Source organism: Eubalaena glacialis, chromosome 16 (genome assembly GCF_028564815.1).
Source record: "Eubalaena glacialis isolate mEubGla1 chromosome 16, mEubGla1.1.hap2.+ XY, whole genome shotgun sequence".
Classification (NCBI taxonomy): domain Eukaryota; kingdom Metazoa; phylum Chordata; class Mammalia; order Artiodactyla; family Balaenidae; genus Eubalaena; species Eubalaena glacialis.
Genome location: NC_083731.1, coordinates 73,587,139 through 73,824,594, shown reverse-complemented (window position 1 = coordinate 73,824,594; position 237,456 = coordinate 73,587,139). Strand labels below are relative to the sequence as shown.

Here is a 237,456-nt window from a genome sequence, read left to right as displayed (position 1 = left end):
TGTGTGAGGGTAGGGAGCTTACAGGAACTCTGTTGCTTTCTGCTCAACTTTGCTGTGAACCTAAAATTTCTCTCTAAAAAAAAATCTGTTAAAATAAAAAAGTGATGGGCCAGTTGAGTCTGTCCTTTTTCATCAACAAAATAATAGCTTCCCTAGAAATCCCACACAAGTAGACTTCTGCTTATACCTCACTGGCCAAAAATGGATCACATGACTACCCCAGGCTGCAAGGGAGTGACTATTTTATTTTTAATTTATTTTTTGGAGGTACTTTCCCCCCAGTTTTACTGAGATATAATTGATATACAGCTCTGTATAAGTTTAAGGTGTACAGCATAATGGCTTGACATACATATACTGTGAAATGATTACCATGATAGGTTTAGTTAACATCCATCTCTCATTCAGGTACAAAAAAAAAAAATCAGTTTTCTTCCCCTTGTGATAAGAACTTTCAGGATTTACTCTTGGCAACTTTCAAATATACTGTATAGCAGAGTTCACTATAGTCATCATGTTGTACATTACATTCCCAGCACTGATTCATCTTATAACTGGAAGTTTGTACCTTTGGATCACCTTCATCCAATTCCCCCGTCCTTCGCTTCCCACTCTGGTAACCGCAAATCTGATCTCTATTTTTGTGAGTTAAAAAAAAATTTTTTTTTTGTTTTTTAGATTTTATGAGTGAGATCATACAGTATTTGTTTTTCTCTATCTGACTTATTTCACGTAGCACAATGCCCTAAAGTTCCATTCCTGTTGTTGCAAATGCTGGATAGTATTCTGTTATACACACCACGTCTTCTCTATCCACTCCTCTGTCGATGGACACTTAGGTTATTTCCATGTCTTGGCTATTGTAAATAATGCTACCATGAAAATGGGGGTACAGGTATCTCTGTGACATAGTGATTTCATTTCCTTTGCATATATACCTGGAGGTAGAGTTGCTGGATCATATCGTAGTTCTAATTTTTTAAGGAATCTCCACGCTGCTTTCCATAGTGGCTGCACCGATTTACATTCCTACAGGCAGTGCACTAGAGTTCCCTCTTCTCTATATCCTCACCAGCATTTGTCGTCTCTTGTCTTTTTGCTAATAGCCATTCTAACAGTTGTGCTGTAATATCTCATTGTTTTGATTTGTGTCTCCCTAATGATTAGTGATGTTGAGCACCTTTTCATGTACCTGTTGGCCATTTGTATATCCTCTTTGAAAAAGTGTCAGGTTCTTTGGCCATTTTTAATTGAATTATTTGTTTTTTAATTGAGCTGTATGAGTTCTTTATATATTTTGGGCATTAAGCCCTTATCAGATATATGATTTGCAAATATTTTCTCCAATTCTGTAGGTTGTCACTGGACATTGGCTCTGTCACTGGCTCTAATTAGGCTAATGCTACAGTGACCCTGAAGACACTAATTTGATGGGACAGGGGTGGAAGAATTAAAAAAAAATTAGTATCAGGCATGATTTTAGCAAGACTTTTTGCAAAGATATCACTTTTTTCCATGTAATATAAAAACGGGCTCTGCTTAATTCATCTCTCTTTGTTCGTTCATCATACATTTTTCCTTATGTTTAAATCTTTCATCCTGGCCTCCCACTCCATTTGGTCTAAATATCCTCTTCGGTTATTTCTGGTTCAGTTGTTTAGAACATGCTGATTTACGGTGCTTTGCTGGAGATCTGTGGTGGGGGAGTGAGCTGCCCAGTGCAGTGGAAGACATTTGCAATTCAGCAGAATGGTCTTAACTACGGTGCCATCTTTATGCTGTCTAGAGGTGATGTGATGCAGGAAGGAATCTCAGACAGTGTAATTAAATGAACAGACAAAAATCCAGACAGGCAGGGTGCTTGCTTTGAAGACCCTATATTTGTTATATAAAAATCAAACACTCACATTCCCAACTTGATTGTACTTAGCTAGGGAAACGCTGGACAAACTCTGATGACTTGAGGGACCTCTGTGACAAGCTTAGACTGTGCAAATGGCCCTCATCCAAGGGTGAAATCCACATGTGGAGCCAGGGGACCCATTTGCCTGCATGCTCCAGGCGCCTCATCCTCGTTGCTTCATTTGTTCCGATGACCCCTGGGCTCAACTACATCCTCCCAGCCTCTACTCCACTCCCTCCTTCCAGAGGTAACATTATAATTTCACAAAGAGAGCAAATTAATATTAATCTTGTTTTGGAAATTTCATGACACTCTTTGACCTCGTTGAAAATGTCACAGATCTGACTTTTGTCAACTGTCTGATGTTCATGCCTTATTATTCCTTTCTGTGCCTGGTTGTCCTTATTTTTTATTTATTTATTTATTTTTCATTTTTCTTATTCTTTTTTTTTTTTTTTTAACATCTTTATTGGAGTATAATTGCTTTACAATGGTGTGTTAGTTTCTGCTTTATAACAAAGTGAATCAGTTATACATATACATATATCCCCATATCTCTTCCCTCTTGCATCTCCCTCCCTCCCACCCTCCCTATCCCACCCCTCTAGGTGGTCACAAAGCACAGAGCTGATCTCCCTGTGCTATGTGGCTGCTTCCCACTAGCTATCTATTTTATGTTTGGTAGTGTATATATGTCCATGCCACTCTCTCACCCTGTTACATCTTACCCCTCCCCCTCCCCATATCCTCAAGTCCATTCTCTAGTAGGTCTGTGTCTTTATTCCCGTCTTGCCACTAGGTTCTTCATGACCTTTTTTTTTTTTTCCCCCTTAGATTCCATATATATGTGTTAGCATACTGTATTTGTTTTTCTCTTTCTGACTTACTTCACTCTGTATGACAGACTCTAACTCCATCCACCTCATTACAAATACCTCCATTTCATTTCTTTTTATGGCTAATATTCCATTGTATATATGTGCCACATCTTCTTTATCCATTCATCCGATGATGGACATTTAGGTTGCTTCCATGTCCTGGCTATTGTAAATAGAGCTGCAATGAACATTGTGGTACATGACTCTTTTTGAATTATGGTTTTCTCAGGGTATATGCCCAGTAGTGGGATTGCTGGGTCATATGGTAATTCTATTTTTAGTTTTTTAAGGAACCTCCATACTGTTCTCCGTAGTGGCTGTATCAATTTACATTCCCACCAACAGTGCAAGAGGGTTCCCTTTTCTCCACACCCTCTCCAGCATTTATTGTTTCTAGATTTTTTGATGATGGCCATTCTGACCAGTGTGAGATGATATCTCATTGTAATTTGATTTGCATTTCTCTAATGATTAATGATGTTGAGCATCCTTTCATGTGTTTGTTGGCAATCTGTATATCATCTTTGGAGAAATGTCTATTTAGGTCTTCTGCCCATTTTTGGATTGGGTTGTTTGTTTTTTTGTTATTGAGCTGCCTGAGCTGCTTGTAAATTTTGGAGATTAATCCTTTGTCAGTTGCTTCATTTGCAAATATTTTCTCCCATTCTGAGGGTTGTCTTTTGGTCTTGTTTATGGTTTCCTTTGCTGTGCAAAAGCTTTTCAGTTTCATTAGGTCCCATTTGTTTATTTGTGTTTTTATTTCCATTTCTCTAGCAGCTGGGTCAAAAAGCATCTTGCTGTGATTGATGTCATAGAGTGTTCTGCCTATGTTTTCCTCTAAGAGTTTGATAGTGTCTGGCCTTACATTTAGGCCTTTAATCCATTTTGAGTTTATTTTTGTGTATGGTGTTAGGGAGTGTTCTAATTTCATTCTTTTACATGTAGCTGTCCAGTTTTCCCAGCACCACTTATTGAAGAGGCTGTCTTTTCTCCACTGTATATGCTTGCCTCCTTTATCAAAGATAAGGTGACCATATGTGCGTGGGTTTATCTCTGGGCTTTTCGATAAGAATTTTAAAACCCCTGTCCTTCGTGTCCTCCATGGGGAAATGAGGAGATGTAAATTTTCCTCTTAAATCAAAGAGGTGCCAAGTGCTTTAACGGTACTGAAGTCACAGGATTGAGTCAGGGCCTCCCAGGAGCACTGGATACCCACCAAGGCTTCCCTCCCGTCTCTGGGACCACAGCAGCCAGGAGCTCTTGGGGAGCTTTTGATTTCTTCCTTCTTTCTTGCTCCTTTTCTTTTTAAAGATTTTTTTTTGACGTGGACCATTCTTTTTAAAAGTCTTTATTGAATTTGTTACAATATTGCTTCTGTTTTTTGTTTTTTTGGGCTGTGTTGGGTCTTCGTTGCTGTGGCGTGCAGGGGCTACTCTTCATTGCGGTGCACGGGCTCTAGGTGCGCGGGCTTCAGTAGTTGCAGTGCGTGGGCTCAGTAGTTGTGGCGCGCAGGCTCAGCAGTTGAGGCTTGCGGGCTTTGTTGCTCCACGGCATGTGGGATCTTCCCGGACCAGGGGTCAAACCCATGTCCCCTGCATTGGCAGGTGGATTCTTAACCACTGCACCACCAGGAAAGTTCTTGCTTCTGTTTTATGTTTTGGTTTTTTTTGGCTGCGAGGCATGTGGGATCTTAGCTCCCCGACCAGGGATCGAACCCGCACCCACTGCATTGGAAGGCAAAGTCTAACCACTGTACCTCCAGGGAAGGCCCCTCTTGCTCCTTTTCTTACTCTCTAGATATTTTCCTTTCTTCTTTCCTTTTGCTCCAAACATCAAAGTGGTGGGAAGAATTCAGCTCTTGATTGGAGGTAGAGGGAAGGCAGAGGCTCATCCCCTTGCCCAGGTCCCCCTGGTTGCAGAGGGAAGAAGCTGGTCCCCTGTCAAACTACAAGTGCAACAAAGACACTTCAGGTGGGTCTCTGTGGCCCTAGGTGTGCTGACTGATCATGGATGAACCTGCCATTTTGCATATTTGACTTTCATAGAACCAGATCTTTCATATGTTATATATGGATACTGCTGACTACCTTCCAAAGGCAGTCAGACTCTTAACCAGGCAAACTCCTGCTTCCATATGATCCAAGCAGGACCTTCCCTATTTAAAAGGAGACAGTTTTTGCTATCATTGGTCTTGATAATGACCATAATTAAGCCATAGGCATAGAATTTTAATAGAATGTGCTTATAACTTCTGAAACCTGAATTTAGTCCCAAACAGCTATGTGCTACACCTACTAGATTTTGACCATCAGATTTATTAAGGTGTGGGTCTGAGAAGAACAGTCTTGTGAATTGTGCTTACAATTACATATGCAAATAAGTAAATACAATACATTAATATTTTCTTAACAAAACCATAAATGATGATAAAATAATAATAAAATATGTTATACTAGATGTTGCTGGTTTAATTATTCCTGTTTGGGGGGAGCTCTTCTTTAAAAATGTTTCTGCTTAGAAGGACGTTCTCACATTTTATTCTTAAAATTTTACTCCTCTTCAAAACCCAGCTCATTTGTCATTTGCTTTCACCAGAGCGATTCCTCACTTCTCTACAAGAAAACAGTGCTCATAACACTTGTCACACACCACACCCTTCCTTCTAGATAATTGTGTGTGGTTTTACTTTACCTGCTGTGTTGTAAACTCCTTAGGGGAGAGTTCCTGTTATACACGACTTACATGTTCTGATACAACCTAACAATACTCAATATATGTATTTAAAAGAAAGAACGAATATGTGATGAGTGTCTACTATCTGCTAGTTGTGTGATCATGATCATTTCTTTTTTTAAATTAATTTTTTTGGAGTATAGTTGATTTACAATGTTGTGTTAGTTTCAGGTGTACAGCAAAGTGAATCAGTTATACGTATACGTATATCCACTCTTTTAGATTCTTTTCCCATATAGGTCATTACAGAGTATTGAGTAGAGTTCCCTGTGCTATACAGTAGGTCCTTATTCGTTATCTATTTTATATATAGTAGTGTGTATATGTCAAGCCTTATCTCCCAAGTTATCCCTCCCCCTTCCTTCCCCCTTGGTAACCATAGTTTGCTTTCTACATCTGATTTCTTATCATCTCTTTGTTTCCTCATGTGTATAATGGTGAAAACTACAACCTCACACATTTAAGATGAAATGACATCATGTATATAAAATACGTAGCACAAGGCCTGGCACACTCAATTCTCATAAATGTCAGCTCTTTATTTTATCGTTATTAACATGGAATGTAGTTTTCAGCAGGTACCTTGAAGCAGGGTGGTTTCTTTGCTGACTGAGGGCATAGTGGTAAATGAAGGGTAGGTAGGAGCAACAGTATTTCATAAAAGCAAAGTAACAGCAATAAAGCTAGAGTGGTTTCAACTGGTAAAATGATTCTTAGTTCCATATGCAATAATGGGTAGGTTTCCAGAAGGACCCGATGTACTCTCAAGCATGCATTCAGCACATAAAAATACAACTCAGCCTCATCATTAATTTGATCTACAGCCAAGAAATTATGTCCATTATCAAGTGAATGCATATTGTGCTGGTCTCCCTCCGATGCAGGTGCTACTTTGGGTAGCCTGCTCTTTCTTTTTCTTTTTTTTTTTTTTTTTAATATTTATTTATTTATTTATTTATTTATTTAGGGCCACGTTGGGTCTTCGTTGCTGTGCGCGGGCTTTCTCTAGTTGTGGTGAGCGGGGGCTACTCTTCGTTGTGGTGCACGGGCTTCTCATTGCAGTGGCTTCTCTTGTTGTGGAGCATGGGCTCTAGGTGCGTGGGCTTCAGTAGTTGTGGCACTCAGGCTCAGTAGTTGTGGCGCACGGGCTTAGTTGCTCCACAGCATGTGGGATCTTCCCGGACCAGGGCTCAAACCCGTGTCCCCTGCATTGGCAGGTGGATTCTTAACCACTGCGCCACCAGGGAAGTCCCTAGCCTGCTCTTTTAAAAGGACTTTCCAAGAAAGGTTAAATTCATGCCTTATTTCTCTTTGCATTCATTTTCCTAGAGGTACAGAGACCTCCACCATCGCTCTACCCTAAGGTCAACAGCTGAGGTAGGTTTGGCCAATATCTATTGAAAATGATGTTGAGGCGATTTCTTTCACTAGAGATTCTTTTTTCAAAATGAGAGCTCATTTCAGCATTTCTTCCCTTCATGTTCTCCAACTTCTCCAATTTCACCAAAGCTATTCTGTATCCCTTTTCTCTGGCATCACTCATCTTCCCAGACCTGCAGAAGCATTCACCTCCTCCAGAAAGCTTTTCCTGGTTCCCCAGAAATAGTTCACTGTCTCTCTGCACCCCGCCCCCGGCTCTGGACAACACAGGATGGTTCTTATTTGTATCGTTGCCATAACCGTATTGTAGGGCAAGTGTATGTTTAAAGGCTTGTTTCTATTGGTTGACTATGAGCCACTCAAGGTTTGGATCTATTTCTGGTCATTTTTATGTCTTGATATTGTAACAGGAAGGTTTGGGGACAGAGGAATGGGCAGCTATGAGGCCTTCTGTGACCCTGCCTGGGGCACAGGGCCTGTCACACTCAGGTCCAGAGTTCGGCTCCATTGGCCATGATGGCCACCACCATGGACCAGCCCTAAGAAGTCTGGTGGGATTGAAGCATAGTGAGTGAGGCAGAGAGGGGATGGGAGATGAGGTTGGATAGAGATGGAGGGGCTGGATCATGCAAGGGTTTTTGGCCTGGGGACAGGCAATTGGACTTTTTGGTCCAAAGGCAATGGGAAGCTGCTGTGAGCTTTAAGAGGGGATGGTGACACGATCCAATGCAGAGATTCCATCACCTGCTCCTCGTTTTCTTCCCCCTCCTGGGTTATGGACACACTGCCGGCTCCTGCAGTGTCTGTCGTGTTGCAAGGAGCATTTTCACTGTATGCTTTTGAACAGCCTCAAAGCCGTAGATGTGCTGAGACGAAAGACCGGAGCTTTGAGCACAGAGAGGTAGCAGCATCCTTGAAACAGGCCAGCTGCCCTACCCCTACCCCCATTATCCTCTGGCCTCATGCTGTGGGTTATTGCACTGCATTTTTCTGCAACCTGATGTTGGAGAGTCTGCTGGTTTTCCATTTGATTTTAAAAATAAGTAAATAATGGCAGTCAATACATGGATATGGTGAAAATGCAAAGCAAGCGACAGAATTTGGGCACCGCAGCTCCAGGGAGCACCTGCAGCTCTGAGAGATTCTTGAAGCCTAGCCGCTTCTGAAGGGACCCATTGCTGTTTTATGTTGTATGTGTGGCTTTGGAGGTCCAGGAGGCCAGCCCCGAGGGACATTTTGGAAAGTGGTAATGGAAATGATTTTCAGTCCAAGGCAAAGAAGCAGGTCAGGTACTAAACTCCCTGCCGTACCTTAAAAGGCTCTAATTCTATCCTGACAAACAGTAAAGAGAGCAAATAAGTACATTTGTGCCATTTCAATGTTCTTCTTCAAACATGTGGATTTAAGCCAGTTGGGTTTGGAATCCATTTAGTTTGTGATTTTGCCAAGAGTTTTGTGGGTGTAAAGTTTAAAAATAGCTACGTACACATAGGATGTCTGTGGGGAAAAGTGGGTAAATTCTAGGTTGGAAAAAGATTCTGTGAGCAAGTGCCCTCAATGTTTAGTTCCAAATGTTTGCAAAGACAAACATTTTGGAGATCAGAGTAACAGTCCTGTTTCACCCTTGGTCCAAACCAGGGTGCATCTGCATCCAAATGTGGGAGTGGATAGGTGACTCAGAAATATGTAATGGGGGGAATTAAAGACCCAGAAAAAAGAATTAAAGTTTAAAAAGAGGTGAGGGAGGAAAAAGGGAGAAAAAGTTCCATATAAATAGGCTAGTAAAGTCAGGATTTTTCAGACTGGAAGCATGGAAGCAGATGGAATTAAAGCCAAAAAATGCAATAAGTGGCTGAGGTTAGGGTAATTGCAGCCTTGCTCGGTCACGGCCGCATGAGTTTTCTTCCCTGCGCACAATTTCCCCCCTCTCAACCCTCCAGGACTGTGGATTGATTAATTATGAAGTGAGCAGCCTGATGAGGGTCAGGGGACTTGACTTGGGAATGTGAAGATGGGGATTTATCATGAAAGGCGCACCAGCCAAGCCAGCCACAAACAAATACATCTCTCACGCACTCACCCCTTCCAATCTTATTTATCGAGGTACTGCTTAGACTAAAGACTAGTTTATAATTTGCCTGGGTGGATAAATCTCGTATCTAAACAACTACAGGGCTAAGTATCATGTGATCCGTCCTGAGTCAGGGACGACCTAGTACCAGCACATTACAGCAGTGGGAAGGGTGCTCTGGCTTCCCGGAGGAGGGGTTTGCACTGGCCTTGGGTGGACGGTGGGATTTTGATGGGTAGAGAGTTGGAGAGGAATAACCTGAGCTTTGGCACGTGGGTGGGAAAGCACCAGGTGTGGTTAGTGAAGCGTAGAATAATTAAGTGCTAAGATGGAAGAGGTGATGGGGACCACAGTGAAGGCCTGAGAGTGTGTCTGGGGAGAGGGCACTTTTGCTTGGTTGGCAAGAGGGAACCATGGCAGGGTTTTGAGCAGGAGGATGTGCAAAGCACGTTAAAAATTGGCAGTCGTGTGTAGATGGACAGGAGTGGACAGATGTTGGGGCCATGGAGACCGGTTGGGAGTGTATGGCCATAGCCCAGGTGAGGATAACACAGTACACAAAGACACTGGAGAGTGGGCATAACTCTCAGGCAACCAAATCAAGGGTGCGAAAATATTTCCTCATTTTCTTTTGAATCCGGCCAATTCTGACTCAAAACCATCATCCTGTGTGTCATTGGGAAATTCCATTGAGTTATAATTGAGGGCTGCTCTCCTTGGAATAGGGACATATCAGAGTCTTGGAGGATATTATGATAGGTGAAATGGGGAAGAGGCCTCTGGTCTCTTGTGGTCCTGCAGTGGTCCATGAAGCCAGTTTCTGTACCTTGAAGACAAATACCCAGGTGAAGTGAGTATTTGGATGCCTTCACTTTACAGATGAGGAACCTGAGCCACAGAAGATCACAGAACTGTCCGAAGTTTCACAGCTAGTAAGGAAGGGGCTGGGATTAGAAGACCTGGCTCCAATCTTTTTAATGGCTGAATAGTATTCCACTGTGTGTGTGTGTGTGTGTGTGTGTGTGTGTGTGTGTGTGTGTGTATCACATCTTCTTTATCCATTTATCTGTTGATGGACATTTAGGTTGCTTCCATACCTTGGCAATTGTAAATAATGCTGTTATGAACTTTGGGGTGCATGTGTCTTTTCGAATTAGTGTTTTCATTTTCTTTGGATATATACCCAGGAGTGGAACTGCTGGGTCATAGGGTAGTTCTACTTTTAGTTTTTTTTTTTTTTTTTAATTAATTAATTAATTTTATTTTTGGCTGTGTGGGTCTTCGTTTCTGTGCAAGGGCTTTCTCTAGTTGCGGCAAGCGGGGGCCACTCTTCATCGCGGTGCGCGGGCCTCTCACTGTCGCGGCCTCTCTTGTTGAGGAGCACAGGCTCCAGACGTGCAGGCTCAGTAGTTGTGGCTCACGGGCCTAGTTGCTCCGCGGCATGTGGGATCTTCCCAGACCAGGGCCCGAACCCGTGTCCCCTGCATTGGCAGGCAGACTCTCAACCACTGCGCCACCAGGGAAGCCCTACTTTTAGTTTTTTGAGAAACCTCCATACTGTTTTCCATAGTGGCTGCACCAATTTACATTCCCACCAACAGTGTATGAGGGTTCCCTTTTCTCCACATCTTTGCCAACATTTGTTGTTTGTAGTCTTTTTGATGATAGCCATTCTGACAGGTGTGAGGTGATATCTCATAGTGGTTTTGGTTTGCGTTTCCCTGAGGATTAGCGATGTTGAGCATCGTTTCACGTGCCTGTTGACCATCTGCGTTTCCTTTTGGAAAAATGTTTGACACGCTTCTTTACAATGTTTTTCTCTGCATTGTTTTACACGGTCAAGGGATATATTTACGTATATATGTATGTATGTAAATGTTACGTATGTATATATGTGTTTATGTATGTATGTATTACGTATGTGTATGTATACATATGTATATATACACACCTATACATACATACGTTCAGGTTGTTCCTCAATGGTTTGTAATTATAAAGTGCACGGTGAGAAACAGATGCATGTCTTTATCTCTGTTTTGGGTAATTTCCTTGGGAGAGACTCCTGGAAATTGAATTACAAGCCAGGAGCATTTTTACAGCTACTGACATATCTATTGCCACACTTTTTTCCAAAAAGATTGTGCCAACTACTGCTAAAAGCCTTGTGTAAACATAAACTGTGTATTAATTTTTAAACTTTTGCTAACTTGAAAGGTGGAAATGACCTCTTGTGTGCCAGGCTTTGCCTCTTGATCTCATTTATTCCTCAGAATGACCCTATGACGAAGGCCTTGTTCCTTAAAATATTATTAATCTTGCTGGCTGAATTTTTTGGCGCCCTCTTGAATTTTGCCTCTGAGGTGACTGTGTCCCTCACCTACCCTAGACCCAGCTCTGATTCACTTCGCTTTGCAAATGAGGAAACCAGGGGTGAGAAATGAAGTTTATTGATTAGGTCACACGGCCAGTAAGTCTCAGTGATGACATTCAGATCTGGGTACGTGTGACTCCAAAACCCTGTTTCTTTCTACTAAGCTGTCTTGGTGCTTCAGTCTGGGTTTTTGAATGTGAATAATGAGGAGAGAGAAGAAACCATTAAACAGAACTGAGGAATCCCGGAGAAGGAGGAGCTGGTCCTTTCCGGCATGTAAGGGTGTGGTGGTAGTTTAACGTGGGTCACGTTGATTTGGGGGCACAGGGAAACCAGACCCGTCCACTGTGGGGTGAGTAGCAAGAGGTTGAAGATTCAGGTCTGTCCCGCAGGAAGGGGTGTGACTGAGTGTGACAGAGGGCCAGGGGACACCTCGCTGGAAGCTCTAGTGCTTATCTAATCTGAGCGCAAAGGCCGGGTTAGACCCAGAATAGGGCTGTGACCAGGCAGAGTTCCTGGGGACCGTCACAGTCACACATGGTTGGGTCACAGTTCTGAGCCTGCTGTCCGGCGCCCGGCCGTGCTCCCCTCCACAGTGGCATCCATTGCACGGTGTCCAGCTGGGGCACAGCTGGACCAGGAAATACTCCTGGAAGCCCGGGCTGGGCTGTGAGTTCTGACACCGACCAAAGGAGCGAAGGAGTCACTGCAGGTCTGCAGAGCCAGCTTGGGGTGAACACAGGCCCGGACTGCCATGACCTTTCTGGCCAAGCAGAGTGGCAGAGCCACTGGCCTGGGCTGAGTGACCTACGTTGGGCACCACAGGCTCGTTCTGCAGGAAGTGGGACTAAGTCTCAGCATGCCCCCAGGATGAGTCGTCTCCCTGCTGTGCACACCAGTTTCCTCTGTTGTGCCCGGTTGCATTTTCAGTCTTCAGACCACTTCCAAGGGCAGAGGATCTGGCAGTAGGTCTGTTCTACTCATCAGTCTGTTCCTGCTTCTGACCTTGTTGGAATCACTCACATCTTATGCGGTCAGGAGGGGGCCTGAGCGGGTAATGGAGGGCTCTGGCCCTGGGTGCAGAGGAGGCAAGGTTAGCTTCTGGGAGTAGTGCACAGGTTAGGGAGCATTTGGGAAGGTGGAACAAGTTTGGCCTAATTGGAGCCTGTAAGAGCGGAGTGAAAGTTGGCCAAGTAGCCATGGACGGATGGACCACAGTGTGGTCTGGCAGTTGCGGGGTAGAAATAGCAAAAGTGCAGGATGGCTCGGCTTGGGGGCCTGGCAGATGGGGCAACAGACAGAGGGAGAGGTGCAGATGCTACAAAGGCAGCAGTGAGACGGGCAGCCCTGGGCTCCAGGTGGGGTGGGCAGGCCTGGAAACCAGGAGAGAGGAGGGGAGAGTAGACGGGCGGGGAGATGGCCGAGAGGAGGAGGCTTTGTAGGCTTGAGGGATTGGGTGGGGGGCTGAGGGGAGAGGGTGTGCTTAGGGAAGGGCAGCTCACAGCTGGGGATCTGGGAGAAGGAGCAGCGTTGAGTGGTAACAAGTGCCAGGGTCTGGTTTCGTCGGCAGTGGCTTGAAACGGAGGAAAGAGACAAGCCAGGGAGGGTGTGAGGATGGAAAGATGACTTCCTATGGGGTGGAATTCTGTCCAGAGAGACGACTGAGAGGTGATGGTGGAATTGCTCCTTTTTTTAAAAATAGATTTATTTATTTATTTTTATTTTTGGCTGTGTTGGGTCTTGGTTGCTGAGAATTGCTGATTTTAAAGAGTGCGTTGAAGCTAAACCCCGTCTGTCCTCCCCGCACCAGGGAGTCTGTGAAGGAGACTGGCGCCTGCCGGGGCCCGAGGGAAGGGAAAGAGCACCAGCCTCTATGAAATGTCGGCTGTGTCACAGGCAATATAGGGACTTTTGCGCAAATTATATAACTTAGTTCTCACAGTGACCCTCCAGGGTAGGTATTGTTGTCCATAGTTTACAGGTGATGAAATTGAGGTGCAGCGAAGTGAAATAACTTGCCCTGGGTTCACAGAGTGAGTGGTGGAGTCAGAATGGGAAGCCAGGTTTAGCTGATGCCACAGTCGAGACTCCATATATGTAACTGTGTTAGATCCTTTAGGAGGATTATAAAATCTGCAGGTAAGGGTTTCCCTGGTGGCGCAGTGGTTAAGAATCCACCTGCCAATGCAGGGGACACGGGTTCGACCCCCTGGTCTGGGAAGATCCCACATGCCGCGGAGCAACTAAGCCCGTGTGCCACTACTGAAGCCTGCGCTCTAGAGCCTGCAAGCCACAACAAGAGAAGCCACAACAAGAGAAGCCACCGCAATGAGAAGCCCGCGCACCACAACGAAGAGTAGGCCCCACTCGCCGCAGCTAGAGAAAGCCCGCGCGCAGCAACGAAGACCCAATGCAGCCAAAAATAAATAAATAAATTTAAAAAAACACCATTCACTTTATAGCAGTACACCATATATACTCAATAAATATTTGTTAATCAATAAATATTATTTTAAAAAAATAGAAAGAAAATCTTCAAAAAAAAAAAAATCTGCAGGTAAGAGGTAACTAGTCATGGTGGGAGTAGTTCATTCATTCCCTGAGGATGAGATGGTGTCTCTCCCATTCAGTCCCAGGTCCCCTTGGCTGACATGAAGCTGTTCTGTGAGGTTTGCTTGTCAACTAATTTGACTTAGTGATCAAACTGTGCAGTACTTCGTGCATTCTGGATTTTAAAAGTTTTTGTTTATTCATTATATCAAATTTACCAGCCTATGAGGGGAAATTAAGACTTTATGTAGTTTTTAAATGTTGTACAATAATATTTTTTCAAATAAATCTCTCCTATAAATTATAAAAAAGCCACAAACAGCCCACTGCCTGACACATAGTGGGACTCAGTAAATTCTTGTTGAATGAATAAGTAAATCCACTCAGATCACTGAAAAAAGAGGTACAGGGAACTGAATTCCTATCAGTTTTCAGGAATCTCAGTGGAGGGTGGGCTGAGGGGATTTATAACTTACCTGGAAGGCCTTCAAAGTGCTAGAAGCCCTTGTAACCAGTGGAGGTAGTGGGGAGGGGTTCTAACACTTCGACAATTGGACAATTGGAGTTGACTTTGGAACTGCAGAATGTGGATGAGGATGCAGGGGGGCTCCAGTCGATGTGGGCTCTCTATCCACAAGGCTAGAACCGTGGGTAGGAGCCTGCCATCTCCCAGGAGGATGTGGGCCTCACCGCTTGCCCTCTGCTTGCCGAACTTTACAGATCTGGTCTCAGGAGACTGGAGGAAGCCAGCTTCCAGGCTTTCTGCCCAGAGGCAAATTTCCCTCTTCCCACAGTATGGCTGGAGATGTCCAGGGAGGCTCATCCAAAGCAGAAGGCTGTGTCCAGTCCTCCAGGTCTTGTAAATTCCACCCTTCAAGCAGGAATGCTACCATCTTGGTCCAAAAAAAACCCTACAGAGAAAATCCCTTATGAAAATGCTCTTCTGAGAAAATGATTTTACTTATTTTTATTTATTTTACTTATTTTATATTGGAGTATAGCTGATCAACAATGTTCTGTTAGTTTCAGGTGTAGGACAGAGTGATTCAGAGTGATACATGTATCTATTCTTTTTCAAATTCTTTTCCCATTTAGGTTATTACAGAGTATTGAGCAGAGTTCCCTGTGCTATGCAGTAGGTTCTTGTTGGTTACCTATTTAAAATATAGCAGTGTGTACATGTCAATCCCAAACTTGAAGTCTATCCCTCCCCTCAACCCTTTCCCCCTGGTAACCATAAGTTTGTTCTCTAAGTCTGTGAGGAGAAAGTGATTTTAGACGTCTTTGCTAAGAAAAACTTGGTTTCTGTTGAGAAATAGCATTGAGGCAACTTAAATTACAATGAAATAAGACAATGTCACTAGATTCTCTAACTGTAAATGAGAACCACCACTAAGCTGCTCATGTTTCCCTTTTTGCTTTGGCTTCTAGGAAATTCATCTGCAGCAGTTTTTCTTTATGGTTGGAATATTTCTAGACTCTTTTTCCTTAGCCCTTGCATCGTCTTATATAATCGTAATTTCAGTTGCTTCAATACCTTGTGGAAATAGAACAATTAAATGCAGAATAATACATGGAAGTGAAGTGCCTCCCTGTGTTCATCAGGGTGGAGTCTTCTGCAAAGGAAAGGGCAGTCGCTGGCCCTCCTGGGCACGATGGCCACTAGGTGGCACCAAAGCCTTCCCACAGCCATCCTTAGCTGGGCGATTTGGCCTGAAAGCGTTTCTGTATAAGCGTTTCTGGCCATTTCTTGTACTGGGCTAACCACGTTGAGAGCTGCTCCTGTCCAGAACGCACTAGGTTTAGTTCTGGGGTCTGGGCAAAGCTGACCTAAGGGAGTCTGGCTGGCTTCTTTCAGATGTTCAACCTATGAGATCAAATAAGGTGGGGCAGCTCTGAACCAGACTAGGCAGCTGGCGGCTGTGCATCCTCCATGGGAGCAGCTCCATTTTCTACACCATCCAAGGCAGTGGGAGGTGGGACCCTCATCACAAATGGAGAGTTTAGGGGGTGTGTTATAGGGGCACAGGGAAGGGGCTTTTCAGGGCAGGGTGGGGAAGGCGACCAACCAGCTATGCCCTCTGCCCGCCTGAAATTCAGACTTGGGATCACTGGCCAGAACTGGTCATGATAGCGTTCTGAGGGCTTGGAAGGGAGAAGCTCTCAACAGTTTATTTGCCCTTAAAAATCTCTTCTAGGAATTCTATGAGTCTACTCAGGTGCCTCCTACCTGGTAGACTGGAGAATTCATTCATCTTCAGAAAGCCCAGTAGGGGGGTAGGAAGTACCCGCATTTCTCCTGATTCACAAGGGTCTAAAGAGATCAGCCATGGGTTCAAGGGTCTTCCCAATACAAGTAAACATTTGGCCTCACCTGGAAGGCGCTAGACGGTGCAGCCCAGCGGGCTTCCATGTGACCGCTCCCGTCCTCGGGTCTCAGGGCTCAAGCAGCAGCCAGTGCTACAACCTACTTTGTACTCCACACATCAGCCCCTCGACCGTCGCAGAAGTCTCTTCGGTGGCTCACCACCCTCCCCCATGGGTGACCCAAGATGATTTCAGTAGGGCTCGCTCTCCAGGTCCATTAGGGACCCCCGAGAAACATTTGATCTTTAAAGCCGATACTAGGTGGTATGTAGGGTGGGCCATGGTGGCACCGTGGGCAGTAACTTGGGGAGTCTTATTTGGAAAAGAGGCAAGTAAGGGATGGGCTGTGAGCTAGACCAGGGCACTTACTAACGCACCCCCCAGGGCAATGCTGGGGGAACTGCAAGGTCAAGGAGACGTTTTGTCCATTAAATAACAAAAAACTAGGGTTAAAGTCTAGATGTCCTCCATCACAGAGCCAAATCCAGGAGAAAAATAAATTTATGAGACAACCACAATGTTTTTTTTAATTGAACAAATTTATTGAGCACCTACAGTATGGCAGCATCTATCACAATAATAATCCAAAAGAGTCAGGATCTACCAGTGGGTGTCAGGAGCCCTCCCGGATGAGGACAGTGCTAGCGGTAGGTCAGAAAAGGGGGTGATGCCGTCAGTAGTGTCTCTGTGACTCCTCCTCAGAGCGACTGCCGTCTGTGAGGAGGGGAGCGTCTGACTGTGGTCTGCGGTGGGCTTCTCTCCCCTTCTCCCCTTGTGTTATGGGGGGCATCTTGCATTTTCTGCTTTTGAAGGGCTTTGCTGACATCTTTTGGGGTCACTCAGTTTGGTAGACTACACTGTGCTGAGGCAGGGGTCCGTGAGAAAGGATGGGGGCAGAGCGCATCAGAGCTGTGCTCTGAAGCATCCGTAGGGGGTATGTGTGAATATTCTGAACTAAGGGCACTGATGAAGGGTGAAGACAGGAGGAGCCATCACCTGGCCGTGGGCCTACTCGTGGATGCCTCAGTGACTTTTGCTATCCTGAGCTTGTCTCCTGCTCCTTGGGGCTGCGTCAGCGCCCTGAGTGATTAGCGTGTTGTTTTGCATCATCAGCTACTGTCTGTGAGTCACATTTCCGGGCAGCAGGTGGGCAGGCAGCGGCCTTCTAGGCATCATCTCTGCAGAAAGAAGCCCCATGCTGCTCTGAGAGCTGTGGTTCTGTAGTCACCAGTGTGGCCCCTAGAGTGTATTTTCTTGGTCTCGGGCACCACAGCAGCAGAGGGATGCAACCCTCTGTTCTTTATCGTTGACCGTGGCTGAGATCTCAAATCAACGTCAGTCTGGCACAGGGGTTGGCAAGCTGTGACCTTTGGGCCAAATCCGACCCTCCATCCGTTCTTGTAAAATAAATTTTCTTGGAACTCAGCTGCTCCCATTCATTTACATATCATAGGCTGCTTTCACACTGTAATGACAGAGACTCTGGCTGGCAAAGCCGGAAGTATTTATTATTTAGCCCTTTAAAAAAAGTTTGCTCACTCCTGGTCTAGAATTATAGAAGACCATACTTTTATTTACTTAAATCAGAGCAGAATATTGTAATTCGGAGTCCTGGAATATGCGGGATGTTCGGGGTAGGAGGTAAGGTTCTCATTACAGGGATGGCAAAGACCTGAGGCTTCAGCTCGAGTCTGATGGCTGGTAACGGCTGCCGGAAGGACTGTGTTGAAGAGGATTCTGGAGCTGTGTCTGGGCTGGTGTGGGTGCTTCCAGAGAGGGGTAAACTGGGCCATGAGTCATTCAGGCAGGGAGCACCAGAGTGGGACGTAAGCAAGGCAAGTCTACGCCCTTCTTCCCCAAAGGTATACAGCAACTAGGGACAGCTTGGCGTTGTCCCTGACGCCAGCACTTGGCACTGTAGAGGCTGGAATTGTAAACATACCCTTACTGGAGTGGGAGAGAGGTGAGATGTAAATACTGTTCACGCTGTGACAGAAGCAGGCAATGGCAGGAAAGGTCAGGTTAGAGCTCCAGCTTTAATTAAGGCTCCTATGCACGCGTGCAACAGTGTTGGTTCAGGACAGCATTTTGTGTAAAGCTTCCCGCTTGGAGAAGAGGGGAGTGCATTTATTAACCTGTGCAATCAAAATGCCAGTTAAAATTGTTATGAATTATTTAAAAATGAAAAAGGGTGTGTGATGATGCATGTTTACTGGAGAAAGCAGTATAAAATGTGGCTCCTGTAATTTACATAGATCTGTGTATATATAGCCCTTGGATTGTGGTTTTAAAAATTGAAGCAACTTAAGAATACCTACCCACTATGTCTAATACCCTACTATTCTGTAACTCCAAGAATGATTCTTCCTTATTGATCCAGACAAATCTAGGTAGTGGAGTCTTCTGTAGACCCCCAACTGTTACAGTGAATGTGTTTGAAAGATGTATGCAACTCTAGTTTTTGGAACTCAAAATCGTATTATAAATGCACCAAGAGTCTGTTAACTCAGGCTGAATCTCTATAAAGCATAGTAGCTACTTTTGCGTAAATGCAGATGTTGCGTGGCATCAAAGTGAGGTATCACTGTAGTCTGATGTAAGTTTACTGTTTTATCAAGGTGACTCCTTTCACTGTAACGGTACCTGGAAATTCTCAGGGCCACTGCTCCCTGGTAAGGTAAACAGATATGGAGAATCCAGTAAGGTGGAATTATGTGCACTAATCTCTCATACAAGTCACTTGGTATCTTTCTCACATTCCACGTTTTTGGGCTTTAATTGTTTTTCCTTCCCAGCATGAAAAATTGTGAAATCAGCTCCAGCTGACTAGGTTTTCTTTCCATTTCAAATAATTACATGAAGCATTTAAACAAGTGCACCAAACCATATCTCAAATGGAACTGAGTATTCAAAACATATATTTTATGCCTTAAGTTTATTGAGAATTTATTTGCATAAAAATCCCAGTATTTTTCCACTGAGCCCACCACCTCGCAGGTAAGAATGGGTGGTGTGTCAAACGTGCTAGTAACGACCCGGTGAGACAGATAATTAGATTCCGGAGGGACCTGGGGAAGCGGGGCTGAGAACACGAGTGGCGTGCAGACCCCAGAGGGGCGGGGCACCTGAGCCTGTGGGTCTGAAAGACAAGAGTGGGGTGCGTTCAGATGTAGAATTCCTCCTCCACGTCACTGCCCCCGCGTCCGGCCAGCACTGAGGGTGGTAGGACACCTCTGCCAGTCTGCTGGGCGTCGGGAGCATCATAAGGGAGTTCTGGGGGTGACTCTGTGAGCCAGGAGGTGTCGGAAGCTGGGGAAGTGGTGACAGCTGTGGCCGAGGAGCTGGAAGGCCCTTTGGTGGACAGAGGGAGGGCAGCCCAGGAGGCCTCTGTGGTCACGCCGCCCCCAGCGGGCAGGGGTCCTTCTCTGGAAGCCCTGCGCTCTGACCAGAGGCTGCTGCATCTTTCGGAGGGGAGCAGTGTTTCCGCGGGGCTGCAGAACCTGCTGGGTGCAGAGTACGCAGAGACCACGGACAGGTCGGAGGAGGAGAGCCGCAGCCCCGTGTCCACGTCCGTCTCCTGGGCCCCCTCTAAGTCATCGATGGAGAGGAGGTGGCCGTGCCTCCGCTCCGACGCCCTCTGCCCCGGGCCGTCTGTGTTTGCAAACCACGGTGGTTCGGCTGAGGAGGCCGGGGAGGGGTCTCCCGTGGGCAAACAAAACAAGGACTTGCTTCTCTGGAAAGACCAGGGGAGGCTGGGAGGGCTGCCGGCTGGTCTGGCGAAGTCCTGCGGCTGCCGGGCAGGCAGGCCTGTCTGGCCGAGCCCCAGGTCTGAAGTGTCCATCGGGGGCTGCGGGCCGCTGCCAGGGGTCCGGCTCCGTGCAGCGGCACTCGGAGAAGGCGTGGAGCCAGCTTTCTGCTCTGAGGCGTGGTGAGCTCTGCTGGGTTTAGGGCACCTCCTGTGTACCCTCTGTGCCTGCAGGGGGAAGAGTGCATGTCACATCAGTGCAGGACTGGCCGGTCACCGGGGACGGGGATTCCGCTGTTAACAGAACGTGAGACACATTTCCTGATGACTGGAAACTTCCAGCAATGTCTCGGCAATAAAGCATTACCAGAAATTTCATTCTCCACGTTCTAAAGCAAAGACAGAGGTAGCGGAGCTTGGGGGGATACAGATGAGACTTCAGTCTGAGCAGACATCCCCGAACCCAGGGAGGGAGGCAGTCCCTTGTCACGACAGGGGACGGTACGTGTTGCAGTGCACACGCAAGGATGCTCAACAGATTAGCCACGAGCGTGAGGCCTGGCTGAGCAGGAGAGGGGAGACAAGAATGACCATTCAATGCAAAAAGGTTGCTTGAAGGGTTTCTCTCCCTCCAACCAAAGCCCCACTGTTTGGAAATACTGCTGACGGCAGGATGGAAGGATCGGGATGGGACTTGACTCCAGCGCACGTGTGAACATCAGGACACATCCTAGGGGTGGCCTATGATTCAGGGCAGTAAATCTTCAAAGAGTGCAGGGCTATCAGGAAATTGGCATTTATTTACTTGCTCTAAGGAACTCCACAATACTCCTCTATTTTGCCTTTCAGAAACTGTATGGGAAAGGGGGCGGCCGGCTACTGACTGACCCCGTGGATGCCCCACAGGGCTTGGACAAGCAGTTTCACCCTTTAGCACTCAGCCCTGTCCTCCTAGTCTCCCCGACCTCCCCTGCAGCTCTGCAGGAAGCTCTTTCTGCTGCACAGAACTGGGGCTTCACTTCCGACGCTCATGCCCCCCTGGGGCTGCTGCTCTCAGGTTCTCCCCCTGGTCTGGCTCACCAGGCCTGCAGGCCAAAGTCTGGATTACTTACTATCCAGATAATGGATCTGGGGACAGTGGGTCTGGCTCTGCTTTGTATAGCATTACCTGACTTATGAATCCCTGAAATAAGAGGGCTGAGTGCAGTTTACTATAAGGGGTATTTCCTGGCACCCAGCAGGCTATGAGACGTTGGCTTTTCCCTGGACAGCCAAGTCCCCCACCTCCCTGTTAGACAGGAACCTGGTTTTTTCACAGCCACCTGGGAAATTTTATCCAATGCAATATACACTTATTTGTACCTATTACAGGTAAAGGAGGAGAAACTACAATGAGAAGGACTGTCCTCAACCACATGAAACTTATATCTCATTGACAGGATCGGAGACAAAAAGAACTCAGACAAGGGCGTGTGATGACAGGCACAATACTAGGGCGAAGAGGGAGAGGCCGTGCCTGCCCGCGGGAGCACAGCAGTCTCCAGTTGGAGGTGGCCATGGAGATGGGCGGCTGTCGTCCTAGAGGGTGGCACGCGTGGAGAGGAGGCTGTGCTGGAGAGAGAGGCCAAGACAAACAGGCGCTGACTGTTGGCAGGTGAGCAAGGGAGTTGCAGGGGCCGGGGAGCAAGCAGCTTGGCTTGATTACAGACCAGGTGCCTGGAAAGCAGTGCTGTAGGTCAGCTTGGGGATGGAGTCTAGTATGGGTCAAGGAGACCCTGACCATCTGGGTAAGAAATCCACATAATTATCCTTCTGCTGGGGCCATGTTCACTCTTGATTGTTTTTTTCTATAGGACCATTCCTTTCACTGATTTCTTAGATCTTTTTTGCCTAATTCCAGGTATCTCTTAATCCTATAAACAGACCGACTGACTCATTTTCAATCAACATTAACTGAGAGTCTTTTAAGCAGAGCTCCTCAACTGGTGTGTTTTAGCTTTGCCTGGGTTATAAAGGTGTGCTGAGGACTGATCTCTGTCACCAGCAGCCTCTCATACCACAGAAATATTATCGTTTCCTATGTGCTCTGACGTGAAAAAGGTCTGGAGGACCAGGCACAGATAATTTTGAATAAGACACGATCTTAGCCCCCCACAATTAACAATACAACGGTCAAGGGTAATAAAGTGAGCCACAATGATAAAGTGAGAGGTGATATAATGGGGGCGTTTGGGGCACCAAGGGGGGAGGGGTTGATTTTACAGAGGGGGTGAGGCAGCACGGGGAGAGGGTAGAAAAAGCTTGCCTTGAAGTCATGACTGGACAAAATCTTGGAAGTGGAAGAGGGGTTTGCCAACTGGAGGGCAGTGGGTGTGGCATGGAAAGGCACACAGGCACAGAGACAGCCTGAGCAGAGGCTGGGGGCATGAACCAAAACAAGAGGCGAGCCCTGAGAAGTGAGAGGAGCCTCGTCAGGGGCGTGCTGTTGTGTGCGCAAGCTCCCTCTCCCTCTATATATTCTTTTTCAGATTCTTTTCCATTTTGGTTATTACAAGATACTGAATATAGTTCACTATGCTACACAGTAAATCCTTGTTGTTCATCTATTTTATAGATGGTAGTGTGTATCTGCTAATTCCAAACTCCTAATTTATCCATACCTCTTGCCTTTCCTCTTTGGTAACCATAAGTTGTTTTCTATGTCAGTGAGTCTGTTTCTGTTCTGCAGGTAAGTTCATTTGTATCATATTTTAGATTCCACTCATAAGGGATAGCATATGATATTTGTCTTTCTCTGTCTGACTTAGTATGATAATCTCTAGGTTCATCAATGTTGCTGCAAATGGCATTATTTCATTCTTTTTTTATGGCTGAGTAATATTCCATTGTATATATGTACCACATCTTCTTTATCCATTCATCTATCGATGGACACTTTGGTTGCTTCCATGTCTTGGCTATTGTAAATAGTGCTGCTGTGAACATTGGGGTGGATTTATCTTTTCGAATGAGTTTTCTCCAGATATATGCCCAGGAGTGCTGGATCATATGGTAGCTCTATTTTTAGTTTTTTAAGGAACCCCCATACTGTTTTCCATAGTGGCTGCACCAATTTACGTTCCTGCCCATGGTATAGGAGGTTTCCCCTTTCTCCACACCCTCTCTAGCATTTATTATTTGTAGACTTTTTGATGATGGTTATTCTGACTGGTATGAGGTGATACCTCAGTGTAGTTTTGATTTGCATTTCTCTAATAATTAGCGATGTTGAACATCTTTTCATGTGCCTGTTGGTCATCTGTATGTCTTCCTTGGAGAAATGTCTCTTTAGGTCTTCTGCCCATTTTTTTGATTGGGTTGTTCGTTCTTTTGTTATTGAGTTGTATGAGCTGTTTGTATACTTTGGAGATTAATCCCTTGTCAGTTGCATCGTTTGCAAATATTTTCTCCCAGCCTGTGGGTTGTCTTTTCATTTTGTTTATGATTTCCTTTGCTGTGCAAAAGCTTATAAGTTTGATTAGGTCTCATTTGTTTATTTTTGCTTTTATTTCTATTGCCTTTGGAGACTGACCTAAGAAAACATTGGTACGATTTATGTCAGAGAACGTTTTGCCTATGTTCTCTTCTAGGTGTTTTATGGTGTCATGTGTTATATTTAAGTCTTCAAGCCATTTTGGGTTTAATTTTTGTATGGTGTGAAGGAGTTTACATGCAGCTGTCTAGCCTTCTCAACACCACTTGCTTTTTTCCATTGTATATTCTTGCCTCCTTTGTCGAAGCCTAATTGATGGTAGGTGTGTGGGTTTATTTATGGGGTCTCTATTCTGTTCCATTGATCCATATGTCTGTTTTTGTGCCAATACCATGCTGTTTTGATTACTGTAGCTTTGTAGTATTGTCTGAAGTCTGGGAGGGTTACTGATCCTCTTCTTAATCCTCAGTCTCTAATTCTGTGTGTGGGGTGTGTGTTTGTCCCCGTGACCTGCTGTCTTCCTGCCCAACAGGCTCTGTACAGCATAATGAAATTCTCAAGCTCTTCTGCTAAGGGTGGTTTAAGGAGCTGAAGGTCAAGAGCAGCAATTACGGAGATTTCTGACGGTCTAAATTATAGATTCTTAAAGAATATGATGTAAAATGTTTTTAGTACAGGTTATAAGATATGGTTCTCGTAAAGATCACACTCTACAAGGCCATTCTATGTGCATTTTATGTGCATGGGGACCTCGCTGAATATGGCAAGGAAGGTGCTGAGCCAAGCTCGTTCCTCCTGGGGTATGACCCACTCACCAGGGCTTGCTGCTCTGTGCTCCAGCATCCCCTGAACTCCCAACCCAGCCATTCTGACTCTGTGCTGTACTGCTCTGGTTAGTGATCCATCTTCTCTGCAAGGCTCTGTGCTTCACGAGGGAGATCTTGCTCAGCACATACCCCGACCAGTACCCGATACACAGCAGGAACTTAAGCATGAATGAAGAGTCACAGCTTTGGGATGGGCTAAGGAGTGGCCTCAGAAGGCCCATGTGTACCTGGGAGGTGTGACAGCTGAGTGGCTGTTGAAGAGACAAACCAGTTTTCTCAGTCATTTGAGTTCGGCTAAATAAGAGAGGAAATAAGTCATGAGACTCTTTAGAGAAGGAAGTCCTCAGGTACAGAGGCTGCTTCCAGTGGGGGGGACAGTGTTTATTAATTAAGATGTCTATCTTATTTTTCCCAAGGGCTGAGTCCCCTGGGTGCCCCAATAAGTATGTACCACCCTGTAACTTGCATGTTCAGAGTCTTATTTGAGGGGCATGCTCTGGGTGAGCATGCTTGCAGTCTGAGTCTGCCTGAAAGAGGAAGCCTCTGTGAATACTGCTCCATGAGAAGCAAAAGGCCAAGGTTCCCACTTGAGGAACTGTTTGGAGACATCTGAAGCTTTCCACTGACAGAGACAGAGTGGTGTCAAATTAGACTTAAAATCAGGAACAACTAGCAGAGGACGAATCCTTTGTGGTTTTGCAGACATTTTCATCACTGTGCTTTTTTTTTTTTTTTTAATTTAATAGCTACTTTATTTATTTATTTATTTATTTATTTATTTATTTATTTTTGGCTGCGTTGGGTCTTAGTTTTCGTGCGAGGGCTTTCTCTAGTTGCGGCAAGCAGGGGCCACTCTTCATCGCGGTGCGGGGGCCGCTCTTCATCGGGGTGCGCGGGCCTTTCACTATCGCGGCCCCTCCTGTTGCGGGGCACAGGCTCCAGATGCGCAGGCTCAGTAGTTGTGGCTCACGGGCCCAGTTGCTCCGCAGCATGTGGGATCTTCCCAGACCAGGGCTCGAACCTGTGTCCCCTGCATTAGCAGGCAGATTCTCAACCACTGCGCCACCAGGGAAGCCCTGTGCTCTTATTTTTTTACTGCATCGTGAAGGCAGGAGTCCAGATAAATCCTAATATCTGCTTTGAAGAGAGGTGGTACCCAGTGTTTTTCACTGGACGGGTGCCCACGTGCACCACAGAGGTGCCTGCTGGGCAGGTGGGATTCCAGTTGGCACAGCGTTGGCCGGTGATGATGCAGGATCCTGGGGTGGGGAGTTGGAGGAGGGTGGCTGCGAGGCGTCACAGCCCCTGCTCCCGGGGTCTGCCCAGGGCTGCTGTGCCTGTGGGATGTGCCTGCAGCAGATCTGGTGGTTTTCTCCAGCTCTGCCTGGAGGCAGAGAAGTCAGCTTCTAAAATCAGGGTCTTGTCTGTCTAATGACAACTCACACATGCAAAGGATGGCCTTTCTTTTTGTGTCCTTCCCATGGCGATGGCTCTATTTCTGACCTTTCCTGTCTGCCTGTCTGACTTGACCAGGAACACTGGAATCTGAGAGTGAACCATCAAAGATGTTTCGAGAAGCTCTTCCCCAGTGGACTTTTCCAGAGTGAGACAACACTCAGGAAAAACCTCCTTCCTCCCCCAGCTTTCGGCTCTCAGGGCTGCCCTCTGGAGCTTCTCCAAGTGACAGCAGCAATGTACCTTAAGGACGGCTTCCTTTGCTTCTCTTTGAAGCAGTGCAGGCTAGCTGACTCACTGGAATCCAGTAGTTCCCTCTTTGCTGTTTATGGAACTTTCTCTAAGGAACACAGTAGCATTACATCAATGACTCTGCCTAAAGGCAACCAGCCAGGGAGATCTGGTTGTGTCCCTGAAATCACCAAAAAGCTGAAATGCAGTAAATGACCCATGAGCTTCACATCAACTTTGAGCCTGGGCAGTTTGCAATGGAAGGGGTAAAGAGGCCTTTTTCAAGGATCAGGGTGTCTCAACAGACACATGGATAGAATCCCTAGGAAGGGTAATTCTGTCCCTGACCCAGTAAACCTGGGGGTGTCTCACGGGTCGATCATGGTCAGGGCATTTTCTCTCACCCTCACACCTCTTTCCAAGAAAGGTCATTTCCTCCTGTTCTGTCCTGGGCAGAAACACAAACAGTGTGGCACTGTCTGTTATGTAATGAGCCAGCAAAAGACCTTTTAACCCAGGGACTAATAAGAATTAGGGGCAGTCTCAAGGAAATTGGGCAACGGGCTCACATGAGAAACCAGATTTTTGTTCTAAACAAAAGCATCATATTTTGCTTCTCCTTTCACTGTCCTCTGGGTAGGTTTCATATACCCACCAAGAGTACTACCCCCAGAAGAAGCCTATGTTGTCTTCAAAAATTTTTTTTTAATTTAATTAAAATTTTTATTGAAATATAATTGACATATAACATATATTAGTCTCAGGTGTACAACATATTGATTCATTATTTGTATATATTGTGAAATGATCACAATAAGTCTAGTTAATCCATTACCACATATAGTTAAGTTTTTTTCTTGCAATGATAACTTTAAATCTACTCTCCCATCAACTTTCAATATACAAAACAGTATTGTTAACTATAGTCACCAAGCTGTACATTAAATCGCCAGATTTATTAATTCTATAATTGGAAGTTTGTACCTTTTGGCTTTTTTTTTTTTTTGCTGCACTGTGCGGCATGTGGGATCTTAGTTCCCTGACCAGGGATCGAACCCTGGCCTGCTGCAATGGAAGTGCAGAGTCTTAACCACTGGACCGCCAGGGAAGTCCTGGAAGTTTGTACCTTTTGATCACCCATCCATAACAACCACCAATCTCTTCTCTGAATCTATGAGTTAGGTTTTTTTTTGTTGTTGTTTTTGTTGTTTTAATTTCACATATAAGTGAGATCATATGGTATCTGTCTTTCTCTGGCTTATTTTGCATAATGCCCTCAAGGTACATCCATGTTGTCACAAATGACAGGGTTTCATTCTTTTTTATAGCTGAATAATATTCGACTGTGTGTGTGTGTGTATACACACACACCACATCTTCTCCATTCATCCATAGATGGACCCTTAGGTTGCTTCCATGTCTAGACTATTGTAAATGATGCTGCAATCAACATGGAGAGTGCAAATATCTTTTCAAGTTAGTGTTTTCATTTCCTTCAGATAAACACACAGAATTAAAACTGCTGGATCATATGGTAGTTCTATTTTTATTTTTTGAGGAATCTCCACACCGTTTTCCATAGTGGCCACACCAATTTACAGTCCTACCAACGGTGCACAGGGGTTTCCTTTTCTCCACATTCTCACCAAGACTTAATATTTCTTATCTGTTTGATAAAAGCCATTTAACAGTTATAAGGTGGTATCTAAACCACTTTGTGGTTTAGATTTGCATTTCCCTGATTATTAGTGATGTTGAATATCATTTCTTACCTGTTGGCCATCTGTATGTATTCTGTGGAACAATGTCTATTCAGACTTTCAGCCCACTTTTTAATCAAGTTGTTTGCTTTTTTACTATTGAGTTGTATGAATTCTTTATATTTTTTAAGATATTAACCCTTTATCAGATATATGACTTGCAAATATTTTCTTCCATTTGGTAGGTGGCCTTTTCATTTCGTTGATGGTTTCCTTTGCTGTACAAAAGATTTTTAGTTTGATGTAGTCCCACTTGTTTATTTTTTGCTTCTTTTGCCTTTGGTCTTGGTGACAATAATTTGGATTTGACACCAAAAACAATCTCAAGGAGCATATCACCTATGTTTTCTTCTAGGAGTTTTATGGTTTCAAGTCTTATGTTCAAGTATTTCACCCATTTTGAGTTGATTTTAGTATATGGTGTAAGCTTTCTGGTAGCATCTTTAGGATTCTCTACGCATAGTATCATGTCATCTGCAAATAGTGACAGATTTACTTCTTCTTTTCCGACTTGGATTCTTTTTATTACTTTTTCTTCTCTGATTGCTGTGGCTAAAACTTCCAAAACTATGTTGAATAATAGTGGTGAGAGTGGGCAACCTTGTCTTATTCCTGATCTTAGTGGAAATGGTTTCAGTTTTTCACCATTGAGGACGATGTTGGCTGTGGGTTTGTCATATATGGCCTTTATTATGTTGAGGTAAGTTCCCTCTATGCCTACTTTCTGGAGGGTTTTTTATCATAAATGGGTGTTGAATTTTGTCGAAAGCTTTTTCTGCATCTGTTGAGATGATCCTATGGCTTTTATCCTTCAGTTTGTTAATATGGTGTATCACATTGATTGATTTGCGTATATTGAAGAATCCTTGCATTCCTGGGATAAACCCCACTTGATCATGGTGTATGATCCTTTTAATGTGCTGTTGGATTCTGTTTGCTAGTATTTTCTTGAGGATTTTTGCATCTATGTTCATCAGTGATATTGGCCTGTAGTTTTCTTTCTTTGTGACATCTTTGTCTGGTTTTGGTATCAGGGTGGGTGGCCTCATAGAATGAGTTTGGGAGTGTTCCTTCCCCTGCAATTTTTTGGAAGAGTTTCAAAAGGGTAGTTGTTAACTCTTCTCTAAATGTTTGATAGAATTCGTCTGTGAAGGCATCTGGTCCTGGACTTTCGTTTGTTGGAAGACTTTATCACAGTTTCAATTTCATTACTTGTGATTGGTCTGTTCATATTTTCTATTTCTTCCTGGTTCAGTCTTGGAAGGTTGTACCCTTCTAAGAATTTGTCCATTTTATTGGCGTATAGTTGCTTGTAGTAATCTCTTATGATCCTTTCTATTTCTGTGGTGTCCATTGTAACTTCTCCTTTTTCATTTCTAATTTTATTGATTTGAGTCCTCTCCCTTTTTTTCTTGATGGGTATGGCTAAAGGTTTATCAATATTGTTCACCTTCTCAAAGAAGCAGCTTTTAGTTTTATTGATCTTTGCTATTGTTTTCTTTATCTCTTAATTCATTGATTTCTGCTCTGATCTTTATGATTTCTTTCCTTCTACTAATTTTGGGTTTTGTTTGTTCTTCTTTCTCTAGTTGCTTTAGGTGTAAGGTTAGGTTGTTAGAGATTTTTCTTATTTCTTGAGGTAAGACTGTATTGGTATAAACTCCCCTCTTAGAACTGCTTTTGCTGCGTCCCATAGGTTTTGGATCATTGTGTTTTCGTTATCACTTGTCTCTAGGTATTTTCTGATTTCCTCTTTGATTTCTTCAGTGATCCACTGGTTATTTAGTAACATATTATTTAACCTCCATGTGTTTGTGTTTTTTGCAGTTTTTTTTCCTGTAATTGATTTCTAATCTCATAGCATTGTGGTCGAAAAGGATGCTTGATATGATTTCAATTTTCTTAAATTTACTGAAGCTTGATTTGTGATCCAAGATGTTGATCTATCCTGGGGAATGTTCTGTGTACACTTGAGAAGAAAGTGTATTCTGCTGCTTTTGGATGCACTGTCCTATAAATATCAATTAAGTCTATCTGGTCTAATGTGTCATTTAAGGCTTATGTTTCCTTATTAATTTTCTGTCTGGATGATCTGTCCATTGGTACAAGTGGGGTATTAAAGTCCCCCACTATTATTGTGTTACTGTCAATTTCTCCTTTTATGACTGTTAGCATTTCCCTTATATATCGAGGTGCTCCTATGTTGGGTGCATATATATTTACAATTGATATATCTTCTTCTTGGATTGATCCCTTGAACATTACGTAGTGTCCTTCCTTATCTCTTGTAACAGTCTTTAAAGTCTATTTTGTCTGATATGAGTATTACTACTCCAGCTTTCTTTTGATTTCCATTTGCATGTAATCTTTTTCCATCCCCTTACTTTGTCTGTATGTGTTCTTAGGTCTGAAGTGGGTCTCTTGTAGACAGCATATATGCAGGTTTTGTTTTTGTATCCATTCATCCAGTCTGTGTCTTTTGGTTGGAGCACTTAATCCATTTACATTTAAGGTAGTTATAAATATGTATTTTCCTATTGCCATTTTGTTAATTGTTTTGGGTTTTTCTTTTTTTAACATCTTTATTGGAGTATAATTGCTTTACAATGGTGTGTTAGTTTCTGCTTTATAACAAAGTGAATCAGTTATACATATACATATATCCCCATATCTCTTCCCTCTTGCATCTCCCTCCCTCCCACCCTCCCTATCCCACCCCTCTAGGTGGTCCCAAAGCACCAAGCTGATCTCCCTGTGCTATGCGGCTGCTTCCCACTAGCTATCCATTTTACATTTGGTAGTGTATCTCTATGTCCATGCCACTCTCTCACTTTGTCCCAGCTTACCCTTCCCCCTCCCCACGTCCTCAAGTCCATTCTCTAGTAGGTCTGTGTCTTTATTCCCGTCTTGCCCCTAGGTTCTTCGTGACCTTTTTGTTTTTGTTTTTTAGATTCCATATATATGTGTTAGCATACAGTATTTTTTTTCTCTTTCTGACTTACTTCACTCTGTATGACAGACTCTAAGTCCATCCACCTCACTACAAATAACTCAATTTCGTTTCGTTTTATGGCTGAGTAATATTCCATTGTATATATATGCCACATCTTCTTTATCCATTCATCTGTCGATGGAGACTTAGGTTGCTTCCATGTCCTGGTTATTGTAAATAGAGCTGCAATGAACATTGTGGTACATGACTCTTTTTGAGTTATGGTTTTCTCAGGGTATATGCCCAGTAGTGGGATTGCTGGGTCGTATGGTAGTTCTATTTTTAGTTTTTTTAAGGAACCTTCCACACTGTTCTCCATAGTGGCTGTATCAATTTACATTCCCACCAACAGTGCAAGAGTGTTCCCTTTTCTCCACACCCTCTCCTGCATTTATTGTTTGTAGATTTTTTGATGATGGCCATTCTGACCAGTGTGAGATGATATCTCATTGTAGTTTTGATTTGCATTTCTCTAATGATTAATGATGTTGAGCATTCTTTCATGTGTTTGTTGGCAATCTTTATATCTTCTTTGGAGAAATGTCTATTTAGGTCTTCTGCCCATTTTTGGATTGCGTTGTTTGTTTTTTTGATATTGAGCTGCATGAGCTGCTTGTAAATTTTGGAGATTAATCCTTTGTCAGTTGCTTCATTTGCAAATATTTTCTCCCACTCTGAGGGTTGTCTTTTCGTCTTGTTTATGGTTTCCTTTGCTGTGCAAAAGCTTTTAAGTTTCATTAGGTCCCATTTGTTTATTTGTGTTTTTATTTCCATTTCCCTAGGAGATGGGTCAAAAAGGATCTTGCTGTGATTGATGTCATAGAGTGTTCTGCCTATGTTTTCCTCTAAGAGTTTGATAGTGTCTGGCCTTACATTTAGGTCTCTAATCCATTTTGAGTTTATTTTTGTGTATGGTGTTAGGGAGTGTTCTAATTTCATTCTTTTACATGTAGCTGTCCAGTTTTCCCAGCACCACTTATTGAAGAGGCTGCATTCCTATACACTAATGATGAAAAATCTGAAACTGAAATTAAGAAAACACTCCCATTTACCATTGCAACAAAAAGAATAAAATACCTAGGAATAAACCTACCTAAGGAGACAAAAGACCTGTATGCAGAAAATTATAAGACACTGATGAAAGAAATTAAAGGTGATACAAATAGATGGAGAGATATACCATGTTCTCGGATTGGAAGAATCAACAGTGTGACAATGACTATACTACCCAAAGCAATCTACAGATTCAATGCAATCCCTATCAAACTACCACTGGCATTTTTCACAGAACTAGAACAAAAAATTTCACAATTTGTATGGAAACACAAAAGACCCGGAATAGCCAAAGCAATCTTGAGAAAGAAAAATGGAGCTGGAGAAATCAGGCTCCCTGACTTCAGACTATACTACAAAGCTACAGTAATCAAGACAGTATGGTACTGGCACAAAAACAGAAATACAGATCATTGGGTTTGTTTTTGTAGGTCATTTTTCTTCCTTTCCTCTTTTGTTCTCTTCTCTTGTGTTTCCTGCCTAGAGAAGTTCCTTTAGCATTTGTTGTAAAGCTGGTTTGGTAGTGCTGAATTCTCCTAGCTTTTGCTTGTCTGTAAAGGTTTGATTTCTTTGCTGAATCTGAATGAAAGCCTTGCTGGGTAGAGTAGTCTTGGTTGCAGGTTTTTCCCTTTCATCACTTAAAATATATCATGCCACTCCCTTCTGGCCTGCAGAATTTCTGCTGAAAAATCAGCTGATAACCTTATGGGGATTCCCTTGTATTTGTTGCTTTTCCCTTGCTGCTTTTAATATTTTTTCTTTGTATTTAATTTTTGTTAGTTTGATTAATATGTGTCTTGGCGTTTTCCTCCTTGGGTTTATCATGTATGGGACTCTGCACTTCCTAGACTTGGGTGACTACTTCCTTTTCCATGTTAGGGAAGTTTTCGACTATAATCTCTTCAACTATTTTCTCAGACCCTTTCTTTTTCTCTTCTTCTTCTGGGACCCCTATAAGTCAAATGTTGGTGCATTTAGTGTTGTCCCAGAGGTCTCAGAGACTGTCCTCTTTTTTTTTCATTCTTTATTCTGTTCCGTGGCAGAGATTTCCACCATTCTGTCTTCTAGGTCACTTATCCATTCTTCTGCCTCAGTTATTCTGCTGTTGATTCCTTCTTGTGCATTTTTCATTTCAGTTATTGTATTGTTCATCTCTGTTTGTTTGTTCTTTAGTTCTTCTAGGTCTTTGTTAAACGTTTCTTGTTTCTTCTTGATCTGCACCTCCATTCTTTTTCTGAAATCTTGGATCATCTTTACTATCATTACTCTGAATTCTTTTGCAGGTAGATTGCCTTCTCTTCATTTAGTTGTTCTTGTAGGTTTTTATCTTGCTCCTTTGTCTGCAACATATTTCTTTGTCTTTTCATTTTGTCAGACTTACTGTGTTTGTGGTCATCTTTCCACAGGCTGCAGGATCGTAATTCCTTGTTTCTGGTGTCTGACCCCTGGTGGGTGAAGCTGGTTCAGAGGCTTTGCCATTATCCCCTTGACAGGGGGTTTGATTGGTGTTGTGGTGACCAGAGCCTGCCCTGGATATTGAGCGGGGCTTTTGCTCTGTGGTTGTCACTGCCCTGTCAGGGGCGGGGTCTGCTCCCTAGTTATTGGAGTAGAGGCCCTCGGATCTTGTTTCTTAGCTCTGTTTCTGATCTGCGGTGTGAGGCAGGTGGGACTGGAGCAGTCCAACTGGGAGACAAGCCACTGAGTATTCCTGCTCTGGAGCTGTTCACCTGTGAATGTGCTCTGTTGTGCCCCCTTTTGCCCATTGTGCGGACTCACAAAGTACACTGTTGTTGGCACTGCTCTCAGTCTGCCCTTAACTGTGGGTATGCTGGCAACTGGCCCTGGTGACTCTCAGGTGTTTTCACCAGGTCACTGGCACAGATACACTGAGGTCAGGTCCCAGGACTGCAGTAGTCATGCACCTGGACCTGCTGTGGGAGCTATAGAGGCAGCTCAGATTCTGGCCTGGACCAACCCCCACATGTATGTGCCCACAAAGCCCACAGCTGCTGAAGCCAGACCCATCCCAGCTGCAGGAGCACTTGTTGTCCTTTCACATGTTTCACAGGCACTGAATTTAGGAAGCTGCCAGCAGAGATGTAACTCCGTGGTTCACGCAGCCTTGAAGAGCGATTTCAGCTCTTCTTCCTTAGTCACATGGCCCCTGGGGCTCAGGTGTGGTTTCAGCCCCACCTGTGCATATGTTCTTCCCACTGGAGTCTACTCTAGAGGTTGCCGGAGCATATGAGCCTATCAGGTAGGAAGGAGCCGAGGCAGTGATTGGGGCGAGCAGGCTGCCTAGATGGGAGGGTGCTAGGGTAGGGACTGGAACATGCAAGCCCATCAAGTGGCAATCAGGGTGAGCGGGTCACCCAGGCTTGCAGGGGGGTTGCAGGGGAGGCGATGGCAGGGGCGTGTGAACTGGCTCTGGTGGAGCCCTCCCTAGTGCCCGTGGAGGCAGGGGCTGGTGCGTGAGGAGAGAGGGTGTGATGGTGGCCCTGCCCTTTGCACGTCACTCAACCATGGTGCTTCTCTTTTGTGGTGGTCCGGGCTTCCTCCACGAGCATTCCCAGTTGCGGAGCTCCTCACTCCTGTCCCCACAGGCTGTCTCCTCACAGCCAACAATGGTCTCCCCCCTGGGTCTGCTCTCAAAACCCTACGTTCCACCACCCAGCCCCCATGTGTACCAGCGGACACCTGTCTCAGGCTGGGGCATGCAGGACTGTGGCATGGACCATCTGTGTAGGTCTCACTCTGTCCTGCCTGTCACAGACCAGTTGCTGGGCTCTCCTCCAAGCCCCTGAGGCTCCCTTCTGTCCCAGCTGATCTCCCAGGTGGTAAGGGGGCTTCCCCAGATGCAGGAACCTCTCCTCACCTTCAGCTCCCTGCCAGGGGTGCAGGTTGCATCCTGTTTCCTCTCCTCTTCCTTTTACCTTATTATTTCTTTCATCCTACCCCATTATATGGGGATCTTTCTTGTCCTTTTAGGTGTCTGAGGTCCTCTGCTAGTGTTCAGCAAGTGCTCTGTGAGAATTGTTCCATTTGTAGATGTATTCTTGATGTGTTTGTAGGGAGAGATGAACTCCACGTCCTCCTACTCCTCATCTATCTTGGAAAGCTCCCCCCCCACTCTCTCTTTTGTTTTTTCTTTTGTCCTGCCTGGTTATGTGGAGGTTTTCTTGGACTTTTGGAAGTCTGAGGTCTTCTGCCAGCGTTCAGTAGATGTTCTGTGTGAATCATTCCACTTGTAGGTGTTTTCTGATGTATTTGTGGGAGGAGGTAAGCTCCACATCCTACTCTTCTGCCATCTTGATTCCTCCCTCCAAAGTCTTATAGTTTTCAATGTATATATCATTGATCTTCTTGGATAAATTTATTCCTATGTATTTTATTCTTTTGATGCAATTGTAAATGGTGTTTTTTAAAATTTCTTTTTCTGATAGTTTGCTATTAGTGTATAGAAACAAAACAGATTTTTAATATATTGATTTTTGTATCCTGCAACTTCACTGAATTTATTAGTTCAAATAGTTTTCTAGCACAGGCTTTTGGATTTTCTCTATATAATAGCATTTCATCTGCAAATAGTGACAGTTTTACTCCTTTTTTAAAAAAACACAACATGATTATATTTTAATACAAAACCAAAATACAAAACACCACAGTAAATTGATGGCAATAAAATATGGCATTTCATTTGCACTGCATGACAAATGGTTAACCTCCTCAGTCATAAATGAGTTCTTAGAATACTTCCGTCTTTCTGACTTGGATGGCTTTTATAACTTTTTCTTGCCTAACTGCCCTGGCTAGAACTTGCAATACTACACTGAATAAAAGTGGTGAGAGTTGGAATCCTTATCTTGTTTCTGATCATACAGGTAAAGCTTTCAGCTTTTCACCACTGAGTACGATGTTAGCTGTCGGCTTGTCACATGTGGCTTTTATCATGTTGAGGTATGTTCCGTGTATACCCAATATGTTGAAAGTTTTTTTCATAAATGAGTGTTGAATTTTGTCAAATGCTTTTTCTGCATCTATTAAGATTATGATTTTTATCTTTCATTTTGATAATGTGGTGTATCACACCAATTGATTTGCAAATGTCAAACCATCCTTGCATCCGTGGAATAAATCCCACTTGAACATGGTGTACAATCCTTTTAATGTATTGTTGAATTAGTTTGCTAATATTTTGTTGAGGATTTTTGCATCTATGTTCATCAGGGATATTGACCTGTAGTTTTCTTTTCTTATGGCATCCTTGTCTGGATTTGGTTTCAGGATAATGCTGACCTTGTAAAATGAGTTTGGAAGTGTTCCCTCCTCTTCTGGTTTTTTTGATAGAGTTTGGGAAGGATTGGCATTAATTTTTTCTTTAAATGTTTGGCAGAATTCACTAGTGAAGCCATCTGACCCTGGAGTTTTGTTGGGAGACTACTGATTACTAATTCAGTCTCATTACTAGTAATCAGTCTGTTCAGATTTTCTATTTGTTCAGTGATTCAGTCTTTGTAGGTTGTATGTTCCTAGGAATTTATCCATTTCTTCTAGGCTGTTCAATTTGTTTGTACCTAATTGTTCATAGTTGTCTTTTATGATCCTTTGTATTTATGTGTTATCCATTTTAATCTTTCCTCTTTCATTTCTGACTTGAGTCCTCTCCTTTTCTTGATGAGTCTAGCTAAAGGTCTGTCAATTTTGTTATCTTCTCAAAGAACTGGCTCTTAGTTTTGTTGATCTTTTCTATTTTTTGTCTCTATTTCATTTATTTCCACTGTGATCTGTTATCTCCATCCTTCCACTAAATTTGAGCTTCTTTGTTCTTTTTCTAGTTACTTGACGTATAGAGATAGGTTGAGATCTTTTTTGTTTCTTGATGTAGGCATTTATCACTATGAACTCCCCTCTATAGCAAGAACTTCTCTTGTTATATCCCATAAGTATGGTATGTTGCATTTCCATTTTTATTTGTCTCAAAGTATTTGTTTGTTTTTTAATTTCTTCTTTGACCCATTGGTTGTTCAGTAGCATGCTGTTTAGTCTTCATATATTTGTGAATTGTCCAGTTTTCTTCTTGTAATTAACTTCAAGTTTCTTAACATTGTGGTTGCAAAAGACAGTTGATGTATTTTTAAACTTATTAAGACTTGTTTTGTGGCCTAACATATGATCTATCCTGGAGAATATTCATGTGTGCTTGAGAAGAATATATATTCTGTTGCTTTTGGATGGAATGTTCTGTATATAGCTGTTAAGTTCTCTGGTCTGACATGTCATTAAGGCTAATGTTTCCTTATTGATTTTCTGTCTGAATGATCGATCCATTGGTGAATGTGGAGTATTAAAGTCCTCTATTAATACTGCTTTGTTGTCTATTTCTTTAGTATTTGCTTTATATATTTAGGTGCTCCTATGTTGGGTGCATAGCTATTTTCAAATGTTATATCCTTTTGTTTGATTAATCCCTTTATCATTACAAAATGACCTTGTCTCTAATTAGTCTTTTTCTTAAAGTCTATTTTGTCTGATATAAGTATACCTCCCCCAGCTTTCTTTTTTTTATTTGCATGGAATATCTTTTTCCATCCCTTCACTTTCAAACTATGTGTATTCCTACATCTGAAGTATCTTGTAGGCAGCATATAGATGTATCTTGTTTTTTTAATCTACTTAGCCACTTTATGTCTTTTGATTGGAACATTTAGTTCATTTACATTTAAAGTGATTATTAATAGGTATGTACTTATTGCCATTCTGTTCATTGTTTTCTGGCTGTTTTGTAATTCCTCTACTCCTTCTTTTCTTGCTCTCTTCCTTTGTAATTTGATTATTTCCTGCATTAGCATGCTTAGATTACCTTCTCTTTACATTTTGTGTATATACTATGGGTTTTTGCTTTGGGGTACCATGAGGCTTACAAAAAACCACTTATATTTATAACAGTCTATTTTAAATTGATAACTTAAGTTTGAAAGCATTCTAAAGCTCTACATTTTCACATTTTGATGTCACAGTTTACACCTTTTTATCTTGTGTATCCATTAGCAAATTATTGTAGTTACATTTATTTTTACCACTTTTGTCTTTTAACTGTTATGCTAGCTTTATAAGTGATTAACCCATCACCTTTACATTAGACTATACTGAATTTTACTATAAATTTACCTTTACCAGTAAGATTTATACTTTCATGTTTTTCTGTTACTAATTAGCATCCTTTTGTTTCAGCTTTAAAAAGTACCTTTAATATTTCTTGTAAGGCCAGTCTTGTGATGTTGAACTCCTTTAGCTTTTGATCATCTGAAAAACCCTTTATCTCTCCTGTAATTCTCCCCCCTCCCCAGTTTTATTGAGATATAATTGACATACATTACTATATACGTTTCAGGTGTATAGCAAAATGATTTGACTTAAACATCAACTCAGTTCTGAAGGACAGCTTTGCTCAGTAGCATACTCTTGGTTTGCAGTTTTTTCTTTCAGCACTTTAAAAATATCATGCTACTTCCTTCTGGCCTGCAAAGTTTCTCCTGAAAAAATCTGCTGATTGATAGTCTTATGAGGGTTCCCTTGTATGTAAATTGTTTTTCTCTTGCTGATTTTAAGATTCTCTCCTTGTATTTAAATTTGACACTTTAACTACATGTAATATGTCTTAGTGTGGGTCTCTTTGGGTTTATCTTATTTGGAATTCTCTGGATTCTTGGATCTGGATGTCTGTTTCTTTCCCCAGGATAGGAATATTTTCAGCTATTATTTAAAATGAGTTTTCTGCCCATTTCTCTCTCTCTCCTCTTTCTGGGACCCTTATAATGCAAATGTTGGTCTGCTTGATGGTGTCCCTTAAGTCCCTTAATCTATCTTCACTCTTTTTCATTTTTTTTTTCTTTCTCTGATTTGATGAATTCCAGTACCTTGTCTTCAAGTTTACTAATCCTTTCTTTTGCTTCCTCTAGTCTGTTGTTAAACCCCTCTAATATATTTTTCACATCAGTTATTATATTCTTCAGCTCTGTGACTTCCATTGGTACTTTCTTATATTTTCTATCTTTTGTTGAAGTTCTCACTTTGTTCATCCAATGTTCTCCTGAACTCATGAGCATCTTTAGGACCATTATTTTGAACGCTTCATCAGGTAAATTACTTATCTGTATTTCACTAAGGTTTTTTTCTGAGATTTTATCTTGTTCTTCCATTTGGAATATATTCTTGACTTTCCGTGTTGGTATGTATGCACTAGAGAAATCAGCCACCTCTCCCAGTATGAAGTAGTGGCCTTATGTAATAGATAAAATTATTGTTCAACCCTGCCCTAGTTGGTTCTCTCTCAAACCTTTGTGTTTGTTTAAGCAGCCTACTTTACTCTTAGTGGCTCCAAGAAGGGAGGGTGTTCCTAGATCTGTCAGTGTCCCAGAGAGGAGAATCTGTCTTCTCCCTCTGTGCTGAGCCTTGGGGTGATTGATAGCCAGTTAAAAACTGGGTGATAGCCAGTTAAGAACTGTTTCTTTGTTTGCTACTGTCCCATTGAACCTGTGAACACAAGCTTCACTGGCCACAAGAGCCAGTCTGTCAAAGGATGTGTCCTCAGGGTGGCAGCCACAAAAGCTGGGTCAGCAGATATTTACACAAGCTCCTTTCTCAGAGACACTGGCGACTTGGGGCTGGGAAGATGGAAAGCATGAAGATGATACTTGCCAGCTTCCCTGGTCTCTGGAGAGAACTGTAGTCGTCATCTATGTGTGTGTGTGTTAGAAAGAAGCCTGGCCCACAGGCCACAGCTACGAAGATAAGAGGCTTCGTGTATAGAAGGATTGGCACTTTCAAGTCCGTTGCTTCTCTGCTGTACCCTGGGGTGAGGTGGTTAAGAAGTCTTCTGTGGGACCTGTGAGTGTAAGCCCTGCTGTCCACCAGAGCCAGGTGATCAAGGGGTGTCCCCTGGGTGGCAGCTGCAAAAAGCAGGGCATGAGAGGAGTACACAAGCTCCTTTCTGAGAGATACCAGCAGCTTGGAGCAAGGGAGACTGTAAAGATGGCACCTGCTCGCCTCTGTTTTGGAGAGCGTTTCAGTAAGTCCCTGGAGATGTATTAAATTAGATGCCTGCCCCTCGGGCTGAAGCTTTAAGATAAGCAAGTTGGCCTCTTTAACAGAAAGACTGGGTACGTTTTAGTTGGCTGCCTCTGCTCTGGGCCCTGGGGTGCGTGATTCTACCTAAGCCCTTCAAAAACTGTTTCCCAGATCACTATCAATCACCTTCTGGGTCTCAAGGAAACAAGTCCCAATGGCTTTCAAAGCTAGATGTTCTCAAAGTTAGAGGTACTTGTCTCTCAGATGCAGGCCTTAAAAGTTGGGGTTCAAACCCTCTGCTCCTCAGGGAGAGGCTTGGAGTTGTGAGAGCCCTCCAGATTGTGGGTCACCATGCCAGGGTTCATGGTGATACTGTGTCTCAGCCTCTCCTACCTAATTTGTAGGAATTGCTGATAGTTTTAGAAGAAACTGTTCCATATCTAGCTGTAGACTTGGTGTGAGAAGAAGTGAGTTCAGGATCCTCCTATGTCACCCTCCTGAACTGGAACCCAGGGGTTCTTTTTCGAATGGTTAGTAGAAAGAGAGGAGGACTTATGGGAAAAAAGGCAAGATTCACTCTAAAAGTAATCAAAGCCTGGGTACATTTTGTCATATCAGTGACATTTCTAGGTTGGAAGTTTGAAAATTTTCAAAGAGATTCTAAGCCACATAGGATGGTGGTTTAAGCAAATCTTTGCTGGACAGTTATTTGTCCATTCTTTTCCTCTCTGCCATTATGGAATTGTCCATTATGGAATTGTAAGACTTTCTGAAGAATTATCAGAGCAACATACTAATTCCATTCCTCATAGAATGAAAGACAGGATAATGCAGAATATAAGAAGAGTACTTATTCTCCAGAATTGGCAAAATGGCAGCAAAGTGACAACTATCCACCTGGACTGTCTTCCTGACAACATTTATATAGCCCCCGCCGCCACACCTCTCTGAATGACCTTTCTAAATACAAACCTGACCATGTTTCTTGGCAGAAGAGACTAACTAGAAAGCTCTACAAGACCCTGTCTACTCCTTCAGGCCTTGTGTCTTTCTGGAATTGCAACCTATATGATCCAGCCATTTGGAACTGCCATCATTCCCCAACAAACCAGATTGGCTTATATCTCCATGACTGACTTCATGCTGCTCCTGATGCCCGTCTGCCTAGAGACACCTGCTCATCTTCAGAGACCAAGCCTAATGTGATGCTGTGAAGCCTTATCTGACCACTTACTCTCCTTTGTTAACAAAATGCACTCATTTCTCTTGGGCATATAACTAGGAGTGGAATTGCTGGGGCACAGGGTGAGCAATTTTTAGTTTTAGTAGGTACTTCCAAACTGACTGCATCAAAATGTGTAATTCTACCAGGAATTTATAAGTATTCCAGTTGCTTCACATCCTTGCCAACATTTATTGTTAGCATTCTTTTTAATTTTAATCATTCTGATAGGTAACGGTGTTTCATCATGCTATTAATTGGCATCTGCCAGATGACTAATGATATTATCTTTTTATTGGCTGTTTGAATACCCTCTTTAGTGAAGCACCTGCTCTTTGTATATATTTTGGATTCTTTTCATGGATGTATGTATTGTAAATATCATTATCCAGTCTGTGGCTTGCCATCTTACTCTCTTTTTTGGTGTCTTTTGATGAACAGAAGTTCTTATTTTTTAATAAAGTTATTTATCTTTTTTTTTCTTTTAAGACTAGTAATATTTGCTATTCCACCCGGCAGCCATTCTGAACCAGAGGGTGGAGGACAGAATGAAAAGAAGCTTGGATCCCTGAGGACTGTGGGCTGCCATACATAGGAGAGAGAAGTAAGCATCTATTGTTATTAAGCCTCTTTTTTTTTTAAGCCTCTGTCTTTCTCAGTTGAACCTGAGCTTACATATCACCACAACAAACAAGAAATATTCTGCACAGAAGTACATTTACATATTTAAAGGAACTGGCTTTAACTGTAAAATATTTACTTGGTGCTGTAAGGTATTTAGGAGCTGGGTTGATTGACCTCTAGCACCTGTACTTATATAAGTATTTTAAAAAATACTCATATTTGCACATAACAGGCACTCAAATTCATACTGAATAAATACATGTGAGATAAAAATACATATCTTCTAAGATCGCTTATGATCAAGGGAATTTTAAGGTGCTTATATATGTATAAATATACATATATAAATCATAAATACCAACAATTATGTGGCTTTGATGGAAAAAAATGAGGACTTTAGTATTACTGGAGAGCAGTAGCAATATCTAACAATGAAAAAGTTTTAAGTCAAGAAGTATTTGAGGGGCTGCCTCAGGGACCAGCTTTGTTTAACATCAGTATCAGCTCTTGGGAAAATGTGGCAAGAATCACAGAAGATACTAAATAGAGGGACTGTAAACACCTAGAACTGCTAGGACACAATCAGACTACTGATATGATATATATTAAAAAGCTAACCATTTAAGAGGAACAGGAGAGAAAATCAAGGTCATAGATCTCAGGAATAAGGAGCTGAGGCTGACAGATCAAATGACAGAATCTGTAAAACTGAAAAGACGTCTCAGAAAAAGAACAAACATATCTTGCCCAAATGCAAAGCTTTCTCTTTGTATAACTTCTAAATGTTCCCTAAATATTTATTTTTCAGTATGATGTATGAATTACCCTGCCATTGGCTGTGAAACACGAGGTAGACTGTTTTTTATATCAACAAAGGATCATCAGAATTTAAGTATCACTGATTTAAGGAATTTCAAAAGAGAAATATTCCTTGCCACAGTTCCATGAGCAGATGCTAAAAGTAGCTGACTGAAATGATTAACAGCAGCTTAAGCAAGAGTCCCATTTTTGAAATTAGAATGAAAAAGAGTGAAGAAAGCATACATGAACTATGTGGGACATGATCAAAAGAAACAATATCCTCACTTTGGGAGTCCCAGAGGAGAAGGGATAAAGGGACAGAAATCTTATTCAAAGAAATATTGGCTGAAAACTTCCCAAATCTGAGGAGAGATACAGCCATCCAGGTATGGGAAGCTTAGAGATCCCACCCAAAGAGATCCTCACTGAGACACATTATAATCAATCTCTCAAAAATCAAAGTCAGAAAGAAAATCACATACAGGGAATTCTGATAAGGCTTTACATTTCTCAGCAGAAACCTTACAGGCCAGGAGACAGTGGGATGATACATTCAAAGCACATAAACAACAAAACTCATCCAAGGATATCTTACCCAACAAAAGCATGAAGGAATTTAATCACCACTAGACCTGCCCTACAAGAAATGCTAAAGGAAGTTCTTCAAACTGAAACAAATTAGTAGCACAAACACATACTGAAATAAAGAAGTTACTGGTAAAGGTGAATATATATAGTCAAATTTAAAAAACTCTATACTTCAATGGTGGTGTGTAAATCACTTTGAAATCTAGCATATAGGTTAAAGACAACAGTGTTGAAAATAAGTATAGCTGTAATATTATGTTAATATAGTATTTATAAATATAATATATAAATGTATAATATATAAATATAATTATATAAAAATATATAAAATTGGGACATCAACATAAATCTGAGGGGGGCAGGTAATTGGGTAGAACTTTCTTATGTTATAACCATCTATGATAACTTCAATTACATATTATGAAAGCCTCATGGTAATAACCACAGACCAAAACTAGATAACAGATATACAATGATAAAGAGAAAAGCAAACTACTACAAAAAATCAACTCAAAAAGAAAGACAGCAAGAGGAACTAAGGAATGACAAAACTATCAGAAAGCAATTAACATACTGGCAACAGTAAGTCCTTAGCTATCAATAATTAATGTAAATGGGCTAAATTCTCCAATTAAGACACAGATGGGCTGAATGGATTAAAAATAAGACCTAACTATATGCTGCCTACAAGAGACTCACTTAAGCATTATGGATATTCACAAACAGAATGTGAAGGGATGGAAAAAGATATTTCAAGCAAATAGAAACCAAAAGAAAGCAGGGGTGGTTTTATTTATATCAGACAAAATAGATGTTAAATCAAAAACTGTAACACAAGACAAAGTCATTATACAATGATAAAGGGGCAATTCATCAGATATATTAATTGTAAACATATATGCACCCAATATTAGAGCATCTAAAAATATTAAACAATTATTAACAGACCTGAAGGGAAAAATAGACAGCAATGCAATAGTAGTAGGGGACCTCAATACACCACTTTAAACAATGGACAGATCACCCAGGCAGAAAGTCAAGAAGGAAATAATGGATGTAAGTGATGCTTTTGAACAAATGCACCTATAGACACATACAGAATATTCCATCCAACAGCAGCAGAATACACATTCATCTCAAGTGCACACAAAACATTCTCCAGAATACATTACATGACAGGTCACAAACCACATCTTAGCAAATTTAAGAAAGCTGAAATCATACCAGGTATCTTTTCCAACCACAATGGTATGAAACTAGAAATCAATACCAGGAGGAAAGCTGAAAAATTCGCAAATATGTGGGGATTAAATAATATACTCATAAAAAACCAATGGGTCTAAGAAGAAATCAAAAGCAAAATAAAAAATATCCTGAAACAAATGAAAGCACAGCATATCAAAACCCATGGGATGCTGCAAAGGCAGTTAAGAGGGAAGTTTATAGTGACAAACATCTCAAATAAACAACCTTCTTTACACCTCAAAGAACTAGAAAGGGAAGAAGACACTGAGCCCAAATTTAACAGAAAGAAGGGAATAACAAAGATCAGAGCAGTAATAAATAGAGACTGAAAAGATAATAGAAGAGATCAATGAAACTAAGAGCTGGTTATTTAAAAGATAAATAAAACTGACAACCTTTAGCTAGACTCATCAAGAAAAAAAAGAGTAGACTCAAAGTCAGAAATGAAGAATAGATGCTAAAATGGATATCACAGAGACTACTAAGAAAAATTATATACAAATTGGACAACCTAGAAGAAATGGATAAATTCCTTTGAAACCTACAATCTACCAAGACTGAATCATGAACAAAGAGAAAAAATTTGAACAGACTGATTACTAGTAAGGAGATTGAATTAGTAATCAAAAACCTCCCAACAAACAGAAGTCTAGGATCAGATGGCTTCACTGGTGAATTCTACCAAATATTTAAGGAATAACTAAGGCCAATCCTTCTTAAACTCTTCCAGAAAAATAGAAGGGGAGGGAACACTTCCAAACTCATTTTATGAGGCCAGCATAACCCTGACGCCAAAACCAGGCAAGAGCACCAGAAGAAAAGAAAATTGCAGGCCAACAGCCCTGATGAACATAGATGGATAATTCCTCAACAAAATATTAGCAAATCAAATTCAGGACGTTAAAAGTGGCAAACAGCATGATCAAGTGGGATTTACTCCAGGGATGCAAGAATGGTTTAACATGACTCTCTTTGAATTATGGTTTTCTCAGGGTGTATGCCCAGTAGTGGGATTGCTGGGTCGTATGGTAGTTCTATTTTTAGTTTTTTAAGGAACCTCCATACTGTTCTCCATAGTGGCTGTATCAATTTACTTTCCCACCAACAGTGCAAGAGGGTTCCCTTTTCTCCACACCCCCTGTAGCATTTATTGTTTGTAGATTTTTTGATGATGGACATTCTGACTGGTGTGAGGTGATAACTCTTTGTAGTTTTGATTTGCATTTCTCTAATGATTCATTCAAAAAGAGTCATGTACCACAATGTTCATTGCAGCTCTATTTACAATAACCAGGACATGGAAGCAACCTAAGTCTCCATCGACAGATGAATGGATAAAGAAGATGTGGCACATATATACAATGGAATATTACTCAGCCATAAAAAGAAATGAAATTGAGTTATTTGTAGTGAGGTGGATGGACCCAGAGTCTGTCATCAGAGTGAAGTCAGTTAGAAAGAGAAAAACAAATACTGTATGCTAACACATATATATGGAATCTAAAAAAAAAAAAAATGGTTCTGAAGAACCTAGGGGCAGGATAGGAATAAAGATGCAGACATAGAGAATGGCCTTGAGGACACAGGGAGGGGGAAGGGTAAGCTGGGATGAAGTGAGGGAGTGGCATGGACATATATACACTACTAAATGTAAAACAGATAGCTAGTGGGAAGCAGCCATATAGCACAGGGAGATCAGTTTGGTGCTTTGTGACCACCTAGAGGGGTGGGATAGGGAAGGTGGGAGGGAGACTCAAGAGGGAGGGGATATGGGGATATATGTATACATATAGCTGATTCACTTTGTTATACAGCAGAAACTAACACAACATTGTAAAGCAATTATACTCCAATAAAGATGTTAAAAAAAATCCAATTTACAATTGCATCAAAAAGCATAAAATACCTAGGAATAAATTTAACCAAGGAGGTGAAAGACCTGTACACTGAAAACTATAAGACGTTGATGAAAACATTAAGAATACACAAATAAGTGGAAAGATATTCTATGTCCTGGATTGGAAGAATATTATGAAAATGTCCATACTAACCAAAGCAATCTACAGATTCAATGCAATCCCTATCAAAATTCCAATGACATTTATTACAGAAATAGAACAATTCCAAAATTTGTATGGAACCACAAAAGACCTTGAATAGCCAAAGCAGATAATCTTGAGAAATAAGAACAAAGAAGCATTATGCCTCCTGATTTCAAACTATATTACAAACTTATAGTAATCAAAATAGTATGCTATTGGCATAAAAACAGACACATCAATCAATGGAACGGAACAGAGAGTCCAGAAATAAACCCATGCATATGTGGTGAATTAATTTATGACAAAGGAGCCAAGTGTACAATGGGGGAAAGGACAGTCTCTTCAATAAAAGATAATGGGAAACCTGGACAGCCACTTGCAAAAGAATGAAATTGAACCACTAACTTATCCCATACACAAAAATGAACTCAAAATGGATTAAAGACCGGAATGTAAAACTTGAAACCATAAAACTCCTAGGAAAAAACATAGTAAGCTCCTTGAGATTGGTCTTGATGATGATGATTTGGATTTGACACCAAAAGCAAAGGCAACAAAAGCAAAAATAAAAAAGTGAGAATATGTCAAACTAAAATCTTCTGCACAGCAAAGGAAACGATCAACAAAATGAAAATGCAATCTACCAAATGGGAGAAAATATTTGCAAATCATGTATCTGATAAAGAGTTAACTATCCAGACAAGATCGGGTGCATTCAGGGTGGTATGGCCGTAGACCTAGAGAATGGACTTGAGGACACGGGGAGGGGGAAGGGTAAGCTGGGACGAAGTGAGAGAGTGGCATGGACATATATACACTATCAAATGTAAAATAGATAGCTAGTGGGAAGCAGCCGCATGGCACAGGGAGATCAGCTTGGTGCTTTGTGTCCACCTAGAGGGGTGGGATAGGGAGGGTGGGACGGAGACGGAAGAGGGAGGAGATATGGGGATATATGTATATGTATAGCTGATTCACTGTTATACAGCAGAAACTAACACACCATTGTAAAGCAATCATACACCAATAAAACAAAAACCAAAACAAAATGTACTGATCCATGTTGCCCCTTATAGACCTATTAAATCAGATTCTCTGTGTTTAGGCCCCCGTCTTTTTTTTTTTTTTTTTAACTATCAATGTGACTCTAGTTGCAGTCAAGGTTGAGGACCACTGATCTATAGGCAGATGTGACCATACATGGTAGGCGTCACAAAGTGTGAAGGGTGTGAAGGAGATGGAAAGAGTCTCTTGGGCTGGGAATATTTGGACTCATGGAACATACAGGATTTGAAATAGTAAAATAAGAGGATGAATGTGACTTTGAGAGGAGGAAGACATAGAAGTTTGCAAGAGCAACGGAGTTGTGACTGATGCACACAGGAAGGAGTAGGTGGTGAAAATGAAGATAGTAGGAACTTTGCAGCCTACTGTGGTGTACTTAGAATAATAGAAAATTCAGGTCAGATGATGGGTTAGGGAAGGAAATGGGCAGCAGAAAACATGTTTGGAGTTTCAGAAGTAGAAAGCAATGATTTGAGAAGATGATGTGTCCCAATCTCCCTACTAAATTTTTTGATCTACAAATGAGAAAGAAGACTAATATTCAATAGAAGAAACTCTGCAAACCACACAATTTTGAGCACCAGTGGTGCCACCCACCTCTGATCCAGACTTTCCTCCTCCCAGTGTGGTCTTCTGAGCACAAGCCAGGCTTCTCCAGACCCCCTCGTCCCCAGGCTCTTGCCCACCTCCCTTAGGGTCCTTGGTGACCTCACACTCCCTTCTCCTGGGCAGAGTAAGGAGTTGGTCCTACTATTTTCCCAACAGACCCATATGGTATAAACTTTATGGCTGCTCCCCTGACGACCCATTTTGTAAGTTACTAAACAAACCAAACTGCAAAAATAAAAATAAAAAAAGTTAATTATCCAAAATATATAAAGAACTCACACACTCAATGGCAAAAAAAAAAAAAAAAATCCAATTAAATAGCAGTCAGAGGATCTAAACAGACATTTTTCTAAAGAAGACATACTGATGGCCAACAGGTTCACAAAATGGTGCTCAACACTGGAAATGCAAATTAAAACCACAATGATATAGCATCTCACACCTGTTAAAATGGCTATTGTCAAACAGACAAGAAATAATAGTGTTGGGGAAGATATGGAAAAAAGGGAACCTCTGTGCACTGTTGGGAATGTAAATTGGTACAGTCACTATGGAAAATAATATGGAGCTTCCTCAAAAAAGTAAAGACTCTAACTCGAAAAGACATCTTCACCCTCATGTTCATTGTGGCATTATTTACAATAGCCAAGACACAGAAGCAACCTAAGTGTCCATCAATAGATGCACAGATAAAGAAGATGTGGTGTGTACATACACACACACACACATATACACACAGTGGAATATTAGCCATAAAAAGAAGGAAATTTTGCCATTTTTGACAACATGGATAGACCTCAAGGGCATTATGCTAAGTGGAACAAGTCAGACAGAGAAAGACAAATACCATATGATCTCAGTTATATGTGGAATCTAAAAAACAAATACCAAAAAAGAAAACAAAATGAGCGCATTGATACAGAGAACAGGGTATTAATTGCCAGAGGCTAGTTGGAGCGGGGGGGGGGGGTGTCAGTGAAATGGGTAAAGTGGGCCCAGACTTATAAAATTCTAGTTATAAAATAAGTCCTAGGGATGTAATGTACACCATGGTGACTATAGTTAATAATACTGTACTGCATATACGGAAGTTGCTAAGAGAGTAGATCTTAAAAGTTCTCATCAGAAGAAAAAAAATTTTCCAACTATGTTTGGTGATGAATATTAACTAGACTCATTATGATCATTTTGCAATATATACAAATATTGAATCATTAGGTTGTACACCTGAAACAAATATAATGTGATATGCCAATTCGACCTCAATAAAAAGAAAACCCTAAAGACTCCACTAAAAAACTATTAGAATAAATGAATACAGTAAAGTTGCAGGATACAAAATCAATATCATGTGCATTTCTATACACTAACAATGAATTTTCTGAAAGAGAAGTTAAGAAAGCAATTCCAGGGGAGAGGAACCAAGATGGCAGAGTAGAAGGACGTGCTCTCACTCCCTCTTGCGAGAACACCAGAATCACAACTAGCTGCTGGACAATCATCGACAGGAAGACACTGGAACTCACCAAAAAAGATATCCCACATTCAAAGACAAAGGAGAAGCCACAATGAGATGGTAGGAGGGGCGCAATCACAGTAAAATCAAATCCCATAACTGCTGGGTGGGTGACTCACAGACTGGAGAACACTTATACCACAGAAGTCCACCCCCTGGAGTGAAAGTTCTGAGCCCCACGTCAGGCTTCCCAACCTGGGGGTCCGGCAACAGGAGGAGGAATTCCTAGAGAATCAGACTTTGAAGCCTAGTGGGAATTGATTGCAGGACTTTGACAGGACTGGGGGAAACAGAGAATCCACTCTTGGAAGGCACACACAAAGTAGTGTGCACATCGGGACCCAGGGGAAGGAGCAGTGACTCCAGGGGAGACTGAAGCAGACCTACCTGCTAGTGTTGGAGGGTCTCCTGCAGAGGCGGGGGTGGGGGGGCTGTGGCTCACCATGGGGACAAGGACACTGACAGCAGAAGTTCTGGGAAGTACTCCTTGGCATGAGCCATCCCAAAGTCTGTCATTAGCCCCAGCAAAGAGCCCAAGTAGGCTCCAGTGTTGGGTTGCCTCAGGCCAAACAACCAAAAGGGAGGGAACCCAGCCCCATCCATAAACAGTCAAGTAGGTGAAAGTTTTACTGAGCTCTGCCCACCAGAGCAACAGTCAGCTCTAGCCACCACCAGTCCCTCCCATCAAGCCTCTTAGATAGCCTCATCCACCAGAGGGCAGAGAGCAGAAGCAAGAAGAACTACAGTCCTGCAGCCTGTGGAACAAAAACCACATTCACAGAAAGATAGACAAGATGAAAAGGCAGAGGGCTATGTACCAGATGAAGGAACAAGATAAAACCCAGAAAAACAACTAAATGAAGTGGAGATAGGCAACTTCCAGAAAAAGAATTCAAAATAGTGATAGTGAAGATGATCCAGGACCTCGGAAAAAGAATAGAGGCAAAGATCGAGAAGATGCAAGAAATGTTTAACAAAGACCTAGAAGAATTAAAGAACAAACAGAGATGAACAATACAATAACTGAAATGAAAACTACACTAGAAGGAATCAACAGCAGAGTAACTGAGGCAGAAGAACGGATAAGTGACCTGGAAGACAGAATGGTGGAATTCACTGCTGTGGAACAGAATAAAGAAAAAAGAATGAAAAGAAATGAAGACAGCCTAAGAGACCTCTGGGACAACATTAAATGCAACAACATTCGCATTGTAGGGGTCCCAGAAGGAGAAGAGAGAGAGAAAGGACCAGAGAAAATATTTGAAGAGATGATAGTCGAAAACTTCCCTAACATGGGAAAGGAAATAGCCACCCAAGTCCAGGAAGCACAGCGAGTCCCATACAGGATAAACCCAAGGAGAAACACGCTGAGACACATAGTAATCAAATTGGCAAAAATTAAAGACAAATTATTGAAAGCAGCAAGGGAAAAATGACAAATAACATACAAGGGAACTCCCATAAGGTTAACAGCTGATTTCTCAGCAGAAACTCTACAAGCCAGAAGGGAGTGGCATGATACACTTCAAGTGATGAAAGGGAAGAACCTACAACCAAGATTACTCTACCCAGCAAGGATGTCATTCAGATTTGATGGAGAAATCAAGAGCTTTACAGACAAGCAAAAGCTAACAAAATTCAGCACCACCAAACCAGCTCTACAACAAATGCTAAAGGAACTTCTCTAAGTGGGAAACACAAAAGAAGAAAAGGATCTACAAAAACAAACCCAAAACAATTAAGAAAATGGTCATAGGAACATACATATCGATAATTACCTTAAATGTGAATGGATTAAATGCTCCAACCAAAAGACACAGGCTTGCTGAATGGATACAAAAACAAGACCCATATATATGCTGTCTACAAGAGACCCACTTCAGACCTAGGGACACATACAGACTGAAAGTGAGGGGATGGAGAAAGATACTCCATGCAAATGGAAATCAAAAGAAAGCTGGAGTAGCTATACTCATATCAGATACAAGGGACTTTAAAATAAAGAATGTTATAAGAGACAAGGAAGGACACTACATAATGATCAAGGCATCAATCCAAGAAGAAGATATAACAATTATAAATATATATGCACCCAACACAGGAGCACCTCAGTACATAAGGCAACTGCTAACAGCTATAAAAGAGGAAATCGACAGTAACACAATAATAGTGGGGGACTTTAACACCTCACTTACACCAATGGACAGATCATCCAAACAGAAAATAAATAAGGAAACAGAAGTTTTAAATGACACAACAGACCAGATAGATTTAATTGATATTTATAGGACATTCCATCCCCAAACAGCAGATTACACTTTCTTCTCAAGTGCACACGGAACATTCTCCAGGATAGATCACATCTTGGGTCACAAATCAAGCCTCACTAAATTTAAGAAAATTGAAATCATATCAAGCATCTTTTCTGACCACAACACTATGAGATTAGAAATGAATTACAGGGAAAAAAACGTAAAAAAGACAAACACATGGAGGCTAAACAATACGTTACTAAATAACCAAGAGATCACTGAAGAAATCAAAGAGGAAATAAAAAAATACCTAGAGACAAATGACAATGAAAACACGATAATCCAAAACCTATGGGACACAGCAAAAGCAGTGCTAAGAGGGAAGTTAATAGCTATACAAGCCTACCTCAAGAAACAAGAAAAATCTCAAATAAACAATCTAACCTTACACCTAAAGGAACTAGAGAAAGAAGAACAAACAAAACCCAAATTTAGCAGAAGAAAAGAAATCATAAAGATCAGAGCAGAAATAAATGAAATAGAAACAAAGAGAACAATAGCAAAGATCAATAATACTAAAAGCTGGTTGAGAAGATAAATAACACTGATAAACCATTAGCCAAACTCATCAAGAAAAAGAGGCAGAGGACTCAAATCAATAAAATTAGAAATGAAAAAGGAGAAGTTACAACAGACACCGCAGAAATACAAAGCATCCTAAGAGACTACTACAAGCAACTCTATGCCAATAAAATGGACAACCTGGAAGAAATGGACAAATTCTTAGAAAGTTATAACCTTCCAAGACTGAACCAGGAAGAAACAAAATATGAACAGACCAATCACAAGTAATGAAATTGAAACTGATTAAAAATCTTCCAACAAACAAAAGTCCAGGACCAGAAGGCTTCACAGGTGAATTCTATCATACATTTAGAGAAGAGCTAACACCCATCCTTCTCAAACTCTTCCAAAAAATTGCAGAGGAAGAAACACTCCCAAACTCATTCTATGAGGCCACCATCACCCTGATACCAAAACCAGACAAAGATACTACAAAAAAAGAAAATTACAGACCAATATCACTGATGAATATAGGTGCAAAAATCCTCAACAAAATACTAGCAAACAGAATCCAACAACACATTAAAAGGATCATACACCATGATCAAGTGGGATTTATCCCAGGGATGCAAGGATTCTTCAATATATGCAAATCAATCAATGTGATACACCATTATTAACAAATTGAAGAATAAAAACCATATGATCATCTCAATAGATGCAGAAAAAGCTTTTGACAAAATTCAACACCCATTTATGATAAAAACTCTCCAGAAAGTGGGCATAGAGGGAACCTACCTCAACATAATAAAGGCCATATATGACAAACCCACAGCAAACATTCTCAATGGTGAAAAACTGAAAGCATTTCCTCTAAGATCAGGAACAAGACAAGGATGTCCACTCTCACCACTATTATTCAACATAGTTTTGGAAGTCCTATCCATGGCAATCAGAGAAGAAAAAGAAATAAAAGGAATACAAATTGGAAAAGAAGAAGTAAAACTGTCACTGTTTGCAGATGACATGATACTATACATAGAGAATCCTAAAAATGCCACCAGAAAACTACTAATCAATGAATTTGGTAAAGTTGCAGGATACAAAATGCACAGAAATCTCTTGCATTCCTATACACTAATGGTGAAAAATCTGAAAGAGAAATTATGGAAACACTCCCATTTACCATTGCAACAAAAAGAATAAAATATCTAGGAATAAACCTACCTAGGGAAACAGAAGACCTGTATGCAGGAAACTATAAGACACTGATGAAAGAAATTAATGATACCAACAGATGGAGAGATATACCATGTTCTTGGATTGGGAGAATCAATATTGTGAAAATGACTATACTACCCAAAGCAATCTACAGATTCAGTGCAATCCCTATCAAATTACCAATGGCACTTTTTACAGAACTAGAACAAATCATCTTAAAATTTGTATGGAGACACAAAAGACCCCAAATAGCCAAAGCAGTCTTGAGGGAAAAAAACGGAGCTGGAGGAATCAGACTCCCTGACTTCAGACTATACTACAAAGCTACAGTAATCAAGACAATATGGTACTGGCACAAAAACAGAAACATAGATCAATGGAACAGGATAGAAAGCCCAGAGATAAACCCACGCACCTATGGTCAACTGATCTATGACAAAGGAGGTAAGGATATACAATGGAGAAAAGACAGCCTCTTCAATAAGTGGTGCTGGGAAAACTGGACAGCTACATGTAAAAGAATGAAATTAGAACACTCTGTAACACCATACACAAAAATAAACTCAAAATGGATTTGAGACCTAAATGTAAGACCGGACACTATAAAACTCTTAGAGGAAAACATAGGAAGAACACTCTCTGACATAAATCACAGCAAGATCTTTTTTGATCCACCTCCTAGAGTAATGGAAATAAAAACAAAAATAAACAAATGGGACCTAATGAAACTTCAAAGCTTTTGCACAGCAAAGGAAACCATAAACAAGACGAAAAGACAACCCTCAGAATGGGAGAAAATATTTGCAAATGAATCAACGGACAAAGGATTAATCTCCAAAATATATAAACAGCTCATTCAGCTCAATATTAAAGAAACAAACAACCCAATCCAAAAATGGGCAGAAGACCTAAATAGACATTTCTCCAAAGAAGACATACAGATGGCCAAGAAGCACATGAAAAGATGCTCAACATCACTAATTATTAGAGAAATGCAAATCAAAACTATATTGAGGTATCACCTCACACCAGTTAGAATGGGCATCATCAGAAAATCTACAAACAACAAATGCTGGAGAGGGTGTGGAGAAAAGGGAACCCTCTTGCACTGTTGGTGGGAATGTAAATTGATACAGCCACTATGGAGAACAATATGGAGGTTCCTTAAAAAACTAAAAATAGAATTACCATATGATCCAGCAATCCCACTACTGGGCATATACCAGAGAAAACGATAATTCAAAAAGACACATGCACCCCAATGTTCATTGCAGCACTATTTACAATAGCCAGGTCATGGAAGCAACCTAAATGCCCATCGACAGATGAATGGATAAAAAAGTTGTGGTACATATATACAATGGAATATTACTCAGCCATAAAAAGGAACGAAATTGAGTCATTTGTTGAGACGTGGATGGATCTAGAGACTGTCATACAGAGTGAAGTAAGTCAGAAAGAGAAAAACAAATATATTAACGCATGTATGTGGAACCTAGAAAAATGGTACAGATGAGCCGGTTTGCAGGGCAGAAGGTGAGACACAGATGAAGAGAACAGACATATGGACACCAAGGGGGGAAAACTGCGGTGGGGTGGGGATGGTGGTGTGCTGAATTGGGCGATTGGGATTGACATGTATACACTGATGTGTATAAAACTGATGACTAATAAGAACCTGCAGTATAAAAAAACAAACAAAACAACTAATACTAAACTTTCATTGGGTTATTTGTATGGAAATATGTTAATATAAATGTTTCAGACATTACATGAAATTTCTAAAAATCTTATATGTTCTGGTATAATGTTATAAGTCATAATTCTAGTTATTACTTTAAAATGTATATCTCAGAAATAACTAAATTTCCTTGTGAATTGCATTATTATGAACTTTCATCAAATCTTTAACCATGGTCATTTTTAAGTCTTTTGTCATTTACAGACAGTTCTGGGTGTACTCTGATGCCTTCACAAAAATGTTCCTATAAAAGGGTTTCATCTTCAAGGAATTCATGGAAAAGACTCTGACAAGTACAGGTTTCTGGTAACTGACTATACTGCTGAACTGAATGAATAAGCATTTTCAGAACTCTAATGGAAAACTGATGAATTCATAAAAGTGCTAACAAAAGATCAAGATGAAAAAAAAAATAATTACATGGGACTGAGTGAACTGATGAGGATGATTATAATTTTTGTGACTTTCTGTTTGAATAATAAAAAAAAACCCCACAAGGACTCAGGCAAAAAATATACAAATCAATTTTCACTGCAAAGTAAAGGACCTGTTACAGTGGAGGATTACTGGACTGAATGTCAATATTATGACATAGTATGAGTGTGTTTCGTGTTTGGTAACTGCAATCATTGTTGCTTTTGTTGTGGTCATCCATTTACAATGCTTGGTGTCAGTTTATTTATCTCTTGTAAAAATAAAATACAGTGTGAAAAAAAAAAAAAGAAAAATATCTCTGAGCAGAGAAAGAAAAATCTGTAGAGATTTGGACAAATCCACCACAGCTGTGCCAACATATGGCAAGCTGATTAATACATGTGTCAGTAGTAATAATGAACTGTGCAAAAATATTATCCATGTAAACTGTTTATCTGAGAAATACAAGTGTTTCCCCCCCAAAAAAAGCAATTCCATTTACAATGGCACTATAAACAACAAAATACTTAGGAATAAATTTAGCCAAGGAGGTGAAAGATCTATACATTGAACACTGTAAGACACTGAAGAAAACACAAATAAATGGAAAAATATCCTGTGTTCCTAGATTGGGAGAATTAATATTGTAAACATGTCCATACTACCCAAAGTGATCTACAGACTTAGTGCAATCACAATCAAAATTCCAATGACATTTTTTACAGAAACAGAAAAAATTACCCTAAAATGGGTTTGGAATCATAAAAGACCCCCAAATAGCAAAATAATCCTGAGAAAGAAGAACAAAGCTGGAGGCATCACAATACCTGATTTGAGCTAAATTTCAAAGGTATAGTAATCAAAACTGTGTGTTTTTATGGTATGGCATAAAAACAGACACACATAGACCAATGGAACAAAATGGAGATCCCAGAAATAAATCCATGCATATACGGTCAACTAGTATTTGACAAAGAAGCCACGAATACTCAATGGAGAAAAGACAAGTCTCTTCAATAAATGGTGCTGGGAAAATTGGATATTCACTTGGAAAAGAATGAAACTAGGCCCCTATTTTACACCACTCACAAATATTAACTTGAAGTGGATTAAAGACTTAAACCTGAAACTATAAAACTCCTAGAAGAAACATAGTAAAAAAGCTCCTTGACATGGGTCTTGGTAGTAATTTTTTGAATATGACATCTAAAGCACAAACAACAATATAAAAAGTAAACAAGTGAGACTAGATCAAATAAAAAGCTTCTACACAGCAAAAGAAATGATCAACAAAATGAAGAGACAACCTATGGAATGGGAGAAGATATCTGCAAATCACATATCTGATATGGGGTTAATATAAAAAAATATATAAAGAACTCACACAACCTAATAGCAAAAACAAACAAAAAACAACCCAAACAAAATGGGCAAAGGACCTGAATAAGCATTTTTTCAAAGAAAATATACGAATGGCCAACAGGTACAGGAAAAGGTGTTTAACATCACTATCATTGGGAAATGCAAATCAAAACCACAATGAGATATCACCTCTTGTTTGTTACAAAGGCTATCGTGAAACAGATGAGATAATGAATGCTGATAAGGATGCAGAGAATAGGGAACCCTTGTGCACTGTTGGTGGGAATATAAACTGATGCAGTCACTATGAAAAACAATATGAAGTTTCCTCAAGATATTGAAAATAGAACTACCATATGATCTAGCAATTCCACTTCTGGGAGTATGTCCAAAAGAAATGAAATCACTATGTCACAGCAATATCTGCACCCTCATGTTCATGGTAGCATTATGTATAATAGCCAAGCCATGGAAACAACCTAAGTGTCCATCAACAGATAAAGAAAATATGATATATATGCCCATGGAATATTATTCAGCCATGAGAAAAAAGGAAATCTTGCCATTGTGACAACAGTAATGGACCTTGAGGGCATTATGCTGAGTAAGGTAAGTCAGATAAAGACAAACATCACTTATATGTGGAATCTAAAAACACCAAACCTGTAAAAACAGAGAGTAGAATGGTGGTTACTAGGGGCTGGGGGTGGGGGAATTGGAGGGTTGTTATTTAAGGGTACAAACCTGTAACTAGTAGATGAGTAAGTTCTGAAGTTCTAACGTACAACAAAGTGATTATAGTCAACAATACTATATTGTTTATAGTATATAATAGTATACTATAGTATACTATAGTATACTATTATATAGTATACTATATACTACTATATACTACTGTAGTAGTATATAGTATACTATACTATACTATAGTACTACTATACTATACTATATACTACTATAGTATACTATAGTAGTATATAGTATACTATATACTACTATAGTAGTATATAGTATACTATACTATATACTACTATATAGTATATAGTATACTATATAGTACACTATATACTATATAGTATACTATACTATAACAGTATACTATAGTATACTATAGTTTATAGTTTATAATATTATAAACTTCACAGTTGCGAAGAGTGTAGATCTTAATTATTCTCCATACACACAAAAAATAATAGACATGATAAAGCTTTTAGCTAACACTACTGAAGTAATCATATTGTAATATATAAATGTTATCAAAGCAACACACTGTGCACCTGGAATTCTTAAAAATCCCATTTTTACTTTATTTGAGCACTAATCAAGAGAAAGTGTATTTTTGGTTTTGAATTATCCAGATAATTGTTTCAATTCTTCCTTTTAGTTTTCTAGTGCACTGAAGGTATAATGCTAGCCTGTGGGACTGACCTTCAACCAACTACTATATTGTAGGTCAGAGGATTATTCATTTAAGTCAACATGCACACACACACATATATATTTGGGAACCTGGTTGGAATCTTAGAGATTTAGTTTAGCTCAAGGTTTCTCAATTCAGCATAATTGACGTTTTGGGCCGGATAGTTCCTTGCTGTGGGAGGCTGCCCTCTGCATTCATTGTATGCTGCCCAACAGATGCCTGTAGCACCCCTCTCCCCCCTGACATACTGAGACAACCAAAAATGTCTCCAGACATTGCCAAATGTTCTCAGGCATGGGAGGGGTACAAAAATGCCCCCAGTTGAGAACCACTGCTTTTGTACTATGGAAACATAATGCCTTTAAATAAACTCAGCAGTCAAAAATTCTGTGGGAATCCCTCATCATCATTTTTTAAATTAAATTTTTATTTTTATAAACTGATATGTAGACAGTTTTAAAAACAAAGTACAGTTGACCCTTGAAAAACACGGGTTTGACTGCATGAGTCCACTTATATGTGGATATTTTTCCATACTAAATACTACAGTACTATATGGCATGAATACAAAGGAACCATGGATACCGAGGGCTGACTCTAAGTTATATGTGGATCAACCACTGCCTTGTTCAAGGGTCAACTGTGGTTCTACAAAACTTGTAGTGGAAAAAAAAGAAGGTTCTACTTTTACCCCCGAGTCTTATTTCTTAGAGCAGTGCTGTTCAATAAAACTTTCTGCAATGATGTAAATGTTTTATATCTGCGCTGTCTGGTATGGAAGCTACCAGCCTGTCAGTGACAAGAGACAGTCACTAGTCCCCTAGTTCATGAAGGCAGGAAGGGAGTGTGGTTTGGGGACCCTCAATCTTAGAGGAAGCAGAGGGGCTGTGTCCTCCCAAAGATAACTTATTGACCTGACAATACCCCCAGCCCTCTTATATGGAGATGGGGCTGGAAGAAGTTCCGGTTCTGCTGAACTGGGTCACCCGGCATGCCTTGTAGAGGGAAACGGCTGATCTCACAGTTGGAGCTTCTCAAAATTTCAAGTGTAGGGTTCTTAACACCTCTGTTTTTCTGCCTGGACTCCAATTACTAATTCAGGGATAATTGGGCACCCATCACTACTGTCTGGCATAAATAAATAAAAATGAATTATCAAAACTCAAAGGCAATGCTATTTCAAGGCTGAGCTAGTTGCCCATGTCAGATAAGGAGCCACACTTAAAATGAGGCAACACCAATGAGTCATGTCTAGTGAACATCTTCAAAACCTTCCAGTTGACTTGGGCAAGGTTACATTACTGCCAGACTACTATTCCCCTCCTGGCCACTCTCCACTTCAGCCCCTGACACTGTCATTAGGGCAGTGAACACACACATGTGCCAGAACAGATACTGACAAAGAGTCCTCGAGACGGAGGCTGTCATGAAATCATGCCAAGAGAAGTGAGAGTGGAATTAATTGTATTAGGCAGGCCAGTAGTTTGCAATTCTGGCTGCACATAAGAATCACCTGGCAAGCTTTTAAAAATACCCCACTCTAGAGCAAATGAAACAAAATCTCTGGGGTGGGTCCCAGGCATCAGTTGAAAAACTTCCCAGGTGATTTTAACATCCAGCCAGAACTGGGACTGCTGTTTTAGTCCAACTTCCTGATTTTCTCTTGTGCCCAGGGCACATAACTATTTTTATGGCTACTGAAAGTGATATTCTGAATGACTTGAGAGTATATATTTTCATAACTGTATACTCTTCAAAATTTAAAAACCCTCTTTCTTACTTTCTGTGAAGTAAACTCTTGCCACCTTCCAGCTCCAAAAATCTGTGATTCTGAAAACCTAGACCCAGAAAACTGTGCCTTATGTAACTTTCACTAAGAAAGCTGGTGGGAGAAGCAGAGTTAGCACACAGGAATATTCTTTTCTCTCTGTCTAACCCCCCCACTATGTTAATTAGATTAGCATTCACTTTTTCCCCTCGTTTTATACAATTATTTTAGCTAAAATATACTGAACTTGTCCTCTCAATCTTTGTCTGGAAAATATGGATAATGGAAATTCCGAAGAATAAGTTTCCACTGCCACATTGGTAAGCTATGGCTTACCTAAGCTTCCTCTTGCAGTATTATCTGTTAACTCACTTAAAACAGAGAACTATTGAATACATTTGTAATGCTTAGGCCAGGAACACAAGGCTGCCTACATCAGAAGAGATCAACTAACTGCCCCACAGAAAAAAGACCCGGGCTGAACAAAAGCTCCATCTAGCCTTCCCCAGAATAGATGGACATCACTGTCATTGTAGATTCTAAAGAGCAAAGATGGATCTAATCTTTTCCATGAATCTGCCTCACTGGGGAAAAATGTTGATTGTTGAGATTAGTCCTGTAATAACAATGCCTCTACTCAGCAAACAGAATTTAGGACAGTGCCTCCAATTTCATGAGTTAATAAGAAGCATGCCAGGAATATGTCAAGAACTCACTGTGGCTATTATTTGCAAAGCAGCAGTACTCATTATGTCCTTAGGAGCTTTCCCGACCAGAATTATGTGTGGGCTTTCTTGGGTGGTGAAAAGCAAGTAAAAATATTAAATTAAAAAAAAATCCAGTCTTTGAAGTGCTCACTATTCAAAACACAGATGCAGAGACAGAAGGATCTAAAGATGGGACAACCTGACAGATGTGCAACGAATATGCCAATTAAATAAGCATTTTTACTCAAGACAAGATAGGATGCAAGTATCTTCAGATGTCGTAAAGTATGGCTCGTTTCAGGCTTGCATATTCAGATATGGCAACAACCTGACATGCAGTCACTGGCCCATTTGCCTAAAGAAGCACCAGCCACTCTAACCTGCTGGGAAATCAGAACTGGAGGACGAATATTGGTCTGGGGTCACTGCTCTGGGCTGGGCCCACGCTGAAGTTTCAGAGGACCGTTGAGAGGATGGGCCAGATCCCCATTTCTATGCGATCTGGGAGTGCCCGGAGTAAACAGGACCTCTCCCAGAACACCATGAGTAAGAGTGGCCCAAAGAACTGTCTCCCTGGTTCCACGCTCACCCAGTTCAGTAGCTGGGCCCTTGGACCTTCTACTGTCTTGGGGAACAGGCTGGCTGTACTTGGACTAGTTCTGGCTGGGATTAAACTAACATCCCATTGGTCACTCAGTGAAAATTCTTGACTATCAGTTTAGGTTTTCTGATCTGCTTTTGTGCACAGAAAACTATCTAAAAACTACTTTTGAAAAATTAATATACAATTAAATACAGCTACCCATTTCAAGCCCAAATTTTCCTTAAACTTACTAATTTGAGTTCAATTCCCAAATCTTATTACTCCACTAATAGATCTAGCAAATGTTAATAATTAACACTTATTTTTAAAAGGGCTCTTGCAGCTTAATTAACTTCCTTTAACATCTTAAACTGCATTTATACATTTAATGTATTGATTTTCTTTTTAAGTAGTTCAGTGGTCTGATTAATAAACAAAACCTTTTCAGTCCCTAAATAACTCTAGTAAATCTAATCAATTAAACAGAAATGTCAACTATTAAATCCTCTTAAATGTTTCAAGGTTACAAATTTACTAACTTGACTCTCATATCCCTCTACTTAAAACAGCAAATATAAATCAATTCTAAGCTACATTTTAAATTGGAATCACAATACTGATATCTTGTTCTCATAGACCAAATTCTCGAAAACACAACAAACTCTTAAATACCAGACATGAACAAATTATTTCTGAACCTAACACAAACTTTTTAACACAGGTTTTGTTTACTTTATTATTTCTATACTTAATCCTATTTTATTCTGGGATTAAGACATCACATCCACTAAGGAGATAACTCTGTTATCCCAAACAATTTGGCATTGCTTTTCGAGCTGACCGAGGTTGCATGTGGACAGCTATTTTGGCCAAGAGGAGTTCCAATAAGGAGGGACAAATAGGGCCCTCTTTTATGGTTGCTAAACAGGGATTCCAGGAGTTAAAGAGGTTATCTGCATGATCCATCTTGCTGGATTTAAGTCAAATCGTTATCTAATTTCTCTCTATGAACAGACTTCTGCATCCTCCCCTCAGATTGTGGCAACTTCCATCATTGCTTCATTAGCTCTGCAAGTCTTTGCTTCACTTAAGATATTTACAGGGAGCTTCCCTGGTGGCGCAGTGGTTGAGAGTCTGCCTGCCAATGCAGGGGACACGGGTTTGAGCCCTGGTCTGGGAAGATCCCACATGCCGTGGAGTGACTGGGCCCGTGAGCCACAATTACTGAGCCTGCGCATCTGGAGCCTGTGCTCCGCAACAAGAGAGGCCACGATAGTGAGAGGCCCGCGCACTGCGATGAGGAGTGGCCCCCGCTTGCCGCAACTGGAGAAAGCCCTCGCACAGAAACGAAGACCCAACACAGCCATAAATAAATAAATAAATAGAACTCAATTATGCTATACCCCAAACGAAAACAAATCTATAAGATATTTACATGTTACTCCATTGGACTCTACATCTCCCAGGGCTTTGCTGTCTCTGCAGTCTGCTGATAACCAGGTGTTCTTGGGTTCATGGAAGGATGAGCCAGTTGAGCCTGGAAAGCCCAGCCATTTGAAATGTCCCACATTGTGGGGGGGCGGTGGGAAGAATTGGGAGATTGGGATTGACACATACATACTATTGATACTATGCATAAAATAGATAACTAATGAGAACATACTGTATAGCACAGGGAGCTCTACTTAATGCACAGTGGTGACCTAAATGGGAAGGAAATCCAAAAAAGAGGGGATGTATGTGTTGCTGATTCATTTTGCTGTACAGTAGAAACTAACACAACACTGTAAAGCAATTATATGCCAATAAAAATTAATTAAAAAAAAAGGTCCCATGTGATCAGGTGTTAAAGTAGTGACCCCAAAGCAGCTGGGCAACTGAAGAGAGAGGTAGGTTCAGGAAAGAAAGGTGTTAGACTGGCTCATAACTCAACTATCAACATCATTAGACTTAATGGGATCTTGGGAAAACAGTTTTACGTACTGACTTCCAGGACCCTCCAACATGGCATCCTCTTGTGGCCACTCGTGGACCCACAGGCCTCCAGTGTCTCTACCTCCTTGGAGGTCCCAGCTGCATGTGTTCATGTCACATGATCCTGCTCCTGCTACCTAAGTGACTGAGCCAAGAGTGGACACCTGACCAAAGGGAAACAAGCAAAAATACTGGGCTGAACAACTGGATTCTCTCCTGAACGAAGACACGCAGCCAAGGGTGGTCACACCAATGGCACAGCAGGAGTCTGGAGTGTTTTTTTTTAATCTAACTATCTATCTATCTATCTTTATTTTTGGCTGCATTGGGTCTTCGTTGCTGCATGCGGGCTTTCTCTAGTTGCAGCGAGCAGGGGCTACTCTTCGTTGCGGTGTGCAGGCTTCTCATTGCAGTGGCTTCTCTTGTTGCGGAGCACGGGCTCTAGGCACATGGGCTTCAGTAGTTGTGGCTCGCGGGCTCTAGGGCACAGGCTCAGTAGTTGTGGCGCACGGGCTTAGTTGCTCCATGGCATGTGGGATCTTCCCGGACCAGGGCTCAAACCCATGTCCCCTGCATTGGCAGGCAGATTCTGAACCACTGCACCACCAGGGAAGTCCCAGGAGTCTGGAGTCTTGTCTAACAGAAAAAGTATTAGTTCTGACCTAACCCCACGTTCTCTGGTGAAAGGAGGTTAAAGACCGTCTTTCTATAGCATTAGGAGAACGCTGTAAAACTGTTTCTTTATTTAACAATACCCAAGCCCTTGAAGCTTCCTCCTTGATCCTGTTTACTATTTCGTCAGCTATTCCCATTGATCCTTTCTATGGCCCTTTCAAAAGATGGCAATCAAAACTGAATTTTGTCCTCTAAGATTGAATGTATTACTCCCTTGGTTGTCAAGGACTGAAACTCATCTCAAACTATTAAAAAGAAAGATTTACGTAAGAACACTGAGGAGACGTTCATAACTGCAGAAGGGCAGCAAGCCATGGGAATAAGCAGAGCTACGGATTCATACACAATAAGGCCCATTCTTTCTCTTCTCAGGCCTTTTCTTGTAGGTCAGTACTATTCTTTTCTTTCATGGTAGGGTGGCTTTCTCTACATAGTAGAAAACACAGCTGCTGACCACTCCCAGGCTTTATATGTTAGAGCTTCAGCCATCTGGACAGAGATTAACTTATTTTCTCAATCAATACCAGTTCCCCAATGCGAAAATGACAGTGCACAGATAGTTGACATACATCAACTACAGCTGGAAGGCAGGATTAGGTTAGTCTAACATGGGGCTTTGGCTGTACCTGTGTGAATGGGGGAGGGGGCTCTCAACAAAGGACTACTGGGAAGGGAATACCTTACTTGGCCACAGTATGGAGATGACCAAGCTGAACATTAACAGAAGGGCATCCTAATCCTTACACTTCAGATCACTGCTTAGATGGTCCAACATTAGGCTTTCTCTTAAATAAATTATATTTCTCATTTACGTTGTTAGAAAGTCTTCTGTATCAAAAAAGAATATTTTAAAAAATCTTATTTATATGAAAGCTAGGTGGCAATTAAGACTGCAAAAGCTTACTTCCTGAAAATTTGTAGGAAATGAACAGGTAGCCAATAGCCTAATGACTGAGGTGTGATTTCAGCCTAGCAGTTTTAGGTATTTTCTTTGCTTCTCATTTTTAGGAATATATCCTTATCTTTTCAGGTCCAAGAGAGAAAAATCAATTTGCAATTTCTGACAACAAATAGTTAAGTAATGCATTGATTTTAGACGAAAATGACTTTCATTCTGGAATATTCAAAATCATATACATATGTTGTCAAGTGCACATGGAACATACTCTAGGGTAGATCATATGTTAGGGCACAAAACAAGTCTTAATAAATTTAAGGAGACTGAAATCATATCAGCCATCTTTTCCAACCACAATGGTATGAAACTTGAAATCAATTACAAGTAGAAAACAGGAAAATCCACAAATATGTGGAGATTAAACATCATGCTACTGAACAACCAATGAGTCAAAGAAGAAATCAAGAGAAGAATAATAATTACCTTTGGAGAAATAAAAATAGAACATACCAAAACTTACAGAATACAGCAAAAGCAACTCTAAGAGGGAAGTTCATAGTGATAAACGCCTAATCAAGAAACAAATATTTCAAACAGCTTCACTTTACACTTCTAGGAAGTAGAGAAACAAGAACAAATAAATCCCAAAGTTAGCAGAAAGAAGGTAATAACAAAGATCAGAGCAGAAATAAATGAAATAGAGACTAAAAAGACAATAAAGAAAAGATCAATGAAACTAAGATCTGGTTTTTAAAAAGATAAACAAAATTGACAACCTTTAGCTATACCCACCAAGAAAAAAGAGGACTCAAATAAGTAAAAACAGAAATGAAAGAAGAAGTGTCACAACTGATATCACAAAAATACAAAGGACCATAAGACACTATTATGAACAATTATATACCAACAAACTGGACAGCCTAGATGAAATGGATGAATTCCTAGAAACATACAACCTATCAAGACTGAATTATGAAGAAACAGAAAATCCCAACAGATTACCAGTAACAAGATTGAATCAGTAGCCAAAAACCTCCCAATGCAATCCCTATCAAAATTCCAATAGCATTTTTCATAGAAACAGAACATTCCTAAAATATGTATGTTATCACAGAAAGACCCTGAATAGCCAATGCAATCTTGAGAAAGAACAAATTTGGAGGTATCACACCTCCCGATTTTAAACTATATTACAAAGCTATAGTAATCAAAACAGTATGGTACTGGCATAAAACCGGAGACTAGGTTGACAGAGCAGAATAGAGAGCCCAGAAATAAACCCACACATTTACTGTTGATTAATTTATGACGAAAGAACCAAGAATATACAATGGGGAAAGGACAGTCTCGTCAATGAATGGCACTGGGAAAAGTGGACCTCTGTCTTACACCATGCACAAGAAGGAACTCAAAATGGACTAAAGACGTGAATATAAGACCTGAAACCATAGAACTCCTAGAAGAAAAAATAGGTAGTAGGCTCTTGACATCAGTCTTGGAGATGATTTTTTGGATTTGAAACCAAAAGCAAAGGCAACAAAGGCAAAAATAAACAAATGGGACCATATCAAACCAATAAGCTTCTGCACAGCAAAGGAAACCATCAACAAAATGAAAAGGCAACGTACTGAATGGGAGAAAATATTTACAAGTCATATATCTGATAAGGGGTTAATTAGCCAAAATATATAAAGAACTCATGTAACTCAATAGCAAAAAACAACAACAACAACAAAGAAACCCCCAAACAATCTGATTTAAAAATGGGCAGAGGATCTGAATAGATATTTTTCCAAAAATGACATTCATATGACCGACAGGTGCATGAAAAGGTGCACAATATCACTAATCATCAGGGAAATGCAAAGCAAAAGCACAATGAGATATCACCTCACACCTGTCAGAATGGCTCTTATCTACCAGATAAGAACTAACAAGTGTTGGTGAGGATGTGGAGAAAACAAAACACTTGTGTACTGTTGGTGGGAATGTAAATGGTGCAGCCACTATGGAAAACAGTATGGAGGTTCCCAGAAAACTAAAAATAGAATTACTATATGATCCAGCAATCCCACTCCTGGGCATATACCCTGACAAAACTATAATTCAAAAAGATACATGCACCTTATGTTCATAGCAGCACTATTCACAATAGCCAAAACATGGAAAGAACCTAAATGTCCATCGACAGATGAATGGATAAAGAAGATGTGGTATGTGTTGTGCAGCCATCACAACATCCACCCCCAGAACATTTTTCATCTTGCAAAATTGAAACTCTGTGCCCATTACACAATAACTCCCCATTCCTTCCTCCCGCCAGCCCCTGGCAAGCACCATTCTACTTTCTGTCTCAATGTATTTGACTACTCTAGGTGACTCATATGAGTGAAATAATGTGGCTTATGTCCTTTTGTAACTGGCTTATTTCACTTAACATAATGTCTTCAAGGTTCATCCGTGTTGTAGCATATGTCAGAATTTCCTTCCTTTTAAGACTGAATACAGTTTCATTGTGTGTATGGACTGCATTTTGTTTATCCATTCATCAGTTGGATTCTTGGAGTGCTTCCATCTTTTGGCTATTGTGAATACTGCTGCTATAAACATGGGTGTACAAATATCTGTTTGAATCCCTACTTTCGATTCTTTTGGGTATATACCCAGAAGTGGAATTGCGGGAGCATATGGTAGTTTTATTTCTAGTTTTGGAAGAACTGCCATGCTGTTTTCCATAGTGGCTGCACCGTTCTGCATCCCCACCAACAGTGCACAGGGGTTCCAATATCTCCACATCCTCACCAACAGTTGTTATTCACTTTCTTTTTTTCTCTTTTAAATAATAGCCATCCTAATGTGGTATCTCATGGTTTTCATTTGCATTTCCTCAATGATTGGTGATGTTGGGAATCTTTTTATGTGCTTATTGTTCATTTGTTTATTTTTGGAGAGATGTTTACCTAAGTCCTTTGCCCATTAAAAAAAATTTTTTTTTGTTAAAAAAAAAAAAAAGATGTGGTATGTATATACAATGGAATACTACTCAGCCGTAAAAAAGAACGAAATAATGCCATTTGCAGCAACATGGATGCAACTAGAGATTATCACACTAAGTGAATTAAGTCAGAAAGAGAAAGACAAATACCAGATGATATCACTTATATGTGGAATCTAAAATATGGCACAAATGAACCTATCTACAGAACAGAAATAGATTCACAGACATAGAGATCAGACTTGTGGTTGCCAAGGGGGAGGAGGGGAGGGAGAGGGATGGACTGAGAGTTTGGGGTTGGTAGATGCAAACCATTACATTTAGAATGGATAAACAACAAGGTCCTACTGTATAGCACAGGCAACTATCTCCAATCTCCTGGGATAAACCATAACGGAAAAGAATATTAAAAAAAGAATGTCTACATGTATATAACTGAGTCACTTTGCTGTACAGCAGAGATTGGCACAGCATTGTAAATCAACTCTATTTCAATTAAAAAAAAAGATGTGGCATATATGTATGTGTATATATACATACACACACATATATATACATATACATACACACAGTTGAATATTCAGCCATAAAAAAGAAAGAAATCTTGCCATCTGTGACAACATAGATGGACCCTGAGGGCATTATGCTGAGCGAAATAAGTCAGAGAAAGACAAATACTGTATGATCTCACTTACATGTGGAATCTAAAAAAATAAAAACGCCGTACTCATAGATACAGGGAACAGATTGGTGGTTGCCAGAGGCAGGGGGTTGGGGATGGACAAAATGGGTTAAGTTGGTCAAAAGGTACAAACTTCCAGTTATAAAATAAATAAGTCATGAGGCTGTAATGTACAGCATGGTAATTACAGTTAAATAATACTCTACTGCATATATGAAAGTTGCTAAAAGAGTAGATCTTAAAAGTTCTCATCACAAGAAAAAATATTATGAGTATGTATGGTGATGGATATTAACTAGACTTACTGTGGTGATCATTTTGCAATATATAAATAAAGAATCATTATGTTGTACACCTGCAACTAATATTTTTTGTCAGTTATACCTCAATTAAAAAAAACAAGGAAATAAACCAACATCAAAGCTCCTGAAGTACAAACCTGAATAAAACATCTTAGGCAGATTCACTGGCCTCAGCCAAAAGAATATGAATCAGTAGGTCTTTTAGTGTGATAAAACTCAAGTTTCTGACCTTGCTACTTCCATTCCTACTTGCATACATTTTTACAATGGTTGTAAACTTACAGTATTGCAAATCATTAATCCACATCACTCATAATCAGCCGCATCACAAAGTTTAGTTACCAAGTTCTTTCATAAACAAACAACTGCACATGTATCCTCATAGCATTACTGAGCCCTGCTAATTCAATTGACTTTGGGGTCAAATGGGAAGATTTCTGGTCACTAATGCATATTGAAATGCAGCTTCAGCTATCCAATTTAGGAGTAGAGAAGCACTGAATTTATCTGATATTTTGCCTACCATACTATAGCTTTTATACATTCTAAATAAAAATCTGACAATGTCCATGCAGTGGGCTGTACAGATGAAAGGCCCCCAAAACTATCCCTTACAATGGTTAAAAAATATGTGTACTTTTCTCCAATGTTTATTATGAAGCTTTTCAAATATACAAAAAATATTGAAAGAATAGTAGAAGGAACACCCTAGATACAAATATTATTTTGTCTTATTCCCTTTATCTCCAATGTACAGATATGTTTTATATGTGCATATTTTATCATTTGATTTATCTATATGTATACATATATGTATGAAAATATCTATATGTAGCAGAATCTATATATAGCTTTTTGTTGAACCACTTGAGAGCAACTTGTGGCTTTTGTAACATTTTACTCCTAAGTATTTCAGCCTTCATCTCTAAGAATAATTTACGTAAATCCCATGTATGTGGCTGGGATGTTCACATGTACCAAGCAAGCATCTTGCATTCTTGTCTCAGGCAGGAAGGTGCTTTGTTGTGGTCTGGAGAGAGGCCCCTGAAGTTGGGAGGCCCTGGGCAGCCACCAAATTCAGCTAATGGCAGAGCCTCCTCTGTGCATTTGAATCCTTACTAGACTGTTTATCAGCCCTGTGGCCTGGGGCAAGTGGCTTACGAGCTCTGATGATGATGGTGGTGGTGGTGATAATGCTGATGATACAGCAGCAGCAAGCACTTAATAGACCTAACTGTGTGCCAGAACTACTATTCTAGATCCTTTCCTAGGAGTGACATCACCAAGATGGCAACACAGGTTGTTCCTGACTTTGCTCCCCTCCCAAGAAGAACAATTAACAACCTGTGAAATATAATTCATATTTTATGGCAAGACAAGAAAAATTTAAACTGAAAAAAATTTTTTTCTGCCCTTTGGCCTCCTCTCTACCCTCTACTGTGCACTGTGTATCCACATTATGCATCGACCAAACCTTCCCATCGGCAGAAATACCTGCTCCGTCATAAAGAGCAACATTCTCTTAGCGCCAACAAGACAGCTCCTTAAAAGATAACATTCCTTCTTAATCTTGTAAGGGGCCACGATGAACCACAACCCACTGCTCGCTTAGATCTGGATTGTGTAAACTGTCAAGAATACATCATTTAATGTGCAGCCCTCTGTTTCAAAAACTTATATAACTGTGTTTGACCTCTAACAGGCAGAACAGTCCTCAGAGCTTTCTGAGAGGCTGTTCCCAGGTTATAATCCTCAACTTGGCTAGAATAAAATTTTCCATCTCTTTCTTAGATCGATGGATTAATTTTTTTGTCGACAAACCATTCATGGGCAAAACGCCACTGAGGAAATTCTAGAACGTGGGGTGAGGCTAAAGCATCCCCTCCACCACAGAGACCAAGACAGACTGCACTGGGAGGGTACGAGGAGCACTACACACTGCCAGCCTTGCCCCTCCTCCAGGCCAGCACAGCACCGCATGGAGAGGTCTCCCCTGGGTCCCTGGTTCCTCCAGTGGGAAAGGAGAGCCCAGAAGGGACATCCAGCTCCCCCAGCATTGCGGGTCACTTTATGGGAGGCCCCACTCTGGTCCTGCCTCACGAGGATGGCAGGGGAACCTGTGGGGTTTGACCCTGGGGATCTGACTATGATGGAAAAGGTGGGAGGGGCTTGAAACAAACAGCGCTGGGACCTTGGCAGCCTCAGTTCCTACCTGCAGCACCCAAGTAGTGGTCCCAACAGTGGCTCTGCCCATGTGCAGAGCCAAGATGGTGGCGCGGTCTGAGCAGGGAACTCAGCGGGGCGCAGGTCTGCTTAATGTGGGACCTCACATGAAGAGCCTTCACAGCTCTGTAGCGGGTCTGTCCCCTCACCCAGGCAGGGCAGCTGAGTCAGAGCCCGCCCACTGCTGAGGGTAGCTCCTGGCCCTGCTGACCAGAGAGCCAGGTGAGAACACTTCAAAGCTGCGTAGCCCAGCATCGCTCGAGCGAAGAGTCCGGCAGGCAGAGCTGATCATCCACAGAGCAAAGCCAGCAGCACTATTCAGCCAGGGAACTTGGGGTGTAGGCTGGCTTGAGTCAAGACCACAAACAAAGAGCCTTGCCAGGTTGGGAGCCAGTTCTCTTCTCCGCCCAGGCAGAGGGTTAATTCATAGCCAGACTACTTGAGTGTAGCTCTGCCCAGCCAGAAAGCCTTCCAGAACACCTGGAAAGCTGCTTGCCATGAACTCTCCTGCTCTGTCCGGGAAGGGGAGCTAATTCATACCTCTGCCCACTGCTGAGGTAGCTTTGGACCCTGCCTGACCACCTGGGAAATGGCATAGACCAGCAGCACTCGAGCAGAGAGCCTGGCCAGCAGCTCCCCCAGTCTGCAGAGACAAGCCAGTGACCCCGTCTGAGCAGAGAGTTTGGTGCACAGGTCTGCCTGATTAGCTTCCCAAAGAAGAGTCTTCTCAGCTTTGAGGTGTGCTCTGCATCCCCACTCCCCGCCCCCACCCCCTTAGCAGAGAAGCTAACCTGCAGCTCTGCCCAGTGCTGAGTGCAGCCTCCAACTCTGCTAATTAGGAAACCTACACAGAGTTTCTGGGAATCTCAGTAGCTCACCCGGCAGCCCTGGTCCCAGCAGCATTTGAGCAGAGAACCTGACCAGCAACTCTGCATCTGAAGGTAGCCCCATCTGTCCAGGGAGCTTAGTGTGTAAGTCTGTCTGATTTGATTCCCGAAGAGCCTTGCTGTCCCTGGAGACTGTTCTGCAGTCCCAACCAGGCAGGGAAGGTCATTTATTGCCATACCCAAAGCTGAATACAGCCTCTAGCCTGAAACAAGATGGGAACCTAACCAGAGCTCCCAGCAAACTGTGTAGCCCATCTTGCAACTCCAATTACAGCAGCACTGAGTGGAGAACCTGGCCAATGGCCCAGCCCATCAGCAGAGATAGGATGCTGGCCCATCAGGCCAGGGAAGTTAGAATATAGTTCTGCCCAATTTGATCTGCAAACAAGAGCCTTGCCGGCCTTGGGGACCGTATGGGGCCCTGCCTGGGAAGGGAAACTAACTCATAGCTCCATCCACTGCTGAATATGGCCTTCAGCCCACCTGACCAGGGGACCTAACCAGAACACAGGAGAAGCTACGTAGCCCACCCCACAGCCCTGTTCACAGTGGCCCATGAACAGAGAGCACAGCACAGGGCTTTCCCTGTCTGCAAGCAAAACTAATGGCCCCGTCTGACCAGGATATTCAGTGCACAGTCCAGCCTGATTTGGGTCCCCAAAACAGTGCCTTGGGCCCTGTTCTTTTGCATCCCCAGGCAGGGAAACTAATTCATAGCCCAGCCAACTGCAGAGTATAATACCCAGTCCCAACCATCTAGAAAGCCTGACTAAGAGAGTCCAGAAAAACGTGGAGCCCATCCTACAGCCTTTTTGGGCAGGGAACCAAGCCAACAGTCCCATCCAGTATTCACAGCCAGTGGTACACTCCCCTCCCCATGACCTCAGAGCCCGGGCAGAGGCCTCATCCAAAAACAGACCCTGACAGTAAGCCCTTCCTGCCCAAGTATGGTACCAGCTGACATGTCCAGAACACTAAGCTAAGCAAACTAGTAAAGAACTGCCCCTGCCAAAGTGAACCTGCAAAGTTCTGGAAAAGAAAGCACTCAAATGCATAGATATCAATGTAAGGAATCAAGGGTCAAAAAAAATCAAATATGACATCACCAAGGGAAACTAATAAAGCTCTAAAAACTAACCCCCATAAATGGAGATCTATGAAGAGCTGGACAAAAATTCAGAATAACCCTCTTAAAGAAGTTTAATGACCTACAGGAACACACAGACAACTATACAAAATTAGGAAAACAATGCATGAACAAAACAAGAAGTTCAAAAAAGAAACAGAAGGCATCAAACAAACAAACAGAAATCCTAGAGGTGAAAAATACAATGACTGAAGAATTCAACAGAGAGCTTCAAAAATGGTCTCGACTATGTAGAGGAAAAAAAATCAATGAACTAGCAGACAGGATATTTGAAATTATCCAGTCAAAGAAACAAAAACAAAAAGAATGAAAAATAGTGAAGAAAGCCTATGGGACTAATGGAACACAATAAAAGGAAACAGTATCTACATTATGAGAATTCCTGAAGGAGAGTAAGAGAGGGACAAAAAGTATATTTAAAATATAATGGCTGAAAACTTCCCAAACCTGTGGAGAGAAATGGACATGCAGATCCATGAAGCCTAAAGGACCCCAGATAGGTTGAACCTGAATAGACTACACTGAGACACATTATAATTAAAATGTCAAAAGTCAAGACAAAGAATTCTGAAAGTAACAATAGAGAAGAGACAAGTTACATACAAAGTAACCCCCACAGACTACTAGTGGGTTTCTCAACAAATTTTTTCAGACCAGGAGAAAATGGAATGATATATACAAAATATTGAAAGAAAAAACTGTCAACCAATAACTTTATATCCAGCACAGCTTTCCTTCAGAAACGAAGTAAAGACTTTGCCTAACAAACAAAAGTTTGTATAAGGAAGATCAACTACTAACCCTGCCTTACAAGAAATACTAGAGGGAGTTATTTGAGTGGAAGTAAAAGAGTGCTATTTAACATTATAAAAACATAAGAAGGTAGTGTGAAATTCACTGGTAATGGTGTATATATAGTCAAAGTTAAACTCAGTAATATGGTAATGGTGATGTGTAATTCACTTACACCTCTAATTTAAATGTTAAAAAACAAGTGTAGTAAAAACTGTGACTACAGTGATCTGTTATGGGATATACAATATAAAAAATATGAAATGTGTAACAGCAAAAACCTAAAATGTGAGGGGAGGAGAAATGAAAGTGTGAAGTTTTAGGAATGCTCTTTAAGTTAAATTGTTATCAGTTTAAAATGTGGTGTTATAATTCTAAGATATTTTATGTAAGCTTCATGGTAACTGCAAGGGAAGAACCTGTAGTAATTACACAAAATAACATCATAAAGAAGTCAAGACATATTGATACCAAAAGACATCAAAACACAAAAAAGACTGCAGAATAAGAAGTGAGGAACAATGGCTCTACAAAATAGCCAGAAAACAATTACCAAATGGCACTATTAAGTCCTTAAGTATCAATAATTACTTTAAACATAAATGGATTGCATTTTCCAATCAAAAGAAAAAGAATGGTTGAATGGATTTAAAAAAACAAGATCCAATGATATACTGCCTACAAGAGACTGACTTTAGCCTTAAAGATGCACACAGACTGAGAGAAAAAGGATGGAGAAAGATACTTCAAGCAGATGGTAACCAAAAAAAGCAGAGGTAGCTATGCTTATGTTAGACAAAATAAACTTTAAACTAAAAGTAGTAAGAAGATACAAAGCAGGTCATTATATAATAACAAAGGGGTCAATCCTTCAAGAAGATACAACCATTTTAAAATTTATGCACCCAACACTGGAGCACATAAATATATAAAGCAAAAACTAACAGAGCAAAAGAGGAAATGAACAACATAAATAATAGTTGAGGTTTTTAGTAAAACATTCTCAACAATGGTTAGATCATCCAGACAGAGAATCAATAAGGAAACAGCAAATTTGAACAACACCATAGATTAAATAGATCTAACAGACGTATTCAGAACATTCTGACAGCAGCAGAACACACATTCTTCTTAAACACACAAGAACGTTATCTAGGATAGATCATATGTTAGGCCATAAAACAAGTCTTAGCAAATTCAAGATCAAAATCATAGCAAGTATCTTCTCTGACCACAATGGCATGAAACTAGAAGTCAGTAACAGGAGGAAAACTGGAAAACCCTCAAATACGTGGAAATTAAACAACACTCTTCTGAAAGACCAATGGATCAAATAGTAAATCAAAGGGGAAATTGAAAAGTACCTTTAGACGAATGAAAATGAAAACAACATACTAAAACTTATGGGATGCAGCAAAAGTAGTTATAAGAGGAAAGTTCCTAACAATAATAGGTGTTTACCTACACAGCAACAAGAAATATATCAAATAAACAACCTAAGTCTATGCCTCAAAGAACTAGAAAAGATAAGACTAACCCTAGTTTAGCCAAAGGAAGGTAATAATAAAGATTAGAACAGAAATAAATGAAATAGAGAATAGGAAAACAAGAATAACAAAACTAAGTGTCGGTTCTTTGAAAATATAAACAAAAATTGACAAAACTTTAGCTAGACAAACCAAAGAAAGACAGAACCCAAATTAAAAGTTATAAATGAAAAGAGGAGACAGTATAACTGATATCATAGCTATACAAAGGACTGTAAGAAGCTGCTATGAAAAATTATGTGCCAACAAACTGTACAATCTAAAAGGAATGGAAAAATTCTTAGGAACATACAACCTACCAAGAATGAATCATAAAGAAATAGAAAATGTGAACAGACCAATTAGGTAGGGAGATTGACTTGGTAATTAAAAATCTTCCAACAAAGAAAACCCCCGAAACAGATGGTTTCATTAATGAATTTTAACAAACATTTAAAGAAGAATGAATGTGAATCCTCAACCTCTTCCAAAAAAGTGAAAAAAAGGGGACACTCCCAAGCTCATTTTATAAGGCCAGCATTACCCTGACACCAAAACCAGAAACAGACACTACAAGAAAGGAAAACTACAAGCCATATCCCTAATGAATACTGGTGTAAAAATTCTCACTGAACACTAGCAAAGATGGCGGAGTGGGAGGACACGGAGTTCCTGTCTCCCCACAACTAGGGCACTTACCAGACGCTGGTGGGGGACCTCGATGCCCAAAGAGATGGGAGGAACCCCTGAGCGACCAAGTAGGACATGGCGGGGGGGGGGTAGGAGAAGTGGAGGCCAGACGAGACCTGTGCCCCTGAGGGGTGGCTGGGAGAGGGGAGGGGTTCCCATGCCTGGTGGGACCCTTGGGGGCTCAGAGGATCAGGGAGGAGCATGGCTAGCATTTCCCCTGCCCAATCGGGCCCCAGGAAGCCTACTGGGCTCCTGGACCTGGTCCTCTGCCCTCCGAGGCCCCCTCTGGCCATATGGGTCCTAGGGGCATAGGAAGGAGGGAGGAGGGGAAAAGAGGAGGAGGGGCGGATGTGAGGGAGACCCTCCAGGACCAGAGGATCAGGGGACGTGTGGCAGGCATTTCCCCCACCCACTCAGGCCCTGGGAAGCCTGTTGGGCTTCCAGGCCTGGTCCCCTACCTTCTGGGGCCCCCTCTGACCACATCGGTCCTAGGGGCATAGGAGTGGGGGGGAAGAAGAGGAGAGACCAACGGCGAGGGACCCTCCAGGATCAGAGGATAGGGGGGAATGTGCCTAGCGTTTCCCCTGCCCACTTGGGCCCAGGGAGCCTGCTGGGGTCCCAGACCTGGTCCTCTGCCTTCCGAGGCCAGAGGCACTCCTGGGCCCCTCTGCCTGTGCTGAGCCTAAGCCCCGCCCCAACCCCAGGGCTTTTCTGGCCCTGTGGGTCCTAAACATAGGCCCTGTCCCCACCTAAACCCCACCCCCCACAGCCAAGGCCCTTCCTGGCTTTCTTTTTTTTTTCCCTCTTTTTTGCTACTGTGGTTCTGTTTTACCTTCCAGTTGTTGTTTCATCTATATATATATTTTTCTAACATATCTGTTAGTTTTCTAATCTTATTTTATTTTTTACTCTTTATTCCAAGATTACTCCTACCAGCAAGGATCTCATTCATACTTGATGGAGAAATCAAAAACTTTACAGACAAGCAAAAGCTACGAGAATTCAGCACCACCGAACCAGCTTTACAACAAATGCTAAAGGAACTTCTCTAGGCAGGAAACACAAGAAAAGGAAAACACTTACAATAACAAACCCAAAACTATTAAGAAAATGATAATAGGAACATACATATCGATAATTATCTTAAATGTAAATGGATTAAATGCTCCAACCAAAAGACATAGACTGGCTGAATGGATACGAAAACAAGACCCTTATATATGCTGTCTACAAGAAACCCACTTCAGACCTAGGGACACATACAGACTGAAAGTGAAGGGATGGAAAAAGATATTCCATGCAAATGGAAATCAAAAGAAAGCTGGAGTAGCAATACTCGTATCAGATAAAATATACTTTAAAATAAAGACTGTTACAAGAAATAAGGAAAGACACTACATAATGATCAAGGGATCAATCCAGGAACAAGAAGCAACAATTATAAATATTTATGCACCCAACACAGGAGCACCTCAATACATAAGGCAAATGCTAACAACCATGAAAGGGGAAATCAACAGTAACACAATAACAGTAGGGGACTTTAACACGCCAGTTAAACCGATGGACAAATCATCCAAACAGAAAATAAATAAGGAAACACAAGCTTTAAATGACACAACAGACCAGATACATTTAACTGATATTTATAAGACATTTGACCTGAAAGTGGCAGAATACACTTTCTTCTCAAGTGCACACAGAACATGCTCCTGGAAAGATCACATCTTGGATCACAAATCAAGCTTCAGTAAATTTAAGAAAACTGAAATCATATCAAGCATCTTTTCTGACCACAATGCTATGAGATTAGAAATCAATTACAGGAAAAAAACTGCAAAAAAACACAAACACATGGAGGCTAAACAACATGTTACTAAATAACCAGTGGATCACTAAAGAAATCAAAGAGGAAATCAGAAAATACCTAGAGACAAGTGACAATGAAAACACAATGATCCAAAATCTATGGGACACAGCAAAATCAGTTCTAAGAGGGAAGTTTGTAGCAATACAATCTTACCTCAAGAAACAAGAAAAATCTCAAACAACCTAACCTTACACCTAAAGCAACTAGAGAAAGTAGAACAAAAAAAAACCCAAAGTTAGTAGAAGGAAAGAAATCATAAAGATCAGAGCAGAAATCAATGAACTAGAGATAAAGAAAACAATAGCAAAGATCAATGAAACTAAAAGCTGCTTCTTTGAGACAATAAACCATATTGAAAAACCTTTAGGCAGACTCATCAAGAAAAAAAGGGAGAGGACTCAAATCAACAAAATTAGAAATGAAAAAGGAGAAGTTACAATGGACACCACAGAAATACAAAGGATCATAAGAGATTACTACAAGCAGCTATATGCCAATAAAATGGACAACTTATAAGAAATGGACAAATCCTTAGAAGTGTACAACCTTCCAAGACTGAACCAGGAAAAAATAGAAAATGTGAACAGACCAATCACAAGTACTGAAATTGAAACTGTGATTAAAAATCTTCCAACAAACAAAAGTCCAGGACCAGATGACTTCACAGACGAATTCTATCAAACATTTAGAGAAGAATTAACACCTATTCTTCTCAAACTATTCCAAAAAATTGCTGAGGGAGGAACACTTCCAAATTCGTTCTACAAGGCCACCATCACCCTGATACCAAAACCAGACAAAGATATCACCAAAAAAGAAAATCACTGAATATCACTGATGAACATAGACGCAAAAATCCTCAACGAAATACTAGCAAACAGAATCCAACAACACATTAAAAGAATCATACACCATGATCAAGTGGGATTTATCCCAGAAAGGCAAGGATTCTTCAATATATGCAAATCAATCAATGTGATATTCCATATTAACAAATAAAGGAATAAAAACCATATGATCATCTCAATGGATACAGAAAAAGCTTTTGACAAAATTCAACACCCATGTATGACAAAAACTCTCCAGAAAATGGGCATAGGAGGGAACCTACCTCAACATAATCAAGGCCATATATGACAAACCCATGGCAAACATCATTCTCAGTGGTGAAAAACCGAAAGCATTTCCACTAAGAATGGAACAAGACAAGGATGTCCACTCTCGCAATTCTTATTCAACATAGTTTTGAAACTCCTAGCCACGGCAGTCAGAGAAGAAAAAGAAATAAAAGGAATCCAAATTGGAAAAGAAGTAAAACTGTCACTGTTTGCAGATGACATGATACTATACATAGAAAATCCTAAAGATGCCACCAGAAAACTACTAGAACTAATCAGTGAATTTGGTAAGGTCACAGGATACAAAATTAATACACAGAAATCTCTTGCATTCCTCACTAACAACAAAGAATCAGAAAGAGAAATTAAGGAAACAATCCCATTTACCATTGCAACAAAAAGAATAAAATACCTAGGAATAAACCTACCTAAGGAGGTAAAAGACCTGTACTCACAAAACTATAAGATACTGATGAAAGAAATCAAAGATGACACTAACAGATGGAGAGATATACCATGTTCTTGGATTGGAAGAATCGCTATTGTGAGAATGACTATACTACCCAAAGCAATCTACAGATTCAATGCAATCCCTATCAAATTACCAATGGCATTTTTCACAGAATTAGAACAAAAATTTTACAAGTTGTATGAAAACACAAAAGACACAGAATAGCCAAAGCAATCTTGAGAAAGAAAAACGGAGCTGGAGGAATCAGGCTCCCTGACTTCAGACTATACTACAAAGCTACAGTCATCAAAACAGAATGGTACTTGCACAAAAACAGAAATATAGGTCAATGGAAGAGGATAGAAAGCCCAGAGATAAACCCATGCACATATGGTCACCTAATTTATGACAAAAGAGGTAAGAACATACAATGGAGAAAAGACAGCCTCTTCAATAAGTGGTGCTAGGTAAACTGGACAGCTACATGTAAGAGAATGAAATTAGAACACTACCTAACACCATACACAAAAATAAACTCAAAATGGATTAAAGACCTAAATGTAAGTCCGGACACTATAAACCTCTTAGAGGAAAACATAGGAAAAACACTCTTTGACATAAACCACAGCAAGATCTTTTTTGACCCACCTCCTAGAGTAATGAAAATAAAGACAAAAATAAACAAATGCGACCTAATGAAACTTAAGAGCTTTTGCACAGCAAAGGAAACCATAAACAAGATGAAGACAACCCTCAGAATGGGAGAAAATATTTGCAAACGAAGCAACGGACAAAGATTAATCTCCAAAATATACAAACAGCTCATGGAGCTCAATATCAAAAAGGAAACAACCCAATTAAAAAATGGGCAGAAGATCTAAATAGACATTTCTCCAAAGAAGACATACAGATGGCCAAGAGGCACATGAAAAGATGCTCAACATCACTAATTACTAGAGAAATGTAATCAAAACTACATTGAGGTATCACCTCATACCAGTCAGAATAACCATCATCAAAAAGTCTACAAATAATAAATGCTAGAGAGGGTGTGGAGAAAGGGGAACCCTCCTATACCATGGGCGGGAATGTAAATTGGTGCAGCCACTATGGAAAACAGTATGGAGGTTCCTTAAAAAACTAAAAATAGAACTACCATATGACCCAGCAATCCTACTACTGGACATATATACTGAGAAAACCATAATTCAAAAGGACACATGTACCCCAATATTCATTGCAATACTATTTACAATAGCCAGGACATGGAAACAACCTAAATGTCCAATGACAGATGAATGGATAAAGAAGATGTGGTACATATATACAATGGAATATTACTCAGCCATGAAAAGGAATGAAATTGGGTCATCTGTAGCGATGTGGATGGACCTAGAGTCACTCATACAGAGTGAAGTAAGCCAGAAAGAGAAAAACAAATATCGTATATTAATGCATATATGTGGAATCTAGAAAAATGGTACAGATGAACCTATTTGCAGGGCAGGAATAGAGACACAGACGTAGAGAACCAACATGTGTACACAGAGGGGGAAGGGGAAGGTGGGACAAATCGGGAGATCAGGATTGACATATATACACTACCATGTGTAAAACAGATAGCTAGGGGGAACATGCTATACAGCACAGGAAGCTCAGGTCAGTGCTCTGTGACAACCTAGGTGGATGGGATGGGGGTGGGGTGAGAGGGAGGTCCAAGTGGGGGGGATATAGGTATACATATAGCTGACTCACTTCACTGTACAGCAGAAACTAACACAACATTGTAAAGCAATTATACTCCAATTAAAAAAAAAAAACACTAGCAAACCAAATTCAGCAGCACATTAAAAGGATCATTCACTATGATTAAGTGAGATTTGTCCCAGGATGCAAGGATGGTTCAATGCATGGAAGTTAATCAATATGATACATCACATTAATAGAATGAAAGAAATATCAAATGATAATCTCAATAGATGCAGAAAAAGAATTTGACAAAATTCAACATCTGTTCATGTTAAAAATTCTTAACAAATTAGGTATAGAGGGAACATACCTCAACATGACAAAGGCCTTATATAACACGCCACAGCTAACATCATACTCACTGGTGAAAGGTTGAAAACTTTTCTTCTAAGATTGGAAACAGGACCATGCTTCCCTCTCTCACCACTCCAATTCAACACAGTACAGGAGTCTTAGCCAAAGCAATCAGGCAAGAAAAAGATAAAAGCCATCAGCATTGGAAAGGAAGATGTAAAATGGTCTCTATTTGCAGATGACATGATTTTATATATAAAAAGTCATAAAAGCTTCACCAGAAAACTATTAGAGCTAACCAGTGAATTCATTAAAGTTGCAGGATACAAAAGTAACATACAAAAAATCAGTAGCTCTTCTATATCCTAACAATAAATTATCTGAAAATGAAATAAACAATCTCATTTACAATAGCATCAAAAACAATACAATACTCAGTAATAAAAACAACACAATACTCAGTAATAAATTTAACCAAAGAGGTGAAAGTTCTGTACACTGAAAACTGCAAGACACTGATGAAAGAAATTGAAGGAGGCACAGATGAATGGAAAGGTATCCCATGTTCAGGGATTGGAAGAACTAATATTGTTAAAATATTCATACTACCCAAAGACATCTATAGATTCAATCCAATCCCTATTAAGATTCCAACAGCATCTTTTTTTTATAGAAATGGAAAAAAAAATTCTAAAATTTATATGGGACCACAAAAGACCCAGAATACCCAAAGCAATCTTGAGAAAGAAAAACAAATCTGGAGTCATCACACTTCTTGATTTCAAGCTGTATTATAAAGCTATAGTAATCAAAACAGTATGGTACTGTCATAAAAACACATGCATAGACCAATGGAACAAAAGATGCTCTGTTATGGTGGTAAGAAGAGTAATTTTAAAAAAAAAATCTCTAATTTCCAAAAATATTTTCGGTAATTTGGTTTGATTACTTTCTAATAAAAATATAATAACAACTTTAAAAATGAAAACATCAAACTAAAAAACTAATAATGAACTACCATATGACCCAGCAATTCCACTCCTGGTATATATCCAAAAAACCCAGAAACACTAATTTGAAAAGATATGCACCCCAATGTTCATAGCAGAATTATTCACAATTGCCAAGGTATGAAAGCAACATAAGTGTCCGTCAACAGATAAATGGATAAACAAGATGCAGTATATATATACAATGGACTACTACTCAGCCATAAAAGAGAATGAAATTTTGCCATTTGCAGCAACATGGATGAACTTGGAGGGCATTATGCTAAGTGAAATAGAAACAGAAAGGCACTATATGATATCACTTACATGTGGAATCTAAAAAATAAAACAAACTAGTGAATAAAACAAAAAAGCAGCAGACTCACAGATATAGAGAATAGACTGGTGGTTACCAGTGGGGAGAAGGAAGTGGGGAGGGGCAACATAGGGGTAGGGAATTAACAGGTATAAACTATTAGGTATAAAATAAGCTACAAGGATATACTGTATAACACAGAAAATATAGCCAATATTTTATAAGTATAAATGAAGTATAACCTTTCAAAATTGTGAATCACTATATTGTACACCTGTAATTTATATAATACTGTATATCAACCATACGCCAATAAAAAAGGATGCCTAATTAGAAGCTAACAAAAAATATATTAACACAAGAGGAAAATTCAGTGGAAATTAAAATAGGTTTTTTGGCCCAGTGTTTGAAGGTTCAGCCAACCACTCAGAGCTGTCCGAATAGGATGTGGTCTAGATCGGTGGGATCTACAGACCCAACTCCTAACTGCTGGCTTCCAGAAGGCTTCTGCTATGGTCTTCCTGTTTTCCCAGCCCTGGAGGGAGGCGCCCCTCCGGAGCACACCCTCTGCACCCGACTTTGCTGTACCACAGCTTGCACGTCACACTCCATGGAATGGTCTGGGATCAGTCATGAACTTGAAGCACAGGACTCTATTGTTCATCTTTGTCCATCTCCAGTACCATGTCTGACTGAGAGGAGATATTCAAAGTGTTTGCTGACTTGACCAGCTCCCCAAAGCGCTGGACCGTCCCCTTCCGTTGCAGTTTACCTACAGGCACCACGCGGTCGGCCTGCAGGGGGCCGGCCCTACCTGCTGGTAGTTGCTTGCCACGCGCAGAAACAGCAGCCCTTTCTTCCAGGTCCACCACCAAACCAAACCCCTTTGGAAGCAGAGCCCTGGACAGACCAAACTAAATAAGCTAAGTGAGACAAGTGAGACAGGCAGGCCACAGGGGAAAGCTGCTCTAAGATTGAGAGCAGAAAACACTGACTAAAATTCCTCATTTTCCTTCCTCTGCCTCAAAGATCTGATTCCAAGTCCTGCCAAGGTCTATAATCATAGTTCACTTCCTTTTTTAACCTAAAAGCAAATTACTCTTCCTTCCAGGCCTGAAAGAGCTATGATGTCACTTACACATTCTGCAGGAATAGCAAACTCAGACGATGCTCCGGGAAATTATTTTCTAGGGGTGACTTTCAGCCAGCCTGGGCAATCTGCACAGATAAAATAACCCAGGGCAGGCAACACAGTTGACTGAAAACAGCAATTTTCTTCAGAGTCTGGACTGGGAGCCAAAACCCCAGGGCAGGTGTAGCATGCTGGCGTGCCCAATGGCCTCCCATTCATTCAAACCCCTCCCTGCCTGCACGTGTGCATGCCCTTCCCCTTGGGTCACTGCACCTGCCCTGAGAACACCAGAGACCAAGGGGGAGGAGGGACAAGCTAACGTGTACTGAGTAGCTGCTGGGCATTGCACTTGGGGCTGGGAACAGGATACAAACAGTTTCAGGAAGCTCTGAGCTCACCTTACAGACACCTCTTGTGACTTGTACTCTTTTTTTTCTTCTAATTGAGATATAATTGACATATAGCATTATATTCATTTCAGGTGTGCAACAATGATTCAATGCATGTAGTTCAAATTGCGAATGATCATCACAATATTGTGACTTGTACTCTTGATGTTCTGTCCTGAGCCTGCTACTAAGTACGGTTATAATAATTTTTAAAAAGGGAATGTGCCCCAGGCAGTGCTTATCAAACACGAAGTGACAACTGGGTAGTCCTGCTTAGAATATCCTGAGTCCGGTGCACATGTAGAGAGGATGCTACAGGCGTCAGCACCTGGGAGCTGGTTAGAAACGCAGGATCTCAGGCCCCACCCTGGACCTCCTAGATCCGAGTTTCTGGAGGTGGAGCCCAGGGATCTGTGATTTTCAGGTCTGCTGAAGCTTGAGAGGTGCCGGCAGAGGGAACACCCAGGTCCTGGCCGTGTTCCTCGTAAAAGAATAGGGAAGAGCACGTGCGACTTCCCTGGTGGCACAGTGATTAGGAATCCACCTGCCAATGCAGGGGACACAGGTTCGAGCCCTGGTCCAGGAAGATCCCACATGCCACAGAGCAACTAAACCCGTGCGTCACAACTACTGAGCCTGCGCTCTAGAGCCTGCGAGCCACAACTACTGAGCCTGCATGTCACAACTACTGAAGCTGGCTCGCCTAGAGCCCGTGCTCCGCAACAAGAGAAGCCACTGCAATGAGAAGCCCGCGCACCGCAACGAAGAGTAGCCCCCGCTCGCCACAACTAGAGAAAGCCCGCGCGCAGCAACGAAGACCCAATGCAGCCAATCAATCAATCAATCAATCAATCAATAAAAAATAAATAAATTTATTAAAAAAAAAAAAAAGAATAGGGAACAGCACAGCCAGCATGGGTTCCTGAGTCAAATGTCCCCAGGTTCGCTCCCAGTCTCACATTTGCTGTTGGTAATCCTGGGCATGGCAGTTACTGATCTACATCTCCGGGTGTCCGTCTGCAGGATGGGGGTACGAGTGGTCCCTGGCTGGTAGACGCACTGAGAGGGTTAAGTAAGGAAGGTATTAGAGTGCACTTAGCCTACAGTGTGGCAGCTCCTAAGCAAGCAATTAATATTCACTATCACCCCATTATTATTTCTTGGGTAAACGCTTCCCTTCATAAGCTCCTCCCCAGACAAGAAGCTGACCAACTGGAGACGGTCTGTGTCCGTTTCTGGCAGCTAGAAGCAGAGGTGCCCAGCCTGCAGGGGGCATAGTGTTACACTGTCACATGTGTCGTCTGGCCTTCCCAGAGATGCTGGCTGAGCCACCCCTTACTCTCCCACCTCTCCCAGGAGTAGAGGGGCTCGGCAGGAGAAGGGCTCCTGTCAGCATGGCCACTGCTCTCTCTGGGGCCCCCAGCCTGACGTGAGGGGTGGGGGGAGGCCACCCGCTCATCCTCTTTGCCCCCTGCCCTGCGTTTAGCACCGGAGTCCCCCTTGCCATCAGCCAGCAGGCACTATGGCCCAAGGAGTCCTCCCACGGGCGCCTCCTGTCAAGGTCCCCTCCTCCGGGCCCTGGTCACTCTTCCTCTCCCTGTTTCTAACCACCAGCCAGGGCTCTCCCCCTGCTCAACCCGCCTCCGTGGGCCTGCCCGGAACAGCCCCAAGTCCCCACCTCTCTCCCCTTCTGTCTCCTTTTTTTAAAAAAATTCGTTCAACACTGAGTGTCTAATGTGTGCCAGACACCGTCAGAGGCACTAGGGACCCAATGGTGGGCAAAACAGTGAAAGTCCCTGCCCTCCGGGTGCTCAGGTTCTGGTGGAGGGAAGGACAAGCCTCTATTCGGTCAACATGCAGTCAGTTAAAGGGGACGGCGCCATGTGGAAAAGGCAAGCAGGGCAGGAGCACGGCTGCTGGCATGTCCGTGTGTGCAGGAACAGGAGAGGGAGGTGCTCTTCACGCTGCGGCCGGGGAAGGCCTCGCTAGGGAGGGGACACGGAGCAGAGACCTGACGAGGTGGGGGGGAAGGAACAGCCACGTGGCCAGCTGGATGGTGGGCAGAGGGACAGAGCAGACACAGGATGTTCTGAAGGGTCAAGAGTGAGGCCAGGGTGGCTGGGGCAGAGTGATGGGAGAAGAGCAGAGCAGGGAGGCAACCTACCACTGCGAGGAAACTGGTTTATACTGCACGAGAGATGGGACAGGTAGCCCCTGGGGGTTCTGAGCACAGGAGTCACATGATCTGGCTTATGCTCTAAAAGGACCTTTTAGCTGTCCAGTGGAGAAGTAAGGTAACTGGTCAGGAGGCTATCTGGGAGCTACTTTAGGTGGGGCGGGCAGGGAAGGTATCTCTGAAACCTGAATGATGAGAAGGAACCAACCATGTGAAGATCCTGGAGGAGATCATTCCAGGCAGTAGGTGCAAAGGTCCTGAGGCAGGAATGAGTTTGCTGCATCTGAGGAAGAGAAAGCAGGCCAACGTGGAAGGCACAGAGGGAGCAGAAGGGAGAGAAGTGCGAGATAAAGCCAGAGAGGTGAGCCGCTGATGGAAAGCCTTGGGCCTTGGTGAACATCTAGAAGGGCTGCCAGAGAATGGGAACCCTTTGGAGAGTTAATTTTGAGAGACATGATATGATGTACCTTTTATGATGATGCACATAAACACATGCATACAAGTTGTGCTTGGGATCCAAGGACAGCACGTTAAGAATTTCTGCTGTACAGTCTAGATCTGGAGTGTGTCGGGTGAAGCGTCAATGCCTCACTTCAGTATTTGCTCAGTTCTTTCCAACCATCACCCTCTTTATCGCCTAGTGCAGAATACGGTGTACTGTACCCCGCAAAGAAAGAGCAAGCCTCTCTCTGCTTTCTTAAAAAACATGTCCCATCCTCATACGTTGCTGGTGGAAACGTAAAATGGCACAGCCACTACAGAAAACAGTATGGCAGGTCCTCTCCTCAAAAAATTAAACATACACTTACCATGTGACCCAGCAATTGCACCTCTGGGTACAAACCCAGAAGAAGTAAAAGCAGGGACCCAAAGAGGTATTTGCACACCCATGTTCACAGCAGCATTATTCACAATATCCCAAAGATGGAAGTGCCTCACCTGTCCATCAATGGGTGAATGGCTAAACAAAATGTAGCACGTTCATAACAGAATATTATTCAGATTTAAAAAGGAAGGAAATCTGACACATGCTACAACTTGGATGAACCTTGAGGACATGATGCTAAGTGAAATAAGCCAGTCACAAAAAGACAAATACTGTATGATCACACTTATATGAGATTCCTAGAGCAGTCAAGCTCATAGAGACAGAAGGTAGAATGGTGGTTGCCAGGGACTGGAGGGAGGGGGTATGAGGAGTTATTGTTTAATGGGGACAGAGTTTCAGTTCTGCAAGATGAAAAGAGTTCCGGAGATGGACGGTGGTGACGGCTGCACTATGATGTGAGTGTAGTTAACACTCCTGAACCATACATTTTTAAATGGTTAAGACAGTAACTTTTATCGTTATGTGTATTGTTATGTGTATTTTACCACAGTTAAAAAATTTTTAAAAGTCTCTGAAGCCCACTTAGTCCCTCAATTGCATCCTCATTAGCACCTGTTTCCCTGTCCTCACAGCGCTGATGGCCCCAGGATTCCGGGACTGACTGTCTAGACAATCTCCTCGTTGGGTGAAGAAGACAAGTAAATGAGCTGGTGTGAATGAAATCTTAAAAGCTCTCCAGTGAAGACAGTCCTCGAGACTGAACCTGGCAGCCCTTTCAACTGGTAACAATTTTGCGTGTCAGGATTTCTTGTCTTTTAAATGCTACTTAAAACCTTTTGTTTAAGCCAGTTCCCTGTTCTGCCTTATGAGGATGCAAAGGACAGCTGGTGACCACCCTCTACGGAAGAAGTCTTCCAAAGGCTTAGACGTCACTGTTAAATTACCTTACCTCTTCAAAGACATGGAGTGACCTGCTTTCCACATTTTTCCAGCCTAAAATTGCAGCTGCATTCTCTTTGTGAAACTGACCTTTGGGTCCTCAACTATGCTTCTCTGTGTTTGGATGGACCCCAAATCACTTCTTGAGGAGTTTGGCCTTGCCCATGGCACTCCCGTGGAAGACCTCCAAGGGAGGTGGTGGCCTATCGTTGAGGCCTGTGTTCTTGTCAGGCTCCTTAGAGCTCCCTAAGAAGACATCAACAGGGCTTCCCTGGTGGCGCAGTGGTTAAGAATCTGCCTGCCAATGCAGGGGACACGGGTTCGAGCCCTGGTCCAGGAAGATCCCACATGCCGTGGAGCAACTAAGCCCATGCACCACAGCTACTGAACCTGTGCTCTAGAGCCTGCGAGCCACAACTACTGAAACCTGCGCGCCTAGAGCCCGTGCTCTACAACAAGAGAAGCCACTGCAATGAGAAGCCCGCGCACCACAACGAAGAGTAGCCCCCGCTCGCCGCAACTAGAGAAAGCCAGCACACAGCAACGAAGACCCAATGCAGCCAAAAATAAATAAATAAATAAAATAAATTTATTAAAAAAAAAAAAGAAGACATCAACATACAACCCAGCTTGGCTGAGTCGCAAGACATATGACTCCATCCTTTACCAGCTACGTGGCACAGGTGTACTCCAGGGACTCGGCTGGAAAGAAACAAGCCAAGCCCACTGTCCCTCGCGATCTACCAAAAGCTTAGCTGAGAGAAACAAATTTGGGGAGATTCTCTGAAGGTGTATCCCTCCCTCTGGGATTCAGCCAAGGCCCCAGAAGCTGCAGGCAGGGACCACCTTGTTTTGCCCAGCCTCCCTTTGTGCAGTGGCTTTGCTGCACGACACTTGGCTGGGCACCCTGCCCACCCTGCAGGCTCCGTGTAAGAAAGTCTTGTGAGGCCTCGATGCAGCTGTTCTAGAGCACAGTTGAGGGCGGGCTGCCGACACCTCACTGGACATGAGAAGGTGGGAGCAACGCTGCTCCCAGGACGCAGAACCTGGAATAGTTGTGCATCTGAAGCATAGTTTATTTTTGCCTCATGGATTCTAAATTGTATCACTGCTGATTTTCCATTCTGTTTTTGCTGCTGGAGAACTCAAAATCAAAATTGGGGCCTATTTCTGGAAGAATGCTGTCCAACAGAACTTTCTGCAATGATGGAAATGTTCTGTATGTGTGCTAACCAATATGGTAGCCACCAGCCACATGGAGCTACTGAGGACTTGAAATGTTCTAGTGAGACTGAGGAACTGAATTTTTTATTTTAATTCACTTAAATGTTAAATTTAAATGGCCACATGTGGCTAGTGGCTACCAGTTAAACAGCATAGCTCTCAGATAGGAAATGACATGCACTTTGGATGTCATACTTGGTTTACCTTACTTTCCTATCATTATTTTTCCTCTACTTCAAGTCCCTTTGGTATCTAATTATTTTTATTAATCTTTCTTGTATGATTTATATCTTTGTCAGCCAACCTAAGTCTTTTTATAAAAAAAAGTGGGAGCTACCTATAAATACAAAAACACCCCCAGATTACACAGCCATGTTCCCAACTTTTCTGACCAGGTACTCCTTCCCCCCACTTTTGTGAAATACAGAGTAATTAATATGTTCATTTAAGGGAAGGGAGTCCCAGGAATGGGGAAAGAGAAGACTTCTCTTCTGTTTCTATGTTCTGTTTCTTCATCTGGGTGTTGCTTATGCAAATGTTCAATTTGTGAAAATTCACTGAGCATATATTTGTGATGTGCACTTTTCCTTGTGTGTATCATTTATATTATTCTTCAATAAAAAGTAAAGAGAAATGTATAAAGAGAACTTACTATGTTCAAAGTACAGTGTCGGTTTACTTCTAGTTCGTTTAACACAGATCTTGGCTCTAGAAAGCTGTAGTTTCAATCATCAAGCATTAATCCAAATTTCTAAGATGCATTTTCTAGAGGGATCTTGGGCAACATCCGATGCTGTCAACTCCCCACCCACCTCCTCTCCGCCTTTTTCCCCCTGAATCAGGCAATGCCAAGAAAGGAGAGGTGAGTTTCAGGAGGTAGAAGGCTTTCCTTCCATCTAATCAGATCTTAGTTAAAAACATTTCCAAATTCTTATAAGAGGCTGGGTAGCTCCCAGAAACAAACCTCTCAGCTTTTCTCCTCCAGAGGAATTAAATGGCAGGAGGAGGTCTCTGAAATATGGAATGTTAACTCGATGGGGCAGGATGAAGAACTGAAATGCAATCTATATTTTAAGAAAGCAACTAGAAACTACCCAACCAAGATTGCCTTCAACGTATAACTGCACCCAATGGAACAAAAGCATGTAAGTTGAAAATGAAACTTGGGAAACACACTGCTAAGGAGAATGTAAAAAAAAAAAAGGCATTCTCTCAACTGTGTCCCTCCCTCCACGACCAAAATATCTTAGTTTTGCTAAAGAATGAAGTATAAATTTTTACTTTCAAAGTAATTTAAAGAGGTGGGCAGGCGTATCTCTCATGCTAGAGCAGAGGACTGCTTTTTGCAGTGATGCAGTAAATAGTAACCTGTTCAGCCATAATCAAGAACTATGAGACGGACTATTAGTCATTTCTGCCCACATTAATTTAAGTCTTTGGCATATTACTATTTTGAACAAAGGCCCAAATTCCTGAGACCCCATGATACAAATCTTTTTTTACTCTTTTCACTCTTGGATGCTCTAAATTCAAAAGCCTGCACCCATACAGATTGTATCGCCATTTAAATCTGTGGCTTTTCTTTGAAATATTCTTTCAATGATTCCTTTGAGTGGAGTTCAGGCCAAGCTTTCCTACTTTATTCTTTCATTTACATTATTACAGGGATTGAGAGAGCAAAAAATATTCTAAATACTGCAAAAAGGAAAAAGTCCCTCAGAAACAATCACATTCATTTTGATCTTTTAGTATAAACAAAATCCTTTCATTAATTTTTACTTACACAACGGCATTGTTTTGCATAAAAAATTGGCAGTCTTCAAACACAGAAGAAAACTTTTCTCACATTTAAAAAGGGATTATAAAACTGACACCACAGAAACACAAAAGATCATAAGAGATAACTACAAGCAACTATATGCCAATAAAATGGACAACCTAGAAAAATGGACAAATTCTCAGAAAGGTACCATCTCCCAAGACTGAACCAGGAAGAAATAGAAAATATGAACAGACCAATCACAAGTACTGAAATTGAAACTGTGATTAAAAAACTCTCAACAGCAGAAACTAACACACCATTGTAAAGCAATTATACTCCAATAAAAATGTTAAAAAAAAAACAAAAAACCTCTCAGCAAACGAAAGTCCAGGACCAGATGGCTTCACAGGCAAATTCTATCAAACATTTAGAGAAGAGTTAACACCTATCCTTCTGAAACTCTTCCAAAAAGCTGCAGAGGAAGGAACACTCCCAAACTCATTCTATGAGGCCACCATCACCCTGATACCAAAACCAGACAAAGATACCACACAAAAAAAGAAAATTATAGGTCAATATTACTGATGATCATAGACGCAAAAATCCTCAACAAAATACTAGCAAACCGAATCCAACAATAAAATAAAAGGATCATACACCATGATCAAGTGGGATTTATCCCAGGGATGCAAGGATTTTTCAATATCCACAAATTGATCAGTGTGATACACCACATCAACAAACTGATGAATAAAAACCATATGATCATCTCAATAGATGCAGAAAAAGCTTCTGACAAAATTCAACACCCATTTATGGTAAAAACTTTATAGAAAGTGGACACAGAGGGAACCTACCTCAACATAATAAAGGCCATATAGGACAAACCCACAGCAAACATCATTCTCAATGGTGAAAAGCTGAAAACATTTCCTCTAAGATCAGGAACAAGACAAGGATGTCCACTCTTGCCACTTTTATTCAACATAGTTTTGGAAGTCCTAGCCACGGCCATCAGAGAAGAAATAAAAGGAACCCAAATTGGAAAAAAGAAGTAAAACTGTCACTGTTTCCAGATGACATGATACTATACATAGAAAAGATGCTCCCAGAAAACTACTAGTGCTCATCAATGAATCTGGTAAAGTTACAGGATACAAAATTAATACACAGAAATCTGTTGCATTTCTGTACACTAACAACAAAATATCAGAAAGAGAAATTAAGGAAACAATCCCATTTACCATTGCATCAAAAAGAATAAAATACCTAGGAATTAACCTATCTAAGGAGGCAAAAGATCTGTACTCCAAAAACTATAAGATGCTGAAGAAAGAAATCGAAGATGACACAAACAGATGGAAAGATATACCATGTTCTTGGATTGGAAGAATCAATATTGTCAAAATGACTATACTACCCAAGGTAATTTACAGATTCAACACAATCCCTATCAAATTACCAATGGAATTACAAATGCAGATCTAGAACAAAAAAATCTTAAAATTTGTATGGAAACACAAAAGACCCTGAATAGCCAAAGCAATCTTAAGAAAAATGGAGCTGGAGGAATCAGGCTCCCTGACTTAGACTATACTATGAAGCTACAGTAATCAAACCAGTATGGTACTGGCACAAAGACAGATTTATAGATCAATGGAACAGGATAGAAAGCCCAGAAATAAACCCATGCACCTATGGTCAATTAATCTATGACAAAGGAGTCAAGAATATACAATGGAGAAAAGACAGTCTCTTCAATAAGTGGTGCTGGGAAAACTGGACAGCCACATGTAAAAGAGTGAAATTAGAACACTCTCTAACACCATACACAAAAATAACCCTCAAAATGGATTAAAGACCTAAATGTAAGACCGGATACTATAAAACCCTTCAAGGAAAACATAGGCAGAACACTCTTTGACATAAATCGTAGCAATATCTTTTTTGATCCACCTCCTAGAGTAATGAAAATAAAAACAAAAATAAACAAATGGGACCTAATAAAAACTTAAAAGCTTCTGCACAAAAAAAACTACCATAAACAAAATGAAAAGACAACCCACAGAATGGGAGAAAATATTTGCAAATGGTGTGACCAACAGGGGATTAATCTCCAAAATATACAAACAGCTCATGTAGCTCAATATCAAAAAAACAAACAACCCAATCAAAAAATGGGCAGAAGATCTAAATAGACATTTCTCCAAAGAAGACATACAGATGGCCAAAAAGCACATGAAAAGATGCTCAGCATCGCTAATTATTAGAGAAATGCAAATCAAAACTACAATGAGGTATCACCTCACACCAGTCAGAATGGCCATCATCAAAAAGTCTAACATACAATAAATGCTGGAGAAGGTGTGGAGAAAAGGGAACCCTCCTACACTGTTGGTGGGAATGTAAATTGGTACAACCACTATGGAGAACAGTATGGAAGTTCCTTAAAAAACTAAAAACAGAGCTACTATATGATCCAGCAATCCCACTCCGGGGTATATACCCAGAGAAAACCACAATTTGAAAAGATACTTGCACCCCAATGTTCATTGCAGCACTATTTACAATAGCCAAAACATGGAAGCAACCTAAGTGTCCACTGACAGAGGAATGGATAAAGAAGATGTGGTACATATATACAATGGAATATTACTCAGCCACAAAAAAGAATGAAGTAATGCCATTTGCAGCAACATGGATGGATCTAGAGATTATCATACTAAGTGAAGTAAGTCAGTGAAGACAAATATCATATGATATCACTTATATGTGGAATCTTAAAAAAATGACACAAATGAACTTATTTACAAAACAGACACAGACTCACAGACTTTGAAAACAAACTTACGGTTACCAAAGGGGAAAGGTGGGTGGGTGGGAGGGATAAATTAGGAGGTTGGGATTAACATATACACACTGCTATACATAAAATAGATAATCAACAAGAACCTATTGTATAGCACAGGGAACTCTACTCAATACTCTGTAATAATCTATATGGGAAAATAATCTGAAAAAGAATATATATATGTATATGTATAACTGAATCACTTTGCTGTACACCTGAAACTAACACAACACTGTAAATCAACTATACTCCAATATAAAATAAAAATTAAAAAATAAAACAAATGCTAGCTAGCATTTAGTTCGTGAATAATAAAGCAATATTATTTCTTATTTGCATAGTTCAAAGGGAAATCTGAAAATTATCTAGTTCCTCTAAATCGTAAATATCTCAAGGTGACCTTTTTGACTTGAGCCATGTGGCCTGGCTGTAGTTTGAGCCAGATATCTGTCATGTGCCAAATTCTCACTTCATTTTGCGATATGTGGATTATAGTTCTGATGTTTAATGCCCAAACCAACAAAAACTATGAAACTTTACCTGTGATTCAAGTAAATACAATCAGCACCTTTCAAGACAATGTCCCTGAACTTGCTATCAACTTTCTCCTCTCAGGTAGCCGTATGTGAAAACTGAGACACCAGAGGCAGAGGTGTTTCAGAAAGACAAAATCCTATATGCCTGGAACGGATTTACCTGTTAATTCTAGAAAGCCTGGGTCTTGAAAGCATTTATCAGGTAGGGTAAGTATAGGACCTTCTTAAATCTGTATGCTGAACTTTGAATTCTAGAGTATAACTAATGACATCTAAAGAGTTTGGGACGATCGCTGGAAGGATGGGAGGAGAAATGGGTCCAGTAATTGAGCCAAGACATTAACCACGGAAGCAACAGAACAGTCTACTGCATCCATTTCCTTCCATGTATTCACTCCCCCTTCCTAAGCTGAATGAAAGAAGCTCCAAAGGCATCACGTACTCCTTAAAACACCAAGAAAGTCATTTCCAGTGATCACTGAATTTGAACCACCTATTGCCCAGTAGCAGAAGGGTGGAAGGGTAGAAGGGGGGGGGGGAGGCACCAGAGCGATGAAGAAAACAGGTATCTTCTCTATTGAACATCAGCATATTTTACAATTGTCATAGATGGGTTTTCCTGAAGTTCCTTTGTGGAAGTGAAGAATTCATTGGTAAAAACTCCCTATTTGTGAGGGAGTAGATTAAGGAATCTTTAATACCAAATTCCCTGGGATATCAGCTCATTCTAAATCCCCGGGAGCCACAAGCATTTAGTGGATGTTCAAACAGGTGGGTGAAGAGGCGCTAGAGGAATCGGCCGTTGCTTGCCTGGGGCACATGGCCACGGCAGCTAAGTGAAAACTGTTTAATTAGAGTATGGACACCTTGACTTGGTCTACGAGCCAGACAGAGGGTCACTGATCTCTCTTTTTTCTTAACTCATTGTTCTGTAACAGGTACTAACCAGGGTTTCTGGCAGAACCAATTCACTTGTTTCTCTGTTCTCCCCAAGTGGAGATAGACACAGACAGACAGACTTCCCCCAAGGTACCTGCAGAAGGATCTTGTTCCCATCGTGGTCCTCCGTCTGCCAGCGTCCCTCACTGATGGGCCTGCAGGGGTTGGGCAAGAGAGGCACCAGCTCGCCAATGTCCTTGACTCGGAACTCCAGCACGGAGGAATCAGTGGGGACCGGGGTCTGGTCACAGGGCAGTCTCTTCAGGGAGAACTGGATGTCCACATCCAGACTGGAGAAAATGGGGAAGATGCAGAAGTCCGTTTTCCTCTGGCTGGGGCTCCGCCTGAGTATCAGCTCGTAGAACTTGAGGATGGCGGCGTAGTTGTCATGGCGACAGTAGATGGTGAAGCGCACGATTTCCTTGCCGTAGTGCACAGGCCGGATGGCCCACAGTGGTGTCCCAGGGGCCAGAGTGAAGAACTCCTGGCTGCAGGGCAGGTAGGGCAGAAACCTGCCAGGCACGCGCTCCGTGTGGTGATGGCGCCAGGGCGGCCGCTGCAGCGTGCGGTGCAGCTGCAGGATCTGCTCCTCGCCGTACTCCTCCTGCAGGAAGAGGACCACCGCCAGGGCTGGCTGCGACACCTTGGGGGCCTTCCTCCGCCGCCGGGACGCCCTCCTTTCAGAGACCCTGAACAGCTGGAGGTCTGGGTGGATCCAAGCCAAGACCTTGTCGATGGCCTCCTGCAGGGGTCGGGATTCCCCTGGGTCTGCGATTATGTGGATGCTGACCAAGAAAGGGTCCTGCGCTTCCTCCACGGAGAGCTCACCTAGCAGCACAAAACAAAACCCAAGAAACAAATGGTGACTATTTCATTGAGGTGTCCCGTGATAACAATGCAAGGCCTCGGGCAGGAAGAGAATCTAAATTTTAACTGAACGGACTCCTTGATTGTTTTTAAATTCTGATCCCAAGTTCACGTGCAAATACTACTGTTGCAGCACCCTAGCAGCCCCAAACTCAAGACCTATTACTCACACTGGTTCCCAAGCTAGGGGCTGTCAGGACAACCTTGGTGCAGTGCTTCATCAGGTTGAGTGTATTTTCTATTGAACAGCACAGAGTCAAGTCTCCATGGGTTTGGAAGGGATAACAGGGCCATTAGGGAAGATGCTGTAGCACTAAGTGTACACCATTTAGAATTTCCTTAGGTAACTGCAGTGCCTTCCTCCACAAATGGTCCCTATATCATTGCACTTCTTTGGTTTGCTTATTTCATTAGTTTACTCATCGGTTTGTTCATTCATTTAACATTTATGGAATCCTTTCTTCACCAGGCACTTACTCTAATTGACACATCAAGCCCTGGCTGGTGAGGCATCCTGCCAACTGTGTCCTGATGGTAGGGTGGCCGGGTGGTGACCATCTTGCTGCTCGAGACGCAGGGAAGAACAACCCAGCGGGGAGGGGGGCTAGCACCGTGTGGTTGCTGTCAGAGCTTCCAGGGGCTGTGGTTAGGGGTGGGGTGACGCATGGTCAGACATCACTGCCCGTGTCCTGCTGCCTTTTGGGCCCCTCCTCAGGCCATGTCCACCCAGAAGCCCACATGTCCTGATTGGGTCACTTCCCCTCCCTGTGTCCTCTGGCAGAACAGCAAATTCCAAGTGTGAAGGTGACCATTTACCTTGGCAACCTTCTCCCATGGGGTGAACAGTTTGTCAGCCACATTGGCATATTTCTACTTTATTCAGCGTATTTCATCAAGTAACCTGATAAAATGCTTGTTCTTGTTCATGATGGCTCCTCTTGCATTTATTTAAGTTGTATGACCATCCAAGGGAAATCAAGGAAACTTTAAGTCTATTGTGACTTGGAGGGCAAGATTCATCTAGTATCTAGACCTGTCTCCACACACATGCCTCACGATGTCCGCTAGGGTATCAGGCATAGGGCGATCATGGGGTCGGTAACGTTTGAGAAGCATGATGTGCTTTTAGGAGCCATCACCTTGATCAGTTTGCAGGATGAAAGGTGATTTTTTTGTAGTTAAACAAGACATTCCAAGTGGGTTTACAGGTACATTTCATCACAGGCACCTATGATAACATGGTCTTCATTTTGCTGGAGCAAAACCTGTCTGAATTTTCATTCGAACCCTGACTGTTAAATATCTCACTTGGGAACAGTTAGCTCAGTTTCTTGTTGCCTTCTTTCTCCTTCACTCATCCCACACATTTCTTGAGCAATCAATATGTACCAGGCACTGGGAGACAAGGAAGCTGGCACCATGACTACGGGGGAGTCCATTTACATAGACTCTGGCGTGACTAGTGTCCCCTTAGAGTTGTACAGTGTATGACCTGCAGAGCCACAGGCAGCAGCCATAAAGAACCATAAGCCACAAAAGAGAACTTCATGACTTAGCTGGGAAACACCAACATAAAGATTAAAATTCAATCTGATATAAGTCTATAGGAAATATGATAGAGTAGCATCTTAGGTGGAGGGGAGATTCTAAAGTCACCATGACATAAACATTTACTATAGACACTATTACCACTGATAGTCCCTTGAATTTCCAGTATAGAACTGGAAGGTCCTGATTTGCAACAAGACCACACGTCCAGATAGATGTTCCTTTGGTTGAACAGCAGATGAAATAAAGGCTTGCTGCCTGGCTGTTGTAAAAGAAGAGTCTTGCATCATTAAACACTAGACCCCCGCTCAGTAGGCTGTGCCTTTTACGCTACAAGAGGCTTTTGGGAGCTGAAGAGGATTCTGAAACCAAAGGATGACTAAGGTAACAGCAAAGTCAAGTCTCAGTACTCCCACAATCATGGAGTAGAATGGTGGGTGGAATTATTCAAGCTCTGCCTCTCTTTCTCTCTCTGGCTGAACATGTATTCTCGAATTGCTATGAGGTAAGTATGAGCATGATGCAAATTCAGTTTACTATCACATCACAAAGGAAGGAGCAATTTTTTCTCCAGGGGGCTTCTGAGAGGGCTTTCTGGAAGATGCTCCAGGTGAACTGGGTCTCGAAGGGTCGATGATATCTCACTTACAATAACCTCAAATATGGGGGAGATCACTGCAGCAGGAAGAGGGAAGACTGTTTATGAAGGCACAGAACTGTGCGAAAAACAAGCACATTTGGAAAGGGGTGGTGAGTAATTCTGAAACATGGCAACAGATACAGCAGGAAAAATGGATTGGAGCCAAGCTGTACAGGGCTTCAGCTCAATTTGGCAGTGATAAGGGGCAGTGGAAATTTTTAATAAAGGGATGCTGGGATCAAGTCAGGGGCGGTTGGCTCTAGGCAAAGCAAGAAGTTAGAAGATGAGTGAAGAGTCTAGGTCAGGATAACAAGGACGTGGGAGATTGCATTATTGGCCCTGGTTCTTTATCTTGCCCTGTCACCTTGCTCTCTGCCATGTGGCTTTGTAGTTCCTTCCACTAAATGGCTGTAGTGCATTTCCCCACCCTTTGACTTCAAATGAGACCATACGCCTAGCTTTGGCCAACAGAAATAGTGGCACGTGTTTTGGCTTGTTTCTTGTGCTTCTAACGTTTCCATGAGAAGAACATGGTCGGGCCAGCCCACTGGGGCCAGAAAGGAGTATGAGGGCGACGTGGACCCGAGCCAGCCTAGCTGAGCCAAGCCTCCATCAGCCAGGCTCAAGACACTCAAAGACACCCAGCAGATCTTGGTCTGGAACAGCTGACCCAAGACACATGGGAAATGATAAATGACTGCTGTTTTGAGACACTGCTTGGGGTTGGCTCAAAACACACAGCGACACTTTCAGTGGGTGTACAGAAGAGGGCTAGTCTCACAGGCTATTTAGGAAGCATGTGGAGCCCACAGGCCTGGAGGTAGGAGCAAGAAAAGCAGGAGTTGACCTTGATGTTTCTGGCTTGAGCAACTCATCTGATGCTGATGCTTAGCTGAGACAGAAAACAGAGGAAGAAGGGCAGGTTTGTGGGGAAAGATAAGGAGACCCACTTTGGCCATGCTGGCTTGTGATGCCTGACTGACTTCCAGGAGGGATGTCCTGTTGGCAACTGGACCTGTGTGTTGCTGAGGTGATGTGCTGAACTTAAGGACGGACCAGTTACCTTTTGGCCACATTCCTGCTTTCATACAGTTATCTCCTGTGTGCCCTGTTTTGATTTGAACCAGTGAAAATTCATCTTGGTGGCTTAAAAAACGATTGGAATTCATAGATTATTCTGGTCCTTTTCTTTGCTTTCTCTTTCAGCTCACCTGGCTACTTTCTGTTTCACTGAACACAAGCACCACTATCAGCAGAAGTGAAGTTGAAGCAAAAGTAGTGAAAACACAAACGAATGACATTTTCTGCCAGTCAGTAGCTCCAGTGGTGGCAGGAGGAGATACCACAGTCGCCTACAATGGATATTTCACTTTTCTATGATGCCCTGATCGCCCACCAGTGGAGACGTGATTTCACTGAACACTTGTGAATGCTCACTATAAACGGAAGGTGTAGAAAGGCTTTGAATAATCTGGGGATGAAGACATTCACTTGAGAAAATTACCGATGATTTCTACAAGGGGAAAAAAGGACATGTGGAGTAGGAAGAGTGTTTGGGAAAAGAAGCTGTCAGCGCATCAGCCGGTCCCATTAAGATCCTAACCCCACACTCAGGGTGTGCGTGGCCATGGACGTGGGGGGATGTTGCTGGGTGACACGCAGATGACGTTCACTGTGGGCCAGTGTTCTACATGTACGAGCTCATGAAATTCTGACAACAACCCCAGAAGTCGGGGGCGGGGAGGGTCGCTCCCCTTGTCCTCACTTTAGAGAGCAGGATATTGAAGCACAAAGAGGTGAAGGAACCTGCCGAGGGCACAGAGGGAGTGAGTGCGCAGGCACTTGGCTATGGCATCTGAGGTCTGTGTGCACAGTTCCCCCGCGGCTCTGCACAGAAGTACTTGTTTCCCAGCCGAGGGAGCAGCTGTCACCCTCCAGCCATCTCTGGCCACGCTTCTGCTACTTCACCTCTCTCTCCTGCTCTCCTGCCTGCTTCTGATTGGCTGGCTTCTCGGCCACCAGTCCAGAGCCTCCTGTCATGGACACCCCTTTACATCTCTTTCTTCCGGCCCTGGGTCTCCGAAGAAGACTATCCCAGAAACCGCCTCCCTGAGGGCACATGCCCAGGTCTTTGCATGTGAGCGCTGCCCTCAAGGGGAAGTGCAGGGCAGCACTGCAGGTGGGCACAACAGTGACAGAAAAGCAGAAGAGCGACAAGGGAAAGCAGAGGGGTGTGAGAGGCCTGGATGAGAAGAGGCCCGGGGTAAGTCAGCTTCCGAGTCTCCCAGACAGGGCTGTCAGGGTGCTCAGTTGGCCACCTCTATCGGCGGCACAAAGGTTTCCCAGGGAGCAGTAACGAAAGCCATGCAGAAGCCTGCACAGCCGAGTGGATGTTTACAGCTTTGCAAAAGGGCAAGATGCCCAGCTTCGGAGCAGGGAGGGGGCTGAAAGGCACTCGACCAAGCACGGCTCACCCAGGATGCAGCCCTGATCAAGCAAGCAAGGAGGACGAAGACCCGACCCCAGAGCTCCCTCTTCACCGTGCGAACCACAGAGACGTAAGCGGCTCATATCCTGCCCCTGAGAAGAGTCGGGGGAATGAGTGGTGGCGTTAGTATGCTCTGGCCGTCGCCAGCATGTGCCCACTGCATGGGACCCTGAAATAAACAGGCTCAAAGGGGCACAGAATGCAGCTCCCCGCCGTCATCGTCATCGGGTGCTGGGGTTACGCACGCCCAGAGCAAACCTGCCTCCATGGAGCTAGACAGGACGCCAAGTGTTTGAGGGGAAGAAGAGAGAATGTGAATAATTAATTGACATGAAAAGCCTCTCCGCCTCCCTGGAGGAGCAGAGACGCTGCGACTGTAGGATATGCCTTTATCATATCTATTACACGGCCTCTCAAAGGCCCTCAGAGAGCACCTGTTCAGCTAGGGCAGGACACAGACCCAAACCGGCCAATGGGCAGATCTCCCCAGGGCTGGAGAGAGATCGGAGCTGTTCACAGAGCTTTCCAACTAGCTTATGCTTCCCAAGAGGACAAGGAAGATTCTTTCCCATGTGATCATTTACAAGTAGATTTTCCTTGGATAATGTAAAACACAAACAACTGCAGTAAAGCACTGCACCAGTTCAGGCCTTCTATGAGGCAGAAAGTGTATTACTAACCTAAGGATTTGTTCCATTTTCCCCAGTATATCCCTTTTTTTCCGTAAGCGTAACAGAAAATAACTTAGACAATAACAACCATGTATTATGTTATTATTTGTCAGACACTGTCCTAAAAGCTTTACTATATATATTATCTCATTTAATTTTTAAAACACCACCATGCTAAAGGCGTATTCTTTCTCCCCATCTTGCAGTTGAAATGTTAACTGACCCGCCAAAGGCCATTCGGCTGGAGAAGGACGGCGCATCTGTGCGCCTCACCATGTGCTTTTTTCTTGCCTCTTGAGTCCACCATCCTTATAATCATCCTGCCCTGAACCTCAGCCTGCCTGGCTGGGCTCTGAAACTGTGGCTGGGCTCCATCAGGAAATGTGGGTGGGTGATTCTGCCGCAGATGGACTGACCAGTACACCTGGACAGTTTCTGGCAATCCCTGACCCACGTGGACATCCTAAGTCCGGTGGAGGACAGGGAGGGGACTGAGGTCCTTCTGCTTGTTGACAGATGTCCTGGTCCTCCCACTCGGCTATCTCAATGCTGCCTCACTGCCAGTGGGACCCCTCACTGCCACTCTCTTGCCCGCACTGTCCCCTGCTGTCCAGTGCCTGCCAGACTGCCCTCCTCCCAGAACTGGCAAACTGATGTGTCCCCAAGACACTGACTTCCCAATAGCAGGTACGTCTCTAATTGAAGGTCCAGATCGCTCATTCCAAAGGGAATGCCTGGCCAAGTCTCAGGATATGACAAGCTCAGATACCCCTTTCTAGAATTTCTGGGCAATGATTGATGTCTCCTGTCATTTTATCCACCATTTATCACTGACAGTTTGCAGTTCAGTGGCAATCACTTACTTAACCAAGGAATGTTTATTGAGCACCTACTATCTGCCAGGCACTGTAGGATACAGTGGTGACTAAAACAGTCTCTGCCTTCATACAACTTATAATCTAGTGGTGGGAGATAGACAATAAAACAAACATTTAAGATGAAGTCAAGTACCTAAATGCAATAGACACCTCACTGAACAAACCCATGTTCAATGTGGGTACAACAAGGGGTTTCCAAGGCAGTAACCTTACCATCACCTGAATAAACTGCCCTGGACCGTTCCAGCACCATAAGAACCACGGGGCCCCAGGCACACCCAGGAGGCCAAAAGAGTCTGAACAAGGGCACCTCTAGCTGCTGCAGGCTGTATGGTTCAGGGAATCTGGCCCTGGAGCTTAGCTTGAGTCCCTCTAACCTCAAATGCAGGAGGCTGAATAAACTCCTGATTTGCATTTCTAAAGCCCCACTCTGCAGCACCCAACAGTTCAGGGGCTTGGATGTGTGGTCTGTCAACCAGACACATGTGACCAAGTGGCAGAAAACCCACAGGAGACAGTGGACCAGGTATGTAAGAAAGACATGCCCAGGGCATAGGCTGATGCTGTGAAGAAAGATTAGGTCAGAAAGCAGGAGGGAAAGAAGCTCCAGAATGACAAGGAATACAAAACCTGCTACGTTAAAGTGGCACAGGGGGCCAACCTCCCCACATCAAGCTGCTTGGTCTTCCCAGAATGCCTGAAATAAAAGCTCCCAGAAAGGGGCTTCCAAATTCCTTCCTGGGAGAGTCTATTCATCCGGAATGTAATGAATAACCTGCCTTCAGTTTTTTTGTTGTGTTTTTTTTTTTTTCACAGTTTTTTTTAAAGCCAGTTCTTGGAACCTCTGAACTAATTAAAAAATTGAAGCAATCCCCTTTGTCCCTGACAACACTTAAAGTCTCAGACATTCTCAATTCTTAGTAATTTTATGATTTCGACAAGGCCTTTGGTTGACCTGTAACTTTGAGCTATGAAAGGGGCAAGGCTGGTCCCAGTGCCAGCCCCAGACTGCAGTCAAAATGAGACGCAGGGTTGGGAATAGTGGCAATCTGGTGGCAATGAGGTGACATGAAGTGTATTTTATATAGGGGATCCAAAATGCGTCCATAAATATAGATAAAATGCTTCTCCTCCTTCAGCCTGAATTCACAGAACTTTCCTGTAATTGAAGAATGGAATATAGGCTGAAGACGCTAAGCCAAAAACTGTATTTTCCTTTGACAGAGGAGAACACTATGGCATCTTTCTGATCCTTAGGCCCTCTCAAGATTTTGTAAGAAGTACGGCTTTGCTATCCCTGTAGTTATCTGACTGCTCTCTCAATTTTCATCACCTATTACAGAAACAATGTCAGGAATCTGGATGTGAGATGCTTATTCTTGAGCTCACTTTAAAACTGTTAACAAAGAAATGATATAGAAAGTAAGGCAGATGCTTTAGACACCCTGCATGTTTTTCCGCTTGGAAATGTGACATCAACTTGACTTTAAATGTATTTCTAAGCTTTGTTGTGGAACAAACCTGCAGATGGGAAGAGGAGGGGGAAGGAAAGGCCAGACACCAACCAGAGAGGAATAACAAAGTCACTTGAAATTCTGACACTGCTTGACATTGATTCTGGAAGAGGACCGGGAAGTTGATACGTAATCAGTCTGAGAAGGTTTAATTCAGCTAGAAACACTTAAATATATCTGGCATAGTTATCTAAGTGCTGAGGACTATAATGATTTCGCAATTTTATGAGAAGGTAAGACAGATCTGACGCACATCGGTCTCCAATGCTTAACAATGTACTAGACCCCTTGTGTATAAAAGTTATATGGTTCCGATGACTGAAGAGACTCTATTTGTGCCAATCTCCGCTGTACGGCAAAGTGACTCAGTTATACACATATAGACATTTTTTAAAATATTCTTTTCCATTATGGTTTATCCCAGGATACTGAATATAGTTCCCTGTGCTATACAGTAGGACCCTGTTGTTTATCCATCCTATATATAATAGTTTACATCTGCTAATCCCAAACTCCCAGCCCTTCCCTCCCCCACTCCCCTCCCCCTGGGCAACCACAAGTCTGATTTCTATGTCTGTGAGTCTGTTTCTGTTTTGTAGATAGGGTCATTTGTGTCTTATTTTAGATTCCATATATAAGTGATATCGTATGGTATTTGTCTTTCTCTTTCTGACTTACTTCACTTAGAATGATAATCTCTAGGTCCATCCATGTTGCTGCAAATGGCATTATTTTTCTTTTTTACAGCTGAGTAGTATTCCACTGTATATATGTACCACATCTTCTTTGTCCATTCCTCTGTCGATGGACATTTAGGATGTTTCCATGTTTTGGCTATTGTGAATAGTGCTGCTATGAACATAGGGGTGCATGTATCTTTTTGAATTATAGTTTTGTCTGGGTAAATGCCCAGGAGTGGGATTGCTGGATCATATGGTAATTCTGTTTTTAGTTTTCTGAGGAACCTCCACACTGTTTTCCATAGTGGCTGCACCAATTTACATTCCCACCAACAGTGCAAGAGGGTTACCTTTTCTCCACACCCTCTCCAGCATTTACTGTTTGTAGACTTTTTGATGATGGCCATTCTGACCGGTGTGAGGTGGTACCTCATGGTAGTTTTTAATTTGCATTTCTCTAATAATTAGTGATGTTGAGCATCTTTCCATGTGCCTACTGGCCATTGTAAATCAACTATATTTCAATAAAAAATAAATTTAAAAAAGGAGAGACTCTAGTATTTTACACAGAATCCGTTCTTCTACTCAGTAACTGCCATTCTTTCTAAACCACATTGTATCTTGCCATTTCCATCGGTGCCACAGTCACCCTGAGAGTGCCAGGACCTCAATGAAATTCTGTAGATTTGGAGATGAGGCAGCAGGGCTTGCAAACAACAGGATCAGAATATTCATCTTGTTTTAAGAAGGTACATCTATCAAAGCCAAACAGACAAAAGAGGAGGATGCTAAGCAAGCCTATCCCAAGGATTCGTTCATCAAGACTGCTTAGCCTTACACTAGAGCTAGCGGGACAAATCCTCGCAATTACAGTAACTAAGATTTATTTTAAAAAGGGATTTGTCTGGCAGGATGTCGAGAAATGAGATGAACCATGATTAGCTTTACAAGTGTTCCAGGAAAAAACACTATGGACATGCTTATAAAATATATCATGGTTGGGCGTTGAAAAATCAGTGATAAAATGTGGCACTGCTTTTGCTCATGATCAAACCAGCAATGTGGGAAATGGAGGCTGTGGACTCTTTTTTTTTTTTTTTTTGGCCTAAAATTCAGTGAAATATTCAAATGCTTTGCTAACTTGAATAGGATACTGACGTATCCCTGGTCCTTGTTTCCAAGTTTCCTCAGAAAACTATGTACCTTACATCCCATTTGAAGAACAAGCTTCCTGGGCATGACTAGAAAATTAAAGATGGGGGAGGCATTTAGTCCAGCCCCTCATGTTACAGATGAGGTCAGACGACTTGACCAAGTCGACCCGTTAGTCAACGGCAGGTCTAGAAGAGAACAAACATCTCCCAACTCCCAGTTTGGGGCTCCCCCTAGCTCTGAAGTGCCTACTCCTGCTAATGGCCCCAAGGACTGCAAAGCAGGAGGAGACAGGGTCCCTTCCAGAGATCACAACCTAACTGAGAGAGCAAGATGCTCACACGTGAGAAATATAAGAAAAACTCAAAATGGGAGATGGTAGGTTCTGAATGATGTAGGGGATGAATTTCAGAGATAATAACCGAAGTTTCCCACTCCCACAATTTTCTTTTTGCCTGCGGCCCTCCACCTGCAGAGTCTGGGCTGTTCATTGCTTCAGGGCAGGTGGGGGCAGATGGACCCACCATTCATCAAGTTTCTGAATTTAGACTGTTTTCAGATCACAGCAGAGGAAACAGTCTGGAAGGGCAAGGCTCTTCTCTATTGCAAGGACTGAGGCTTAGGAGACAGAAGAGGCTTTCTGAGCTGAGAAAGGCTAAAAACCTAGGGCAGGGCGTTTACCCCGTGAATCGGACTGCAGAAGAACGTGTGATGCTGCAGGGGCGGCTTTTCCACCTCAGCAGATGTCCAGTTTGGGCTTCTGGTGGGAGGAAGAAGACTGGAAGAGACCTGACCGAAGCCTGGATGCCAGAAGGTTTCTGAGGGTCATGTACTGAACTCCTGGGCTGAGCCCTGCAGGGGTGGGTGCTCCAGAGCAGAGCAGACCTGTGCCTTCACTTGCCAGGGGGTGAGGGTGGTGGCTCAAGAGCTAAGTTCAGCTCGATTATAGAGAAATACAACAGTTCCACTTTTATACCTGAGCAGGTGACTGTGAAAATTCATACTCACTGAAACAGGAGGTTCTGATAGAGTTCTCAATAGACAGCAGAAAGGGTTATAATCCAACTGATGGTGAGCCTCTAAACATGCCAGCTCATAGAAGGACTTCCAACTTCTGAGTCTAGATTGTCTGTGACCCACACATTTTAGCCTATGTTCAAGCCTGAGGCAATGAAATATTAAAGGTGGACTCACAGAGGAAGTCCAGTTCTCCCCGCAATAGACAAAGGAAAGACTTCTCACAACTATTCTTGTTACAAAGAAGGAAAGATCAGTCTTCCAGGCACTGGTTGCACAGCTCAGCATCAGTACCTTTTGGTACCAATAATAATGTCAGAAGATGTCAGGGTGAGATAAAAATAAAAGGGGGAGTGAGAGCAAATGGAATGTTCCTTCCCTTCCATAACCAGTGTGTTGTACAAAATTTAAAAGTTTAACAAATGAGGATGAAGGAGAGAAGGTTTACAAAGAAGAAAGGAGGGAGGGCTGATGGGATCCTCTTCGCTTTCCTAGTCAGTTCTGAATATTGTTAACGTTTAGTGGATATGACCTGGCTTTTTGCACAACCTTCCCTGAATACTTCCAACTTGTTTTCCCCTCAAAGGTTAATGGCAACAATACTGATGTTGAATAAAGGTAGAAATTGTCTACTGGAAGGGAAGTACTTTCCATGAAGCCTGTGCTGTGCACTGATGGTTTGGAGGCACTGTTATTGCTGCCTGAGGTTGCAGCGGGCATGTAATCAATACTATACCTTTAACGAGAGCCACAGAAGAGACTTCAGCTTGTGGGTCTCCAAAAGCTGAGAGTCTCCCTGTTTACGATCTACTCTTCAGAGCACTTTTGCCCATTGTTATTGTGTGTGTATCCATCCATACAGTTTTTGTTTATAAAAATCTCAATTTTTATAAGACGCTGGCACTCTCATTCATGCCAATGGGAGAGTGAAATGGTACCTCTGAGAATGACCTGGCAATAGGGATCAGAAGCTTTAAGAAGTAAGTATGCTTTTTACCTTGGCAATTCCACTCATAGGAATTTATACTAAGGAAATAATGAAGGATATGCACAAACATGTAGTATAAAATGCTGATTATAATAGTGAAAAAGTGAATAGAACCTATAGGACCAACAATAGGGCACTGGTGAATAAAGTATGGTGCAGAAAGAAATACAATGGAATCCTGTATAGACAGTCAAACTATTATAGAAGTAAGTTTACTGGTATATAAAGAACTTCACAATATGCTTAGTGAGAAAATTAGACTATAAAACCATCCAATATAATTTTTGGTAATAATATACACATATATAGGAATATAGATGCTCAGAAAAAATCTATAAAGGCAGACACCAAATTACAACTTGTTTCTGGATGGCTGCATTCTGAGTTTTCTTCTTTTTGCTAATCTGTATTTTCTGATTTTTCTACAATGACTATGTATTATTTGGATATAATTATTTTAAAACTGGGAAAAGCAGCTGGCATGTCAGGAGAATGCGTAGCAGCAGCTAATCACACTTTTGTTCCCTCTCGTGGGATAGGGGTCCTGACAACCCTGGTAGGCCAGATGTCCCTGAAGTGTCACTTCAGCCTCTCATGGAAAATGTGATCATGAGAAGCCTGCCTCCATTTTTCTTTCATATCCTGGCTAGAAATTGACACCCTATATGTAATTGAAATCACAGAATTAAAACTTATCTTTGAAGCCAGAAGGACTACACAATCATTTTTTCAGAAATGGATGTCTGTGTAACAGAGCATCAGATGAGTTGTCCGTGTGGGAATATTGTCCTCAGCCTTTGATTTCCTGATGAGTATCTTTGGTTACTGCTTTTTTCTTATCAACTGTCAAATAGTAATACTGTCTAGTTTTCCAGATTCCCACTCAGAGGACTCTGAATATATAGACCCCATACCATCAAATAACATTCTAAGTGCACCCACTCTTTCACCTCCAGTAGTTTCATTCATCTCAGGTATCGTTTGCTAATTTCATGATCATGTGGATAAGGCTGCCACCTGCTTCTCAAAAAAACCCCAAACAAACAAATACCTCTAGCTTGCCTTATAAAGAACAAGTCCCATGTTTTAAAATAAACTACTCTTAGAAGGAGGAACACAATTTTCTTTTAAATTATCAATAAAATAACTTAAGTGAATAATTTTATCTAGACGTTATACAAATCCTAGAACCTACAGATTATACCATTAAAAATTAGCCCCTGAAAGTAAGAAACTTGGATAAGTCACATCAATCATGGATGATTTAAGAGCAATCTTATTTACTGGGGAGATGGGTTATATCAGTGCTCTGTAAAATTTCAGTACAAACAACTCACATGACTCAGGAAGTCAGGGGTGGGGCCTGGGATTCTGCATTTCTAACAAGTTTCAGGGTGACGCTGTGGTCTGTGGCCCACACTCTGAGTAGCAAGTTTTCCAGTTTGGTGATTTTATGTGCTCTGCCAGGCCAAGAATACCCTGTCTGGGCAGCTGACAAAATGTGGAAGGAGCAAATACACCAACCTGCACCAGCTGGCATTCTGTGGCTCTCAGCTTCTGCTAAGCCTCCACCCGAGTGGCTGCAAGATCCATACCTGCCAAAAATGACACTTCCAGGACTGTGGCCTTTTTAATTAGTGTTACCTACAAGCTACATGTTAAATGGCTCCAGCCCTAAGAGAAAGGTCCAGGAACATAAGAAGTGTCTCAAACATGAAGCCACAGTTGTCCCAGAAAGCCTCAACGCCTGGGGGCATGGAAGAGCCACAAGCACCAGGCCCTTCTCCATAGGCAGGAGAGCCAGTTCCTAACTGGAGTGAGGCCAGTGCATTCCCAGGAGGACAGAGGAAGCCTTAAGGGCTCTTTCCCACATAGCTACAGGAGCTGGAGCTGTCAGTGGCCCAGATGCCCCATGGTAGAGAACGCGATAGGTACTTCTGAGCAAAAGCTTTAATCTCACAGTCACTTTGGAAGGCAGAGCCACAAAGCAGGACAGACCAGACAAGAAAATCAGATTGATCTGTCCCATGTGCACAACATCTTAATGGTTTCCGATTGGTCTCTGCAGTCATGCCCACACATCAGGAAGGACTGTGTCATCAGCGATACAATCGTCCAGCACAAGGCCACTCACGGAGAGCCTGTCTAGGGCTGTGGAGTCATTCCAGCTGTGCAGCAGCCCACTCTGAACCTCCATGAGAACAGCTCTGCACGTGAACATGACTGTTGGGACAGAATAGGGTCTCAACCAGAATAAAAATGAGAGTAGTTCTTGTTTGGGGTTCATTTGCTGGAAGTTGCACATTCAAGACCTCCTGGCACACAAAACCCTGACTGTCCTCCATTGGAAATATGTACACATGTTCCCAATGCATTGATTTGTTTTATGTCAACTGTTGGGTTTACAACAGTTATTAATACTAGTGACACTGTATATCAAACAGTGTCACTAGTATTAATAAGCCCTTTGGAATCAGAGGAAGTAGAAAATCAATGAAAGTAGTGATGGACGTGAACTGAGATACTTAAAATACCTGGCAGGTTGGTCTCTGATGATTGTATTACCATCTATAACTTTGTCTGAAAGGTGATATTCTAAATTAGAGAAAATCGGTGACTTTTCTTTTGGTGCTTTTACTGCAATAAGAGTGTGAAGCTGGGGATGGAATAGGTGGATTTTTTAGTCTTTTGGCAAACCTGTGCATATTGCCAACTCCATACTGATCACAAAATTAAGCCACTTCATTGGCTGAAACTGTTCTTCATAAGGATTAATGAATAGATTTGAGTTCTGCCTAGATCTTGTGCAATAAGATTCTGAGAGCTATGTGTTCTGAGAATCATAATGGAGAAAAGTATTGTATACAGAAGAAAAAAATGAAAACTATGACATTTACAAATGGATCATAGTGAAATTGGCTCGCACCACCTCTTCCAAGATACTGATCTTCCTTTTTCGGATGTATGTGATAAAAACTGGCTCTAAAATGAGCAGATTCTGTCAATAAGTTATCGTCTCCTCTAACAAAAACAGAAAGAAAATAACGAATATTTCATATCCCAAGTCTGAATTGAGCTCTTGGATACGGAGACACAGATCATATATGTTCAAATGTCCCCCGTCACTGACGAGTTCGACAGTGCGCAATCGTACACATTCAAATGTCCCCCGTCACTCATGAGTTTGACAGTGCGCAATCGTATCTTTTCAAGGTGTTGCTGCTTTGAAAGCTCCTTACATTGTTTATTAATTAAATCACAATGGGTTATCTTTCCCTGCACGCTGACGGGACCCACAGATGTGGCCAGAGACAAAATCAAAACATATGATGCTTCGGTATCCTGAAACAGCAAGGAAATGATGACACCACTGAGAAATGAAAGGGAAAAGACAGCATTTAGAAAGATGCGCGTGTGAGAAAAGGCAACCTCAGGAAGGGATGGTATGTCATCCTGTCAGAGCAGTGAGGCAGACTTGACAAGCCCCATGGTGGCTCTAGACCAGCTACAGTGCCTTGCAATTGACCGAAACACCCCAATTTTCCTATTTAAAAATCACCTGCAATCCACCTGACCCTTCTTCCTGGACACCAGAGTGTGTCCAGAGGCCCCCGGCACCAGCTGGACCTCTGTAAGGCTGCCCTCAAGGGCAGGTCATAGACATGGCAGCCCCAGGAAAGCTGAGGGGACAGAAGTCCATGGGACCAATAGCCTGTAGAAGCTCGGGGCCAGCAGGGAGAGTGTAGGCAGGAAACAGGGAAGCTACCTGAGTCACTGGAAGGACAGAGCAGGAAGTCAGGGAAAGAAAGTTAGGGAAGAAATAGTAGGGCAGGAATCTGAGGCCTGGAGGAGGGAGGTGAAGACAGATTCAGTGACTCCCGCCCACCCACGACATGCGCCTTTTTTCTACAGCTTGCTACACGCTCCTGGGCTCAAATGAGCAAAACACGCTGCTCATGACCATTTCTCCATAATTTCAGACACAGAGAATTCCTCAGGGCATTGCCAAGAGCCCTCTCTATCATTTCAACTGAACTTTTATCACGTGTGCTCTGAAAAGCCTGAAGGGGCACAAAACTGCAAGGCAGTCCTGCTGTCACTGGCAGTTTATAAGGGCCAGGTTAAGAGTTAACGACTCTACTTGAGGTTCAAGAAGGAACAGTCTTAGGGCACAATTAGTAGGGCAACTAGAGAAGAGGCTCTTGGAGAAGAGTCTCAAACAGAGAGAACTAGTTAATTCTTTGACTGCCTCCTACTGGCATTATCCTGGGGCTAGAGACCCACAAGAAATGGTATACTGTCCTGAAAATACCATTTTTTCAGCTCCCAGCATCTTCTAAGAGGAATTCTCCAAGTATCATTACAATCTTTATTTGAAAGGAAATATTCAATCACACATGAGAATTTCATTAGCATTACGTAGCACAGTTGATGTTTCTCCCCCAGCATAATTATTGTTTTTCTTTTATTCTGTTTATAAAATTCCCCCTTTCTATTTAAATTGCTTAAGAATGCAAATTGTACACAGTGGCTTGATGATCTTCTAACCAGGTTGCTGGAAAAAACAACCTAAAATTCTGAGAGTATAAATTAAATTCAGCTTCCTAAGGAAGTATTAGGCTTTACTGAGATCTCCTGAGTGCTAAGAGTGGGTTTAGTTTTGCAGAAAACACAAAGAAAAAGCCTTTCTGCCCATCAATCTAAAAAATACAAACGGACAAGTCGCAATTAGAAAAAATTCATCCACATAAAACCAAAACATCCATTAAAGAAGCCCACTCAGCCATTCCCCTGAATTGAAAGTGACACGGGACACAGTCAACAGAAATGCAATTCTTTAACCCAAGAGGTCGAGGAGAAGCAGGAAGCCCAATGATCTCATGGCACCCCCCTTCCACTTATTTGAGGGGAGGGGGGATAAAAAGCAGCAGCTGCCCCTCACCACAAGGTCTCTACTGCCACCAACTTATGGGCAGCTCACAATACAGAAGCTCAAATTGATTCTGAACAGCCCTCACTTCAGGGTTAATGCTACGGGCCACCAGAGAGGATGCCCATTCTCTGGACTCTTTTTCTGGGACCAAGGAAAAAGATACAGTGTCCTTGATTCTTCACTACTTTCCTCCCTCCCTTCTCCTCTCTTTTTAGAGGAGTTTGTAAGACAGTCACATCTGAGCATCCCAGAGCTCCTGGAGAGATCCTTAGAGGTCATTCAGCCCAACTTCCTCATTCCAAAGAGGGGGAAAGTGAGGCTCACAGAGGGTAAATGACTTGCCCGAGAGTACACACCTAATGTATGGTGGGGCCTAGGACACCTGAACCCCACACCACTGCTCTGGTACTTTGTCTTAGGGATGACCTTTCTTCTTCTGCCATCAGGGGCAGGCAGTGTGAAGAAGCAGCCCCTGCATTCCAAGAAGAAAACCGGCAACTAAATAGAGTGGTGTTCTTGCAGGAAGCTCTGCTGACAATGCCGGTAATGACAGAAACCAACTGTGGACAGAGTCTAACCCCAGCTCTCCCCAAGGAAGCACTCAGGCCTCTGTGAACTCAGGAACAGACAGGTAAAGGGGCATCAGGTGAATGTGTGGGAAGAACCACTTGCACACACAAAAAAGTCCATTTCCTAAAAGTGAATGGTAACCAATGCTCAAATCCCAATCACGAGTCAGGAATCATTCAGAAACAAGCCATTCACTTGAGGATATGGGGAGGGGGAGGGGTGAGATGTGACAGGGTGAGAGAGTGTCATGGACATATATACACTACCAAATGTAAAATAGATAGCTAGTGGGAAGCAGCCGCATAGCACAGGGAGATCAGCTCGGTGCTTTGTGACCACCTAGAGGGGTGGGATAGGGAGGGTGGGAGGGAGGGAGATGCAAGAGGGAAGAGATATGGGAACATATGTATATGTATAACTGATTCACTTTGTTATAAAGCAGAAGCTAACACACCATTGTAAAGCAATTATACTTCAATAAAGATGTTTAAAAAAAAAAAAAAAAAAGAAACAAGCCATTCGGTGGCGAGAGGCTGACAGATCGCAGGAGAATGACAGTGAGGCGCGGGAGCTGCTTCCAGGACCAAAATGTGGGAACTGGGACCGACTGGGCAGCCCTCTGGGCCCGTGGTCACACAGAAGGTGCTGGCACCAAGTTGGCTGTGACAGGGAGAGTGACCCTGGAACTGCACCATTCAGGAGAAATAGGAAACTTCTTTCTACTCAGTCCTCTGAGTGATTATCTAGCTTGTGGGGAAATGCTATTTTTAACATCTACTTGGAAAATACTTTTTATTATTGCAGCACTGTTGAACCTATGTGTTAAAGGATAGATTTAAGACTCTAGATTTAATATCATTGTTTTCTTTTCAGAAAGGGTCCACTCTGTTACCTTTAACTGAATGCATAAGGGGCCTTCTCCTGTGTATGGGTGCAGCCAGGATTGATGCTCCTGGCTGGGAGGAAAGGCAGTTCAGGCAACATAGAGAGCAAAGACAGTCAGGGGCCCACCAGTATCCTCCCCTCACCTCTTCTTCCTGCCCAGAACAAGGATGTGATGGCTGTGGTAGAGGCAGCCATTCTGTAACTTTGAGGCAACGCTGAGGATGGAAGCCAAAATCTGAGGACTGTGTAGCACACCCGCACTGCCTCCTCTGGACTTTTTTTTTTTTTCAATTAGAGGAAAACAAACCCTTACTTAAGTCATTTTTTTCTCTATTATTGGTAGTCAAATACATTTCCTAACTGAAATATGAAACGCATATACACCCTCACTCACCAAGAGGCCCCAACACTGAAGAATGAGGCAGGACTCGCCAAAAATTTAAAGAGAAAAGGAACAGCAATAAAAGGCTATTGATCCCAGTTGCACTAAGAGAAATTCCAACTCAGAGATCGCAATTAAAATAATGGAGAGAAAAACATCCCAAACCAAATTACCCATTTCGCTGACAAGAGAGGCGCTTTGTTGTGACCCAGAGGACTGCTTTGGGAGCTACAAATTGAGCAACGGCTTCGGGCAAGTATTTTATAAAAATCATTCTTAAAGAAATGTAGCCTCTGGGCAAAACTGAAAATGGCAGCAGAGAGAGAGAGAGAGAGAGAGAGAGAGCATTCTCTGATTTTAGGAATGCAGAAGCGTCAGGGAGGGAATGCAAATCACTGGAGCATTATTTTCATTATTACTAATGGTTCTTAATAACTAAGGGGCAATGCTGGGTCTCCAGTTGGCTGAAATGATCAGAAATTGCTCGCTGCAGTTATACTAACTAAATATAATTTGACACTAAATAACCATCCCAGATATACAGCTTTCCGCACAGTCTCTCACTGCAAAGGAAAAACTAAGCCATAACATCAATAAATAGAATAATCCAATTAAGTGTCTTTCCATTTGGGAACTATTTAGAATTGAGAGCTTATCAGGATAGTGAGATAGGCCAAAACAATTCAGTGTTTACCGACTCAAAAAATCAGGGCTTTTATTGTAAGAAAATTTTTTTGTTATTTTAAAATAAGTGTTTAATCAGTCTGAATGGCTCTGTAGTGATCTTCATCATTGTAAATTGTTTCTAGATATAACGCCTAATTTCCCATAAATAGATTTACTTGTAATTTAATATTCAATACAAGCACCTTTTTCTATGCTCAGAGTATGTTTATAAACATACATTTTTTTTTTTTTAACCATATATAATCATCAGCTGTGGTATCTGCCCGCAGGTACAGAAATACACAGGAGGAAATCTGCCCAACAGAGGAACTGGGGCCACCTCATGACCCAATGAATGCACTCTGAGCTGTCAGCCCACGGACAGCAGGTATTTGATACATGTTTGTTGAATGAATGAGTTACCTCAGCTTCATCAGAGAAGGTATTTTCCAAGCATGCGGGTTAATAAAGCCTGGGCTAGTTCCTTGAGGTTGAATTTCCACAGGGAAAGTAGTGGCACGTCTAGCCCTCAAATCAAGGTACAGTCACATTCTCCAGGAAAAGCCTCCACTTTTCTCCACTCCCCAGAGAATCCTGTATCACACCCTTTGGCCAGGATACCTTCGGAGATTCTTTCTATTAAAGCAAGGGTTACATGGACGGCCTTCTCTACATACAGAGATGGGACTGACCCCCAGGGGGACTCGGAAGACAAAGCTTAAGGACATTTAAGTCATACTTACTGCTGGTGGAGGACATGTGGCTGTAGTCAGACCTGAAACACAAAACCTTAGTATTAGTAGGATTAGACATTATTTTTCTCTGTCCAAGTGATCTCTTCAAAGTAGAATTTTAAACAGTCAGTGGTAAGTAGCATTTAACTGGTAGAGAAATGCCACAACTTAAAAACTGTCATGCTTCGGACTGTTCTGTGCAGAATCAAGTTATGTCTGGATTTGAGAGCACAACTTTAAAGGCATTCTAGAAATCCGGGGTCCTTCATATGGGCTCTGTGAGTCTCCCAGATGGGAGACCAGATGGGTCCCGAACCATCTAAATTTACTGGTAAATTTTTGAATGGAAGCTTATTTTCCCGGGGAGAACGCTCAAAGTTTTCAGTAGACTCTCAAAGGGGTTCATGACTCCCACAAAAGGTTAAACCACTGCAAAAGGTTAAACCCTTGAAATGTCAGCACCACCCCTCAGGGAAATGTTTCTTTGCTGATGTAAGCAGAGGCGAGGTGGACCCTGGTGAGTGAGAGGGAACCCTGGCTGGGAGGGCTTCCACATTCAAGGCCTGGCTGACCATCAGGTAACACACAAGCACAATGATGGTTGATTTCAGTTCCATTTGGGAAGAAATCCTGCTAGATATTAGAGTAACAGGATGTGGGCTATGATCTGGAAAGGGAAAAGGCAGGATTAGGGCCAGGGTGAAATAACCCATCAGTTTGTATGCTGAAAAATCAGCTGCTGGCATTCGGCCTCTGTGAGAATGGGAATGTGGCCAAGAACTTGTCTGCTTAATCTCTGCTAAGCTTCTGCTCTACTTGTGTGGCTCTTAAACCGTCCCTCTCTGGCAACGTACATGGTATAGAAGCTATTGGTTTTCTCCCCACAGTGTCCCCAAGTCATTCTTGGCAGGAAATTAAGCTCTCAGGCATGGAGGAGTTTATTCTACCAAGGTGGTAGTTAGGGGACATAGTTATGCAAATAAAGTGGTTAATTATGTTTAATTTTATAGATATACACTCCTTTTATTTACTTAGTCTCATGCTGCCTTTCTTGAATCATCCAATTTTTACTCCATTGAGTTTCTTACCACATTAAAAAGATATATACAAAACTTTTTAAAAAAGTCACAAAAAGCATGCTTCTCACTAATTCAAACAACCTACATCTCCCACACAAAATGATGCACTGACTTATTGGTAGAGGAACAAAATGGAAGAAAAACAGCATGTGATTTTCTCTTTTCAAATGAAATACTTTAGTTGTCACAGAGTCACTGAATTTCAAAACTGGAAAGAATAACAACTACTAACATTTGCATATCCCTTTATATACTACAAACTGCATCCACTGAGATCTCATCCAATTTTTTATATCATTGATTAGGAAACTAAAGTGATAGTATCTGTAAGGAGACCAGGAGGTGAGGCTTGAACTAGGCAGGTAGAGCGGTGGTAAGGAAGGAGTTAGAAGGGAGAATGGATTGGATAGAGCCTGGAGACATGCTGGCTAAGGGAAAAGGGAGAGGAGAGGGTGGGAGAGAAAATGAGAGAGGAGAGTCAGGGATCCGGAACATTCTGAAATGCAGGATTTGTAACCCTAGTGTTGGTGCATTAAATTCTTTCTGGAACCAGGCAGGACATAAATAAACTTTCGGACAATACTTAGAAATGTAACTGTACAAATATGCAATAAATACTCAACCAACATCCGCTGTGGTAGATGCAACAGCAAAACAATTCCATTATAATATGATCATCTTAAGATGGCCAGGCTTCAAAGAAATTGCATGACAATTCCAATAAAACATTCAGTAATAATGTGCAATCGTATTTATTTTATTATTAAAATTCTGTCAGTATTTTCAGCTAGGATCTTCCAAATACTCTTGAAGCATATGGGTTTCGCATATGCATACGTTTTAAAGATCTGCATACAGATGGATACCTACATAGAATGAAATTTACATTTGAAACATATTCCAAGAATCTTAAAGTATTTTAAGGGGGTATTTTAGGGCAGGTGTTAGAATAACGGATGCCCCTGCCATGAATCTCTCCATATTTCTCATGATGAAAGGCACCGCCCAGGTCAGGCCTGCCTGTCACTCTCGCCCTGCTCCAATTCCTTCCTCATACAGCAGCCAATCTTTGCAAGGCACAAATCTGATCATGTCCCTCTCTGGATGAAGTTCAAGCTCGACAGTGCACAACAGTATACCCCTCTTTCTATGACTGATGGCCTCTGCCCAGCTCTGTAGTCTCATCCATCACCCCAACTTCCACCCCTGTCCACCATCAAAACAGAAATCAAACAGAAAGAAAAGTCACCTAAAACTTCACATTACTCTCCAGCCTCTGGTCCTGGTGACGTAATTTGTACCCAGTTGCCATAACGATGGAGATACAATTTTAAACTGCTCTTTTCACTAAACTCCATCATAAAATGCTGCTACATAGTTTCTGTAACTATAATTTTAGATAAAGTGATGCACTATAATTTAGTCAACCATTTCCCTTTTGTTGGCTATATGATTGTTCCTGATTGTTCATTTTTGCAAAGCACATGGTGATGAGAAATTTATAAATACAGCTTGATATTTAATTTCCTTGGAAAAATTATCATGATGGGGAATGGGGGCTGAGTCAAGGTATGAAGACTTTTATAGTTCTTAAAATACATTCCAAATAACCCCAAAAGGTTATTTACTAGAAATATGGCTGGTGAAAGACAAGCTGTAAAGGTTGAAAAAACTGCATGTATAAATAGGTTCAAACAATTTCAGATACTGACTATGGTTCTCTGGAGGGATGTGTAGTCCCAGCTTTTTTAGGTAGGAGGAAGCAAGCTGTAGGGTACCTGTCTTGGGAATTTTGTTTATTGGTCTCACATCCTAAGAATTTATCCAGCTGGCTCTGAATAAGACATTCAGCTTTGCCAGAATGAAGCATGCTAGGTGAATCCACAAATTTTAGGATGAAAAATTTGTGGACACATGATACAGATGAGCAGAATAATACAAGGATTATATATATTCACATGCCTGACACACGTAGTAAACACATTTTCAAACATTACATTTATTTAGTATTTGTGCCAATAATGAACAGAAAGTAAGATGTGGTCCCTTGACTGTACTTTAATTATAATTATACGTATAGGGGTTAAATATAAAGGGGTCTGCACTCAAGATAGTTTACCACCGTCAGCAGCCTACTTGCCAATTTTTATATTTATATAAAATGGATACCTTCCTAAATTCTCTTTTCCAGGGAAATCTTGGGATAAGAATGGACCTTGGCATTTCTGTAAAACATCAGCTCATTGCACCATGGACCTCATCTGTTAACTCCCAGTCCATTGAATTAGATGCCATGGTAATTTAGAGCTATCTAGCTCCACCTTGAACGCAAAGATAATAGAGTACCAATAGATCATCTTGTCTTCTATGCAAGATTTCCCCATCTAAAATTCTTTAAGCCTGTCCCCTTCAAACATGGATTCTACCTATTCCTTTCTATCCACCTGTTTATAAACTCTAGACCTGAAAATTGTTTGTTATCACTGAAATCACAGTGACGCATCAGTTGGCGGTCACCCAAAGATAAAGAGCATGGAATGACCCTATGTTTTCAGAAGCTCGGTGACAGCTGCCACAGATGTGGAGATCCATTAATGCCAGGTCAAACTTCTGAATGAAAATAATCCATCAGCTATGGTTATATTTGAAAGACTGGCTTAGAGGCCAAATCTGGGAGACAGCACTAATGCAACACCCATTGGAAAACATTCATCTTAGCCTTTTGTTTGGGTTTACAAAACACTGCCTGTCCCTCTGTTAAGAGACTCTTGTTTCTTAAGACAGTTGACCATGGTCAATAGCCAGCTTGCCAGTTTTTTCTAACAGAAAGTACACAGAAGCACAAAGCTTGTTTTCAAGTGGATCTGGAAAGTGGGAGTTTCAAAATGACATCAATCGCCACAGAAGAATACTAGTTTGCTTTTAGTCTTAGCCTGTATTGCTGGGGGTGTCAGACAGCAAAGGTAGCACTTCGAGCAAAAGAAAATGTCTGAGCAGAAAACAAGAATTAATTACAGACCAAACAGCTCTTTGAAAGGCAGCTTCACTAGGCAGGAGGCGTGCTGGAGACCCAAGCTGCAATCTAGGCCACTAACTAGTCATGCACCCTCTGAACCTCCGTTTCCTCAGCTTCAAAATAAAAATAATTAACAGATTGAGGCATGTGCCGTACTCTTTCAGATGTTCTGAACAGTAATCAAATTGCTTAAGGCAATTTAAAAGCATCAGAGCCTCTACTGTGATGAGTACGAAGAACATATGGTCTTGAGTGCACCTGGAGATGTACATTTTTATTATATGAAACTCTAAGTTTACCATTTGGAGTGTGTTTCATAAGAAATAATAATGTACTGAGGGTTTACTTATGCCAGGCACTGTTCTATGGGCTTTAAGTGTATAGACTCATTTAATCCTCACAACCACCCTATGAGGTGAGTACTATTATTGTCATCCCCATCTTGCAAAGGAGAAAGCTGAGGGCAGAGAGAGGTTAAGTAACTGGCTCAAGGTTCCACAATTCCTAGGTGGAGGAGCCAGAATCTGAACCCCAGCAGGCTGGCTCTTTGAACTGTAACTTTCAAAGAGATCAGCCCAGTCTGTCTACTGGCAGCGGAATCCACGAAGGTTCTTGGAAGCACCTCTGATGTGCTGCTGAAAGGATCAGTTATCAGCTCAAGCAACAGCCGCAAATTTCCCTTGCTCCTATGTTCTGTTCACACCAGCCTAGCAACAGTCCCTCTCCCCCAGACCTTGATGATCTCAACTACCCACTGTCTCTCTCTGCCTGCCCCCAGGTGGGTGAACACTGCTGCGGGAAAATCAATGGCAAGGTAGACTGGTACCTTCACATGTAATCACTAATCTTGACTGGGTTCTCACTCACCATCGCCCGGAACAACAGTGCCAAGTCTCCATTCTCCTGGGGGATGGGGGCTGCATTTGCACTGAATGGAAACCCCATCTTCCCTTCTCTCCCACTGGTTGCAAGAGGGATGTCCCTCCTCTTTCCAAAGCCAATCTGTCCACATGACCTGAAGCCCATCTACCTGCACATTTTCAGAAAGCTGACATTACAGATATCCGTTTTTCTCCTACGTAGTTATCATTTCCCATTTACAGAATCCTTTCTATGAGCATTTATTGCCCAATTCATGCCTACGTTTAAGAAATCCTTCCCTCATCCCACTCTCCCCTCCAGCTACTGTCTCTCCTCACCCCTCCCTTTCCCAGACAAAGGGCTCCAGCCACCTCACACTGACCGGGCTTCTCCTCCACTACTCCTCCGCCTTCTTTTCATCATCTCCCTTTACAAAGAAGGGAGATGATTTCCTCATCCTGATTTGTTTCTCAATAGCACAGCTGATCTCTTTCCTTTCTTCCCTTGGCTTCTAGGATATCACCTTCTTCCTTTTTTCATTCCATGCCTAGTTTTTCTCCAGCTCCTTTATCAGCTCATCCTGCTTTACCTGACATTTAAATGCTGTAGTTTTTCAAGGCTGGTCTTAAATAGTACCTGCTTCCCAGATTTGTTGAAGGATTAAATGAATTAATGAAATATGTAAGTCTTAGAATGGTACCTGGCACATAGTAAATGCCAGGCTCGTGTCTGCTATGAACTTTAGTTGATTGAATCCACTCCTAGGGCTTCAACTGCCATTTTTAGGTTGACAGTTCCCAACTGCAGTCCTCCTGTCTGACCTCCTCTCTAGGTAGATTACTTGACTGCTGACTCATCATCTTTACTTGGATGTCTCCCAATACTTCAAACACAGCATGATGAAAATGAAACTTATACCCTGCCCAAACGTGGTTTGGAGGGGATCACAGGCTACTCTGAGAATCTGATGAAAAACAGTATCTTATAAAACTTCACAAAGCCCATCATTTTGCATGCAACTTAAAGCAATTCATGCACCCCAAATTAAGGCTCCCTGAGTGGATGTTTCACTTGAGCTGACTCTTGAAAGAAGAGTAGAGTTTCACCTGGCAGACAGGCGTGCCAGGTGGAGAAGGGCCTAGGGGCAAAGAGGGCAGCTTGACACAGGTGAGGAATTGGAAAAAAACCCAGCTGATGTGGTTATATGCAGGGTGCAGGGACGAGCCTGCCAAGTGACAAGGCCAGAGAGAGGGGTGGGGACCCCATTAACACTGGGGCTTGTAGGCCATGCTAAACTCTTTGTGCTTTATAGATGACAGAACCACTAAAAGTTTGCAAGGCAGAGAGACACGATCTGATTTGCGTTTTTAAAAATAATGATAACAAACACATACTGAGCAAGCTTTCTTCATGCTTTCTACACAATCTCGACAGGTAGCTGTATGAAAGCTGGAGAGGGTAAGAGGCGGCAAGCTCTGGAAAAGCAGGGAAACTGTGAACAGTTTTTTAATAAGTAATCTCAACTTTAAGGGATATATGAATATGCAGCAAATACGAGACTAATAAGCATTCACTGAAACTATTTCATTTAAATGCATGCCACTTTACCTTTAGCTTAAGAATGCTACTGAGGCAATAAGAATTCTTCAAACAATTTTGTCCTGTTAATTTACACACTTATGACAGAGACAGAGAGGTGTCAGCATGCTCAGCGAGCCCTGACAGCTGTCATGCTGTTTGTTGGGATGCTGGGGTGATGACACTCCTGGGTCAGGGCTTTCTCTCCATTTCTCCGAGAGAGCCCTGGCATAAAAGATCTGTTTCAGGTGAGCTATGCAAATTGAAAACCAATGGACCAGCCGGTGCTTTATTTAACCCAGCTGAAAATGACCTGGTTACTTTTGTTTCTTCTACTCCTGTTCAGCTAACTGGGGCGGGGCGGGGGTAGGGGGGGAGCCAAGGATCTTCAGTTAAAGTTGATAAATGCCCCACATACAAAGCGTGGGAGAAAGCACAGGAGTTCAGTATTTGGAATCAGGTTACAACACTGGAGTGCAACAGGGTTCTGTAGCGAACCATCAATGATCACAAGGGCGGATAACAGGGAAAGCCCATTGCAGGGTAAATGTTTTGGGGCAGTAAAGTCCCGGATTTGGGCTCCAGTGGATAGAGGCTGTAAGGAAGGGCGGGGTTGGGCAGGCAGGGGGGGCTGCCTAGGGAGCCTTTCTCTGGGTCAGGTGTGACCCTAGGTCCATTCTGGGCCTGGACTCTCTTCCTGTCCTCACAGGGTTGCCAAATCCTTAGATCTATGTCTAAATCTCCCCAGCCTTCTTGGAATGAGGCTTTCTGTGTTCTGGGCAGCTCCAGCCCTCCCCCTGGGTTACTGCAGATAGGCAAAGACACCCTTTCCTTCTTGGTCGGTACCCGCATCCTGGATGTAGCGCTGACTCTGCACCGGGAAGTCCTCTAGAGATAGGGGCTGGGCGGAAGCGTTTACAATGACGTTCGTCTCCTAAAAGACATTCAGTCTTTTGTCCCACTCAGGAAAACAGTGTTGTTCGGAGAGGAGATTAGTCTCCAAAGGTTTGGACTTATTGTTTGAGTCCGCTGAACAGAAGAGGACATTTTAAAAAATAAGCAAGGCTAGATCATAGCACCATCTTCATCCCACCTGTGCCCAAGGCAAGCGGCTCCAGCTGGGACAGGTGCGCTCAGAAGTGAGGAAGTTCGGCGGGGCAGTGGAGGAGTTGGGGAGGGCGTCTTGGCAAGCACAATAAAGCCATAAAATGAAAAACGCCATCCTCTTAGAAGACTTCTGAAAGACTTTTAGGTCTCACGTGTCCTACTCTCTTTACCTTTTCTCCCCATCCCCAGACCCCCATCCTGGACTCCAGGGGGTTCCGTAGCTACAATAAGAAAGTCCTCGCGGAAGGTGGAAACAAGTGCAAGAGCATCCCTTGTCTCTCTAACGGTGATACAGGGGGACACTGCATTTGCCCGGCACTCCGCATCAGCTCAGTGATGACGGAGGGCAAGAGGGGCTGGGGTGGTGTGGGCTGCGTGGGGTTACCCTGAACCTTGAGTCCTTCCACTTTTCTGCCCTCCAGGGTGGGGCCCGCCCTGACCCGGGGCAGCCACGGACCCCGCCGCTCTGCCCTCAGGGCCGGCCCAGCAGACAGCGGGCTCGCCACAGCCCCTCCGGTTTCCCCAGGGGACCCGGCAGGAGAAGCAGTCCCCGCAGCCGCGTCCCGCCGAAGCGACTCCGGCGCGGGGTCCAGGAAGGTCCCGGGCCGGCAGGAGCCGCCGCGCAACTCGGAGAGTGGCCCCCGCCCACTGCCCGGCCCGGTCCGCGCCGCTCACCCTCCGGTCTCTGCGCCCGAGTCCACGCAGTCATCCTCCTCGCCGCTACCCGCCTTGGGGTCCATGGCGCGTTCCCCGCCGCGCTCCGCTCGCGGGCGCCGGTGTGACCCGGGACGCGCTGCCTCCGGGCCGCCCAGCGCAGCCCGGACCAGCCCGAGCTGGCTGGGCTCCCTCTGAGCGTCTCACGGCCCGGGCTCCGGCAAACAACTCAGGCGCCACCCCGCGCCGCGCCCTCTCCTGGCCGCGCCCAGCCAGGCCCCCGGGGCCGCTCCCGCCCCGCCCCTCGCCGCTCGGCCGTGCGAGCGTGTGCGCGCGCAAGAGGGTGCGTGCACGGAGCGCGTGTGCGTGCGGGGGTGTGCACGTGAGCTAGGGAATGTGCGTACGCAGGAGGGCGTGTGCACGGGGTGTGAGCGCGCGCGGGGGGATGTGTGCAGATTATGAGCGCGCGCAAGAAAGTGTGTGCATGTGCGCGAGGGTAGGTGCGCGCGCAAGAGGGTGTGTGCTCCGGCTGTGAGTCTGTGCGCGAGCTCGCGTGAGCCCGCGTTTTGCGCGCCTGTGAGTGGTGTGAATGCATGAGTGGGCGAGGTCTGTGTGGTCGTGCGCACTTTGTCTTTGTGGTTTGCTGTGAGTAGGTATGTATCTGTAGGTGCACGCTTCTGGGTGTCTGCTGACCGCTGAGGTTCCTCAGCCCCAGCGTCGCGAGTCCCACCGAGAAACCCCCGGCCGCACGGTGAAAGCAAGGAGGAATCAGTTCTACTTCTGGACCAGTTAGAACATCTAGGTGTTTTCGTACAGTTCCCTCAGAATTGCCAACACTGAATTCATTATCACCTTTCTTAGCACAGGTCTTAGTGGCTTCCCACCACCAACTTGCCAGTTTACAATTGGTGTTATGCATTCTTCTGCTAGTTAAAAAAAAAAAAAGCCTTTAAAAATAACTTAAAAGACCATTGCAGGCACCTGCATTCAGGGGTTGTTGTTGTAAGGGGATAATGGATGTTTGTAAAGTACCCCACTCAGCACCTGGGGTGAGTTAATGATCGCTCTTGGAGGGCCTCACCTCCTCTAAGTAGGGTGAGGCTGGATGGAATTTGGGGGCAGGGAGGATCAAAACAATTTGGATTTAATTCTGACAGCCCTGTCCAAGCCAGTGGAAGGTGCTCATTTCTTCTTTCTTCTGTTTTAAAGCAAGTTATTTAACCTCTTTGAGCCTTTATGTACTTATCTGTAAGATGGGACTATTGATATCTACCCTATAGCCTGTTGTGAATTTAATGAGATCATACATAAAAATACGTAGCATTGGTCCTGATACGTGCTAAGCACTAGTACCAGGCAGCTATCATTACCTTTAAAGCATGAGCTAGCTACATTCCCAGTCTCAATTTGCAAAGCAGTGACAAGTGGTATCACTGAAGGGGAATCCATTGTCTTTCCTCTCGCCCTCTCCCCTCCCTTCTGTTCTTCCTTCCTACTTACCTAAATGTCACTCCTTTTGATTCTTATCTTAATTAAATTACATAAAAGAGAAATCCAACTAAACAAAAGAAGAATAGACATGCAATCTCATCATCAAAAAACAGGTAAATATGCCAACCCCAAATCTTAACTGAATTGTCCTTACTGAGCATAAAATTCCTTGCACACAAAACTGAAATGGATATATTATACTCAATTTGTGCTCATTAGCTGAAGGAAAGGAGCATGCCAGTTCAAAGGAGACTCCCCCCGCTTCCCACCCCATGTACGATTCCTAAAAGAAAATTCTCAGATGAGGCAAAAGGAATGTTGTGAGAGATTTACAGCACAACGTCATTAATGACCATCTTAAATTTATCCATGCAGTTGATAACTAAATACCAGACAGGAGGCTGAATTCTGGATGTACAAATAAGGGAAAACAGCAACAGATTTGATGCCTGCCCTCGCTGAGCTTGTAATCAGGAGAGGGAGACTTATTAAACAAGTATATATTAAAACATATATGAAGACTATACTTTCAGGGATCATTTCTATAGTTCGTTACTAGAGAAGTTTCTCTGAACGTGTAGAGCACCAAAAAAAAAAAAAAATATATATATATATATATAAAAAACATCAATGGAGATGAATGCTATGAAGAAAAGAACAGTGTGCCCTGAGAGAGAATGTAATTCAAGTTGGAATGTCAGGGAACGCTCTCTTGGGAAGGCATATTTAGCCCTCTTCTACCTCAGGGCCTTTGCACTTGCCGTTTCTTCTCCCTGGAATAATTTCTCCCAGATTTTCTGCAAGGCTCCTGCCACATGTCTTTCAGGAGTCTGTTCAAATGGCCCCTCATCAGAGAGCCCTTCCCAGATAAACCTACATCACGGTATCCCTTACCCTGCTCTGCTTTTTCTTGTAACTCTGCAAGCACATAACTTATGATAGGTTTGTTGACTAATTACCTGTTCTTTCTTCCCCAATCCTATCCATGGAATGCCAGCTCCAGGAGAGCAGGGACTCTGTTTTGTTCACTGCTGTATTCCCAGCACCTGGAATAGTCCTTCGAGCAATAAATATGTGTTGAGTGAATGAAAGGGAAGCAGCCCCAGCGTGGAGGGGGTTAGTGAGGAGAGCTTTCCCAGTGCAGAGACCAGCAAGGGTGCGGCAGGACAGGGCACTGAGCGTTTGATTAGAGAGGGAGGGAAGGAAAGCTGGGGGACCAGAAGGACACAAAATGGCAAAGATGATAGTGAGGCAGTCCTATATACATGTAACATCTCCCCGAAATCAATAGACCATTATAGCCTATTTGAAAAGTAGGACAAATACAGTGTCCATGAGACCAGATTAAAGGGAGTGATAAAAGTAGCCAAATAGGGGCTTCCCTGGTGGCGCAGTGGTTGAGAATATGCCTGCCAATGCAGGGGACGCGGGTTCGAGCCCTGGTCTGGGAGGATCCCACATGCCGCGGAGCGGCTGGGCCCGTGAGCCACAATTGCTGAGCCTGCGCATCTGGAGCCTGTGCTCCGCAACAAGAAAGGCCGCGATAGTGAGAGGCCCGCGCACCGCGATGAAGAGTGGCCCCCGCTTGCCACAACGATAGAAAGCCCTCGCACAGAAACGAAGACCCAACGCAGCCATAAATAAATAAATAAAATTAAAAAAAAAAAAGTGGCCAAATAAGTAAGTCCAATGAACATTCTGCTACCTTGTTATCCTTACAGCCACAAGGGAACCTACCCTTGTCTATTCTGTGTAGGGACAATTCATATTTGTCACCTCATTTAATCCTGCACAAAGGTCTGTGAAATAGGTTTATTTTTCCACTTTACAGTCGAGGAAACTAAACCCCAGTGAGTTCAAGGGCCTTGCCCCAGGCCACCCAGTGAGTGAGTCAGGGAGCCGGGTGACCCATTTAATGTGGATGGAGTCCTTGTCATCTGCCAGGAAGGCTATAGGTGGGCCAGTTACACCCTCAGGAAGGCAACACTAAGAAAAAGAGCAGAGAAGAGACAGTGAAATTAGCATGGCCCTTAGAAAATGAGATGCTGCTTAAGTTATTTCAGTCTTTCTCAAATATCCAGAGAAAGGTCAGACCACACAAAAACCTGGACCGCATCTCAAATGATACACTGATTCAGGTCCCCTCAACTGCAGGGGACACAAGTGTTATTTATTATTGGCACAGCCTCAGATGCTGACTCAGTGATGCATTTACTATCGGGAAGAGAAAAATTTTGAACAGTCTTCACTGTCCCTCTGAGCACCCGTATCCAGCTATGCATGGGCTCCCGCTTAAGTTTTTGGGTCTTAGGAGCCTCACTTTGTTATTTTTTTGGTAAAAGAGCTGTCAGCGGGTAATCAGCACAAGGACCTTGTAGCGATCGCAATAGGGTATTTTGCCCATAACCTTTACGTGGTTCCTGGGCTCTACTTCCAGCTATTTAACGTTGATCACTTTAACTGTCGGGGGATGCAACGCCCTCCCCCTCCCCGCTGTAAGATGGGGGCAGAGGAGTGTCACTAGTCTGCTTAGAACTCCCTGCCCTCCTCCTTAAAGATGTTCCCATCAACGTGAGAATGGGAGGAACACTGAGGTAGGGTGTAATAGGCCAGGAAAAATGAAAGCTGATTTCTGACCAGAATCCGACAGGTCACTAGAGAAACAGGGTAGATCATAAGCTGTTTTAGAAGCTCTCACTACAGGTCAGGCATTGTGGTAGGGGCCTTATGCACACCATCTCCTTAATCCTCACACAAACCTGTGGGGCTTCCATTGTCCTTAAAATGGGGTTCTTGGCATAAATCGCAGAGGAAATGTGAAGCCCTCCAGAAACCGCGAAGCATATGATTACAAGATGTCACTGATTTTTTTTATCACTTTTTCTCAGACAGATCTGAACACACTCTCGTGTTGTATTTCACCTAGAATACTGTTTCAGCCTCTGTGGATGTTGTAGCATGGGGTGGTGTATTAGAAAACAAGACCATCCGTCTATTTATCTGTTAAGCACTCATTGTGTGCCAGGCATTGGCTGGGTGTCAGGGACACATTGGGGAACAAGTCAGAGGCAGTGGCTGGCCTCATGGAACTTTTGAGGTAAGGAGAGGGCAATTTATCTTGTTCCAGACCCCACGGGCAGGGCCGGCCCTCCCACCAAGCTGAGCTTCCTTAGAGGAAGCCCTACCAGGTACCTGACACCATTATTGGAGGAAAAACTCAAAATAATCTGATGGTAAAGAGCTTTGATTTTGCCAGTGAAAGAGATAGGTTAGTAGTCAAGAAGGCCAAAAGTAATTGGGACGATGCCAAAGGTTTTAAACAATAGAAGGTAAGTAGCTTTAAGGTAAGAAATTTAAAGGCTAGAGATTGAAAACAGATAAAAATAAAAACCTCCTGGGCATGGGATTTGCTTGGGTTTGAGTTTCAAGTTAGAGGGAAGTTAGGCCACTTCGCTGCATGAGTCTAAATCTTCTGGACCATTTGTTGTAAGACCAGCCTGATCTAATACACTAATTTAGGGTATCCAGTAGAGTTTGAGAAGTTTTGTTCATTCAGTTTTATTTAATTCTTTATTTTAAGAAATACATTTCTGGGACTTCCCTGGTGGTCCAGTGTTTAAGACTCCAGGCCTTCGCTGCAAGGGGTGCGGGTTTGATCCCTGGCTGGGGAAGTAACCCAGGAAGAAAAAATTCAGGTTAAAGAGAGACATGAAAAAAAAAAATCTCTTTCTTCCAAGTCTCCAGAAGAGTTTGTCTGATGTGAAAAATAAATATTATGATCATGACAAGAAAAATTATAAACTATTGACAAGTCTACTTAGACAAAGAAAGCCACTAGCCTTACAGGCAAGCATAAGGGGACCAGATGGCAAAGGGATACATGAAACTAAAGATACACTGTTGAGTTGGAAAATAATCTTATTAAAATATAAATGACTCCGCTTGGATAGGGGAGAGCAAAGATAGTGGTCCTGCCTTGGAGCCTCCGCAAGAACTCTCAGCCTGCAGTTTACAGGGTAGATCTGGAGTTCAAGCCCAGACATCCCACACCGTGCCCATGGTTACCCCTCCAACTGTCAGGTGGTGGGCGAAAAATGAGATGGGAACGTGAAAGACCTCTGGAAAAGTGCTGTGGAAATTTACAAATACGGGGAAACCCTAGACACAGGACGCTGCCCTCCAGGCCCCTGAGAGGACGGTCAAGCCTTCTGGGAATTGTGGCCGGGTCACCTATTTATCATATTAACGATGTAGACTTGGGATGTTGGCTCTCTGTCCTCTTCCTCTTCTCACACTTTGCTTCAGTGACCCAGTCTTCCACCACTCTGCCTGCCTTCGTTTCTTAGGGCTGCATAACAAAATACCACACACTGGGTGGCTTCCACAACAGGAAGTTACTTTCTCGCCGTTCTGGAGGCTGGAAGTCCAAGCTCCAGGTGTTGGCAGATGTGGTTTCTCCTGAGGCCTCTCTCCTTGGCTTGTAAACGACCGCCTTCTCTCTGTGTCCTCACGTAGTCATTCCTCAGTGTGCGCATCCCTGGTGTCTTTGCGTGTGTCCAAATTTCCTCTTTTTATAAAGACACCAGTCAGATTGCATTAGGGCCCACCCCAATGGCCTCATTTTAATTTATTACCCTAGATACCTTAACTCCAAATCTGGTCACATTCTGGGGTACTGAGGCTTAGGGCTCCAATATATGAATTTGCAGGTACAAAATTTAGCCCATAACACTGCCTTTGAAGACGTCTCATGTAGGAGGCAGGACAATATGCGTAGTGGGTAGGTCTGAGTTTTGACGCTGACCAGACTGCTCGAGTTCAGACTCTCCCGCTATCACCTACTAGGTTTGTGATCTGAGGCAAGTTTTGTAACTTCTCTGAGAGTCAGTTTCCTTGTTTGTTTCACAGGCACACTAAGGGCTTGTGAGGACTGAGAAGTTATTCCATGGAGGTAGCGCCTGGCACGTGTGAAGTGTTGGGTGTTAATCATCGTTTTGTTCTGCAGTCAACTTCCAAGTCTCTCTCTCCATGAGCTCTCTCACGATCTGTATCTGACTGCCCAAATGCACCTGCCCGCCTCCACACCAATGCCACACACTCACTCTCTCCTCAAAAGATACTGACTTGGGTATCGTGACGGATCTGGTTCAAATAAGATAAACCCCTGACCTTGAACCCCCTGCCTACTGGGGGATCCAGGCAAGTAAACTGCAAACCTCAATACGATGTAATTAATGTTATGACAGATGTGTGTGCAGTTCAGTTTCGAAACGCTGTTAGAGCCATGCAAGGGATGGAAGGGAGGAAACAGTACATCCTGAGCAGGGTTGGGCGGGGTGGGCGAGAACGAGGAGGAAGGGATGGGAAAGTTTCACAGAATAGAAAACGTAAGTTGAGACTTAAGGAGTGAATAGAATTCATCAAACAGAAAGGGGAAGGGCACAAACCTTTCTTCTTTGAGGTCTAGGCTGTTCTGCCTTCCCTTCCACCTCCTTCCCACCCCTTCTGGTCTCCTTGCTCCTGGTGGGTTGATATAACAGACTTCCTAGTTCCTTCCCTGGTCCAGTGAGGACTTTGACATTTGGCTCACAATCATCCTTTCCACCCCAGTAATGCCTTCATTTTACAACTGCTCCAGCTGCAATTTAAAACTCCAAGATACAAATTTATGTTCCCAGCCTTCCTACTCCTGTTTCTGTCTCCCCACCTGTTCCCTAACCTCATAAAGACTTCTATTTATGCATCTCGGAGTTGAACCACCCTAAAGGTCTCTGGATAGGTCTGCAGATTTAAGAACTTTCACGGTCACCATCGACTCACAGAATACGGGCAAACACCTCAACCCGGCGCTGATCCTTCACCTGGGCTCTCTTTCCAGTCTCATTTCTCTCTCTGTCCTCTTTCCACCCCCTGTGAGGGATCCTGTCCTCCTGGTCTGTCAACTGTATCCCAGATGGTGCTAGACACTGGGGACGTAAATAAAAAAGCACAATTCTTGCCCTTAAGCAGCTGCCAGCTTATTCAAGAGTTAAAAAGCAACCTGAGAGTTTGAAGACAATGTGATAACCTTTTTCAAATCCAAAGCCAGGATGAAAGGCTCCTCCTTACCTCCATAAACCCCGGACCTTTTATGTAACCCTGTTGGTGTACTCACCTCGTTTGCTAGCTTTTTTGCCAGAACTATGTCTGGGGGTCCAGAGCCCTTTATCGTGCTGTGGGTTTACAAACAACGTGGCCACTGAATGAGAAGGTTGCCCTACTGGTTGGACTGGCATGGGGGTTGAACAAAGCCTCAGGCTCAGATGACCACTCTGCTGGGTTGACTGGTAGGCGGTGCTCTGACTAGACTAGCCGCCTCAGGGTGGCAACGTGGAGAGGTACTGCCAGTATCTTTGGGACCATGATGCTGGCAACAGCGGCTTGCTCTGGCATTTGAGTGGGTTGTCAACACCCACAATGACTATCCTCAAAATAAAATCTCTCCACCTAAAGGCTCCTATCCCATCCGTCCTTCTCAGAAACTTTGCCCTGTTGCTTGCCGTTCCTCTCTGCTGTATCTTCAACCTCTCCCGAGATCTCTCCCATCAACACTTAAATAGTCCTCTCTCTCATGTTGAACAAGAAAAAAACCTTTTAAACTCCACTCCCTCTTTCATCAACTGCCACTCCTTCACACAGCCCATTTCCTGAAAGCATCGTCCATATTTGTCATCTCCGTTTCCTTCCATTCCAGATAGGCTTCAGATTCCTTAGACACCAACGCCTCCCTTCTTCTTGGGACAGTCTCTTTTCCGGGTTCCCATGGTATAACGCTCCCTGGTTTGCTTCCCGTCTCTCTGGTCACATCTACTTTGGCTCTCATGCAGCCTCCCCCACAGTTTTCATGGACTGGAGTCCTCAAAGTCTGTTCCCAGGCTCTCTTCTCCTCTTACTTTGCACTCTCTCCCTTGACGCATGATTTCAACTGATGCACATACACTCCCAATACGAATCTCTAACTGCGACATCTCCTCTGTACCTCAGACTTGTCAATCTTACTGTCTCCTTGACGTCTCTTCTTGGCTGTCCCAAAGGCACATCCAATTAAAGTCATACAAAACTGAACTCGTGGTGGCCATGCCCATCCTCTCTACCCACTCACCCTGCCATGATGCTCTTCTCTGTCTCTCATCTCAGTAAGTGGTATCACCATCCATCCTAGTATGCAAGCCAGAGGTTTCATCCTTGAAAACTCTCCTTTCCCTTAACCATTTATCAGTTCATCACCAAGTCCTGCCGTTTCTGCTTGCTAGATGTGCCCTGAAATTTTCTCTTGTCTTCAACTCCACTGCCATCACCCTAGTCCATTCCTCCCTTCTCTCTAAGCTAGCTTATTACACCAATCTTTCAAATGGATCCCTGCGTCCATTCCTGCCCCTCTCATTGAGTCACTGTACTGTAGCCAGTGTGCTCTTCCTGAAAGACAAATCTGGCTGTGGCATCCCCTGTACAGCCTGAAGGATTACAAGAGCTTCCTGTTGCTCTTAGGATGGAGAGCAGAACTGTACCAAACCTCCACCCATGTGTCATCATTGTCCCCCACACCAACCCCACTGCCATTCTCTCTGCATTCTCTGTTCTCCACTACACTGGTCTTTTTTAGTTCTTCAAATGACCAACTGCACTTCCTCTGCAGGCACAGAGCCTTTGCTGTGCCAGTTTCCCTATCTGGGATACTTTTCACTTGGTTCACTTGGTCATCAGGTTGCCTCTCAATCATTATTTCCTCCCTCATTAGATGGATCCCCCTATTTATGCTTGCAGAGGATCTTAACGTAGTGGTCATTTTGTATTTGTTTGTGTGGTACTTTGATCATTCCCTCTTTCCACCTCTAAATGATAAGTTTCATGAAGCCCAGATGATTCCACTCACCACTGTACCTTCGCTGTCTATCACAGTGATTGACAGAGGATGTCATTACAACAGACGCCTCTATGCCTAGCACTTAACAGCGAGCCTAGTACACAGTAGGCATTCTACCAATGTTGCTGAAAGGGTGACTGAGCACATGGCCTGTGGATGTTCTGATGCCTTTTCTAATCCCTTGGAGGACACTAAAAAATTTTTCAAAGATATGTAACAGAGCAGACACAGTTCAAATAATTAAGTTTCATCCCACTGGGAGATTTATCTACTGGAAGAAGCATGAAAAAAGGGTACACTGAGTGACAGTGGTTAATTCCCACAACTCCTCAAGAATTGACCCAAGTGACCTCTGGACTCTTCCTGGCATGAGTAATCTAATGTGGAAAACATTATATTGTGAATTGGCTGTGTTTTGGTGCTTTCACTTTTCCATAATATTTTCCAGAATTCAAAATATTATATCTGAATCGTCGGTAAGTGAATTAGATCATTTTCTTCCCAGTCTATCTTTGACTAGCAATCTCCTACTGTGATGGGTGTTGACGCCATGTCGCCCAGGGTTCTCACAGGGTAGAGGTTGCTAAGCACTGAGAATTGTTTGCCGGAGGTTGTAGTATCATTTCTTATGGAGGGAGAAGGAGCTGTCTTTTAAATACGGGGATTCCTTAGTTCCTCAGGGTTACGTTAAACTTTCTTCTGCTGATGGTGAGTGAAATGATTCCATGAGTTCCCCAGTCTCCCTCTGAATTATGATTCCGTGATCCTATTAATGTTTGACAGAAGGGCAAGTCTTAATGCGCAATTCCATATAACCCCTGAGTTTCCTCCTGGGGATGAAACTGAATAGAAAATGGAATATATCATAGTGATGGGAATCTGGCTGTGTGCTTTGGAATAGTAACTAGCTGCGCAGCTTTGTCTCCTAGGAAACAAGCAAAGCCTGATGTGAGGATCTTGGAGGGCTCATGCTACTGACTCAAAATTTATCTGGGTTTGGCTTCATGGTGGGAGGGAACGCATGTGATATTTTATCTGTGAGTCTGGGAACACTGACAAAGGGTGTCCTAAGTGATTTAAGAAACCAACAGTGCATACACCAAAAAGATCAAGGTGCAACCACCAGCTATATGTTAGAAAGGTGGGAATGTGGGTCAGTGAGCTGTGGAAAGTTTTAGGCTGTTTTGCACATAATGCTAAATATCAGGATGATTCATGGGGAAAAAAAAGACAGCCAAACACCTGCCCATTTGGTTTCTATGATGCCAAACACTGAGAGATATTTGGAAACATGCAACTGTCTGACATTGCAATGACAAACTTTCTGGATGAAAAATTGTGTGGGTTTTTTTTCAATTCCTTATTTTGGTGCTGCATAAATCATTTTTGAAAAGTTTCTTTATTATATGTAATTAGGATTTACATTGCGTTTCAAACCATAAACTATGGCTATCCAGAGAGCTGTTTTTTGTTTGTTTGGGGGGCCTTTGTAATAAACATTTTCCAATTCTATTATGGAATTTTTCCCAAGGGAAAGGTTATAGACACTTCAACTTGATCTTTCAGCAGCAGCCCGCCCAGGTGGCCGTGCCCTCCTGCCTAGAGCATCCCCCTCTCTTGACATCACCCCTGCTGGTTCTCCCCCCCACAGCTCCGGACCCTGTGGCTCAGATGCCTTTGCCAGATCCTACAGATCAGTCTGACTTCTTGCATTGGAGTCCACTCTGTTCTAGTTCTCTCTCTGTCTAGCTCTATCTCTATTTCCCTTTACATTCTCTAATCATTTCCTTGATGATTCCATGCATGCCCATGAATACAAGTACTATCAATAGGCTGACAACGTCTAAATTTGTATCTCTGACCCATTTCTCCCAGCTGAGCTCAAAGAGAAAGTCCAATTCCCTACATGGAATTTTCACTTGGATGTCTCAGAGATGTGTCAAATGCAATATGTCCAAAAGAGAAATTATGATCTTCCTCCCCAAACCTGCTGCCTTTTCATAGTGAATCATCCCACCATCCACCACAACCCAGGGTCATCTTTGATGTCTTCCTGTGTCCCACCTTTCACATCCAGTCATCACAAATACACCTCATACATATCTCGTATGTGTTCCTTCCCTCCCTCTTCAATGTCATCCCTCAGTCCAGGCCAACATCATCGCTGACCTAGATGACTGTGATATCCTCCTAACTGACCCCCTGTATCCACTCCTGTCCTCTAACAATCTATTCTCTACACCAGGTAGGGAATGCAAACCAGAAATGCAAACCAGATCATGTAACTACTCTGCTTAAATCTCTCCTAGGATCCCCCACCACCTGTGGGAGCAGCAGGAAGAATGGGCTTGCAGGGCGAGACTCTGAATTATGTCTTAGAAGTGTTGAGCTTGAAATGCCTGTGTGGGCCTTCCTTGGTGGCACAGTGGTTAAGAATCCGCCTGCCAATGCAGGGGACACATGTTCGAGCCCTGGTCCTGGAAGATCCCACATGCCGCAGAGCAACTAAGCCCGTGCGCCACAACTACTGAGCCCGCGTGCCACAACTACTGAAGCCCACATGCCCTAGAGCCTGTGCTCTGCAACAAGAGAAGCCACCGCAACGAGAAGCCCGTGCACCGCCATGAAGAGTAGCCCCTGCTCGCTGCAACTAGAGAAAGCCCGCAAGCAGCAGCGAAGACCCAACACAGCCAAAAATAAATAAATTAATAAATAAATTTTTAAAAAAAGACATGCCTGTGGGACATTCAGTTAGGGTCTGCTGGGCAGATGCAGAGAGAAGGCAGAGTAGGAGATGTAACTATGGTAGTTGCTGCTGTAACTAAGAACCAAACGGGATGTTACAAAGGTAAACTAGAAGGTCCAGTCAGAGCTCACAAAATGGCAACCACACTTGGGTGTGACCATAGCATTCTAGAGGATGTAGAGGGTGGGGAACTCTGATTTGCTAGGACCCCCAGAACTAACCAGTGTTTTAGTGGCTGTTTTGTATACACCTGACTCACAAGAGATTGATGTACAATCACCATGTCAATTCATTCATTTAGAGTGAGAAATAGAAATACTAAAAATTCTCCCAAAGACTTAAGTTCACCACTCAATACATTCTCTGCCTGTAAGGCACATTATAACCAGCAGGCTGCTTCGTGAGCATAAAATCCAAGGTAAGGAAGTGAGATGAATGATTCTTACTGAATTGTTGGTCCAGAATATTCATGTACATATTTCCAGATATTGTTGAGCCTGTGTCTTAAAGTTGTTGCTGCATAGCTAAACTTGAGGTTCAGATAAAAACAGTGGAGTTTTCTTTTTTTAATTTTATTGAAGTATAGTTGGTTTACAGTGTTGTGTTAATTTCTGCTCTACAACAAAGTGACTCAGTTATACATGTATATATTCTTTTTCATAGTCTTTTCCATTATGGTTTATCACAGGATATTGAATATAGTTCCCTGAGCTATACAGTAGGGCCTCGTTGTTTATCCACCCTATATATACTAGTTTGCATCTGCTAATCCCAAACTCCCAATCCTTCACTGCCCCCATCCCCCGCCCTTAGCAACCATAAGTCTGTTCTCTATGTCTGTGAGTCTGTTTCTGTAGCTGTTTTTATTTACATATGAGAATTATTTTCTACAAATGTTTTTGCTGCCTTGTAAAAAAAAAAAAAAAGGGCAAACAAATAACCAAAGGAAAACACAAGGCTATGGAAATGTTCAGGATTCAGGTAGAAATATTTAGCTCAAAATATATCATAATTCAAAAGCTAACTTTGGACTCTCCATAGGAACCAGCCGGAAGGATGTTCTAATTTATTAAACTTTTTGCTCTGAGGAAGATAATGCAGTTTAGTGAATAGTCATTTGATTCCTCCCTTCTGCTTGGGTCTTAGAAAAAAATAACCAGAGAGAGATAAGTGCCATGCTTCTGATGCGGTTGCCTCAGGGGAAAAGAACCCCCGCGAAGCAAACTTGGCTCTACTGAGCAGAAACTGGGAGAGGCAATGAATTTACTCAGAACTGATATTCGTAGACCCCCTGCTCCTTCCCAACCATTAGGGTGATATCGAGAATTTAACTCTGAGCCAGGCGCTGTCTTGGCTCATTGAGTGCTTAAAACCCTGTGACTTAGATGCTCTATTTATCCCCAATTTGCAGATAAGAAAACTGAGGTACAGTAAGGCAGGGAACTTGCTGAAGGCATGCAACCAGTAAGTGGCTGAGCGGGGATCTGAATCCAGCTGGTTTGATTCCTGAGTTCACAGTCTCAAGATCCCAACCTCTTCCTTTTGCTCTTCCTGGAAGTGAGAGTCCCGAGCTGATGACCCATGGTCCCAGAAGAGGTGATAGCTTCATGTCTGTGGTAAGTCACTATCAGCTTGAGGACACTTTGCCTGCACCCATGGAGGGGTTCCACCTGAGGACCAGGGTAGGAGAGGGGCTGAGATGGGGGCTGGGACATTGGTGCCTTTTCTATTGATATTTTTTCTTTCTTACCCACACACCAAAAGATAGGATTCTTTTCTTAAGCACCCTGGCTATGGACCCCTTACTTCAGGCAAACCCTGGGTGGGGCTTGGGGATGGTGATGGGGAAACAGAGCGTGAAGCCTGGAGGCGAGCTCTCAGGTCAGAACACATGGGTTCCCTGCCCTCTGGTCTGTGCAGTGGACACAGGGCTGCACCGTGGCTGCTCTTTCTTTAGGCCACTTGCTGACCACATCCTTCTATTCAAGTCTTTCTTCAGGAAGAGCAAAATACGATTGTTCAGATTTCAGCTTTCTTAGCTAAAAATCTCACTCCAGTTGTGCCCCTTGGAGAGGAAGGCCCAGTGTGACTGGGCTTGGACAGACGCAAATAGCATAGTTTTGTGTTTCTACACAATCTCCTAGTTTTCTTCTATATATGATAAACGTTATCCACTGCGTCATTGGTTTTTCTGTTTAATACTCAGCAGTTGCCATTACTTATAAATTACAATGATGATGGGGGTAGGGATGGGAGTGGAAATTGCCTCCTTCTTCCTGTGGGTTAATGTAGGAAGAATGTTATGAGCATTTAAGTGAGAAGCCAGTGTAGGGGGAGAGAGAAAAGAGTCAAAGCAGCCCTCGGAACATTACTGATTAAGGGAGGGCCCCAGGCAGGAGGAGACTAGGAAAGAGCCTAGATTAGTGGGAGACTATGTTATGGAAGTCAGAGGTGAGAGTTTGGGGAATGGGCTTAGTCATCAAGAGTGTCGGTCAAGTCGACATATCATGTGGAGGTCAAGTCGGATGAGATCCACGAAGAAAGTGCTGAGAATCAGAAAGCCCTACAGAAAGTGAAACAAGGTGTCATTACAGTGGTGGAGACTCTGAGAGTCAGGTGACAGGAAGGTTTGTTGATTCCAGTTCAGGGGTTGCAGACCCAAATCAGACTGGAGAATTAGGCAATGTGAACCTGAACCCAGGTGTGTGAGCTAAGAGAGGACTCCATGAGACAGGTGTGGGCTGGGTGTCCTTATTGCGATAATGTCCAGAAAAGGGGGCTCAAATCTTATGGCTCAGGGTTATTTGCAAAATTGCCCTGCATATCTATGACTTGTTAAAAAGCAACTTTGACTGTCAGAGGGATCACCCAGGCTTTCTTGGAAGGGTCACCTCAATTCTCTTGGGTAGTAACCTCAGCTCCAGGTCCCTTCGAACAGTCACCTCCATTTGCTTGAAATAACAAAATTGTTTACTTGGTTAGCATCTTTAACCCTGGGAATTAGAGAAATGACGGCATAAATCAAACCTACTGTGTTCATGTTCCTGTGTTAAGTTAAGGAATGATCTATGTATATTTAAAGTGTAAAGTTTAAAAGAATTCAGCATATTATTTAATTGACACTCTCCTACCTCAGGGCCTTTGCACTTGCTACTCTTCTGCCTAGAAATCTCTTATTCCCAATTGCCTCATCCCTTGCTTTGCTAAATCCTTTAAGTCTTTACTCAAATATCGACTTATCAATAAAACTTGCCCTAACCACCTTTTTAGAAATGCAAATCAAGACTACAATGAGATATCATCTCACACCGGTCAGAATGGCCATCATCAAAAAATCTACAAACAATAAATGCAGGAGAGGGTGTGGAGAAAAGGGAACCCTCTTGCACTGTTGGTGGGAATGTAAATTGATACAGCCACTATGGAGAACAGTATGGAAGTTCCTTAAAAAACTAAAAATAGAACTACCATACGACCCAGCAATCCCACTACTGGGCATATACCCTGAGAAAACCATAATTCAAAAAGAGTCATGTACCAAAATGTTCATTGCAGCTCTATTTACAATAGCCAGGACGTGGAAGCAACCTAAGTGTCCATTGGCAGATGAATGGATAAAGAAGATGTGGCACATATATACAATGGAATATTACTCAGCCATAAAAAGGAACGAAACTGAGTTATTTGTATCAAGGTGGATGGACCTAGAGACTGTCATAAAGAGTGAAGTAAGTCAGAAAGAGAAAAACAAATACTGTATGCTAACACATATATATGGAATCTAAAAAGAAAAGAAAAGAAAAGAAAATGGTCAGAAGAACCTAGGGACAAAGGGACAAGACAGGAATAAAGATGCAGACCTACTAGAGAATGGACTTGAGGATACGGGGAGGAGGAAGGGTAAGCTGGGACAAAGTGAGAAAGTGGCATGGACATATATACACTACCAAACATAAAATAGCTAGTGGGAAGCAGCCGCATAGCACAGGGAGATCAGCTCGGTGCTTTGTGACCACCTAGAGGGGTGGGATAGGGAGGGTGGGAGGGAGGGAGATGCAAGAGGGAAGAGATATGGGGACATATGTATATGTATAACTGATCCACTTTGTTATAAAGCAGAAACTGACATACCATTGTAAAGCAATTATACTCTAATAAAGATGTTAAAAAATAAATAAATAAATAAAAAATTAAAAAAAATTAAAAATTGCACTTGACCCCTCTCCCTCTCTGCTGAATTTTTTTCACAGCACCAGCCACCATTGTACATACTATATATTTTAATTGTTTATTTGCCTCCACTGTGCACCAGGTACTGCTCTAGTGCTGAAGATAAAGTGATAAACAAAACAGACATGTTGGAGGGGCAAGATGGCGGAAGAGTAAGACGCGGAGATCACCTTCCTTCCCACAGATACAGTAGAAATACATCTACACGTGGAACTGCTCCTACAGAACACCCACTGAACGCTGGCAGAAGACGTCAGACCTCCCCAAAGGCAAGAAAATCCCCACGTACTTGGCCATGTGGATGAAAGGCTCTTGGTGCTCCAGCCAGGCATCAGGGCTGTGCCTCTGAGGTGGGAGAGCCAACTTCAGGACACTGGTCCACAAGAGACCTCCCAGCTCCACGTAATACCAAACGGCAAAAATCTCTCAGAGATGTCCATCTCAACATCAAGACCCAGCTTCACTCAACGACCAGCAAGCTACAGTGCTGGACACCCTATGCCAAACAACTAGCAAGACAGGAACACAGCCCCATCCATTAACAGAGAGGCTGCCTAAAATCATAATAAGGCCACAGACACCCCAAAACACACCACCAGATGTGGACGTGCCCACCAGAATGACAAGATCCAGCCTCATCCACCAGAACACAGGCACTAGTTCCCTCCACCAGGAAACCTACACAACCCACTGAACCAACCTTAGCCACTGGGGACAGATACCAAAAACAACGGGAACTACGAACCTGCAGCCTGTGAAAAGGAGACCCCAAACACAGTAAGATAAGCAAAATGAGAAGACAGAAAAACACACAGCAGATGAAGGAGCAGGGTCAAAACACACCAGACCTAACAAATAAAGAGGAAATAGGTAGTCGACCTGAAAAAGAATTCAGAATAATGATAGCAAGGATGATCCAAAATCTTGGAAATAGAATAGACAAAATGCAAGAAACATTTAACAAGGACGTAGAAGAACTAAAGAGGAACCAAGCAACGATGAAAAGCACAATAAATGAAATTAAAAATACTCTAGATGGGATCAATAGCAGAATAACTGAGGCAGAAGAACGGATAAGTGACCTGGAAGATAAAATGGTGGAAATAACTACTGCAGAGCAGAATAAAGAAAAAAGAATGAAAAGAACTGAGGACAGTCTCAGAGACCTCTGGGACAACATTAAACGCATCAACATTCAAATTATAGGGGTCCCAGAAGAAGAAGAGAAAAAGAAAGGGAATGAGAAAATATTTGAAGAGATTATAGTTGAAAACTTCCCTAATATGGGAAAGGAAATAGTTAATCAAGTCCTGGAAGCACAGAGAGTCCCATACAGGATAAATCCAAGGAGAAACACACCAAGACACATATTAATCAAACTATCAAAAATTAAATATAAAGAAAACATATTAAAAGCAGCAAGGGAAAAACAACAAATAACACACAAGGGCATCCCCATAAGGTTAACAGCTGATCTTTCAGCAGAAACTCTGCAAGCCAGAAGGGAGTGGCAGGATATACTTAAAGTGATGAAGGAGAAAAACCTACAACCAAGATTACTCTACCCAGCAAGGATCTCATTCAGATTTGATGGAGAAATTAAAACCTTTACAGACAAGCAAAAGCTGAGAGAGTTCAGCACCACCAAACCAGCTTTACAACAAATGCTAAAGGAACTACTCTAGGCAAGAAACACAAGAGAAGGGAAACACCTACAATAACAAACCCAAAACATTTAAGAAAATGGGAATAGGAACATACATATCGATAATTACCTTAAATGTAAATGGATTAAATGCTCCCACCAAAAGACACAGACTGGCTGAATGGATACAAAAACAAGACCCATATATATGCTGTCTACAAGAGACCCACTTCAGACCTAGAGACACATACAGACTGAAAGTGAGGGGATGGAAAAAGATATTCCATGCAAATGGAAATCAAAAGAAAGCTGGAGTAGCAATTCTCATATCAGACAAAATAGACTTTAAAATAAAGACTATTACAAGAGACAAAGAAGGACACTATATAATGATCAAGGGATCGATCCAAGAGGAAGGTATAACAATTGTAAATATTTATGCACCCAACATAGGAGCACCTCAATACATAAGGCAAATACTAACAGCCATAAAAGGGGAAATCGACAGCAACACAATCATAGTAGGGGACTTTAACACCCCACTTTCACCAATGGACAGATCATCCAAAATGAAAATAAATAAGGAAACACAAGCTTTAAATGATACATTAAACAAGATAGACTTAATTGATATTTATAGGACATTCCACCCAAAAACAACAGAATACACATTTTTCTCAAGTGCTCATGGAACATTCTCCAGGATAGATCATATCTTGGGTCACAAATCAAGCCTTGGTAAATTTTAAAAAATTGAAGTCGTATCAAGTATCTTTTCCGACCACAATGCTATGAGACTAGATATCAATTACAGGAAAAGATCTGTAAAAAATACAAACACATGGAGGCTACACAATACACTACTTAATAACGAAGTGATCACTGAAAAAATCAAAGGGGAAATCAAAAAATACCTAGAAACAAATGACAATGGAGACACGACGACCCAAAACCTATGGGATGCAGCAAAAGCAGTTCTAAGAGGGAAGTTTATAGCAATACAAGCCTACATCAAGAAACAGGAAACATCTCGAATAAACAACCTAACCTTGCACCTAAAGCAATTAGAGAAAGAAGAACAAAACAACCCCAAAGCTAGCAGAAGGAAAGAAATCATAAAGATCAGATCAGAAATAAATGAAAAAGAAATGAAGGAAACAATAGCAAAAATCAATGAAACTAAAAGCTGGTTCTTTGAGAAGATAAACCAAATTGATAAACCATTAGCCAGACTCATCAAGAGAAAAAGGGAGAAGACTCAAATTAATAGAATTAGAAATGAAAAAGGAGAAGTAACCACTGACACTGCAGAAATACAAAAGATCATGAGAGATTACTACAAGCAACTCTATGCCAATAAAATGGACAACCTGGAAGAAATGGACAGATTCTTAGAAATGCACAACCTGCGAGACTGAACCAGGAAGAAATAGAAAATATGAACAGACCAATCACAAGCACTGAAATTGAAACTGTGATTAAAAATCTTCCAACACACAAAAGCCCAGGACCAGATGGCTTCACAGGTGAATTCTATCAAACATTTAGAGAAGAGCTAACACCTATCCTTCTCAAACTCTTCCAAAATATTGCAGAGGGAGGAACACTCCCCAACTCATTCTACGAGGCCACCATCACCCTGATACCAAAACCAGACAAAGATGTCACAAAGAAAGAAAACTACAGGCCAATATCACTGATGAACATAGATGCAAAAATCCTCAAGAAAATACTAGCAAACAGAATCCAACAGCACATTAAAAGGATTATACACCATGATCAAGTGGGGTTTTTTCCAGGAATGCAAGGATTCTTCAATATACGCAAATCAATCAACGTGATACATCATATTAACAAATTGAAGGAGAAAAACCATATGATCATCTCAATAGATGCAGAGAAAGCTTTCGACAAAATTCAACACCTATTTATGATAAAAGCCCTGCAGAAAGTAGGCATAGAGGGAACTTTCCTCAACATAATAAAGGCCATATATGACAAACCCACAGCCAACATTGTCCTCAATGGTGAAAAACTGAAACCATTTCCACGAAGATCAGGAACAAGACAAGGTTGCCCACTCTCACCACTATTATTCAACATAGTTTTGGAAGTGTTAGCCACAGCAATCAGAGAAGAAAAAGAAATAAAAGGAATCCAAATCGGAAAAGAAGAAGTAAAGCTGTCAGTGTTTGCAGATGACATGATACTATACATAGAGAATCCTAAAGATGCTACCAGAAAACTACTAGAGCTAATCAATGAATTTGGTAAAGTAGCAGGATACAAAATTAATGCACAGAAATCTCTTGCCTTCCTATATACTAATGATGAAAAATCTGAAAGTGAAATTAAGAAAACACTCCCGTTTACCATTGCAACAAAAAGAATAAAATATCTAGGAATAAACCTACCTAAGGAGACAAAAGACCTGTATGCAGAAAATTATAAGACACTGATGAAATAAATTAAAGATGATACAAATAGATGGAGAGATATACCATGTTCTTGGATTGGAAGAATCAACATTGTGAAAATGACTCTGCTACCCAAAGCAATCTACAGATTCAATGCAATCCCTATCAAACTACCACTGGCATTTTTCACAGAACTAGAACAAAAAATTTCACAATTTGTATGGAAACACAAAAGACCCCGAATAGCCAAAGCAATATTGAGAACGAAAAATGGAGCTGGAGGAATCAGGCTCCCTGACTTCAGACTATACTACAAAGCTACAGTAATCAAGACAGTTTGGTACTGGCACAAAAACAGAAATATAGATCAATGGAACAGGATAGAAAGCCCAGAGATAAGCCCATGCACATATGGTCACCTTATCTTTGATAAAGGAGGCAAGCATATACTGTGGAGAAAAGACAGCCTCTTCAATAAGTGGTGCTGGGAAAATTGGACAGGTACATGTAAAAGTATGAAATTAGAACACTCCCTGACACCATACACAAAAATAAACTCAAAATGGATTAAAGACCTAAGTGTAAGGCCAGACACTATCAAACTCTTAGAGGAAAACATAGGCAGAACACTCTATGACATAAATCACAGCAAGATCCTTTTTGACCCAGCTCCTAGTGAAATGGAAATAAAAACACAAATAAACAAATGGGACCTAATGAAACTTAAAAGCTTTTGCACAGCAAAGGAAACCATAAACAAGACGAAAAGACAACCCTCAGAATGGGAGAAAATATTTGCAAATGAAGCAACTGACAAAGGATTAATCTCCAAGATTTACAAGCAGCTCATGCAGCTCAATAACAAAAAAACAAACAACCCAATCCAAAAATGGGCAGAAGACCTAAATAGACATTTCTCCAAAGAAGATATACACATTGCCAACAGACACATGAAAGAATGCTCAGCATCATTAATCATTAGAGAAATGCAAATCAAAACTACAATGAGGTATCATCTCACACCGGTCAGAATGGCCATCATCAAAAAATCTAGAAACAATAAATGCTGGAGAGGGTGTGGAGAAAAGGGAACACTCTTGCACTGTTGGTGGGAATGTAAATTGATACAGCCACTATGGAGAACAGTATGGAGGTTCCTTAAAAAACTAAAAATAGAACTACCATACGACCCAGCAATCCCACTACTGGGCATATACCCTGAGAAAACCATAATTCAGAAAGAGTCATGTACCAAAATATTCATTGCAGCTCTGTTTACAATAGCCAGGACATGGAAGCAACCTAGGTGTCCATCATCGGATGAATGGATAAAGAAGATGTGGCACATATATACAGTGGAATATTACTCAGCCATAAAAAGAAATGAAATGGAGGTATTTGTAATGAGGTGGATGGAGTTAGAGTCTGTCATACAGAGTGAAGTAAGTCAGAAAGAGAAAAAGAAATACAGTATGCTAACACATATATATGGAATCTAAGGGAAAAAAAAAAAAAAGTCATGAAGAACCTAGTGGCAAGACGGGAATAAAGACACAGACCTACTAGAGAATGGACTTGAGGATATGGGGAGGGGGAGGGGTGAGATGTGACAGGGTGAGAGAGTGTCATGGACATATATACACTACCAAATATAAAATAGCTAGCTAGTGGGAAGCAGCCGCATAGCACAGGGAGATCAGCTCGGTGCTTTGTGACCACCTAGAGGGGTGGGATAGGGAGGGTCGGAGGGAGGGAGATGCAAGAGGGAAGAGATATGGGAACATACGTATATGTATAACTGATTCACTTTGTTATAAACCAGTAAGTAACACACCATTGTAAAGCAATTATACTTCAATAAAGATGTTTAAAAAAAAAAAAAAACAGACATGTTTTTAGAGCTGCTTAGAGTCGGAGTGAATTTACAAGGGCATGGTTGACTAGCAAACAATAACTGGAAGATCTTCTCAGGAACAATAAAGCTGAGGAGGAATAAAATTGTCTAAAAGGATTTCAATCATCTTATCACAAATTAAGTGCTTTTATTAAGTTGGATTAAGTTGTGTTAGTGATGTGATTTCATACACATGACACTTATGTAATGTTATAAACGTATCTTACCTCAATTTTTAAATTTAAAAATTTAAAAAATGATGTAATTGAATAAATGATTCCATCAGGAAAAAAGATATGCATATGGTTAAAAATTTAACATATAACAAAACCATTTACAATGAAAAATGAGGCTCTTTTCCACTCCAACTTTCTTGTCCTTTCAACCTAACTCCCTCCAACAGTTTTTCCTGCTTCCTTTCAGACATTTTCCATGCAAATACTCACATATATGAATATATTATTTTTGACCAATTTGCAACATTACAGACTGCATTGCCTTGATGATTTTTTTTTTTTTTTTTTTTTTTTTTTTTTTTTGCCACACTGCGTGGCTTGTGGGATCTTAGTTCTCCAACAAGGGAATGAACCTGGGCCCTTGGCAGTGAAAGTGGGAGTCCTAACCACTGGACCACCAGGGACTTCCAGCCTTGATTTTTCACTTAAAGTATTTTAAAGATGTTCCTATGTGAATATATACAGGCCTGCCTCCTTTTAAAAATGCCTTTCTTTTAATATTTCACTGCACGGGTGGCCACAATTTAAACTAGTAACTTACTGATTAACCCAAACAATACCTGGGTGAACATCCTTATAATACCTATTTGTTAATTTGTCTGTGTGCAGATATATCTGTAGGGTAAGTTGTTAGAAGCAGAATTGCTGACATGAAGATATGAGGCTGTATGACCCAAAAGTTTAAAATCTTTCTTCCTCGGGCTTCCCCGGTGGCGCAGTGGTTGAGAATCTGCCTGCTAATGCAGGGGACATGGGTTCGAGCCCTGGTCTGGGAAGATCCCACATGCTGCAGAGCAACTGGGCCCGTGAGCCACAACTACTGAGCCTGCGCGTTTGGAGCCTGTGCTCCGCAACAAGAGAGGCCGCGATAGTGAGAGGCCCGCGCACCGCGATGAAGAGTGGCCCCCGCTTGCCGCAGCTAGAGAAAGCCCTCGCACAGAAACGAAGACCCAACACAGCCAAAAATAAAAATAAATAAATAAATAAATAAATTTAAAATATGGAACTCAAAAATCAAACTGTAGTGTGAACTGACTCCATGGGCAGTAGTTCATTAAAAAAAAAAAAAAAATCTTTCTTCCTCAAAGTCTAGTTTGAATGAATGCAAAACTTGGTTTTACTTCTAGGATTTCTCACTGTGTTCATCCAGCATAGGGCTTGATACTTCATCCCTTGCTGCCCAATTTCCTATCCTAATAATGAAGATACTTAATAGCTATGCAAATACACTGGAGATGTAGTTTATTAAAGTGGCATCAGAAAGTACCACTTGTGCTCTGGGAGAATTGACTTAATAATGCAATTCCGCAAGTCTTTATTAGAGGCTTAATTCATGGGCCTGCTTCATCCTTTTGTGTGTGTCTGGGTCACATGCGTGGTCCTCAGCCACCGCAGGGAAGAGAATGGAGGGTGCCTTCCCATCTGAAAATGTGGCAGAGCTGGACCTGCTGGACATGCTTTTATTGGCCAGCAGGAGAGCTTTCTGTGGACACAAATTAAGTGGAGTCAGGAAAACCCCTCTCTCCTAGGGAATCTTGGGGGCACTCAGCCCCTCCCAGAACATCTGCCTATAACTGGTGTCAGGGTCACTGCAGGGATGGGACGGTCCAACGTGGAAATACTAGAAGAGGATATTAGAGTAGGGAGAGCCATCCTGCGGCTCTTGGAACATCACAGGTGGCTTTAAAGGAGTCTTGGAGGAAAAACTGCCAATAAAGTCAAACTTCTTTTCTTTTTTTTATAATAGGGCAGAAAGATTATTACCAAGAAGTGAAGCCACACTTTCCTAGAGGTGGAGTGGTAAGCCAGTTCTATGGCGGAGGGGAAAAAAGCCCTGATTTACAGTGCTTGCCAATTTCCATGGTGTAATTATTTCCACCATGGCTGGTTGGGAAAAGATGTACACATTGGGAATGTGTACATCATAAGCCAGTGTGAACCGACCCTAGCTCCCTGCGACACGTTAATTTTATACATAGGTGGGAGAACTGTTCATTTCTCCAGGTAGAATTCTTGTCTGCAAATCTTCACAGTTGTGTCAATACCACCCCCTGTCCAACTGATATTGAGAGAATAGGAATTATTTTATAACTAACAACAAATAATATTGGTGTTCTGGTTACTACGGCTGCTAACAAAACCCCAAAATGTAATGGCTTCAAAAACCATTTTACATCTGTGACTCTATTTGACTCTATTTCTGTTTTGTAAATAAGTTATGCTTACCAGGGTGGGGAAAGGGCGAAAGGGAGGGATAAATTGGGAGATTAGGATTGACATATACACACCAGTATATATAAAATAGATAACTAATGAGGACCTACTGTATAGCACAGGGAACTCTACTCAATACTCTGTACTGACCTATATGGGAAAAGAATCTAAAAAAGAGTGGATATATGTATATGTATAACTGATTCACTTTGCTGTACAGCAGAAACTAACACAACATTGTAAATCAACTATACTCCAATAAAAATTAAGAAAAAAATTTATTATGCTCACCGATTTTGTGGGCCAGGAATTTGGAGAGGGGCGATCTGGGGATGGCTTATCTCTGTTACATGATAGTGGACTCAACTAGGAAGACTCAAAGGCTGGGTTTACTTGCTAACTGGAGGACTGGATCACTTAGAAGGCTTCCTCACTCACATGTCTGTTGGTTGATACTGGTTTTCATCTGTTACTGCAGCTGAGGCTATTGGTCAGAACACCTCCATATGGCCTCTCCATGTGGCTACTTGGGCATTCTCATAGAACGGTAGCTAGGTTCCAAGAGCAAGCATCCCAGGAGAAGCAGGTAAAAGCTGTATTGCCTTTTATGCTGTAGCCTTGTTTCTTATTTGTTTCTTTGTTCAGGGGAACTTGTAAGACACAATGTCATTTCTGCTAAAGTTATAAGCTCATCCAGATTCAAGGGGGAAAGAATACAGAGCCTACCTCTCAATAGGAGGAATGTCCACATCACATCTTAAGAAAAGTATGTGGGTTGGGAAGTATTTTTGTGGTCATCTTTGGAAATGATAACATAGCAGAATTGTCTTTTAGGACACTCTTCAGAGAAGTAGACTAGGAATGACTCCCATCCTGCTCTTCCCCAAACCTCCCTTGAAGCTTTGATCCTTCAGAGAGACATCCAAGAACTCCGTTAAGATCCATTTTCTCTAGGTGTTCTAGACTCCATGTGTTCTAGACTCTGTCACCAGAAAAGAGTGTGAGGGAGCTCTATTAGCTTAAGAAACCAGAAGAATCATATTCATACACCCATTCATTCAACAAAAATTTATCAGGCACCCGCTCTGTGCCTGGCACTGTGCTAGGTCCTTGGGAGAACAGACAGATACCATCCTGTACTCTCAGTGCTGGGGTTATAATGGAGGAGACAAACAACAAAGTAACAAATAAATAAAGCAAAATATCAATAACTTGTAACAAGTGCTAAAAGACATTAACTAGGATATGTGACTGAGAATGATTGGCAGGGTGCTTATGTTGATAGAGTGGAGAGGGACAGGCTTTCTGAAGAAGTGAGTTTTAAGATGATAAAGGGAGGACTAGGAAAAGACTTGAAGAGTGTCTTAGAAACAGGAGACAGCAGATCTAAAGTTCCCAACGTAAGAAAGAGTGAAGTGTGTCCTAGGGGAATAGTGTGAAAGTGAGTAAGACATGACAGGGGGGCTGAGTGGAGATAACATTTGTGGAGCCATCAGCACAGAGATGGCATTTCACACTGTGGGGAGGAAAAGAAGACGCAGACAGAGTATAGCTGAGTCAGACAGGAGAAGATCTAGTGCACAGAGGAAGCCCCCATTTGGAAGTCTGGTGGGTGAAACAGTCAGAAGAGGAGATTGGGAAGGATGGCAGGGACGAAAGAGGAAACCTGGAAAGCGCAAAAGACAAACCATAGAAGAGCTTGCTTCCAGAATACAGGAGCAGCTATCTGCTGAATTCAGCTAATGCGTGAAGGAAGATGGGGCCAGACACGAGTCCATGGGGTTGAGAGAGTGAGGGTTATTGTTGATGTTGAAAAGAGTCCTTTATTGGAGTGGAGGAACCGAAAGCCCCACTGGAGTGGGAGGTGAAGAGGAGGCAACATTTATGGCTACATCTCTCGAACATTTTTGTTTGGAAGGGAGAAAAGAGAAATGGAGCATTAAGATTTTCTATAGCAAATTCTTCAGAACACTAATTATACTGTGGCTTGGTCCATTCAGGTTGCTATAACAAAATACCATAGACTGGGTGCCTTGTAAACAACAGATGTTTGTATCTCACAGCTCTGGCAGCTGGTAGTCTGAGATCAGGGCGCCAGCATGGTCAGGTTCTGGTGAGAGCATCTTGCAGGTTACAGACTACTGCTTTCTGATTGTATCCTCGTATGGAGGAAAGAGAGAGAGAGCTCTCTGGGGTCCCTTTTATAAGGGAACTAATCCCATCATGAGGGCTGCATTCTCATGACCTAATCATCTCCCAAAGATGTCGCTTTCTAATACCATCACATTGGGGTTAGGCTTTCAGTGTATGAATTTTGGGGGGACACATTCAGTTCATTGCATATGAGGTATTAATTGGTTTAATGCAAGTGAAAAGTTTTGAGACTTTTTTAGGTTTAAAAAAGTTTTTACTTTCTTACTATCTTTACAGAGCCTTAATAAGCTAATATGCCTTATGAATTTTCCTTCTTATTTCATGCCAAAAAGCTTTAAAAAATTTTTTTAAGTTGTATTTTGCAGGACTAATGAAACAAACTTTAGGAAATACTGAGTTTAGCTCAATTTTTTGTCCTTAAGTTTCATAGAGGGAAGAAAAGCTTTCTAAATGTGCATTTCTGTATCCTTCGCAAAATGACAGTAAGCACATTACCAGTTGAGTTACTCAGTGTGCCTTAAGTAAAGAACTTTGTGACAAATTCCCCCTATAAATCAATACCAAGAAAGATAAATTGTTTCTCTGAATAAACTGGGGTATTTAAAAATATTGATCAGTGAATCAAGGATGATTCACAACATTCTAGAACTAAAAATGACATTAATGTAATCTAGTCAATCCCACCACTTTTATAGAGAAGAAAACAGGCCCAGAGACGTTAGGAAACCTGCAGATGCCCTGGGCTCCTTGGCATCCAGCCCCCTCCTGTCAGCCCCGTCCCTCTGGTCACCGCCCTGTGGGGAAAAGGCAGATGTTCCTTTCACCACTTTGAGCTGCCAGGAGTCTCGGCCCTAGATCTGGTCCTCAACCATAGTAGCCAATTTATCCCAGTTGCCTGATAACATCTACTATCCTCTCTTAAAATCATTATTATTTTTCTGGCTGTTTTTAATTGGTATGCTTTACTTGGCTTTTAGTTAACAAATATTTTTAGAAAGCATGATCATGAATTATATTAATTTTAAAAAATGAGTGTGTAGAGGAATGTATAAGTTAGTCCTGTACATTTGGAACCTGGAAAGTATTTTCCTATATAAGCCATGTTAAACATGATGGTTATTTTCTACCGCCAAAGGCCTTAATTCATCATGTAGCTGAAATTCATTCATATGACTCCCTTGGGTTGGCCCATTTATTATTATTGCCCTAGGGGGACTTGGTACAGTAAACCTTTATTCCTGCCTATTTGGGGTGAGACTTCCAATGGCAGCAGAGATGAGAACAAAGCACCCTTCTATGGGTCCCTTGGCTGTTTCAAAGCTCTCCTCCCTCTCCTTTTAGCCCCTGGCCAAGTGAATAACGCCTAGGACCAAGGCAAGTAGTAAAAGGATGGTGTTGAGGGGAAATTGAAAGAAACTTTTATACCTGTATGGAGGTATTATGACATTCAGAGGTATTATGATAGTCAGAATCTTTAGCTCTTATAATACCACAGATATTATTATATATTTCTAAATATGATGGGAAAACTAAAGTTAAGAGAGGTTAAGTAACTTACACAAGTTAACACTTCATAAAAAGACTATTAACAATCCATTTGTATAATGAAATATAATGTACATTCAGAAAAGTGTACAGAGATTTAACCACTCAGTGTGTGAGTGTAAGCACTCGTCAAGTCAAAGCTGAAGCATCAACTCCCTTGAAAATGTCCCCTAAGAGTAACCACCCTCTTGACGTTTATGAGAATCACTTCCTTGCTTTGCTTTATAGTTTTCCCACCTAAGCATGATCTTTGGTTTTCCCTGCTTTTTGCATTTTTAAAAGATGAACTCATATAGTGTGTATTGTTTTGTGTCCAGCTTCTTTTGCTCAACATTATTTTTGTACAAGTTTAAATTGCATGAATAGATCACAGTTCATTAAAACCATTGCATATTGAGGATTTGGGGGTTGTCTCCATTTTCCAACTACTTCAAGCAATGCTGCTGTGAACATTCTTTTACATAACTATTGGTCCATATTACTGTTGGATATATAACACTTGGATCTATCTATCTATCTATCATCTATCTATCTATCTAACTATCTATCTATCTATCTAATCTGTATATATCAGGATATACACCTTTCTGGATCATGTAGTATGGGTTTTTTCAAATTTAGTAGATATTCCTAAACTGTTTTTGAAAGTTGCTGTCCAATTTCATTCTCATGAACAATGTTTGAAATATTCCATTGTTTCACATCTTTGTCAATACCTGTTATTATCACTTTTTTATATTTTAGCTGTTCTGGTGCTTATGTAGTGATATCTCAGGGTGGTTTAAATTTGCATTTACCTGAGTACTAACGAGATTGAACACCTTTACATATATTTATTTAATACTTGCATTTCCTATGTTGTGACTGCCTGGTCAAGTCATTTTCTCTTTTTCTATTGGGTTGTGTGCTGATATAAGGGCATTAGAATACTTTAAATCCATTCACACTTCTTCTGACTTACATGCCGTCATGTGTTGTTGTACATCTTAATTCTATATATATTTTTAAAACCATAAGAAATTATAATCACTATTAACGTGCATAATTAATATTTATTTGAAGTTAAGCTCATGCTTGCTACTACCTTTATTTTTCATTTTTTCTTGCATCTCAATCCTTCTGTTTGGGATTATTTCCTTTCTTCCTGAAATACATCCTTCAGAATTTCCTTTCGTGTAGGTCTGTTAGTAGAAAACTTAATTTTTGTTTGTTTGAACATATCTTCATTGAACTTCCTTCTTTATGGATATTTTAGCTAGACATAGACTTCTAGATTTTTTAAAACTCATCAAACCAGTAATTTCATTACATTCTAACTTCTTTTATTGCTCTTGAAAAGTATTCCTGTTGGTCAGTTCTTCACAGATAATATGCATTTTTTTCTTTAATTGCTTTCAAGACATCCTCCTTGTCTTTGGTTTTCTGAATTTTCACCATGGTCTATGTAGGTGTGGCATCCTTTTTATTTTCCTGCTTGGGATTCATAGAACTCCCTGAGTACGTGATTGGTATCCTTCTATAGTTCTAGAAAATAGTCACCATCTCATCAAGTATTGCCTCTTCCTCACTCTCTCTACTTTTTTTTGGACTCATTTAATGTATGTGAGACTTTCTTACTGTAGACTTTTCCTGTTACTTTCTATGCTAAACATTTTTTTCCCAGGTAACGACTATATTTTCAGGAAGCATAACCAGCCCACAGTACAGCAGACTAAATCATAAAGACTTTTGGAAGTACAAATTGAAGGAAGGTAATAACTTTACTAGTTTACAAAATTTTGGCAAATTAATACAGTCCTTGTGGATAAAATATAATTTTCACGCCAAAAATATCATCTAAGTACCAAATCAAAACACTGTGGTTTTTAGCAGAGCAGGTTATTTTATACAAATTAATATGCCTTTAAAACTATACAATTTCTCCTTTTAAAGTGAGTTCCTTCAAGCAAACTGTTGAGGGTAACTACAGTAGAGCAACTGTGTGCACGTAAGAGGTGGTTCTTCTTTGTTCTGAGGTTGGTCCCAAGCCAGATAGAATGCCAGTGTGGGAAAAGCTTTAAAATCCTACCGCAAGGAGAGTAACTATGCCAATACCAATTTCAAAATACATTTTCAAAAATTGTTAAATTTTCACCGGTTACTGGAACCCTCAAAATTAGATGAATATTTTGAACTACACTAATTTTGGATGATCCCTTTTATATAAAAGTCCTGCACCTCTTTGTTTTGGTCAAAAGGCACGTAGCCTTTCTTTAGGTTATTAAAAAAATTCTACCTAAAATGTAGTTGTATTTTTAAAATAACAAATAAATACATTGCCAGCTTAAAGACACCTGGGAGACCCAATGCTATATACCAATTTTCATTATCATTTCTCTACAAATGCTGCAGCTGCCATGGGTGTCCTTATCTTCCTCTTGCTGAAGCCGTCAACACTTCAATCTTGGCATTTAATTTATGCATTACACATTCCATTGCATCTCAGCCTTGATTAGCATTTGAAGATATCGTACTTGCCATAAATCGTTCTGCGTAACAGCTGAGACTGACTCCTTTCAGTCATTATGACTTTTTAAGTCAAAATAGTTTTTTCCTGGGTCTTGAGGATGTGGTTTGTATATGTCTCCCAACTACTGAAACCATATTTGTAAATGAAATATTAGTAGATTTAAGTTCCGTTATTTTCTTTATAAGATCAACTATATATTGCACATATGTTTTGGTTCCTGCTGCACCAATAAGTGAATTTACAATGGAAGGCAATTCCCACTCTGTGCTGAGAAGTCTATGGCTATGCAACTTTCCAGAAGGTTCTATATGTCTGTCCCATACATCAACTCTAACCATACTTGGGTTCCTAGGGTTTGGGTATATCTGCCTTGCAGGTGTTGTAACAGTTTCCCATGGATAGTAAAAGACATGCTGTGAAGTCCAGATCATCATGGTGGTGGTGACCTGTGTGATGTTCAGGCAGTGCTAGGGGACAATGAGGCAAAGAGGTGATACTTGCCCTCACCTCCTCATCCCCCCTAGCCATTGAAGCTGGTACCTCTATGCTATGCTTTTTAATGCTGTATTCTCCAGTTCACTAATCCTCTTCAGTGTTGTCTAATCTGTTATTAAACCTATCCATGTAGTTTAAAATTTTATTGCATTTTTATTTTTATAAAACTCTATTTTTGTCTGCTTTATCATTTTTATATGTTTTCTGTTCCTTCAGAGATCCTGAAGTTTGTCTTTTCTTTATTCAAGCATAGTAAGCATGATTATTTTAAAGACTCTTCGGTAATTCCCATATCTAAGCCTTGTGAATCTGTGTTATCTCTTGCTTCTGCTGGTTCTTCCTAGTTTCCTTGTGTGCTTAGTTATTTTTGACTGGATACTGGATGTTTTATTTGAAAAAAATGTAGGAATTACATTTAATTCCTTAATTAATTAAGAAAACTTCATCCAGATAGGATTTGTCATTGCTTCTGCCAGGCACCAGGATGCTACCAGCTTGGGATCAACTTAAATCAAGTTCAAGACTTGAGATTCACCTGATGACCCAGAAGTAAAGCTCAAGTGTAATTCCATGTGAGGACTGACCCATTCCTGGACCAGCCTTAGCCTGTAGACCCTTTAAGGTCTCAGCTATTGCGGGGAGAGTTTCTTGTTATATCCCCATAATGTTTACATTCCCAAGAAGAATGTTCTGGCTTAGGCTCCTATCCTCAGGGCAAAGATGTCTTTTTTTTGCCCCTTTTATTCCTGAATTAAAATTTCTCTTCAGTTTTTATAATTCCCTATTATCTTGTCAGCTCTTAGTTTTTTAAAAAAATATTTTGTCCAACAATTTTTTGTGGTTAGCATTAGTTTGAATAAGATCGATACTGGAAAGAAGGAGTCCTCTTGGATATATTTTGAAGGTAAACCTGGTAGGACTCTGTGACTGAGTGGAGGAGGTATATAACAGAAAGAGGCATCGAGGATGACTGGGAGGTTTTTTACTTGATTGTTTAAGAATGGAGAAGCCAGCACTTATGGTTACCAGGGGATGAAGAGTGGGGGAGAGGGATAGATTGGGAGTTTGGGATTGACATGTACACACTGCTATATGTAAAATAGATAACCAACAAGGACCTACAGTATATAGCACAGGGAACTCTGCTCAATATTCTGTAATAACCTAAATGGGAAAAGAATTTGAAAAAGAGCAGATACATGTATATGTATGAGCGAATCACTTTGCTGTACACCTGAAACCACCACAACATTGTAAATCAACTATACTCCAATATAAAATAAAAATTTAATAATAAGAAAAGAATGGAGAAGCTAATAACTGAGATGAGAAAGACTGAGGAAGGGGCAGGTGGAGGAAGGAGCAGGAATTTATTTAGGGGCATGTTAAGGCCCCTGAGAGTCACGCAGGTGGAGAAGTTGAGTAGGCAGCTGAGTATATAAGCCTGGAGTTCAGGAAAGAGGTTAAAGCTGGACAGAGAACATTTGGAGCCCTCAGTGTATGCATATACTTAAAATTGTGAGATTGGTTGAAATCACCAAGGGAGTAGATACAGATCGAGGAGAGGTTCAAAGACCTAACAGACATTCAGGAAATATTCGTTCTCTCCCTTCCTTCTCCTGAAGCATTCAGTAGGTATGATGTATTGCCAGATATAAAGATGGAAAGTTTTTCCTTTTTTTCACTAATGACTAATATAATAAATGAAATAAGGTTTCCCTGGTGGCATAGTGGTTAAGAATCTGCCTGCCAATGTAGGGGACACGGGTTCGAGCCCTGGTCCGGGAAGTTCCCACATGCCGCAGAGCAACTAGGCCCGAGCGCCACAACTACTGAGCCTGCGCATCTGGAGCCCACGAGCCACAACTACTGAGCCTGCGAGCCACGACTGCTGAGACCCACGCGCCTAGAGCCTGTGCTCCGCAACAAGAGAAGCCACCGCAATGAGAAACCAGCGCACCGCAATGAGGAGTGGCCCCTGCTCGCCACAACTAGAGAGGGCCTGCGTGCAGCAACGAAGACCCAATGCAGCCAAAAATAAACAAATAAATTTTAAAAAATAAAAATAAAAAAATAAATGAAATAATTTAGACAGGAAGAATTTGTCACCATGTCCTGTTGCCCTACTTCCTTACTATGGTCCCAGCCTTCCCCCTCTCCCTATCCCCACTGCTCTGCCTGTTCTGGACTCAAGATTTCTAAGCTGTGTTACCTCCCAACCTCAGAGAGGGTCTTCCTGATTCTAGCCTTTCTCATGTTTCCTCTACATCAGGACCAGAGCAATCCTCTTACAACCCAAGGGTGATTGCTGACTGTCTGATTTTGAAATGGCAGTCATAGTTTAATATTTATTTACATCATTTTTACCAATTTAGATGAACAAGACTATACTAATGACAAGGGTTTCATAAACTGAGGAAACAAAGCAAACTTTTGCCAAGAATATACGAGTGAAAGTATAGCATTTTGGGCAAATATTTCCTATTCATTGCAAATCATGTGTGGCAATTAGGAAACAGACTGTAAATAAGAACAGGAACCTTTGTCAATCTTATGCTCACTCACCAGTCAGTTTTTGTTCTATACATACATCGATTTCCAGAATAAAAGGGCCTGCATTTTCCTGACTCACAGTCAGAAGAAAAGGAGTTGGTTACTCAGGAAGAATGCAAATCTCTGCAAAGAGGTCCTTTGAAAATAAAACTTATTTTTGCTTCCCAGGGATAAGTTGGATGTGGGCCTGAGTGAAGACAGGAGAGTAAAGTGGATGACCTTTCATTTTCCTGGACAATATTGATTTAATTTTGGAGTCTATTTCTGCAATAATTCATTAGGGCAGAGGAATTATATTCCTTTCCATCAGTTTTGTTTAAAATTCAATGATCCAGGCTATCTCCACCTCACTCTATATCTTTATTTCTTTTATCTTTTGGCCCACATGGAAGCTAGGTCAAAATAAAAGACAAATATGAAAATTATCAAAACAAAATGCTGCTCTTTCCGTGCCTAGCGCAGCCATGGCTCGTGGTCCCAAGAAGCACCTGAAGCGCGTAGCAGCTCCAAAGCATTGGACGCTGGATAAACTGACTGGTGTGTTTGCTCCTCGTCCATCTACCGGTCCCCACAAGCTGAGGGAATGTCTCCCCCTAATTATTTTCCTAAGGAACAGACTTAAATATGCCCTAACAGGAGATGAAGTAAAGAAGATCTGCATGCAGCGTTTCATTAAGATTGATGGCAAGGTCCGCACCGATATAACTTACCCTGCTGGTTTTATGGATGTCATCAGCATTGACAAGACTGGAGAGAATTTTCGTCTGATCTATGACACCAAGGGTTGCTTTGCTGTTCATTGTATTACACCTGAGGAGGCCAAGTATAAGTTATGCAAAGTGAGAAAGATCTTTGTGGGGACAAAAGGAATCCCTCATCTGGTGACCCATGATGCTCGCACCATCCGCTACCCTGATCCCCTCATCAAGGTGAATGACACGATTCAGATTGATTTGGAGACTGGCAAGATTACTGATTTCATCAAATTTGACACCGATAACCTGTGCATGGTGACTGGAGGTGCTAACCTGGGAAGAATTGGTGTGATCACTAACCGGGAGAGACATCCTGGTTCTTTTGATGTAGTTCATGTGAAAGATGCCAACGGCAATAGCTTTGCCACCCGGCTCTCCAACATTTTCGTTATTGGCAAAGGCAACAAACCATGGATCTCTCTTCCTCGTGGAAAGGGTATCCGCCTTACCATTGCTGAGGAGGGAGACAAGAGACTGGCAGCCAAACAGAGCAGTGGATAAAATGATCTCTTAAGTGACATGACTGGGAAAGTCTTTTTACTTATGGATAATACTACATAATTAAAAGCCTCTTTAGTGTTAAAAAAAAACAAAAACAAAATGCTGTTTCTGACTCACAGATGTAGAGAAGACACTTGTGGTTGACAAGGGGGAGGAAGAGGTGGGGGAGGGATGGATTGGGAGTTTGGGATGAGCAGAGGCACACTATTATATATAGGATGGACAAACAAGGTTCTACTGTGTAGCACAGGGAACTATATTTAATATCCTGTGATAAACCATAATAGAAAAGAATATGAAAAAGAATGTATAACTGAATCACTTTGCTTTACAGCAGAAATTAACACAACTTTGTAAATCAACTATACTTCAATAAAAATAAATAAATAAATTTTAAAAATGCTTTTTTTAATGTAAGCCCTTCAGAAGAAGGGTTTATGACCAATGCTGATCCTTACTATAACTGAAATGCATTTAGTGCTTACTTAGGGCCAGGCTGTGTGCTAAGCCCTCTGCATAGATGATATCATATACCCCTCACCACAACCCTTGGGGGCAGTACTTTTATTACCCCCATTTTAGAGATGAGGCACGGAGCAGGTAAGTAACTTGTTCAGAGCTAGTAAGGAAGCAGTTGAATTCCAGAGCCCTTGCATCTAACCTCTATGCTGTTAAGTCCTAATGGATGGATACCTACCCACAGTAATACTTCAGTTATAGTGATTACATATAGTTTTCAGACACTGAGGACCAGTGATGAAAAACCTAGGTCAGCATGCGGTACAGAGGGTGCAAACACACATTGATTTCTAATGGATTCTTTCTCAAACCCTTTCCCTCAGAACTCCTTCATCATTTCATATTCTTGGCTGTTTGGCCTCATCCCTTACCAATATGTTTTCCTGTCTTGATTCCTGAAATTCTGCAGCATACTCGGCATTGGTTTCAATGGATACTCTGGCTTTTGGGGGAGTAGGAGCTGGGAGCAGAATGGACTTTCCTTGCACAAGAGATGGGAGAACTTGAGTGAAGTCTTGAGTAGGAGAGGAGGGGGGATTAGGGAGAGGAGTCTGTGGGTTAGGCACTAGGAGTGAGGAGGGTAGACCCTTCTTTGGGGAGGTCTGGACTTCGGAGAACAGTAATATTTTACCATATGCAACCTTTTTTGTGTGTTTCCATAACATTTTCACTAATGAACTCAGATGTGATGACATGCTTAAACAATTTGATTTCCTGTGGAAACTGCTGAAAGGCTGAGTTGATATTTTGGTTGACTTCAGCCTGAATCAGGGTCAACAGGCATGGATGAGGGAATACAAGTCCGACAGACAAAAGATTTTTGCCCAGACAGTGGGAAATTGACATTCAGGGTGTCAAATATGGACAATTCCTGATGATGGCCTAGTGCAGGGTCTGACCATGGGAGAGGTGACTGAAAGAGAGTGGCAGTGCAGGTCTTTGGAAGTGAAGACACTGAGGCAGAATTCATTCATAAGAACTCTCACACTCTGATTATCATCGCTTGCTCCCTACTGCTATCATTATAACAAGCCAATCACTGTTTTTGTGTGTTTCCAATTTCCTGCGTCTATCAAAATATTCAGATGGAAAGTGGAAAATTGAGAATCCTCAAGAAGATGGTTTGAGTAACACCAGGCATCCAGCACTGGGAAGATAAAATGTCAAGGTGATTGATGAATCACCTTTATCTAGACATTTTGAAGTCAAGTAGGAAGAGCCAGAAAGTGGATATTGGCAGACAATTTCCTAGGAATGAAATCTGAAGTTGGAATAGGTCATTGCATCTAACCTGAGAACCTACTGAAAATGGGTCTCCACATTAGCCCAGAATTAAAGCTGGCCCAGATAAAAGCCTGGGAAGACCGTCAAAGGAAAGATTTTGAAAATTTAGGTAGCAGGAGATGAATGGCAAGGTCACAGCTAAGATGAAATAGCCTTGGAAGTAAAACCTACATGGGAAGCAAAGGTCAAGAAATACAGGAGGAAAAACTCAGGACACTTTAGTGGTGCAGACCTGTGGGGAATACGCTTCTGAAAATAAAATAAAATGAGACATCAAAGAGGCCTTTACAAGTTGAAGCCTTATTCTTACCTGCAGTCAAAGATAAGATTTAAATTTTATTGGAGCAAAGTACAGATGAAGAATAAATCAAATTTAAGTGCACGATAATGTTCTTAATGAAGTAGAAGTCAGAATTTTGGATAATAGCAATGGAGAAAAGAGGATCCAGTTCTGTTGACCATGTTCTGCAGTTGCTTCTTGGACACTAATGTGCATAGACTCACGTGGGGATCTTTGTTGCAGAGTTTGATTCACTATGTCTGCAATGGAGCCATAGCGTCCTCATTTCTCAAATGCTCCCAGGTGATGTCAGTGCTGCTTGTCCTTAGACCACACTGTGAGTGACAGGACTGTAGAGCAGAGGTTTCCACACCCGGATTCCCAAGAGAGCTTCCCAGGGAATACTGATATGCAGCAGGATTTTGGAAACAAATCTATTGAAAAACTCGTTGGAAATGAATGAATGCAAAAACAGAAGAATCAGGACCATCATGAAGCTTCTTCAAATAAAACTTTTTTTCCCAACAACATGTGGAAAACAATATCATGGATATTTGTATAAAAGATCTAAAGCAGCCATCAAAAATTTGGGGTGAATGTGGTATGTTTTTAATAAATTGTGCAGTGTTTGTTTTGAAGATGTTGAAAGCCTGGAGCGGATCACAAAGGGTAGATGAAATGAGTCAATCTACAGACGTGTTAACACTTTGTAGCTTCTTTAATCGTTCTTTTAATTGGTTGGATAATAAATGTGGCCAGTAACTTCTAGGTATTCAAGGAGCTAGAAAGAGAGAAAAAGAGAAAGAGAATCTGAGTGCATGTGTGTATAAGTATGCATGTGTGTGAATGTTGTGTTTAAAGGCATGCAAGAGTGTGTGTGTGTGTGTATGTGTGTGTGTTCACTGAGAAGCCAGGGCCAAGAAATGCTGACATCCAGCATGTGTCACATCTTACATTACATTCAGGTGGTGAAAACATGAGGCTCTTCAAGCACCTACTCTCTTACAACTTCACCAGACTCTTACTGTAATTTTTGTAGACTCCTGTATCTTTCAAGACTCAATAGGATTCAATCTCTGCTACATCCAGTTTTGTCCCTTTTAGTAAAATGTAATTAGATGCAAATACAAATCACAACTATTGTCAAAATTCAAATGGGTTCTGATGAGAATTAATACATTCCATTCATAGAAGTACTGATTCAGAGCACATAATAAGGCAAAAATTCAAGATTAGGCAGAAACCACTCATTTCTCAAGCAGAAATAGCCATATTATATTCATCTTATAGAGATTAGAATTTTGCAATCCAGATATCAGAGCTTTATGCTATAAATGATTTCTTATCCTCCCTCTCAAATCTTACCCTCCATAATGACAATTGAATAAATGAATATGTGACAGAATTAACTGAATGCTATTATCTTCACTTTATGGTTTTAATTTTGGATCTAGTCTCATTAACACAATTATCCAGGAAAGCATTATGTTAAATAAACACACAACTGTGATGTACTGTATGTATTAATCAGAATTTTTGTGTTTGCTAGTGACGAACTCAACTCACACTGATTTAAAACAAAGGAAAATGAACTTATTGATTCATGTAACTATAAAATTGAGGTACACTTTGGGTATAATTGGAACCAAAGAGTCAATTTTTCAATCTCTTTATTTTCTTCTTCTGTTTCTTTTGAGTGTTGGCCTTATTCATTCCTATAGCAGAAAGTTTTTTCTAGTCAAGGAAGGTGTCTCAAAGCAGCTTGAACTTATAGACTTTAGGACTCAAGATCCCAGAAGAAGAAAAAGAATCTTTTCCCATACCCATGGCAAAAAAATCCTTGGGGAAGATCTTGATTCAGCCTGGCTTACATAACCATCCCTGAAACCATCATTATGACCATAGGGCTGGAGCCCTCCACTGGCCACACTTGGGTCACATGCCCATCTCTGGGACTAAAATGTGGTCGGTATTGTTCCCATCTTGACAACTTTGAATATAAGAAGGATGTTTTCCCTGAAGGAAGGGGCGATAGGCAGACTGATAATGTATTTTCACTCTATTACAGGTCTAGCTTGAATGGTAGGTAAGATGAGACTCATGGGGGTGCTGTTGAGGACAGGAAGAGAAGTATTTGGACGGGATACAGGGAAGTTTAACGGACAAGACATATAAACAACAGAGGAGTCTCAAATTAACACGTATGTTTGTATAGGAAGATTTATATCTCTTGCTAGTGGACTTCAGACAAGCTATCAAGGCTACAATGACCTGTAGTAGAATATAAAGTTATCTGGCTGCAGTGGGTGGTCTTAGGAGATTTAACAAGCATGAAAGCATTTATTATTAAGTGCAGAAATAGTTCATAATGATGTGGGATCTTGGATCTAAAATTAACCCCAAATATCTTTAAAGCATGATTATCATGATTGTATGTTTTGTCAGGAGATCAGCTGAGTTGTAGAGAGCTGAACTGTCAGGTGTTAGAGTGGCTAAAGCAACAAGCCGAAGTGAAAGTAACAGTGAAGCCTTTCATCACTTGCTGTGATAGTATAAGCAAGAGGCCAAACCCAGGGAAAGCATTAACTCCCCCCTTCCCCATCCCATTTCACTTTTTCCCATAGAATGCATGCCTGGCAGGTTCAAGCGCATGAATGCAGACTTGGGGGTGGTCTCACTGTTGAGGGAGCCCCAAACACAAGGTTCCTGAAGTTTTATGGCTCCTATAGTTTTATGGATTGTATGTAAACATGATCAGACTCATGTTTAATCTGTGTGCTGGAGGGAGGGAGGAAAGGGAATGCTAGAAGTAGAAAAGACTGGATACTGACTCAAGTCAACATGTTCCTCTGTCTTTGGTATGTCCTGTAAATTGGTAGTTGGACCCAAAGTCTTGATCAGACACACGTTTAATCCTTTTGGCAACACTACCGGGTAGTACTGTGTTCTTTTTCCCCCACCCGCAGGTTATTGAAATATAATAGACATATAACGTTGTGTAAGTTTAAGGTGTGCAATATGTTGATTTGATACACTTACATATTGCAAAATGATTACCACCCCCCTTTAATACAAATTGCCGTCCAGAAATATTGTGCCAATTTAATTCTCAATAGCAATCCTTGCAAATGCCAGTTCTTCAGCATCATTTCTAGGAAAAGACATTACCTGGTTTTTAAATACTGGCAATTTTGGGGAAAAAGATACTATACTGTTGTTTTAATTTGCAATTTTTTGCTTACTAGAGAGCTTAACAATTATTCATGTGTTTATTAGTCTTTGTATTTCTTTTACAACAAATTACATGTTCATGCTTTATGCTCATTTTTCCATACAGGTTGTAGTATCATCCATATTGATTTATTCCATAGTATTTATATATTAAAATTATTAATCATTTGCCTGCCATATTAACTGTCAGTATTTTTCTTGCCTGTTATTTATTGTTTAATTTGTTTGTCATTCCTTTATATCAGGTTTTGAAAATTTATATAGATGAGTCTATAATGTTTTTTCTTTGTATCCTAGAGTTTTAATCTTAGAAAACCAATTTCCTCTTAACAAATATGATACATCACTACCTACTGTTTCTTCTCATTACGTTTACATTTTAACGTTCATCTCAATTCATCTACAACTTATTTGAGTATGTCTTGTAGAGTGATGATCAATCACCAATTTTTTTTCTAGCACCAATTTTGCAGATCATTTATTAAGTATATCCTTTCCACACTGTGTGGCTGTGGAATGGAATGGAATGGAATGCCAGTAGGAGAACAAAGCCAAATGAGCAGACAGCATCTACAATAAAAGCCAGGTGAGAAAGTATTCACATGAACCCCCAAATGCAAGTGGGTTGGCATGAATTAGGTACAGAAACCTTACCTGCTTGAGATCGGCAACTACACAGGCGGTAATGGAAGGAAATCAAAGGGTTTTCTGAGAGTTCTGGGAGCTAAAAACCTCAAAACTGCTCCCACATTTTCACAGGAAAGTGCAGTTGGCTGTTGTGAGAACAGAAAAACTTGAAGAATATTTCCCAATCTTCACTTTATCGGTGAGTGCTAGCATGGATTGGATCTGTGAACTCTCAAAACTAACAAACTACAGCTCCCTTGCAGGACAAACCTGTGCTCTTAGGAGAAACTGCTGAGTGTGGAATCCAAATTGAGCAGGATGGAGACAATAAGTGCAAAAGAAAACACCTGTGGTTTATTTGGGGTGGGTTTCAGGGAGCAGGAGAGTGGCACTGATAGAGTGAACCAGGAAAATCCAATATAAGGATGCTGTAATCAGTTGACTACCCCATAGGAAACTGGGTCCCAATTCCACCAGAACTTACTGAGGAATTTATTGTGATTTACGATACGGCCTACAGTACGCTCAATTTTCAAACATGTTTCCTGTGCGTTCTTCAGAGATATATGGAGTGATGATTTTTTTCTCAAAACTCTTCTGTCAATTCATTGTAAGCCTCTTGAGCAACTGCCATTACAGGATGACTTGATCAGATTTATTTTTTGCTGTGAAGCTTAATCAAGAATACTGAAGACCTGTAGATTTGTTGTGGCTGATGGGCGTGGGTTGGGGATGGCTAAGGATGGGACGCTGGATGTGGAAGTTGCTAGATGCCACATTCAGTTTCTGACAGTTAAAGCAAGCAAAGGACAATAATTCCAACAAGACAATTTTAGAAGCTGGATATGTATAGATGATGAATATATAGATATATATATAATATAGATAGATAAACTCAATGTATTATGTATTAAATTAAAAATTAATAACAAATGTGTCCAGCACTGGCCTTTTAAGTGTATTCTAGTAGATATTCAAGTTTGGAGAGTGAAATAGACACTGCCTACAAAATCACAACTGTCTAATAAAGTACTGATTATTGATTAGGTTGCCAGGAATGTCAGTGCTAAGAGGACTCTGCCCTGGCCTCACTACTGCACAGGACAGCCATATATGTATATGGCTATTATGTACAACAGTGATTATATATATATAATTATGTATATATGTATATTAAATAATATGTATATGTATACATTATATAATCATTATGTATATGTGATTATGTGTATATGTATATTATATAATACATGTATATGTGCATATTACATAATATGTATTATTATGTATATGTATATATGATTATCATATCTATATGATTATTATTCTGGTTTATAGATTCACCATGCATGAGTATGGATACTGTGAACTAGTTATCACAGTCACAATCTCACAATCAACCCTGGGGCATTAATCCTTGAATCCTGGATACCTTTGGGGAGATTCCCCTCCTTCCTCATTACCATATAGATGGCCATGCCAGGGAGCCATCTGCTTGTTTGTGGTTTTGTTTTTGTTTTTATCTTTTTCTTATACCAGTTGTAGAAATGCCAGCACTTAAGGTTCTTGAGACATGATCACAAATATCATTTAAAATTGTATTGATGAATGGACAAATATGGCACAGTCATAAAATTCTGTTTCAATACAAAGTGCATGCTTTCCATGCAGTAATTTAATTTTCAATCCTTTCAGGGCAGTTTCTCCCTATTTATATTCATTTCAGCTGGATATAGGGTTGGTTTTTGTCATGAGTGGTCATGGAAATGTAATTGAGTGTAGTCTTTTCCAATCTCTTTTTCGTGAAAGATGCCTTTCAAAATCTCCCATATTTCACGTTAATCAAAGCTAGTTGATTGGATGTGTTTTTGTGGATAACTCTTCCTCTGCTCATCCTGCTTAGGTCTGAGCATTCAAACTCCATCAGCTGTTCTTCTTTTAGTAAGAATGCCAGAGGAATTGATTGAAGGACTGCCTTTGAGCAAGAAGATGAGACGTTCAGTAGCAAGGACTCAGATAGATGGGTTTGGCATAACCTTCTTTTGGAAGATGATTTAGAGTTTTACACAATAATCTGAACATTACTTGGGGCTTAAAATGAAGATCAATAAGTGAAACTTTAGGGAAACTTTGAAGGTAGCAGGCACTGTGTGGCAGAGACCTCATTGCCTGAGTAACAATAATAATCTTTACTCGTTCCCTTAAAAGCAGATAGCGTTGAATTTTTTTCTGGGCTTTCAGCCCTATAAACCTCCATAACCTCAGGCTCAAAGTTTCCGTGGGCCACTTTCCCACCTGTGAGGAGGAAATCATCATGGCTGATGGCTTTCTTAGTCACCTTGAAAATTGGGTGTGGTAACCAAGACATTTTTCAGAGGCCACAAAAATCAAGAAATGGAAACCCTTTCTTGTCCTCATACCCAGGACTCAGCTACAGGGTGGGCAAAATGGAAACATGGGCTCCAAGGCATGGAGTTGTCTCTCTAACTGACTTGGTAGATAATTCTGTTAAAAGAAAGACCATTCTAAGCCAGTATTTGGGAAGGTGTCCAATAATAAAAATAGGAACATCAAGGACAGTAACAGTTACCATTTATTAAGCACATTCCAAGTGCTGAATGCTTTGCAAAAATCACCCTTAATCCTCTCAACAAGAAGTACATTCATTTTCACTAATACTTTCTAGACACAGAAACAAATTTAGGAAGATAAACATGTTTTCCCAAATCTTCGTACAAATGTGAATACTAAGCCAGGTCTGTCTGATACAAAAGCTCACATTTTTAACCATTTCTGTATTCTGTCAGGATAAATAATACTTGCCTCTATTGAATTAATATCAAATATGAGATACTATATGCACATTGTTACTAATTTGTGAAGTAGTATTACCACCATCCCCATTTTACAGATGGTGAAACAAAGGCTCAGGAGGGATTAATAATTTGCCCAAAGTCACACAGGTAATTGGGAGAAGGATTCAACCCCAGATGTGTGAGCTTCAAGACCCATTTTTCCCATCAAGCCACACTGACTTCTGGGGCCCAGGACCTTCTTGGGTATGAAGAGAAGAAGTGAGCTCAGAGTTTCCTGACCTTCCAAATAGAGCTGGAATTAAATGTCAACTTTATTTATCTAGGAAAATTTATACAAAAGAAAAAGAAAGAATGTAGCATATGTCCCTGGAAATGGAATGCCTTGAACTTAATGTATCCCTTGTGAACACAGAATTTATCAGCTAAGACAGATGGCTGGCCTTGTGGAGTCAGAGAGTGCAAGGAATTTTGAAAGCCCAGCATCATTTAAGGCATGGGAATTCAATTCTAGGGGCTGAATTTCACAGCTTGTGAAGGGAACTCTTGGAGAAGTAATGGAGAAGGCAACTCGCCTTCAGACACAACACGTAGCTTGTGATTTCAGGATGTTGATGTGTGTCTTATTATGTTATTCCTGACGTGGGTCCATTGTATTTTAATGAACGTGTAGGTGGCCCTTAGATTGGATCTATGGTATGTGTGCTGCTTGGCCAGGTGTGGGAACTCAGTAAATCAAAGGCTGCATCAGAAGCCTGACTTTCCCCCCAAAGGTACACATTTCTATCTAGGGATAACTTGGGGAAGTCTGATTACACCACAAAGAAGTGGTCAGAACAAAGAGAGAGTAAAATAGATCCCTTAGATCAGAGGGAACATTTTCCTAAATGTTTTGTGTCTTTCAAGGAGCACTGAAAGAGCTTCAATCCCTGTGACTACTCTTTCATTGTTTGCTTTCAGCAAGGGAGCAAGCAGTGGACTGAAAGAAATCACTGTTGCTCAGCTTATCACTTGGAAGTTAATTAAGACATCAAAGCCAGTGACTGTCATTTTGTGGGAGTTCTAGAATTTTGAGGGTGCTAAAGGATAGAGCCTGGTCAAAATTCAGGATAAGAGCACAAAGAGGTTTGGATTAGTGATGGGAATAATTTTTAAATTGGATTGCTTGTTTTTGTTTTGCTATTGAGTTGTATAAATTCTTTATGTATTTTGGATATTAAGTCCAAATATGATTTGCAAATATTTTCTCCCATTCTGTAGGCTGCCTTTTTACTATATGATATGCAAATATTTTCTCCCATTCTGTAGGTTGCCTTTTTACTTTGTTGATTGTTTCCTTTGCTGTGCTAAAGCTGTTTAGTCTGATGGAGTCCCACTTGTTTATTTTTGTTTTTGTTGCCTGTACTTTTGTTGTCATATCCATGAAATAATTGCCAAGACCAATGTCATGGAACTTTCTTCCCGTATTTCCTTGTAGGAGTTTCACAGTTTCAGGTCTCACATTTAAGTCTTTAAACAATTTTAAGTTGATTTTTGTGTATAGTATAAGATATGGGTCCAATTTCATTTTGTTGCATGTGGATATCCAGTTTGTCCAACACCATTTATTGAAGAGACTATCGTTTCCCCATTGTGCATTCTTGGTTCTCTTGTTGAAAATTAGTTGACCATATACATGTGGGTTTATTTCTGGGCTCTATGTTTGTTCCAGGGAAATAAACTTAACTAAGGAGGTAAAAATTTATATACTAAACACTGTAAAACACTGATGAAAAAAATTAAATGAGAACAACAAACGGAAAGCCATCTTGTGGTCATGGATTAGAAGACTTAGTATTGTGAAAATGTTCATACTATCCAAAGCTATCTACAGATTCAATGCAATCCCTACAAAAATTCCAAAGCCTATTTTTTTTTTTTTTTTACAGAAACAGAAAAAAAAAATCCTACAATTCATATGGAACCACAAAAGACCACAAAGAGCCAAATCAATCCTAAGAAAGAAGAACAAAGCTGGAGGCATCACACTTCCTGATTTTAAAATATACTATAAAGTGACAGTAATCCAAACAGTATGGTACTGGAAAAAAGAGCTATAGACCAATGGAAAGCCCTTTTATTTTAATGGAGCAACCTAGAAGAAGCTCATACCACTTCCACTTACTTCCCATTCATCAGAAATTTGACTACACTGTGTTGTAAGGAAGGCTGGGAAATGTAACCTTGATTTTGGGACATTATTTGTTCAGCTAAAATTGAGAGAGAAAGGAGAATAGTTACTGAGGGATAACTAGCAATCTCTGGCATATAAAACTTTACCAGTCATTGAGAAACTGCTCATCTGATCTAAGTAACTGATAATCTAAACACATCTTATCTTTGCCTCTTACTAACTGGACCTCCCACAGATGTGTTTTCCTGTTTATGAAATAGAGATAACAAATGGGGATTAATGTTTATAAGGTATTTGTTAGAGCATCTGGTACATAGTAGGTGGTCAGCAATGAAGGGTCCCTTTTTCTTCTTTCTAGAAAGCACAAAACTCTGGAAACTCTATCAGGAATGCTGTATAGTACAGCCAGCCGAAAGTTTAGAAGCCAGATTTGATTTGTTCATAGGAATTTCATCTTCTGGCTGGACACACATACTGAGAGGCAGCAGCTGCAGAGCTTAAGATAAATGATTTTGAAAGCTTCTCTCTGAGCATACAGAGCTCACAGAGATAAAAAATAAAAGCCATAAAGCAGGAGGATGTACAGTACATCCAAAGCCTAGTAATCAAGTTAGGAAAAGTATGTTTTCATCCAACATACCTAGGTGGAATCAGGAACCCCTAGAATTGATTAGTTGAGGCCCAATCAAGCATTTATGCATATATAAAAGAGACATCCACCCAGAAGATTAAAAATAAATAAATGGAGCATTGAGACTTTTCTAATCATGAAAATAAAATTTAAAGGCCATTTGTCACTTTCCTGTCATTTTGTGTCACAAAGAGACTTGCAGTCCCCATGGGCAAATCTATTTATTCCTCCATCGTGTCCAGCAAGCAGGGCCCCCTGCCTTTGCTGGAAGGGAAGGTACAGGTCTTCAGTGGGTCATTCCTTAGGCTCTGTTTCAGGGAGAGATTTGGGGAATCCTAGAGTCACGGGTTTTATAACTGTTGCCACTAGACAAATATCTAAACAGGGCTTTCAGCTTTAGAAGGTGGTTTTGTATACATTCTTCTAGAAATCCACTCCTTCCTCTGACTTGTCCAGAGACACTTAATGCTGAGGTATGTATCTCCCCAGCCCTTCCAGAGAGGTGTATGTGAAAGCAGTGTGAGAGAGAGTGTGTGTATGTTTGAGTGTGTGTGTGTGTGTGTGTGTGTGTGTGTGTTTGTACTACCATTGGAGTTCAAATGCAGCAAACTACTGGTGGGTTTCTTGGAGAGAATTACTTGATATTTGAGCTTTTTATCTTAGACCTTGACAAATATTGGACAATTGAAGTTTCATATTTGAATATAGAATTGAGACTTGCTGTGGCCTATCATGTAGAAAGTTTAAAGTGATGCTCGTTTTTTTAAACAACCTTTTTAATTGTAAATTAATTGTTTGCTATTTTGAAGTCAAAATATGTGCTGGAAAGAATTATTTTTTTAAAAAAAATTCCAGCTCCTCTACTTCCTGGCTTTCTAAACCTGGGAAAATGAAGTAACTTCTCTATGCCACAACCCCTCATTTGAATTCTACACCAGAATGTGAGTTCTATTAAAGCAGACATGTTTTTCTCTTTTGATTACTGATATATCCCCATTGGTTAGAATAGTACTTGGTCCACAGTATGTTTTCAATAAATATCTTTTGGGTGAATCAGTTAAATGGGAATAATAATTCTGTCTCATGGGATTATAATGAAGATGAAATAAGACAATACATATGTAAAAACCCGGCCCTGAGTATAGCTCTTAGTGCTTGTTTAATGGTGACCTACTCTTAGTCATTATTATTTGGGAGTCTCTACATTTGCATAGTGCTGTGCTGATTAAAAACATGGCTTAAGCGTAGTCTTGTGTCTGATTTTTCAGAAACCATGATTACTTATCACCATCGGGAAGAGATGATCAGCCTCAGCTCATCTCATTTCCTATCTGCGACCACTCTGCATGGAAGCATTCCATCTGCATTCCAGTGAACTCGCTCTTGCCAAGGCCATCAATGACCTCTATGTTGCTAAACCAATGCACATTCTCAGTCAGTCCTCGCCTCACCTGACTTATCCACACCATCAATGCAGTTGGTCATTCTTCTTAAAACGCTTTCTTCACTGGGTGTCCAGGATGCCTGCACTTTCTAGAGTTTCCTCCCACCTCACTGGTTCTCCTTCTTGGTCTTTGCTTATTTCTTTTCTTCTTCCCAACCTACTGAGTTGACCGTCCCAGGTCCCAGTGCTTGGGTCTCTTCTCTATCGGTACTCTCTCCTTGTTCAGTGTTCAGGTAGGAAAAATCTTGGTAATTTGAGGAGCATTTACTAATGGGACATTTTATGAAGATGTGAGTAGTTTAGGAACATCAGCAATCAATAATCCAGTATTCTGGAATTAGAAACAGTGGGGATCCTGAGGGGCTAGAAGCAGGAGTAGTTACTAGAACCCAGAAAGGGTAGCTGAACGAGTGGGCTGACTGATGGGAGTCACCACCTGTGATACAGGTGGGAGGACAGGTGGGAGGATTGTTCTAGATTAAAGGAGACTAAGACAATATGACAAACAAATGACTGTGTGAGCATTAATGGGATCCTAGATTTTTTTTTTTAATTTTTTTTTTAAATTAATTAATTAATTAATTAATTTTTGGCTGTGTTGGGTCTTCGTTTCTGTGCGAGGGCTTTCTCTAGTTGTGGCAAGCGGGGACCACTCTTCATCGCGATGCACGGGCCTCTCACTGTCGCGGCCTCTCTTGTTGCGGAGCACAGGCTCCAGATGCGCAGGCTCAGTAGTTGTGGCTCACGGGCCTAGTTGCTCCGCGGCATGTGGGATCTTCCCAGACCAGGGCTCGAACCCGTGTCCCCTGCATTGGCAGGCAGATTCTCAACCACTGCGCCACCAGGGAAGCCCGGGATCCTAGATTTTTAAAAGCAGCTATAAAGAACTTTTATTAGAACACTTAGGGAAATTTCAATATGGATTGCTGAATAGTCGATACTATTGAGACCATATTAAGTTTTAGCGGTGTGATTTTTTTAAAAAAATATTTTGTCTGCTAGACAAAGGCCACACTTAGCTCTTGTTGTGCTGGTTTGGGTTCTGTCTACTCCACTTGGTCTTTGATGATCCAAGAGCAGAGGCACATCTTGATAAATAACACAATGTTGGAACCACCAAGAATCAGAAGAACTCTGATGTTTATGAGGCTCCCCCACTAGCTTTGTTGACCATCTAGTCTTCCTGTTCCCACTCACTTCATTTCTATTACATTGTTTAAGTGGCTCTGGCTGGTGAGCTCAAGAAGGCGGGGCTCTTTGCCTGTTTTATTCATGGAACTGGGACACATAGTAAGTGCTCAATAAGTATCTGTTGGCTAAATGAATTGGATATAGGATACTAACTGATACTGGCATACTGATTTTGACATTGAATAGCAGTGTGGAACTTGCTCATTAAGTCCACTTATTTATAAGTTATCTCTTGAGTTTTCTTTTTGGACAATCATATCAACTGTGAAAACTGCCAGTTTGTTTCTTTGTTCCCAATCCTTGCAGACTTTCTTCTCTTTTTCTTACTATGCTGGCAGGATCTTCAACACAATGTTGACTAGAAGTGTTGCCCACAGCCTTCCCTGCCCTGTGCCTTATTTCAGAGAGAGTGCCTTTGGTGATTACCAGTACAACTATCATTCTTTGTGGGATTTTAGTAAATACTTTTAAAAATCAGGTTAAGGAATTTACTCTCTATTTCTAGTTTGCTAAGAGGTTTTTTTTTTTTTTTTTTTTAATCACTTCTGGGTATTCTCACTCATTCTACACCTGCCATTTTAAGAGATGTTCTTCTAATACCACTGAGAAATCATCTGCTTTCCAGTGCCTCCTAGTCGAATTCACAATTCCTCATTAGTTTTCAGTGAGGGGGGCTCATTTCCTGCCTTATCTTTTGTGCACCATAAAGTATGTCAATACGGGAGGAGCAAATCAAATTCTTAAAAATTGGCATTGTGTCGAGCCAGTCTTCATGTCACTCTGTATTACATATGAATTACCAGGAATGAGACACCCATGCTGTATAAAATCCATAAAAATGCAAAATATACACTGCATATTCCAAGCTGACTTACGGAGCTGTATGGTGAGCGAGACCCCGGGGTCCTAAGGGTCTTTTTCTCTTTTACTGTACGTGAGAATTTCAGTTGTGCTGCTAATTACAATAACCCTGAGATCTGGGCACCACAATGGGATTAATGACAGCAGAAAAGACTCAGAGAGAGAGAGAAATTGATTTTTTTGAAAAGTCAATAAAAATTCAACTATAATCTATTTCTTGAAAGGGGGTCACCTAGCTGGTCCCTCCCTGTGGCTGGAGGAAGCTTAAGAGCTCAGGGACGCGAAGAAAAGTTTCAGAATTCTCTGGACTTGGCTCTCTTTCACTTCTTGTCATTCTACACCCCCTAAGCCCCCCCCCCCCCCGCATCGCCCTTCCAATCCTCGTTCTGACATCTGTTTTTTTCATCGCTGTCAGTGAAAACAAGCATGGTGCCTTCTGAAACCCACAGAGAACAACCTCTGGGGAAGAAAATATCAATCATAGGTGTGTGATTCATCACCGCCAAGAGTTGACACACTGTTGACTTGCACAAGAGCCTGTATTTTTCATTTAATGCTGAAAATCAGCTTTTATGTGTATGATTCAGGGGTAAGGGTGGGGTGGGATATATAAAACACAAGGGTTTCAGTGACTCAGAACTGGCAAAAGTCTGTGTGGGGAGAGAGAGAGATAGGTGGATTCATTCTGGCATCTAATCAGTCCCTGGGAATAGTCAGGAAATGGAAAGGGAGCCAGCTTATCAGCATATTGACGTGCAATGAGGGCCCCCTTAAATGCTTCCTAATTCCCTCTGCAGAAGGAGCCACGGAGGAAAGCCACTGTCACAGCAGAAAAATCATTTGCTTGAACTTTCTCTTTAATGAGGAGATTCATTCATTTTCTGGGAAACACTATCATTTTGTCTCTAACACGCTAAAAGGAGTGGCTGGTGCAATCAATTCCACCCAACACCCATCAATTCAGTTAAACAACCAGTGGGGAGGAAAAAACCCCAGAAATCAATGACAGTTGTTTCATCGAATTGACGGGTTACTTCGAGCCCTTCGGATCCATCTGTTGGCTTGTGTGCTCAGTCGCTGCCATGCCTGCAAAGTGTCGTACGGGAACTTCAGGCCAAGGCAGACCCTACCGGAAGGCTTACAAAGTGCAAGGTGACAGACAGAGGATGCAGGCTCACCGTGGCCAGCAGGTGCTTCTTTGGCGGGGCTGACCGTGCTGCCAGGTGCAGCCATGTGCGCCATCGAGGGCGGCTTGCCTCTGGTGAGCACGATGGTGAATAGTCTTAACAGCCACCTTTGCTGAGTGCCTTCTGTGAGAGAGGCGCTTTACAGATGTTATTATTTATGTTTTAACAAACCAGCAAGGTAAGTATCGTCACCCCTCCCTACTCTCTTCTTGCTTGAGGGTTTTAGAGTCATTTACTTGGTTAGCCAACTGTGAGAGGCAGAGGCAGGATTCGAACCCACCTCTGTCCATTGCCAAAGCTGACATTCTTTTCAGGATGCCACCTGCCTCTCATCTATGCATAGCCTAGTGGCTGAGAACGCAGGTTCTGGAATCTGACAGAGATGGGTTCAAATCCTGGCCTTTGCACTTACTGTGGGACCTTGAGAAATTTACATAACTTTCTGAATTTCTGTTCTCCCATCTGCGAAATGGGGATAATACCTATTCATTGAAGCAATGTATATACCAAGTTCATTGTATAAGGACTGGGGTATTATCAATGTGGAAAAGGCTAGGTTTTTTCCTTAACTATTATTCTTAGTAATATCAGTAAAAGTAGTGACATGAGATTTCTTAAACTCCTATTATGGCAACAGGCCTTCCCCTTTCCTTGTCCTTGCCACTTACAAATCCTTGGCAAGGTCTTTGTGAGAGGCATAATACAGGTGTCAATATTTAATTGCCTACCTCTGAATTTTAGTGAACGTTTATTAGTATATGACACACTCGGGCTTCTGCTAAGACTGCTTTATTCATTCAACATTTTAAAAATGCCCGTGGGTTGCTCATTCACCTGCCTGGAGAACGCAATGAAAATGCTGGCACTGAAAACCCAGAAACCCCGTTTCTACGAAGTTCAAGAACAGGCAAAAAACTAACCTAAGACAGTAGAAGTCAGACCAGTGGCTACCTCGGGAGGGGGGTCAGGACGGTGGGAATTGATGGGGAAGGCGCAGTGGGAGTCTTTGGAGTGCTGGAAATGTTCTCTGCCCGGATCTGGACATTTGCACATGGAACATTCAAGCGGTATGCCTACAATGGCGCCCTGTACTGTACGTGTGTTCCACCTCAGTGAGGGAGAATTGAAATCTTAATCGTATAGAAGGCGCCACACGTGCTTTCAGTAAGCAGGAAGCAGTAAACGGCACTCACCCACCTATGGCACCAGGTAACAGATTGATTATTTCCTCACAGCAGAGTGAACCGGCCTAAATGGGAGCTGGCCCAGGGAGGTAACGTCATCGTGGAAAATGGGAACACACCCTATCACCAGACATACAGGGGAGCTGAATGCCTTTCAGGTTCACTCTTGTTCTCAAACAACGGTGATAACTACCTTTGATTAAGTACCTATTTTGAGCTAAGTATAGATACATATATTTTTTTCTCTAGTTTTCCCAACCACCTTGTAAGGTAAATACTTTTTGTTCCATTTTACAGCTGAATTCGTAATTTAGAGGGACCTTATAACAGTAAATAGTGAAGTAAGATTTTAACCCTGGTCTGTCTGGCTTTTTGGTTAAGGAGCTTAAGCTCTGCAGACAGAGTGATTGGCTTTCAAGTCCCAGCTCTGCATTTCCTAGCTGTGTGACCTTGGGCGAGTTCCTTGACCTCTCTGTGCCTAACTTCCTCATCTGCAGAAATGGGGATAATAATGGCAGCTCTATATCACAGGGTTGTTCTGAGTTAGTCTACGTACAGCACTTAGAACATAGTAAGAGCTATAAATGTGCTAGCAATTTTGCCACTGAATGACAAAAATCTCTCAAAGGCGGAAGGGCCAAATCCTGTGATTCTCTGAGATATAAAGCAAAATGTTCAGGTCTAAGCTAAACCATGTTCGATCTCTATCTCCCCTCCTATAGGATAAATAGCAAGACACCCTAAACATCTGGCAGGCTCATGGTGGAGAACTCCTGGCTCACAGTCAGGTGGTGGGGTTGAGGTCCTTTGTCACATCAGCTCTCTGATCACGCCACCATTATCCTCAAGGTGACCTAAGAGAAAATGTTGTTCTAGACCTGAAGGTGGTTCCTACATTCAGGTCAGACACAAAGGAGTCTGGAAGCTGATGGAAGGAAGATTTTCCCAGTTTGTGCCACCAGGTTGTCTGCCTGGATCTCCATCACTATTCCCAGCCTGATTCTGGGAAGTGCCCCCTCCTGGAGCCACATGGTGACTATGGACCTTGTGTAAACAGCATCACAGTCTAGCTGGTCTTTTGAATGGAAGAGAGAGGAGCTGAAGGGTGTAGGCAGCCACTTTCCACGTTGTCTTGGAAAATCACTGAGACAGGAAGTGTGCAGCAAGAGGGAGAGGGAAAGAAAGATCCAGGGACAGAAACGAAGAAAGGCTTGTCACTCTGAGACCTGGGACCACCGTGGTCCATCGAGCATCTCATCTATAAATGACCCCTCTTTCTCCATGGTGGGTGTCCACCACTCGTACCTGAAGAGTCCAAGCAAATATATCTGGGCTGAAAAATTAAGAGGAATAAAATTCATTTCATGAATTTTTCTAAAAAGCCTTTCCTGAATCCCCTAAACTGAGTTAAGAGCCCCCCTCACACCTGCTATTTCCCTTGTACCGTGGATTTAGCTTGTCTTAGCCCAAGCCACAGTCTTCTTAAAGTTTAAATCATATTAAACACATATTTGTCTGTAAAATCCTTAAGCAGTTTCCAAAATGCAGTCATTTGTAATCTCCAGATTTTTTGTCTCATCTGTGTAGTTCCTGCATTATTTGTTTACATTTTAAATATTTAATGTAGATTTAGTTTATATTTATTTATGTTTATGTGATTTTCTTTTTATCAAACTGAGAAATTTGAGAGAGAAATTTTTTTTCAAACTGAGAAATCTTTTTTCTCATCCTAAGAAATATTTAAGAATTGAAGGTTTGATGTGCTAGATATATATTTTTAAACGTACATTAAAGTGAATATGCATCTATTTAAAATAAAAGATATCTATGTACCACCTGAAATCATCTCATGCACCAACTTAGAAAATCCTGCCCTAGCCTAAAAGCCCATGGAAGGCAGGGGCAGTGACCCATAGCAATTTTAATGCCATCTGCAACCTTAATTCCTCTTTGCCATGTAGGGTAACATATTCACAAGTTCTGGGGATTAGGATGTGGACACGTTTTTGGGGGTGGGTCTACGGCATTATTCTGTCTACGGCAATGCTTGACACTTTGGGCACAGTTCAGAGTGGAGAGTTTCTGAAAAGCTGAGGATTCTACAGCTCTGGACTTCCTGTGCCCCTTTTGTGGCATTTTTGGTATTTTTCATTTGGCCGGAATTATGTCTGATGGTTGACATCTCAGAAGATGTTGGTAATTTCTTGATTCCAGGAATATACATATAGGCAAGGTCTACACAAAACCAAAGAATTCAGTTCTCTTCAGCAAGCATTTAATTGAGTTTTGGTTTACATTCCGGGCCAAACACTGGGATGGAAGGATGATTACTGTCACGGGGCTTACTGTGAGCATCTTTCTGGTGGCACAAGGAGTGATCGCTAGGCAATCAACGGGTCAGTCCATTTCATCGACTAGGATGGCCAAGGCAGCTTTCTGGAGGACCAGAGTTTCCATTACATAGACAGTCCTTTTAGAAGATATTTGTAGCACTGCTAAAAGTGTATGCAATTGGCACAGAATTTATGCCAAATTTGAGCTGATATATGCTTTGTGACCAGGACGGAGAAATGTGTTAAAGGAAACATATTTTTAAAAATTTAATTTAAAAATTTTAGTTGTGGTCAAATACACATAACAACATTTACCATCTTCACCAGCTTTCAATGTACAGTTCAGTGGCGTTGAGCACATTCACATCGTTGTGTGACCGTCACCACCCTCCGTCTCCAGATCTCTCAGGGAAGCACACACATTACTGACAGGCCACCTTCCCAAATGGTTGAAGTTCTGTTTTTACTTCCTAAGAAACTACTTGAGCTTGTTCCCAACACGTAATGAAAATGAAGCCCCATATCTGTTCCCCTCAATTTTCCCAGTAGGCTATGCCTGTGGCTGTGAATTTGAGTGGAAATGGTGAAGTACGATGACAAAGTACCCCGAGAGTTTGTCTGCACAATGGCTAAGCACCCAAAGGCCACTTGTCAAAAATAGCCCTCATCCTGGGGAAATGTGGAGGTCCCTGCAAACAGGTGTCCAGTAAATAACAATGTAAACAGTAAAAGTTTATCCTGTGCTTTTGTCTCACAATCATCTTCAAAGCATGCTGATGACGCCTCTCGTGGCGTCTTGTGAAAGCATTTCAAAAAGAGGTTTCTTTAAAATGGTTTTGTATCTATGAAAACTTTACACGTCAAGATTTTGAGTTTGCTTGTCAAGGGTTCTGCTCATACATGCAAAGTTATAAAATGATGTAAAAATGTCAATCTTGTACTGTGTTCTGGAGAGTTCTGTGTCTTGTGCTAAAACATAGACTCTTTTTTGTTCTTGTTAGGCCTAACGCTATATCAACTCTGCCCAAAAATGTCCGAGAAGGCTTCACCACCTCGTTCTTCTTGATATGTGTGTCTGGGGCTTGGGGCTGATCAACCAGAGCCAGGCTGCCATTGACCAAGCAAAATGGGGACAATGGCCAGCCCCAAGGATTTTTTTCAGCCTGATTGTCTAGAGTTAATGCCTCTGGCCTGTCTCAAGAGGCAGAGCCAGCAGGAGCATCTTCCAAAATGGCTCTATATTTATCGGACTCGTTTTCTAGCTGACTCCATTTGTATCCCTATTTCAGATTTGCTAGGTTTCTTTTGCAAACATCTTCACCCTTATCACAGTTGCTAATTACGGAAGATACAGATGAAGGGCTTCTCCGATTTTAGCCCATGGCCACTTCCTATAAAAGAAGATCTCTCTCTGCTTTGAAAAAAATTTTCTGAGCAGGCTTCAGAGCCAAATTAAGTGATTGGAACTCTGAGCGGTAGAGATCAAGGACCCCATCTAGTGGGAAAATAGGAAGCTGCCACTGCAGTTATTGAATGAAATTTGTAGGATGGTTGAAATTCCTGCCCAGCTCTTCCCATGGAGCCCAGGGAGGCCTGAATTCTAAAGCTCAAAGATATCAGCCTTTCTCCGTAAGTGCGGGGGCAGGAGTGTGCAGTCAGAAAATGCTTTGTCAAGGGAAGGAAAAGAGGCCTCCTCTGTGGAAGGCTTCTTCTTAGGCTCCCTCTTCCCTCTCCTGAGTGAAGAGAGTCAGGAGCAGTCAGCCTGCAGAGGAGCCTGGAAGACTCCAGAAACCCAGGAAGCTCAGCCTTGGGCAGCTACAGCGTGGCCATACCAGCCGGGGACAGTCAGGGCTGGGCTGGCCAGAGCCTCGGGGCAGGAGCCCACTTAAGCAGAGCCCTGGTGCCTGAGGTCTACAGGGAATTTGTGCCCTCAGCTGGTGAAGTGGTTTTACTCTCCTGTTTCCTAAGGCAAGTCCTCCCCCGTGGGAGTGGATTCCTGTCAATAAGCCAGAAGCTCCGCCAGGTGGTAGAGAGAAATCTTTCTTTCCTTCTCATACAGCACAGACCTAGTCCCTGGGCAGTCATCTCACACCCTAGCAGGTCCCCTGGTGAATCTCTGCAGCCCGTTGTGCATCTGTGAGTCTCCCAGCTCTTCACAGGCCGGCCTCCCTGTCAGCTTCTAGCTCTCAGTTTAAATGTCACCTCCCCTGGGGGAACTTGAACTGCAGTCTCCAGAAGACTTTACCTTCTGCCGGCACCACTGTTCTCTGCCTGGCGCCCTGTAGGCTTCGCAGTGTTTAGCACCCGTGCCATGATTCAGTAGGTTTCCGTGTTTGTCGTCTCCCCGCTGGGCAGGGTCGGCCTCTGGTACGGTACCTGCCTTAGAGGAGGAGCTCCAGCTTTTGCAACAAGGAGGGAGAGGCCTGAGCCCAAGGGCTGGGAGGTGGGCGGTGGAAAAGGCCGGTGAAGACCCCTCTCCGCGGGCCCTGGCGTGTTTCCCACCTCCGCACTAGAAGTCAGGATGGCCGTGCAATCTACCACGGGTGGTTAAGGAGATCACAGCTGGCCAAAGTGCTCTGCAAATACAAAGCGCTATCAAGGGCAGTTTATTTCCATTTGCTTGGTTCCACTTACTGTAAGTGCATCTGCTTTCCCAGATCCCTTTGTTAGGAGAGAAGAGGCGTGAGGTGGAGGAGGACCCAGCATCTCCCAGAACCCAGGGCCATGCAGGGACCACCATTGTCAGCAATGGGGGGCCCCTCGAGCCTGTCTGCCTGTTGGAACCGACCAAGCAGCTTGAGGCCTCGGCCAGGCCTCTCCCCAGAGGTTCTGATTTAATTAGTCCGAGAGGAGGTGCAGGCACAGGTCGGAAACAGCTCTCCGGTGATTCTACTGTGCACCCCAGGCTGAGGACCGCGCTGGGCCCACCCCATGCTTACAGGTGAGTAAGCAGAGGCCGGGAGGGTAACGGTCATGATGTGCCTAAGGTCACCGGCCTCGCAGCCTTGTTCCCTCTCACGGTGCACAGGGCGAGAGCCGGGCTACAGATGCCCCAGAGCAGGACTGAGTCTGACAGGCCAGTCTCTTGCATTTAGGAGAAGAAAGGGTGTCCACACCACACCCAGCTGAAGACCCGAGAACAGTGTGTGGCTGCCATGCAGACGTGGAGCAGGAGCTGGTACGGTACCTCGGGTGGGGACAGGCGGTCACTCCCTGAAACTGCCCTGGGATGCAGCCCCTTCCTGGGCCCTGGGCCTGTTGACAGAGCTCTTCAGGGTCCCCCGCCTGTTGCAGCTACTGCCGTTTCACTGCTTCCAGTGAGGGGATTCTGAGATGGATATAAGCCAGGGAAACACCGTGAGCTTTCACACCAGGCAGAGGGTCAGAGTGGCCCACTGCAGGCGGAGAAATCTGGTCCGGTGGTGGTTATGGCCAGATGTACACTGAGATTAAGGAGAAATCCAGAGCCCTTGGCAAGGGACACTTCAGTTTATATTTGAGGGCACACAGGAGGCTTGTTTTGCTCCGATGGAATATAGCTCGTGGATGTAAAAGGGGTGGGAAATCCTTCGATGCACGTCAGCGTCCTGCATTGTCTCAGATGGTGACGGGGTCTCAAAGGTCTTGCTTCTGCAGACACCCCCTTATTAGAGGCTCTGGGTGTCAGAGGAGAAACACCTATTATATAAACGGTTTAGAAATTCCAAAACAAATGAACAAATCAGGGTGCATTTTACATGTTTACATTTAACAAGCAAATGCTTTTAACACACACCCAATGTGCAATGCAAGACGATCTTACTGTTTACAAAGTAATCATAGGGTTTAGAAAAGTATGGAATCATAATACACCGCAGGTGGTGTGGTCTGACAATGGGCCACGAGTGTCAAGTTGTGTAGTGAGCATCTTTCTGTTTGTGTAGCTGTCACTCTATCACTGGGCGTATTAGCTTGGGCTGCTATGACAAAACAACATTGACCAAGTGACTTAAACAATAGACATTTAATTCTCAAAGTTCTGGAGTCTGGAAATCCAAGATGAAAGTGCTGGCTAATTTGGTTCCTGATGAGCGCTCTCTTCCTGGCTAGCAGACTTGAGTCCTGTCATGGTGGAGAGAGACAGAGCTCTCTGGTGTCTCTTATTATGAGGACACTAATCCCATCACCAGGGCTCCAACCTCATGACCTAATTGCCTCCTAAAGGCCCCATGTCCAAATACCATCACAATTCGGGTTACGGTTTCAGCACATGAATTTTGGGGAAACACAATTCAGTCTGTAGTAGTGGGTGTATCACAGCATTAGAGAATCCTACCAGCTGTCGTTTTTCTGAGACCCTTTGTGAATGTGAAGCTTGAGTCTGTGTCCCTGCCCCTGTTCCTCTCCAGGGCTTGCCCTCAGCTTACTTACATTCTATAAGAATGGGGGGCAGAAAGCAGGGAGGAGGGGGACCTGGGGTGCAAGGGGGTCAGGGACACTGTTGATTACATAAATCCTGATACTTCTGTGCCATAGAATACTATGTAACCTTAAAAGTGAAGCTGAAGAAAAATATTCGATGATCTGAGAAAACGTAGTGTCCACGGCTTCCAATCTATACATCCAGCCTGTGGGCCTGTTGCTGCAGCAGATGTAGACGTGCCAGAGCACGGGAGTGGAGACTGGTGGTATATTTCTTTGTTGTGCTTTTCCAAATTTTCTAGAGTTTCCATAATGAATATGTGTTACCTTTGTAATCAGACAAAAATATATATGCTGTTTTAAAATACTAATATGAAAGAAAGAAAGAAAGGAGGGAAGGAGGGAGGAAGGGAAGGAGGGGGGAGGGAGGATGGGAGGAAGGAGAGAGGAGCCCACCCCTCCTTTTGTGCTTGGTTGGTTGGGTGTCCCTCTCTCCAGGGGCACCAAGAAGCAGGAGACAGAAAGGGACAGAGAGGCCAGCCCGGGGTACAGAGGGGACGTACAGTCCTCTGGACAGTCTGTCCTCTTCCCCTCCCGCTAGTGAGGTAAGGCCCAGACACAGTCTGTGCTCCTGGTGGCACCGGTCACAGCCTTGTTCAGGAGTGGCAGGACCCTGGAATTCATGCCTGCAGCCTGCAAGTGACCTGCTGAGCGTCCAGGGAAGCTGCAAGGTCCCCATATCCCAGAGGGCTGTTCAGGGTTTGATTCCTTCGCTCAGTATATGAAACTTCAGTCATTAGTGATGGAGCACTGCTTAGAAGTTTAGCACAGGACAGGATTTTGGTTACTTAATCTGTATAAACACGTACACCGTTTATGACTTATTATTAAGTAATTTGTATGATGGGTTTGTTTAATTTCCACATGCACTCCCTTTAGTTTCCTGGATAACCAAGAGCCACACATGTATATGGCTGTACTACACACACCCAGACACACAGACACACACAGACACACACATCTCTCCTCTCTTACGGGGCCTGGTGCCTGAATCTTGCTGCTCTCACCCCCCTCTCCCTCCCCTCCCCTCCAGCTACCCCCCCCACCATGTCCCTGAGGGATCCCCTTGCCACCAGGCAGCCCTCAAAGGAGGAGTAGGGGCAGCTACTGGACGGTGGGTGCTTGTTGCGAGTTTTCTGGGTGAAGGAAGACAGCATGAATGCATTCGCAGCTCGGCTGGCTCACTCTTGGGCCCTGGGGACCTGGTCCTGGGTGGGTCACCCTCCTGGCCTCACACCCTTCCTGGCATCACCGTCCCTCCCCCAGGGCCAGTGAGGAGGTCTGTCTCTGTGCGCCCTTTACCCTCTAGGTGGTCGTCTTCCCTAGTGGGTGCCAACTCTGGGATGCCTCAGACGCATCTGGGGACCTTGTCAAACGCCCGAGGGTGAGGCCCTGGACCTGCTCTATCACAGCAGCAGCTTCTGCAGCGGGTGGCCCTTCTGGGAAGCAGCGTTTCGCTGTTGTGCGGTATTTGACATCTCTAAGATAAGAACTGACCGAATCCTTCACTTCCAGGGCCTAATGACTCAGAATCTGATTAGTTCAGTAACTATTTATCGAGCCCAGGTTTCTAGGTCCGAGAATACAAAGACGAGTGAGAAGCAGCTGGGTTCCCTGGAAGACACATCCAGCTTGGGTTCTGGGTCCAAATGGATCTGGGTTCACCTCGCCCCTTGTTTGGGAGTGGGGTGCAGTGTTATCTATGTCTCCCCATCAGTAGAAGGAAAGTAATACACCCCAGGGCGGCACAGGAGATAGAAGAAAAGTGCCCAGGGATGTGAGCCGGTGGTAGGGTGGGTGCTGACCCCGCAGTCTGGGGCGGGCCAGTGGGAGTCTTAGGAGACCAGCGGGTGGGGTGAGGGGAAGTGGGACGTTTGCCAGGGGCCGCATCTCCTCCAGCTCCTCCGGTGACCCTGGCCCAGGCCTCTCCATCCCTCCACCCTGGGTTTGCCCCAGAGTCACCTGCTTGCCTTCTTGACTCTTCCATCAAATTGGTAACCAGTCCCCTGTGTTAAAGTCCTTCTGTTTTAAATGTACAAGCAGTTCCTATCTTTTTGTTAGATCCTGACATGCTATAGAATGAAAGGAGTGAGAGGCAGTGAACTGACCGGGGCTTGGCTGGGGAGGGAGATGTAGGCAGACGCCCCCCGGGACCTTGCCACGCAGATAGGGAAGGATTCTAGGAAGGACGGCTTGGAGGTTTGCAAATGAGGAGGGGTCTGCGGCTGCTGCGGGGGTATGGATGCTGAGACCCCCTCTCTCAGGCTCTCTCCAGCCTCCCGGCTGCTCTCAGCCTCAGTCGCCGGGGCAGCCGCACCATCAGCCTCCAGGATCCGCGGTCCGGATGCCCGAGGCCGAGCAGGAGCACGCAGGGCACCCGCGGTCCCCGCCTCCGGCAGCCGGGATGCAGCCCCTGCGCTTGGTACAGGGATCCAGCTTCTGAGGGACGGTCGGGGGGCGGGGCTGACTTTGACAGGCGGAGGCAGGAGGTGGGCGAAGCCAGCAGCGCTTTCCCTCCTCCCCCCTCGCAGGCGCGGAGGGGCCGCTCAGTCTGCGTTTTGCTGTGGAGCACAGGCCAGTGTGGACCCGGCGCTGACACCCGCCTCCCTCCCTCCCCGCTCCGCGTCGCTTCCTCGGCTCTCGCTGCACTGGGGCCCGAGGGCCAAGACGGAAGGTGGGTGGTTTCCTGCCTGAGATACCAGGCTGGAAAAGCAGGTGGAGGCCTCCAGTGGCATTTTAAGGAGCTCAGATCCACCTCATTGCTGTCATCAGGATCGAATGGGTCGGTCGATGCATTGCCTAGACCGATGCCTGGCACGTGGGTAGAACTCTGTAGCTGCTGGCTGTCATTCCTTCAAGAGGTGCCTCCAATTTCCCCGCCCTCTCCTTTTCCCTCCCCCTCTCATCGTGTAAAATCCCCCAGGCCCCTAGCCCTTCCCCTGGACCAGGTTCCTCATTTAGCACAATGATCTGGCCTCGGTCTTTGTCTATCAAAAAACCCAGCAACCACCAACCCCAGTCTTGGGCCAGAACCCCTGTGGCAATCTCCTCCTGTCCTGCCTGACCCTTTGCCCCCTGGAGGCCAGGACAATGAAGTCAACACTCTCACAAGTCTCTATTTTAGACCTTGCGAAGGGCTTCCCTTTTGCACAGCACCCGCCCCCCATTTGCAAATACACTGCTGTTTGCAAATAAAGCATCACAGAACCTTGGGTGCATGTGGACAATTTAACACACGGATCAGAAGCTAATGCTTTTTAAGTTTGTAGCTCACTTCAGAAATGTCTTAACTTCAGTAAATAATTTGGATATTCTCTCCTGCATCCTCCTCTCATCACCAGGTTGTTAAAGTAGGGTTTTCTCCTGAATGCAATTACACTATTTTTTTAAGGTTATTATTAACAGAAAAGATGATTTATAAGCCAATTCAGTGGGGTCAACAAGATTAGAGGGAAATGCTTATTCATGTGTTAAGACAAGTGCATTTCGTTGGCACTGGTCGTCATGTAAAATACTACTTACAAATGATTCCTTATTAAAAGAAAAAAATTAAAGCAAGAAATACAAGTTCTGGCATATGGCAGGTGCTGAAGAGTGACGATGCCTTTGCTGCAATTTACAAGATGTAAATATATACGTGTAGCTCCATCAGTTCATATACATACACACACAGGCACAGACACGAAATTTGGACACACTTATTAATTTGGACAGGTTTCCTTTCCCTCCAACTTATGTTCACCTTGATTACATCAGCGTGGATCATTCTTGCTTTGCTGTCCGCACTGCCCAGAGCTGGGAGTGAGTGTGTGCAGGTGCTGCCCTCTGGTGGAAGTTTATAAAACTTGCATGTTCAGCCAAATGAAAGAAATCACAGTCACCACCGCCTTTTATCAGCTCGGTAAATATTAGCTAATCGTGCTGTGGTTGTATTTATTTAATGACTGACAGAGGAAGAAGAAATTATGAAGGAGACTGAGAAGGGGTAGCCAGAGGAAAACCCCCATGGAGCCTAGGACAGTGATGAGCACAGAGTAGCCTCCAGTAGATATTTGTTGATTGATTAAAAAGAGAAGCCTGAAGGCTGTTTGTAGATAGTCCGGGGTGGGGTTCAGTGCCAGCAACCGAGGTGACCTAGTTCCACACAAGCACCGAGAATCCTGCTGAATCTGGACATTTTTCAATATTCATTTGCAGTAACCTCTTAATCCACCCAGCCCTGTGGCAGAGGTGTGAGGCGACTCTCCATCACCTCTTCGAGTTACAACGTTGAATAGCCAGCCATTTCCCACTCAAAGGGAGTTAAAGGGTTTAGAGATGAAATATGCGTTCTTGACCAGTGCAACCTCTGCCCTGGGAGCCTCAATTCAACCAGTCATCAATATTTGATGCACAATAGCAGTTTCACTCCGATTCCAAGCAGAGGGAAACAACATGCTTTGCTGGAAGGGGCTGGCCGAGGAGCTGAGAATTTAGTCAGAAGATAATGCAATTACAGGTCACAATGGACAGGTCCCTGGCATGTTTGCCCATCTTCTTGCAAACCTTGAAGGATTGACTGCCTCTAGCTACACCTGTTTCTAATTTACTTGTCACGGAGAAAGACTGGCACGCCTGCCCAGGAGAGAGGCTGTCACTAACGGGCCCTCTTCAGAGTCTGAAGCAGTTCTTCATCCCCCGTCCAGCCAAGACTTGAGGAGGAAAAAAACAGCAAATCCTACATAGAGGGTTTTCCTATGAGCAAAAGTAACAGGTTTCTTTGGGGTAGGATTAAAAGGAAAAATTCCCGTTTAACTCCTAGGAAAAAGAAAGGCCTTGTTCAGAGGAATAGAGGTTTAATATAGGGATTAGGGTTTACACGAAGTGAGAAGAAATTGGGGGAGTGAAGGCAGCTGGGAGGTCATGGAAAGAGCCAGAAGGGCAGCCTGAAACCCCTAAGTGGGTGCTTCTCTAAAGTTTGGTGGGAAACTGCTACGATTCCCAAGAATCTCTGGGAAATCTCCCACCAAATCTGGTGCTTGCCAAGAAGCCTAGAAACCATTGTGACCCTTGTGTCTGCTCGGGCCCCCGGGGGCCTCCAGGGGATGATTGCTTCTCCTCACTTCCACCTTCCAAAGCTCAGGCAGCTTCCTCCCATTGGAAAACTAAGCCTGGACCATACAAGGAAGGGGATTCTGGGAAAGGAAGGCCCACTGAGAAGTGAGACTGGTAGCACAAAGTTGACAACTGACAGCACAACACAGGCCTAGATTTACTTCCTCATTATGTGAGACAAGTTATTAATTCATTCACTTTATCAATAGCCAGTACTTTCTATGGGCCAGGTGTTGGGTTAGGGGATGGAGGTGGATTTAACTGCATAGGAGAGGTGTGATTTTTTCTCCCATTGTACTAAAAGGGGAGGCTGGAGGTACGAACAAACAGTATGCACAGAAGTTATTCTGGCTGCTCACAGATGGTACAGCTCTCCTTCAGACACATGCTAGAATTATACTTCCTCAGCTGCTTGGAAGCTGGGAGAGGTCGTGCAATTCGCTTTGGTCCATGAAGTGAGAACAGAAGAGAAGCGTGTAACTTGCCCTGGAAGGGTTAAGAATGATGCACCTTTCTCCACGTTCTCTTCCCCCTGCCGTGGTAAACAGCCTGAGTCCCCAGGAGGCTCAGAAAGGCAGAGCCCCCGGCCAACCCTCGATGGACTTGCAATGTGATTGAGAGCAAAATCTGTGTAACAAGCCAACGAGAGTTTGGGGGTTATTTATTACCGCAGCAAAACCAACCCGTGCTGACACGTAACACATGAGAGAGCACCGTAAGGAGTGCAAGGGCAGCTGGGAGAGGGAGAGGGATTCTCATCTCTGGATTGTCTGATACACTGACTGATCAGTCACCTCAGGTGGCTCTGATTTAGCTCACTCTCTGGAGACGAGCAAAGAGAACTGATTAGCGAGGGAGATACAGCAGTGGACACCACAGACCTCAGAACAAACTCTCCCCTCTCCCCACTGTGCTCAGTGGCAGAGCTCCTCCCCCTGGTTTGACTTTAGATGACACTGAACTGATGGATACAAGATGGGTGAGGGTCATATAAGAAAGCGCTCTTGAAAAAATTGTTTTCAAAATAATCAGAAACAAGGGCAGAACTGAAAGAAGTGATCAGAATAGAGACCCACAAGGTCCCAAGGAGATATGTCCAATCTTAAAACTGGTTGGGAAGCAAGATGCATCACAGATTATCTGGGGGAGTTGATAAGCCTCTAGCTTGGTTCCATCTATTTGTGGTGGACATTAATTAATTAAAGCACAAAACTGCAGAACTAGTACTTTATAACAAGGTGATGGTTTAACAAAAATTTTTAAGTTTATTAATGCTTTCATTTTCTGATCATATATTCTGATCATATATATATATATATTTCTGATACATCTTCTTTATACAAATATGTAAATAAATATATATTCAACAGTTGTATTATACTGTATTAACTATTTCACAAACTGTTTTCTTTTTTCAGCACATATTCATGTATTACTCTTCATTTTATTTTATTTTTAAAAAAATTTTTATTCATTTATTTATTGGCTGTGTTGGCTCTTCGCTGCTGCATGCAGGCTTTCTCTAGTTGCGGCGAGCGGGGGCTACTCTTTGCTGTGGCGCGCGGGCTTCTCATTGCAGTGGCTTCTCCTGCTGCGGAGCACGGGCTCTAGGCATGCGGGCCCCAGCAGTTGTGGCACCCAGGCCCAGCAGCCGTGGCTCACGGGCTCCAGAGCGCAGGCTCAGTAGTTGTGGTGCATGGGCCCAGTTGCTCCGCGGCATGTGGGATCTTCCCCGACCAGGGCTCGAACCCGTGTCCCCTGCATTGGCAGGCAGATTCTTAACCACTGCGCCGCCAGGGAAGTCCCCAAACTGTTTTCTAACTTCCTTTTTCTCTTAATAGACTATAAATAGTTCTTATGTACGTAAATATTCTTTCTCTACATGACCTAAAAATAACACATTTATAGTTATTACAAAAACAATACCCAGGATAGTCATTACACATACACACACACAAGGGAGGATGTTGCACACACTGTTTTCCATTGGACTTTTTTCACTTGTTACATTGTAAGTTTCTTTTCATATTATTAACTGTTGTTCTAGGGCATCATTTTAAATAACTGTGCTGTGTTCCATCATATAAGCATAATTTATTTAGCCAATTCTCAGTTATAGGAAATTTTGGCCAAATATTTGAGCACATCCATGATTTATTTTTTTTAGGATAAATTACTAGAAGTGGAATGGCTGGGTCAAAGTGAATGCACAATTTTAAGAATTTTGATGTGAGTTTCTAAACTACTCTGATAAAATGTTATTCCAATGTGTACCCTTACTAACAGGGTACTAGAGTATCTTTTTTTTTCCCCCTTCAATTTTTCCTACCCTTGCAACACTGAGTAGAATATTTCTCAAAGTCTTTTCCAACAAGTGATAAATGTTATCTTATTTTAATTTAAATGTGCTTGATCCCCAGGGAGGTATGCAAACTGGAATAATCCCATTCTTCCCATTGCACGGTTCAAGGTCTCTGGGCTCTGGATCTGCCTGAATCCTTCATTGAGTCCCTCAGGACAGTTCCAGACCCTTTTGAGTACACGTGGGTGACTCCTCATCTTGCCCTCAACCCTGAGCTCAGCTACCAACTGCCACAGACTGCGAGGCACAGGAATCCTTAAACCCTCGGAAGAGAGCAGGGTGTGTTATGTGTGGCATTTTACTGAAGAAACCAAAGGCTTTCCCAAGGTCACACAGCAATCATTGACACATCTGAAAATAGAACTCTGATTTTCAGTCTCCATTCATATCTGGTGCTTTTTCAGGGCCTCTTAAATCAGAGGGAAATGAAAGGGGCCTTTGGGGTGCTGGAAACAGAACATCAGACCAGGGGCTTTGCATCTTACCCTCAACTCAAAAAAATAACACTACACTGGCCTCAAGACGGTTCTTCTTTGACAAGTACTCAGATAACGATTTTGGGTGACCACAAAAAGGTTGAATCATTCATTCAACACATATTTATTGAACACCTACTATGTGCCAGTGTAGATAAAACCATGAGCAAGAGAGACAAAAGTTCCTGCCTTCCTGGAGCTTATTATTATCTCGCAAATATACCAGTTTCCGGTAGTCTGGCCTCTGGGATCCAAATCTCAACTCTATCACACAATGGATTCAGTATGTTGGGTACGTTATTATGCTGTTTGTTCCAAAATGTCCTCATCTTTACAACGGGGATAATAATCTTACCTAATAGGTAAGGTTGTGAGGATTAAACGAGATAACAGATGTAAAAGCCCAGCATACCTAGTCAGTGCTGGCTATGATAATTATTGTAATTTTCACATGGAACCTCTACAGATGAAACCATTTACATTGTTAATAACAATAGCTACTATGACTGAGCGAGCATTTATTGAGTGGCATCAATCAAGCGTGGACATGGACGCTTTACGTTTATTATCTCATGAGGAAGCAGCAGTGTTTCCTAAACTTGCTTGATGATCATACTCTTCTGAGAGGCCTCTTAAAAAAATAAAATTTCCAGATTCCCCAGTCTCTCCGAGTCAGTATTTCCCCAAGAGGGCCTTGGGAATCAACTATTTTAACGTGGAAAATAAAATATACACAAAATTTACTGTTTTAACCATTTTTAAGTGTACAATTCAGTGACATTAAGTACAGTCACACTGCTGTTCAACCGTCACCATCATCCATCTCTAGAACCTTTTCATCTCCCCAAATCAGAACTCTGTAGCCATCAAACACAAACTCCCCGTTCCCTTTCCCCCAACCCCTGGCAACCACCATCCTACTTTCTGTCTCTCTGAACTTGACTCTTCTAGGTGCTTCACATAAGTGGAATTCTACAATATTTGTCTTTTTGTGACAGACTTATCTCATTTGGCATAATGTCCTCAAGGTTCATGCATGTTGTAACATGCGTCAGAACATCATTCCTTTTAAAACTTAATAATATTCCATTGCATTTATGTACCATTTTTGTTTTTCCATTCATCTGCTGATGGACATTTGGGTTGTTTCCATCTTTTGGCTGTTTTCCTTCTGACTCTACACACCATGGCAGCAGCAGAGAATTCATTTTTGGCTGTGCTAGGGCAAGCAACCAGACACATTTAGATTCTTTTTGAGCATTTTGCACCTGTTGACCTCACCTGTGAATGGAGTAATTCACCAGGTTGAGTGAAGAGCACTTAATTCCCATCAGACAATCCTCTCCTAGTGCACACCGGGGCTATTGATGGAAATGGTTCTCAGAACTGTTTCACCCTCCCCTTGATGACTGGAAGCTCTGTTCTCCATGCATGGGAGCCGTGGGACATGCCCTACGTTTGGGCCTGACAATCAAAGGGCTGCCAGCAGCGGCTCTGGTACCCTAGGCTCCGCAGTCGTTTTGCAGAGGCTACAAGACTCTCTCCTCTGGATGCTATTTATACTATGCCAGAGACAAGTGATAGCCAAACTGGATATGTGGTCACCTAATTATTTTCTGAGTTACTGCCGCCATCTTAAGAAGAGGGTCCCCACTTCTAATCAATGCAAGCACGTCACTGAGGCTGCCTTGAACCACCACCTTGAACGCTCCATTAGGGCAGCTGCAGTGTTTTGTCCTTGTCTTGGCTCCTTGCTGTTTCTAGGAGAGAATCACTGAGGCTCATCCAACAGTGGATGCCTGCTGGCCCAACTCTGGGAGCCCCATGAAGCAATCACTCCTGGGATGGGAGGAGGTGGGGAGCAGTGAGGAAGCATGGGCGGGGTGTGAGGGAGCTCCTGCACGCTCTCCTGGCTTCCTCTGCAGGATTGTTGCAGCAGAGGCAGCTAGAGGCCAGTTCCTTGTCTGGGAAGGAAAAGTCGGAAATACCTTCATCTTCTTGCCAAAACCTGGAAAATAGTTTTTCCCCCTACATCTCTACTTGAGTCCCAGAAGGAGAAATTTTCTTCTTCATCTGCTTTTCTCTTCTCCTTTCCTTACACCACGAATGAAACCAAGCCATTCACACAGAGATTGCTCCTTGTCCCCTTGCTGCTGCTATGACAATAGAAGCTGGAGCTGGACACAAGTCCATTGAGTGAAGAACCACAGTGTTCAGGTTCCTGTGCAGCTACAGGCAGCCATGTGAGTAAATTTTGGCCAATGGGAGGTAAATAAAAGTGAAAGGATGTGCACATCCTTTTCTTTCCCACTTTCCTCTTGGCTAAAACAAAGACATCTTACTCTGAGTCATCTTCGCCAGTGCAGGCAAGAGCAATAATCCTATGGAATGAGGAGTAACAAGATGGGAGGAACCTGGGCCCCTGAGTGGTCACATGGAGCAGAGACATCTGCCCTGGATCACCTTCCTCCACGTGATACACAAGAGAGAAAGAAATGGGCACATTTTACCTCTGATGTGGAAGCCAAACTGATATTCTAGAATAATACCCTCCAATTGGAGAGAAAAGGGAAGAAGAAAATATCAGAGGAAAAAGGCGAGTGTGGGGAAGGAGGCTGGTAGAAGGAGGTGAGGTGCAGGAGAAGATGGAAAAAACTGGACAGGCATGTATTTCATCCCATTCCAACCCCTAAAGCACTGTCAGGCTTAGCCTTCCACTTGGGCTTTGGAAAATCACAGCCGATTTTTCTGTTGATAGTCATGTATGTTGGATAAAGAAACACAAGCCTTCATGAGAATACTATCTTTTTTCTGAGTCCTGATACATGCTGCAGTATGTCACCATGAAAATAATTAAGAATAAATTGTGTCCCTAAATTTATCTTTCCAAGCATTATATAATTCACTCCTAATTATCCACATTCCTTTTATATTTTGGGAAAAAGTGAGACCTATTCCTACAGTGATTTATGATGCTTGATTTTGGCTAATGTAACCTATTTTGTCATTAATCTTTGCTGAACGTACTTAGGAAGATAAACTGATTGGGATATATAATACACCCTGAGTCAAATATAAATGATTTGGGGATTATTCTTAAGAAGAGAAACTATTCACTGGCTGCCCTCCAATGAGGTCCTCTTCCTTCTATGTGGCTGGTCAGCACAGCTCCCCAACAGACTGTGGCCGTCCTGCTCTGATGAACCATGCCTTCTGATACTCATATCCTTGCGGAGTCCCCTCCGCTTAATCTGAGCTGGTCCTATGATTTGACTTAATCAATAGAATTAAGAACATGGTGTTCTTTCCCATCTTAAGCCTTAAGGCTAGACGGTTTCTGCCTTTGCATTATTGGAAGCCCTGAGCAGCGATGGCAGAATTCTGGCTACCCTGCTTGGAGGGACCATGTGGAGAAAGGAGAGGCCGTGTGTCCCAGCTCCCCTGCTGAGCCCAGCCCCAGCCTGGCCACCGTTGAATGCAGGCACAGGAGTACCACCGATACGCTCATTGCAAGTGCAGCTAAACTGTAGAATTGTGAGCAAATGAAATGATTTCTCAGTTAAGCCACTAAGTCTTGGGGTGGCTTATACACAGTAACATAAATGAAGCACTAACTTTTCCTAAATCCCACACAGCTGCTATTTAAGGTTTCTAAATGGAATTTTCTCACAATCCCATTTGCCACACCATCTTCTGCTCTAAGTTCTTAACCAGTCAGTGTTGTCATGTACAGTGATATGGGTTGTGCACTGTACCAGGGGACCCCATCAAGGGAGCCAGTGAGGACTGCTTGCCTGGCCTAGAGAGGGCAGTCTTTTGAAATCACGTGATGATGCCTCTGACAAAATATTCAGTTGAATCAAATCCAAAGTTGTTGACCTCCAAGCTCCCTTTAACTGCCTGATGCCACCTTCAATCCCCGCTCCAACTTTCTCCAACCCAGTCTTTCATTAGTCACTTGTGGTCTTAGCCCAGCCTAGCCCCTCTACTCCCCACTCTCAGACATGCCCATTCTGCCTTCCATCAGTAGCAGTTCCCAAACTGGGGACGTGCCCTCCAGGGGAGGACACAAGTGCAGCCACCAACAGTCCGTGTCCTCAGGCACCAGGATGCTTTCAGTCTTGTAAACCTCAGAGAGGGGCTGATGTTTCTTTACAGGCACACTTTTTAAGGACTTCCGAGCATGTTCAAGCAAGAAGGGACTGCAAAGCCATCTGTTGTTATTCTGTTTCTGTCTCCAAACATGGAGAGCCAAGCTCAAGGGCACAGGAGTGGCTCTGCCCCCCCGGGAGGGCTGTGCTCCTTGTACAGAAGTCCTGACACACAGGGTGCTGCGTCTGAGCCAGAGTAGCTGGTCTCCTGGGGAAATTCTTTTCCTCACAATTCACAGCACAACCACAAAGCGGAATGTTCCAGTAGGCTCTGCAAATGGACCAGCGTGACATGGGATACACGTTGTCAAGCTTTGTAATCTTACCCGCCATTAAATATTCAGCACAGATGATGCGATCTCTTCCTTTTCTCAGCTTCTCCCTTCTTCCCCTGCATGCCCTCCCACATCGTACCTCCTCTCCACATTAGTTGAATTCTGGGAAGTGCCCACTCAGAGTTGCTTTCCTGTCAGGGATACGGCCAAGGGGATTTCTAGACATGGGGCAAGTGTACAGATTGTTTTCTTTGACTCCGAATTCTTTATAGAAAGGGCAGTTGCAGCCTGGCGGGGCTGAAGGAGCAACTACTTTGAGATGCACATCCCACTGGGAACATCCCCGGTTATACCTCACCAAGAGTCAAGGAACCCACCGTGGGGGAGGGAAGGGATTAGATGCTCACCCGACTTTGTGCTGGAAGGGGATGGAATGCCGTCTCAGCAGGTGGGCTGCTCAGGACAGCTAGCCTCTCAGGGAAGCTCAGCTTTATTCAGGACAGCAGACTAAACTAGTGATTTCTAAGCTCATTGTTCTTAGGGCTGGTCCACCTGAGCCTTTGATCTCTACAAATATTGAAGGATGAGAGGCCTGGATGCAAAATATTTGCCTGACACAATAGTTTGGCAACTGTATGCTGGAGCTGTAAATTAGAAGTGGTAGCAATATTTTCATATTATAAAAGTAATAACTGCTACTTTTGCTTGAGCAAATATGACCTGTTAAGTGCTCCTCTGTATTACCTCATTTAATCATGATAACAACTCCGTGAAATAGGTAATGTCTACTTTGAAGATGAGAACCCTGAAGCTCAGAGTTTAAAGTAACTTCCTCAAGCTGGCGGATCTGAGACTCAAACCCCATCTGAGCGAGGCCCACACTCACATTCTTTCCTGCCCCCCTGCCCTGCACACCAGGCGGGGAGCATCACCACAGCTCCAGCAGCACAGATGAGGCTCCCCTGGGAGCAGACAGAAGCTCGATCACCCTCCTCCACGCTTCCTGCCCACAGCTGTTGTTTTCTGGCGTCGCTACCGAGCACATCCTCTGGACTGCTCTGCCCTGTCCTGGGATTCTGCCCTTTGGCTTTGAGAAATTCTGGAATAAAGCAAGGTTTGTTACAAGGAGTCACCTTATGCCGAGTCTCTGGGGTCCTGGTCAAGCCTCCAGGCTCTTGCTAGCTACACAGAGAGCAGGTTTGGTCTCCAAGAGCAGCGGGCTCTTTCCCAGTCCACAGTGGGGTTGGTATGGAGGGGCTGGGCTGGGGGCGAGGACGCAGGCCCTTCCCCCTTCCCCACCTAGGTGCTTGCCCAGTGTTCTCCACGATGCAAGGGAAGAGCCAAGCCCGCGGTGCCTAATTTGGGATTTGATGGGCAATTGTAGTGTCCTCGAAACACACTTTATAAGACCACGTGGTGATTTCCCACCCATTCCTTCTAGTGAGGCCATGAGAAAATCTAATGTGGTATAAAAGCAGTTGCCACTTGGGATGAATTTTCTTGAGCAGAGATGACAAATGCTTTTGCAGGGAGAGAGTATTCCCTCCCCTCAACCCCCTCAGTGGGGGCTTCAGGGGCTGGTCTGGGACAGGAGGTGGGAGAGTCAGCTGGCTGGGTCGTGGCTGCTGCTTCCACCCTGCCCCTTAGTATTCATGAAGTGCTCAGCAAATGACGTTGCTAGAATTTTCTCTCAATTTTCCTCCTAAGTCTGGCCGTTAGGAAGAATCCAGCTGGAAGGTAGGGGTAGAGAAGAGGAGAATACACATGAAGATAGAGGCTAGGTTCTCGTGACACTCTGGATATGATAGAGATTAGACTTCATTTTTAATCTATTTAAACTTTTTCTCAATCTATGTGGAATAAGTATCATCATAAGCCCACTGGTACAAGCTACCGAGAAAGGCTATGTGGTCACAGACCCTGGATTCCTCAGAGAAGAAATTCTATCAGCTCTTGTCCATCCTGGGTTCTTGGATATTGTGTTTGTGTGAAGCCAGAGAAATGGGCTGGATAGAGAACCCCCCCCAGGAGACCTCGGAGCATGTGACTTTACAGCCCCTGGCAGCAAGGGGCAGTGGGACCAGAATACCGGGCTTGAAGCTGGAGCGCTGGGTCTGAGGATACCTTTCTCACTCGCCTGATTAGACCTTAGCTGAGCCTCCTGACCTCTCCAGGCTCACCTTCTCATTTGTGAATTGAGGAGCAATAATGATGGTGATGGAAATGATGCTTCTCTTTCAAGGAAGCCACAAGGATTCAATAAATTAACATCTATGGAACTGCTTCATCAGCCCTAGAGCACTCTGCAGATGTAAAGCATAAGTGGGTCTACATATTCGGGACCACCTTACCACTGTGCCTGGGAGAATGTCACATGCAGAGGACGCACTCAAGAAGAATACATTTATAATGTCCTTTTAAGTTACATTTTAAAAGGCATGGTTATTTTTCTAGAGCAGGATATAAACATTAAAACAAAAATTTTTTTTGTATCGCAGATCTCTTTGAACATCTGATAAAACCATAAACACTTTCTTCCTCAAAAAAAAAAAAAACCCCAGCAAACATAAACCATTCTAATACACACATCCCATAATATTTTATTACAATTTCTGGGGGCTCACAGTTTCCTCTGACACCCATCTCAGCTTAAGAAAATGCCTGTGCTGGAGATTTTCAGGCTTCAGCTCTCTGAAATTTGGGAGAGAAATAGACTGTGTAGAAAAATGAATGCAGCAATGATGTGTAGCATTTGCCTGGGAAGAATTCTAGAGGGAAGGTCCCTGAGATTCTAACGTACTCAGACGAGGCTCTTGAAAAATTAGTTCGTGTCTGATTGTAGAGAGTCTATTTAAATGAAAATGTGCTCAAGCTAAAGAACGGGATTTGCCCCGTATATGTGGCCACCCTCGGCTCACGGAGGCTTTTGTGCAGAAAGTTGTGGTCGGATATCTGAATCCTCCGGTCTCCACAATGAGCTGCTATCTGGTAACGGCGGCGAGGTCTCGTTACCGCGGGCTGAGGCGCCTTCAGGACGCTCGGATGCTGCTCAGAGCTCACTTTATCGGGGATCTGAGAGCCTCCTGCCAAAGGTCCTGGCTGTGTCCACCCGGGTCCATCTCCGGGCACTGGATTTTACCTCAAGCAACACGCTGTTTTCGGTTTAGTGCTGTCTTTGAAAAGCAGGATTTCATTTTGGAGACAGGGAATCAGGACCAGGGCCAGGTCAGCCGAGGTGGAAACGTAAAAATCCACGCCACGATCAAGTCAAATCGAGGGAGACCACATCCAGAAATGAAAAAGGAAAAAGAAAGAAAATAGCTGAGCAGGAAACGCAATGTCACGTGTTCTGCATCCAGCTGGGGCCTTCGATGGAAGAGCGTGGAAGGTATGAGCACCAAATGGTGCATTAAGCCAGCCAGGGAGCTTGCTTTTAAGCTCACAGCGCACTCCCTCACGTCCTCAGGTGGTTTATGGCATTTTGGTTATTGGATGTAAGGTCCCCCCCCCATGAGAGATGCCCGGGTCGCCCGCCTGACCAAGCCCACACTCGCTGGGATTCCAAGAATCAGAGGCCTCCGGGAAGACAGATGGCAGGAGGCCTGCACGTTGGCTCCTGGGCCCCCAGCTAGATCAAGTGGCGCCGCGCAGGCAGCTGGAAGGCACCCACAGAGAGAAACCGAGCACCATGCTCAGAAAGCTCCACTCCATCTTTCACTCCGGCCCGCAGAGGAAGGCGGAGGTGGTGGAGAGCCCTTACTGCGACTGCGCCAGCCCCGCGGTGAGGCTGATCCGCAGCAGCTCCATGTACGTGGTCGGGGACCACGGGGAGAAGTTCAGCGAGTCCTTAAAGAAATACAAAAGCGCCAGCAGTATGGACACCAGCCTGTACTACCTGCAGCAGGAGGGGGACCGGGCGTGGATGTACTCGCGCACCCAGGACTGCTTGCATTACTTACAGGAGCTGCTGGCATTGCGCAAAAAGTACCTTAGCAGCCTCAGTGACCTGAAGCAGAGCCGCGCCCCGGGCATCTCCTCCACCTCCTCGAAATCCTCCAGGGGAGGAAAGAAGTCCGCCTGCAAAGAAATAAAGGTGAGTGCCGCCGCCGAGAAGTACCATTGACGTGAGCGCTTTTCCGAGAGCCTCTGACGCGGGTGGGAACCCTGGATCATCCACGCGCAGCTTCATTAATCTGCGCCTTCTGGCTGACAGCTCCATCCACCTCAGAGACTCTCTCCATTGCCATCTCGCCAGCCTGGCAAGGATGGCTGGTCCCATGTTGAGTTTTCACGTGGAGACCACGGGGAAGAGCAGCTTCTGGCATCCACAGAGCAGCCTGTGGGGAGGACTCGGGCTTGGTGTCAGACAGACGGTGTGCAGGGCACATCTGTCACTTATTGCCCACTTCCTGGGTGAGAGAATGCTTGTATGACATTTGAGTGACAGCACGTGACTTCCCAACAAGTTTTTGTTATTTTTATTATTACCATCACATCTAAAAATCCCAGTGAAAAGTGAACATTTGGAGGATTTGCTCTGTCTGTTCTGTGAGCCCGAGTATTGGGGGGACTCGGGCACAGCCTCAGAGAAAGTCTGTGACTCAAAGGAGATTGAATGACAACTTTGCTGGGCACTGGAGGCTTCCAGCCCAGGCAGACCAAGCAGGAAATTAGTGAAAGAAAGAACTTGCATTTATCTCATACTTATTACGGTGTTTGTACACATTACCTTTTTTTGAGATAATTCCAGTAATGAATAATGCCAGAAGGGAAGGGGGGAGAAAGTCCCTCTGTATCGCAGAAGAGGAAGCTGAGCCTCAGTGACCTGATTTTGTTAAGATCCCCAACTCACTGTTACTTATTCCTTTGTTTCCTCAATTAAAAAAAAAAAAAAAAGAAGTTTGAGGCTATTTTAAATTGCCATCAATTGTTCTCTTGATGACTGGGCTCTAAGGTGTTCAGAGCAGGCCTGTGTGGCCCAACAATGCCCCCCCGCCCCCCAAGAGTGTCCTGCAGGCCTGCAAGTCCCATTGACACTGAGTGACCTACTGGCCTGTTATCAGATCTCTAGGGCTTGGCCTCACCCAACTGGTTTCAACTGTCTGCATTTTATCCCAGGTGGGAGCAGTTTAAATAACCATTTGAACTCCAGAAGTAGGGCAGTGTTGGGGCCGATACAAAGTGTCTTACTCTTAGGTTCCAGTACTGCCCCTGCGGCCAACCAGCTGCGGATTTGTGGGCCAGCCCCCCCTCCTTCGGGGCCACCTCCGATGACAGAGGGGGTTGCCGTGATTTCTGGACTTCCAGCTTGAGCATCCTGGGGTCCTCGGTTCTGGTTAGATTCCCACCAAGCACTACATTTTCCTGCAAAATGGAGTCCTTTCTTGGTAGAACCTAGCACTCTTCCTCTCAGCTCCAATCCTAGTTCAGCATCTGAAGACAGAGGGAGGGGTTAGCGGTAGAACACCAGCTCTGGCCCTGTAGGGATGGCTGTGAAGAGGGCCCAGGTATGATGCAGTGCAGGGATTTCCTCAGGAGATGTCTCTTACCACGGTGTAACCAGGAGAGAGGTTTTATGTTTGTTTGTTCTTATTTGAAGTATAGTTGATTTACAATATTGTGTTTGTTTCAGGTATACACTATAGTGATTCGGTATTTTTGCAGATTATATCCCATTATAGGTTATCACGAGATAATGGGTATAATTCCCTGTGCTACACAGTAAATCCTTGTTGCTTATCCATTTTATGTATAGTAGTTTGTTAATCTCATACCCCTAATTTGTCCCTCCCCTCTTCCCTCTCCCCTTTGGTAACCATAAATTTGTTTTCTATACCTGTGAGTATGTTTCTGTTTAGCATATACATTCATTTGTATTAGTTTTTAGATTCCACATATAAGTGATAGCATATAGTATTTGTCTTTCTTTGTCTGGTTTATTTCACTAAGTGTGGTATTCTCTAGGAGAAAAGGGACCCCTCCTACACCATTGGTAGGAATGTAAATTGGTGCAGCCACTATGGAAAACAGTATGGAGGTTCCTAAAAAAACTAAAAATAGAACTACCATATGATCCAACAAACTGACTCCTGGGCAGATATCTGAAAAACACGAAAACACTAATTCGAAAAGATACATGCACACCATTGTTCACAGCAGCATTATTTACAATAGCCAAGACATGGAAGCAACCTAAGTGTCCATCAGCAGATGAATGGATAAAGAAGATGTGAGATATATATAATGGAATATTACTCAGCCATAAAAAAGAATGAAATACTGCCATTTGCAACAATGTGGATGGACCTAGAAAATATTATGCTTAGTGAAATAAGTCAGGAAAGAGTTTTAAAATGGCTTTGAAGTTAGTCAGATCAAGGCCTGAATTTTAGGTCTGTATTTAGCAGCTGTGTGCCTTTTTCAGGTTAAGTTTCTCTCTCTGGGCCTCTATTTCTGGAGCATACAAACGGAAATAAGAATATACCTTGTGAGGAGGAAGAAAGATCTGGCCTGTGACAGGACCTGGCACATACTAGGCAGTCCAGTGTTCACTGCTCTGAAATGTATGGTGCAGGAGGTGTATAGGAGCCTGGAGACAAGCTGCTCTCCTTCCCTATTGCTCCCAAAGAAAGAGCTGTCTGCTGGGCGTGCCTGAGAAACGGTGGGTGAGGTCTCCGTGGCTAGCAAGGTGGCCTTCCTGGCTCTCTGTGCATGGCAGGGGCAGGGGATCCGGAGAGGCCCTTGCTTCAGGAATGTCATCACCTTCCTGCATTGGTAGAAAACACTTGCTGATGTTCAGATTTAGGGCAAACTCTGTTCTTTTCCCTTGACCCCCTGTTATGTGCTGAATCTTGTCTCCCCCAAATCCTATATTTAAGTCCTAACACTCAGTACTCAGAAAGTGACCTTATTTGTTTTTTTAAATAAATTTATTTATTTATTTATTTTTGGCTGCGTTGCATCTTCGTTGATGCATGCGGGCTTTCTCTAGTTGTGGCGAGCAGGGGTTACTCTTCGTTGTGGTGCGTGGGCTTCTCATTGTGATGGTTTCTCTTGTTGAGGAGCACGGGCTCTAGGTGCGCGGGCTTCAGTAGTTGTGGCACACGTGCTCAAGGGCTCTAGAGTGCAGGCTCAGTAGTTGTGGCGCATGGGCTTAGTTGCTCCGCAGCATGTGGGATCTTCCCGGACCAGGGCTCGAACCCGTGTCCCCTGCATTGGCAGGTGGATTCCCAACCACTGCGCCACCAGGGAAGCCCTATATAAATTTCTTTTAAAGAAAAATGTGTAATGCTGGACACCTTTCAAATGGTTAAGTGCCAGACAATAATCAGAGTTCTTTACATCAGAGCTTTCTGTGAGCTTTTCCAAATGATCATTTATATAAACCCATAACAGTTCATCCAAAAGTCTATTAAGCCCTAATTAATATATTTTTAGAACACTTTCTGAAAGTATATTAGTAGAACACTAGAAAATGAATTCCTTAAGAGGTCACGGAGGCTCTAAAAACACTTCATTTAGGAATCAGGAGAGTGTTTTTATAAAAGGTTTGACAATGATCTTTTATTTCTTAAAATATAATATCCTCTTTAAGTAAAATACTCATAAAAAATTTAAAATTTACCATTTGAACCATTTTTTCAATGGTAATGTCAGTGTACAATTCACTGACATTAAGGACAGTGTTGTGTAGCCCACTACATCCATTCCCAGAACTTTTTCATCATCCTAGACAGAAAACAGTGACTCCCCATTTCCCCTTCCCCCAACTTCTGGAAACCTGTATTCTACTTTCTGTCTCTATGAATTTGCCTATTCTAGGAACCTCATATAATTGGAATCATACAGTATCTGTTGTACTGTGACTGGCTTCTTTCTCTTAGCATAATGTTTTCAAGGTTCATCCATGTTGTAGCCTGTGTCAGAACTTCCTTCATTTTTACGGTCCATGAGCTTGGGTTTTGATGGGAGGTGAGGAGGAAAAGTTTGAGATTATGCTCTGACTTTGCCCGGAGTGCTCATCAGCATTTGGGGTCCTCACTGAGGACAGCTCCCCACGGTTTTAGAGCCAGATGAACAGGTAAACAGCCAGCATCCCTCTGTGAGAACTGGGCCACCTAAGTGGACCTGGGTGGACCACAGTGTCTGTGCTGCCAGAGAGGCTGTTTGGGGTTGGCTGCAGTGCCCCAAGGAACTCTACCCAGAAGATTTGGGCTGACATTTTCCAAAGCCAAGGTTCATGGTCACCCACCACAGCCAGAAGAAATTTCATTAATTCACCTGTGAATCATATAGTTCTGAGCAGCTTCGATCCCCGATATGTCTGCCTGGATGAACCAGCTGCAAAATGCACACCCTTCCCAGCACCAACCCCCCTCCCACCCTGCTCCAACTAAAGAAATTCACCTGCTACAAGAATGATTTAAACAGAACCAGTGGAATTCTGGAGAATGCCTGCCAAAAGTGATTGATTTTTATTTCAAGTAGTTTTGTTCTGATAATAGTTAGCTTTCAGAATCAATTTTCTATCATTGGCCATTCAATCCTGGTTCATGAAATAAGACCAAGTCAACAGCAAATAGATTTTTTTTCTCCTCTGTGGTAGAAAGATCTGAATCCAATTCATCTAAAAAGATTCCAAATCATCCATATATAAATTGCATATGCAATGGGAAGAAGGTTCTGAATCGGTTCCATACCACTGGGATTTATTTTTCAGATCTGTTGGGGGGACTTTCTGCAAACACAGTGATATTAAAGTGCAGGTTTTCTGTGAGCATCAGTTACTGGAGGTCTCTATCACTTGGCCTGTATCTGGTTGGCAGAGTTGAAGGGCAGTGAACATTTAGTATGAGCTGCAAAGACTATTCTATTATGCTTGGCAGCGCTCTCCAGAAGATGGCAGACAGTAAAATAATCATTGATAACAGAGCATCCAATTCCTGCAGCCCCTCTCAGTCAGACCACAAGACAGGTAACTACATTCCCCAATCTACCTTCCAGACATGTGCCGTTTGCTCAGCCTAGAAACAATACAGTACTTCGGCCTCCGTTTTTCCTCTCTACCACACCCCGCCCACCTGGCTAACTTCTTGTCTTTTAAGAGAGCAGAGAAAGCACTGCCCCAGGAAGCCATTTCTCATGTCCACAATCTAATGCAGTGGATGTCCCCCCTCTCTGGGTCTGACCCTTATCTCAGCACTCAGCACCCAGCACCCAGCACCCAGCAGTCAGCACATAGCACCGTAATTGTCTGTTCATTTGCTGTGTCTGCTACTGGCCGTGAGCTCATTGAGTGGGGCCACCATGTCTTACTTCTCTTTTTATCTCCAACCTCTAGTGCAGCTCCAGGCATATAGTAGATGCTCAATAAACTAATAACCCGAGAAGCTCCAATTGTAATTTAAGAATGGAACTTTACAAAGTTTGATGGAAGACCTGGAAAAGTAATAGGTCTGTGGTTTTCAGTGAGTGGAAAATTATCTTGTTTTTAATGGAGTAGAATATAGTTTGGGGATATTCATATGGAATGATCCTAATAATTAAAACATCCCACATGTAATGGATCAGAGTTTACCATCAAAAAGACACTTTTTTTTAGGTAAACATTTGTTTCCGATTATTAAGTTATATTTGCTCATTAAATGAAATTTATAAAACACAGAAAAGTGTAAGGAAGAAAATAAAAATGACCTAGAGTCCTATCTCCTATCATCCAGAGACAATCACGATAAAATATTTAAGTATATTTTCTTTCAATCATTTATTTCTTGTATAGTTGCAGATATGTATATTAGGGGTGCCAGGTAAAATAAAGGATGCCTACTTAAATTTGGATTTCAGATAAATGATGGATTTTTGTAGTATAATTATGTCCATATAATATTTGGTTTCTATTTATACTAAAAATTTATTCACTGTTTATATAAAATTGAAATTTAACTGCCATTCTATATTTTTATTTGCTAAATTTGGCAACCCTAAAGTGTGTATATGTATAAATTTACTAAATTTGGCTCATACCACATACTTTTTTATAATTTATATTGTGGGTTCTTTTCTATCTCATTAACTAGTTTTTGAAAACTGAGAGTATTAATGGCAAAAAATTTAACAACTCACATTCTTTAAACAGTTGTTAAACATTATAAATAAATTCATCTTACTCTGTCTATAAGGCATTTTTTAGCAGTGACTCCTAAAAGTGTGATTAATGGGCCAAAGGTGAAAGGCCATTCATTTTCAAAGATTCTTCTACATATTGTTTTCCAGAAATATTTTATAATTTACACTTTTATCAACAATGAGTTAGAAAGCCCTTCTTATTGCATTTTATCAGCACCAAGTAGTGTCATTAATTTTTAAAGTTTACTGATAATAATAGATTAACTGCATTGTTTTATGTACTTTTTTTGGATTATTGCTTAAGCAAAGAATGACCCTTTTATTTTATCAAACCAATGTGTACTTCTTGTTTAATGGATTGCCCATTCATGTCTTTATACATTTTTTGGCTCTACTAAATATTTTTATTTATTTATCTGGACTCATATTAAGGATGTGAGTACATTGTCTGCCACATGTGTTAAAAATATTTTCTCAAAGTTATGTATCTTTTAATTTTACTTAAGAGTACAATTTTATCTTTACAAATACTATTGATTTTTATGTAGTCAAATATGTCAATTGTTGTCTTTGATACTTCTTTGCTTCGTGCTTAGAAAGTCCTTCTATGTCTCAAGGTCAGTTGCATATTTGCCATTTTTCTCCTTTTTTTATAGTTCCATTTTTAAAAACCCAACCCTCTTATCTATTCAGCAATTAATTTTTACATGTAGTGGGATGTGAGAATCCAACTTGAAATTTTCCCAAATAGCAAAGTTTCAACACCATTTATGGACAAATCCACCCCTTCTCTCATTGGATTGTGATGTTTCACGTATCGGGCGTGAAGTTTTTTATACTATGTTTCAAGCATATTAATTCAGTTCTATTAGTTAGGCTTCGAACAATTTGACAAATGTGAGCAAAAAACCTTCACTTAGTGTTGAACTAAAGTGAAATGGTCATTTAGGTGACATTTAAGGGGAGGAGTTACCAGCTCCTAGCAAAAGAAACAATGGCCTTCAGATTATAAAGCAGGAGAAAAAAGACTAAGCCTCAGACTGTGAGTCTGAAACCTCTAATACCAAAGACAAAAGACGTGCAGCTACGATTCCAAAATGATTGTAATGTTTAGCTATGAGAGGTAATTCCCAAGTTTAGTTATACTACAGTTTGTGACAAACCTCGTCCTTTCTTTTTATCTCTTTGGGCTGATTTTCTCAGCTCTATTGTCTATATCACTATTTTTTTCCTTCAGCTCTGACAAGTCTACCATTAGCATAACTATAGAAAATTTGGATGTGGGTATGTGTACATACGTATTTAAATTTCAGTGATTATACCTTTCCCCAAGTTGTTTGTTTCTCAGATTTACAGTTCTCATTTCTTAAGCTCCTATTCTTTTATCACAAACCCCTATTCAATGATGGGTACACATTTCCTTAGGTGATGTAATATAAAAGGGATAAGATGGGACTTCCCTGGTGGTCCGGTGGCTAAGACTCTGCACTCCCAATGCAGGGGGCCCAGGTTCAGTCCCTGGTCAGGGAACTAGATCCCGCATGCATGCTGCAACTAAGAAGTCCACATGACACAAAGAAGATCCCACGTGCCGCAACTAAGACCTGGCACAGCCAAAAAAAAAAAAAAAAAAAGGGATAAGATAAGTATTGCTTTGGACTTGATCTTGAATAGCCATTTCAAGGATGGCAGAAGGAAAGAGAATGTATTAGAGCTTTTAAGGTTTATCCTGAAAAGCTTCTTTTGAGGACATTAAATTGCTTGTGGATAAATTTGAGCTCTTTTGCGTTTCATTTCACCCAGCTGAATGATCCAAGGGAAAATGATCTCTCCAATCCAGACCAGTCCCACATTTGATCCTGGAAATTTCATCACAATGAACTGACATTTTGATTTCCAGGTACGATTAGCTCAAGACAGTATTATAAGACTCCATAAAAATAAGGAGTACAGAGTTCTCAAAATTTGCTAAGTTAAATCCAACAATATACATTAGCAACATGCAAACTGGTTGGAGAATATAAACATATGATAATGGCATGTATATAGCATACATTCATTCATTCAACAAATTACTCCGTGTCAGGCATTGAAATGGGTGTTCCACATTCATAGATGGAAAGACAGTCCGCCTGCCCTGATGCAGCCCATAATCTGAAGCTGCAACTCTCAGCATCATTGCCTGAATCACACTGGTGTGTTGGAAGAGAAACAGGTAGAATTACAACAAGAATGTTGGAAGTTGGGTATATCCGACAACTTCTCTCATGTAGGTAGTGGCTGGCAGTGAGCGTCTATCCAAAGACAGTCTTATCTGTGAGTGCTATTTGCCAAAGCTATTTCATAGATGAGGTTAAGGATCACGGGTCTAGTGTGGGGCTCTGAGGGTATAATACAACGTTGCTGTCCACACAAGGCAGAATATGAGCATAGAAAAGATGTGTGTGGGTCTGTCTGCTGCAATGAGTGAAAGCTTCAGAAAGGAGATGCCGTGTGAGTTGGCCCTCCGAAGAGGTGGGGGGGGGGGAGTGACACCAGGAAGAAGAGGGGAGGAAGAGGCTAGATGTTTAGTGGTGGTCCTCTTGACGTTGGGTGGGTTTAGAATGTCCCCCTACCCTAACCTCTGACACAATATTTCTGTTTACAACTGGAAGTTCATTTTGTAGCATCCAGATCTCTTGCAGACAAATACTGACAGATCCCAGAAGAAAGTAAACAGATTGGAGAAGCTCAAGTACCCCAAGGGCAGGTGAAACCAGGCAGGATGGGAGGTGATATGAAATGCAGAAAAATAAACTGCCTTGGGGGACTCAAAAATTAAAATGAGAAATACGGTGGAGTTTGGTTTGGAAAGATGCAAGTGTTCTATCTGGGGAAAGTAATCCAAGACCCAGGCCTGTTGTGAGGGGATGGGACGGGGAGGCTTGGAAAATGATAACCTTAAGGCCACTGAAGGTTAAAGGGGAGTCGGCAATGCAGTACAGATGGCTTTCAGAGAAAGCGCCTTCCCCTGGGGCTGCGGAAGGGCTGCTGGCGAAGGAACATGAGCCCTGCGAAACCCAGGCCTGAGCAGGGGCCACAGGAAGCAGCCTGTGTTACACGCAGCCTTTCCAAAGTAGTTCATTTCTGGGCTAGGAAAAAGTCAAAATCGGGGGGTGGCGGGGCGAGGCAGTCCACTTTTATTTAGAGTTCTGAGTTCAGAGAGGGAGAACCATTTGGATCTCACCCAGGGGTGTTGATGACTGATGCCCCATTTTGTGCAACCCCTGCTTTGTAAAGTAGATTTTCTGTGATGTTAGCCTGAGCCCTGAACCCTGAGCCTCAGTTGTGCAGCTCTTGTGCTAGTTGTCTTGGCTGGAGACCAAGAGAAGGTCATAGTAGAGGCCAGAAAGGCCCATGGAAGCTGCGGGAAAGGCAGGAAAAGCCAGAATCAGCCTGAGTTTAAACTAGCACTTGAAAAGGTCCAGGGAGCCTGGACTTGTAGATTAGCCTTGGTGTCACCAAAACAGCCTTGTCTGCCTGATTCACAGCAAGCCGGAATGCTGAGATGCCGAGATTTGCAGCAAAGAGAGGGTTTATTCACAAGGCAGCCAAACAAGGAGACAGGAGAACAAATTCAAATCCACCTCCTAGAAGGCAAGGGGCTCAGGTATCTATGCGATAAAGAAGCAGGGCGGTCTGGGGTGTGGGGAGCTAAGGAAAGGGTGGGGTAATTGTCGTTCTGTGCAGGTGTAACTAGCCTACAGGCCTCTGCACGTCCAAAAATGGAGGCGCCCAGCACCATCTAAGGGCGGAGTTCTCAGCCCTCTGATGTCAAAATGTCACCGAGCAGACACTCGCGCATGCCTGGTTGGAGGGTTGGTAGTCCTTTCCAGCCTTAACTGGCTCAGCTCCAACTAGACACAGGTGATGCCAAGTTTCTGGAAAACAACTCAGGCAAACACCTTGTTTAGGCTCCATGCTTCTTGGAGGACAAGAAGTCCTTGAAGGCAAGTCTTGTAGCAACAATTAAAACAACCTTGATGCGGGAAGACAGGTTACAGGTGAAATGGATTTAACTGATGATTACCCACAGTTTCATTGGTACTCAGATAAATCATCACAAAATTCATTTGGAGACATTTAAAAGTATACTTTATAAAGTACAATAGAAGATTTGTTAACCAAATCTTACTTAACTGACCTGCCAGATCACTTGATGCTTACCGTTCTCTCTGTAAAGCAAGCTGAATATTTACAATTAGAAGCCTATACTAGGGTATTATTGGCAAAATGCAAAATGATGTATGTATGTGTAAGCACTAATTGTAATAGCAAAAGATTTCAAACAACCTGAACAATAGGGGACTGTAGTTCATTCCTACAGTGTGTCTGTGTAGTGGAGAACTGTGCAGCTATTCAAAGGGAAGAGGAGGATCTCTACTGCTGTGAAGTTATTCTTAGGATACACCAAGTGAAGAAAGCAATTCACAGGGGGATATTGTATGCTACCTTTTGTTTTTTTAAAGAGTGGGTTAATACACATTTGCTTGTGTTTTCAAAAAGAAATGACAGAGAGAGAAACAAAAAACTTGATGTCTAGTCAAAATGAAGACTAGCAGAGATGAATACCAAACATTACACCCAGGATGCAAACAAAACTGCATGAATACAAACAGAGGAAATTGCCCTCCCCCGCCCCCTCCCGCCAAGCCAGGAGGTGATTTAGGTCACATTTGGGAACTGGGTGGGAAAGGTAGGTGCATGCCTATGAGTGGGATGCCCTCATACCTGTAGCTAGTAAGGGGATGGGGCAGAGGGGGGTGGGGTCCCTTTACCTGGTCTCCATGTGCTGAGCAATGGGAAATACACAGGGAAATAAGGGTCCGGGCCCTGTAATCCAGGCGCTTTGTCCTCTTTCTTCATTGACCTGTGTCCTATCCCCTTGGGTCCTGTCCCTTGTGTCCTTGTCTTCATGGAGACACTCCTGTCTGCTCTTGCAGATTCAGGGCGTGAGACTGGTATTTAAGGTTTTCATCCTAAACCAGACCCCGAGGTGGGGAGCATGGGCCCTCTTGCTCCCTTCCCTATGCCTGGATCCTTAGAGAGAAGAGGGTCTCAACTGCTCTGTATTAGAATCAGCTGGTTATCTAAATTAATTGATCTGGGAAAGGGCCAGTGTAGAGATTCTTTAAGAGCATCCAATGAGGGTTCAACCTCCAGCTGGGATTGGGCTCCACTGTGAGAACCGCCCGGACAGGGATGAGGGGGAGTCATAACCCCTCATAACCATCATCCCCCCCAAGCGGGTCCTCAGACTCCTTCAAGGGGTGGTGCTTTCATTTGCAGGGAAGGAAGGCAGAGCTAAGGAAGGAAAGAAAGCAATTGTTTATTCATTTTCATTTATTTATGTTCCTCCCTCATTCCATGAAGGGCTTGGGTGAAACTGATGAAGGTAATTGAGGCAAGTTGGGGAAAGCTCTCTTTGGGGATGAGACTTGGTCACACAGGTACATAGGGGTCAGCCACAAATAATGTCACCAATGTCTCACTCTCCAGCCACACCAGGATCCAAAAGCTCTTTTAAAAGAAACAAGCTTTATAACGGTGATAGTGTACTGAATGCTCCAGCAGAGCCCCGGATGTGTGGCCCCAAAGAGCAGACTTTTAAGTGCTGGCCAAGGAGCTTATCTGTCAGTGTCTGTGGCTGTGCCCAGGAAGGCAATCACTGCTAAGCACAGCAGAGAGGGTGAGCTGTGCGGGAGTGTCGAGTCCCCAAGCTTGAAATTTTGCAAACAAGAAACATGTTTGAATATTTGGAATAACCAACGAAATGTGCAGCTGAAAGGGTCTTTGTCCATTAGTTTTGATGGACAGAGAGTACAATGGCTGAGGTGGTGGTGTATATGCTGGTAATTTATTTTTTTATTTTGTAAATATTATCCTTAGAGGATAATTCTTGAGGAGATTGGGGATATTCACAAGAGGCCACAGTCAAGGGCTTGTGTTAACCTAACTACTGGCAGTGTGCTCATTGCTGTTTTCTTAGCCTTTAATAGTTAAGACACCAAAGTTGACTCTCTTTTAAGCCTTTTAATAAATGAAGGCAATGGATCCAGGCTGCTCTGAGCTTCTGGCCAAAGTCTACTTCCTGGGGACACTGAGGAATGAACAGCTTAGATGAAATTGTAGGGTGACCCAGATGGAAAAGAATATGGTGCCCATGAGCAAGGTTGAGACTCTTGCATTCAGCCAAACACTGATGGCAGTTGCTACCAGGGACTTAGTGATATCCCTTCCATGTGGAGATGGTTTTTGAGATGGGAAAACCTACAGACCTTGCATTTCTATTAAATAATATTCAACTTTCCTTTGGGGCTCAGTCCAGATCATGTGGTTTTCTCGATTCTTTGTTTCTCTCTCTTCCACTTCACAAAAAATTCTCTAAAATAATATGTGCCATCATAGAATTAGATTAGGTACTGAGGACCATGGAGCCTGGAGGAGGGAAACAGCCCAGGAGAGGGTGGTCTTCCTGGAGAAAGAGCTGTCTCAGCCACATCTTGATGGTTGGATAGGAGTTGGCCAGATAAGGCATTCAAGGCAGAGGGAGAGCAAGAGAAAACACAGGGAGGATAAAAGCATATGGACCTGCCTCTAGATATGAGCCTTCCTGTTATCTGCCTGCAGGAAGGATGCTGGTGGCCCAGCCTTCTGTGCTCATACAGACTTTCAACCAGCCCCTCAGTTTTTCATTCCAACCCTTGGTGTGCCTGGTGTTGCCAAGTCTGGAGCATTTCTGGTTCCAAGGGTCAAACTGTCCCCCTTCTGAGCTGCTTCATCCACCCATGGTTCTCTGGGAGGGAGGTCCCTCTGCTTTGTTACATCAATTCCCCCGCTTCAACTGCTTTCCATCTGGCAGGAGCTCTTGGAAATCTCTCTCCCACTGATGACCTCTCTCTTGTTCTCTTTGACACTGGGTCTCAACTTTCCCCCTGCCCACTTTCATTTTAGTGGGCTCTTTGAAGGGGGTGAGATAACTACATGTGAATAGTTTTCCACTTTTAACAGAAAAGGTTCAGTGTATGTTGTGGTTCTCCAAATTTTTTCTCCAAGAGTGCTCCTTACAAATATAAAAGGAAAAAATCCTCTATTTAAAAATGTTTCCTGGGAATTCCCTGGTGGTCCAGTGGTTAGGACTCTGTGCTTTCACTGCTGGGGGCACGGGTTTGATCCCTGGTCCGGGGAACTGAGATCCTATAAGCCGCGTGGCTTCCTAGTGGTACAAATGTTTCCTAGTGGTACAAAATGCATACATTTTACCAAAATCTTATGCATATATAAAGATATCATCCTTTAGTTTCCTAACATGCAAATCTGCAATTAAATCACTTTCATTTTTAATACCATCTCACTTTCAAAGTGCACACAAAAAATAAAAGAACTCTACATTTGGTCCAAATAGCCCAGGTTAACACGTATTGTCTTTCTTTTTTCTCCCTGAGTTCTCTTATTTCCTAAATTCTTCAGGGAGCTTTTTATTAGTTCACATACTGATTCTGTGCCTACATCATGAGTTCTCCATTGAAGTCCACCACGGTGCTTGAACTTCCGTGATGCCGGTCGCTGGTGACTGACTGTGGGCTGTTGTGAAGAGAATGATGACGATGATGGTGATGATGATAATGATGGTGATGATAACATCATGAAGAATGAGTCAGGACAGAACCTGGAACCTAGTTAGGCTTTCCATAGATTTTTTTAAAAACTACTTTAAAGACGTTACGGAAAAACCTGAACAAACTTTTTGGCCAACCCAATATTATTCCTTACAGTGTTCAAACAATCACACCAATTTGTCTTCAATTTATTCCATGATTGAACCGAAATTTGGCCACTTTAGGTACTGAAAACTCTTCTGGAGTATTTTATTTTCAACACATCTCATCCCCTCTTTCCTGCTGTGAGCATCTCATCGCCTACCTAAGGAACTGTACAATCTCCTAATTGGGTTTATCAGCAGGCAACAGGCCAAAGAAAGACAAATTATTTTGCCTAATGGTCAATAACAGTCCCTGACCAAGACAGAGGCAGATCTACCCACCCCTTCACTCCCCCTCCTGGAGATAATCTGAAATCCGTTGACCTACAGCAAGTGTGGATCTGGAGTGTCTACCTTCCTTTCAAGGGCACTTATTCAAATTTACCTGCAAATTCATAACTTCACATTGGTTTAGTTTCAGCAACATGTGGTCCTTTTCCGTGTCACTTGTGTGTGACTGGCTGGCTCAGGCAGCTCTGCTTTCTCCTCTCTGCCCTTCATCTCTAGCAGAAAGCAACGCCCAAGAAGCCCTCTCAGTTTAGCGCGGATGTGGCGGAGGCCATCGCCTTCTTTGACTCCATCATGGCAGAGCTGGATACGGAGAAGCGGCCACGGGCTGCTGAGGTTGACCCGCAGAACGAAGATGTGGACTTCGATGGTGAGTGTCATCCCGGTGGCAGGAGGTGGGTGGAGTGGCGTCTCTGGAGTGGACTTTCTCTGATTAAACGGAAACTCACATCTGCAAGCCAATGCCTGGCCCTGAGCTTGCTCTACTCCTTGGGGCCCTGGCTTTCGTCGTCGCTGCTGCCGCTGCTGTCACTCCAGGCTTCCCCTTCAATCCTCAGGCTGTATTTGGACAAAAACTCCTTCCTGTGGTCCATTTTCCGCAGTAGAAGTGGGGTGGAATTTTGTAAGGCTCCAGGAGGGAAAGCAATAGGGCAACAATTAAAGAAAGGGATGAGTTGGGAGTTGTTAAATGGGTATAGAGTTTCAGGTTTTTTTTTTAAACAGCTGTTGTGATTTTTTAATTTAATGTAATTTAATTAATTAAATTTTTTACTGAAATATAGTTGATTTACAATGTTGTATTAATTTCTGCTGTACAGCAAACTGATTCAGTTATACATATATATACTTTCTTTTTATATCCTTTTCTATTTGTTTTATCTCACGTTATTGAATATAGTTCCGTGTGCTATACAGTAGGACCTTGTTTATCCATTCTATATGTAGTAGTTATCATCTGCTAACCCCAAACTCCTAATCCATCCCTCCCCCACTCCATCCCCCTTGGCAACCACAAATCTGTTTAGAGTTTCAGTTTTGCAAGATGAAAAAGTTCTGGAGATCTGTCACATAATGATGTGAATATACTCAACACTACTGAACTGTACTCTACAAGATGGCAACATGGTAAATTCTATGTTATGTGTCTTTACCAGAATTGAAAAAAGAAGAAGAAAAGGGAATAGACAAAGTATATTTAAAAATTGGGCTTGTGACCCTACCTGAGCTAGCTTGGCCCTGGGCAGCCCTGTCTGCTGGACCCGACTCTGACCCTTCACCCACTTTGTCACCCCTCTGCACCCCTCCCCCCAGCACTCCCCCTGTGGCCCTCATGGGCCACCACTCTCGAGGATGTGTAGACAGGAGAGGGCCGGGGTGCTTGCTCAAGCCCAGTCTGGATTGTTGGAGGGGGAGTGAGGTGAAGGCCGAGGGTGATGCTTTTCTCCTTGCCAAGGTGTATCACTGGCTGTCTCCTGATGGAGAGCAAATAACTCAACCACATTCATGAGTTGAGCCCACTTTTAAATTCCATAACTCAACTGTCAGTTTCTTTCATCTTCGACTTGCCCCTCATGGTGTAATTAATGATGATTTAATTTAGCGGTTACTGGTCCCTGGTTATTGAGGCAACAGCTTTTGGTACCAATACTAAATAATTTTTAATGTTAAATATTAAATATTTTATTTAATGCTCAAAGATTACATTCTTGTGGTGTGTTGTTGTTTTTCTAGCCCTGATGGACATGTGTCTGTGAGATTTCGGTTCTCACTGGGTTCTGTGCAGTTTCACAGAAGGGGATTCCCACTCCCCAAGCTCACTGTACCCTGCAGGGTAACTGGCCTGCCCCCCTCTCCCACTGCAGCCCCTGACAAAGAACAGCCCTCTCCTTCAGAGTCGGGCCTGGGGAATCCAGACATTGGTGAAAGGACAATGAAATCTACTGAGGGCACAAGTGTCATCTTCACAGATGTGTCATCTTCTTATAATTTTTTAATGGAAATGACTTCATGTTTTTTTCTCTGATAGCCACAGTAACGTATGTTCACTGTAAATCAAATGAATCAAACAGTACACCAAAGTATAAAGAAGAAAGTAAAGAATTTGACCTGTAATTCTACCACCTAGAGTTAAGAACCACTGTTAACAGTTTGGTGTACGTCCTCTCAAAAAGGCTTTAAACACACACAGGCTCACTTTATTACTCTTTTTAAACAAAAACAAGATCTCTTTGCTATTTTCATCCACTCTTTTCACTTAACAATTTACAATACATCATGGGCATCTTTCCAAGTCAGTAAACGTAGGTCTATGTGCTTGTCTTTAATGGACACACGCTAGTGCATTGTCTCCCCAAACGATGACTGCAGAGTTGAATCATCCCCTTTGCTTGGCTCTCCGGGCCTTCCTAAGAATTTCCTGTTTTACGTATGTATGTATTGTGGGTTCTTAGCTGGATTTGTCCTCTTCATGGCCTTCTGCTGCCCCCCGTGGTGAGTCCTCCTTTCCCGGGGGCCCTGCTTCTCTCTTCCAGTGGCCACCAGCTCCCGGGACCACAGCTTGCACTCCAACTGGATCCTGCGGGTGCCCCGCCGATGCTCCGAGGACATCGCTGGGCACACGGCAGCCGGCCAGTTCCGGACGAGCACGGAGCGCAGGGCCATCGGCACTCAGAGGAGACTCGAAAGGCACCCCATTTACCTGCCCAAGGCTGTGGAAGGGGCCTTCAGCACGTTGAAATTTAAGCCCAAAGCCTGCAAAAAAGAGTGAGTGCTCGGGTCACCTAGCATAACCAAGATGCTCTCATGTGCACCAGACTCTTGCATTGCTTCTTAGGTGCCCTGAACCCCCATCTTACATGGAAAAATCATTCTTTTGTGTATGGGGGGAGGGAGGTCTTAGTTTAAAACATTTTTTGATAGTCTTATATTCACAGTCTAGCTTGGTTCACCACTGTCCCCACCCCTAACTGTACCTTGAGCTCTGGACCTGCCTCTCCCTTTCTGGCCCACTTAGCCCTCATGCTCTGTCCATCCTCTTTCACTCTTTCCCCCAAGTACCACTGACACACTGTGTGCTGCAGATTTTTAATGAGACTTTGGGGTTGAGGAGGGCATAGCACCATGAGGGAAGCAGCACTGAACCAATTAGATGGCCCTGCTGTAGAAAGGCATTGCCAGGCTCGGATGGAGAACATCTCGCTGACTGGGCCCCTCCTGGCCCTCCTGCCACCATCTCTTGGCCTCTCTCCCTACAGATCCTCCTCTCCCAAGATGAGTTGCCATCTCTAACCCCCAAATCCCTGTGACTTAGTCCTTCAGAGAAGTATGTGCGCTCCTGATCTGGCCACCCTAGGCCATGCTGCAGGGAGCTGACCTCTCACAACAGAAGGGCCTGTCTCGGCTTGTCCACCTGTCTTCCTCTGTTTCTACAAGAGCCATCCAACTCTGATGGGTTCAGGGGTTTTCTAAATGGCAGTTTCCTCCCATAAAAATGGACAGTGTACTGGACATATTAAAACCAGGACTCAACCCTCATCACCCATCCTTCCCCTCCAGGGCCACGTTGAGGTCCAGTTGAGGTCCAGCTGAAGTCCACCCACAGCCCCCATGATGATACTGCTTTGTCCTCCACGAGGCCCAGCACTAGGGGAGCATCCGATGGGCTCCGTCAGGATGGTAAATCGGAGCATCCATTCTCCGTGCGGCCAGCCAAGCCAGACTTAAACCCTTTGCCTCATTCCTCCCTTCCAGCCTGGTGAGCTCCAGACAGATCCTCTTCAACTTCTCGGGGGACGACACGGACTGGGACGCAGAGCTCTTTGCGCTGGAGCCCCTGGCATCCCCGGGGGAGGACCGCTACGAGACAGAGAACCCCAGAGGGCAATGGCTGCTTCGGGAGAGACTCTGGGAACGAACAGTGCCCTGACTGCCTCAGCCCGGCAGCCTGGCTCAGGCTGGGTTCCCCCGAAGGTGTCTGCTTTCACTGCAGCAGGAGGTGTCTGGTAGCGTTAAAAATGGAAATTGTCACAAAGTCAGGCCCAGGAGCACACTGCCTGCCGGTGCCCAGCCAGTGCCAAACATACCCGTGGCCTCCTGGAGGGCCTGCCTTAGGAGCCTTCTGGAGCCTGGCTTTCCCAGCACGGGCGGGTTGGCTGGTCATTACAGCCCTGCTGGTCTTCAAGAGCGGAAGGAATGGAAGGTCCAGGCTCACTCCCGGCCTCCCCTGGCCTGTCACTGGCTCTCCATGCATGTGTCCAGGTGGCTGAGAGCGTCCCACTTGGTACAGGAAACCAGGAAATTTGCCCATCATGGATCTCTGGGCCAAAGTTTTCAAAGAGGCAGGACCTCTCCCGACAGGGCTCAGAAACATTATGGTCATATACTGAAGTTGCCTTCTTTTGTGCAGAATGCAGTTTGGGAAGCAGCTTTTTTTCACCCTAACCCTTTTCACAATGTTCTGGAAACGTCTGCCGGGTTAGGCTGAAGACAAGGCCAGTGTCCTGGCAGTGGGATGGGGGAAGGTGTGTGTCCTGCCTGGGCACCCCCAGCCTCCAAAATCCTAATAGATACCCATACAGCCAGTGTATGAATGCTACGCCCCTCCCTTCCCCCAGTTCAGAGGGCAATCAGAACCTTTTGGAATAGAAAGGATTTCTGATTTCCACAACCGTCTGAATTACATATTTAACATATTCTTTGCTTTTCTCACGTACTTTTTGCGCATTTGCATATAGTTTGACCCCTCAAGTTTGAGAACCACGGGTTTGGAGACTACACTGCACTTTGTCCATCCTCAGCTATTTCTTCTGGCATTTTCTTGTAAAAAAAAGAAGTCACCTGGCGGGGGGTGGTGCAGGAGTGTTAATGGCGATAAGGGAAGGAGACAGACTAGGAAACACCAGTAATCGAAATTAAGCCAAGGATGCTTTAGGCTAAGGTCCCTCTGAGAACTGAATAAAGCTTCCCTTCTGCGAGGCCCATGTGATGATTTCTTATTGTTCAGGTTTTTTGTAGAAAGAAGCTTTTATTTATGTGAACCTGACTCTCTGAATCTAAGTATTTGTAACTGCTATGAGTAAAAAAAAAACCTAATAATTATGTGACATGCTTAAATTTTCTTTTTTTCTAGTTTAAATAAATTTTTTTAAAAAAGTTCCCAGGTGATGCTGATTCTGCTGGTCTGGGGTCCATACTTTGAGAATTGATGACTTGGAGGTTTGAGTGTTGAAAGAGGAAAACATGGAGTGGGGCAAGAAATTTTATATCAACACATTTTCAGAATGAAAATATACTGGAAATGTCTTAATAGTTGCCTTTATTATTTTTTGAGTGCCAATGTCAATGTTTGGGAATTTCCTTTCTTTTTGTTGCTTATATTAAGCCCACTATAGCCAGAAGCTTGACTGAAGAATAAATGTTTGGGAGATTTGTTTTATAAACTGCATTAACACCCACCAAGTTCCATAACCATATATCTTTCTTTTCCCCAAACGTGGCCTTGTTTTGAAGCCGCACAAATGAGAGTTCACTGCTCAGGATAGACTCAGAATAAATATCTCTTTACTCTGCCTCTTATCAAACAACAGTTTTTCGTAGATCAACCCTGACATTATGTGGTGAAGACACTGTATATATTTTGCTTGTATAGATAAGAAAAAAATAAACAGGACAGATAGGATGTTTGGAGTCTTGATTTTTTTTTTTAGCATTTATTGCTTATGGAACATGAAGCTGTGCTTTTCTCTTTTGCTTCATGTTTTGTATATTTTTTTTGTCTTTAATGAGACTATACACAGACTGCCTGAAAAATTCCATGATTTAGAAACATAAGGCTGGCTTGTCTTGGGGATGATTTTAGGTCTTTGAAATTGGTGATAAATCCCAGGATCTGGGCTCTGCCTGGGGAATCCTGAGGTGGTGTCTGCTGGGGTCTTGAAATGAGTAACATTTGAGACAATAGAAGTCAGTTCAGTAAAATCAGCTGATGTGATTGATTCTTTTCTCCCTTGAATTGACTAGTTATTCAATCAGCTAATTGTTGGCGTGCAATGTTAGCGGCCCTAGCTTTCCCAGGACTGTCTCTGTTTTGATACATGAAAATCTACCTATCCCTAGACAGAATGTCCAAATAGAGGATGTGAGTCCCAGGCATCTGGCTTGTTCTCTAGCCTTGGTTTCTACTCCCACCCCAAAATATCTTCCCCTTCACATGGAAGAGACATGGGAGCCTTTAGTATGAATCATATACATCCAGCTCTTTGGTTGGTTGCTAGGCAACTGAGAACAGGGCTGCCAGGACAGAGCTTTCTGGTGCCCACTCTTAGAGCCCAGAGTGGTTCTAACAGGAAGCTGCAGTCCCCTCATCACTGATGGCCTTTTCATGGTGGCTTAGTCTCCTGTTGCTATTGTAACAAATTACCACAAATTTAGGGGCTTAAAACAACATAAGTTTATTCCCTTACGGTAGGTCAGAAGAACCAAAATCAGTCTCACTGGGCTCAATCAAGGTGTGGGCAGAGTTGGTTCCTTCTGGAGGTTTTGAGGGGAGAATCCATATCCTTGCCTTTTTTTGCTTCCCGAGGCCTCCTGCATTACTTGGCTTGTGACCCCCCTTCCTTGCCTCACCCCAGCCCTTTTGCTTCTGTGATCACATCTCCAACTACTCTGATTTCCTGCTTCCCTCTTAAAAGGACCTTTGTGATTATATCACTCCCACCTGGATAATCCACACTCCTCTCCCCAGCTCCAGACCCTTAACTTAATCAGATCTGCAAATTCTCTTTTGCCTAATAAGGTAATGTTCACGGGTCCAGAGGATTAAGATGGAGACATCTTTGGGAGGCTATTATTCAGCCTACCACACATCGTATCACAAGATGTTCTAGTTCTTCTTATTAATCTGGCCCAATTTTCTTTTAAGCTCAATTATAACAGCCCAATATCTATGGCAAACTCTGACTTAGCTTACATTTCCAAATTCCTTTGGTTCTAGCAGCTACCCTGTCATTTTGTTAAAGTGAAATTCTGTCTTGTCTGACAGGTTCCTATTTGAGGAAGGCTTTTCAATTGTACAAAATTCCCAAGTGGAAAAACATTAGCACTTCAACCCTGTAAGGATTTGGAACGGGCGGCAGTTCTACATAAACATCACTGCTGGTCAAGAGTGATGTTTTCCTTCAATCAATCAAGTTGATTAAGCAACTGCTATGCACCAAGCAAAATAGTATAAGCTCCACTTTATGCCCTTTGGCAACTGGCATCCAAAAGGGGGAAGATAGGATGAACTCAGATAAAACAGTGCTGAGCACCTATCACTTCACTGAGTGCTGGGGAAGGCTGGCATTCCGGGGGTTGGGGGGAGCAGTGTGCAAAAGGACAGTCATCAGGACAGTTGCAGAAAGTGGACAGTAAGGGGATGACCTTGACCAAAGGGCAAGGTTTCTACTGAGTAGCCATGGAAAACCAGAATGGATAGATTGGGGGAAGTCAAAAGAGGAGTGTAGAGTTGGTCAGATCGGAATCAAGAATCGAGCACTCAGAAACTCTAATCTGAAAAGGTACATACACCCCAATGTTCATAGCAGCAGTATTTACAATAGCCAAGACATGGAAACAACCCAAGTGGGCATCAACAGACAATTGGCTTAAGAAGATGTGGTATACATATGTAAGGGAATATTACTTGGCCTTAAAAAAGAATGAAATATTGCCATTTGCAACAACATGGATGGACCTAGAGAATATTATGCTTAGTGAAGTCAGACAGTGAAAGACAAATATATGATATCATGTGGAATTAAAAAAATAATACAAGTGAATCTATATACAAAATGGAAACAGACTCATGGACATAGAAAACAAACTTACAGTTACCAAAGGGGAAAGGGGGTGGGGGAGGGATAAATTAGGAGGATGAGAGTAACAGACACAAACTACTGTACATAAAATAGAGAAGCAACAAGCATTTACTGTATAGCACAGGGAACTATATTCAGTATCTTATAGTAACCTACAATGGAAAGTAATCTGAAAATATATATATAACTGAATCACTATGCTGTACACCTGAAACTAACATGGTAACTCAACTATACTCCAATTAAAAACATGTAAAAAAAAAAAAAGAAAGAATTGAGCATTATCCCATCTTGTGCTGAAGAGAGGAGAGCAGAGCCCTCAGAAGATGCAGTCTAGTTGTGGAGGGGGTGGAGCCTGGAGCCTAGCCCCTGAAAAGCTGTTGGATTAAACCAGTCGAAGCTTCCCAAGTCCTCAGGAAGAGGCTCTCAAGCCCCAGGTCTGACTTCTGTGGTAGATCCTGCCCAGGGTCCCCGTGTGGATCACACGCACATCAAACACGGAGTGCCCGGGCAGCGTTCCCTGGAAGAAGCAGGAGGTGTGTGGTGGCAGTGAAGGGAGGGTTTGGGCAGATCTACTTTGTAAATCAATTCACTTGGCCATTTTGGTTGACCTCACAGGCCACGGAGGATGCCAAAGGCCGCTGGACATTCTCTTGGGGGAATTGCCCATGTTTGTTTATCCGCTTACTTGCCATCTGACAAAGACTGCGAGGGTGTACTATGTCCCAGCCTTTCGTCTGGGGAAATCATTTAAACAGAGCCTCTCACGGAGCTTCCAGACTGCTGGGAAAGACAGGAGTCAGAGGATTACACCACTTCATGTGAACTGTGGCAAGTGCTGTGAGGGAGGCCCTCAGGGTCCCGGGGAACTTGTAAGCGGGGGCTCTGAGCCAGTCGGGCAGGGTGGCTGGGGAGGACCTTCTAGATCCCGAGTGGTTTCATTTGTCACACTCCAACACTCGAGTGTCACCTCCTCAGAGAGGCCTTTCCAGACCACCGTGTCTCAACCATCACTGCTCTTAATCTCCACTGTGCTTTATGCTGGCTGCACCATGTGTACTGTGATCTAACACATGAGCACGTACACACACTTACACACACGACTATACCCCATCAGACCGCGAGCCCACGAGGGCAGTAGCATGGTCTGTTCTGTCTGTGCTCTATCCCCAGCGCCGAGAACAGTGCCTGCACCAAAAGTGTTTGTTGACTGAAAGACTGATTGACAGTTTGCATTAATGAATGAAGTGACAATGAGCTGAGATCTGTAGGGGAAAATGAGGCATTGAAATGTAAAGGGATGGGACTGCAGAGAGAGATTCAGGCTGAGGAAATGTCATGGGCAAATTCAGGCTGGAGGGAGCACAGCACATTTGAGGGAAATCAAAGATGTCATGAATTTATTCCTAAGGTATTACTGAGCACCCATATTTGCCTGGAACTCTTCCAGGCCCTGAGACCAGAACAACAGGACGAGATCCCTGCCTTCAGCGCCTATACATTTGGGAGGAGAGGTGTACAGGCAGTAAACAATTGTATATTGTGTGTGTATATATTTAAGTATAATAAAGTGCCAGGCAATGATAAATGCTATGAAGTAAAATAAAGGGCTAGAGAGTGGAGGGGCAGGAGGGGCGCTTAGTCAGGAGGGCCTCTCAGAGAACGTGATGCTTGAACAGAGACCTGTGAGTGAGCATTGAGTGAGACGAGGGATGAACAGGAAAAGGAAAGGAAGGAGCCAACGGGAAGTCCGGAGGCAGGACGGCATCAGGGGACCCTGAGGATGCAGAAGGGAATGTGCCGGGTGGTCCTTGGAGGGTTCTGAGCAGGAAAGTAACATAATTTGATTCAGTCCCTAAAAGATGATTCTGGCTGTTGGGTGGCGGTTGGAATGTAGGGGTCAAAAGGAACACTTGGGAAATCAGTAGGGTCACTGGGCAGTGGCCCAGCCAAGAGATGGTGGAGCCTGGGGCCTGCGTGGGGGGATGGGTGATTTAAGATGATTGGGCTTCCGATAAACTCTGGAGGACCTAGAGGTATTTAGGCTTGCTGTGAATTAGACATGGATATTTGGGGTTTTAGCCTGAGAACTGGCAACTGAAGGTACCATTTATGAAGCTGAGTAAGAGAGGGGCCGGTTAGCAGGGGATTTTGGGTGGGGAGTGAAATCAAAAGTTCTATTTTGGGGGCTTCCCTGGTGGCACAGTGGTTAAGAATCTGCCTCCCAATGCAGGGGACACGGGTTCGAGCCCTGGTCCAGGAAGATCCCACATGCCGCGGAGCAACTAAGCCCGTGCACCACAACTACTGAGCCTGCACTCTAGAGCCCGCCAGCCACAACTACTGGGCCCACGTGCCACAACTACAGAAGCATGCATGCCTAGAGCCCGTGCTCCGCAACAAGAGAAGCCACCGCAGTGAGAAGCCCACGCACGGCAACAAATAGTAGCCCCCGCTCGCCGCAACTAGAGGAAGCCCAAGCGCAGCAATGAAGACCCAACGCAGCCAAAAATAAATAAATAAATAAATTTATTTTTTTTTAAAAAGTTCTAATTTGGATATATTCACTTCAGCTTTCCATAGAGCTCCCAGTGGGAAATTAGCCATCTGTGTGCAGAGCCCAGGGGAGAGAGTGGAACCAGGGATCTAAAACTGGGAGCTGCCACCATAGAGATGGGATCGGAAGCCTCAGGGAGATGCTGCCACGAAGGTACTGAGTGGAGGTCTAGGAGGGCAGTGAGGTGGAGGACCAGGCTGGGGGTATCCCAACACTGAGAGGCTAGAAGGACCATGGACGGTATGAGAAAACGCACCAAATTTAGGGGATAGAGTGCAGGGCCAGCAGCTCATGCTCCAAGGCCAGGTGAGAAAAGCAGCCTTGATTTTGATTCAAAATGGTATCGTCTACGTCCAGAGAGCTCACCGGCTACTCACGAGGCCCGGCTCCAGATTACTTTGGACACTCAGGCTCTCCGATGGACCAGGCCTTCTGGGACCACTGCAGACAGCAGTGGTGCCTTTCTGTGACTCAGGCGCCCCTTCCTCTGCATGGCCTCTGGTCCCTACCCCGTGGGGTTGGAGTGGACTTCAGGCCCCTCATGCTGGCTCATCCACTGAGCAAACTACCCTCTCTGACCTGGTGGTCCTATGCAGACCTGGGAGCCCAGGATGTGTAGACGTGAGCAGGTGACTTAGGCTCTCTGTGCCTGTGTTTCTCAAACGTGAATCTGCATGATAATTCTAGTTCTTAACTTGCAGGGTCATGGTGAGGGTGAAATGATTTCTACCTGCTAAAGTGCCTGTTATATAGTCGTTGTTAACTATTCTCATATGAAAGGATGGGGATTCACCATCACTTAGAATAGTCAGAGATTTTGCCACATACTCTGAAAATAGATGTAAAAGAGAAATTCCAAAATGTTTTGGACATAATTGGAGAAGGTATAGCCTCTTGAAATAACTGTTTTGAAGAAGACAGCACTGAACCAACATCAGCGTAAGAGTAGGCTCTGCAGTCAGGGGTCTGGCTTGAATCTCAGTCCCTCCACCCACTGGACAGCCTTGGACATGATACTCAACCACTCACTCTCAGCCTCAGTTTCCCCGTTGTAAAATGGTACAGCACAAGTATCCACCTCATGGAGTGTTAAGAGTGCCTAACATGGTAATGCATGTAGAGCACTCAGCACAGTGTCTGGCACATAGCAAGCACCCAATAAATATTGCAGTCAGTACTATCATGGGCTCTTGAAAAATATATAAGTACGTTCGATTGATTACAATGTGAGAATCCCTTACTGTCATGCCGTCTCTACATATGGCCCCCAGATCACCTGATTTATTTGCAGTTTTTTCTGGACTTAAATGAAAGTATAGATTAGGTTAGATTTGAAGGTTGCTGAATGTGGTCTTAAATTAGCCTTAAGAGGAGTGCCAAGCCATTGTTTGATCCTCACCTCCAGTCTTGCCTGGTTTATGTATGTAAGGTGCAAAGGCAAATGTGTATTCACTTTGCAGTTCTGGGACTACCACCCCGCAGATCGGCCAACTGGGGAAGACTGAATGATTTTTTCACGATTAATCCAGATCTTGGGTCCCAGAGATTGGACGCAAACCTGACTCCAGTCCTCTGAGCTGTGTTCCTCCACCTGATCAGGATTTGTGTGCATTCAAAGCCGCATACGGCGGCCTTTCCTCGGACGGAGGAATTAATTACACAGCAGCCCGATGCTATGTGGTCATTGGGCCACACGGTGGCGCTTCACGCCTAACAATTCCGCTGCTTCTTTTGCCGTATCACGGAAGGTTTGAAATTCAAACGGAAAGCGGAGGAGGTTTGTCCTTTCTCAGAACAACATAGATACCATTCCCAGGGAGCAAAGGGCTGTAAGGGAGTGGAGGTGAGCTGGGTTCAATAACTGAGGAAAAGCCTCTGTCCTGCTTTATAGGATTGTGGTAAGGATGAATTAATATTAAGTGCAATCAAATGAAATTGCCGATATCCAACAGCCTTTGACCCACAAGAGCAGCAATTTCATGTGGTTCATCCTACAGTGCCTTGTGCCAGGTCCATAGTGAGACTTGGTGGAAGTGAGCTGTTATCACAGCTAGCGTGACAAGAGTACAACAAGCCCTTACTATGAACATTTAGAAAATAAGCTGCTTTGTCTTCTGGAAATTTTTTCCTGAAGATTCTTACTAGTAAGGGATCCTGTTGTTTCCATGGACTAAAGTTTCAAGTATGAAAATATGCCTGAAAGAAATCTACGTATCACAGCTATGCCGTTAGCCAAGCCATTTCTACCTAAAGCCTTCCTTCAGCAAGGTTAGTCCCAGCAAGGTTGAAGATCAAGGCCGGCACGGTACCAACTCTTCTCTGAGTAAAGCTGAACTCTCATCTTCTCTGGGTCCAGGGCCCCCCTTTGCCACCCCCTACAGAGCTGGCCTCTCCAAGAGGGCACTCTATGCCTGGGACTGGTATTGAGACTTTTCTTTCTGATGCACACACATCAGAGTTTCTCTCTTCTGTGTCTCCTTCCCTCTTAGCAAGCCCAGCAAATACTAGCTGATCTCATTAGCCCAAGGAATAGATACTATTTTCATTTTGGCAGAATTTTCAAAGCTGTAGCCAAAAGCAATGAGAATTTCAGATACCTGGCAGGCCCATGGAGGGGGGGGGGAACAGGTGATATTTTTGATCAGAAGGGCGTCTGGGAGCCCAGGAGTTTGGCCACGTCCCACTTGGTGGTCCTGCTGTATTAGGCCCTGAGAGGGAACCAGAGGTAGACTGGGGGTCCCCAACAGGAGTATGGCCGCTGCGGTCCCAGGAATTCAACAAGCGAATAAAAACAGATAGTGGTTATATTTTATCAGAGAACGTTTTCTTCCCAGATACTCTTTCTTCGCACTCTCCTTCTCATTTCTTTCCTCGATCTATAGAGATTTACCCCTGGAACCTCCCTCTGATAGCTCACCCTTCCCCCCTTGTCATATGAAAAAGGAAAGGTTTGTGTTTCTCACTGCATGTCAGACACAGACCACAGGAGATGAGCGGGTGTCTCGTAGGATCTCATTACGTATCATTGGTTATGTATCAAATGAGGCTGCGTGTTTACAGACTTATGTTTAATGTGGGGAATGTGGTTTGAACTCTTCAATGCACCAAACATGGGTTAAAAGTTAGAATCCGGACACTGAAGAGAAACATACTCTATGATTCAATTCATATGAAGTTCAAGAGGAAGCAAATCTAATCTATAGAGCGAGTCATCAGAACAGCAGTGGTTGGGCGTGGTAGGGCAGGCCGAGAAGGGGCATGAGGAAACTTTCTGCCATGATGGAGATGTTCTATCTTTTTATTAGGGTGTGAGTTACACAGATGTAGACATTTGTCAGAGTTCATGGAACTGCACACTGAAGGTCGACAGAGGAAGCAGTGAGAAATGGTTCTCAGAACCACAGTCACAGTAGGGGCAGGAGGCCCCTTATGTCATGGAAGAGAGAGGGAGTTTCCATGTACTGCAAGTTCTTACCAGGCTGTCTACATGATGGAAAAACATATAAAACGTCAGCCAATTTTCCAGACAGTTTCAAAATCCAAGGACGTTTGTCTTGGTGCTCGCATGTCCTATGTCTTTTCAAATGTTTACAGAGTATTTACAGGAAGTAGTCCTTTGGGTGGCAGTCGAAATTAGGAAAACTGGCAGCGAAAATGAACACATACCATAAAAGAGAGATAATTGCTCCACTGCCATATACAATATTATTATCAAATGGTATTCACCGAGGCATCCAATTGGTCCCTACCAACTCCATCTCATTGTTCTAGGAAAGATCCCCCTTCCTTGTTACCCTGAGGATGAAGCTGCCACAGCTCGAGAATGATATGCCATATGGTACTAACATCAGAATCAAAATGAGCTTGTGCTTTTTGTGTGAGATGCTGAAATTTATTAGAAAATCAGAAAGCCTCATTTCCACTGAGTTCCTGGGACCTGCCATCTGCTGCATGAAAAAGAAATGGAGATTTTTTTTTTTAACCATTTACTTATTGTGAAATGTGAGAGTACTGGTGTGCTTGAAAAAACAGGGTTGGGGGCCGGGTTTAGGGGGGTGCATAAGACCGAGCCAGAGCAAGCCCACTTGGCAGGGAAGAAAGAAGACTGTCAGCTGAATGGTGGCAAAGGCTTGGGAAGCATAATTATGGAAATCACCTATTCCAGAGCCTTTTTTTTCTCTTCCTGACCACATGTTTCCTTCCACATAGGAACAGCCCATAGAGAGGCCAGCTTTCAAGAATAAGCAGTCTCTGTTTCAGAAAGGAAGACGAGGGCGCTGTTTAAACAAGCACCAGCCTCTCTGAGTGTTAGGTCTCTCCGGGGAGAGGATAGTGCAAGTCAGACGGGAGGGAAACAGACAAGGGAGCCAAAAAGGCTTAATGGATGGTGAGGCAGGGAGGGCTTTCTAAGGGGAGATGCAGGAGCCGGGGAGGCAAGATGGGAGAGGGATCTGATGCGGAGGGGACGGTGATGTAGTGCCCAGTGAGAAGGGAGAGATCTTTCAACATTGTTTGGAATTTTTCTGTAAGTGTTGGATGTTGAAGATACAAAGATAAAGGTGCTTTGTACTTTAAGGAGGGCGTGTCAGATGCCTGGGAATTCATTTCGGGGGAATGGCTCCGTCTCTGGCATTGCTGGGTTTATGAGATGCTCCCTTGACCGTGAGTCACATGCATGTGGCTGTCCTGTACCTCTGCAGAGCACTGCAGCCTGGAGGCCTTACCTAACCCCTTGATTTTACTATAATTATTTATTTTTACTCTTGTTTTTACATCAAAGCTGGCGTGTCTGTTGGAAGTGCTGCAGGCAGCATTCACTGACGTGATTAGTGCCTGGGTTTCTCACCTCTGATCACAACACTCAGGGAATAGACCTCTAGCAAACAGGCTACCAGAGCCTGAAAGGGAGCAGCAGTGGGGGAGGTGAGGTGGAGGATGAAGCTTTAAGGCACCAGGGAATTTCACATTATAACATTAGAGAGTCAAGTTCAGGTCAAGGCGGGCCTTTCCTGGACCACATCCAAGGAGGTTTAATTAAAGAAGAATTAAAAAGACCTCTCACTAGGCAGTGTCATCTTGGAGGCAGTCTTCCAGCAGGATCCCAGGGGCATGGTCAAAGTCAAGTTCAGGTTCTGGGCGTGGTCTGAGGCCATGAGTGGCCACCTGAGAGCACAGCCCCCACCCACCTCCACGCTCCCCAGGTGCTCATCATCACGGTGGCCTCACGCAGGTAGGTGACCAACAATCTGACCAGTGAAAGGATGAATGACTGCAAAAGCCTCGGGTGGTTCAAGGATCTTGACCTCCCCCGTAAGCCAATCCAGGAACGAAGCCTTCATAGAGAGTCAGCGCCGACCTCGCTGAGGAGGAGTTGATGGGGAAGCGAGCAAAGCGAGTTTCTGAATTTGCAGCGAGATTAAGTGGGAAGCGACCATAAGCCCCAGGGTCCAGCATGATCAGGGTGTGCTCATCCTCCAAGCCTTCTCCCACCGCGGGTAGCAATCGGCGAGGACCACCTCCCCGGTTCTCGACTCAAGCTGGCAGAAAGGCGCTGCTGTGGTGTCGGCCCCTCGGGGAGAAGTTCAGGGTCAGCCTTGGGATTGTGCGCCCGGGGCGCCTGGCAGCAGGTCCCATGCGCTCTCCTGGGGTGGGGAGGCAGCCTTACATTTTACTCCCTTGGAGAATAAGGGCCCCACAGTTAGCTCCTGACCTGGGGGCGGGGGATCAGCTCTGATTTCCCCAGGGTGGGTGTAGGGGCACCCGACCTCTACAGGACAGGTTTCCGCAGATACCCAGGATTCTCCCAAACCACTGGGGGCAGGCAGGATGGTCGTGATCGCTCAGACCTGAAGATGAGGCGGTGAGGACATGGTAAGCAGCTCTCAGCATCCTCTGCCCTGGCTTCCCTCAGCTCCCATTTGTCCAACAGCTATTAATCATAATGCTTATTATCTAAGAAGACTGTCTGTCCTTTCCTGAGCACTTGCTAAGTGCCAAGTGCCTCTTACCTATTATCCTGTTTAATCCTTACTACAACCCTGTGAGGAGGGGACCGTTCTCATCCCTATTTTCCAGATGAAACAACTAAAGACCAGTGAGATTTGGTGAAGGGCTGGGGTCAAACAGCTGGTGAGACATGGGGTGGGCAATCAACCCCTGCAGTCTGGCTCCAGAACTATTACTCTATAACCCCAATAACAGTCCTCCAAGAGTAAGCACTCTGATTTCCAGTTTACCTTGTGAATAGACTGGATTCAGAGAGGTTAGGTAATTTACCCGAAGCCACACCGCTGTAGGGCACAGAGACAGAAACCCCTCTGGCTTCAGAGCCCAAGCTGTTTCCTCTCAGCTGCACCCCCTGTCCCGGGCTGTGTAGCATTATGGACCCCCATCCCCCAGCCAACAGATGGGAGGCACAGTAAGCAGGATTGGATTTGGACGATGCAAAGTCATCTTTACTGGAGATTTAGTGAAACCTTAACATTTTTGGACTTTAAATAAAAAGAAACAAATTGCTTCTTCTGAACACTGATGTTTCTCAGAGGTGCCATGGTTACTACTCAAGTAACCCTGGAAAGATTTGGATGCCATCAGCCAATGAGAGTGCCTACCTGCTTGATGAACTAACTTGTTTATCAGTGCTAGTTCCCAAGTGTTAGAGAACTTGGGTGCTGTTTGTCATTCTTACCCATGTCACTTAGGCCCTCAAATGTATAAGGAGTATGTTAGGGAAAAATCCCTGTGACCTGGTATGTGAGAAGTGAATGCAAAAGACCTAAGACATACATTGAACAAATTATGTGGGACCAGACTTTTTTGCTCTCTCTGGGGATAGAGGAAGTCCCATGATTTCAGCGCCCAGGAGAAAGGCATGTTTATAATCATGCAGCAGAGGGTGAGGGGGTTGAACTATATGCTCAGGGCCCCCAATGATTAGTTACGCCACCAGCTTTGGGGGCCATTGAATGCCCCCAAATGACTTAGGGTGCTGGACTGGCCCTAAGTCATCAAACTGAGCTACGTTACCCCATGTGGTTATAACCCAGCAACTGACAGCTGGATTCCCCTGTGCCTGGTTTCCTTTGTCACACACTGGGAGGCTTAGGCATGATGTTTTCATTGGACTCGGCACTCTTTTTGCTAAGATTACTAGGATGAACAGTTACTATCTTTGTTAATGTTGGAGTGATTTTAAATTCCTTTAAAATGTATTTAACAATTTTCATGAGTTTGGACTTGAGGCTTCAATTCAGTATTTATTTATTCAATAAGTATCTATTAAATACTTCCTATGTGCCAAGGACTGTCTTGGCACTTTAGTTGAAATATAGATAAATTATATCTACTTTTTGATCCAAGGAGCTTGTAATTTAGCAAAGGAGAGGGGAAAAAATAGTATATATGTATGTATACATATAACACATACATTTTATGTGTTGTGTGTGTATATGGGTGCATGTGTTATAGATAGATAGATAGGAAATATGTGTGTGTGTGTGTGTGCATGCATGTGATATTTTAACAAGACAATCCCATGGTGACGAGGACACAGAGGGGTCTAGTGGTAAGCCTGGGACACAGGGAAGGTCAGCCAGTGTCCAGTGCAGGGAGCAGGAACGGTCTTAGAGACAAGATGGCAATGGAGCCGAGACCTGCCCCAGGTGACTGAACAAAAGGGGGAAAAGACGATCAGAGAAGTGCTATCTGTTTGGGGAAGAGCGGGAGGCATTTGGGTTGAGCCTAAGCCCACAGGAATAGGCAATACTGGAACATAGATTAAGACAGTTCTAGAGGGTGCTTTGAACGGCAGGCCAGGGTGTGGTCTTGTAACTGGGTCACACACGGTGGGGCAGGGAGAGCCAGGAAAAGATGAAGCAGGGGGAAAAGACTGCATCTAAGGGGAGCTGAAGACACAGCCAAGCAGGACACACGTTTTGTTCCCAGAAAAGAGCTGCTAGGCTTTAGATCCCTCTCCTTCCTGGTGGCAGTGGCCTCGTTCCCTTTGAGAAATCCCCATAGTTGAAAATTCAAACTTATAAGATAAAGCTTCAGGCTGATACTTGTGAGACAGGAGGATTCTTCACTCTATAAAGATATCTTTTAAAAACTGAGCCCTCTTGGTGCTTTTAAACAGAATCCACTCAACCACAAGCCCCCTGGTTAGGAGCCCGTGTTGTGGACAGTGGGGTAGCCTGCGTGGGCTGCACTGCCCTTCACTCAGCAGAGGCATTCATGGACCCTCTTTTTTTATTAAAAAAAATTTTTTTTAATCTGAAGGAAGGAAGAAGGCAGATCACAGATGAAAGAGCAAACCCAGTAGAAAATTCTTTTTGTTAATTCCAATGCTTGCTCTTCATTGTTGGTATCTGTCTCCCTTCATTTTCCTGCACTTTATATGTCTTCCTCCACAATCACACCCATCCCTAGATTCATTTTTATAAAGGAAAGAAAACTGTACTTTCATTGCCTTTTTGACGTGACAGGAGATGAGTGCCAGACCTCATCCCTCTAAGCAATCCCTTTGCCACCATTGTGTTTCTGACCTCTTTGTTCTATCCAAACGATTTCCTATTTCAAAGATGATTACAATGAACCTCTTCCAGTTCTAATTTGATTTCAAATTTAGCTCACGTTTTCTCTATGGAAATGACTTTTCACTAAGTTGGGAACGAGCACAGTAAACTCACGAGAAACAGGAAAAAGGTAGAATTCACTTCCCATTCATTTTAGGATGCCATTGCACGTTTCCTAAAAGCAACCCTTCAGAGGTCTATGACTGGGGGTTCCATGCTTCAGTATCCATATTTCTCCTTCGTTTCGTGTTCTAGTATGGATTCATCAACACCTGTCTGCAGTCTCTTGTGATAGAGAAATTTGGTGAAGAGACATTGGAGAAACTGAAGTAAGTATATTAAAGGAAAAATGAAAACCCTCTGGTACAATTGGTAAGCCTCCAGTGTTTTGAAGGTTAAAAGGTTTTTTACTAACCTTTTGATTAAACCAGTTAGTTGTTACTAGGGAGATCAGTTCAAATTCCTTGAACACACCAAGTAAATACAGAAAAACCTGGTATCTCATATCTGCCTTTAAGGAAGGTTTCTGTCTCAATTCCCAGAACCAGGCTTAAAACAGGGCCCTCATGTGAATAATACCAACATTATTTTACCTTTTATTTCATGAGTGAGTTCTTATTTACTCTTTTTAATTGCAGAAGAGAAAGTAACTGCATTATTTCCATGGCACATAAATGGAGCTGCCGAAATCCTACGGAAGAGGGGATGCCCCTTTTAAGTTTAGCCAGAATCCCTCCTTAGGTTTTCTTTAGATAACTGTTAATAGTTTTCCTCTCTGCCTCTGTCTATTAAACACTTAACACTGTTATTTACATCTTCATATAGTCTCTTGTCTGATTCCAGTAATCTTACGCTGTCCCTTGGCTTTCTTGGAGTCTCCCAGCCTTGAAATGTTAGGGGATGGGGTGGAAGGGGTCTCAGAAATCTCCTGGTCCTATGAAGAGGGAGGAACTGAAAAATATGGAAAAATGATTAGCTTCCTCAGTTAATGAAAGACATGCAAATGGAAACAATTAGGCTGTGCTTTGCCTATTAAATCTCCAAAAAATTTAAATGATAATAACCAATTCTGGTTAAGATGCAGCAAAATAGGTAATTGCTGATGGCATTTTAAGTTAGCGCAGCCCTTTTGGAAAGCAATTTGCCAACATGTACCAAAACTATGAAAATGTGGAAATCTTTTGAAGTAGTAATTTCATTCTTGAGAACTGATACCCTTAGAAACACACATACTTATATACAACATATATATGGGTGGGTGTGCATGTATATGTAACATAGGCTTACATTTATAAATAGTAAGAGAAAAAAATTCTTTAAATGTTCAAAAACGAACCAACAAACAAATGGAATGGCAAAAGACACATGCACCATTATTCGGATGATTGCAAAGATCGTGAGGCAACCTGTAAAATTTTACAATTTAAGTAAAAACAGCAGCAACAACGAATAAACAAACAAAAAGCCTCCCCAAAACAAGACACACACTTACATAGCCACTGAGTAAACTACACAAATGAAAAAAGAACAAAATAATTAATTATTCGTAGTAATTGAGTCAGCAAGATAAAATGCTAGATGACTGACTTTTTTTTTCTAATACCTATATTTTTTCATTGCTTTTGTAATGTAGAAACAATTCAAAATGCTTAGTGCAAACTTTCCTCACCCCCGCCCCCATTTTACAGGTGAAGTGATTGGAGCTGAGAATTGAGGGGACTTATAAGCAGGAGACTGAATTGAGGAGGAGCCGGGGGACCCTACAGCCTCAGCCCCTCTGACTACGTCACAGCAGCCACTGCTTACACACGTGTGACCTGACCCCCTTGTCTAGGAAAAGGCAGCCCGGGCCATTTCCACAGCATCCCTGGGGTAATTTGCTTAGCGTGCTGCAAGTTTGGGTGGGAAAAAGGAGCTCTGGCCTATATAGGCAAAGACTACTCATTTCCAAGTATTTCAGAGAGAAATGCTATGTAATTATGATCAGAGAACGCTTCAACTGGTGGATGCTTGAGAGATCCTCTAGCCCAGATCTCCTCATTTTTACAGATGAGAAAACTAAGGCCCAGAGAGGTTAGGGGACTTGCCCAAGACTGCACAGCAAGTTGGCAACAGGGCCAGGATGCAATGTCAGCATCTTGAAGTGCTCCTTTTCAGCCCCCTAAGCTGCCTTGGGAACAGAAGCATTTGAAGACTCTGAGACTTTTTTAATGGCTATTACCTTGTAAAGGGTGAACTAAATAAGAAGGGGAAGGAAAAGAACAGTCTTGGATTAAGCACTTGCTTTGGGCCATACCCCTTCCGTAATGATCTTATTAAACCCAATAAGAACTGCTAGGCAGGTTTTTGTCTCGTTTCACCCAGAAGGAAACTTGCTGAAGGCCACAAGGTTAAGTACCAGGGCCGGGACTTGAACCCAGGCTTGTGACTGCAAAGACTCCACTTTCTAATAGGCCACACCACCTGGAGGAAAGAAGAGTGACTGGCAACGCAGTGAATTTCCATTCAGACCGAGTGTGTGAAAAGCAAGGGGCATTTCTTTAAACTGGGATTTCCTGAGCTCCTGTCGAATGCCTGCTTCTGTGGAAAACATGGAGGACTAATGAATCAAATAAGCCATTGTGCCTGGATGGTTTTGTAATCTGTAGAAATATTGCCTGTATATCTCAGACATAGGGACTAGTGCCAAAGGTCCATGGCAGATGGGAAACTGGCATCACTTGCTCTGCCTCAAGCTGGACGGGAGCAGATCCGCCATAGCCCAGCCCCCTCTGCCTGCCAGGGGGTAGCTGCCACTACCAGGGTGCGGTCAGTCTTAGGAGAAGCAGAGGAGGAAGGGAGAGGTGGTGAGCGCAGAGGCCGTTGGGTGGACATTGCCGGGTGGGGTGGGTGGGAGCCAACTCGGGGAATGGGAGATTGGCGGTCTCAGAAGACACCAGATATGGCAGCAGGTCCCTGGGACGTCAAGGTCGGTGTCAGCAGGGGCTCTGGAGCTACAAGGCTTGGGGTGGAAGCCCAGATGCACCCAGATGTGACCCGGGTGTTTCAACATAAAAGAATAATAAGCGTAGCTAACTTCGTAGGGGTTGTTTCACATGTTAAATGAGATAATACAAACAAGACGCTTAGGAAAAACAAAATGCCTGGTCGGTGGCGAGCCCTGAACAAGCGTAAGCTGTGTGGTTGAAGCCGATGCTCACTGTTTTCCAGATGCTGGTGCTCAGGTGGGTTGGGGGGAGGTCGAGGGGCGGTAGGGTTTACATCCCACTGGACTGGACTGGAGTCCTGGCTCTGCTGCTTAAGACAGGTCATTTCACCTCTCTGAACCTCTGTTTCCTCACTGATGAAAGGGGAAGACCCTGTCTTCTAGGGTCTCCTAGGGTACCCCGAAGTACATAGTAGGTACCCAGTAAGTGTCATTCCTCCTCCAATATCCAGGTGCAGCATTGAGATTAGACTATATTTGACATTAACAGGCACCACTTTGCTGCTGGTCAGATAACCCTGCCTTCCATGTTGAAACGGC

General features: G+C 42.9%; 3 protein-coding genes, 1 long non-coding RNA gene and 2 pseudogenes across 5 annotated transcripts; 4 read left to right on the top strand and 2 right to left on the bottom strand.

Annotated features, from left to right (window-relative positions):
• Window positions 1–19,195: 19,195 nt before the first annotated feature.
• Window positions 19,196–125,072, bottom strand: FAM124A (family with sequence similarity 124 member A). Its single transcript, XM_061170943.1, has 4 exons — window positions 124,887–125,072; window positions 116,580–116,611; window positions 96,052–96,785; window positions 19,196–20,229 (listed from the first exon to the last, which is right to left on the bottom strand). The coding sequence occupies exons 1-4, from the start codon at window positions 124,949–124,951 to the stop codon at window positions 19,420–19,422; spliced, it is 1,641 nt and encodes a 546-aa protein (XP_061026926.1). The 5' UTR covers window positions 124,952–125,072; the 3' UTR covers window positions 19,196–19,419.
• Window positions 21,498–88,395, top strand: LOC133076629 (uncharacterized). Of its 2 annotated transcripts, none has more exons than XR_009697568.1 (3): window positions 21,498–21,655; window positions 41,570–41,684; window positions 88,339–88,395. It is a non-coding gene; the product is annotated as an uncharacterized LOC133076629 (long non-coding RNA). The 2 variants fall into 2 exon arrangements; XR_009697569.1 differs by lacking the exon at window positions 88,339–88,395 and adding an exon at window positions 55,553–55,620.
• Window positions 125,073–126,873: 1,801 nt separating the features above from the next.
• LOC133076688 (small nucleolar RNA U3) lies at window positions 126,874–126,959 on the top strand (annotated as a pseudogene).
• A 28,749-nt stretch (window positions 126,960–155,708) lies between these two features.
• On the bottom strand, window positions 155,709–156,283 carry LOC133076586 (PRELI domain containing protein 3B-like; annotated as a pseudogene).
• Window positions 156,284–159,344: 3,061 nt separating this feature from the next.
• On the top strand, window positions 159,345–160,236 carry LOC133076207 (small ribosomal subunit protein eS4, X isoform-like). The gene has a single exon (XM_061170720.1). It carries the CDS (start codon window positions 159,362–159,364, stop codon window positions 160,151–160,153), a length of 792 nt encoding a protein of 263 aa, XP_061026703.1. The 5' UTR covers window positions 159,345–159,361; the 3' UTR covers window positions 160,154–160,236.
• Window positions 160,237–200,418: 40,182 nt separating this feature from the next.
• Window positions 200,419–218,869, top strand: C16H13orf42 (chromosome 16 C13orf42 homolog). The gene is made up of 4 exons (XM_061170713.1): window positions 200,419–200,823; window positions 215,167–215,314; window positions 217,476–217,707; window positions 218,695–218,869. Exons 1-4 carry the CDS (start codon window positions 200,419–200,421, stop codon window positions 218,867–218,869), a joined length of 960 nt encoding a protein of 319 aa, XP_061026696.1.
• Window positions 218,870–237,456: the final 18,587 nt, after the last annotated feature.

Excerpts from the sequence above, each read along its gene's own strand:
- FAM124A (XM_061170943.1), bottom strand. The coding sequence starts at position 124,951 with ATGGACCCCAAGGCGGGTAGCGGCGAGGAGGATGACTGCGTGGACTCG. Across the intron at positions 96,786-116,579 it reads CCACATGTCCTCCACCAGCA|GTGAGCTCTCCGTGGAGGAA; the intron begins GTAAGTATGACT and ends TTGTGCTGCTAG. Across the intron at positions 20,230-96,051 it reads GGAACAAGATCCTTCTGCAG|GCACAGAGGGTACACAGGAG; the intron begins GTACCTTGGGGG and ends TTCCCCCTGCAG.
- LOC133076207 (XM_061170720.1), top strand. The coding sequence starts at position 159,362 with ATGGCTCGTGGTCCCAAGAAGCACCTGAAGCGCGTAGCAGCTCCAAAG.
- C16H13orf42 (XM_061170713.1), top strand. The coding sequence starts at position 200,419 with ATGCTCAGAAAGCTCCACTCCATCTTTCACTCCGGCCCGCAGAGGAAG. Across the intron at positions 200,824-215,166 it reads CCGCCTGCAAAGAAATAAAG|AAAGCAACGCCCAAGAAGCC; the intron begins GTGAGTGCCGCC and ends CATCTCTAGCAG. Across the intron at positions 215,315-217,475 it reads CGAAGATGTGGACTTCGATG|TGGCCACCAGCTCCCGGGAC; the intron begins GTGAGTGTCATC and ends TCTCTCTTCCAG.